Source organism: Centroberyx affinis, unplaced genomic scaffold, assembly GCF_046629955.1.
Source record: "Centroberyx affinis isolate AG114_WGS23_722 - 3 ecotype Tasmania unplaced genomic scaffold, CSIRO-AGI_Caff_v1 ptg000830l_1, whole genome shotgun sequence".
NCBI lineage: Eukaryota > Metazoa > Chordata > Actinopteri > Beryciformes > Berycidae > Centroberyx > Centroberyx affinis.
This window is the reverse complement of record NW_027279429.1, coordinates 1-214,267: the sequence shown is the minus strand read 5'-3', so window position 1 is coordinate 214,267 and position 214,267 is coordinate 1. Positions and strand designations below refer to the sequence as shown.

The window sequence follows — 214,267 nt, the reverse complement described above, 5'->3', positions numbered from 1 at the left end:
TCTACTAGTGGGGCAATGGATGGACGGCCATGGGCGCACTGGAAGGGCAGCTGGCAGGAAGACAGGGATGCTACCAAGCTGCAGCACTCATCTCTGCTGAGGCTGTCATTGAATTTGATAGCACCTGTTGAACACATAAATGCATACGAGTGACTAGTATGAAGACTCAAGTCTGTAACTGTGCGCTTCATTGAATAATCACTGCACAAGAAATAAACTGAACCATACCATGGCAAGCCAGGGAGGCGAGCACCTTCAGCACAGTGAGAGGCAGGGTTCCTCTCACTCTACCAGTTGAGCGGAGTAACTGAGAGAAAGAAATACAAAGTTATACATATCACCCGGTTTTGAATAATGAGATAATTTCATCCCAAATAGCAGATGTAAGTGGGTAGAAAAGTCAGCAAGCTTACCTCAATCTGCTCTCGAAGATACTCCTGATGAGTGATTAGAGAGAGAGGAAAACGGTAAATATGAGGGAATTGACTTGTAAAATCCTGACTTGGCTGACTTAGTGACGGATGGTCTTAGTACTGAGGTTTCACATATTTTACCTCAACTATAGGCTTGATGACAGACGGTCTCCCCCGCCTGAGCTCATTGCTCTCCTTCTCTATGAAACACAATGGCACCTTCCCCACAAGCAGCAGTGGATCTCCTGCCTGTGACAACTCCACTTCCAGGCCCAGACTTCGCAAATGTGACTGACAAGACCTGGAAGAGGAAGAGTTCACAATCCATCAGCAACACAGGAAACAACACTGCTCTGGGTCCTTGTTCAGTTGTGTGGCCACTGTAATAATGTGATGGGTATGGAACTAGCAGGCTGGAAAACAAACTCTACTGTCCAGTGTGTCGGTTGAAGGCAGGGATGAAAAACACTTTCCTGGCTGTATAAATGCACCATAGTCAAGAAAATGAACAGAAACAAAGAGTGTCAGGAGGCATCGTGGTGCAAGTTGACCACCATTTAAATGACATGCTAATCAGGGTACAAGGCAGTTGCATACATAGCAATGGTGGATAATGGTTTAATACCTTTAGAGAGGATAGTATGATCTGGGCTAGCAGACATGTATGTTCCAGATGAGAATAATCAATAACTGTCTGTGTGTGTGTATCTGTGAAGTCTGTTGTGTCTTGGGTGTACAGGCCTGTGTGTGTGTGTGTGTGTGTGTGTGTGTGTGTGTGTGTGTGTGTGTTTCCTAGGGGAATGTACAGTATATACGACTATAACTATTTTTCCATGTGTAGGTGATCATGCTATTGCGTGTGCATGCGAAAGGTTATAGGAGAACAGCTAACCATGTATGGTAAATAGTTAACTCAGAATCACTGCTATCCTGTCTGAAGCATGCAGAGAACAATGTTGATTCGGTGCTATCAGCAAGATAACTACATTGACATAACAACTTAGCTAACATTATGAAGATAAAAGGATGATTCATGTTGGGTTTGTGACATGTAGGTAAACAAAAGGGCAAAGTGAATGCTGATTCATTGTGGAATAATAATTAGACTTCTGACCCTAAACAGTATTAAAATATATTTTTATCATGTCTTTTATCATGGCTTTGATAGTTCAGTTTGTATAAATAAACATTTACTGCTTTCCACTATAGCCTGTCCACCAACTGGCCCTGTGATCTGTGATGTCACACTGCTGTAAATCTCCATTCAAAATGACTCAGAAAAAATGGAAAAGGTCACTATGAGAGCACCGGTGGTGATTTTCTGGAGATAGAGGTAGCCTACGTTTTCTAGTGCAGAACTTTTAGTACAATAAAAATACATAAATAGCTGAGGGAGAGTTCGAGGCTGTGCAGCTTAATCATATCACAGATTGATTCTTCAGTTTGTAGCTTTGGGAAAGATATTTGTTGAATTGTCCTTAGCCATACAATGAACATTTATGTATTTTCAAAATTAGTGGCATTCCCCTATAATTCAAGCTACTGTAGATACTCATGTTTAGTAAAACACAGACCCAAGCAGCCTCAGCTCCTCTTCTGTTACACTGATCTCTAACGGTGGCAAAATGGTTGATGAAGACAGACGTCTCTCCCCTGGTGCATCTGGGTCATCCTCATAGGAGTCTGTGGCATAAAACAGCGGATACAGTTAGGACAATGGTGTCATATCAGTGTCCCCAAAACAGCATTATTAATTTAACAATCCATTTTGGGGTTTTTTTTACCTGCAACTAGATTTTCAAGTCGAACTCTCTCATGCGCAGCATGTTGGTCCACGAGCACCAAAAGATTTCCTGAGGTTTCAATATAAAATACACAAACATAAAATAAACAAAGTGTCTGGAAAACAACTGAAGTTGAGACTGTAAATTTCATCCCCATACCTTCAGTTTCAGTGTTTGTTGCAGGCTCTTGGTCTTCTGTATTGATAAGACATGCAAGGAACTTCTTATCCACTTGATGAATAACCTGTAGGGTAATCAAACCACAGCAATGTCCTTGAGTTTATAACTTCTTTGAAGGCAAAATGGTTAAAACGTTATTTAGAATATTTAGTCACAGCCCTCACAGAGAAAGAGACTTAAAAACAAAAGAGACATTTGCCTTCATTGAGTGAATCATGGCTTTAGAGAAGCGGTAAGGAAACAGGATGTTGTGGATCTTTACAGCCAGTCCGTCAGCTTGCCCACTTGATATGTCCACACCAACCTGGAAGCACAAAAACCCATTACACTCTTTAGTACATTATTAAAACAGCACATACACTGAAATGGAATCTAAATTTGCAATAAAGATATTATGCACAAGAACAATAAACCAAGTAGCAGAATTAAATCACAGTGTGATTACGATGTTGTACCAAAATGTGTATGTGTAATGTAAAGTGAATTTAATTTTTGCTTACCATGGGAGGTCGGACAAACACTGGGTTATTCCATTTTGAGTACAACGAGGAAAGTGAGCTGGAGGTCTCAACACCATCATCTATGAAGACAGAAAAGATTACACATGAATACAAACAGGCCCAGTTAACTGTATGCACTTTGTACATTGTGAGTGTGTTAAGCCCTAACGGTCTACCATAACAATCTGATCTAATATGTCTGGAAAAGGTACCTCTGTCATCAGGCCCTGAGCTAATCACTCTTTCTGCCTTGGATTTAGGAAGGAAGGGCAACACTACATCCATCTGAAAAGGGTAACACCTGTATTCGATCCCTACAGTTCAAGGAATGGGAACAAGGAAGTAAACATGAACACAAGTGCTAACACTTGATCCACATGCGTTATCCACATGACAACACCGTCTAGATTTCTCAAACAGCCTGCTGATGAGCACAGACAAACCACTAGAGCTTACTCACCTGTTTTAGAGATGACGCTGACTGCCATATTGGTGACATCTGATGTGCAGCGCGCTTGTGTTTCCTCCATAGGTGGGTCCTCATATCGGCTGAGCCCGGTCTCTCTGTTGACGTAAACTATCTTTCCCATTGAAGTGTCGTAGTGATGAAGCCAGTCACCCGATGCTGTGGCCTCTTCCCCCTCAGCCAGCTCAGGACTTGTATTGCGACTTGGCATCGGCTCGGGATTCGGTCCAGCGTCACAGAGAGGTTCATTGTTGTTGTCGTCTTGGGTGTTGTTATTAGCGCTCCTGAGACGGGTGTTGTCCAGTGAAGTAGCCCTAGTAGTAGTAACCTCTGTCCTGCCTTGTTTTAAATGACAGAGTTTAGCTGCCAAAGATTTTCCTCTGCCTCTATTCTGAACTGAGACTGGCTTCAGCTTGGTGAACGCGGAGAGGGTCGGTGGGCTTTGGAAGTCACTCTGCATTTCTCCTGTCTCCGTAACGTCAGGCTCTAGCTCCTCTTCCTGACAAACTGGAAAACTCTGGGGATTCAAAACAAAGCTGTCTGTCTGAGGTAAATGCCTGCCAGTAGTCTCCAGAGAGGGTGATTTCACTTCATCAGACTTGCCATATATTCGTCTAAACTTGTCCAGAGATCCAGCCTCCTTGCATAAAGACAACTTTTGACAGGATGTGAACTTGGGGATCTTTGAGGGGATGACAGAGGTATGGTCCTTGCATATTTTCTGATTAGGTTTGACAAGACCTGAGCCCTCTAAGAGTGAGATTTTGTGTTTTGTTGCACAGGAGCTTTCTCCACATTTCTGTGTTAAAACCTGCTGGCAAATTAGTGTCCTATTGATCTGGGACAGGTCCTGAGTCTGCAGACTTTCATGAACATATGGATCGGACAGACTGATCTTTAAAGTTTGTCCATGTCCACTTGTACTCTGGCAGTTAGGTAGCATTTGCTTGATACTGTTTGAATCAGGCTGAATTTCTTGTGTGATGCTGTGCGGTGCAGCCACATTGCTGCTGGAGGCAGTATTGTTTAATCTCATCTCTCCTTCTTTCATCAGTTTCAATTGTTCGCTTTCAAGCCGACTGACTGAACTTGGAATACATCCGATACTCTGAGAGTCTTCCCCAGCACCACTGAAAGTTGGTTCCTCTTCTTTATCCATGTTATTCTCAGATAAATCCGTTAATGTGACCAAATCACACTGTGACTCACTTTTACGTTCTGTGTTTTTGCACTTATGGTTTTGTTTCTTTTCCGACTCATTTGCAAAGATCCTATTCTCCCCAAGTCTTTCCTCCTCGCCTTCTTTGCACTCAGTCTGAGCAGACATCTGACTAACACTGTTTTCAAGTACGCTGTCCTCCTTGCGCTTACGATGAACAGGTTCAGATGCCAGTGTCCTTCCAATACTGCATTCTAGTATGGGATTGCCTACAGTTGCTTGGATGCCTTGGCTGCTGTCGTTCCCTTCTTGGTCTGTGCCTGCTGTGCTAAACAGTTTTGGACATGCATATTCCAAATCATCTTGGGAGAGCTCAACCACCAAGTTCTCTCTGCTAAGGAATACTTTAACTGCCTCTTCTATGCAGAGCAAAACGCCATCCCAGTCTTTGAACTCGATCAGAGTTTTGGCAGGCTCAAGACAAATGTCATACTCTGAGTATGAGCATTTGATATTGATGATGTACGTTCCATGCAGCTCTTGGCCTCGTTTGTGCTTCGGACTCCTGATGGCAGCCTGCCCATCGGGGCTGTCGCTCTTCTGATTTGAACTGCTCAGTTTGCGTAGGAGAAGATTCAGCAGCTTGTGGACCCGTGTTTTCAGGAGGAGTCTCTCATTCGCAAATAAGAATTGTAAGCTGTTGTTGTAATGGCCCTCTCTGCCTATGTAACCAATCACTTCAAACTGTCCATGAGCGTGGCTGATTTCCCGCAGTTTCTGTGCTCGCCCTAAGCCGTGTATCTGAACAAACCTGTGGTAGGTGTTTCTCGCTTTGGAAAGCTGCACCATCATGGCCCCTGTGCAGTCGTTCTTCAGTGTGAAGGAGACAGAGGGATGCATCAGGGAAATAGCCTCCACTCTCTGTCTGATCCGCTCACCTTCCAGGACAGCATCCATCCTCTTCCTCCTGACTGGCAAGTTGTGGAAGAAGTTACAAATGACAAAAGTTGTCCCGGCAGAGGGGCGAGCAGTCTCAGCTTCAAAGACATCCAAGCCCTTGCCATCCTTGAAGACTCTGACGTGCGTTTTCCCAGATGATTTGGCCCGGGATGATATTTCCACAAGCGTAGCAAGAGACGCTATACTGGCCACCGCCTCCCCTCTGAATCCATAAAACCTGAGATTCTCTAGGTCTTCAACAGAGCTGCATTTGCTGGTGTAGTATCTGTTTCCAACACACTCCATGTCCTCGACGGTCATCCCTGAACCGTTGTCGATTACCTGAACTTTGAACGCCTCCATGTCCATCCTCACGCCCACACATGTCGCCCCAGCATCGATGCTGTTGAGCATGAGCTCCTCCACACACTGCTGAAGTGAGGAGATAGCAATTCCAGAGCGAAGCTTTCCCTGAACCTCTTTAGACAGACACTTAATCATGGTGGTCAGTAAATGTAATTCAAACTAACGTACTGTGTCCCTGTCCTGACTGACTACAAGGTGGCTGCTGGCTTACTGAGCCTGGTAGCTAACGTTACATTAAAATTGGCAGTTGCTAGCTTAGCGTCAAGAGTTCTAAAGAACACTTTTTAACCGACAGAAAGCGCAAACGGCACATCTTAGCGAGTAGTGTTTGACAAATAAAAAAGTTTATCGTTTAGGCCGAGCACTTAAAAAATCAATACCAAAACTTGCTTGTTTTCTTTCTCCTTTGAAACCATCCTGAGGCTCAGCTTTGTTTACAGTCAACGAGAAACAAGAGATTGATTGAGAGTTTGCCGCTTGCAGCCAAGACTGCCCTCTGCTGGTGTGAAGGACCTACAACACCAGCAGGGAATGGTGAATGTATGAAGTTAGTGAATAATTATGATAGTAATAATAGTGTTTTGTACTATTTTACATGGAAAAAGTGTTTTCTGAACTGATGTAGTGGGCCTGAATGGACCCAACAGGGATCTGTATTACTACATTCAGGCTACATTACATTTTTGCTTTATAAATGCGATATAGAAATGCAGGATTTCATTCCAAAACACGGCTTCATGAAATTCAGCAGTGAACATTTCAAAAGCACAGATAATTCTACCTGCATAAACGTATCAATGGTTCTCAAGATGACTCGTAACTTCAATAGTAACCCATGACATACTTTACTTTCGTGCCAATAATCATCTTTTAGGAATGGGTATCAGTTTTTTTGTAAATGCTGGATATCTCATTTTGGAATTAAACTTTTCAAATATACCTATTACGCTATTATTATTTTACAAAAGATTCCATTCAAACAAGGTGAAGCCTGCTAGAGGAATTTTGCATTTATTCATGTGTAATTCCATATTTTGTGGGTTTTAAGTAAACATAACATACACCTTTTACATTCAGTACAGGTGATGCATTCCAACCACTAATAAATAAATAAATAAAACATCTACTTCAAAGTTAATATTACACTCATCTATGAGCGAACAATTTTAAATGTTGAGTGATCTAGGCTTTCCACTTTCTTCTCATTCTTGAACTCCGCTTTGATTATCCGTGACTTGGGGCTCCCAGTGGACTTCAGCCATTGTTGCATTTCCTTCACCTTGTTGCTCGGGCCTTGTAGCTGCCCTTGAACTGTTCCTGCCTCTGTGTTTTGGACCCAGCCGACCAAGCCAAGCTTTTTCCCTTCTGCCTGGAAAATGAAGCACAAGGAGTCATGAACAGAGATGCTTACGGAGGCATCTGCATGACTGGGATGGGAATAGGAGACATCATATAAGGCTGTACAGAATAGGGTTTGACCAACGATAAGAGCCGTGAAGTGTGTGTCTTCCTGTACTTCTATCTTTGTGAGAACCAATTTGAATTTTAAACCCTCAGAGTGAGGTCATTTTTGTGAAGTGGAGCCATTTTGGCTGGTTCTCTCTTCTGCAAGGGGCTAGTTTAGGGTTAGGACTTGGTTTTAGGGTTAAGGTTAGAATTAAGATTAGGTTAAGGTTAGGGTAAGGGTTAAGGTTAGGGTTAGTGGATAGGGAATGAATGGTGCTTATATGGATATCTGTACAAGGAAAGTTCGCATACTTTGTCAACTCAATAACTGTAGCTAATGTTTTCCGGACTCACTTGAGTGTATTTTCGAAAAAATACACCTTGCACCGTGCCAAAAACTTCATAATCCACTGAAACTAGGTCTTCATTGGACATAGTGGACCTAGAAAAAGAGAAATAAGACAGTCAAGTCAACGTTGTGTTGTGTTTAGGTGGTGGTGTGATATGATAACAACCACAGCCACATGCATCGCAGAGGCTACAGCAGCCTACAGCTACAAGCTATGGTAAACAAATGGTACCAGATTTCCCTAACCCTTCTGTTCTAAAACTTTGCAGCCTAACGAAAAGTATGGCTTCATATTTATGCTACACGACATGATAATGGGTCGCCATCTAAATCCTCAGTTCACCTCTATAGTTTTAGGAGGCTGTGAAGCGTTCATGCAGCTCGGCTCCTCTCACGGGTCTTGTCGGTTTTGAAGCATACGGGACTCTGCTGCCGGAAGTGAGGTATCGACCAATCAGAGAGCGTTTTCAAACACCTTGTTTCTAGGCAACGAATGTCAACAAGTGTGGCTATCAGAAGAGGCAGGGAGGAGAAAACAACATCAGAGTTGTAGTTATGCTAATTCACCGTTACTTTTAACTCAGACAAGCATGCAGGTCAGTGTTAAAGGGTTTGAAACGATAAACTAGAATCTTGAACGAATGTTTTCCAATCCCAGAGGCAGTGCTGGTAAGTACTGACGGGTAGCTAGCAGCAATGTATCTAGGTTAACATTATTTAGCAACAGCAAGCCATGCCATATTAGCTTTTTCTCTCGATACAAATATGCATATACTGCAGATTACCCATAATCTCATTCACTTTCTTTTATTTTCTTGCTTGCTTCCTTGCTTCTTTTTTATTGTAAAAAGAAGTGATGGTGGAAAAACTCCCTCATCCACAGGTGATGAGGGATGGCTCAGCTGTCTCATGCAGAGCTCCATGGACCATCAGTAGCGCGTCAAAGACAAGACCTTTGATAACAGATGACGAGAGAAGGCTGGTGCAAATGAATAGCAGCGACCACACACACATGAGATGTCAAAGAAGAGGCGGTCCTCAAGAGCCATATAACTCTGCAAGACAAAGACACTGCAGTATTTACACCGAGGCACAAGACAGTGTCGTACCTGTTAGGAGGACAGATGGAGTCGACCGGGCATTTCCACTCAAGCCTGTGCACTACAGAAGAACTGTCACCTTCAGGACACAAGACTCACGTGATCCATATGAGTCTGAAAAATCCTCATCACACCCAAGAGGTCTTTCAGAGGTCATTAGAAATGGGAAAAATGGCAACAAGAAGCCCATGGAAGTTCCTTTAGTGTCCCAAGAGCATCTGTCAAACAGCATCAGAGAGGCCACTGGATCCCAGCAGCCAAGGAGAGATTCACCCAGATTGCCCAATGCACAACAGCGGGTGGCCAAAGCAATTCATGTGAAGGAGCTCCTACTACAGGAGAAGCTACAGAGGATTGAGAAAAAAATAAGAAACAAGATCCAGAGGGAGAGGGAGAGTACTGCTGCAGGTGATGATGAGCAAAAGAGTGAGGAGGAAGAGGAGGAGAGGCACGGCAGAAGACGAGCAGAGCAGGAAAAGGAGCGGAGAGAGACCAGGATGTCTCTGACTGAGCAGCAGAGGAGAGAACCAGCAAAACGCAGAGAAACAGTGAGACAGGACAAAAGACAGGAGGACATTAAACAACAGAGGAAGAAGCAAGATCAGTGGAACAAGGACAGAATGCGGAATACGCATGAAGAAGAGCGGGGCAGATCGGACGGAAGGGAAATTGAAATCGTGCAGAAGCCTCAGTCGAAAAGAGACAGAGATAGAGGATTTGAGGAGGTCATTGCTCATGAAAGGGGGGGAAATGGAGAGCTGAACAGAGCGAAGCGGGAGAACGTGAAAGAGAAAGAACAGAATAGAAGAAAAGGGGGGGATGGAGAGAAAGCAAAGGAGAAAGTAAAACAAAGAGAACAAAATAAGACATTTAAAGAGGACATAGACTGGACTAGGGAAAAGAAGTATATGGAACAAACGTCTAAGGAGAGATATGGCTCAAATGCGGATGAAAGGGAACAAGGCCTGCCTCAAAAGAGTCGACAGAAACCTGATCATAGACTGGCAACAGAAAACCACAGCGGCAAGGGAAGGAGAGCATCCCGGGAACCTTTACTTCCGGCGGTTTCTAGTCCATCTCAGCCCAGCAGACTGCAGCGGGGGGAACTCGGCCCCAGAGAGAGCACAGACACCCAACTCCAGCTTCTCCCATGCGATATCTGCGGCAGAAAGTTTTCAGCGGAAAGATTAGAGAAGCACCTCAAAATCTGCGAGAGGGCGCAACAGTCCCACCGCAAAGTCTTCAACTCCTACAATCACAGGACCAAGGGAACGTCCCTCGAGCAGTTCTTGAAGACCCACACCAGAAGCCACACTCCAGATGTAGGCCTGTCATCTGTCATTTTCTCTATCATTCTCAAATCTTTCAACTGAGGAATTATTAAAGAGTAACTAAACCCCAAATCCAAATCTGTGTAAAGCCTGACATCTAATGGTAAAAAGCATGCTACTGAAATTACCATCTGCTATTGGCTGATCTTTGGTGCCAGATGACATCACTACCTGTTGTACTCTATAGAAGGTGGCATCATCTGGCACCAAAGATCAGCCAATAGCAGATGGCAGTTTCAGTAGCGTGAACATTAGATCTCAGATTTGGGGTTTACTCTTAAATAGGCTGCTGATGTATCTGATGTTTTTCTTTGTGGTGTACTGCTTCTTTTGCAGAGAAAGAACAACTGGAGGAAGAACCACGAGGTGTTCATTAGGAACATGCGTCAGGGTCGTGTCCCAGGTGGCACCCATGGTGGCACCCTGCAGCCCCAACCATCCAACCCGGCCAACCCTGACTATGTGACGTGCCCTCATTGTTCGAGGCGGTTTGGTCCCGGACCAGCAGAGCGACACATCCCCAAGTGCCAGAACATCAAGAGTCGCCCTCCGCCACCTCGCTACCGTCAATAAAACATGACGTCTCTCTATTTTGGGCCAGTTAAAATATTCAAAAGATGTTTCATTTCATTACTTATCGGCATTTTGTTACATAATCTTTTCTGCCTCATATTCTGGTCTTTGTGAATGTTTTTTCTTTCTTTTTCAATAGGAGTGTCGAAGATCATTTAGGCTGTCTACCGGTGCAACAGCATCGTAGAAGCAAGCTGAACTATTGCACTTTAATATCATTGATGCGTCTTCATGTGCAACTTGTGTTCAAATATTGATGTAGCACACATAGCAAAAGATAGCTGTTGGGTTTTATTTATTTGTTTTTTTTTACACAAAGCAAGAAATAACAGTGTGTCTGTGAATTAGTGAGCATTTAGACCACTGTAACATCTCATCAATATTTGGTAAGCTGTTGGCAAACAATGATAAGTCATATTTTTTAACCGTTGACAACAAACTGTATAAAAACATCCAACCAAAGTAAAACATTGTTTGCACTATTTTTGGTTTCCATAGATTGCTAAGGCACTTTGACTGTCTTCTACACTGCATCGCACTGAATGAAAATGTTGCCAGTGTTATATTGTTTGATTTGACATCTCACTGACCAAGAGACAACAGCTTATACACTATCTATAAACAAATAAAGTAAATTTTTGGTTATCGTGATTACACTCAAGAAACAACAAAACCGACCAATAGTAAACAAATACACAAAATGCAAATAGACTTTTGCTTTCACAAATGATGCAAAATAGGGCAAAACAAATATTTCAGAAATAAGAAGTACCAAAGACAGATAAAATGGTTAAAAATGCATTATGAAAACACTAACAGTATTGCTGCAATGTAGGCTTGTATATGTCTTACAAGACACTGCTTTCTAAGAAAACTGTTCAAGTGTTCATACATGTGACAAAGAAGTTTACCTATATTTGTTACACCAATAGAAATTCAAGAATCAATTAAGGCAACAACAATAAGTAACCTATGTGTTAAAAATGAATCAGTAGTTCCATGTTTCACACAAATGCCCTTTGTAAATGTGGCAATACGACATGCAAATTTAAAAAGTAAATATTTGCATGGGAAAACTAAAATGTTTTTGTAATAGGCACTATCTACGATAAATACAAAAAGGTTTGAGAGGCTATGCTGTATTTGGCATTTTCCCCATTTGAGAATATCAAATGAATTGGAAATAATTCAGAATAAAGTGATCGAAAAATTAATATTTTCACATTGGAAGATGCCATTGACATGAGTCATGAGCAATCTGGACATTACACCGGCTGCCCATCTTTATTTGGAATAACTATTAAAGATTAATAAGCTCTCAAGGGTTGAATATAGTAAACCTACACTTAGGATGAATTAGTAAAAGGTTTCCTCACTACTTTCATGAGCTGGTCTTACCTGTTATGTGATAAATAGTAACAAAACATCTGAGGCATGGGACTAGAAACTCAGTGCAGACATCACTGAGACAGCGAAAACACCACCAAAAACATTTACTTAATATTCACATTGCACAGTAACACTATGATCAGATTGTCTCTCGCAGGTGTCAAGGTCAGATGCTTCATGTTGAATCCAGCCAACATTTCAGTCTGTGGAAAACTAAAGCTAGATCACTGCACTCAGGTGAACTGATGTGTGCATATGAGAGGGTGCAAGGTATTATCTTACATATTCAATATAATCATGCAGCACTATATCAAGCATGTATGACGTTAACACACCGTGATTGGGCATGAGGCCGCCTTGGTGTAATTGTAAGTAATTGTCGAGTACTGAACTCTACTGTGTCTCAACTCCAATACTTCTGCACGTCGACTTTGCCCTGCACTGACTGTCTCCACTGACTGTCTCCACTGCCCTCAAACCGGCTTGTTTAATTTGATATGTGCTAAGAGTTTTATCACTTCTCCCGTAATCAGGGCATCTGCATGTTGAAGCTCACGGACTAGCTCCTGCAGATCTGCCCCCATGGTTTGTGAATCCGCCTCCTCTTCCTCCTCCATCCCCAAGCATACGATCAGAATGGTGGTTTCCGTTCTTTTCGCATCCCGCTTCTCTTGCCGTTAGACGGTTAATTGCGGCCCAGAGCCTCTCATTCTCCTTCAGCTGGTCACTGACCTATATACAGCAAGAAAACACATTCAACTGTCATTCACTCACATGGATCAAAGAAGGCACTGAGGCGGCCTCTGAGAAAAACATCTCACCTGCTTCTCGAGCGTCTGAATCTTGCCCTCTTGACGAGAGACCGTCTCTCGCAGCTGCAAAATAAGGTGTAAGCTGTTAAGTCAGATCCTGTGAAAACAGGGTGTACTCATTGGTTCATGATGCACTGCAGAGTGTGTAGGTTTGATACCTGTGTGATCTCGCTACTTGCTTTGCAGCATGCAGCTGATTCTCCTTTCTTACAGACATCAGCCTCCTCCAGCCCGTTGACTTTATCACAGCTCATTCGTTTAGTCTGTGGAGACAATCGGGGAAGTAGTGGAGAGTAAACACAGCAGGTGTATCAGCCAGATGTAACTTAGATGCCATCTTAGATGTGTCTACCAGCTAAGGTTTATAGTTAACCCATCTTTTTGGTGACCACTATATGAATGCAAATCACAAAATCCTTTAGGCGAGAACACAAGTGATGTTGTCAAGAACAGTGTGAACAACAGATGAGATATTACCGAGAGGCCTTTCTCGGTGGTAACCGCTGCAGCCGCAGCCTTCAGTTCCTGCAGCTCCTCATAAGGCAGAGTGACACTCTCAGAGTAAGAAGAAAGGCAGTCAGGCGTGGAGGTCTGGGAGTCCAGCGGCATGGGGATGAATTCTGCATCCTGGAGCTCCTGGTGGGGAGAATCATCAAAGATAGCAAGATGTTACATCCTCATTATCTGAACCAAGGTTTCCTGATTCCTTAGTGCATTCAGGGTAACAAACCTTTCGAAGCCAGAGAGGGCAGGAGCTGTCCCCGGTCTGGTTTGCCACTGACATCATGGGGGTCTCCATGAGGCGCTCCTCAGTATCGGCCTCCACTGTGCCACCTAGACCCCTGTCACGAACCTCCGTCTCTGCACCTGGCTCCATCTCGAGATCCACTGTGGATGTAGATGCCTCCTGGCCCAGCCCTAAATATACACACAGACACACACATACACCAAATGTAAACTAGCAACTTGCTCATCAAGTAAAGAAAATGCAGCGATACACAAATCAGTGACCAGAGAAAAGTATTTACCACTACCGATTGACAGTCCACTGCTGTTAGAGCGAATGGTCTTAGAGTTGAGAACTTTCTCTGTGAAGGAAAAAAATAAATAAAACGAACATTAATTCATCACTCCTGACTCCTGGCTGCTGTGAGCATTATAGTGTAGAAGCATCTGGTGGTGATGACTGACCCATTATGAGAATAGTGTGCCACGCACGGCAAGAGAGGTCTGGCACATGGTGGAGAGAGCCGAAGATGGGCCTTGGCAAGGCAGGGCAAACCTCCGAGCCAAATCCCTTATCAGCAGGCATTCCAAGGCGCCCATTTCCTGCGTTTCCCCATGCAAAGATCTGATTGTCTGCAAGGATGAAACAGAAGTAGGTTCTACTGATCCGATGACAATATACCCTCAGGACCAAAACAGCCTGGGCAGTCTTCTTCCTGGGGAAATAATCTCTAATACAAATGCTTATGACAGCCACTTAACTCCCACAATCCTCATCACGTATCCAGAATGTATGTCATTTCCACAAATGCACCAGAACTTGTACTTGTTCTTACCCTCGGTGGCTGCAATGGTGAAGCCGTCTCCACAAGACACTTTGGTCACTACCTTCCCCCCAAACGGTCCAACGAGGACTTGGACACCCGGGTGTTTCTTGAAGTCCTTCACACCCAGCTGCCCGTACTTGTTGCAGCCAAAGGTGATCAGACGGCCGCGTTCTGAAAAGTCACAAATCATATGGAATGATGATTCGTCAAAATAGTGGCAATTTCAATTCACATGTCAAACATGAGGCTCTTTTTTTTGCAGTACCGTCAATAGCAGCTGTATGGGTCTTCCCTGGAGCTACGACCTGGATCTTGAACCGGGCTAGCTGCTTCACCAGGGTGAGTGTGGTGGTGTATGGGATCCCCTGGTAGCCCTGGTAGTGGAAAGAAGAAAGCTTTCAAACACAGTCGTGTCTTCGACAATCTCTATATCTGGGTTGTAGCTCTTCCAGTATGGCAGACTAACCTCTCCTGGGTGGTTCTTGAGGCCAGAGACCCCCTGGTTCAGACCAAGCCTGTTGAATTCATTGTTTCCACATGCCAGGACTTTCCCCATTTCAGTCAAGAAGAAGGTTCCGTCGCTGCCGCATGATACAGACGAGATGGTGGCTCCTTTGGGGATCTCCACCTGGAAAAAACACCAAACAGACAGGACATTGCAAAGTATTAGCTGCAAATATGAATATTTTCTCAATGAGCTTGCTTAAAAAGGGCTTAATGAAGATGGTCATGGATATGCCAGTACAAAGAACACAGTCTTACTTGCATGGGAGAAGAAAAGTCATCCTCACATTCCAGGCCGAGACGCCCTGCATCAGGAAATCAGAGATAAATCAAAGCAGAAAAGCTGAAGAGCAACTTTGACCGTGAGTCTTAAGTACAAGTGTTTGCTGAAAAGGACGCTGTCTCCACCTGCTGGCTACATTTGGAACAGCAAAAACAGAGCTTGGCAGAGGCCTAATGAAATCAGCTAAAAACAACATACAGTTACCAGCAATCCTGCTATGTACCATGCTCTCCGCAGCCCCAGGAATAGATGTCCCCGCTCTGAGTCAGCACCACCACGTGGTTGTCTCCGCAGGAAACCTGACGGACGGGCCGCTCCTCAAAAAACTCCAGGAGCACCGGCTTCAGGACCTCCATGCTCAGCTTGCTCTCCACTCCGATGCAGCCGTAGTAGTCCGACCCAAACATGTACATCTGGTCCTCATCTGAAAAAGCAGCAGCATGCTCATTCAACAGCATGGCTTTTTGAAGACCACAAGATCGATCTAAAATTCCTGTCTTTGCAGTTGAGGTTGCAGTTTGCACATTTCCTCACTCACCGGTGACACAAGCTGTGAAGTCGGCCCCACATGCCACCTGTCGGATGGCCTTCCCCTGGAGCCCCTCCACCTTCTTTGGCTGCCGGTATGAGGCCTGGTCTCCGTGGCCCAGCTGGCCCACCATCTTGGCCCCTCCTTGGACATTCTGACAAGAGAGGTGAGAAAGATCACAGTAGTGGAGCTCCAGAGTCTCTGGCTTTGGTCGAATATACACTGCAATCTAGTACATCTGTCTTACAGTGGTGGATAATACTCACAGCCCAAGTATACAGCTCTTTTTCCACTGTCACCACTGCAAAGTGATTCTCCCCTGCACACACATGTTGGGCACTGCTGCCCCCTTTAAAAGTGTCCAGTTTCTGGGGGGTGAACTTTCCCCCGCCCCAGAAGTACACCTCCCTGGAGCGTGTTGTCACCACGGCAACAGGGCTCTCTGTCACGGTACTCAGCCTAAAGCACAGATAGGACAACGCATCAGAATCGTACTCGAGGGACAAAATCAACAGGCTCCCAGTCCTAGTACAGCATATGAAATAATTGGCAACAACTTACTTTGGTTTCTTCATTGCTGAGTTCAGCAAGGCAACTCGCTCTTCAAGCTCCCTGAAAGGGCAAAAGGTTGTGATCAAGGGCATGACTGTTTAGACTATATCCCCTTTTACACCTGGCGTTAAGATCCTCCTGGATGATCGGACTGCGATCGGATAGCACAAAAACACATAAAATCCAGGTGTGAATGCACTTACACATTAACACATTAACAAAGTAGTGTAAATGCAATGGGTGTTCAATCCACATATAGGAGCAACATAAATGGAAGTAAACTATTACTTCTTGTAACAGAAGTAAACAAAGTAAACTAGCAGCCCTATGCTCCGATGTCGCGTATGATACAAATATTGTCCAAGACGATCTCTTCCTCTGTTCTGAAAAATAAGAAAAAGTGCATACAAAAATGCCAGTTTCTTAGCACTTGCCATCATTAGGACGTATGAGGGGAAGGGACGTATGTTTTGCGGGGGAAAGAGAAATCCGATCCCAATGCAGGAGACTAATTTTAACACCAGGTGTAAATGTAATCCAGCTAAAAGATATCTGGGCACAATCCGGACATGAGACGCATGTTAATGTCAGGTGTAAAGAGGGCCTGTATCTCTATTTCATCTGACAGAATCCACAACATCTTCCATTCAAGAAATCACGTAACACTATTTCGCTCTCAACCAACTCACTGTCTGCAGCAGGAGATGATTGGCTGGTCCAGAATCTGGTCAGCTGTGGGCCTCTGTGCAGGATCCTGGGACACAAATAGATCACAAGCACTTTACGCTCATATCCATCACATGGGCTAGCTTTTTACATGGCCCATGTTAGACAACAGTATGTAATAACTGCCATCAAACCATTTGTTTCACAGCAATCTGAAACAGGACACTCTCTTGATCCACTCACTTGATCTAGACACTCGTACACCAGCTTGATCAATGCAGAGGAATAAACATTTGAGTCCACTTCCATAGTCCAGTTGCCTTGGACTATTTTCACACACAGGTTCAGAGGGTTCTGGTTGGACACAGACAGCACAGTTAATAAATTATGTAAAAAATATCCAGCATACTGATTAATGCAAATAACTGAAACAAGCTGTGTTGATGCAAACCTACCGTTGCATCAAATGTTCTGGTAAGAGTTAAGACTTCAAAAATGACACATCCCATGGCCCAGATGTCTGATTTGAAGTTGTACTTCACTCCCTGGCACAGTTCAGGCGACATGTAATACGGGGTTCCAACACACTGGATTTACAAAGAAAAAAAGAGTGCAAAAAGTAAATAAACTCGACACTTATGCAGATATAATACGCATGTTTCAGCTATGCCATACAATAGCGTGCAGAGCTATACAGCAAATAATTAAAAGTAAGTAAATTCCCAGTCAGCAAACACCCACAGCCTCATGTACTGTGTAACCAACTCTCCCATCTGGATACTCATCAGACAGGAATAGCACCGGCCAAGGTCGCAGCAGACAATTAGCTGTGCACAGTCGCTGCTGACATTTCTGATGTGTGCTTTCATCACACTGGGTTCCTGTGCCTGTAGCCGCTATGGACTGGACTACAGTTATGCCTGGTTGACTACATGTTGCAGGAAATGGTGGAGAAACTTTGATGTTAAAACAACTTACAGTCTCAGCCATTTCAAACTGGGAGTCGAGTTTCTTTGCAAGGCCGTAATCTCCCAACTTGATGAGGTCGGTCTTAGTCAGGAAAATATTCAGCGTTTTGATATCTCTGCAAGAAAAGTCAATGCGATTAGGAAAAATGGCTCCAGCAGGTCGATGTAAGTGACAAAATAGCCAGTCAGTTGACTAACAACAAAAGCAACAACAAAAGATTGTCAAAATGTAAGAACTGGAGCTGAGAAAACTTACCTGTGAAGGACCCCAGCCTTGTGAATGTGGGCCACCGCTGAGGCAATTTGGTACAGGTACCATATGACCGTCTGAGAAAAAACATATTAAAAGGATATACTATATATTGGAGTATAATGATTTCTGTATGTAATAATTGCCCTGTGCTGTTCCATACCTTTTCACTGAAAAGTTTCTTCTTCTGTTGGTTGATTTTATCATACAGGTTTCCTCCTGTAATAACAGCCATGTAATATTTAGTCACTGATCAACAACATTCAAACTCATCTCAGTCAAACTGTATTTCCTTACCATTGCAATATTCCAACTCAATAAGCAGAGTGTTTTTATCCATGAAGTGATTGAAGTAGGCTATGATGTTGTTGTGCTCCAGGATGGAGAGGATGCTTATCTCGTTCATGACATCTCTGCGCTCCTTGTCTGACAGACAGTTCAAATCCACCTCCTTCCATACCACCAGGGAGTTGTCCTGGGAAAGCCAGAGGGGATTATGTCACTCAGTAATACTACAGCAGTGGTGCCCAAACTGGGGTTCAGGGACCCCAGCAAAATGAGGGTGTGTTACTGTTACTTCATTCACTAGAAACTAGTACAAAGACAGAAAGTATAAGGATGATTCTTCCAAATAGAGGCTCTACAGGACAGACAGACAATAAAAAATCTTCTGATAGGAGGGTCCCTGGAACAAAACCTTCATCAAATGGGAGTGTGCGGTTGAAAATGCATGTATCTGGGGAGAGCCTTGACCTGGAAAGGTTTGCGAACCTCTTCGCTGCAGTATGTAAACCCTTTTTTCACAGTAGAGACGAAAGCAAGGCATGGGAATGTCATTTATCTTGCTCTCACTCAAGAATTTCTCACAAGGGTATGGAAACAGAGGAACAGTGAGCCACTTTAGTTAGCCAGAGGCATTAAATTATGATGTAGCAGGACGAGAACTTGGTGAAGCACTATTACACAAGATATTTCTTATTTTGTGATCACTGGATGACCATTGTTACATGGTTGCAAGGTCCAAGAAAAGGTTGTGGGGACCCTGTACATAAAACCTGTTCTCCCTGCCCTGCAGTGATAACAAAGGTGCTCACTTTGGAGAACATATTACTATTACTAGTATTATTGCAACAAGCACTATTACTATACTATTACTATACTATACTATTACTATAGTGCTTGTTGCAAGTTACACTGTATAACTCTTGCTCTTTGAACATGACACAGAAAGGATGGTCATTTCAACAACACAGCCTGTGTTCATGAAAAAAAACATTGTTGCTTTACTGTCACTTTTAAACTTTGCTATTACTTTTTAAACATAACAAACATGAACGAACCTTTCTAAAGAAGCAAAGCAAATGTATAGCCTTGTGTATACCTTATGACACATCTCATAGATGAACTACAGTACACTCGTGTATAGAAAATTGTGCTGAACTTGAAACCTACCTCTGTCCTTCTGTACAGGGTTGCTTCACCAAACGCCCCCCTCCCGAGGATCCGGATAGGAATGTAATGCAGCTTTTCCTCTTCGCCACTAAATGTGCCCGACGCTGATCGCCCACTGGCCACGGACTCACTGCCCAAATCTGAGTTTAGCGAGGCGAAATGCCTTTCATAGTCCTCCAGTGACATTTCTGTATAGACACTTGGTACAGTGATGATAATAACCCGAACAGGCCTGACGACAAATGTTTCTGAAAGACTGCTACAAAAGCATAAACACGTCTATCATGTTATCTATCCCGACTAATAAGGCGTATAGTCACTATATTAGTAAAGCACGAGCATCGAAGCCCCCTTTAAGAGAAATAAAACGTAACAAAATGTGCAACTATAATAGTTGCACCAGTGTCAAGCCTGCCAGAATAAAAAAAAATAGAACGTCCAGCCAACTATCGAACTTTCAAAATAAAAGTCTTGTCGACACGCCCACTGGACGAGCCAGTGTTGTAGTGTTTTGTGAATAATAGAAACGCTTTTACGCTGAAGGCAAAATGGCCGTACTTCCCGTCTTGTTCCGGCTAGGTCTAGCTAGCTTGACGCAGTTAGCTAAGAGTTTCAATGTTAGGGGAGGAAATAGAAAGCAGAGCGCTTACAGTTAGGAAGTCGAAAGCAGAGCGCCCATCGTAAATAAATCGCAAACTGTCATGTAACTGTAATCCCACGAAAGCAGGTAAATTACTCTACATAATAACACGCAAGTTAACATGTGTACTAACGTTAGATGTCCTAGACGCGTCTAGCCTCAGACACTGAATCAACAGAGCCACAACATAGAGAAAGTCCACCGCAGTGTGCGATGAGTCAAGGAGTCCATCTTTTCCATTTCCATGCGCACAAACCCGGAAACACTCAAATTACAAGGGCTCTCAAACTTTTTCCTGCCAAGAAAGAGCCCCCTAACAGACACACATCAGATCACAGACCCCCCTCTCCCCCATGTGATAACAGCTTTGCCCCAAGGAACCCCATCTGATAAGATTTCTGTTGTTAGGTATCATTTTGTGGAGAACTGTGGGGAGTGAAACCTCTCATCAAAATAATATTCATACATTCTCTTTGTGCTGACCTCTAGTGAATGTAATGTGAATTTTGCTAGGGCAGTGGTTCCCAAAGTGGAGTCCGGGGACCACCATGGGTCCTTGAAGGGGTGCCGGGGGCGCCCACTTCCTAGAAGAAGGCATAATGAGATAATAGATACTATTTTGTTCATAAGTGTCACCTACAGTATAGGCTGTTAATGTGGGTATAAAGGCATATCGATTGACAAAAATATTCTCAGATATCATTCCTTAGTAGGATAAAACATTGTACAGAGTTATTTGGGGGTCCTTGATATGAAAAGGTTTGGGTACTCCTTTGGGACCCCCTGCAGCCCTCTCAAGGGCCCCCAAAGGCCCCCAGAGCCAACCTTGAGAACCAGACTTCCCATTCTTTCTCATTCTCTAGTCCCTACTTGTCACAAGTGTAAGAAGTGTAGTTCATTAGGCCCAGTAGGGACATACAAGGTTTAAACCCTATAGCAGTTAGCTGCCGCGCAACAAAAAAACACAGCAGCTAAAATTCTTAATCCTTACAGAAGAAATTCTCACTTAGAAGAGAGGCAGTAGTGAGTAATGGCCCTCTCCCTCCACACACACATACACACACACACACACACACACACACACGGTTTTGTAATATTGACATTGCAGCCTTCAAACAGATAAAAGGCCTGGTAAACACCCGTGATTCCAGAGTAAAATTCTGATAAGCAAAAGAAAATCCAGATATGTTTTCAAATGACGAACACAGCACAGGTGGACGTGCATTCCACCATGACGCGAGAAATAAAGGTAGGAAGGTCTACACAGTTTCAAACCCTCATGCTTTTGGAAATCCACTTTGAGCTCACACCAAACTGTATGTGTATTTGTTCAGGATCTGCGTTCACAGTCAGACCTGGGTCCATTTTTCCACACTATCCACTGGTTCTCCTGTGTCTAGGACTGCTGAGCACTATTCTACTGATAGCTGCAGTTGTTATTGGGATTTACTGTGAGTACAACTGTTCAGAGAAAACCACTGTAGCTCTACTCCACTCCTCTATCTTTGGAGTCACCTTGGATTACATTGTACTAACCAATAATTCATGAATTGATCTATGGACCCGGATGGGGTCAATTCATGAATGAACTCATCAGTTCCAATTCAACTGAGGAAGTGGTTGGAATTTGAAAAAAAAAAAAAAACATACACTAAACAGAATAGGAATTGAGTTGGAATTTCAGGAGGTGTAATTCAATTCAATGAAATTCTGTGAAATTCCATGTTTTGTTTTTTTTCTTACCACATATCTGACATTACAGGGAATGTTATATATTATCAATACTGGATATCATAAAATGTTAAAGGTTCCTTTCAGGTGGTATTTGATGCATAACATGTAATCCATACATTATACATACATTATGACTGAATGTATATGCTTTGTTTAACTGTCTTTTATTTGATTCATAATGTTTGTTTTATAAGATAGATAGATATAATTTTATTTATGTGTCACTCCTCAACATACAGGTCAAACAGAGCAACAAACACAGTACCCCAATAAAAAAGGAGGTTGAGGACCACTCATTTAGAGTTATGAGACACAGGCTAAAAATAATACACATAAAAAAAATACTAGAACATATATATATATATATATATACATATATACAACGTACATACACACAAATATACACACACATAAGTACATACATTCGTACAGATACATTGATATACATATACATACATACACATGCACACGAAAAATAGAGGTCATAATACACACACAAACACAAAGAATATAAAACAATCTTAGTATTGCGTTATAAAATTTAGACACTCATGAATGAATGTCTTCTGTTGAGGATGAGGTGGCAAGCTTTGGCACATTCGTTGATACAATATTTACCAGCTAAAACTACACACAATTTATTTAAATCATCGTACTCTGTCTGTATAGAGTTCACAGTGTAAGAGTACATGGGCTTCTGATTCAATAGAACCATTATTACATAAGGTACAGAACCGTCTATCGGCTGGGTGTTTGTGTACCTACCAGTTTCTATAGCTAAAGGTGCAACTCCACATCTGGATGTAGCAAAGGCGCTTCTGTGCTGCCTTGATAAGATACTTTGTACATATGGCTCTGTATCAAAAGCACTTTTAAATAGGCAATAAGTACGCAGTTTGTTACCCTCAGCTTTATTTATTAACTGAAACCATTTTTGTTCATCACTCTCTGACACTGCAATGTCAAAATTCTTTCAGTAATTTCTTGAATAGACTATATCTGTGCGGGCAAGGTGGGACATATGCAAGGAGCTAAAAAAAGTTCTCACAGTGTACCTATAATTTTTTACCTTAGTCAACTGGGAAGCCCACAGAAACACATGTTTACAGATTCGACTATCAGGCATGCTGCACAGTCCTCACCCTCCAATCCGTGGTCATTAGGCTCCCCATCTAACCCTTCTTGAAAATACATGACCACTGGCGTTGCTGTGTTTTCTTGTTTTCCAACCCATATCACCCTGTATGGCAGCAGTTGGGGTGTATTTACCAACTCCTAAATAAAATCTGTATGGTCGGCTAAGGACAGCATTAACACAAGAGTAGCTTCTGTAACCCCAAACAGCAGCGGCATATGTCAGAATGGGTAAAACCAGAGATTCAAACAGTTTGGTAAAACATGTAAAAGGAAGGCCACACATAGATTTACATTTGGCTATGATAGCACCCAGAGCTCTATTTGCATGCATTGCCAGATGCTTAACAGTTTTGTCAAAGTTTAGAAACTCTGTTAGGATCAGCCCCAAATATTTATACTCCTTGACGACTTCTAGTGGTGAAGGGCCACATGAAAATCTGAACAAAGTTAAGGGAGCTGATGGGTTCCTAAAATGCACCACCTTTGTTTTGTTAACATTTATGTTCAGTTTCCAATCCTGACACCAGCTATGGACAAGGTCTAACATCTGCTGTAATTCTCCTTCAGTCTCAGAAATTAAGACGATGTCATCTGCATATAAGAGGATGGATATTTTTTCCTTATCTATAAAGACACCCTTACCTAAGGCTCTGATTGACATAGAAAGATAATTTATGTAGCCTACATAGAAAACATATAGTATAATGTTTTGTTTTCTTGGAGCTGGGTGACATTCACATTCCAATTAAAATTCCAACTCCAGGAAGTGAATTGGAATGTAGGCTACCATGCATTTTCAATTCAATTCATGAGCGGCCCCAACAGTGCTATGGACATATATCATCATTTATCAGCCTACATAACATACATAACTCTATTTCCCCTTGCGGTAACATAACTTACATGATGTGAAGTGATGAAATACAGTTGCATCATCAATAACCAAGACCTTGCTTTCTGATTAGAACCTACAGTATACATTTAATCACATATTGACCTACTTATCTCTGGTCACAGGTGGCAAAGTCGGTGAACAATATGTTTCCCAACAAAAGCTCATGGGTGAGTTGAAGCAACTTCAGTCCATGCAGAGCGAGGCGATGAAAGCTCAGGAGGAAGCCCAGAGAGCGTTAGAGAGCGAGAGAGCCAGCCATCTGCAGCTCAAACTGCAGATAGAGCTGCAGAAGAGCCTCAACGACGGCCTGCAGAGCCAGATCGAGACGCTACGAGCGGAGAGGACAGCACTGCAGTCTAATACATCTGATCTGCGTGAGACACCGCATCATTTTTTCACTCACTACACTTTTGGATTAAATTCAAATAGCACCTAAAATCTAAAAAGATGTGTTTCTTGTAGTGATTTTGCCTCATTGTCTTTTTGTGACAGAGGCAAGTTGTGGTCATTGCCTGCCAGGATGGTTTCTCTTAAACTCATCATGCTACTTCTATGCAAAGTATGCGTTCATTCCCAAAAAGAACTGGCCGGACAGCAGAGCGGACTGCATTAGTCGTGGAGCCGACCTGGTTGTGATCGATAATTGGGAGGAGCAGGTGGGTCCAGTCTACTGGAGGTGAAACTCGGAGCAGAGGAAAGGGTGGGAAGATAGGATGTTTTTTGTCTTTATATGTGTACCAGCGGCTTGGAAAAGGTCTGACATAAGCATTGTACAGGCTGCAAAATGTTAATTATCAAGGAAACCTGACAAACTTGAGAATAGAAAATTTTCAAAGGACAATAATCACTAAACAAATCATTGCTGAATTTTCCCTCTTGTTTCTGTGCATGCTTACCAGGAGGCCAGAGTAACTAAGTACATTACAGAGTAACAAAGTACCACACTTGAATACAGTTTTAATAACTTGCATCTGCCAGTAGGTTTGTGCTAAGAACAAACCGCTGTTGCTGCTGGCTGACATGTAAAACAATTTTTCCTGGGAAAGACCTAACCGACACTAGAACAGCAAATGTAGAAGCTTTCATGAACTGTGTATAGATTGAATCACTATGGTGTAACATCAGTTTGGGACCCTCTTCACTGTTGCAGCCCCACTTTGTGATTTAGGCTGATAAGATGGGTGTGTTTTTACATTAAAGCCTTACGTAGTGCAGCTTTAAGTAAGGGATTAATGTCCTTGTTTCACCCCTACTCTTTACCTAGGAAATGCTGTTTGAGTACTTACCAAAAGTGGCATCCTCCAGTAAACCGTGGTGGGACTTACAAGAGGGAATCTGGATCGGCTTCACGGATATTCACACAGAGAGGACTTGGGTATGGATAAATAACGTGACTCAGCTGGATGGAGGGTAAGAGCTTTAAGGGTTACTTGCTGTGATAATCAGTATCAAAGGCTTTGATTAAAGCTGCTGCACCAAGGATGATCATAAACCCTGTAAACAGCTGTCTGAATACATGTATGATTAAGTATTCATCAATGCACATGCAAAATAAGCATATTTTCATTCTTTAGAGAGGGAGGTTTTAATCTCTTTCTAGTGGATAATCCTGTTAGAAAGAGATAAAAACCTGTCTAAGGCACACATTTAGACCATCTGTGGTGAAGAGAAGCGGACAAATCAGATTTTTCATTGGTGCCCTGTTAATGACCTCTGCTACTGCTTGAAGACAGATAGATTGAGATCCTCCCATCTGATAACTACCAACAATTTATTATGAGACAGTAAATAGATAAAGAAAAAATAACGTTATCTTTGTTTTAGGTACTGGATAGATGGGGAGCCTAATGACCACGGATTGGAGGGTGAGGACTGTGCAGCAATTTTTAACAGGGGCAGTCCCAGGAAGACGTGGTTTGATGGAAAATGTGAAAGCCATAAAAATGAATGGTTATGTGAAATGGAGCCCAACAGCTCTGGAGTTCATGGCGGTATTTCCCAGGCTGTGGTTTAGTCTCCATGAGGAAGTGTCATGCATAATGTCAAACAAGATCAGAGACATCATGTGTAATTTCAAACAAAATCAGCACCTGGTAATCTGCAATAGATCCCATTTATTCTGTTAATATGTTATTTTGCTCACCAATAAATAAATACAATGTATGGAGACAACAGTGGCTCTTTGATTCATTGCATGAATACTAAAGTAGGGTTCAAGCAATATGGGTTTTTACAGGCAGATACCGATATTTTTCGATTGAAGTCACCAATAGCCGATATTTTGTACGGAATGCAACAAACTCAGGTGTTCTCTGGGGGGTGTTGCAAGGCATTCTGGGAAATGTAGGACGTAGACAAGGAAGTGTGGGGGAATGTGGCACCATGGGTGTGGCACCACCAAGAAAGTGAATTACAACACTTAAAGCTACACTAAGCGATTTCTTCTGACCACTAGGATGACAGAAACCGCAACACATTTTGTAAACACACACAGCAAAGCTACTGCGATGGAAGCCCATAAGGACAAACCGTGCATAAAGGCTAATGGCTAAAATAAACGTACCTACGGAGAAATATTGCCGGTTACCAGTCTCGCTTTGCCAGATTTTTCTCCCGCAGAAGGTTACATGTCCAACAATGACAAGTGAAGAGGTAGGTAGCAGGTTTAGCTACAAGTTGAAAACGTTTACTTGCTTGCTTCATCGATTCGCCTTTTCTCGGGCCGACTTTGACAAGAAGCTTTAGGAAAGAAGTGAAAACAACACAGCTGGCCCGCGTGTGTGGCTATTTGTTTATAATATTACATCTCACGGAAATCTCCACGTAGCATGTTAGTTGTCCCCCACCAAAGGGGGGATCGGTCTCCGTCCGTTAGTTTGTTAGTTCGTTTGTTAGTTAGTCACACTGTAATGTTGACTTTGTGCCACTAGGGGGCGGCATTGACAATGACTGGGGACTCATTCATTGTCAATGAATGAGTAAAGCAGGTCATACAGTTAAAGTTATCATACAATGTGGGGGACAATGAATGGGGACTCAGTGGTAAAGCAATACAGTTAAAGTTATCATAGGTAACATAATAGTCTACACACGCTACACATTTGGAGACATCAGACTGGGTTGATGTGTTGAAGTGAGAGTCAAAGGAGTATTTTTGGGCAAACCTCTAACCACAAGACACTGTAGTTATTGTACAGTTGTTGGACTGTTGTACTGTTATTGCACTCATCACTGCACTACCACTGTGCCTCAGTGTTGACTACTTATATCATATTACCACTTACCTACTGTGCAATACATATATCACTTATCATTTAGCATTTATATTATTCATAACACTCACGCTCCTGGTGTTGTATGTTATATTGTATACTGTATTATAAATTGTATTGTAGTGTACATTGTGTAATGTACGGATTGTATTTATTGCGTATTGTAGTTCTATTTTGTACTGTATTGAGTAAAAACAGGACAATTACAGTTACTACATTTCAAGATATAACTTGTAAGCCTAATTCTGAGGAGAGTAGGCAACAGAAATATATGGTCAATCTGTCCTTTCATTGTCCCATACGAAAATGCTACAATTTCACTCATATTTCAAATACACTCAGCAATCACTGACTGACCCAAGGGTGGAACTACATCACTGGTGCGGGACACATGTTTACTATTTGGTTGTTTCAGGATTGGTTACAGGGTCTGAAATCGTTTATTGCAGGTTAAAGCATAAAATAACTATTAGAATGCAATGAAATTCTTTAAAAAAAAATTATGTAACCATTTGCGAACCTTTGAATTTATGTTGAAGTCTTTTTTCATTTTTCAATTTCTTTTCTGAATAACTCGTGAACATAATGAGAAATACTGTTATCTATTTGTATCCCAATGGAAAATCTGTTCAATGATTTTTTAATAAAGATAAAAAAAAGAAAAACAAATACCACAAAAACATTCTGTTCTCCTTAAAGTTCTCCTTTAATAAAGTGGATGACTAGGCCTACACACACACACACACACACACACACACACACACACACACTCAGCCTTATCATGGATATGAAAGAGCAGGTAAACAGCTCAATGGGCACAACTTGCAGCAAACAGCGCAATGGAGAATCCACAGTCGAGTTCAGAACATGGGCAGAAAATAACAACTAAAGGAAAGTTTTCTCAATATAGTTTCAGCAAAGATGGATCTCACTCACAGCGTCAAACATTTGGACAAGGTATGACCCACTTCAAAATCAAATCTTCTACATTGTCTGACATATTGCCTGCTTCTATTGCTCCAGTTTTCCTTTAACTTTTGTCTTTCTTTCTCTTTCTCCTTGTAACTGGTCCTGTATAAATGCTGTTGTATAAGTGTAATTAATTTAAACTAGAGTTGTTATAATTCAAATGTTAAAAAAGAATGAAAAGTGTGGCTAAAAATCGACTTCAAATGTAATCTGGGCTTTAAAACTAACCCTAACACTAACACAAAAAAAATCTAGGTTTGTGGCTTTAAAATCATATTTATCATGAACATCTCTGTAGTTTGCATGTCATAAGGTAAAAAGTCGCCCTGTAATATACGCTTTAGTTTATTTGAATGGTTTGTGATGGAACAAACTCCGGTCTCATGCAATAATATGTCTTTTTTTCATTGACTTAAATTTGAGGTAAACCATACAGATTTGAACTCATGTGAAATGCAACAAATTTCAGTGACTGTGCTCACAGACAGAGGTGGGTCTGGTTTTCCACACTACCGATTGGTTGTACTGGGTCTGGGACTGCTGAACGCCTGTCTGCTGTTAGCTGCTGCTGTTATTGGGATTTACTGTGAGTATGACTATTCACCAAAAAATATGGTCATTTCATTTCCCTCTTCTTTGGAAATACTTTTGTATATCACACTGCTGATATACACTTTACAGTAAAAAAAAATATATATCCCACCTGGCTTTTTGCACATTTTACAGTTATTTTTAATCTAAATTCAATGCAAAACAAGATTATTATGTCAAAGTATGTAATTCAAATAGCAGCAGTTTAGTTTCTGAAAGTATTAACACCCTGTTTCATTTGAGCCAAATTGCCACACTAGCAAAAATTTGTTAAACATTTCATATTATGTTACTCAGACATCATCTTTAAGTTGTAAGTCGGATTTCTGATTTATTTTCAGAATTGTTTGAATTCTGTTTTTCCTGTGAGTAAATCCAAGACTAGGTCCCTTTAATACACTTTAAGAAGATTTTAGGGTGTATGGTGAACATGGAGTAATCAGCCAGTATGAAATGGTTCACTCATGGTATCTGAGTCCAAACTTGAGGTTAATGTATATTCAATGAGCATTTCTTGTCCGATTTTACAATGTCCATGGAGAAATCATATTTGAATTTTATACTTTCACATAAATTTCTATATTTTCCTTTGACAGAATAAAGCACTTTGAATGTAATTCAGTCATGAAAACGCCTAACAAATAGGCCTACAAAAATGTGCAAAAACTCAAAAAGGGCAGAATGCTTTTTTTGGAGTGACTCTTGTGAGATAGACTTGAGAAATGAAGCTCGACACACAGTCGTTGCTCCTCATTCTCTTTGTGATGGTGAGTTTCTTGTGTCCTCAGGTACCAAAGCCAGTGAGGGTTACCTGCAGATTCCCCATTCAGCTGTAGAACCCTTAGCCATTGAGCTGAACAATCTCCGTAGCAACCACAGCGATCTGATCAAAGCCAAAGAGGTGGCCCAGAAAGCGTTGGAGAATGAGATTGCCAGCCATCTGGAGCTCAAACTGCAGGTGGAGCATCAGAAGACCCTCAACGACGTCCTTCAGAGCCGGATCGAGACACTTCAAGCAGAGAGGACAGCACTGCAGTCCAATAAATCTGCCTCTGGTGAGACAGAATTATACTATAGTTCATGAGCAGAGTCTGTATTTAATCTGATAATTTAGAGAGAATACTAAAATACACCCAAGGTAACAAGAAATCTTTTACTTTTTCCTTTCTGCTGTTGCAACAGAGGAAAGCTGTGGCCGTTGCCTACCAAGATGGATTCTTCTTAACTCATCCTGTTATTTCTTTTCTGAACCTGAGTCCAATTTCAAAAAGAACTGGCCAGACAGCAGAGCGGACTGTATTAGTCGTGGAGCCAACCTGCTTGTGATCGATAACTGGGAGGAGCAGGTGGGTCGAATACAAGAGAAAAACAAAGGAAGGGAAAGGGTGTAAAGAATTGTGAGCCTATGTGAACTGAAAACAGGTAAGCTGTAGTTGAAATGGGAATAGTAAGATCCTATTAGTTATTTAGTCAGGAAACACTGCAATCACAGCTGCAACCATTTATTGCAATGCCCTGTAAGGCCCAATTGCTTTAACATTAACCTGATATAAACCAGATTTAAAGGACCCATAATATTCAGTGTTCATGATTTTATTTTCAAATATACTATCACACATAAGAATAATGCTTTTCATGGTGTCTTGCAAATAAATCTAGTTCAGTTGAACAGGTATTTATAATGCCAGGTTCATGTCATCAGAAGTGAAAGAACTGGATGACATCTTGTTGCTACGTCTTGGAAGTGTTTAAAAGGAGAATTCTGGTTAATTTTCAACTTGGGCTTTATTGTTCTAGTTTTTGCCATCATCCTGATCGTTTATGATCAAAATTTCATCAATTACTCTACTGTACAGCTACATACTGTATCTCTCAGTTTGCAGGGAGCGCTTCTCTCTGATACAATCCCACTTGGCTAATGGAACCTCAAACATTCAAAAACACCCAAACATGTCCTTTTCAACACAATATCACCCACACTGCAATGAGACCTGCCTACATCCGATTCTCCAATCATCCATGGCCTCAAACTGAGTATATTGCAGTATTAGATATGCGTCATTTTAGTAGAAATTTCAAGTTCTCTGACGCTGCAGTCATATCAGATTTACCATAAATACAAACTGCAGACTGGGAAAAAATGTTCACGTCAACCTCCTAATGTGACAGACTGGAACTGGACTGGAAGGATTTCAGCAATTGTTTAGTGAGCTGAACAAGAGAGTTTGTCCTAAACTGCCTGAATTTTTGAAAATGCAATAACTTTTAACCACTAAAACAAAATCTGATTTTAACTATGTCTACATTAAACATCTTTAATCATATATGTATTTAAATAGAGGAAAATTTTAACTCTAGAATAGGGCCCCTTTAACATATCAATTTATATATTTGCACAGCAACTTATGACCGACAACCTCCCAAGAGTGAGTCCGAGTGGAGTTTGGTGGGCGAATGGATTCTGGATCGGCCTCACTGACATCGAGACAGAGGGGACTTGGGTTTGGGTCAACAATGTGACCCAGCTGGAGCCACAGTAAGAGCTGCAGTATCTCACAGAGTGTTAATGCGCTATGGATTATGGATTACTAATGATTCCTACAGATTTGCCACATGAGCCACATGAGAGTATGCGGTGCCATGTCATGATGACAAACCAAAATGGTGAAACTGCACTTTTTGTCTGAATAACTTTGCTTTATCCAAGGTACTGGATAGATGGCGAACCTAACAACCATGGAGAACAGGGTGAGAACTGTGCTGCTATTTACTCCAGGGGCGATCCCAAGAAGACGTGGTATGATGGGAAATGCCACCATCATCGATATAACTGGATATGTGAGATGGAACCAATGAGTAAAAAAAAATAAATGAAATTGTGTTTGTGTATAATACACGTTATAACTGTCTTAATAAAACAAATAAAATAAGTTTAAAAATATCTCTAATTTTGCTGAGGTTTTTTCAGCTACTTTTTCAGCTTGACAGCAAATCATTGTAATTGTATGTAGAGAGACAGCACCAAGTCCTCCTGCTCAGAATCTTTCAAAATAAACCAAGTCCTGCTCAAGAAGTTATTGGTGTCGATGATCCATATCATGTTATGTTTGACAACTGTCAAATGTTCACACTCTTGGTATACATGTAAGAACAAGAAACAGACAGATCAATCTGCAGTGTTAGTATCCAATAGTTGCTCTGCAGCAGTTGATGCTTGTTTTCCCGGTCACATTTTAGCAGAGGATTGCCACCTGAGGTATGAAAAGGCCACATATCAATAAAACACCATAGTAGGACAACACATACTGAAGAAGCCTCAGAAAACACACACACACACACACACACACACACACACACACACACACACGGTGTGGGAGTCATAACAAATGGAAGTTCACCATGGCCACTCACTGCAGGAATCGCTTGCAAATGGAAGTTCATGGAGGAACATTTGAAATAACTCTCCCATGTGGACTAAAACCAAAGGTGACCAGTGGATCAACATCACAATACTCGTACTAAGTCCCAGACCTGTTAATATTTTCATATATATTTGAAAATAATCCCTGCATCCAGAATGAACAGTTCAAACTTCCCCTCAATTCTCAGGTGTTTCTTCTTTCTGTTTCCTACTATCTACAACAGATACGGATAATAGCTGTAAGTACAGGTACAGGTCAGCACATTAGTAAGAAAATAATATACTGCAATAATGCCAGAAAAATGGAATAGCAATCAGAACAACTGAGAATACAATTAGCATCAACTTAAAAAACGTAATATATTATGTTGGCTATGCAACATGACATGACATCTCTATACTGAAGAAAAAAGGAAAGTCAGTTGTCATATGTGTTATATTTTCACCCCTGTTAGATTATCTGTGTCAGCAGGATATCTCAAAACTTATTATTAAACTTATTATTTATTAAAAATGTAATAAATTGATTTCCCCATAACTGGTTGACCCCGTTGCTAGGTATGATGCTCTCTTTGGACGCTGTCATTGGTTGATCAAGAAAAATCAACACCCCTTTTTTGTCATCCAGAATAAACACAAGGAATCACACAAGATAAAACACAATTTACTCGATATTAACGCGTGGTTTGCTTATACTAATACTAAAAAAAATAATAATAATAGAGCTGATGGGACAAAATCTTTGAAAACCGTACGAACCGTACTTTTTAATACTTACAGTACGGTCCTCACAGGTTGACGCATTATGCCTTTATTTGGGCGAATGCAGTAATATTATTATACTTTACTAATTTGATGTTAAGATTTGGTGAAAATGGCTCAAGACTCAGTAGTATTAGTATAATTTATAGACTATATTGGTAAGCCTATATGAATAGGATTTTTTAACAAGAGTACATTGCCGATGATGCGGACGTGTGTCCCTATCAGTGACCAGACAATACAGCAGGAGAAAAAAACTCCTGAATTATATTCTCCTTTGCGGTATGCCATCCTGATTCTATTTCCAGTATAGCAATGCATTGAAAAATAGCATCCACTTTTGTGAGTAACACGGTCACCCACACTGTTCAACTGTTTCCATGTCGTTTTCCAACAGAGGAAAGCTGTAAACACCGTTTGACAGCATGAACCCTTCTCAGCTCAATGTGCTACTACTTCCTTTCCTCAAACATGTTACAAAGACATTATGGCAAGAAGCCAGAGAAAACTACAAGAGGAAAGGCAATGGCTTGGCAGTCATAGATAGTAGGGAGAAACAGCAAACATTACTGAAGAATGAAATGAATACATAAAATGTAAAAAAAATAAAAATAAAATACTTTTATAGACTGTAAAGTTAATATTTTATTCTGCATATATTTTTGTATTGTATGGATGCACTGATGTAATAATACATTAAAATACAATAGCTAAAAATGAATACCAGATGAACAATTAAAATATTTAACAAGATATCATCCTACTATACATTTAGGTCAGTAATCTTGGTTATGAGTGGTCTACTTGACAGCTATTACACTATACTCCTCATATTATGATTCATATTTAATTATGTATTTTATTATAGATATTATTCTTATGCTGTTACTGTTGTTGTTTTCTGCACTGAAACTCCAAAGTGAATAACTCTCTCATGCTTTTGAAGCTCTGCAGCTTCTAACTTGTAACTATTTTTTTTTTAGTTATTGATAATTTAGAGACAAGAAAATGATTATAGGATCACAGTAAGCTTTTTTCTGTGGCTATTGACTTCCAATTTGTAATTTTACAAAGCCATTCAAATATCTAAATACTGACTGATGAGTTGATTACACAGCACAGTGGATTCACCGCTACAAAATATATAGAAGAAAATGTATTTCATATATTTCCACAAATCAACACATTTGATGAGATGAAATCAAAAGTGCCACTTCAGAACCACATCTCATACATAAAGCTTGAAAAAGATTACAAATCATTTCTTCTAGGGATGAGAAAATGAGCAGAAATTGCATTCACCCTCTGTAAATATTTAACAAATGAACTTGACTTGCTGTTTGCAACGTAACACACATATTTGTAAATGTGCACATGCTCTCTCTCTCCCTCTCTCTCTCCCACCCAAACACACACACACACACACACACAAACCTCTCTTCAGCAAGTTCATTTTGCAAGTGTTGACACAGGGCAATGTCCTGACAACTCATCTCACTCTCATATGACTGCTCTCATCTAGACAGTCAAAATGGAGAGCACAGAAAATTCAGAAAGCCATTTTGATGGTGCATATAACAAATTGATTTGTCAAGAGGATTTCAGTGCAGATGAACATCCTCGCGATTCTAACCCATTCCAGCAACAAGGTAAAGTGAGTCAAAAGTTAGAATAAACTTTAAAATGTGATTGAATAAACAAGGTGTTTTTGTCCGACCAGTTCTCTGAAATTTGTACCAGGTTCTAAAATAGTACTGACAAAATATGTTAAAATATGACAGCGATAATTTCCATGCCATAACTGATGCTTAATATGTATGTTTGTTGGTTGCTATAATAAGTTATTAAAACTGTTGCATGGATTTAATAAGTCTACTGTTTAAAATCACTGTATAGCTTAACTACATGGTTAGCACAACATCAATAGTAAAATATCTCTTGGATATTGGTTATTTTGATAACACTGTATTGCTAACAGTTTAATGCAGTTACCAGCTTTGATGATGATCCATTACCACTCTCTCTAGTGTCCATGTCCATGGTCAGAGCTGGACCCAGTTTGAGACATTACAGACTGGCTGCAGTGAGCCTGGCGCTGCTTGCCGCTCTTCTGTTAGCAGTTGATATTGGCCTGGGAGTCTATTGTAAGTCAGTGCTAAGACATACAGTGATCCTTGCAATTACTGGTACCTTTGATGAAAAGGTAGAACTGTATGAATTACAAAATTATTTTCTATACATTGTTTAAATGTATTTGCTCAGTATACAAAATTACCTAAGTTTACCTCTAGCCAAGTGCACTGATGCATTCAAATGCAAGAAACTTTTTTTTATTTTATTTTATTTTTTATTTTTGACCACAGGATATGTGCTGTTATTTTTGTGCTCATCATAAACAGAGCATTTAGCCTACCTTTGTTAGGTTACTAATAATTCTGAAGGACACTGTACTTATTCTGTAAATATTCCTAAATTAAGTTCAAGAGCTTCCTCAGTGCTAAACCTGTGAATACATTGCTACAGTAACATTGCATGTCTTCACCACTTACAGATAGCAAACTCACAGGTGGGCACCTTCCATATGGTGTAACACACATCAGCAGTGAGCTGGCCAAACTCCAAGATACTTACATGACTGCAATTGAAACCGTGGATGAGGCCAAGAAACAGCTGGCAAGAGAGATCAGTCAGCAGGAACTAACCAAGTGGGAGCTTGAACACCAGAAGAGAAGAAGCAATGACTATGAAGGGCAGATTGACCAAATTCAGCAGAGAAATGCAGCATTGCAATCCCACATCCCGATGATTAGTGAGACTTTTTTCACTGTGATTGTTTGTGTTATCAGAAGTTATTAAATGCATATTCAGGATAATCCTACCAATACCACATTATTGTATTTCTGTATGTTTGTGTGATTCACTGTTTCAATTTTCCTTTTGCAACAGAGGAGGGCTGCAGACATTGTTTACCAGGATGGATTTTTCTGAACTCAGTTTGTTACTACATACCTTTCTCTGACACTATCACACGCACAACTTGGTATGATGCCAGAGAAAAGTGCAAGAGGCACGGAGCTGACTTGGCAGTCATAGACAGCAGCGAGAAACAGGTAGGAATAGTCAACATTCAATTGATATTGCTGTACAATACATACAATTATATATTATTATTCATTACATTTTATTTCTCTGAGAAGAGGTCAGTGTCACTTACTCTGAGGATTGAAAAAGCAACTTAACTGTTTATATTTCTGTGTTTTGTTAGTTGTCAATAAGTCAACTGTTAATTGGTCAAGGCCTCTCAGGACCCGTTTCCCACAGTGGCTTTTGGATTGGGCTGAGAGATGAGCAAGAGGAAGGGACTTGGAAATGGCTGGATGGAACAACACTGATCGAGGGGTAAGCACTAAATACTGTACATGCTGCAAGAGACAATTCCTTAGAGCCTGTCGTTGTGGCTGTAGGAATCATTGGAATAATGTCCTGCTGTAGTGCAGGTTTCTGATGGTTCTGTGTTGTGTCTTTCCTGGCATGGAAGCGGATTTAAAATCAAGACACATCGGTGAAACTTTTCAAGAATTACTTGTTTTTTCTACTATGTGGGAATGACATTTCCTGCACATTAGTCATACCCCCAATTCTTACTTACTGGCACTACTGGCTGCAAGGTGAGCCCCCACACAGTTGTGGGTTGTTATGGATCGGTTTTTGAGAGGGTTACCCAATGAACTAAAAAGGTTTACGAGCCTCCAGAACCCTCAGACAGTAGATGAGATGATTTAATTGATTTGGTGGAATGTCACCAAGTGACCTCTGACATGCTTCAAGCAAGCAGAGTTGACGGGGGAGCGTCAAAGGTGAACCGATTCCTAGCGAAGGACTTGTAACCTGAGCCAAGAGGGGAACCGGTGAGGGAGTCGAGGCAGCGACCAATAGGAGAACCGGAGCACCTGCAGTACTGCTATGAGTGTGGTGAGACAGGCCACTTAGCCTGGGCTTGTCTTGGGCGCTTGGAGTCCATGCCAACCGCCTCTTCCACTGATTCAGCCGTGGGGAGACATGCACCTATGTAACCTCCCTTCTTGCCCACAAAAGTGCTCCTCCTACCACCATGCCGGTGAAGCTGGCTGGAACAGATACGGTGGGTCTATTGGATTCAGGCAGTAGAGTGACTCTTGCCCAGCCCCACTACCTTCCCCCATCTGGTGAGTCAGAGGCAACAGCTCCAGTGATGTGTATGCATGGGGATACAAGAGAATACCCCACTGTGGTGATTCCTCTAGTCACCCCAAAGGGGGCTTGTGAGGTGAGGGTGGGGATTCTGCCAAACATACCTGTTCCCCTGCTAATAGGATGTGACTGTCCCATGTATGAGGAAGCATGCTGCTGAAGGGTCAAAAGTCCTAAAGGCGGGAAGAAAGTGTAAGTAGAAAAAGAATATGTCTAACCCTCTTGCACACCTTGGGGTGCAGACCAGAGAGCAAATCATAGACCAGTTTTATTGGCCAGGGCGTGAACAGAACCATGGAAGAATACTGAGTGCCAGTTGACTGCCCCAAATGTACACTACAAGAACCCCCTTGTCCCGTTGCCAATCATTTCGGTACCGTTTGAGATAATTGGGATGGATTTGGTGGGTCCACTGGTCAAGTCTGCGTGGGGCCATCAGTACATCTTGGTGGTGGTACATTATGCAACAAGGTACCCAGAGGCCACCCCCCTCAGAACGATGACATCTAAGGCCATTGCACACGAGTTGTTTCACATGTTTACCCGGGTAGGAATACCAAAAGAAATCTTGACAGACCAGGGAACCCCATTCATGTCACAGCTTATGAAGAATGTGTGCAAAATGCTCAGAGTTTAACAACTGTGTACCTCTGTGTATCACCCTCAAAAATATGGGCTTGTGGAAAGATTCAACAAGACCCTCAAGAGCATGCTAAGAAAGGTGGTGGACCAGGATGGTAAGAACTGGGACCAGTTACTGCCATATCTGTTGCTTTCTGTCTGTGAAGTCCCTCAAGCTTCCACAGGTTTCTCGCCATTTGAGCTCCTTTATGGGAGATGGCCAAGGGTACTACTGGACTTGGTGAAAGAAGCATGGGAGGAGCAGCCCTCGCCATACCGCAGCCAGGTTGAACATGTCCAGGAGATGGGGGAGCAGTTGAGGACACTCTGGCGCTTAGTTCGGGTACACATGGCCGAGGCCCAGAAATCTCAGCAACAAGTGTATAATCAGGGAGCACAGCCCAGGGAATTTGTACCTGGAAGTAAGGTCCTGCTCCTGGTAACAATTGAAACCAAGTTCCTAGCTTCCTGGCAAGGACCCTGGGAGGTGGTTGAAAAAATAAGTGACATGAACTACAAAGTCAAGCAGCCCAGTAAGTGCAAGTTGTATCAGATTTATCTTGTAAACTTACTGAAGTGGCACGCCAGAGAGGCTTTGTTGTGTTCAGCATCTGTTCCTCAGCCTGTAGATAAACCCGTGCAAGAGGTACTGTTCAGGGAGGAATTCGCTGCAGCCCAACAACAGGAGCTCCAGGAGTTGGTCCAGAAGAACCAAGATGTGTTCTTGGAAAAGCCAGGCCACACAGATGTAGTCCAGCACCACATCATCACATATACTGCATACCTGAAGCAAAACGGGAGGCTGTGGAAAAGGAAATGAAGAAGATGTTGGAGATGGGCATCATCGAAGAATCACATAGTGAGTGGTCTAGTCCAATTGTGATGATTCCACAACCAGATGGTAGTCCGAGATTTTGCAATGATTTTCATAAATTGAATGACATAAGTAAGTTTGATATATACCCAATGCCTAGGGTGAATGGACTTAGGGACAGGCTTGGTGAAGCCTGCTTTATAAGCATCCTGGATTTAACCAAAGGCTATTGGCAAGTTCCTCTTTCACCAGATTCCAGGGAGAAGACTACCTTTGCCACTCCCCAAGGCCTGTTCCAGTATGCCATACTACCTTTTGGACTCCATAGGGTGTCAGTGACCTTTCAGCACGTTATAGATAAGGTTCTCTGTCCACACCGGGAGTATGCCGCCACCTACCTAGATGACATATCATTTGGGTATGGAGGAGGCAGAGTACTTGGGCTACACCATTGGCTGTGGCAATGTAAAGCCCCAGAGGAAGAAGCTGGATGCCATCAGGAACTGGGCCTGAATATCCACAAAGAAGCAGATGATAACATTTGTTGGCCTAACTAGCTACTACAGGCACTTCATACCTAACTTTGCCACCATAGCATCCTCCCTAACAGACCTCATGAAGGCCAAGCTTCCGGCCATGGTGAAATGGACAACAGATGATGGTGCAAACCGATGCCTCAGAGACTGGGCTGGGGGCAGTCCTGTCTCAGGAGATCAATGGTGAGGAACACCCAGTGTTGTACATTAGCAGGAAGCTGCTCCATAGGAAACACGGTATTCAATAGTGGAGAAGGAGTGCATAGCCATTAAGTGGGCTTTGGAAAGCCTCAAACACTACCTCATTGGGAGGCACTTCACGCTGGTTACAGACTATTCCCTGTTAGTCTGGATGGCCAGGAACAAAGAAACTAATGCCTGGTCACACACTGGTTTTTGGCTTTACAACAGTTGTTCATAGGTCAGGCATGGCCCATGGCAATGCAGATGCCCTCTCCAGGAAAGATGCCCTGTGGTCATCCAGTGCTCCACCCTCCAGTTCGAGTACGAGGAGTTGAGGGGGAGGGTATGTGACACATGCAGGGGAGAGTTCATGGGTGTAGTGGTGGATGGCTTCTACTTGCCACAGTCACACCTGGGGCTGATTACCGACCTTGATTGTTCCTGGCCTATATAAAAGGTCAGTCAGTTAGGAGAGGGGAAGCAACAAACCACCCAGGAGGAGAAGGGGTTTGGAAAAGGCTGAAAGCCTCGGGCATAGTATGGCAAAACTATTTGAGTTTGAAGATTCTGAAGAAGATTTAGGTTTTGTGACCCCTCTCCTTCAAGACTCATTTTTTTTCCTCCCCTGAGATTTCCCTTTGTTCGTTTTTGGTTTTGGTTATCAATAAAGGGGCCCATTGCTCTGCCCAACAGTATTCTTTGTGCTTGTTGTTTCATTTTCATGTTGCCTCCCCTGCCTGTACCACACACAACTGATGGTTCATTTTACACTTTACAGTTGTAGCATTTTTTACACTCATCTCTTTTGTCATTATAAGTCCATGATAATAAATGATTTGTAATGCATACTGTTTATAGTGGGAAAGCAGATAATGTCCAAAAAAGTAACCTATCCCTTGCTACAGGTACTGGAATGATGGAGAACCTAATAATCAGTATAATGAGGACTGCGCAGCTGTGTATCCCAGAAGCAACCCCTTCAAGGCCTGGAACGACGCCCCGTGCAGACATCCACTCAAGTGGATTTGTGAAATGGCAGCAAAATCTGAGTTAACACTGTAATTTTACCACATTTTACCACAATTAACTCCACCTTAGAGATTTTTTAACATCTTATCAAATGTTATTCTTTTTATTGTCATGTCAATATTAGTTGAAACTACAAAATGGCAAGGAAGGTTGGAATACCAAAACCACATCTGACATTATGAAATTAACTATAAAAAGTCATTCAATTCACTATAATAAATGTATTCTTTACCATATCAGTACTTTACCATGTACATTTTACTATTATATAAATCTGTATAGATAACATTAAATAAATAAGTAAAAGCCAAAACTAATGTCAGTACCCAAAATCATTTCAAACAGCAACTCAAAGGTCTTACTCACATCAGGAACTCATTGCCAGTTTTTATTTTTTTTTGTGATGTTTTTTACAGGGCATATTTTTTTTGTTTGTTTTTGTTTTTTTCAACTGCAAACTTTATGCAGAACATAGAACATACCACAAAGTGGTTGAGACATCAACAATGCTGTCTGCAATGTAACACATATTTGTACATGTGCACATGCTTGCTCTCTCTCACACATACACACACACAAGAGGATTTCAGTGCAGATGAACATCCTCTCGATTCTAACCCACACCACCGAGGTATAGTGAGTCAAAAGTTAGAATAAACTTTAAAATGTGATAGCATAAACAAAAACTTGTTGTGACCAATTCTCTGAAATCAGAACCAGATTCTAAAATAGTACTGACAAAATATGTAAAATATGACAGCGATAATTTCCATGCCATAACCGATGCTTAATATGTATGTTTGTTGGTTGCTATAATAAGTTATTAAAACTGTTGCATGGATTTAATAAGTCTACTGTTTAAAATCACTGTATAGCTTAACTACATGGTTAGCACAACATCAATAGTAAAATATCTCTTGGATATTGGTTATTTTGATAACACTGTATTGCTAACAGTTTAATGCAGTTACCAGCTTTGATGATGATCCATTACCACTCTCTCTAGTGTCCATGTCCATGGTCAGAGCTGGACCCAGTTTGAGACATTACAGACTGGCTGCAGTGAGCCTGGCGCTGCTTGCCGCTCTTCTGTTAGCAGTTGATATTGGCCTGGGAGTCTATTGTAAGTCAGTGCTAAGACATACAGTGATCCTTGCAATTACTGGTACCTTTGATGAAAGACTAGAAAAAGGTGGAACTGTATGAATCACTAAATCATTTTATATATACATACATATATATATCTATACACACACACACACACACACACACACACACACACACACACACACACACACACACACACACACACACACACACACACACATATATATATACATAAATATATATATATAATACTTGACCACAGGATATGTGCCATTATTTTTGTGCTCATCATAAACAGAGCATTTAGCCTACCTTTGCTAGGTTACTAATAATTCTGAAGGGCACTGTACTTATTCTGCAAATATTCATAAATTAAGTTCAACAGCTTCTTCAGTGCTGGAACTGTGAATACATTGCTACAGTAACATTGTATGTCTTCACCACTAGCAAACTCACAGGTGGGCACCTTCCATCTAATGGTATAACACACATCAGCAATGAGCTGACCAAACTCAAAGATACACCAGAAGAGAAGAAGCAATGACTACAAAGGGCAGATTGACCAAAGTCAGCAGAGAAATGCAGCATTGCAATCCCACATCCCAATGATTAGTGAGACTCTTTTCACTGTGATGTATCAGAAGTTATTAAATGCATATTCATGATAATCCTACCAATACCACATTATTGTATTTCTGTATGATTGTGTGATTCACTGTTTCAATTTCCTTTTGCAACAGAGGAGGGCTGCAGACATTGTTTACCAGGATGGATTTTTCTGAACTCCGTTTGTTACTACTTACCTTTGTCTGACACTATCACACGCACAACTTGGTATGATGCCAGAGAAAAGTGCAAGAGGCACAGAGCTGACATGGCAGTTATAGACAGCAGGGAGAAATAGGTAGGAATAGTCAATATTCAACTGATATTTCTGTACAATACATGCAATCCAATTTGTGCATATATCTTACTATTATTCATTACATTTTATTTCTCTGAGAAGAGGTCAGTGTCACTTACTCTGAGGATTGAAAAAGCAACTTGACTGTTTATATTTCTGTGTTTTGTTAGTTGTCAATAAGTCAGTTGATAAATCAAGGCCTCTCAGGACCCATGGCCAACATTGGCTTCTGGATTGGGCTGAGAGATGAGAAAGAGGAAGGGACTTGGAAATGGCTGGATGGAACAACACTGATCGAGGGGTAAGCACTAAATACTGTACATGCTGCAAGAGACAATTCCTTAGAGCCTGTCGTTGTGGCTGTAGGAATCATTGGAATAATGTCCTGCTGTAGTGCAGGTTTCTGATGGTTCTGTGTTGTGTCTTTCCTGGCATGGAAGCGGATTTAAAATGTATAAAGACACATGATCGGTGATAGTTTTAATGAATTACTCGTTTTTTCTACTATGTGGGAATGAAATTTCCTGCACATTAGTCATACCACTTAATGGTGGTATCGTCCTGGATTTTATTTCCAGGCATGGATTTAATCCAATCATGCCCTAAGCGGGTTTAGCAAAATCTAATTACTATTAAAAACAAAGGATTTTAAGTGTTCACTCTCATCATATTATTTACTTCGTCCTTGATGAGAGTGATGTCTTCCTGGATGACTGTATCCAAACAACAAGACACAAAGAATTCATGGAAGATTTTGAAATGGTATCTGAGGTAATTTCTCCTCCATGGAGAGATGAACACTCATTGACTACCTAGGAGATGAGTGGATGAAAAAACATCAGAAAATTGCCAGTATTACAGGCCCTCCATTACTGAAGGAAACATTTTGTAACATTTTGTGAATTATTATTTTAAATAATATTAAGCCCCCTTAAATGATGGTTCTTTAAACTTTACAATTGTGGCCATCAATTAGACTGGCTGCAGCAAGATTCAGCAAAAAATTATTACACCGGTCTTTCATCATTATAAGTCCATAATAATATATGATTTGTAATGGGGAAGAGATGCATACTGTTTACAGTGGGAAAGCACATAATATATCTACATAGTAACCTATCCCTTGCTACAGGTACTAGAATGATGGAGAACCCAATGATCACTCTAATGAGGATTGTGCAGCTGTGTATCCCAGAAGCAATCCCTTCAAGGCCTGGAACGACGCCGTGTGCAGACGTGAATACAAGTGGATTTGTGAAATGGCAGCAAGGTCTATGAGTTAACACTGTAATTTTACCACATTTAGTTTTAAGTTGTGTTAGAGTGAAGAATCAACTCTGCCGTAGAGACTTTTAGACATCTTATCAATTGTTATTCTTTTTATTGTCATGTCAATATTAGTCGAGACTACAAAATGGCAAGGAAGGTTGGAATACCAAAAACACATCTGACATTATGAAATTAACTATAGAAAGATGTGCCAATCAATTCACTATAATAAATATATTCTTTACCATATCAGTGCTTTACTATGTACATATTACTATTACATACATCTGTATGGATACCATTTAATAAATAAGTAAAAGCCAAAACGAATTAATGTCAGTACCTCAAAATCATTGCAAGCAGCAATTCAAAGGTCTTACTCACACCAGGAAATCATTGCCAGATTTTGGTGTTTTTTTAGAGCACGTATTACTAACCTGATGACACTATAGTTGTTCAGTACAGTAAAGTTGTTCTCACCGTTTGTTTGATAAGGTTCACTTTAGTGTTTATCTGTGTCTGAGTACTTTCAAACCTTACTTTCATACCTTTCAAACTTTTGAAAACCTCATCTCCTGACGTTTAATGCCTGCCACTGTTAGGTCTCTGATATCTGTGACGACTAGATCATTCACACCACACCTTGCTTCCTAAGCATACAGATCGGAGACTCACAGCACTGCAAAGTGCTGGCGAAGTTGTTTGAGAAGCTGCTGGGTGTCAACGTGCTCGGGAAAGGCATCCTCAGACCTTTGGGCAGCAGTGTAGCTGCTCTGTAGATCTCCAATCTGGACACAGACAAAAAACATCACTTTGGTATATTGTATCATACAGATCATACTTTATGTCTCTTTAGTCTTGATGTTGAAACAAGAATTAGGATTTGCACTGCTCAGATGTTCCTATGAATGGAATAGTAATATATTACCTTTTCAGAAAGAGTGGAGAGATTGAAGTGCGGTTCATACATGTGAGGGGCCAGTGATGCAGCTGTCTGCAAGAAGGCTTTCGACTGGATCCAACAAAAGATGGAACAATCATTAATACAGTGTCAACAGTATAATATCATATTTATATTTACATGTGAACTTAATAATGAGCTGTAATACAGTATACTACTTGCTCTAAAAAGACAGTGGCTTAAAAGCTACATATCTGAAAATGTTTTTCACCTGTTCAATACGACCTTTGCGCAGCTCAAGCACGGCAAGGTTGTTGTAGGCCTCAGCATGGTCATTATTAAAAGCCAAAGCCAGTTTAAAGCACTGATAGGCCAGTGTCAAGTCCCCTATGCCCTGTAAACACAGAAAAAATACACTTTGTACTGAGTGATAGGGTTCTATTTGCACGAGGCAGACAGTCAATATTTGATTTCTTTTTTTTAACTGCAAACCACGTAAAGAGGCAGAACATACTATGAAGAGGTTGAGACATCAGCAATGTTTTCTGGGATTCCTAACTCACCACAGCCACATGTCCTATGTTGTACCAGACATCAGCCTGCTCTTCGTCATTGGCCACCAGGGCCAGAGCCCTCTCAAATGAGGACAGAGTCATGTCGTACTGCTGGGCGTAGAAGCAGCACAGGCCCAGGTTGTTGTACAGCTGGCAGTTATACACACCCATCTGGAGCAACCGTCTAGCAAAAGGGAAACCATTTTGCATATCTACTCCACAGATAGGCTACAACATTTCAGACATTTCAGACATTCATGTAATATTTCTGACCTGTAGAAGCGCAGTGCAATCTCAGGCTGGTCGGTGTAGAAGTGATTGCTGCCTATACAGGCAATGGCTTCCACATGAGTGTTGTCTTGCTTCAGGACATCTTTGTAGTACTCTGTGGCCGAGGTAATGTTGTTCATCTCCTGTGAAAAGCATCACATTATAGACAGCAAATATGGCAGGTGTATTTTTTTGTCAAATGTTAAGTTTTAGAGTGGACTAAGAGTAATCTATAGTTATGATGACCAAGGTGACATGCCTCATGTATGCGAGCAATTCCTGTTAGGAGAGTGACCTCGCCTGGAAAGTGGTCCAAGCCTTGCTTGAAGAGGTTCAGTGCTGTTATCGGTTGATCCAGGCGCTGATACACCTTTTCAATTAGAAAACAGACACAAGTTCATCCAGGATTTTCTACTGTACAACAACTAATATGTACAATAACTAATATGTGATGTGTTTGCTATGATATCTCCATTTCTACCTTAGCAAGGTAGAGGTATGTATCCACCACCTCTTGGTGATTGAGAGCTGATCGAAACTGTTTTTCTGCTTCTCGATATAAACCAAGTCTGCAAATGTCATAGACAATTATCATTATGTCGATAATTAATAAGAAATCATATTTTGTGGACTAAGCATCTGATATTACACCAACAATGTTAAAACAAAACAATTTAGAAGTTTATAGATTACTCACCTGTAGTAACATTTTCCTAGCTGGACTTTCCACCACCAGTCTTTGAACTGAGCATGCTCAGTAGCTTGAGCAGCCAAATCTAAAGCCTGGACACAAAACAACAAGTTTTTGCTGCATGGAAAACTGTCAACAATCTTGCAATGTCAACTAATTCCTTATGTCATGTAAATACAAGCAAGATCAACAATATTTGCTTTGTTACAGCCACTTACATTTTTCACATCATTTTCATGATGGAAGATGTACTCAAACAATGTCTGAGGAAGGAAAAGATAGTTACTGACCTCACATAAAAGAGCAAAAATATGGACAGATGTATTCGCATGAACTGGAAGTCAGTCTCAGTCTTACCTTGGATAAATTGGGCGTTTGGGAATACTTGGCCAAATTTAGTCTTGATAAGTTTATAAATGGTCCTTCTGGATTGGTTAACATGGAGGCCTGGGGAAACAGTGAAACAAAATGTCATTCAACACGAGCATATCTTTTGAATTGAAACATAAAGCTTCTAACATCCAACAACTCCCTAAATATATATCTTTGATTCAAATAATCAAGTTATAATAATGTTACTTAATTAATATACCTTATTTGTATAGTATTTTTTAAAAACAAAGTTACAAAAGTGTTTCACAGTTAGGAAAGTAAAAAGTGTAGCACAAAGTGTAACGCAAAAACAATGAACAATACATAAAATAATTATATACAAGTCCAGTAATATAAATGACAAAGTAAGTTATATATTGGCCAAACAACAACAACAATGTTATTGTTAATAATAACAATAATGATATAAAGAAATAGGAGAAAACACTACAAAGAAAGACATAATTACAGCACTATTGTCACAGTGGACAATTGTATAAAATCGAGTTTATAAATGTCTGATTTGAAAGAAGATACTGATTTTGCGAGCCTGATCTCCTTGGGCAGGTGCTGTATTTCCAAAGTCTAGGAGCTCTAGTGGTAAAAGCACACCGACTGAAGAAATTTCGGTCATATTTACTCACTGTTCCCAGACGGACGTATCTCCCAGAAGCACTAGTGACAGGACGAGCAGTGCTTGCAGTGCGGGGGGTCTTGATGGCCTGCTCCATCGTCCCAGGTCTCCCCGACTGTGTGCTGGGTCTCACAAATCCTGTGATAGGACGCCCTGACTGGGTCATAGGCCTAACATGAAGAGGAAAAAACTCAGATAAGGTGTCTCTTTCCATTTCTTTACCTTTATTCACTCCCTGGAAATGTACTCAATGGCAAATTTCAATACCTCTTATAAAAGTGTCATCTAGTATACAGTACCTGACAGCTGCTGTGGGACCGCCGCCATGACTTGTTCCCGGGAGTCTCAATGATGTTCCAGGGCCTGGAAGAGAGCCAAGTCTTATCAGTCAAAAGAAATTTTACTTTACCACAACTTCTATAAGATTTTGTTGAGTAAACGTGTGAATAATTAATTTGTAAGTTTGAAGCACTGAGAAAGAGTCCAGACTTACGTGCAACCTGAGCAATAGAGCTCTCATCCAGCATCATCTCAGCAATCCCCTCCTGGTCTACCTCAACTTCATCTATGTATACCATCTCTGTCAGAGCACGGGTTTTCAAACTCCATGCAGCCTATGAAACACACACACACACACACACACACACACACACACACACACACACACAACGTTAAATCATAGAAATGCTTTGAAAGGGCAACTCGTCTACCCACTTAGTATACATGTTACAGTAAGGACCAATGTTGAACTATCCAGTGATGAAAAGGGACAACAGAGAGGCACAGTCAGCAGTCAAGGTTACCTCTGAGATAAGCAAGGAGCCAGCGTCCTTAAGACAGCATGAGTGAGTTATTGAGAGAAAAGGCGAGAGTTGAGGACAGTTTTGAATACACGGGGCAAAACAAGAATGAAAGCAAGATATAAGGCGGAGGAAAACAAAGTGAAAATGTAGAGAAGAGATGTAACGTAGTAGCTAGGAACAAGTGTCAGCTACAAGGAAGGTGACTGGTGATTCAGAGGACCAGTAAATGTAACGTTAGCTAACTGAACTGGTAGATTCACTGCTTCACTACTAATCAGGATTATACATCACTTGCTACAGCTCGCCCGTGTTTAGCAAGCTAGCCGCACAGTAACGTGAGAGCAGGCTTTCCACTAGATAATCGTTAGCATGCTAGGCTACCCGGCTAACCACACAACAGTACCTGGTCGTACGGGCTGTCCTCTAATATTTTTGAACAAATATCAGAACATTGTTGGAACTTTCGCCTCCGGAAATAGCTCCATGCGAGAAACAAAGGGTCCATCGTTACTTCCATTGTTTTAGACGAGTAAAGAAACTGTGCAGTGGAAGCAGTTGATTAGCAAGCTAGCATTAGCTCTTCAGCGAAGGTGGGATGATGGCGAAGAAGAAGCTTCCTCTGTCGCTCGGCAACGGGGGAGAAGGGAGGTCCTTTACTGCCGGATCTTCCTCCTGTATAAACTAAACTAAACTAAACTAAACTAAACTAAACTAAACTAAACTAAACTAAACTAAACTAAACTAAACTAAACTAAAATAAAATAAAATAAAATAAAATAAAATAAAGCACAATGAAAATATATGCTCTATCTAAATACAAAAAAGGAAAAAACAATAGGCTAGAACAAAAAAGTCTAGATGAAATTATGAATCATAGGATCATCTTTGAAGCTCTACCTCTCAAAAAAATTCTACATGCCATCATTGTAGCAGCAGCAACTAATGGGGTTCCTAATTAACTAACTAAACTCATTTCTATCATCAATACATTTAACAATCAAATTATGTGTAATTTCTTTATTATTATTAGATAGCCTAGTTGAATTGGTGAGTTGATAAAACCTTTCATTTAAATACAAAACACTGGACTTTTGAATATGACATTTGCCCAAAAACCACTAACCCTTGATTGTATTATCAGTCAATTCAGTATTGCTAAATACTCTAAATAGAAGACATGTCTTAATTTGGTAATTAACTTATTGTAACAAACCTATTGTAAAAATCAGCAATGTTATGTAACAGCAATATAAGAACACTAGAAATAGGCCTATGGATGAAACAATTTACATAAAAAAATAAAAATAAAAAAGTGAAATGGACTAACTTTAAAGCCCACAAAAACACGACTCTGGGATTTCTGCTCTAAAGTAAAACTTGACTATTTGGTCAAACTGCTCTGACTTTCCTTAGAACTTGTCTTGTCCTTTACCAAAAAAAGTGGAGCTTTGTATATATTTCATGGCATGAAGTTTAGGCAAATAACTTTACAAACATATCTATATGTCTCAGCTTCACGTTTTATGCCCCAAGAAAACATCAATATGTTTAAAGGGAATGTTGCTAATTTTGTTTTGATAAATGTGGGTTGACACCGGCTGCATTCTCGGGTCATCAAGACCAAACAACAGAAATGGTCTTTGACAGCTCACTCTCGTCAAATGTTTGAACAGCTCAAGCATCCTATAGGTGAAATTTCAAATTGTATAAAATATCAGTTAATTTGATTGACAGCTGTCGAAATCAGCAGTACACAATTCATTGGCTAAATAGGTCTGTAAGGGCGGGTCCAGTGGTTATACTATAGGACACAATCATTCACTGGCACTCAAAATAATAAATATGTTCGCAATTAATCAGGATACAAATGCAACGTCAGGCAGAACAGGGGGCGCTGGGATACATCAAGTCATAAAAGCATTTTGAGGTGTATTCACTTTTCCAATGTGCATGAGTAAGACCTGATGTGAAAAGTTATAAAGAAATTTGTGTTTTTACTAGAAACGTTCGGTGTGCAGGCGATATTTGGCTAATAGTAGCTACGATAAGGGTGACAACAAATAATGCATTTGAGAGGTCGTTTGCTTAATAAACCATCTTCTAGTTTTAAAAGTAGGCTATATAGTGTGCAAGCATCTTTCCCGTATCGTGCCTGACCGTGACGCCGGTGTCCTCTCCTGCTTTCTCCTTCTAGGACTACGGCTCTGATTGGTCGGGCGGCTGATCCGTCATCGTCCTGGGCGGTGCTTGCGGAATAACACTACAGCTCCATCTTTGTAGGATTTGACAAGAGCTTTGACCTATGTCGAGGAGGACCGCTAGCCCGGGGCTGAAGTAGAAGTAGATTCTCACTATGAAAACAACAGTATAGATAGCTAGTTTCACAGAGAGACAGAGGCCTTTCATCTGGTAAAACAGCAGACTATTCTCATGCACATGACCCTCAAATGCCTAATTTCAGCGCTCTCACCGGACTGGTAGAAATCCAACGGAACTAATGGGACACACAGGCTTAAAATAAATCCTTTTTGGTGAATGACACTATATCAGATACGTGCTAGCAACAGAGACACGGAAGTGCGGCCATGGCTGACAGGACTGCTCCCAACTGCCACCTGAGACTGGAGTGGGTTTACGGATACCGGGGACATCAGTGCCGCAACAACCTGTACTACACCGCGGCCAAGGAAATTGTCTATTTTGTCGCCGGTGTGGGAGTTGTGTACAACACCCGGGAGCACAAGCAGAAATTTTACCTGGGACACAACGATGACATAATCAGGTAGTGTAATGATAACACGCACAGCACAGTAAAATACCCGTTAACTGCTCGTTTCAGCACCGCGGACAGCGCCGGGCTCAAACGGCTCATAGCGAATGAATTGATAGTGCTGGTCGCTGTAGGTGCTGCTGGTGTCATCTTGTGCAATGTAACGCGATCCTTTATTGATCGCCATAGGGAGCTACAGGGAGCTCAGAGCACAGGGTCACACACACACAGCAGCAGCACCCCCGGAGCTGGGAGGGGGTCCAGTGTCCTGCTCAAGGGCACTTCAGCAGGGCGGAGGCTTGAGCCCGGGTCCTGCCCTCGGGTTGAAGGAGGTGTCTCTAACCACCGGGTCACCCTGCTGCCTGCCCCTCCTATAGTTGCAGTGCTGCTAATTGCACAACAAATAACTTTTTTTCTTGGTGAAGTTAGAGTGCTGGCAGAGTTGTCATCGTCAGTACAGGTAGCCTACAGGGTTTTATCGCCTGCTGATTGTGGACACATCCCAACACATTTTTCCAGTTTTGCAAAGCAGCAACCAACCTATCTTGTCCATCTGTCGCAAGGGAACACTATCTGATGCTAAGTGTCCTGCTCAGCCCCTTGGGAAACTGTGTAAAAATGCTCATGAACATACTTGCCCTTGAGGGGATCCAGCGGAAAGCTCTCTAAGGCTCATGTTAAACTCGTTTGAGTGGGCAGACAAACCTTAAAGCTCCTGGTCTGGATAAAACACAGCAAAGTAGTTACATCACACACTAAAGGGCGGTTTAACCTCATGTGAAAAGGTCTTAGATCCACATCTTTCTCTCAAGATGATCCTGCATTTCAAATGTGTTCCTTAGGATGCCACACAACAATGACCTATGTTGAACGCTTCAGTGCTTGTGTTGACATTGTGTGGGTTGGCCTGGAGATGACTAGCATTATATACTGTGTCGTTAGTCAGCTGGCCTCCTGCTCCATTATTAATTGAACTACAGAGACACCAACCTTGCGCTGCCTTGTGGGTGAAGTGCCTCAGTTCAAACGCTTAGCTGGAGGAGTCGTTGATTGAGCCATAGTGTGATGTATGCGAAAATAAGCTGTATTTTACATTGGTCATCTTTACATCTGCACTCACTACCTCAGGCCATAGAGTCAGGATTCAGTCTTGATCAATTAAGACTGACATTTTAGACTTGGGGCCACGTTTAGGCCCGATAAGGTGTCATTATTTGTTGCCAAATTGTCTGAATGCATAAAAAGCTTTGGTGAGCCATATTCACTCGCTACGACCACCAGCTTTGATTCTGTTTCTTTTTGTCAGCTGTCTCATTATGCGTCATGTGCTGCACACATCTCTCACGCTGTCTGTTATTGTTGATGCGGGCCAGTCAACAGTCTTTTTAAACGCTGCTCAGAAGATTGCTTGTGAATCTCTCATTTCCTTTGCCGTAGAATGATAATGGCACAAGTAGGGCCGATTCTGAGCAGATTCAGTGCTGTATAACTGTTGGACTGCTCTCACGTTGCACTAACTCATGTGGAAAAGATGCAGCACCCCCCCCCCAGATAACAGATCCTTCTCTCTGTCTGTCTGTCTCTCTCTTTCTCTTTTTCCTTTTGCCTAGTCTGTTTTGGGTGGTGCTTTAGCATAGTATATAATGATCTCTATTTTTGTTTGTGAGCTACATATCAACTTGGTGTTTTACTTGATGAGTTAATTGCTGTCCTTGTCTCTCCATCCTGATTTTATCTTGCCCTGCAGCCTCTTCAGTCTGCTGGTCTCCCAGTCTGATGTAGAGGAGCTAATAGGCAGGTTTTCACATGAATGAAAGGCTAATCTCTTCCTTGACAACTGACGAGGACTCCAAATAAACTGTGCCGCGGTCTGGTCTGCACTGTATTATAGTGGTGCTGTTTGAGAAGTGTCTCCTCGTATCGGGCAATAACAATATAGACGGAGTAGGTTAATATGCTGTAGAAGTTAATGTACAGAAGCGTGTCTGTAAAATGAGTACATTACTCTATGAATTATTTCCTATTCTTTCGTCACACCTTTCCATTATTATTCCACACTGTTCCAGCATTAGCATTGATTACAGTTTATGTCTGAAACTCAGAACCTGAGGCTGCTGCTAAACATGTACAGAGCTTTGTCCATACCATGAATACACACAAACACACACACACCCATGCACACTTGCAATGAGCTGAATTGCTAAAAGATGTGTTTAAAGATTGAGATCATGAATGTGTGTGTGTAACTCATGAGCACTGGAAACACAGCACACATAAATGGAAAGGAACGATGGAAGGGAAATTTGGAAGGAAGATGCACGTATTTGTGTTGTCAGATTTTATTTGTGAGTGAAAAGTTGTGTAGGAGGAGGGAGGGATTGGGCTTCGTTCCTTGGTGAGTCACATTCATCCTTATCCCAGAAGCAAAACCTCAAAGTCAGGGCAACCCTCTCTTTGTCCTCCCTCACTCACCAGCTCTGATTCATGGGTTCAGTCTCCCAACATGCCCCTCTTCCTGGCGCCCATCTTTTAAACTATGTCCAACTGGATGCATTAATTTCAGCTGTCATTTTTAATCCGGGCTGATTTGTGCTCTTTGTTATGATAGAGGGTGAGAGATAATGAGAGGGGGCTTTGGACACAGTATCTTGTTAATTTTATGAAAGAGGAGAGTTATAGATAATAAACCTAGGCTTTTTCTTGTTTCAGTGGGTGGGGCACAAATCCATCTCTTTTAATGTTGCTGGAGGATTTTCATTCAGCTTCTAATGAACTATCTTAGCTTGTTAGAGTCAGCAGGTAGGTATTGATAAAATTAAAATAAATGTGTCAGGTGGCAGACAGGGGTCTCACAGCAGCAGTGTGTGGACAATGTGAGATAATGGTGCAAACCAACCTTGCATGTAAATGTGCAAGCTAAAGTCAAAAGAACAAAAAAAGACAAAAGTGTTTTTAATGCCTTTATGCCTTATCATGCTTATCAAAAGCCCAACTGTCGTTGTTCAAAATAACCTAGCAGTCCATTACAGTGCATTTAACATGCATGCAATACATTTGATTTTCCAAGAATATTCCTGTAGCCAAAATCAAAGCCTTGCATGTTTTAGACAGATGACTCTTGTCTGGATTTGTGGATCTGAGAATTCTCAGATCCACAAATCCATTCTCTTTTGTAGTGATGCTGATCAGCAGAAATTCGTGGTTTGTGGTGATCTATTTCCTAGAACAGTCTCTTTAGCTTGCATGTCTACTTTCCAGCCTCTGTAGAAAGTCAATACCTACTACAGTTATTCATTTAACTTCTTAAGCTGCTTCTGTCTTGTTCATGCAACCAAAGCGCTCGTAAGTTTTAACCAACTTAACCAACAAGAAAAACAAAGGAATAGGTCCAATAAAAGGATTGACAAGATCATTGTAAATTCTCCCTGAGCACGTCATACTGCTAACTTTAACTGAAGGTGACAACGCTGTCCGCTCCTTTTTGCTTCTAACCTTTGTACACATTTTCAGGTGCTCTGTGTGAGATGCTGAGGTCTTTGAAAGGTCCCCCCATCACTGTGAGTAGCTGCCATGCCACTCTCTGAGAGGCTGCCTGGTCTCCAAAGAGCAGATCTGTCTACCACAATTAGGATCCTCCAGTGCAGTACAGTTACTTAGCTCAATGGCGTGATTCAGCATCGTCATTGCTGGAATTTAAAAAAAGAACACGAGACAGATGTCAGTTTACAGTTATGAAACAACGTTCTACACAGATGGGGTGGAACTGGCTACATGTGCTCGGATATTGTACTTTTGACCTCGCTTTATGCTCATTAAAAAGCAACCCGTAAGATAATGATGCCCTCATTCAGGCTTCTGTGGTACATTCAGGTGCAATAGACAGAGCAGCTAATTCTGTTGTTCTGAAACACTTGAAGGCTTAAAGCTTTCTCAGCCATACTGGGTATTCTGTACGCTCAGTCTTGGGTTTGAATCCAGCCTGGGATCTACACTAAATTGACAAAATATAAGGGACATTTTGCTCAATCCACATCACAGTTGTATCAAAGCTTGTCTGCTTGTCTGCTTCTCTTTATCTACATCTCCTTTGTGATGTGTGGCATAGATTTTACCTGGATTCACCCCATCAGTGTACTTCATGAAAAGAGTGTATGTCCCTAATATTTTGTATATTCAGTGTATGTTACGTCATCTCCCTCTCTCTCTCACCCATCTTTTCTGTCCCTTTCTCTACTGTGAACTATCTAATAAAGCAGAAATAGCCATAAAAAATAATCTTAAAAAAGAAGGCCTACCACTGCTGATTTTCATTACAACTATGCTATTTTTAGTTTTAAGCGCCCGCTGTATGGGCAGGTGCTTCAGATGGCGTATGATTGGCAGCTGGATTAAAAATACCACAGCTCGTACTGTATAGACCTTTAGAAATGTGCTAATCCTCTGCTTTAATCCACTGTAGGCAAAATCATAAAAGGTACTGTAACTACCGCTGGGGAATGTGAATCACACTTGGCTTAGGAACCCACCGCGTCACGAGGACCTATCATCATTCCTGCCCATATCTACCTGTTACATAAAGTCTCATCATCTCCACTCATCAGACAGAAATAGACGACTTTGTTTTATTCATGTTGAAGAAAACACACAACTGTGAGTCCTCATGGATCAGTGGATAAAGGTGTATACCTTGAACGCTGAGTGTTGTGTGTTCAAATCTGCTTCATCATGACCCTGGTAATATTCTCCATTGTATACCAATAAAGCACAAAAACCCCACAAAGATGTGGCTATTGGCTATAGACATGGATTTCCCTGCTTTAGATGAACAAAAAGAGATGATTTTAGCCTTCTCCCTGGCTCAGCTGAGTGGTCCACTGGCTGAATGACCTTTGACTCTTCCTCTGCTGTACCTTTGCGTCATCTCCATCGGAAATCAACCCTCCAGCCACTTCCCTTGCACTTTAAATTCTCTCCCAATGTCTACGTGACAACAGGGTCCTTAATTGCTGCAGGAGTTAGCTAGTTCTGGACTACTGGACTTGGCAGATGGCAGACCGTGACATCAAAGCCATAGATATCAAACAGGAGAACTGTGGCGCTGCCCCGCAGGATAAGTCATTAGTGATGGCATTTAGCTCTTTAGCTGACAGAAATGTAAGTGAAACAGTGATCTTATTTTAACCGACTAAAAGGAAAAGACTGCATTGGCTTTTTTGTCACTTGGCCATGAGATACATAGACTTCATAGTAAAGTGCATGGGATATGGGACCTAAGGACAAGAAGACTCCGCTGAGTGTCAGTGCTTCCTGCTAATAGTTTGTCATTGGTCATCAACACGAGGTTACCTTCAGATTTTGTTACTGGCAATATCTGGATAACCATTAGAAACCAAAATGACTGGACAGGAAAATGTCAGCTGTTTAAGGTCTAGGGCTGTAGTGGTTTGCAGGTTTGGTTGATGCAACTTTCCAGTTAAAGACTAATATGGACAGCAGGCTAAAGGGAGGAGAATTGCATTTGTTCACTTTAGTGATGTTACCAACAGAGAGTTGGCCAAAGTAAGTCTTTGCCTTAGATTGACTCAATCACTGTCTGTCGGAGATTTTATTCTTCAGCCTCGCTTCATCGTCCCGTTGGTTTGACGTTGGAACAAACAGATTTGCTATGCAGTACCTGCTTGTGCCAAAGCGATTTTCTCTGCTGTGGCTGTCTGCATCTCAAAGTGTTCCAATCATATTCTCTTCCTCTGAATGCTATTTTTAGCTGCTTTGCTCTGATTATATAAGTCATATAAAGGAAGATGTGAAATTGTGCCAGGTTGGAGAGAGGTTCAGCACAGAAGGTGGGGAAGTGGAGGGGATGGGAGAGAGCAAGGGGAGAGGGTTGAGGGAGGATAAGGAGCGATGCTGCCAAGAGGCTTCCTGATGGCCCCTGACAGATCTAACCCACCTCTGCCTCCAAACAGAGAGGTTACACCATCAAGCCAAAAACACAACTTGAAAGGCCGTGACAAGTTCACAGCAGAACGGTGACAGTGCATTTCAGATGCAAATAAGGTGTCACCATGACAGACGAAGGAATAAACTCAGACAGAGAGATTCATAGAGCAAACTTGGAAGAGAGAAAGACAGAGAGAGAATGAGGGAGAATGAGAATAAGTGTGAGAGAGACAGAGAGAGAGAGTTTGTGTGTGGGAGAACGCCACCTCGTCGTGAGCTGATTTGACTCAGCAGGCTGGTGCTGCCTGGCCTGCGAAGTCTCTCTGGCCTGCTCTCTGAATACATGCCAGGATTAGAAATTCTGGAGTGCAGTTGGCAAAACAGGCGGCCTGATTATAATGGAGGGAGCTCCGTCGCAGCATGAAATATATAGGCCAGGACAAGGCAAGAGGAAGAATTGCCCAGTGAATCACTCAGCTCTGCCTGGAACGTGACTGGCGGCCGCTGGAAGGCGGGGCAAAGGGGGGAGGGGAGGGGGCGGGGGGTGAAAGCTTTATACAGCAGGCTGTTGCTCAGCTGTAGAGTGCGAATGCTTGTAGGTGGGGGAGATACGAGTGGAGGGGAGGGGGGATTATGTAACAGCGTTACAAACATATGCCTGGTGATGCGAGGAAACCCCGGATGAATTAGGAGAGGTGAAATGGGCAAAGAACAGTTCAAGGGACTCTGAAAAAAATAAATAAATCACCATTTCACCAATAGTGCCTTCCATACCCCGTGAACACCCAGTGGGCATGGAGGAGGCACGGCCGTGTGAACGTATCTGAGCGTGAATGGGTTAATTGAACCATGTCACCTCCGGGGGGTAAAGCTGCCCCTCTGCTTCCCGATTCAGGCCCATCGCGGACTTAATGTGCCGTCATCTCCCCCCGATGGCTTCCGTTCTCTGGGAGGCTGAGCCCCTCTTCTGCTCTCCGCACGCATGCACACACACATACACACACACACACACACACACACGCACACACACAGGCAGTGCTAATCAGATGGTTTGCCCCTTTAGACCCTAAATTAAGCTGCCTATCCAGAGTCAGAGATTCTAGCTGTATGTTGAATTAACCATCTCTCTCCCTCTCTCTCTCTCCCTCTCTCTCTCTCTGTACAGTTTAGCTCTGCATCCGGAGCGTGTGTTGGTGGCCACAGGACAGGTGGGCAAGGAGCCTTACATCTGTGTATGGGACTCCTACACCGTCCAGACTGTGTCCATCCTCAAGGACATGCACACACACGGCATCGCCTGCCTGGCCTTCGACCTCGAGGGACAGGTACAGTCAAGAGTAAAACGCAATGCACAATAATGCCAATGACACGAAATTACTAAGAACATTTTGTGTAGCGCACTGACAATTCTCTACTATTATTTGATTACTTTAAGAAGTACAAGTTAGTTTTTATGTGATTGTGTTGTCACCAAGCACTCAGTTCTGCTTTGTAGTCAGAGAATGCAGAGAGAGCTGGAAGTATTACCAGAAAAGTTCAGTCAGAGCGGCGCAGCAGCGACCATGAAAACTCAGCAGCTCCACTCAGCAGCTACAGGCAAGCTGGCTGCTGGAGCTCGCCTGCTGGGCTGCGTTTCTAAATGACACATCTGTGATTACTCCAGCAGTATTAGCCGGACAGCTGCACACAGACACCCCCCTCCCGCTTGGGAGATTTAACTTGAAACAGTCAGCTGGAATGTCTGTTAGCCACTGGCTCGCAGAGTTTGACAGGACCTTGTCACGTTCAGGTGAGAACACGGTGACACCCAGAGCTTTAGAGCCCAGGGATTCCTCATACTCACGCAACGTAGCAATGGTTTAACCACAGAATAGGATTCAGACAACGTCACACCTCAGCTCTGCGACAACGCAACATGAAATGTTTGCCTGAGTCATTATTTCTTTATCACCAGAGCCTTCTGAGAAGCTCTTGTTTAGCCTTTTCCTGACATGTCATCCTCATAGCAAGCTCTCTGTAGATGTGCCACTCGTTAAGGTTTACACCCAGCAGCCTCCACCTGATGTTGTTTGGAGTATTCATATCTCAAAAAATCAATATTTCATGGATCAAGCTTTAGGGGTTTTTTATCTTTGCAAGACTCTCTCTTCCTCCCGCAGGAGTTCTCAGAGCAGAGTTACACCTCCTCTGTTTTGCAGTGGGAGACAGGGAGATGACCCCACGCTATTTTCCTGCTCGGGTAGAGAGCTGGGGATTTAGATGGGATGTGACAGTGTTTAAAGCCAGAGGAGGCTCCATCGCTTCTCAGTTTAGCGGCTCTATTTACTCCCCATCTCTCCCCTCTCCGGATCTGAGAAAGTCAGAGTTGAACTGAGGAATCCCTTGTTCTGTTACCCTGTCCGTCTATTAAAGCAATGTCAAAAATACACTGATGTTGGAGACATCTCTTAGATATTCCAGTGCAGGCTGCAGTTGTGCTGTGTGGCACAAAGAGTACCGCTCACTCTGAAGTGCTATGTGATTCTAACCCCTTTTTGCTTCTCAGTTTCAATGTTTTTCTTTCTTTTATTCTAGTTGTTTAAACTTCTTCTAGCCTGCTTACTAAAGGTCTCCTGTAACGTAATGTGTATGTAATGAGTCTTCCTGTCTGATACTACGTACCCTGGTTGATGTTATATTTAGGATCAGGTGCTTATATGGATGTTCATGTCTTGATTAGAAGTATCTGTGTATACATTCCCATTATTTTTCACAGGAACAGAAATCTCATAAACCATCAATAACACAGAAAAAAAGCAAGGTGTTTACATGCCTTAGTGTATCATTTTATATCGGCATATCCCAGCTCTCACCTACAGTTAATTCCAGCTTTTCTAAACAGATTGCAGCATTTACATGGGCCAACATTTAAAAGGAATACTTGAGTATCTTGAATAGCAGCAGAATATTGAAGTGCTTTTAAACACATTCATCCTCACACATTCCTATCCAGAGCGCTCCTTACAGGCTGAATAGACAAATGCCGAAGGCCTCACGCATCCTTTAATTGATTTCTTTCTACTTTCTCAAAAAATAAATAAATAAATGTGTTTTACTCAGTCTTTACACTTGATGGTGGGTAGGATTTGTCTCACTAGGCCTCCACAGAAATTTTTCCTTCGAGCCTCCAGCAGTTTAGACACAGTTTGCACAGTTTCACTGGGTTTCGTCACGCAGGGGCTCTTTGCTCATCATTAAAAGCCAGACTTCTCAAATACAACTTTGAGCTTTCCGTGCCCCAACATTGAATCAGCAGCAAACGCAAGTTGCAGAGTGGAGATGGATTTCCATAAGCGCTGCTCTCTCCTCTTCTGCTCCGCTGCTGCTGCTGCTGCTGCCTACTCACTCGGTCAGCTATAGGAGGCTCCTCCAGCAAAAGCACTCTAATGTGCTCACTTTAAGTGCCAGGGGCTGGACAACTGTTCTGTGCTGTAGCCCATGAATCTTTTCATTGTGGCCAGCCACGGTACAGTGGAGGTAGTTAGTTTGATCAGTGTGGTGTAACAGAATAGCAGCTATTCAGTGTGTGATGCTTCCTGTGATGCGAGTGTGGTGTTTGTGTTTTTTTCTCTTTGCAGTGTTTGGTGTCGGTGGGCTTGGACTCCAAGAACACGATCTGCGTGTGGGACTGGAGGAGAGGGAGGGTACTGGCAGCTGCTCCCGGTCATACAGACAGGGTAAACACATCTCTTCCTCCTCCGCCTCCGTCACAAGCTCAATATCGACCGCCTCAATTAGCTATAAACGCAGGATGGAGCTGCTGCCCAGAGGGGGCATAAACAAGTTAGGCCTGATTGATTGTGAGCTTTCCAGGCCCTGTCTGAGAGGACGCCCAGCTAATGAAAAGGAATTTTAAAAAGATGAAATACAGCCAGCTGTTGTTTTCTCATTCAGCCCCCACACTATATCGCAGCCGGTGTGCACACACACACACTTTCTCTCTTCCCCTCTCATCTGTTGTTTTTGTATTTACATCCTTCTTTCCCTGTAAAGCATTTCCTGAGAAACCTGCTTGTTAAAAGTGCTTATAAATAAACTGGAATTGAATTTGAGTTGAAACTGTCAGTGTTTAACTCTGAAAGTATTAAAATCAACACTGTCAGTGTTTGTATGAATCCAGTCAACATTTATTAACAGTCAGGAATTTGCTGTGTAGAGATACATAATCAAGGATCAATATGCTGCATATGATGCAAGGGAGATGTTGTGGTATTTGTTCGAAAATCAATTTTTGATGCATTGTATGTCCTCTCCTCCACAGATATTTGACATATCATGGGATTTGTACCAGCCGAGCAAGCTCGTAAGCTGTGGTGTCAAACATATAAAGGTACAGCTGCTTCCTGGTCATTTCACATAGATTACAGTCGGCTTTTGAAAGCTGAAGTTCTTCTGCTTCATTTGCATAATATCTGCAAACAGATTATGATTTTCAGGAAGTTGGAAGAATCCAGTGGCTCTGCTCCCCTTTCTTCCCTGCCCTCTCCACTTTATCGGCATGACCATATCACAGCCTTAAAATAGATGTATGCAAATTCATTTTATTCCAGAGTCCATGGTTATTAGGCACTTAACATAAGTAGGACAGGCAATGGCTCCTAGTCTCTCCTCTCAAGTTTCATTTGTAGTAATCTGGACTGCAGAGTGGGAAAATGTTCTCTTTTATATGGGAGCGTGACTCTGTGGTACTCAGTTTCCCTTTCTCCCCATTCAGCTTTTCAAAAACCCTCTACTGTACGAACTGCAGCTGCGCTTGGGCCCTTTTCAAAACCCATCTCTATCGCTTCTTTTTCACACAAGAGTGGTGTTCATAAATCTTCAATGAGTTCATGTATGGTATCTTCGCCAAGCCTTCCCCTGGGATATTTAGTAGTGTTCCTTGAGTGGCCAGGCCATTAGGAAATAACAAGAGTACACAGCCACGGAGGATGCGTACTCCCAAAGCAGTGGACAGAGAGCGAATCATTCTCAAATAGATAGGAAATGTGCCCACCGGCCCTGTGAGGCTTAAATGGGTTTGGTGTAGTCGAGTGGGTTACTGTATTTCCCAGTGGAGGAAGATCGCACTGATGACTCCCTCCTCTCAATCCGGCTTGACCTGCCTCCTGCTCCTTACCTCCCTCTCCAGTAGTAATTCCCCCTGAACTCTTCCCCCACTAACCCCCTCACTCCCAATCCCCCCTCCAGCCAGTGCACCCAACCCCCCACCCCCACCCCCAGTCCCTGCTGCATCCCTCAGTCTCTTCTTTTCCTTTCCCCTCTTTTGGTTTCATGATGCCGAGGCAATCCAGCAATCGTCCCACATAATTCCCCAGCCTTCACCCCCACGGACCATGTGACATCTGCTCCCCCGGCCCTGTGCTCGCTCAGCGATTATAGCACTCAGGAGATTTAGCCCCAGTAATCCTTTCACTAGCAGGCTGCGGAAAACACAACCTCTGTGACTACCAGGACCCTCGCTGCTGGCAGCGCTCTCCTCCCCGCAGACTTCCTTCCAGCTAATCATATAGCCATTTTAAGTGTTTAATTTGTTCGGGACGGCTCAGACCTTGGCTCGCCCTTCCTCAGCTCCGGGACCCCGCCCCTTTACACACAAACGCACGCACATCCTGTACCCACTGGCTGACTAGTAGGTGATTAATTCACCACTGAAGCTGATTAAGGGAGCTGTGTGTGTGCTCGCACGCGTATATATTTGTGTGAGTGGATCACAATGCCACAAATTGCCATGGAGGTGAGCTTGAGCTTGACACCGTGGGGATGGATGACAGGAGCTTTCAGAGAATCAACTTCCAACAGGTCGACAGTCAAACCTCTCACTCTGTATGGCACAGCGTTTAGCCTAGCAGTCAGCAGCGACACTGAGGGTCTGAGAAGGGGGAGACCGTGTGAGATGGAGCAGAGAGGGGTGCATCAGCCAGCTGATGATTTATACCCCTCTCTTCATTAATTACATTAAAAAGGTTTTCCCTGGAGTGATGGTGGAGGTAACCGAGCCAATGACATCCAACTAATCCTGAGCCGAGAGGAGCAGCCTGCACCGTGCCCAGTGTTCACTGGAAGCCTATTATGTTTTCAAGAAAAAAAAAGAGTTACTCTGACAGTGATTTTAATACCGTAATACCACAAAGCATCCATTCCCTGTGTCACACTGTTTACCAGCTCCCCGTTCCAAATCGCAGTAGTTCTACTTCTCATTTTACAGCCTTCGACCGTGCCGCACTCCTCTCTGTCTTTCTCTCTCCCTCTCCCTCTCCCTCCCTCTCTTTCTCCCTCTCTCTCTGTCTCTCTCTTGCTCCCAGCCTCATCATAAACCCCTCCAGCATCCCGTCTCCTCTCAGTAATTCAGCAGCGAGGGGATTAGCTGGCGCCCGTGTCTCGCTGCCTTATCAGTTGCGGGCAGGGAGGGCTGTGCAGTCACGCCGCATCCATCCCCGCTTCCTCCGCAACAGGCTGGGCCACAACCCCCCCCCCTTTCCACCCCACTTCCCCGCCAAGCCTCGCACAGCCCCAGTCCTCAAAGCTGCAGCTCCTCGACACGATCCAACCCTCCCATATACCTGATTACTCCCACACCTATAATTTTCACTGCTTAACCTTAACTGCCACCTCCCAGCCCCACACGCACGCTCACACACACATACAAACGCACACGCTCAGCTCGGAGAATCAGGATTAGGACTGTTGGGGTGCGTGGTAGAAGCCTCAGATGTTTGACAGCAGGCTGTATCTGAGCCTGCGATGCCTGCCTCTGATAATCGATCCCTCCTGTTCACACACGGCTGCCCTATCAGTCACCATGATAGGTGTTAGTGAGGCAGGGTCTGACAGGCTATTGTGATAGAGCAGCTCATTTGTGCATTCTATCTGTCTAGCCTCCTCGGATAGGTTTGTCTGTTCTCGTCTCATCAAAAACACCACACCACCGCCGCTCGCCTACAGTTTTTGTCTTTTCCGAGCAGCATCATGTCGTTTCAAGGTTATACTTCTTTTGTGTGTGTGTGTGTGTGCAGCGAACCAGGTTTCAGTGCGTGATGCGCAGGGGGAAGATAACATGGGGGGATATCCTCCTTTAGGTAGGGCAGGAAAAGGGCTGTCATTCTGTCATTTTCCAGCTGCTGCCTTTGATGGGTGCGTCTCGGCGTCACGTGCCGGCGGCCGTGTCTCAGCGTTCGAGACGCGCTGGGCGAGCCCCCTCCCTGTGATCTCATCTCGATGCAGACGGAGCGTCTCTCTCTGTTTGATGGATTTAGCCCTCAGACGAGGCTGTGCCCGCGCATCCCGATGACCTTGTTCATAAATCATGAGCCTGTGTGTGCGTGCGCGCGTCTCTGTCTGTGCATGCTGATCAGGTGGTTACAGCACTGACCCCCAGCGAGAGTTCCCAACATCAGATGGGGGGCATTTTGAATTTTGACTTTGCTTTGTTTCAAGGTGACCACGTATGTGCATGCACTGGTGTATTCTATGGTGCTCTGTGGATTTGAGTGCAGATCCGTTCTCTGCTGTGTGTGTGTGTGTGTGTGTGTGTGTATGTGTGTGTGTGTGTGTTCGTATATACGTATGTACCATTCAAAATGTCAGTTTTTCACTGTTTCGTATCCAAAATAGTACATAATTGTCTATTTTCAGTTTCAGGGCAGGATTACACAGAGGATTATTAGCCACCATACTCTCTCCTGTTTGTGTTTTCAGTTTTGGAGCTTATGTGGTAATGCCCTGACCCCCAAACGAGGTGTTTTTGGCAAAACTGGGGATCTCCAAACCATCCTCTGCCTTGCCTGTGCAAAGGACGAGGTCACGTATTCGGGTGCCTTGAATGGTGATATCTATGTCTGGAAAGGGATCAACCTGATGAGGACAGTGCAAGGAGCTCACGGGGTAAGTTTTACGTTTGCAGGTTGTGATTAGAGCCAGTGTTGTGTCTCGTCTGTGTGTCACCACCCTGTGGGGGGCTGTAACGAGGCCAATGCTAAACAAGTCCCTGCTCAGATCAAGGGTATGTTGCGCTATGCGGCTCAGATTGCTTTTGCATTTCCCACAGCCCCCACATGTTTCCCAGAGTGTTTTTACACTCAGGCGCAAACTTGCTCAAACACTGCTGCTTCCACCCACCCTGCTGCTGAGGTTGACTCTGTTCAGCCGATTTGTTGTTTGGCCATTATTGTCCAATCTACACCTCATCCCTTACTGTGTCTCTCTGTTGAGCTGTGCCTATATACCGAAATATAGAGGAATCACAGTTAAAGCATCCGTTGAACTTAGATCAGGGGCGATGCCATGCAGCCCTGTGGCTTCGTTTGATTCTGCTCAGTAGAAAAGGATCAACGTTTTACTACACAGGATTAAATGATATCTATGGGATCAACAGCTGGGTGAAGGGATGGAGAGGTGGGGGAGGGGACAGTAACTACGTTGCACATTCATTCCTGATTTTTTTACACTGCCCACCACCAAATGTCCACTGTCTCGCCTCCCTGTCTACCGCTGCTCACACTGAGCCAAAGCAGGCCACCATCAGAGCTTTCCAATAATAAAAAAAACACAATAAACACCTCCCGTTATCCAGTGCTGCGGTATCTTGAGGCCGCAGTAACAAGTTTGTAATTGTGAAAGCCTTGTTAAACAAATGCCTGGCTGAGCAGCGGTGCTATGCTGTCTGTAGCCGAGGCTGGTTCTGTCGTTGTCCATTTATTGTGCAGATCCCCACTGACAGCCTGTCATTTCCTCCAGTCAGGGATTTTCAGCATGAATGCCTGCGAGGAGGGCTTTGCCACTGGGGGCCGAGACGGCTGTGTCCGGCTGTGGGATCTCAACTTCAAACCAATTACTGTCATCGATCTCAGGGAAACAGACCAAGGATATAAAGGTGATGTCAAGCCGCCTCCTTTTTTCCTCTAATTTGAGTACAGAAAGGTTGCAGACCATATTGTAGTCTACTGAGCTGCTGCTAGAATTAACTTCAACTAGAATTTCTTCAATGTAAAGAGAACCTGCTGTGTGGTTGAATGAAAAGCCACACTTTAATCCATCTCTGTGCTCCTTACTAACATTTTTTTTCTTGTCCTTTATTTTCATCGTCCCCTTGATTTGTAATCTTGGACCTAACAGTAGCTAGAGGTGAAAATAGCCGAGGTGGGTAATGTTGTTGAGGGCGCAGTTAACAACCATGTCAGTCTGTTTGTAGCGATCCCCGCATTGTTCTTCTGTTCCTCTTGTCGTTACTAAGTCCAAGCTGTTGTAATTATACGCTGTATACAGATGTCATGTGTGCATGTGTATACAGCACATGCTTCCTCCATCCTTTTCTCTCTGTTATTTACCCCAGAGTCAGTTGCAGAGCAGCTTGACAACATGTGCTGTCATTGCATTTGCTGTTGAAATCCCCATGCTAGGTAGCCTCCAGATGGCTATTTACACCGTCCCTGTAATTCTCCCTGTCGTGTCTCTTACACCGACCCCGTGTACGCATTGGCATACGTCTGTCTGGTTTGCTCTTTGTACGCGTGTGTTTTTTTTTTTCTCCTGATTGTTTTGTGCATCTGTGTGTTGACAGGGCTGTCGGTGCGCAGCGTGTGCTGGCGGGGGGATCACATCCTGGTGGGCACCCAGGACAGCGAGATCTTCGAGGTGGTGGTCCACGACCGCAACAAGCCCTTCCTCATCATGCAGGGTCACTGTGAGGGCGAGCTGTGGGCGCTGGCCGTGCACCCCACCAAGCCCCTGGCCATGACCGGCAGCGATGACCGTTCAGTCAGGTGTGTCGTCAGGCTCAGCCAGGCAGTGGCACAATGTTGGAGTAAAAGACACTATCACTCAATAGGATGATGAGCGAATGATTTATTTGACAAAAATCCAGTCACTTCTATTTTTTCAGTATGTGGCTCATGCAAAGAAAATGAGCAAAAGTGTAGTTTTTGACAGCTGTGTAGGCATAGTTATTTCAAAAATGTAATAAATTATGCATTATCTTTCAATCAAAGTAATTAGTGATTTTTGAAATATTACTTCATTTGGTAATTTGATTAAAACCTCAGCTTTTAAAATATTATTCTGAAAGTATTTTTTGCATTGCCTACTTACTCTTTGTAATATCATTATGTAATCATAGTTTTAGGAACAATTTACCCCCAAAGCTGGTTTTAAAAAAATGGATGGGTGCCGCACTCTCCTCATTAAATGTTCTTGTAGATTGTTGTCTGATGAAGATGAACATCATGTTTTAATATCCTCTATTCTTAAGAAAATATTTGGATAAATGAAGAGTGTGGTGCCCATTCACTGTGCACTTCTAGGCTGTTTTTGTGGTTGCTCCTCTGCTCCTGTTGATTTGTCCCCTGTGTGACCCCAACACCAGTTTGCCTGTAAAGTTCTCATGCTGAGCCGAGTTCCCTCTGTGTCGACAGGATATGGAGCCTCATAGATCATGCGCTGATAGCTCGCTGTAACATGGAGGAGCCCATACGCTGTGCTGCCGTGAGCACCGATGGCATTCACCTGGCACTGGGCATGAAGGATGGCTCCTTCACCGTTCTCAGAGTCAGGTGGGTACACAGGTCAAAGGACAACCCTGATTCCAGATGACTGAATTCACTCTGAATTCAGTAGTGACCTTTATGATAAAGAATTCTATCATTTTTATTTTTTGTAGTTCTTCAGTCAAGCTAGATTTCTCTCCTCTCCAGAGATATGACAGAGGTGGTTCACATCAAGGACAGGAAGGAGGCCATCCATGAGCTGAAGTACTCCCCAGATGGGGCCCACTTGGCTGTGGGCTCCAACGATAACTCAGTGGATATTTATGGTGTGGTGCAGAGGTACAAGAAGGTGGGCGAGTGCATCGGCTCCACCAGCTTCATCACACACATGGACTGGTCTACGGACAGCAAGTACCTGCAGACCAACGATGGCAGCGGTAGGAGGCTCTTCTACAGGATGCCAAGTAAGCACAACCTTGCTGTGTGAATGTTTCCAGTTGAATTACTACTGTTAGAGCATATATTCTCCATAACATGAGAAAAATCAATCAGGGAACGTCAAAAACATCAATATTGCTCGGTTGTCATATTGTCACGGTGCTGCTGTGTGAGATAAAATGTGTCTATCTTCTGTTGAGGTGGCAAGGAGGTTAGCAACAGGGAGGAGCTGAAGCTGGTGCAGTGGTCTTCCTGGACGTGTGTGTTGGGTCCGGAGGTGAACGGAATATGGCCCAAGTACTCTGAGATCAACGACATCAACTCTGTAGATGCCAACTTTAATAATCAAGTCTTAGTAACAGCCGATGACTATGGATTAGTAAAGCTTTTACGATATCCATGTGTTAAAAAAGGTGAGGAAGACCATGTCGTTCGATACTGAAAGTGGCTTGCGCACACATTTGTTTCTATTCGTGTGCACAGGGTTGTTGATACGTTTCCTCTTGATTTCAGGTGCAAAATTTAAAAAGTATTTAGGTCATTCAGCCCACATAACCAACGTTAGATGGTCACATGACTACCAGTGGGTCATAACTATTGGTGGCGCCGACCACTCGGTTTTCCAGTGGAAGTTTGTTCCAGAGAGAAAGTCTAAAGAAGCGCTGCATATAGCGCCACAAGGTAAGCTGCCATCCAGTCTCATTCAGTAATATCATCATTTAACCAGAATATGGGGATATACTTCCTAAAAAACTTACATATTACCTTCCAATCAAAGGAATATTTGAATATTATAGTAATACAATGTTGCTTTGTGTAGAGACCAGTGACTTGCATTACTTATATTACTGATGTACTTTCACAAAGCCGTTGCCTTCTCAAATGGCTCCTGCCAACATATTGGTCATCAAATCAAGTAAAGTGTGGGACCCATTTGACTAATACTCCACTCAGTCAATTACTGCAAAATCATGTGCAGAAAAAAAGTAAAGTGGGTTAACATCACAGTTCTTGATATCCTCTTATATTTTACTTTTTAACATTCTGGTTGTAGTGCAATTCTGAAAGTAGGCCTAAATTTCCATTAGTTGAAAAAGTAAGTGTAATAATGTCACCCAATTTGTACAAAGTAATGTGTTTAATTGCTTAGTTACTCTTTAAGCGTTGTATGATTAATGATGACTTGCAGTTACATAATTTGCCCCCCACGCTGCACATAATAGCCTCATTATGAATTTGACGTGCCAAAGCACTGAAGAGCAATGAAGATTGTTCCCCTCCCATACAGTTTTTTCAAACTATCTTTTCTGTAATACTCTCCAAAGGAAAAGCCATCAAATTAATTATGACGAATCCAATAAAAGTGACTGAAGCTTGGAAAGCATAATTGCATCGTCATTTCCAAGCTGTGTTTTTCCCGGAGACAGAGCGCTGCTGTGCTTTCTGAAATTAAAGCACATACTAACTGCCTTTCCATTTAATTTTCCTAATGGATCTTGTGAGCAGCAGCCCTCGGCTGCCAGCGCTGCTTATTGCCTTGTCTTGGCACGGCTCCGTTTCGCTGCGTCAGCATTTTTGTGAATTTTCTTGAGTAATGTCACTGCGAAGCGCCACTGCCTGATAAATAGAAGATGTCATAGTGGCCGACAAACTATTATTATATGATCCACCTTGGCTTTAACTGAAACAGGATGCAATATTTTATGTCCTGGATGGGCAGTGGGATATTTGTGTCTGATGTAGAGGCAGGGACAGATTTTACAGGTGGGGTCTGATGCAACCTTCTTTGCACCTGCAGAGACCTTGGCGGACTCCAACAGTGAAGAGTCAGACTCTGATCAGTCAGACGTACCTGAGATGGACTCAGAAATCGAGCAGGAGACGCAGCTCACTTATCGACGACAGGTCTGTAATGAAATCAAAAATGTTCCCCTCTCCAAATCATATTTCACTTTGCATTGGCATAATCAGGATTTTGTTTAACAGAGAATGGTTAGGACTTTATAAAACCCACTTGTCTACACATGCTCAGGTTTATAAAGAAGATCTACCTCAGCTCAAAGAGCAGTGCAAAGAGAAGCACCGAGCGCTGGCCATGAAGAAGAGAGAGCGAGCACCGGGGAGCGGGATGAAGCTGCACTTCATTCACGGGTGAGTCTGTAGCACAGTGAATATGAAAGTCTCTAAACCAACACCAAACACACCGCAAAGACAGAAGAACAGCTAACACATGAAGAGTCATCTTAAGACCATTGCTTAGAAAACAGCTATGTTTTGAGGATAGAATCATCTGTGCTTTGGAAATACTGACTGATGAATTTCAGGTAGACAAATCTTTCCAAGATGGAGATACAGCACTTTTGAATGAAGCCCTTCATATTGTCCTTGTGTTTTCTTTTCAAACTTTTACACTTGTTTTTTTGGCTTGCAGCTACAGAGGGTACGACTGCAGGAGCAACCTGTTCTACACCCAGACAGGGGAAATAGTCTACCATGTAGCTGCGGTCGGGGTTGTGTACAACCGACAGCAGAATACCCAGCGTTTCTACATGGGCCACGATGACGACATCCTCTGCCTGGCGATCCACCCCCTCAAGGACTTTGTAGCAACAGGCCAGGTAGCTGCCAGCATGAAATATTCAGCGGCTGGTTTTAGTGGCTCTTGGCCCCCCAGGCCCGAGGATAGAGTTCAAGGAGGCCCTCGTGAACTGGAGAGTCATTGCCAATGCGTGTTTATAGGCCTCAAGATTCTGTTGTTGTAAAGTGGAAATGGATTTAATTCGACAGATTGTGTTAGGACTTTGAATGTTTTGTTTTCTGTCCAGGTTGGCCGAGATTCCTCCATCCACATATGGGACACAGAGATGCTGAAACCCATGTCGGTGTTGAAAGGTTTCCACCAGCTCGGAGTGTGTGCGCTGGATTTCTCAGGTAACACCCGACACGGTTTTCTACTATCCATTTCAAGAGAACATATTTCTGAATATATTTACAATTGCTCCCTGAGATCTTTCAGTCAGAGCTGAATCAAAAAAAAAAAAAAAAGACTTCTCTCCCCACAAAGGATATGGGCAAGTTCACAAGGCAGTCAATTTAACAAGCAACAATGAAAAATCCTGTTTCTACTGTCTTTTTGTGGTGGCAGTCTGACAGCATCAAGGTGGAGCCACTCATCTGGCTTCCTTTAATTGGGCCCAAACAGAGGCGGAGCAGTTATCCCTGTGTCAATATCAGTGAACTACCTGCCACGGATCAAACCCACCAGACTGCTTTAATGTTGCTAACAAGGGCCAGACTTCACTGAAGCAAATCAGGGGCCGTATCCACAAAGCGTCCTAGTACTAAGAGTTGGTCCTAGTGGTGAAATTCTAAGAAAACTCTGAGAGTGATGATGTTTTCTAAGAATTTCCCCTTAAAAGTAAGACTAGTAAAGATAAAAGCTATTCACAAAGCATCTTAGCCCTCAAGAGAGCTCCCAAGGTGGAAAGAGTAGAGAGGAAGACTTTTAGGAGCTTAGGAGTTTCTTAAGAAGAGGAGAAAATGGCTGAAAGACGCAGAAAAGACGCATTAACGCTATTATTATTATTATTATTATGAAAGTTATCACAATGTTAAGATATTTAGCAACAGGCAAACAGTGCAGCAGTGATAATGCAACCACATAGAATAATCACACAAACAGTCACAGCTTCTTCACAGACTCATATTGTGACGCAGCCTGTTTAATTCCCACTGGCCGGTCGCACTGTGCACCGACAAAACAGCAGCTATGGATACAGCGAATTTTCTCTGTATTGTCTGGTCACTGATGGGGACACATGTCTCTATCATCTGCAATGTACTCTTGTTCAAAAATCCTATTCATATAGGCTTGCCAATATAGTCTATAAATTATACTAATACTACTGAGTCTTGAGCCATTTTCACCAAATCTTAACATCAAATTAATAAAGTATAATAACATTACTGCATTCGCCCAAATAAAGGCATAATGCGTCAACCTGTGAGAACCGTACAAGTATTAAAAAGTACCATTCGTATGGTTTTCAAAGATTTTGTCCAATGAGCTCTATTTTTATTTTATTTTTGATAGTATAAGCAAACCACGCGTTAATATTGAGTTAATTGTGTTTTATCTTGTGTGATTCCTTGTGTTCATTCTGTATGACAAAAAGAGGCATGTTGATTTTTCTTAATGTGTATAGATATATATATATATCTATATAGTCTCAAGTCGAAATGTAGAACACCAAATCAAGTCAGAAGAATCCAGTATCAATTTAATATCTTTTTTTTAGGCATTTTATTATGCTTTATTTTTGATAGAGACAGTGTGAGAGATAGACAGGAAGGTATGGGAGAGAGGAGGACATGCAGCAAATGACTGTGGGCCGGATACAAACCCGGGTCGCTGTGGGAAGGACTGAGCCTTATGCGATACGCGCTCTACGCGGTGAGCCACCGGGGCGCCCCAACGTGTTGATTTTTCTTGATCAACCAATGACAGCGTCCAAAGAGAGCATCACACCTAGCAACGGGGTCAACCACACCTCCTCACTAAGATAAAAGTTCTTGTCCATTCCTTGCTCAGAGTTTCCTAAATCACTCCTAAGCTAAGACTCCTTGCTAAGAAAGATAAGAGCTCTCTGAGAGGACTCTCAGAATGTTTGTGGATACAGCCCCAGGAGTCAGCTTTGTCAGTACTTTATTAAACAGCGCCATTTTTGTTTTTCCCTCCACAGCGGATGGCAAACGGCTGGCCTCGGTGGGCCTGGATGACAATCACATCATTGTGCTGTGGGACTGGAGGAAGGGGGAGAAGCTCTCAGCCATACGGTTAGTACAGTTATTACAGTCTTTACATGGCTGTGGATCAGCCTGTCACCACCCAGCAGCAGCTGTCGCCACATCAGGGGGGGCGGCACAATAACAAGAGCATGAGCTTTGACAAACCCTGCCGTTAATTCTAAAGATGGTTTGAGCACCTCCACTTTAAATATGGACATTTATAGATGAGGGGCCAAATTGAACCCACTGCACTGTTTCGGGTCTGCAGTGTGATTGATGGAGGAGAGGAGAGAGAGGGGGAATTGCCTTGCAGATTACGAGGCGGCTCCTCTCTGAGCAGAAATCACTTAACCCTGCCAAGGTTTGAATGGTTAGAGTAAGGGTTTGCCCCAGGGCTCCAGTTGTAGATCCATAATAAATGAGAATTACTGGTGAGCTTGGGCTGTTTGATACATGATGTAAATGATACGTGTGACCAGATATGGAGCACACCAGACTTGCACAGTAGATGCAAGTGGATTACCTTACCAGACTTATATTGCTGCAATGCATGAGAAGCATTTGTTGTGAGGAACATAATGATATATTTTCAATTTCATGCAAGGTAAAGTCATACCAAAAGGACAGAAGTATCTGTCTGGAAAACCTGCAGACCTCCAAATATCTGGCTTTCTTCCTCGGCCCACTGTTCATGTTCATATTTAGTACCTACTCCATTGAAATGCCCCCTGGCTAGTTGGAGCAGTGCATGCAGGATGCTCTCCTGCATGCTGTTGTATGCCGGGCTCCCATCGCAGCTCGGGGACAGCTTGGAGCTGCACTAATCTTCTTTGCGGACCCTGGTGGGCAGAGCAATGAGGCGGGCAGAGGGAAATGGGGCCTGACAGAGCTTGCCTTGTACACCGCACTGCCTAGTCCTCAGCTGGGAGAGGAGAAGTGTGTGTGTGCGTGAGAGAGGGTGAAGGAAGGGAGGGGCCGAGTGAGGGAGGGGGATGGAAATGCAGAGAGTGGGGCAGAGGGCAGGGAAAGGGTGAGCTAGGGGTGAGTAAGAGAGAGATGGGGGAGGGGGGAGGGGGGTATAATGTTGCTGTAGCTTCACCGAGGCTCAGTGAGGCAGCAGCACAAAGGGCAACGATTAGAGAACTTGGAGTGTCAGGTACGCTCCATCGCATCGGGCAGGGAACAGCCACTGATCCTTATTGTTCATATTGTGTAAAGCAGTCAGCAGGCCAAACAGGGAGACAGATACAAAGGCTCTCTCCCATGTGGTTTTAATGCTGGGCCAACTGCTTTTCTTTCTCTTTACATGTCAAATGTATGATTTTGTCATGGATTTTTTGTGATATGCAAATTGATTTTCAGGGGAAGCAAGGACAAGATATTTGTTGTCAAAATAAATCCCTACATGCCTGACAAGCTCATCACAGCCGGAGTGAAACATATGAAGTTCTGGCATAAAGCTGGTAAGACCCCTGCGCATGTTGCATTGAAAAAGAAAGAGTTTATTAAGGACAAACCTGGCTTAGTTGTGACATATTTTAGTATAAGTTGATTTTCCATTTTGTCTCTCAGGTGGTGGTCTGATTGGGCGCAAAGGGAACATGGGGAAGACAGAGACTATGATGTGCGCCGTGTATGGCTGGACGGAGGAGATGGTGTTTTCAGGCACGTGCACAGGAGACATTTGTATCTGGAGAGACATGTTCCTGATGAAGACGGTCAAGGCCCACGACGGCCCCGTTTTCAGTATGCACGCACTAGAAAAGGTACCGCAGGGGAAAGGGTTCATGCACTGGCCAGTGAGAACATGTTTTGACATTTCAAAAATATTTGAAATCTTATTTCTCTCCCTTTCTATCTGTCTCTACAGTTAGGGCTGGGCGATATGGACCAAATATATCACAATATCCATAAGAAATTATTTTGATAGGGATATGTAACAATATCTGCTAACATGCAAATCACATGTTCAATAATCAAATTGATGTTCATCTCATTCATTAAATTGCATGGTAATGTACAGCATAGTACAATAAAAAATTCAAATGAGATTCCCTAATTTGTTTCAGATCAAATTTTGTCAAATTCTAATCAGTATTTGCTTTTTATCATAAAGTTAGACACCAGATATTGTGGATCATGATAACTCAGTATCATTATTTCATCACAGTATGATTTTATTGGAAGATGATAAATGATAATATTGAATTATTGCCCATCCCTATCTGCAATGCATTTTTCTGTCTCGCTCTTTGTCTAGCTGCCTCTTCTATAGTGAGTGGTGTATAGGATAAAATTTGCTCTGTCAGATGATGATTGCAGGTTTAAATGTGTCATCACATTGTCTGACCCTGTAGGGATTTGTGACTGGAGGTAAGGACGGTATAGTTGCTCTGTGGGACGACACGTTCGAGAGATGCCTCAAGACCTACGCCATCAAGAGAGCAGTCCTAGCTCCAGGCTCCAAAGGTAAAAGGTCATCCTTCTCTCGCCCACTGTCCTAGATTCAATCTTCTAGTCCCGTAGCTCCGGAGAGCCGATAAAATCGTCCAATGCAAATCCATTAAAAACATTCAATGCTTTTAGCTGTAATGAAGATTGCCTCCTGTGTCCTGGTTCAAGTGAAGGTCTGACTTGGTGCTATAATTCACTGGCTCTGTAGGGTTGCTCTTGGAGGACAACCCCTCTATTCGTGCCATATCGCTGGGCCACGGCCATATCCTAGTGGGGACCAAAAACGGCGAGATCTTGGAGGTGGACAAAAGCGGCCCCATCACTCTGCTGGTCCAGGTGAGAGCGCCGCATTCTCAGCACATTGAGCATTAAATTAACCCAAATACTTGTCACAAATCGAATAATATACAGTACATGAAACGCCAGCTGTACTTCACTAAGTCAGGCAGGGCGGTCATGGGGAAGCCAGCTTTTTGCAGCATGGTTAGGTCGGCGCCTGTGAGGTGACAGTAATGGTGGGGGTGAGGATTTTTCCAGGCTAGTTAGGATTTGAAAGGCTGCAGATGCACTGAATGACTGGCTCACAGTGAGCGGAGCTGTCCTTTTTCTCTTAATGTCGTTACAGCACCACTTCCCTCTTTCTTACACAACACTGCAGAATCACCAAGGAGATGGCTGTAAACGGTGATGAATTACTGCTGCTCAGTGGTAGATTGTTAATTTAGTTAAGTGGTCCTGCAATTTCCCCCAGGCTCCCCGATTGTAGACGGACAGAGCTAATGTTATTGATTGCCCTTTTGAAATGCTTTAAAATATATGAGCAAATTCTTATGGAGGGAGTCAATTGGTGGGAGCCAAGAACCAAGAGTTCTCCGCACTCGTCCGTTATAACAGATTTTTATGATATGCTAATAGGTAAAAGGCTATATGTAAGCATCTCCATTGGTACATATCAGACATGCCCATGCATTGGTAAGAGGAGAGCGGGGAGTTATGATATGGGGCATACACACTGCGGTTTTGGTCAAGTCCACTTGCCGCAGGGAAAGGGAAAACAAAAAGAAAAAGGCGGGTGTTAATGAATTGTTGTGGCTGTATCTGTATGAATACAGAAGTTGATAAAGTTTCTTGAAAGCTTATGATATTGTGTCCAGCTGCACAACAGAAAGGAGTGCATGGGAAACTAAGGAATATTACCTGCATTCAATAACACAAGAATATAGTGTTATACATCATACAACATGATGTTTCTTTTTTTTTTTTCTTTTTTTTTCTTGGGAATTGTATCATACAAAATGTAACAATTGACATTAAACAGTACATATTTCATAGATATCTAGTGCACTGTTTCTACATTTCAACCATTTTTATTCAAGAGTTGGCAGTGTCCTCATTGTTTGTGATGTAGGATGTCCTCAGGATAAATGTTAATTTTTCCATAGCAAATATTTCCCCTACAATGTCCATTCAACATGCTATTTCATGTTGGGGGCTAAAGAAAATGCCTCTTTATGATTATCCTTTCTTTGTTGGCCTTTTTATAATAATTGAATAGCCTTCTTACCTACCTGTATTGACTGATAGTGAATGGACCAACCCTGAATGAAATCTTGCTGCTGTTGTGTGTGTGCCTGCAGGGTCACATGGAGGGTGAAGTGTGGGGCCTGGCCACTCATCCCCATCTCCCTCTCTGTGCCACCGTCAGCGATGACAAAACCCTGCGCATATGGGACCTTTCCCCCAGCCACTGTATGCTGGCTGTACGCAAGCTCAGGAAAGGTGAGTCACCATTCAAACAGGGAGAGGAGCCTTTCTTTTCTCTCTCTGTTCCACAGTCGTCCTGATAGGAAGTGTGTTGGTCCCCCGGCTGAACAGACACTTTTTCCTCCACAGGGGGCCGTTGCTGCTGCTTCTCCCCGGACGGCAAGGCCCTGGCGGTGGGCCTGAACGACGGCAGCTTCCTCATCGTGAACGCAGACACCTTGGAGGACCTGGTGTCCTTCCACCACCGCAAGGACATCATCTCCGATATCAGATTCTCTCCAGGTCTGCGGTTCGCCTCCCCAACTCCTCGCTAGTGCAAAACCCTCCTCAAATCCTAGCTGAGGAGAAACTAGGCTTCTAAAATCAACAATGCCCTTCAACTTATCTGAGTTTATGTAGGATGCTGTGCCGAAGTGGAGTTTCAGGTATACACATTTTCCTCCCGTTGTGAGTAGGGGAGATATTGCTGCAGGCCTGACCCAAATTAATGGCTCTCTGTAATAAGGCCAGACAGAGAGACAGCGAGAGAGGGATGAGAAACAGTGGGGGCGGACAAAGTGAGAGCAAGAAACTAAACTCTCTTTCACCACGACACTTAACCTTAATCTACAATGCAAGGGATCTTATTTCTCCACCCAACACCCATGAGTCCCTGAGAGCCTGCACCTTAGAGTAGATGTCACTCTATACAGCAGTTTACTGTGGAGTATGTACATTCATATATAGAATTGTTTTTTGGAATTTGGTTAAAATAATAACAATCATAGAGAGTAATTTTCAATTCCTGCTCATTACAAAACATACTGTTCCTCATTTCTTTTATTATATTGATCCCTGGCTCAAATTGTTGCTGTGAAATTGATTGTGCAATACTGCTCTCTGCTGTGTTTGCTCAGGTGCTGGGAAGTATCTTGCGGTAGCGTCGGGAGACAGCTTTGTGGACATTTACAACGTGATGAGCAGCAAGCGGGTCGGGGTGTGCAAAGGCTCCCTCAACTATATTACCCATCTGGACTGGGACAAGAGAGGTAAACAAATTTGCTCAATTGCTATGCTGCTCCTCAGTGGATCCTTGCAAATTATACCAAGTGATATATGCATCAGACTACTGCAGAATCAATTTAGAGTGGGTGATTATGGATTCAATATGGCTCTCTGAAATAACAATTACACACCATGGTCCACTGGGCTCTTTCATTCACAGGAAAACTACTCCAAGTCAACACTGGTGCTAAAGAGCAGTTATTTTTCGAAGCTCCTCGCGGCAAGAGGCAGACTATCCCAGCTACAGAGGTAAGCAGGGGCAACGGCACAGGATGTGCTGTGGCTGTGGCGCTGTTGGCCCACATTTTCCCCCCGGGACGGGAGACGGCCCGGGGAAGGGCAGCGAAGCATTAACACGGCCCACTTTTCACCAGTATCGTTCTAATTATGGCAGTGGAAATGGGATAGTGTTTAGGGTCCCTTTATACAGTGTGACATTCAGACACCTTGCACGGCGCACAGTGGAGGGGAGCATTAAGAAAATGAGGGTTAGGGATGATAGATGCTGTTAAGGCTGACGCTGGGTCATGTCTCGCTGGAGCCGCTCATGTCCTCTCCTCCTCCCTCCATTCTCCTGTCTCCTCTTATCATGATGCATTCAACCTCCTTACCTTCCTTCCCCTTCCTCACGCTCTTCTCCCGCTCGCCCCGGTCAGGTGGAGAAGATAGACTGGAGCACGTGGACGTGCGTCCTGGGAACGTCTGTGGAAGGCATCTGGCCCGTGATCAGTGAGGTGACTGAGGTGACCGCTGCCTGCCTTAGTAACAACAGAAAGGTGCTAGCAACAGGAGACGACCTGGGGTATGTCAAGCTCTTCAGATACCCCGTCAAGGTAAGACAAACACAATGAATAATCCTCCGTTTCATCCTCTTTGAATATCTCGCGACTTGAGGTTGGCGTTCTAAGATTAATGCTAATGTTATGTTAATTTTGTGTTAATGTCACAAGTGTTAAATAAATGTTGTCCTCCTCCCCCAGGGAAAGTATGCAAAGTTCAAACGCTACGTGGCCCACAGCACACATGTTACCAATGTGCGATGGACCCATGATGACAGCCTCTTGGTGACGGTGGGCGGGGGAGACACATGCCTCATGATCTGGGCCCACGAGGCCGAGGGCCACCGGGAGATCCGGCAGTGCGACAGCGAGGAGTCAGACATCGAGAGCGAGGATGATGGAGGTGAGAGGCGAGCTGCTTTTGAGGTTGTTATGTGGTATATGGCACAAAACCGCCCTATTGGTAAAGCTGTTTCTTTATGGTTCCCGTCATTCGTCAGGTTATGACAGTGATGTGACGAGGGAGAATGAGATTAACTACACCATCAAGGCCTTATCCACCAACGTGCGACCCATGACTGGCGTCAAACCCCACCTGCAGCTGAAGGAGCCCTCTGTGGATGAAAGGTACGCATTGATGGAGCTGTGCAGAGGCTTTCCACAGGCTCAGACCAGTGGCCACATCTGGAGCTGAGGGGTTTCAACCAATTGTAGTAAAACAAGGCTTCTGAGGCTAAACCACTTAACTCTGTCTTCTTCAGTCAACGTGTCTTTTCTTTCCTGCGTGTAATTCCAGTCCTGTCTCTCTCCCTTTGAAATAACTTCCTGCCTTCTCTGCTCTTCTTCTCTCTTTAATGGCTGTCCATCTGTCATTATCCTGCTTCCTTCTTTAATACCACTTGAAGACAAGGGGTGGTCAGGTAAGCTCTTATGTTTACGTTTATTGATTTTACACAAAAGATTAAGCAGAGGGCATAGTGAGGGCTTTTAAACTGTTTTAATTGTGGTGATAAGGTAAACAGACCTACATAGGCTGAACCAAGTACCTATAGTATAAGCCCTATAATAGGGAGAATGCCCCGCGTGGTCAGCCTATGGCCTTCAAAAAAAACCTCATATTAAATTCTTTTCAATGAAAGATTGTTTTAAACACCTGAGTGTCTTCAACTGAAAGAGCATAGATCACAATTTTTTCTATTATTATAATACATGTAACAGTTTCTGGCTTTATCGATTCTGGCTTTATCGATTGGCTTATTGGTTTTTGACTGTGGTGCGAGCATCCACACAGCATCTACGGGGCAGTGGTTGTCATAGAGACGGACTGTTGTTGTCATGGTTACATCATGGTGCTGACTACTATGTTTCATGTCCTCAGTGGCTGAAGTGTTGTGTAAGTCGGTGGGGCAGCAGTGAGCGCTGTAAGAAACCTTTTTCTAATACTTGCTTTTCCTTTGTTATTGCTGCCATGAAGAGGGTCGAGGTAAGATACCTGTTGTGTTGTGAGTTTGGATTTGTTTTCCCCTATTGATTTAGAGAGGACATAGGAAATGGACTCATTTATATATTGGGTTAGGATAAATATGAATATGGCATGCCTCTTTCAAACACTACATAGTGTTTCCCATGTCGCATCGTCTTCATGTCCCTGCCTCGACTCTTAAAGAAGGGCGTGGTAACAGTTTGTCCATACAGTCTTTCCATCTTTTATTATTCTCTGGTCACTGTTTTTTTCCAGCTCTTCCTTAAAATCTCTATCTTCATTGGCTTCATGGGCATGGACCCATTTTTAACTCACATTTCTTCCAAAAGAATTAGAGAAAGTTCTGTATTAACTGATTTGATGAGTGGAAAAGACTTTAACATTTACAGTCTGGTTTTTGTTCACCCCAGAGTACAGACTGCTTTACTCTTAAGCCACAATGCTGATAGAAGTTCAGTTGTAGCTGTACTTAACCTTAGTGATGTTTTCTATACTGTTGATCACAATGTTTTGATCGACTGCCTGAGAAAATGTGGGGGAATTACAGACACTGCTCCAGAGCTTTTTATTTCATATCTCTTTAATAGTCGGTTCTTTGTTGCCTTGGGTAATTGTACATTTTTCTATTCCAGTTTTGCTCTCTATTGACATGTTCCCACTCAGTCATCTTATTCAAACATATTCTTTTCACTGCCTCGCTGATAATATAGACTCAGTATTTGCCTGTAAAACCTAGTGATAGAAGCAGCCTTGACATTTTAAAAAATCATTTGTCATTTTATCATCTGCCTGTATCTATGCCTTCATTTCATCCTAGCTCTTTTCATTCCTTCTACGATGGAAACACTATTTTTAATGGTAGCTAGTGCAGAATGGATTTTCTAGGCTTTTAAGATAAAACGTCCATTGTAGCGTCTGTGCATTGGCTGTACATGTGTGGAAATTCATGGACTGTCCCCTTTTAACTCTTTATGGACAGAGCTCCATTCAGTGTTCCAATATCTAGAGTCAGATTAAAAATAAGAATAGAAAACAGTGTATTATCATTATTATTATCAGTAGTAGTAGGAGTAATAGTAGTAGTAGTCGTAGTAGTAGTAGCAGTAGTAGTAGTAGTAGTAGTAGCAGCAGTAGTAGTAGTAGTAGTAGTAGTAGTAGTAGTAGTAGTAGTAGTGGTAGCAGTAGTAGTAGTAGTAGTAGTAGAAGTATTAGTATTAGTAGTAGTACTGTAAGTAGCTCCATGGCACGCCTCTTACCCCAGCTGTGTGTTTCAGACCTCCTGTCAGCAGAGCGCTGCCGCAGCCAGAGAAGCTGCAGACCAACAACGTTGGGAAAAAGAAGAGGCCCATTGAGGTAACAAGGACATTATCTTTACCAAAACACTACAAGAAATAATTAGATACATCAAGACGGTGCACTTCATATCATCAGCAAGCAGGTCTCTCTCTGTCAGAAGAACAAAATGCTGGTTTCTAATGTAATTATTTCAGCTAAAGCCGCTGTGTGCTCATGCTGTCCAGACAGCCTCTCTGGGGACTCTGATGATGCTGTAATTGAATAATGAAGTACTTCAAATGGCAGCTGGCTCAAAACATCCCAGTCGTCATGGCGTTGACCTTTCTGACTTTCTGATGGTCCTTTCCTGTCTATCCCACAGGACCTGGTGCTGGATCTGGTGTTTGGTTACCGTGGCAATGACTGCCGCAATAACGTGCACTATCTGAACGAGGGGGCGGATATCATCTACCACACGGCCTCAGTTGGCATCGTCCTCAACCTGACGACCTGTGAGTAGGACAGAAAACAGAGAGCGTCCCCAAGCACTGACTTACCCTGAATGGCTAACATGAAATATATTTCAATTTCTGTATGTGTGTGTGTGTGTGTGTGTGTGTGTGTGTGTGTGTTTGCGGCGTGTGCGGCTGGATGTGTTTTCTTACAGCCTGCCAAAGTTTCTATGTAGAACATAGCGATGACATTCTGTGCCTAACAATCAATCAACACCCCAAATTCCCCAACGTGGTGGCAACTGGCCAAGTAGGTATGTTTGTGAGAAGTTGACCTCACGCGTCACCGGCCTCCTCGTTTTCTCTCCCCTGTCCTCTGTGTTGTGCTCTGTGCAGGCGGATTACTGCACATGACAGGGAGCCATCCCCCTCCCCCACTCTTATCTGTGCTCTAAAGCCACTAACCTGCATAATCACAATCTCTACATGGTTGAATTGTAGTGGAATTGCCATGCATGCCGCTTGCCTTATTATTCACAGGGACTTTACAAAAGGTACTCATGCTAAAAAAATTATTTGCTCCCAAGAAATTACAGTAACTGAAAGAGGGGATGATTGATAGTAACATTCACTTTATTAAAATTATAAATTATTAACTTCAATTTGACATATTTATAATTTATAATTAATAATATATAATAATATATATATATTTTGTAAAATGAAAATGAAATACACTGAAATAATCTGAAATGTTTAAAAGTACAGCTTTTTCTAGATAGTAGAAACCTCTGCTCAGTGAGATACATAAAATCAACAAATGATTTCTGCATTAATCACTCTCATTTTCCTGCTTTTCAGGTGATACTGGTGACATGTCAGGTAAGAAATAAATTGTTTTCAAAGCACAAACATGTTATTTTTACAAACAGAAAATAACGTGCGTGAAATTGTCTTTCATGGCCTCTAGTGTTAACAGAAAATCTGTTTGGGTTTCAACCATAGACAGTTGTTTCAACCCGAGGTATTCTTTTAACACACTGCCATCTAGTGGTCAACTGGTGTAGGACAGGTCTCCACCTCACACAAACTTGCTTGTTTTCATGAATGGTGGGGTATCATGTTTGAAAATATTTCTGGAATTTATTTCAGATTCCATCACATGATAATCTCAAAAATATCATTAAAGAAAAACAAAATATATGTGTAACCTCTATACCTTTGATGCCAATAGAAAAGTCAATGCCAAGTTTTTTTTCTCTTCTAATCTGTTCTAGAAACCCAATAAACTACTTAATTATAATATAATATAATTCACAACTTTGGCTGGGGTTTGACATGAGTTCAAAATTTGTGGATAAGAATCTTTAAGAAAGAAAGAAAAAAGAAAGAAAGAAAGAAAGAAACCGACAGATTTTCATGGTATTAGGCTTAGACAATTTATTCTCATCGTCCCCTTGCCCTCTCTCTCGCTCAGCCACGTCTCCGTCTATCCATGTGTGGGACGCCATGACCAAGCAGACGCTGTCGGTGCTGCGTTGTTTCCACTCCAGCGGGGTTTGCTCTGTCAGCTTCAGTGCCACAGGGAAACTCCTGCTGTCTGTGGGCCTGGACCCAGAACACACAGTCACCATCTGGAAGTGGCAGGAAGGTACGCGCTGATCTTGTGAGACAGAAAAAAACAGAATCACCTTTGCCTTCGCTTTGACCTTAATCCGGGGGTTAGAGAGACTGTCCCGCAACTGAGAGATCACAGGTTCAGTTTCTAGACCGCCTAATGTCAGTCTCTTTTGAATTGTTCTTGTGTGTCTGCTGTCTCGCCATCCTAGTGCTGGCTAATCAATAAGTAGACTCACTGATCCATCATCCTCTGCTTTGTGTCCAAGGTGCCAAAGTGGCCAGCCGTATAGGTCACACCCAGAGGATCTTTGTGGCAGAGTTTCGTCCCGACTCGGACACACACTTTGTGTCCGTGGGGATCAAACATGTGCGTTTCTGGACGCTAGCTGGCCGGGCGTTGCTCAGCAAGAAAGGTGTGCTGAGCTCCATAGAGGACGCCCGGATGCAGACCATGCTCTCTGTGGCATTTGGAGCTGTAAGTCACTTTCCTTCGCTAAAATTCTAATATATAATACAAAGTGATATGCAATATAGCTGTTGTTGTGTGTTGTTATTTCAAGCCCAGTTTTAAACATCTGTCAAATATCTGATTAATCCTAACTAGCAATCAACATTATTAAATATTTAAAATTGTTCCTGTTCTTGCATATTTCATTTTCTCTCATTATGTGATATCTGATTATATTTGAAGCTATATTTTCCTCATCAGACACCGTTCCCTAATTTAAACACTGTGCTTGAATGAACTGTGAATTGTTTTTGCAAATGCTTGCTCTGCTCTCTTAGGTCACTAGATTAGTGCAGGTTTGTTTTCTTTTCAGAATAACTTGACATTTACAGGTACCATTAGTGGGGATGTGTGTGTGTGGAAGGAACACATTCTAGTAAGAATAGTGGCCAAGGCTCATACGGGCCCTGTGTTCACCATGTACACCACACTGAGAGACGGCCTCATCGTCACCGGAGGCAAGGAGAGACCGTGAGTCCTGCTCTCTTACATTGCTGCACTAGATCGAACTGTAAGCTCTTAGTAGTCACATATTGGCTGCATGAAAGGTCAAATCAAACTGCATAGTGTTTGGTAAATTGCTTGAAGCATTTAGGATATGATTGACTGAAAGCTATGAGATATGAAATGGACTGTGTGTTTGTTTTTCTTTATAGATCCAAAGAGGGAGGCGCTCTGAAGCTCTGGGACCAGGAGCTGAAGCGCTGCAGGGCCTTTCGACTAGAAACTGGACAAATTATAGACTGCGTTCGCTCTGTATGCAGAGGAAAGGTAGATTACCACTGTTGCTACAAATAATATGATACTTGACAAAATGAGGGAGCTCATTATTGGAATTCTCACATGTTTTTTTCTCGGCCGTGCATTAGGGTAAAATCCTTGTGGGGACCAGGAACGCAGAGATCATTGAAGTAGGGGAGAAGAACGCAGCGTGCAACATCCTGGTGAACGGACACATGGACGGACCCATCTGGGGCGTAGGCACCCATCCTTCAAGAGACGTGTTCCTGTCGGCTGCAGAGGACGGCACTGTCCGCCTGTGGGACATCGCAGAGAAGGTCAGCACCGTCACCTCCAGCCCCCACTAACAAACTATCTTGACTCATCCCAGCACTTCCATTTCACTGTCACTTCATCAAGACATCAACGGAAATTTCAAAATGTTTTTCTTCAGTTATGTTTCTAACAATTATGCGATGACTTTGCCTTGCGTTGTGGGGAAACAGAAGATGCTGAACAAGGTGAACCTGGGCCATCCGGCGCGCACCGTCAGCTACAGTCCTGAGGGAGACATGGTGGCCATCGGCATGAAGAACGGAGAGTTCATCATCCTCCTGGTTGCCTCGCTCAAAATCTGGGGCAAAAAAAGAGACCGGCGCTCCCCTATCCAGGATATCAGGTATTGATAGCAGAGTACCACACTCAGCCATGCTGCGTATGTAAACCTGACAGAGCACAAGTCTTTTTAACGCCGCGTTTCTCCCACACAGGTTCAGTCCAGATTCTCACTACTTGGCTGTAGGCTCCACGGAGAGCGCAGTTGACTTCTACGATCTTACACTCGGGCCGCAGCTTAACCGCATCAACTGCTGCAGGGACATCCCCAGCTTTGTCATGCAGATGGACTTCTCTGCTGACAGCACTTACATCCAGGTAGAAACAACAACTCTCTAGTAAGCAGAGGTGGGGACTCAAGTAACATGACTTGGACAGTCAGACTCGAGTCACAATTTGAATTGCATGAGACTTGACTTGGGTTCTGGTGAGTTGGGACTTGACTTTGACTTGTACTTTGATGACTTGAAAAGGTTTCTCAAGTCTTGACAAAAGATCTTTTGGTTGTGTAAATGACGTTGAAAGTGATGAGATTTGTTCCACCAGATGACTGAATTAAAATTTAAGTTTTCTGAATTTGTATGGAATGACTGAATTTAAACTGATGATAGAAATCAAATTCATGATGCTCTTTATACTATTAAAACCATATTGCATTGAAAAGTTCTATATATTTTGTTTTCTTTAAGATGTTAAATTGATGGGGCGCCCGGTGGCTCACCAAGTAGAGCTATCTATCTAATAAAGCATAAAAATGCCTAAAAAATATTTATATTTAGATTTGAGACTTGAGATTATTGACATGGACTTGATTTGGTAATCTACATTTAGACTTGGGACTTGACTTGAGACTTGTGCCTCAAGACCTGAGACTGACTTGGGACTTGAGCGAAGTTGACTTCACACCTCTGCTAGTAAGAGATCATGTCTCAGATATTGGCTCAAGCAGTTAAGCCAATTTGGTATGACTCGTAACCTCCAATGCCTTCAAACAGATCTCCACAGGTGCTTATAAGCGGCTAGTGTACGAGGTGCCGTCTGGGAAGCAGGTCACAGAGCAGTCCCACATCGACAGGATCACCTGGGCCACGTGGACGAGGTGAGACTGCTGCGTTCGGGCCTCAGCACAATGTAATACAGCGTTCATGGTGGATCGCTGAATCCTAGCATTAGATGTCAATTGACTAGTATCTCTCTCTCTGTCTCTGTCCAGTGTCCTTGGGGACGAGGTCGTAGGGATCTGGTCCCGCAACACTGACAAAGCAGACGTCACCTGCGCCTGTGTGTCCCACTCGGGCCTCAACATTGTCACAGGCGATGACTTTGGAATGGTAAAGCTGTTTGACTTTCCATGTCCAGAGAAGTTTGTAAGTATAACTGTATAATATTTTTGTTATTGTTGCCATTGTTATTGTTGCTACTTTGCCGATATTTTTGATTTATCACACATTCATTGTGGTTACACTCTTACTATTAGCCTGATGAAAATACTTACTGAACTATAGGATAACTGTAAATGTGGAAGTTTCTATTCAGTGTGCTGAGCTGAGATCTTAAGCTCTTTTCTTAATATACTTAACACAAAAAGTTATCATATTTGAACCTGTAACCTACCAAAAATGTGTCTCTTACTGTATGCCATTCTTGTCTTGAGGGGATAGAAGCCCATTGATCAGCATCCTTTTCCATTAAGAGATGCTTGTATTGCTAATATTGTGCTTAGCAAATCTACATGAGATGAAATGATGAGGACAAGCATGAGATGACTAAATTATGAGTTAACTGACCATATAGCATGCTTCAACTGGAACTAATGTCATCTGCAAAGCTACATCCTATAGCCATTGTTATTTTTGTGTACATGTAATATAAATGTGCTTGTGATATGACATAACTAGGATCACTTATTTGCAATGCCACTTGACACATGCATCTGTTGACTATCGTTTGAAAAAAGCCACTTTGATGATGCAAATTTTGATCTATTCTAGGCCAAACACAAACGCTTTCTGGGCCATTCAGCTCACTTGACTAATGTCCGCTTCTCAAATGGAGATCGCTTTGTCATCAGTGCCGGTGGAGACGACAGAAGGTATGACTGTGACTGTGACCCGTAGCACTGTGATACTTTACAAAGGACATGACTATCAGATGTTAATGGATGTGTCCTTCCCTCCATGTCCCCTCTAGCCTCTTTGTGTGGAGGTGTGTCCACGCCCCTCACTGAGGAGCACGCCCGGACAATCCCACCTCGACGAGTGCGAGAGGCTGCATAGGCTTTTCCCAGCATGGCTATCCAGAGAAAGAAACCCGCTGAAGGATGCATGTGAAGGAGGAGCAGGACAGACGTGGCAGCTAGTAGACGAGGAAAGAGGCGATCTGACTTACTGCCTCAACATTAGGTGCATGCATATGTGCAAGGCTCATGTTCATCGCAGCAGCAGTCCTGATTGTTAATGCAACAGGTGGTCGGCGTACAGCCCTGCTGCCGCAAAGAATCCCACTGAATACATCACACCAACACACATCTCTCTAATATCCGCATATCATTTCAATGGTGGATTATTTTTTTAGTATGAACGTATCTGTGTAAATGTCCAAAATGGCAGTTTTGCCAGTTGGTATGAGTTTGTGTTTCTGACAATGCCATTTTTAAAGACATGTAGCAAACTGAATTAGCCTTAATCTACTATGAGTGTTTAACGTATGAGAGTTTGGATTTGTTTAATTCTTTTTTTGTATTGTCATATTTCTTTTACTTTTTGATCACGTACTCATTTGGTTAATTTTATTATTTTTTACTGGTAATTTAAACTCCTGTGGCCTTCCTCCTGAATGTAACATCCACTGTTATGTTCTGGATGTCAGCATGCCAAAGCATACTATGCACTGTACACCTGACCTGGTCACTGTGTTACCCTGACGGTTAATTTATGGTTTGTTTATGTGATTGTGTTGTTGACTGGTTGAACCTCAAACCTCCCTCAGCAGTGTGTGACCATGTGTGTAGCGACCGTTCAGCTTGTGCAGTAACCCCCTCATGACATGTTACGTGTGCATACTTGTTTGAGGATTTGTTTGTGGTTAATGGGTGTGCATGGCTTACCGAAAGACAATCTAACCAAATCCCTCAAAAAACAAAGGAACAGCTGTAAATTGATGTTTCGATGCACTGTTGCATTTCTCTTTTGGTCACTTTTCAGTGTGCTGCTATGGTGTATTATTGTCGCGTTTTCATTTATATGAAGGGTGTGACTATTTTTTCAAGAGTAAGTTCATGTTTTATGTAATCAGATATATTGCTTAAATGGAATGTTTTATCAAAGAGAAAATATGAAAAGTGCAAAACATTTTGCTCCTTGTATTAAGACTGATTACAGAAAAAAATGTGTTGCTGCATATTTTGATTTACATTACACCAGTGTAAATATCATTTGTAGATATTCTTTTTGTATATTTTTGTGAGATGTTTCTTAAATTCAACTTTAATAAAAAAGGCAACTGGACTTGGGTTTTAAATTTTGACTGATACTACATGTTGATTTAACTACTTTCCCTACTACATGTAAGAGTGTGAAGACCAAAAAACAATCACTACCTGGCTGCCCTCTCATCATTCTGATGTAATCAGAAAGTACCTCATGTAAGTACAGTTAAGTCTGTAAATATAACAAAATAACCTCACTGGCATGATATCATAGGAAATATAACAATTTATGCAAATAACAGGAATGATTTACAAACAAAATATAAATATCTGAAATGAACACAGCGATTTATTCCAGATGGAACAGACAAGGTAATATTGCTTAGCACTTTATATTCATAGATATGGTCTATTTACATTTTTTACATACAAAGACAAATCTAAGCACTGGATACTTAATCACACAGGCCACCTCAAAGTAGTCTTTGTTCTGTTTAAATACATTACAAATCAGTGCTGAATATTGTGAACTCAATTGTCAAGGAGCATTGTCAAGCATTGCCAAGATCCATGCACAATGATCAATCAACATCTCGGCCTTTCACTCAATTCAAATAATTTTACACCTGAATAAACCACTGAGCAAAATTCTGAGCAAATGAGTATTCTATCAGTGTTACTGGTTATCATAAGATCTGGTTATTAGTGAAGTGAAGTAAGCATTTGGAATATCAAAGATAATCCACTGTAACATTAACACTACGATTTATGCAACCAGGGAGGGGAGGGTGCAGGCCCTCATAATTTGACAGAGAAGGAGCTGCCACAGGAGCAGCCGTGATCGGCTTGAGGATTCTTGAGCACCAGGAAGGCGGAGCGGATCAGCTCATGGCTGTAGTCCAGGGTGGCTCCTTTCACAAACTCCAGGCTTTCTTGGTCCACGATAACCCCCACTCCCCCCTGCTCAAACACTCTGAGAAAGGCGGAGTAGGTGCAGGGGGAGGGGGTTGATTAGATTAATAGACAAGAGTGATATGATGTGGCCATCTTAGAACAATGACTTGAAAACTACATTGCTGACATAATTTACCTGTCATCTTCATTCCTGTTGCTGTCAACAGAAAACTTGTACTGGAACCCAGAGCAGCCTCCTCCTTCCACATGTATCCTCAGATACTCGCCTTTCTCCATGATCTCCCCTAGTCTCTGGATAAAAGGAGTAACATGGGTTTGAGACATAAGGCACAAATACTTAAACAGAACACTATGATTCACCAATACACTGGCTGATCTATACAGAATGAGATGATCACTAGAGCATACAGATTAATTAATGCCATTACTTTAGTGCAAACCAACAATGTTTCAATGCAACTGTGTTTTCATCAGAGGCAGGAAGAGACAAGAGGTAGCTCATCTGTGTATTGGAAAGGGATTCCAAAGAAAAACTCTTCTTAAACAGAATTCAAGTGTCTCAAATGTAGAGGAACCGCTCTATCCCTAGTATCTACACCTAGTATTTGAGCTTTTACAGCCAAGCTAACATTATGCCATGGTACAAGGCTACTAATAGTCCTGAAGCAGAATATGTGCTTGCATTTCCAGAAAAGTGGCCAGTCTCCTGTCACAAAGTCCACAAAGTAACCGTCCTGCCACTGAGGCAGCTTCAGAGGGTAATGCTTGGTGACACATCATCTCAGATTAGTCTTGGCTCTCTATTTCTAGCTTTGAGAGAGATCTTTCTCTGTATACAAATCCTGAATAACCTTATAGAAATATATGTAAAGAAACTAGACAAATTCTTCTCTTTCAAGTTGGAATGTCACTTTGAGGTAAATAAACCAAATGAGATAAGAAAAGAGTTTGACCCCTAGTCATGGGTATCTCCTGACCTTAACACATGATTCACTGAGGTTTACTTTATCCTCAGATGGACTTGATACCGCTGGTTTCTCCTGGGTTGCGGCACTGCTGAAGCGTTGAAGCCCAGCTGTGTAAAGGGGCTGGGGACTTTGAGGACACCGCTGTACTTGTTGACTGACATGGACATTGTTGAGAAGAGAAGTTGCCCTACAAAACATTATGTTAACATTAGACCAGAGGTAGCTTACAGTCAGTAGAAGAAAGCGACTGAAGGTGGGCAATTCAGATATATTTGCACTTTTCCTGGCCATGTAAGCAGACTGACCGGTCTGTAAAGCTGACTGGGTTTCTATCTAACGTCAGCGTTAGATAATGCTAGTTAGCGTTAGCATGCTAGCTACCTAGCTAGCACACATAAACATACAACACTATTTGCCCAAAACTCGTCACATTCAAGTTAAAACTTTAATCTTGAGCTCCCCTCCCAATCTCCAAGTTGCAGAATAATCAACGTTACCTAACAAGGTTCAACACTCTTGACTTTGACGCAGTTATCATTGCTCCCCTTACGAATGACATCTTCCATAACAAATGTGCGTAGCCCCGCCCCCAACGACGAGACAGCTGGGGTGATGAAACAAGGCCGACACGGTAATTGGCTAAAGTAGTTGTCTGTCATATAGAAACGCCCATTGTGTTAAAATAGATTATTTGATTCGTCATACCGGATGCCAATCATCAGATGTTTTCGCTTTGACCCGGTGGGTGGGTTCGATTCAAGCGCCGTCCGACATACGGGCGGCGCTGTGTTGACGTAAACGGCGTTGGAATCAACTGTCTGGGTGTCGAATCGAACATACCCACTGATAAATGGGCGTCGCATCGGTCTCGTGATACGGGGAAATAAGAAGGGCTGAGCGTGAATCATTCAGCACTTCAGACGGAAGCTTTACAAAGGTATGTTCCCTTAATGTTGTTTGTGGGGTTCATGTTTTGTTTTAATTTAGCATACTATGGAAATTTTTAGTAAGTATGGCGATTATCTCTATGTGTTTGTTGGTAACCAGGGAATATTTCTTCTGCGTTGTGTTAACTTAACAATCACTGCTTCACTTGGGGCATTTGGGAAACAAGAAGTCATATGATTAAGCTTTCTTGGTCGGTTTCCAAAGTTTTCCATATCTATTTGTGTCATGGCTGTTTCCTCATTTTAGGTCAGAAACACAAACATGGATCTCCGGACTGGTTTCATCGTCTTGTGCTCCCTGATGGCTTTCACCTGTGCGGAGCCAGTGAAATATATCGACTGTGGTAAGTTTTAACTGATCACTTCAGTCTGGGACAGCGTGTAACTTATTAGCCTGCTCCCCTCAGTGTAGTTTTAACCGGGAAATAATCTCATTGATTCTTGATCTGCAGTTTAGACGAAATACTATTGTGCAGCTGAGCATTTTAGCTGGTCCGTGGCATTTGTGGTTCCAGTGGGACCAGAGAAATGCGTCGATTACCGATATTATCGGCTGATCGGCATCTTTACCCGTCTGGATTTATATTCCAGAGATATCTTGCCCCTGTTCATTTGCACATACACATCTTAAAGTGTAAATCTCATGTAGTTCAGTATGTCATTGGAATACTTTGAGTGATTGGTCACAAATTAGAATTTCATTCATCTTTGTAGTAGTTTACTGTGTATTTAGAGATATCAGATGGTACACTGACATTATTTAATTTTGATCACTTATGGATAGTCTGAGAAGTAAGGATTACCATAATGCAGGCTAAATTGCCACAAAATTGTAATATCAACGAGGCAAGATTTTTTTTTTTTAAGTATACACATCTTGTTTTAAGAAAACTCCTTTAAACCAGTAGGTAAAATTGTGTTTGTACTTGGCCTGTTAAGACATGAAGCAGCAGATTGGAGCTCCTGTGTGTAATGTGGTGTTTCTCTCACTGTTGGAATTGGAATACATTATCTCAACTGATGTGGTAGCAGTATGTCAAAGTCTACACCCTGCACTTTTTTTAAACATGGCTTTAAAAGATTTAGTTTAAAAGCCTTCTCCCATTTTGCTCCTCAGGCTCATCTGTTGGCAAAGCATCCATGGTTGACATTAGCCCATGTCCTCATCAACCGTGCCAGCTACACAAAGGACAGAACTACAGTGTCAATGTGACATTCAGCAGCAGTGAGTGGGCTTTATCTTTCAGAAATATTTATCCCAGCAACAGATAAACGGCTAATTTCTGAAGCAGATTGTAACCTTTGGTCCTCTGTGTGTTTGTTACAGCTGTGGAGAGCAAGACGAGCAAAGCCGTGGTGCATGGAGTCATCGCGGGAGTCCCCATCCCCTTCCCCATCCCCATCGAAGACGGCTGCAAGTCTGGAATTGAGTGTCCCATCCAGAAGCAGAAGAGCTACCACTATGTGAATCAACTGCCTGTGAAGTCTGAGTATCCTGCTGTAAGTAATGCATAGGGGAAATAGGGGGAAAATATTTTATAAGCAGCATTTCACTTTGGCGTAACTCCTGTATAATTGGTTGTCATGTCCCTAAATCATTTGTTTTTGAGAGTCCTTTTTCTTAAACTGCCCATTTATGGCTTTACAACTGTCATTACCTGTACATTCAATCTGCAATCTACATTCAGCCTTTTTGCCTTCTTTCACTTCTCTGACCCTTGTTCATTTTATTTATAGATAAAGCTGGTTGTAGAGTGGGAACTGAAAGACGACACCAGCAATGACCTGTTCTGCATCAAGTTCCCAGTTCAGATTGTGAGCTAAATTATCAACGCTACCTCCTACACAAGATGATTGCTTTTTTTTTTTTTTTTAAAAAGGGATTAAAATTTGAGGAAAAGCCTAAAGAATATTGAGAATGTTAAATGACTCTATGAAGATCTCATATTTTATTAATTCAAACTTGGTTTTAAGATGTGGCTTTTTCCACTAGTTGACAAGATTTTCATTTGCTGTGCAGCCATCTAGAATGCTGCAGCTGTGTGAATACATACAAATAAATAAAATAAAGGGCTTATTTTTTCTCAGTGCGATCTGCATAACAGTTGATGATTTAAAAGAGTTGTGGATGTAAAATGATGTTTGTGTGAAAGACCCTGACTTGTGAACTACATTCCACTGCAGTGCAATTTTTCTCTGTCTTGTTGTCTTACTTGCTGCTGTGTAGTCGGAAAAGGTATTTGGGACATTGCACTTTTGTACTTTTTCTTTACTAAAACTTTTGTAACAGACACTTCTTGCAGAACTTGGTACTACCAGAACACAAGGAATTGGATTTTGTAAATGAATTTGAATAGTTAATTCTTTCTAATAAAGATATATAACATTTATCCAAGTTGTATTACCATTTGTCATGAGTTTCATTAGAAAAGTGATTAAAACTACCTGAACACTTAGCTACCAGGTGAGATGCCACTCACCTTGGACTGATGTGTACTTGTCTGTTGTCACACATTTGAAAATTACTGATTCAGTGCAACAGCAATGGAGACAGATGTACTTCTGAGAATTTATTGGTCTGAGCAAAGGCCAGCAGCAAGGAATAACAGTATAAATGCAAAATGAACATGTTTTCTGAAAGTAGATTTCACCACTGAAGTCGACTCATGAGCAGGTCACATGTACAATAAACCAAACTCCAACGTCTTTAAGCAGCTTTAGGAGTCTGCATTGAATTCAGACAAATTCTGTGCTTTCTGCCAATGAACCAAAAGCTTAAAGCCTGGGTCACAACTGGAAAAAAAAAAGTTGAACCTCTGCATTGATAGCTTCATGCTTACTTTTGCAGCAAAAAGTTTTTTAAATGGTAGCTTGAGATGCAGTGCATGGGGCACTAGGGGAAAAAAAATGGAAGTCAATAAAGCAACTTCTCATTGTCCGCCTCTCCAAAGATCTGTACAGTAATATCAAAACACGAGTAGTTTGACAGTGAGTGTGTTTTTGAATAGTGTCAACTGGGTTTATATGACACAAGCAACACTAAACTTATGTTTTATGTCAGAGCTACTTATCCAGAGACATCCAGAGATGTGAAATGAAAACCACAAAAATACTTTTACTTCCTCCTTCCTTCAGTACAAAATAAAGTAGAAGTAGCATAATTTAATGAGCTTTTGTACTTTTCCTAACCAAAGGTCAGTCATTAAGGCAGTTGATATAATGTGGAAAGAATATAGAGCAGTGGGTTTGACAATAAACCTACAAAATAAACTAATCTCTGTCTTTGGCTCTTTGAATGAGACACCTGCTGATAACTTTAAGTACTAGTATTGGGTTTATATCAGCAGCCAGAGAGAGCATATCGGTCATAATGTCACAGCTTTAGTGCAATCAGCAGAGCAGAGGGAAAACAGGATTATTGTCCAGTACCGCAGTTAACTGGCTGCTTCTTACTCAGGTCGTTTTAGTGAGTACAAAAGGTGCAGCGTTATAAAACAACGTGTAGTCACAAATTTGTAACATTAGGAAGCTGGAATATCTTTCCAAAGTTAAAACAAAAGTCAATATAACAACGATGCAGCAGCTCCCATACAGCCAATCCCTAGCAATCAAACTAAAACAACTGACATGAAATCACACGGGGAAATGAAAACCGGAAGGGAACGAGGGCGCCAGGGCAGGACACCACTTACAGTAGTGGTAGATAGGCAGGTGGACATCAGGCAAGAGGATATAATATTTGACCAGACTAGGTTATTATTGGCTCACATCCAAATACAACCACATCATCAACCCCTATTTCACTTATACAACTTATGTAGCAACTTGTTTTTTTGTTGTTTTTTTTATTGTCCATTTTGCTTCAGCCTCTCCAGCCGCTGCAGCAAAGCATTCCCAAAGGCTTCTCTGTAACCTGGACTCAGCGTGTCCAGAAGTGAGTAAACAGTCTCATGATACTGGGTGCTCAAATCCTCGTCCACTTGATCAAAAGCATAGCCCACCACCTGTCAGGGCAGAAAATAGTGATTAATTGCAATGTTTAAGGGCGGACGGGTGCAGATGTACTAAAACAAGAACCCACTGTGCCTCCCTGTTGGTGCGTCTTACCCTCAGTCCTGCCTCTGTGAGCTCCAGACAGTAGCGATTGCCCTCCCTTGTCTCCACGTTTATGTAGGCCACGTCCGATGCACTGTTGAGACTGTGTGACACAAACATTTCAGCAACAGCAAAGAGTACATCATTGACCACCGCTTCCGCCTCCAATCTCATGTCCTTGACGTCGCCAAGCTCGACACAGTCTTCATCAAATGAGGAGACGATCGAGTCCTCGGGCTGGCAGTCTATCTCCATCCCCTGCAACACAGAACAGCCGCAACGTTATAGTCACCAGGAGTTACTCACTGCTATCCTAAAAACTGTCATGTGCTAATAAAACAACTAGCTGACGGTCACAGTGATAGATGTTCTCCATCTGCACAATCACTGAGTTGACTTCAAAAACACTGTAGTTTACTGGGATCATGTTGGCAACAAGCTGCTCTCTGCTGTCACTTGAACCCAGACTCCATTTTACCATCCATCGCACCAGCACTGCTGTCAACAGTAGATTGTGATAGTAGTAGAGATGAGTATATCAGAGTAGGTGAAGGTGGGAGTCTCTTCTCTTCTTACAGTTAACATTTTAGTTATACTTAAGTACTTCATCCATTTTAGAAATGGTTTATATTGTCTCACCTGCCCTAAAAGACCCATTCTTATGTATTTATTTAGAAAAACAAATAAAGCAAAAGCAGAACTGAAAGACACATGCAACTGCCTATCTATTTTCTGATCTCTTTTCTACTGAGCAAACTGGCCTATTTTTAATATTGAGCACCTGAGTTTTAGTTAGAGGAACTAACTTAGGTAACTGCTGGTTGGCTACTTTAATCTTTCATTAACTTCTCAGGACTAACTAGTTGCTTTAAGTAAGTGAACATTACACAAGTATCAAATAAATAGACATTATTTAAAGAAATTATCAATATTCAACACAGACTGAGTGTACAAAATATTTAGAAAACATTCCTTCCCCTCAGAACAGCTTCAGTCCATCAGGGCAGTAACTCTATAAGATGTCCAATGTGTTACACTGGGATGCTGGCCCATGTCGTCTCCAGTGCTTCCTGCAGTTATGTTGAGTTAGCTAGCTGTACATCTCTATTTCAGCTTATTCCATCTCATCTCACAAATGCTCAAATCGACTGAGACCTGGAGGCTGAGCAGACTGCTGCAGTAAGCTGTGTTTCCAGCTTGTGGAACTGTTTCCATACAATCCTAGCCTTGTGTAGCCTTCAGCATCCTGGTGAAATAAATCCATTCACAGATGGCAGCTGAGCTGCACTGTGCACCTGATAGGTATTGACGTTCATCTATCCAATGGCATGCAAATGCTGCTTCACTCATTGAAGGTCACTCTAAATAAGAGTGTCTGCTAAAAGCATAAAATGTAAATGCTTTACTTATCAGTGTGTGCCATGAAAATAAACTCCAGTCCTTCTGTCAGCATGAAACAGCAGAAATTAGGATTCATCAGACAATGCAATGTTTGTCCCATTCCTCCATTGCTCAGTGTTTTGGGTCCTTAGCACAGTGCAACTGCATTTTCTTGTTTTTGTTGAAATAAGTTAAATTCTCTAATGTGGTCGGCTGCCATACCACATTTGTGTCCAGGTGCATGCAGTTTTGCATTCTTACATGGGTTTACTGTATCAGTGTTGTGTTTAGGAGTCAGCTGTTGCCCTTCTGTTGCTCCACACCTCCTTTGGCTTCTCCAGTGATCCCTTTTCAGCCTCAGGCATGCCATTGGCTGCATGTGCTTTTGGGCATGAACCCTTCTTGATAGAACCACTGAGGCTCATAAATCCTTATTTAACCCATCTCCTCCACTTCAACTTTACCCATCTGCAGCCAGTTGCACCAGCTGAATGTAAACTCTATCGATGTGTCCAATGTTTAATCCACTGTGAAGTGGATTAAACAGGTGGAAACCGTAAACGATCATCGCTTTCACCTGGATTGACCTGGCCAGTCAATTTTATGGAAAGAGCAAGTATTCCAAATATTTTGTACACTCATGGTTGTAAACTAGACCGCCGCACAATGCCAGCAAAGGCAGGCACCGGGTAGTCTGGACCTTAACATACACACAATCCATGCCATGCTTCAATTTCTACGATTAAAAACATCTACATCATAGCGACACCTTGAGGCCGTTCTATCAAGCTTTACTTAGCTTACTGTAAAGCTAGCTGATGGAAAAGGGTCTGCTGTCACTGCAGACACCACCTAGCTAATGTTACACGAACTTTGCATTCGTACGTAAAGTGTTTTCCCATTTATTTCGATTAATCTAATTTAGCTAGCTAACGTTAGCTGGTAAACTCTAGCCTCGAATCAGGACCCCACTATTAGGTAAACTCAGAGAACCATTGCAATGGTAACATTAGCAAACAAACCGGCGTCTCTGTAGGCCATAAACGTATTTCATTCACCTGGTTTATATTTCTGACATATATATTATGTATTATTAAAAACAATAGTCAAATGTGTAATTACATATTGTTAAAAATTATCATAAATATGGTTTTCTAACTTGCTGCGCTCATTTTTCTCTCACCTCCTTGCTGGTTGTGTACTTCCGGCTTATGGAAGAATCCTGCCCGCCCCACGAGCTCTCCGTGGAGAAGGTTGAGTCAAGTTTTGAACAGAACTCTGGATCACGATTGCGGCGCTACCTGACAAAGTTCCATTAACGTACGTTGCACCCTCTTTCTGTTTTATGCCCTTGGTGCCTAAATATCGTCTTAAAAAATCATTCTTAACCAGTGATCTCCCCACGAACAGCACCATCCGCCATGTTATGACATCATTGTCCAGTCCTTGTTTATTGGGTTTAGCCCACCCCACAGTGTGCAGGCTCAATTGGTGCGGAGTCATGAAAGTGTTTGTAAACAACTCAGACAGAAGGTAAGAGCTGAAGTAATACCTTCAACTCTGCTCACTAACTGATACGTGTGTCACATAGCATTAGTGTATCTGTGTTTATTGTTTGTTAATATACATCCAATGGAGAACCTAACTTAACAAATGTAGGCTTTTTAGGTTAGCCAGTTAGTTAGCATGCTAGCTGCCTCTACAGCTAGCCTGCTAGGCAAACTTAGCCAAGAGACAGCTAACGTCGGTTCACTCAGCCGACTGGCGAGAGACAGGCAAGTGGGTGGTTGATGGGGGACTGGTTGACTGGCTAGCGAGCGGCGCTAGCCGCCAACTTGCTAGTTAGCTTGCCATGCCTTTGTCTTGCCAGCAGTCAAAACAGAACTCCCGTCTCTTGCCTTTGATGACAGCTGTGGCTAACGCCGTTGAAATTAGAGAACATAACGATAGCTAACGATAGGTAGCTAATGATTAGCTAGTTAGTTTGTGGCATGCTAATAGCGATTTCGCAAGTGCGTTTGGCTAGCTGACACCGGCCGGCTCTTGAATTGTGAAGGCAATAGCGTGTTGTCAACAACTCTCCGTCTAGCCAATGGATATGTTGCAGTAAATTATGTCCAAGAGGTATTTGAAACAGACTCTGTCTTTAACTAGCGCACGAATAGAAGTTGTTTGGCTCCGGCTGTGTCAGTGACATTTTGTGATGTCTCAAATTACAAAGGGGGTCAACATATGTGTTTATTTTCTGTAGGCGAAGCAAACTGGAGTCGGACCAATTCCCACACATATCCCTAAGTGTCAGCACATCCTCCGAGGTGTCCCTAATTTTGGGATATGAAGGATGTTTGAGTTCACCTTTTCTTGACTTCTTTAAGTCGACGGGATGACAGAACAGTACAACCAGTAATAAATTCATAGCTCTCTGCTTAGCTATAGCATTTGTGGTCCAGAGCTTCAAGATCCCGTTAGTTCCCTGGGTACATCCATTCAGTCAAGATGCCTTGGCCATTCTCGGAGTCCATCAAGAAGCGGGCTTGCAGATACCTCCTGCATCGGTACCTAGGCAACTTTCTACAGGAAAAGCTGAGTTTGGATCAGCTCAGCTTGGACCTCTATCAAGGCACTGGATCACTTGCACAAGTACCACTGGACAAATGGGTATGTGTAGCGTAGCTTTGTGCCATGAAATACAGTAGATTAATTAATTAGACATAAACATAGAATATGTATGAACTGAAAAAAGCCTGAGCATTATTTCTTGTTCCTCAGTCACTGAATGATCTCCTAGAGACGGCAGATGCCCCTTTTGAGGTAATAGAAGGCTTTATCCAGACAATTTCTCTAACTGTGCCATGGGCAGCCCTGCTGCAAGAAAACTGTGCCCTGGAGGTCAAGGGATTGGAGATGGTGTTCAGACCCAGACCAAGAATGGGTAAGGAGATCATACATTCAGGTTGCTTCTATAACATAAACCCTGTGAGATGCACATTTCTGTTGTTTTTATTATATACATCAGTCAACAATGAATGAGTTGGCAACTAATATTATAGTAAGGCATATTTCAGTTGACCATGTTACCCACTAGATGTTGTTTTCCTAGCATCTGGCATGGAACCCATGTACTGGTCCAGCTTCATGACGAGCAGCATGCAGCTTGCCAAAGAATGTCTGAGCCAGAGACTTACTGATGATATGGGAGAGAGCTTCCAGCCGTTTGAGGGATTGGAGAAGTTTGCAGAAACCATAGAGACAGGTACATTACGTCTATATCATAAGCCAACACTTAAACAGGTGTACCTACCTAGATTAGGTTGTGAGTCTTTTTTTTTTTAACAATTTTTTCTCTTGCAGTTCTTAGAAGAGTCAAAGTGACGTTTTTGGATACTGTTCTCAGAATTGAACACATTCCAGAAAATTCGAAAACTGGAATTGCTCTTGAGATTCGAATCAACAAGTAAGTTTGTTCAATCAGTGGGACAATGGATTACATTTACACTGACTGTGCAAAATATTAGGGACACTCTTTTCATTCAGTACAGTGAGAATGAGATGTACATAAAGATAAGTAGATGTGTTAGAGAAGGATTTTAAAGCTTTGAGACAACTGAGATGTGGATTGTGCAAAAACAACTCAATATCAGGCAGCTGTCCCTAAAGTTTTGTACATTCAGTATAGGTCACTTGTTGATGTATTATTGTTCACTGTCTTAGCTCTTTGTCAAGCTAATTTTTTTTGTGGTTGTTTCCAGAATTGTTTACTGCGATGAAACGGGTGAGGAGAGTTCAAGTGTGAATGTGCATCAGCCAACCACATTTGCACATAAAAACTTGCAAATGGAAGGAGTCACCATCTTTTGGGATGAGTTCTCAGAAGCATCCCGAGCTGGTTTCAAATCTTCACCTACTCCAGCGGTTAGTGTAGAAAGCTTTTGATTTTTATCACAAAGGAGGTGTACATAATTCTTTCATTTTCTCACCTATTTCTCTCCCTTTTGTGCAGGAGACTGAAGCCAAGCTCTCCCCTAGTTGGAATCCCAAAATAATATGTGAGCCTCATCCCCAGTTCACAGAGCCAGTATCCTCTACTACGCCCTTTGAACCTATGCAGGTCGGGAGCCTCAGTGGCAAAATTGAGCTGTCCCTCACATTGAAACACAACCTAGCCATGCCTGGAGCAAAGGTAAATTAACAGTGCCTGACTGCAAAATATTTATTAGATTTTAAGAAAATGACACAAAAAATAAGCGCGTGATTATTTGTGCAATATTATGCCTTTGAGATAATTGCTAACAAGAGCACTGTTCATGCATTCATTGCTTTTCAGCTGGATGTTGATGGACATATTGATACAATAATTATTCTGCTCGCCCCACGGCAAGTTCATCTTCTTCTAGACATGTGTGGAGCTTTCTCTGGTGGAGGTAAGCTCCCATCTGTTCATGGCTGATATAGACTGTTTGAATCAAACAGCAGTATAACCAGCTGAGTTGTTTAGTGATGGAGTGATTGCATTATCTCTTACCTTTTGTGTGAAGGAGCACAGGAATGGGCTAAGGACAGAAAGAATCGACCCATACAGCAAGAGGATGAGTATCGGCTCCATATGGAACTGAACCGCTGTCTGAAGAAGGATACCGCTGTGCCTGGAGCAGACCCTGACCTCTTTGAGAGCCAGACTACCAGAACTGTGTCTAGTCGAGGTTGGGTTGAAGCATCCTCTATTCAAATGCTTTCTTACAAATAAGCTGTCTTGCTTGCACTTGTCTAATAAGAATTGCCCTTTCTTTATTGTTTCTTTTGCTGAATCTGTGGTTGCTGTAGAAGATGTGTTCTTCTCAATGGCTGACATGGACATGTCGCACAGCTTGTCATCCCTCCCTCCTCTGGGTGAACCACCCACTGTTGACCTGGACCTGTCACTCAATAGCAACTACTCTGCCTCCCCAGGAGAATCTCCCTCTGGAAATCCAACAGTAAGTCCTCTCCTTTTTGACCATGCTTACAAGTAGACATTAAAATAGCATGTTGGTGAGTGCAAGGGGCTGTCAAGGTGACGTCCCCACCAAAATGAAAAACAGTCTCATAACGTAAACACGTTAACATAATTAGGTGGTATACAAATGTCTATTTGATCAAAGGTGTTTTAGCTTGTGCGGTAAAATTATTCCTTCGCCTAATGTGTACCTACTTGGAAGCCATTTTCTCACACAATCTGGAACCATATCTGTGTGTCTCGTCTTTTTAGGCTCCCTGGGATGATTATCTGGATGTACCACGACAAAGAGAGAAGCAGACTAATGAAACTCCCCTCCAGTCGCGGGATTCACAACTCCCTCAAAAATTACTGAGACAGACTTGTAAGTACCAAAACAAATTAGTATGCCTATTTAATACATAATAAGCTTTTTGATACAAACTCCACAGGGATAGGCGGCCATGTGCCATGGAGTGTCCCGTGTAGGCAGGTTTTCATTCCAACCAAAGACTAGGCCAGCTTATTTCACTGATGAATTCCTCCTCTCTGGTTGAAGTTGTGCTAATCAGTGAAACCACCTGGTGTAGTCTTTGGTTGGAATGAAAACCTGCAGACTCCATGGCACATGGCTGCCCATCCCTGGACTAGAGTTTTCACTTCAGTGGGAAAAAAGTACATTTATGAAATGCCATCATTGTGTTTCAGCGCATCCATCCAAAACTCATGGTGATGAGTCGAGGCCAGAGCTGGTGTTCAGACTGACACTGAGCAGCCTGGCTGTATCAGTCCTCCACATCGACCCCCTGCCACCACCGGATGCTGCTCCCAGTCCCCTTGCCCCTATGGCCAGAGACTTCTTCAGCATGGTGGGCCCAGGCCAGCTCCCTCCAGCTGCCTTCCTTCAGTCTCGGACAGTGTTTGACCAGGCTTGCCCCCATGACCACCTCAGGTGCACTTTTATTGTTTTCCTATTCTGTAAGGCTTGTGCTTGATGTCTTGTTAAAGCTTAAGCTGGGACGAGTCCTTTTCTTTGAGTGAGTAAATGCGTGACTGACCTGGGCCTATCTCTGCAGGTTTGTGGGCCAGGGTCTGAAGATAAACTATGAGCACTGTCAGGGCTCCAGCCTGCGGACCTTTAGCACTGACTTCTCCCTTGGCCAGATGGAGTTACTGGAGTGTCTATTCCCCTCTGAGGCCCTCATTGGTGGCTCCCAAAGAGGGGTTCAGTACACTGAGGTGAGAGGTCCAAGTCTGACCCAAGCACATCAGCACTCAGCTTTGGTCGGTTAAACACTTGAAAGATGCACCTGGCTTGACATTAGGAGCGTGTCTCATTAGTTTCTTTGTCACACCTCAGCTCCTGACATTTGACACCACATCCAGTGCTGATGCGCCATCTGCCACCTGCCTTCACCTGCTTTATAAACAGGCAGAGCGCAGAGGCCCTCAGGTAAAAAGCCCTTCTCAGTGCAATATGAAGCAGCAACACTGCAATACACAACACTCAAACACATTCCCTGCACCACTGTCTAGCTTCCAATCAATCACCCCTACATTTCTCTGCGCAGGGTGGCCAAGTGCGTCTCAGCACCATTCCCAGGAAGGCTGAGATCCAGGTGGAGCTGGGCCGAGTCCGCTCTGAGCTGGACATCAGCATCGTAGACCGCCTCAACTCACTGCTACAGCCTCAGAAGCTGGCCACCACAGAGATGATGGCCTCCCACATGTACACATCCTACAATAAACATGTCAGCTTGGTATGGACATCCCAGGAACTGTGGCTTGATGATTGTTTATTAAAAGAATTTCCAGAAGTAAAGATCTTTCAAATTATGCATAGTTGTTGTGCATAGTTATTTGGACAATTCATCAGGAGCTATATAAACAATTTTTAATTAGTGGATATCAGTGCTAATTATCTGCCATGATGACACAGTGTTATGGCAGAATGTATTAAGACATTACCACTTGCATATAAACTGGTAAATGGTATTCCATCTTCCTGTTTTCGCCAGGAGAAACATTAACCCGCCAGGTGTCATCCAGTTTGCTGTAGCTGGCTTAGCACATGAATGATGTTGCCTACTTGATGATCTAAATCACTGCTTTTCTAAAAATGCCAAAACTGCTGCACCTTCACAGGCCCTACAACATTGTATATAATGTAGGTCTTTCTCTGTCTAAACTAATTTCACAGCACAAGGCCTTTACAGAGGTTTTCCTTGACGACAGCCGCACCCCAACCAACTGTCATGTATCGCTGACTGTCAACGCCCCAATGCTGTGCCTGGCGGTCCGCTTCCCCATTCCTGACCTGCGCTCAGATCAGGAGAGGGGCCCTTGGTTCAAGAAGTCCCTGCAGAGGGAAGTTCTCTACCTGGAGCTGAAGGACCTGGAGGTGAAGACGGAGTTCATGGGTGGCAGTTCTGACCAAACCAAGATGGAGCTCACTTTCAGGGAGCTTGTTGGTATGTGGCCCCAGAAACAATGTTTGCAAACTGCCGTCTGAAGGAGCCTTTAAACTGAGGAACTGATCTTTATTTTTCCTCATTTCCACAGGGAGGTTCCAGGAGGAGCCGGATCAACCAGCTGCCCAGTTCCTCCGGGTGTCCCACACTATGGACGGAGACATGACGACATCTGAAAGTGTGAAATTTGACTGGCCAAGGTAAGTCTAGCTAACCAACCTCAAACAGATCTGTCCATTCAGGAGCACCTCTCACTGATGTTTAATTTGTCTGTCACTGTTGGGCAGAGTTGTGCTGAAGATGAACCCCACTGCAGTCCACTCCATCCTTGAGCGTGTGACGGCTGAGGATGACGAGGGGGCTGAGGACCATTCCCCTGAGGAGGAAGAGGAGGAAGGCGCTGCCCACTCACTGAAGGATGTCTGTGACTTTGGGAAACCTGAACCATCGCCTTTTTCTTCACGGAGGGTTATGTATGAGAATGAAGAGGTGGGTAGCGGCTAAAGGGCCACATCAGTCAAAAATGTTCAAATACAACCAAACATTGTTACATCTCTTAGAGCTTAATTGAATAATTTTGCCATGAAAAGACATCAAATTTCAGAGTAAATTTCAGAGTAAAACGCTCTACTATTATTTTTTTTCTTCACATAATTCAACTGTTAAATGGGTTGGCTCAGAATTCAGTACATGGTATCTATTCTATTTGATTAATCCATGTAAGTCTATCCTCATTATACAACTCGTCAAACTCAAAATCCACCCACCAATCACATTAGTAACATAATACCAATGCATGGATATGTGTAATATTAAAGACAAGACACATTTTATGTCCAAAAACGTAAGAGATGTTGCAACACACATTCGGTTTTATATGAAAATTTTGAATTAATTGGCCTTTTAAAATTTTCCCCATTCAAACATTGGCATTAACGTTTTGTTGATGGCATTGGTAGAAAAGTGGGTGGAGTTTGGCTGCTTTTACAGGGAATTTGTGTGGAAACAGATTTGCATGCCATAGCAGGGGCTATCCTGTGTTTGATGTATTGAGCCCTGTGACAGGTGATCATTATGAAAATATTAAGATAAACACTGCTTTGCATACCTAACCTGTTTACATAACTAGTGTTGATGACACCACATTTAGAAAATCTTGTTTTGTTTTCCAGATGGTTATTCCTGGTGATGTTGCTGAGATGACAGAGTTCCAGGAGAAAACCATGAACAATTCTCGTTTCATCCTTGAGCTATGTTTCCCCAACGTGCAGTTAGCACTTCCCAGCAGGGCATTCTACGAAAAACTACACAATAGGTACTGAATTCATAATATGATATGAATCAGGCAGCGGTATGGATTAGAGCAGAGGTTTTCAATCATGTGACATTGAGGCCCAAGAGTATGCAGGTTTTCATTCCAGCTAATCAGTACCACAGCTGATTTCACTGGTTGAGGGATGCTTATAATGCATGCTCTCATTCTTACAGAATAAACAATGACCTGCTACTGTGGGAGCCCACTGCTCCATCACCAGTGGAGACGGTGGAGAATATGCCATATGGAGTTGGACTCTCTGTCGCCAGTCAGCTGATCAACACCTACTCCAAGGACAGCTTCAGCCAATTCCGCTCCACCGGTCCTGAGGGTGAGAGAGGAGAAAACATTTCGCAAGAATTTGCATTTGGTCAGACTCTTAATGTCTTGAGTAGAAATGTGTGATGTGAAGTCATTATTATCACTCATGGAGATACCCTGTGCTGTGCTTGTAGAGGAGACGAGTGGCTCAGAGGAGGAGACCATGCAGTACTACTCTCCTGCCTCTGACCTGGGCCTCCGGTCCCGCAAGAAGAAAAAGCCCAAGGCCCAGAGCAAAACGTCCCAGAGCCTGTTCTCCGTCATCCTCAGTGTCAACCATGGCCTAGTATCTCTGCATACTAATGCTAAGGTAACCCTTCAGGCTTTTTTAGTATTACTCTCCTCACTGTTTTATTTGGATATTCTGAAGCTTGTTGTATAGCTAATGAACAGGGGGTTCAATTATTTTCTTCCCAGAAGGAGGATAAGACCATCTTGAAAAACAAACATGGCGAGTTCTGGCTGGAGGTGAAGAATGCAGTGCTATTCAGTGTGACGCAGTACGAAGGCTACAAAGACCAACACTACATCTGTTTCCACACCAGTAACATTTGCATGTATCATCAAGGTAAACCAGGAGAAATCAAAACTAATTATTAAAGGATAGGTTTTCAGTCAGTGTATTACAGTCGTCAGGCATTATTATTCTATAGTATGTCTGAGGAAAGCTTCATGTACACTACTTATTCCTACTCTACTGACCTATGTCCTGCTCTATCGATGTGCTTAGGACTTGTGGATGGAGACACCTCTGTCTCAGACATCAAGTTGCCATGCAGGACACATCCCCATTGGCTGGAGCCAAGCATCTACCAATCAGAGACATCTCCTGACAGATCCTCCACACCTTCAGAAGGCATCGGCCTGGAGGCCCATAGCATGCTGTCTGTCGCAGTCAAAATCTCATCCCAGAACACAGAGCGCAATGTCAAGGTATGGCACATAATTAACTTACAGGTAACCACCAAAATGAAGGAAACGCCAACATAAAGTCTCTTAATAGGGAATGGTTTACATTACTCTTATACTCATCAAACCATTCAGTGACCACTTGTGTCCTGTAGATGGGGGTATTGTCATCCTGGATGATTCTAGTCCCAGATGAATAGAAATACTTCATCATAGGATGAACATGATCACTCAGAATGGCTTTGTATTGATTGGCATTTACCTTGCCATGTAAGAGGTTCAGTGGACCTAAACTATGCCAGGAAAATGCACCCGACACCACAACAGAACCACCAGGGCCCTACACCATGGAAAACAAGCCATCAGGTCTATAGACTTCTTTTGACATGTGCCACACATTTGCTCATCCACTTGTTGAGAACAGGGCGGAAGGTGACTCATCTGACCATATGACGTTTTCCATGGCTCAGTAGACCACTGTCTGTGTTCTTTCCACCACGTCACTCACAAAAGTGCATTTTTAGATGTAAGAACGGATTTATGCACTGCATCCTGACCACAGTATTTCCTTCTATGAAGTCCTTCACTGACTGTTTGGATAAAAATTCCCGCTCATGCCTGAAATTGTCATTTGCAGTGCACTAATTCAGAGTTGCCTGTCTGTTTTTCCTTGCATCTCAAACCAATCACAGACATCACAGTCTGTGTGCCTCCTTCCAGTTAAGGATATGATGTCTTTCCCTCCAACTTCCATGCCAAAATCATCATAGCCATTTTCCTTCTGAAACATTAACATGTCGATTTGACCAGTCTGTCACTGAAGCTCAAGCGCGCCCCAACAATCAGCCTTCTCTCAAAGTTACTGAGACCTCTTATTAAAACCATGGTAGCCAAAATAATGAGCACCTGGGTCTACCCAGCACTTACATACATAACCCTAAGCATGATGGGATGTTTATTGTTGAATCATGTCAGAGACCACACCTGTGCGGAAGCACCTGCTTTCAACATACATTTTGTCCCCCATTTACTCAGCTTTTTCCTAATTGTTATTATATTTCAGTCAGTTTGCTTGTGCTTAGTAAATTTAATTTGGTCAGTTAATTTGGTCACTCACTGTGGTGCTGTGTGCTTTTTATGAAGGAATTTCTGGTTGCTGTTGGAGTGAGAGGTGCCACACTACAGCACAGAGTGGTCCCTCCCAGCCTCGGCTGGTATGACCAGGTAGGACAAGATGAAGCACCCACCTAACTCTTCTATACCTATTTTATTCTTTTAGCTTCATATGAAAGGTTCAGAAAGTTTTCAAAGGAACTATAATGCAATACGATCAGACATATTGATAGCTTCATATGAAAGGTTCAGAAAGTTTTCAAAAGAACTATAATGCAATAAGATCAGACATGTTGAATCTATTTCTTTTTGTATGTGCAACAGATTGTCGACTTTCTGAATGTTTCTGATGAGCCTGTGTTGGGTTACACCCCTCCTACCTCTGTCACCACCCTACATCTACACCTGTGGAGCTGCTCTCTGGACTACAGGTACTGTAGGACCTTCAACTCATTCATGATAGTGTTATGTGTTACCAGTGTGCGTATTCTAATGTGACATTTGTTTTTCTCTCTGCAGACCCCTTTACCTGCCACTCAGATCACTGTTGGTTGTAGAGACGTTCAGTGTCTCCAGCAGTGTCTCTCTAGACCATTCTTCCTCTACACTCAGGTACGAACGCTCCACTGGTCCCGTCGCCGGTACAGAATGAGAGGTTACACTGCAGTTGAGGCATTGAGGAATTTTTCATTGCTAAGTATGATGTATTGTTTACAGGATCATTTTGGACGAAGCTGCTCTGTTCCTCTCAGACAGGAGTAATGCCGTCTCTGTCAATCTAATGCGTGGTGGGTTGGCTTTCAATAAAGTTTTGGATTAGAGATGCTTGAAGTGTTAAAAATGGTGGAGCTTTGATTGACGCTTGCCTTTGCTTTGTGTCATAGATTATGTGCAAGTGGTGGACATGGGAACATTAGAGCTGAGGATCACCGCTGTCAAACCTGGAGTGGATGGACAGTTGGTAAGAGTTTGCAGTCTGTGAATGAGTGAAATGTTTTTAACCTGTGATCCCTCAAAATTAGGATCACACATTTCTTTATACCTTTCTGTTGTTGGTGTGGTGATAGTCGGAGCCCAGATTTGAGCTGCGCTGCTCCAGTGATGTCATTCACATCAGAACGTGTTCAGACTCCTGTGCTGCCCTCATGAACCTGATCCAGTATGTGGCTAGCTATGGAGACTTGCTGCCCCCTACAGAACCGGAGGCCAGGAGCAGCAGCGCCACACAGAGACCCAAGGTCAGCATCACACCATTCTCGACTCAACATTACAATGTAATCACAAACCTCAAGCTTCAGAGATTAATTTTGGTCATAAATTCTTAGTTTGAGTGTATTTTTGACCAGGCGGAGTTTCCAAGCCGGCCCACATCTCAGACTCCGCTGCTGCCAGAGACTGAGCAGCAGATCTTGCAGGACTTGATGAGCGAGGCTATGGAAGAGACTGATGGGCAGCATGCGGTGGGACTACAGCAGAATGGTGAGAACTTTCTATGTTTGTAACTTTATAGCTCCATAAATAGCGTAAACATTTGTACTTAATGAGATTTTGTACCATTTCCCACATATATAGGCATACACGAGGAGCGGAATCGTGACCATGACCCTCCTCGCTCAGACCTGTTCCTGTTCCCAGATGAGAATTTGACCCAAGAGTCAAGCCCCACCTACCCCATGCTTCACTCTCCCCTCATCACCCCTGTCCCCAACCTGACCCAAGAGACAGATGACTTCTGTATCCTGGAGACGCCAGGCTCCAGAGGAGAGGTCAGGATCTATCCACTCACACAGTTGCAGTCACCACAGCTCAGTGATTGACTGGTGTTGCAAAATTTGTGTTGATTCAATGTAAGTACAATGTGTTTCAGGATCGTGATCAGGAGCCAGTAGTGAAGCTACTCACTTCAGACCCTGTAGAAATCAAAGACAATCACTTCAGTCAGCCTCTGGACGGGAGTGATTCCAGCCGTGGAACCATGAACTTTCCTGTCCCAGAAGTGCGCTACCTCATTAGGGAGATCTCTGTCGTGTGGCACCTCTATGGCGGAAAAGACTTTGGGAATGCTACTTTCACAGCCTCTCCTGCTAGAAGCCGGGGGTGAGACATGAAATGTTTAATTGTTGTGCACGCAGAAGTGTTTTAAAAGGTTTGTAAAATGTATTCAAATGGAAACATGACTTGTCTGATTTTTGTCCTATTATGTGCGTTCTTGCAGGTCTACCCCCCATAGCTCCCCCTCTCAGACCCCGGTCAGGCAGGGCCGAGTTTTAGGACGGGCAGGAGGTGGGAGGGGAAGGAACCCTGATGTCCTGATGGAGATCCAGCTCAGCAAGGTAAAGCTCTTCCTCTTCTATATTAAATGGATGTGATGATATAATGATATGGGTCACATAATCGCCCAGAGATTAAAGTGTCCTTTACTCAATCCACTGATGACCTCACCATTCACTAGCTTTTCTTGAACCTTTTCCTCAGGTGAGGTTTCAGCACGAAGTGTACCCACAGGCCCAGGTGGCTTCTGGGTTGGCAGTGGACCAGCCAGTGTCCCGGCAGGTGTTCATTGTGCAGGACTTGGAGATTCGAGACAGGCTGGCCACCTCACAGATGAACAAGTTTCTCTATTTGTACTCCAGCAAGGAAATGCCCCGCAAAGCCCACTCTAACATGGTGAGGAAGGCAACACAGTCGCAGTAATCCCAGGAAGTTTAGACTTGGTGTAACTCCTTGTGTGCTTTTTCTCTCAGTTGACAGTTAAGGCGCTGCACATGTGTCCAGAGGCAGGCCAAGCTCCCCAGGAGTGCTGTTTGCGTGTTTCCCTGATGCCTCTTCGCCTCAACATCGATCAGGTAAGAAACTCTGATACAGATGATTTTTCTGACACACACTCATCCTCAGTAGCATTCTACAGCACTGACCATAACATTTCTAAAATGACCGCCCCCTCTTTTCTGTTTGAAGGATGCACTGTTTTTCTTGAAGGACTTCTTTACTAGTCTTGCTGCTGAAGTTGAGTTGTTCTCTCCGCCTGATCAGGAAGGTAAAACTGCTCATTCACAATTTACTTGAAACTCCAAGATAATTTGGTGAAAAACAAACAAATTAACAGCTCTCACGACATGTTTGGTCTTCAGCTCTCTGTGTATCCATGAAGAAACCAGCTGCCCCAGAGATCTCCTGCAGCTTCTCCAAGCACGCTGGCAGCAGCCAGGACCCGGCCCCGATTATCTCAGTGCCTGCTCAGAGACGATTCAGCCAAAATGGTCTCTCCACATCTGGCAGAGAGGAATCTTATGAAAATGAAGCTGCTGCTCCTTCCTTCACAGATCAACCCATCTTCTTTAGGTCAGTGTTGAATAACTAAGTGTGATCCAACCCCCTTGAGCAAATCGTTGATTTGCTTGTCAGTATTTGATAATTGCTCTGTTTCCTAACAGGGAGTTTCGATTTACTTCTGAGGTTCCCATTCGCTTGGACTACCATGGGAAACATGTTTCAATGGAGCAGGTATATGGTCAAAGAGGGCTATGATAAAATAGAGCAAACACCGTCTTTATTTGTGCTTTATAAATGATTGTATGGATGCTTTGTTTCAGGGAACATTCGCAGGGATCATAATGGGGCTGACCCAGCTGAATTGTTCAGAGCTGAAACTGAGACGATTGTGCTATAGACAAGGGTATGTTTATCTCAGTGGAATATTGTATTAGACTGGTTTGTTGTCATTTAATATCACTGAGTCAGTCTGTAATGGTGAAGATTGTTTTATACACCCAAGGTATATATTACTATCAAGTGTGTAATTCACTGTACAGAAAACAAATTGTTTTTCCTAGCAAAGTAATACTTGGTTGTCTTTCAGATTATTAGGTGTGGATAAGATGTTCTCCTATGCAATAAACGAGTGGCTAAATGACATAAAGAAAAACCAGCTTCCAGGACTGTTGGGAGGAGTGGGGCCCATTCACTCTCTGGTACAGCTGGGTGAGTAGAATACATTTTCTTAATCCAAATCACAGGCTTCAGGCACGATCAGATCTATCAGATCTATCACTGTCAGAAAAACAATCCACACAAGTATGATGGTGAGATAGAGCTGCTGTTTTATGAATCTTGCTAAACTTATCAGCACTTCACAAAAGTCAGCCATGAATGCTTTGACTAATTGCACTGGATTCATAGAATGGGAATCAGCCTAGTCCCAGATAAAGATTTTTTCCTCAGCAAAGATTGCCACTGAATGCAAAGGAACAGGCTTAATCAGTGTCTGTGAAGCTGGGTCAATATGCAGTTGACGATTGCATAGATATACTATGTCTCAGTATAATTTGTTTATCCTGGTAATTGAACCCTATTCTTAAGATGGATTTTGTAGTAATTCTTCTATGTTACGTTCAGTCCAGGGATTCAGGGACTTGGTGTGGCTCCCCATAGAGCAGTACCGGAAGGATGGCCGGATAGTTCGCGGGTTTCAGCGCGGCACTGCCTCCTTCGGGACCTCTACTGCTATGGCTGCTCTGGAGCTCACTAACCGTATGGTGCGGACCATCCAGGTAAATTGGCCATTTCATTACAACTAAACAAGTTGCAATTTGGATGTGAGAAATAGCCTAACAGCTAAAGATTAAATTCACTACTAATGCTTTTATGAGGCACCAAACAAATGTGTTGTCTGTCTGTTTCAGGCAGCAGCTGAGACGGCCTATGACATGGTGTCTCCGGTGCCGGATGAGAGAGACACCAAGAGGATAAAACGGTTCTCTCATTACGGATTGGCTCACCAGCCCGTGGACCTGAGAGAAGGGGTAGCCAAAGCCTACACTGTGGTGAAAGAGGTACACAAACTGCCAGTTGAAATGGCCAATACTTGCACTAGGGTGGTATTGATTAAAAGGAACTGTTTTTGTTGTCAGTAAAGATTGTGTGGTGTGTGCGTCTACAGGGAATCACCGACACTGCGCTGACCATCTACGACACAGCCACCCGGGAGCATGAGCAGCGTGGGATGACCGGGGCGGTGGGCGGGGTTCTTCGACAGCTGCCACCCGCAGTGGTGAAGCCGCTCATCATGGCCACTGAAGCCACCTCCAATGTCTTGGGCGGGATGAGGAACCAGATTCACCCTGATGCGCGCCAGGAGGAGTCTCAGAAATGGAGGCAAGGGGAAGAGTAATTCCTTATTGCCATCCAGTAACTGAAGCGGTGATTGTGCAGAATCAGCTGCCAATAAAATTGAACTTGACAAGCGTAGACTTTTCTGACACGAAGTCTTAGAAACTGAAAGAATCCCTTTCTTCAGATTATTTTTGAAGTAAAACTACTCGAGTTGGATAGTCAGCCCCAGTGTAAATAAAATAATATTCATCTCATAGGATTTGTGGCAATTTGAGCTAGTGTGATTCGGCTTGTGTCAGCTTACCAGTTCCCACATTTCCCTCACAGTGCCTTCATGGTTATCAGCATTATCCAACACTTGTTTAATCAAAGGGACTTTATGAGGAATTAATGCCGATCAGGGCCACATATCATCTTGACGTGGATTACTTTCTGTTGCAGGATAGAACTGGCATTTTAAATGTTAAAGCATAACGATGAGGAAAGAGTAGGATGTTGTCTCATGAGGTACACGCATTTCTTCATTTTGAAACAGCTCTGTTTACAACTTGGCTGTGGTTAGTCATTCAACATTCTCTTATCCTACTTGGTGTCAACAAGCACTAATATCTTAGGTGTAATGACGCTTAATTTATATAATGAAATGTATGTGGGCCTTGTTACTTACTGTAAATATACCTAATGTGTAAAATTTCATGCAAATGTAAGACAATAAGTATAGAGCCTGAATGTGTTCAAGTTTTGTAGGTCTATAATCAGCACTTTTAAGTGACTTGAAGGTTGCTTGCCCACATGAATGATAGATGGGGAAAAAGACCCAAATTTGTTCTCAAGTTTCACAATTTTATTGTGGGTTGTAATCAATGTTGAAGGCTTAAGTATAATTTTCATGACAGCTGCTATTTTGAAAGCTGATTTTTTATTTTAAAAAGTTGCAATTGTTTTATTCTTTCTTTTTCCTGTCAGTCTGCCACTCATATTTTGGAATTGTTGACCCAAACTCCTACAAGAAACTGCATCTGCTTAAGACCTTTAACCAAAGTCTTAATATGCTCATATGATTTTTTTTAAGTGTATGTTTGATATTGATATTTGGCGTGATGTGATCCGCAGTCTTTCAATTTGCTCATTTCCTTGTCCATGTGGAAATTAAGAATACTGTTTATTGTACATAAGTGTACAGTTGATTTTCGGAATTTGTATTAAAAGCATGAAATGTTATTAAAAGGGAAATAAAAAGTGTTCAGTCCACCTCAACAGAGTGTGGTCGAAGTTGGTCTTTGCCTATCTAGAATGTGATGGGTTACAAAACTTTTGGTATTTCTATATGTTACAAGAGAGGCCTTATTTCTGCTGTGTAAACACAGATTTTTAGCAAAAAAAACCTTTCAGATTATAGTCTTCCAAGTTGTCATGTATAGGCTATGGGTTTAGTGATTCCGTTTTTGATTTGGACAATTTGATTAGGGCTATACAAAGAGCGATAAAAAGGGGTATTTTTTTTAAAAGAATATTTTATTTTAATTCAGTTTAATTCAATGAAATATAGTTTTTGTTTTGCTACTTTATATTATTCTGAAACTGAAAACGACGCAGGGCTTGTCATGACCTTTATTTTGAAATCGGGACTTGTTCTTGTCAAGTCGTTGCCATGGAAACATAAGAAGACGGGAACCACAATGTCTGGTCTGTAGATTGCTTCGTTAAAATATAAAGTCAAAAACAGTTTTCTAATAGTTGCTCTGGTGCAAAAGTGCCGCAGGCCACATACTGCGAATATAACTACCTTTGTAACTTTCAGGTGATGTCGGATTTAACTGCTGATCTGACCACTCTTGCTTTTGAGTGTGGACTGACTGAGGATGAAAAACAACTCCTATGCCTTCGTGCACGTTCCGCTGGATTGACTATTTGCGGGTGCGCGCACGCAGCTTTTATGTGCAAACTTGCTCAGTCATTGAGGTAATTCAATTCGGCTGCTAACATCCCTAATGAAAAGTGTGTGGTCTGTGATACTCAGGAGTGAGATTATGGTGACTTTATGGTATTTTTATTTAAATCATACTAATTGATATACATCATCTATATTTAGAGAGATCATCAAAAGACATACTGCAAACAGAGATTCACTGGCATCAGACAAAGACAATGACCTGTGCGTGGGGATACTTGGGATGGGTCACATCGGCAAGCAGTTGCTCCTCTCCCTCCTTGAAAAGACTGGTATAAAACCATCACACATTAAGATCTCCACCAGAAGACCAGAAACTGCAGGTACACTGAAAAAAATATTAAGGCACTTATGTGTTTATTATCCACTGATTGATAAACTGCATTCCAGTGTTATTTTCTCTGTCTTGTAACTAACTAGTAAGTTGAAATTGACAAACACATCTATATACATTGAGTTTTAATGATAAAATGTGTTGATTTCACTAAATTGCAGTGTGTATAGCCTGCTGCCTACTTGTATACTCAAAACCTAATGCTACGGGATATCCCATCCATGTGTTTTTCCCCTTGTTTCCTCATTTCAGTGGAGTTCGCACAGAGGGGGGTTGAATGTTACTTTGACAATGGCAGACTGGCAGCATGGGCAGACGTCCTGTTCCTCTGCTGTCTGCCCTCACACCTCCCCAAAGTCTGTGCTGATCTGCACTCCCACCTGCCACAGCACTGTCTGGTGTACAGCTTCATCTCTGCTGTGCCTGTCACCAGGTACTACCCCACGTACACACACACACACACACACACACAACACACACACATACGCACACTATTGTTAATTTTCACTCACTCAATCATTCTCTTCTGATCTTCTCTTTCAGATTAGCACAGCTTCTTGGACACAACTTCATTCTCAAACCGCAGTATGACTTTGTTGCTTGTGACACTGCAGATGTGTGGCTGTCCCGCAGTCATGTGACCGCGGCTTTGAAAGACCCTTTGTTGATAGAGGCATCTTGTCCTCTTGTAATGAGCGGTACGTCACTTCTCATGATTGTAGACTGCTCTCACTTCCAATTCTTTCTTAAAGTTTACATTAGAACTCAAGTTGTCATTGGGGAACACCACAAACAGTGAATTTGCATATGGTATTCCCATAACCAAGCACACTTTAATCAACATTTGTGAACATGAGCAACTGTCCCAAATATGGAAATAAGAGAACCTTGATTCTAATCTATGATAGCACCAAGATATACTGCCTGCAACTACTTCACTGACAATGAATGAGAGACTGACTTTGTAGAGAATATCTGTTTGAGCTTTTACCGTTCTGAAGCAGAAAATGTATCTTCATCTCCAGGGAATCACTGGTGTACAGCGGTAGCACAAACTCTGCTTTCATGATTTCGGCTCCCTTTCCTGCGTGGGATCAAGTCCACCTTATTAAATTTAGTGGTATTCCTTTTCAACTATTTAAGCTGACTTGTGAATCTCATAGGTGGCATTTCTCTGGATCTGAAGTGGGTGTACGCAGTGTTGTACAGCCTCCTGAATATCTGCACCTCTGCCAGTCTGGGATCCGGTGAGGCTCTGTCTCTGATCAACACCCTCTTCCAGCTGAAAGGGCCACACACTGTGCAATTCAACACACAGAGTTATGTCAGTTCATCGTATGCGTCTGCCCTGGCTCCAGATGAGTGAGTACAATAGCTGAAGAATTGGTATCTTGCTCCTCATGATGTTTAACCTAATTTTACCAGTGTAAGTGCAAAAGGAAATATTGTTTTATTAACCTTTTCTGGGTTTCTGGGACATGAATGATAGTGTCACAGTAGTAGAGCAAAACTCTGACATACAAGGAGAGATTAAGGAAGAACACTCGTTTGCATGCTTGTGTGATATTTAAACATTACAGTAAAAATGTCCTCTTATTTCTTTTTTCATTTCATAAAGGCCTTTCCCCTGGATTACTCTGATCGATGCCCAGACCAAGGAGACACCACTGTCACGCTTTGTATCAAGAAGTAAATCTATGCAGCATTGCATCTCTGCAGCATACAAATCACTACTGGGGGAACCACTTCAGTGAAATGAGACTGAAAAAAATTAATTCATACATCAAACCATACTCTAATGTAAAACCCATGTCCTATTTCAAGGTTGTCCATCATGCTTAGTTTAGTCGCTTGAAAAGGGGGGGAAAAATGAAATAAAAACTATGTAAAAAAAAAAAAAAGGCGTTTGAATGGGAAGATGTGCACATGATTCTGGGCACGCGAGCTGTTAATGGTGACTTTTCAGTCTTTCTCGTGATGTGCTGTGGCTCTGTTTTGACACCATACAGTTCGCTGGTTATCCAATATCTTAACTAGAGGACGCCCTCGCCCTTCACAACCTAACTGCATACCAACTTGATTGAGCGGCACATTATCTCCGACACAGATTCGTGGAATTTCGTCAACATTCGAGAAAATACGGAAGTTTGAAAATCTCGGGTCTGTTTTTTCCTGCCAGGCAGCAGCACAGTCAGTGGAAAGATTCGTCGCATGACTGCAGTAATATGGAAGCGCATTTCCTTGTGGTCTAAGTTGGATTCAAATATCAAATCATACGATTGTCAACGTTACATTGTGGTAAGTTTGTACTCCATGTGTCCGTAGCTTCGGTTACACTTTTTTGCGAGCTAGCTGCTGTAGCTACATACTGCTACAAGCTAACGTCAGTTTACGACGATGGAGCTAATGCATTCAGACCCCAAGACAACCGACACACACAGACACACGTCTGGCTTCTAACTACGTGACATTTGTTGGTCACCAATCTGTGGTGTGTGGGTAACATGTTCCAAACGTGATTTGTTTTGTCGATACAAGGAAGCCAGTTGCCAGTGTTGTTACCTGGATTGGCTGTTTGGTTGTATCAGAAAAAGGTTGTCCTCCACCGTCTCTCTGTCTCTGGTTGTCGTTGAGAGGGGCGGGGATTCATGTTTTTCTGGCATGCACACTGAGGTGTTTATCTTGTCTTTATAGCCATGGAGAGATTAGATGCTACATCTGAACTCCAGTCAAGGTTGTCATCCCTGTCTTTCTCATCTTTCCCTGGAATAACATCCAAACACTGCGAGAACAGACCACTAGACAGGTAACCTGTTGCTGCTAAAAGATCTAGTTTACCTACGTGCAGGACTTGTGTGGAATAGAAAATGCATCGCTAGTAATACTTTTGCTTATTCTCTCATAACAACATCATGCAATAAATGATTAGGATTTATTGCTCCTCGTGCTAATTGTCGCATTTATACTATCTGCATTACAGGCTCCAGAATACAGATCTTTCACAGAGTTTAAGCCATCCCATCGACCAGCCCAGCATGGAGGGAACCACTGAGGATTCAAGGCAACATGTTGAGGTAATTAATACAGCTATTTAATTATGTCAGTTGAGCAGTCAATCAACCGCGATAAACAGGGCACTATAACCAAATTTGATTTATCTATAACTATACAATCTGTCGTGTGTGTGTGTGTGTGTGTGTGTGTGTGTGTGTGTGTGTGTGTGTGTGTGTGTGTTTGTGTGTGTGTGTGTGTGTGTGTGTGTGTGTGTTTTCAGGGTAATCAAGAGGCTCCCACTGAGCAAGCCCTGGGGGAAGGAGCTGAGGAGAACAGCACTGCTGGGAACTGTCAGCTCTCCAGTGAGATAAAAGGTGAGAGCCTGCTGCATAATGCCACCACAGTTAGCGCTTTGTTATATTTATAATTTTGATTCAGATTTTACATCTGTTTTGAATAGATGTAATCGTAATAATGAATCACCTGCTCTGGACAAGATAAATATTCCATTTGGCAGTGCTTGCTTAATCCAGATAAGTAAATATAAAAGTTGGCATTATGCTCTTTGTGGACACACTGCCATTTGCTCTTCCTGATTTGTTCCTCCAGCCCAAATGCCGCCTCTCAAGCCTCCAACAACTTGGACATCTGCTACACTGAAGGAGCTGAAGGCGAAGCTTCGTATGGAGAAGGACAGTGTGGTGACGGTGTACCGAGGCGATATTATGACAGTTCATGTGCCCACTGTCCCTGAGGGCAAACGCGTGTGCTGGGAGTTCACTACAGACGGTTATGACATTGGCTTCGGCATATATTTTGACTGGACTCCTGTCACCAGCCGGTCTATCACGGTGCACATCAGTGAATCGAGTGATGATGAAGATGAAGAGGAGGAACTGGAAGGTCAGGGTTGTAATTTAGTATTTGAAATAGCCTAAATTTAGTTACCACTTGACCTCTGATTGGGTGTGTTATTAAACTCTTCTACTGGAGACTCTTAAAAAACATTCTTTTGAAAAGATTCAAGTCACTAACAAAAGTCATTAACACTTCATTCTGTATCTATCTAACAATGTAATACTGTGTTTGCCTCCAGCGTGGCTGTCAGGCAGTTTGTTGACTTTGTGGCGCATGTGCTGTCTGTTGCAGGACCCGTCAGCAGCGGAGATGTCGAGAAGGGCTCCAAAACTTTGACCAACTCAAACCTGGGTGAAATCTTACCTGTGTACCGTCAAGACAGCCACTTGTCAGTTCATGGGGGGAGCCATGAATTTCCAGGTGAAGGCACTTATCTCCTGAAGTTTGATAACTCCTACTCACTTTGGCGAAATAAAACTCTGTACTACAGAGTATATTATAGTGCCTGAGAATCCAATTTATTGTTGTCTATGAATGTATGATCTATGAGACTATTACTCCCAAGAACTATGAACTATTTTTGATTCCATACTTGGTAAAAAGAAGTTATAATATGTAATGGTTAACTATAGGCATATCTATTTTTGTCACTATCAGCTTGTGTTGCCATAAGGCCACATGTTCAATTTATAAAGTCAGAGAATTTTCAGTGCAACATTTGCTCCGATGTCTTACTGATAGATATTTTAAGAAGCCTTGCATATGTGCCATGCTCCCATATATGTACTGTGCAATTAGGCAAAGTGCCCGTCATAAAATATATATTGTCCTCAACCGTAACATTTCTATGGTAGCAGTGATCAGGGAACACCTGCACAAAATACGCTTTGCCAGGCCAGGTGCTTAATCAGCAGTGCTCTAAAGAAATGGGAGGTTTTTCGTATTGTGTGTGCACCTTTTATGATTATGATTGCTACATTGCTTTGTTATTGTGACTTGTATTTACCCTACTGCTTTCTGATGAAACGTTTTACTTTTTTCACATGCTACTCTAAAATATAATCATCTGATACAAATACTGTGCACAGCGATATGTCTTCTGTTTATGTCTGTACTGTCACTGTGGTGTGTTATTAGAAGATTTAAGTTAAAGGGTTGTGAGAATATTGAATGTACCAAACCAAATGGTAACAGTCATCCAGAGTGGTCAACAGTGTGTTTTTTATGGCACAAATAAAAGCCATCCCTTATCACATAAAGCTCTTATTATGTAATATAGATTCAATATTTACATTTGCCATGTCCCCATTTAGTTTGTTGGTTGTGAGGAAGGAGTTGCTTCAGAGGTTAACCACAGGAGGTGGGTGTGTCAATCATAATGTTTCATCTAAATGTAATTTGTGCACAGATCTTTGTGAGTGAAGGTTGCTATGTGTTTGTTTTTGTATATCCTCATTGTGTCGGGCATACTTTCGTAACACCCTGAATTTGATTGTATTGAATATCCCTTTTCCATCCTGTTTCTAAAATCAATGCTTTTACCACATTGACTTGTGGTGTGCATGTTCCCAAAGATATCACAGAGTTTGCTGCTAATGCCGTATACAATATATAAAGCAACTGATTTAAAGCGTCCCATGTTTGCTGTACTGTACTTTTAAGTTATGTTCAAATTTGTTCCTGAGATTTGTATTCCACAATAAAGAGAAGATTGTGTAGTTTTCTCTGCGTTACTGTGTAGATTAATTTGGGATTTGTATCCATCTCATGATCACCGTGAATGGTAGATGATAGTGTGGAAATTGTTGTACAGCAGCTGGGCGGTACAACATGCTAAACGTTAGGGATATCATTAAGACTGCTGGTGCAGGGAGAGTCTCAGTCAAATCTGTCCATTTCATCTGAGACTCCATCATTTGATAACGGTCTCAGCAGTGATCCAGGATTAGAAAGAGCTTGAGGATGGTCCCATGTGTTTCCATTAAATTGTGACATTGGGGGATTGATGTAATTGTTACAGAGGTGGTGATGAAACCGGGTTTCATTTTCAGCTCTCCCCAAAGGCCAGTTAGAGAGACCAGAATTGCATCTAGTGATACTGATGTTTTACTCGTACATGATGTGCATATTTAGCTGGCACGCACAATTCCCATTGTGTCTTTATTATTCTCTCCAAAACCTTGGACTACAACTACTAGGCTACATACTTTAAGCTTCCCAACTTTAAAATGTTTGGATACTAGGAGATCTGTGGATGTGCTTTACTTTTTGATGATAGTTTTTCGGATATTCATCTTTGATTTGTGATTCTTCCCATAGAAATAAATGGCTGAGTGAATAGTGACATCCGCTATTTAAATTAACTCTTTCTAATGATTCACATTTAGCCCACAGTTTCTCTATCTACTTTTGTAGTCAGTGGGATCCTGTGTAATAGCCAGAAAAGGCCTTCGACTTTATGTGGTTTGCAGGTGGTGCAGCCATTAATTAAGTAGAAATCCACGAGTCTCCGTGCTTGGCCTTTTGCTTTTATTAAATGACAGAAACCTCATTGTTATAAAAGAGAGGGCAAAGGTTAAATACAGCTTTTATTTCCAGTCCATTCAGCAGTAATTATATGTTATTCTCCAGCCAAGCAATACAGCTGTTAAACAGTAGCTAAACAAAGCCACACGGGTGCAAACGTGACTGGTGATTTTCAGTTAGCGCATTAATATTATCTGTGGTCACAAGTGCGCGGCCTCGAACGCGGCTCAGCCAATCAGAAGTGAGCACCGGAACTACTAGGTTTTACAAAACTTATCTTCGCACGCTCGCAAACGTTGGCGAGGGCGTTTGTGCCATTGCGCTCGGTGGGGTCGTGTTGAATAGAGTCGTCCGTCACCCTGAAACGACATGGGGAGGTTGAATTTTTACGTCCTTTGGTCCCTACGTGACGCTCCCCGTCAGTTCATGAGGTAGGCCTTTTTGCAAACCCACATATAGAAGGCTACATTATGAGACTGGCCCATTGCGGCACAGCCAATTCAAACACATTATCCGGGTCTCCCCTCCCTGTAGCAAATCCAACCGAAGGTGCTTTCAAGTCCACATCCCACTGCCTCTACCTACACAGCTGATAATCTTTGGTCTTGGAGAATGGAAATGCAGTGAGACGACAATCTCAGTCGAGGTCCTGGTCAGTGAAGAGGTAAAGGCCCAGAGAATTGGCACTCTGTCAACTCAAACAAGGTATGTCTGGGTGTCAGCTGGCCTCCACACCTTCAACATAAACTTCAGTCTAATGGCATAATTTACTTTGCATGCTTGCATTGCAGGTGCCTCACCTGGGAGGGAGACTGGAGCTCTGACATTGTCACAGTGGCAGCAGAGAAAGGAAGGAGAGGAGTGTATGGCAAGATTTTGCTCACAATGTGTGGAGAGGTATGGGCTCATTCTCAGTTACAAGCAGTGATGTAGCGGTAAATAAAAAGGGGGGCCAACTATGACCTCCAGTTAGTGATCATCGTAAGGAAAACAAACCACAAATATTTAAAAATCAATTCTATTTTCAGAGAAGCATTCTGTCTAACCCATCTAATTCTATATAACTTGCATCAGTTTGACACTACTTACTATTATTTATACTATGAATTTATATCATTTAAACTGTCCTGCAAATAAAAAGTTGGGTAATCTGAGTTTTGGAGGGTTTAGCCTCCACTGCCTCCCTGGTTACAAGGCACGTCCCATGGGCCTCTATGATCGCACCGTACAGTTCTGTTTCTTGAAATGATTTGTGATTGACCAGCCACAGGATAAAGCCAGTTTCATCAGCAGCACTCCACTAGTGCAAAGGAAACGTCTGTTCCCACAACAGCACAGCACCGCTGATCTCTCCCACACATTACACCAAAGTGCTGAAAGTGAAAAGGTGAGATAATTAGGGTTAAAATTGATTTGACAGTAATCTGCAATCTTGTTGCAAGGCTATTGCAAACGTGTCATAATTCATACTTTTATTTGAAACGTCCCACCTTGTAGATAACTCCCAACTCCTCACACTGTGGAGATAGTGTTTGCTATGCTGAGCTCCAAGCTGATAAGACTGAAACGCATAACTCCACGCTAGAAAATAAAGCCCCTGTTTGGCCCACGGTAAGAGTTGTGCCAAAGAATCCTAATGTTAATGTTGGCATGTGGGGTGAGTAACTGATTCTGTAATGTTATCCTTTGTACCATTTAAAGGATAAGACACCCAGGCGGACAGTTATTGGTAAGAGGGGCCACCTCACATGGAGTTCAGAGGATATGGACAGTCTTACTGAAGACATGGTCCAAGCTTCAAGCCCCAAGAAAATAATGATGTCGAGGATGAACAGCCAAGAGGAAAAGACTGTGCAGATAAAGAGCCAATGCAGAGCGGGTCAGAGAGTGAACCACGCTTTTTGTAAAAACATTACAATCACTGTGGTCACATCTAAATGCAGAAGGTTGTTTTAAGGAAAATTTGTGCTGACTGACTTTCAGTGTGCCCGTCAAAGCGCTGGAGCCATACCATGTGTCTGAGTGACCCTGATACAGCCATTGTGATTGGAGGGGAAACATCAGATCAAAACTACTGCAAGGACTCCCTGTGGAAGCTGGAGTTAGGTCAGTTGATTTTGCCATTTTATCTGTAATTTGGGCCCATGTCCAATCGACCATGTTCATAAAGCATGTCAGCTCCTTGGATGACATCATTCATCATTTAGTTTATGAACACCCCCATATTAAAGCGCTTTACACCAAAGGACAGGTCTGAAAAGTAATGAAGACGAACTAGGAAGCTCTCAAATATATGCACATTTGGCCACTGAACGCATTATTTTATGGCAACTGCACGTGTTAATACATTCAGTTACACATACTGTAGGTTTTTTTAATTCTCCCCAGACAATGACTTCTGGTTCCCCATGAACACCTCTACCTTGGGACCCACGCCACCTTGTGCCCGCGGCCACTCTGCCACCTATGACCCGGACTCGAAGGCGGTCTTCGTGTACGGCGGCCTGAGGGAGGGTCAGCGCTACAGTGAGCTCTACATTCTCAATACCCTGACCTGGAAGTGGAAGCTTGTCACTGTGGGTTTGTTGCAAGTTACAAACGTGTTCTAGCTCGCTCTTCATTTTCAGTTGCTTGAGCAGAGGGTATAGGAAACACTTGTTGTTTTTTTGTGGATAAACCCCCTTTAGGCAAGAGGAAATGTTCCAACTTTGGCGTATCACTCAGCAGTCTTTTACAAGAAAGAGCTTTTTGTGTTTGGCGGAGTTCAGCCAAGCCGTCATCCTGGGGATAAAGCCTGCAGTAATGCTCTGTACATCTTCAACCCAGAGTTTGCACTCTGGTACCAGCCCATCGTGGAGGGGGACAAACCTCTGCCTCGGTTTGGGTCAGTGTTGTTTTGATGATTCTGTTAAAACTACAAGATTACAATAGATTTAGTGTTACTCAAATGCTTCTGTTAAATGAACTCTTCAAGGAGCATTAAATCCATACTTGTGTTTGGTTGTATGAAACAGGCACTCGACCACACTGCTGTCAGACAGGTTGCTAATATTTGGCGGCCGGAAGACTGCAACCTATCTCAACGACCTCCACATTCTAGATCTGGGTGAGATGGAGATTCATTGGGTGCGTTGGGCAATCATTTTGGATTTTAGTCTCCTTCAGCTTTGGACTAAAAATGTAATTTTCCTTATTGAGCGAAGGATTCATGGAGTACGCAGCTGTGAAAAGTGAGAACATGCCACCGCTGCCTCGAGGGTGAGTGCATGACTGTTCAACCTTGAAAAATGTCATGGCTGTGGCCATCTGCTTTTAGTATTTTTGGTGTCTTGGAGAGACTTATCTACTTGCATTAATGTGTTTTTTTGACATGCAAAATATCAGTGTAGTGGCAAAATGATGCCGTCTTTCTGCATAGATTGTTGGTTTCATATTTATTGCTCAACACTGGGTAATAAAAACGAGCGAGTGATTGCATTCTGATTTCATTTCTTTTTTTAGAACAATAATTTGACAGTTGCCTGTGTCCGGACAGGTTCCACGCAGCGCTCCCAGTTTCAGCCAACAGGATGTTGATCAGTGGAGGCTGCAGTGCCATTGGAGCCCTGCAGGACGTACACATCTTCAATGTTGGTGAGTACTGTTGCTTTTCTGTCATTTGTGCCACTTGCATCTGTGTATAGTGAATAAGAATTCAAATGACTCTTTTGTAAGTGCAATCCAGATTGGACCTTAATTGTTATTTTTTTGATGTGCTTGGTACTATCACAAAGACATAGGAATTTATCTTCTGAGTCGTCCTGTTTGTTGTGTAGTAAGTCTTAATGTTTTGTGCAGTGAAGATTCCTGCCTCGGTTTCTCCTCAGACACCAGTATGTGGAGTTCGGTGTCGTCTCCTCTGCTTTGCTCCAAGCCTCGTGCCGGACACAGCATCATACATTTGGGCTATTCCATGCTTACGGACGCTGAGAAGCAAAAGCGGGGTGAACATGTCAGTACCCAGTGCACACTGCTGGTGTTTGGTGGATCAGACTGCTCCGGTAGCTTCTACAACGACACGTTCAAGTGCAAAGTGGAAATCCCTGGTGATAAGTGACAGACGAGACCTAAAGGAGAATCTCTGATGGACTCTTATATGCTGTGAACCGACCTGATGATGTGACAGAAAAATGCTGGCATCTCCATTTGTTTGTTTATAATTGTGGTTCTTCTACTTAAGAGTTATCGATACTTCATTATATTTGTTTTTATTGTGACTGCTGAATTCTGCACACTAGCCTTAATTGGCTCTAAAGGGAATTAAACTCACAATATATGAGTGGGGTTTATATATTCCTTAGCAATGGAGGGCCAGTTGAACTTGATCTTATTTATAGATGCTTTCTTTTTCCTTTCTAATTTCTGATAACCGTGCCTACTTCCTCCACATATATGCTGCAAACAATGGGTTGAGGGGTTTTGCACTTTGCACAGTAAGTCTCTGATCAGCATGCTTATCCACTATGTTTATATCCATTACTTTTTCCCCACAGATCACTGTATGAAAAGACATTAAGCTGTTTTGACACATGTATGTGGAGGAAGTCCTGGATTGGGTAAAATGAATAAAGTCAAACTCAAAATTAATATCAAAATTATAATAAATTGTTTTTAACCCAGTTATTTAAAGTAAGGATATTGAAACAGGATTACTATCAAAGCACTTTATTGAGGAATGTACAAAGTGGCGTTACTGTCTCTAATGCTGAATCATCATCCTACGGCTGAATATCAGCAGGTGTGTCTGGTTGGCAGGACGGGTGGCTCACTTTGAAAGCCTCAATCTCCAGTAAGGTTTCATTCAGCCTTTTGATGGTTGGATATTGCCCGACATCCACTTTGAACCTGTTAGGGATTTGAAATTCATAGAGGAGTCAGGCTTTTTTCTATAGGGATCAATGTGATTACATACAGTAAGTGTCTTTGACATGCAAGTCCTGTGCCATTCTTGTCTTGGAGAAATAATTGACATCAAATATCTAAATGAGGAAAAAATACCAGATGTCATAAGTAATTCCTATGAATGCCATAGGATCCATTTTAAAAACTGTTTTTAGCAAAAATAAAAACTAATAGTATTTGGGTATTTATGTTGCAGTTGTTATTGAATGACTGATCACATACCTCTCTGCATTGTAGACTTGAGGGACCAGACAGATGTCAGCCATAGATATCTAAGAGGTAATCACTTGGTTATTAGGTGAAAAGTCTTGATCTGCTATGCATCACACTGTCCCCATGCCCTAATGTGATGAACATCCTCTTACCTCGTCCCCTACGCAGTATTTCCCTGCTGTTTCCTTCAGAATGGGTTCTAGAGCTGGAAAAGGACAAAAGGTTGACGTGATTAAAGTTGTAAATGATGTCTGAGGAACTGTTAGAATAATTCTGGATGTAAAGTCGTAGAGTCCGGTCTCCACAAACCTTGAAAGCCACGTTGAATAAAATGCTGCGCCCACTGCACCTTCTCTGCTCCTATCTTCTGGATCACATGCAAATTCTGAAACAATCAGGAATGAGTGAATTCAATGTCAGGAACGGCAGTGTTGTGATGTTAGGTGATCGTATAATTTGACCATGTAATGTCTGAGCTAATCTTTTGGAAATAAACTACCTTCAACTCTAATCTGTTAGTCTGGATTTTGTGAACCAAAGTAGAAATATATGGGTGAACTGCCTGCTTCAGTTTGAGTCATTTTGGATTTGCTGTGCTGTGCTCACCTGTAGAGGCTGTATCCCAGAGGCGATGAGGTCACATATCATCCGAACCTGGGCTCGTTTCTTTGGGTCTGCAGGAAGAAGCCGAGGTCCTGGCCTGGTCTCCTCGATGTACTGGATCACTGCCAGCTGTGTGAGCAAATGGCATGTTTTTACTTCACTCTTCCACTTAACTACATAGTTAAATGTTTTTTTTCGGATGAAACAGGCGAGGAGTTAGGGAACTCACTGACTGAGACAGGGTGATGCCATCAATTTGGACTGCAGGCACTTGTTGCATTGGGTTTAATGCCTTGTACTGGTCTGTAAGCTTGAGTACACAAAGAAACTTCATAAGACTCCTCCAGTTATTTATTTTTTTTATGTATTTTTAATTTATTTTTATCTGTATCCATCCAATATTCATATAAGACAACAGTTGCTACTAACACTGTTTTTCATATTTTATTTCATGATGGTGCAATGATGCAGTTTCTTGGCCTATATTGCTTTACACAAAGGATGCTACCATACAGTGCTAAACATGTCTCATCTGTTACAGTATGTACAGTATAATACAATAATATTGATCCTATGAATCTGTATCTACTGTACCTGCTGACCTCCATCTTTGATCAGATGGACTGGAACTTGGTCATATTCAATACCTTTAAGAGCAAAAGCTGGTGCACAAGATGTTAATTATTATCATGTTGGCAAAAAATAATCGAAGTAACAAACAAATAAGCAGACAAATCCCGTGGCATGACTTACCAATGCGAACCCTCCAGGAGCAGGAGCTTCTGAAGTATCCGTGAAGAACAGGCTAAATAGAAAGCAAAAAAAAAAAAAAAAAAAATTAGTGTATTTGAAAATCACATTTTCTCTTCTCTTTCTCTTAACAAATCTAACTTTATGGTTTCTACTGGTTCACCTTGTTTGGGGTTGCCATAGTTAGACAATCATGCGTTCAACTACAGTGAGTAAACTATTGCAAATAGTTTTTCTAGAGAGCTGCCTCAAAGTCTCATCATCCAGCGGCCAATAGGATGAGTTCCTAAAATCCCTCCTACCTACTCTTTGGTCCATGACTAAGCACAATCAGGGCTTCATATGGTTCACATTAGCGGGCTAGAGCACACACTGTAAATAATAGTGATATTACAGTACCTTGGCGAGGCAAGCAAAGGACAAGTGCATTGTAGTGGATGTGACAACGTTTCACTTTTATTTTGAGGATAAACTTTATAGATTGCTATTGTTGCAAAATGTCGTCGATTATATCCTGCACGTTTCACAGCAGTGCCCCATTTCCTAATCCCTGTCCTCTACGACGGGTGAACGATTTGATATGTAAACCTTGAAGGTTATACTCCCAGTCTTAATAAAGCTAGCTCTGCCCGTTAACAACAAACATTGCTTTAGATCACAGTTCAGCCTCCATGGGTCAGATCCAGGTTGCATAACGGCCAGCCAGTTAATGCAAGACTGGCTAACTGCTTTTTATCCAATGGTTAGTCGGTTTTCATAACTAAGGCGGGATTTCCTGAAATCTCAACTAGCGAGTGGACAGTCCACATCCACATGTAGCCAATCAGACTGCAGTATTTATAGGAGTGCTCACATGGAGCAAATAGCAAGCCACCTTTTTCCTTAGGCCCCGCCCACGCCTATATTTCTCCTGCTGAAGTGAAATAGTGGAGCTATCTGCTGGCAGCAGTCCTACCTGTGGGCTTGGGGTGTACTTTCGGACAACATCAAGTACATAAAATCACCTTTCCATCATGGCGACGACAGCAATGAGATCACTGTTGAAGAAAAGGGTAAGAGTGAAAAACAGTTACAACTCGCCTCAGTTGCAAATGACGCTAACAGCTTTTGACAGTTCACAATGTTTATAAACTGCCAGGCGTCATGTGCAGCAGGATGGATGTCTGGACTGTGATACAGACTCATTTACAGATGGGATTAACTCCATTTGTTTCCTCTGGTTAGAGGGATTTCGGTGCATGTTGTATCAGCAGACTGTAGGCTTTTATAATAGCTGACTTGTACAGTATTATATGAAACAAATAGCCTGTGTCACCTGTTCTGTGTGTGCCACTACTTCTGTTTTATCACTTTTTGCTAATCTCTCCCTGTGCACCAACCAGCTGAACAACATTCAGACTCCAAGCCTCCTGCAGGCTTGACTTTGTCCCCTTTCATCCGCTCTATCTGCTTCATAGTGGCACATTAATCTTGTACGATCTGGCTGAAACTGGAAGCAGTTGGTTGTTGGTATTTAGGAAGGAAACCTACCATTAAGGTCGGCTTTTTGTAGTTATGGATCATTTTTATTATTATTTGATGCATTCAAAGCACCTGCTGGACTTCCTTCACAGGTCCCACTTCAGGTTGGCCGCATGTGCTACTCCTCCTCAGTGGTGAGTTGATGAAGGTTTCCTGATATCAGTGTCAGCCTGCTATTACACCTGACATTAGGTGTTATACATGGATAATTCACCTGATGAAAAGACTCAGGTGTGATGTAACATCTCTCCTCACAGCCCACCACCAAGCTGTTCATTGACGGGAAGTTTGTTGAATCCAAGAGTTCAGAATGGCTGGATATTCACAATCCTGTAAGTATTTCACCTGGCCTAGGCTGCTGAACAGAGCACTAACTTTGGGAATGTCTGTATGTAGTTGGGTTAGTTATATGACTCAGAGCAGCAGAGTCTACTGACTGCTTATTAGTGCAAACTGGTTTCTCCACAGCCGCTTAATCCCATGTGGAAAGATTGGTTTTGTGGTTTGAACAGCTTCACACAACCCTCTGTTATGTAATTAGTCAGTGAAAAGTGAATGTGTTCCCCAGAATAAAAAACATTATTTAAAGTGTTAATGTCATGTAACTGTGTCCTTCAAAAAACTGTCAGTTGAGGAAAGTCTGTTTTTTTCACCTCACACCTCAGAATCATAAACTCAGTTGAACATCTGCTAGGGTTTACCTGTTTTTACTCGTTACTCATTTTTATCTCGTTTTTACTGAACTAAAAAAAATCTATCTTTATGTTGTAAACATACTCCTTCTGATGTAATCTTTTCCTCCGCTGTAGGCCACCAACGAGGTGATCGCCCGTGTCCCCAAGGCCACCCAGGAGGAGATGCTGTCTGCTGTGGACTCCTGCTCCAGGGCCTTCCAGTCCTGGTCTGAGACCTCCATCTTGACCCGCCAGCAGATCTTTCTGCGCTATCAGCAGCTTATCAAGGACAACATTGTAAGTCAAGGGCTCGCAGTGTGAAAGGTGCAACAGCTTGTAGTACAGTGTAAAATGATCTTTTCAGCTTTGTCACTTTGTTGATTTTGTTTATTATAGCTGGTCACTTGCCCATCTACCTTTTTGTTGCATCTTCAGATTCAGCACTTCATACTGTATTTGACACCTTTCTAGCATTACTTTGTCTTTCAAAGTAAAGCCACTCTTTACTTTATCTTTACTTTGACTCTGTTTTCATAGACTGACTGACCACACTGGTTCATAGACCGTTGTTTTCTTTTGGTGCTGACTCTCTAGTTCGGGTTATGTTAAATATATAGTTGAAAATGGAGGACTGATATAAGGATTGCCTTGTTTTTTCAGAAAGAACTGGCCAAGTCAATCACCTTGGAACAGGGCAAGACCCTTGCAGATGCAGAGGGGGATGTGTTCAGAGGATTGCGTAAGTTTTACACATGCACACACACACACCTACACACACACACACACACTCACACACCTACCTTTTCAAAGGGCAACATGTAGTTAAACTTTTGACTGTTAGCCTATATCTGCTTTTACTTTGCGGCCGCTGGAATAGTTAATCAGTACACTGCAACTAACTAACTACAGTAATCTGAAGAATTTACTCCATGAACCTTTAAATGACTGACACTAACTTCCCCCCTTGGTCTATTTAGGATCTCTTATTTAGTTTTGCTTGACAGGTTTGCAGAATTTATGTACATGTTATAATACATATAATTGTTTTCTACGTCGTCATCTACACCCACTCCTTTCTTAAACACCTGATCTGGGATTGTTTTGACTGAACTGCAAAACATATCCTTCTTAACAATCATTTAGTTTTGAGTCTTGCAATCTGCTTCAGTATTTTTCTTGAAACAAGAGATGATATCTTGAAGTAGGTGGATTACTTCATTAGTATCAACGTGAAGATAATGCCACTTAATGCAAGAAATTTCATGAAACAAGTTGTGTGCATTGGAGAAAGTGAAAGTATCTCACCCTATTGGCTGATTTGTTTTTGTTCACGTTTTAATAAAAAAGATTAAGACTGGATGTTTGCCTTGGATATGTTTTGACTTTCTGTGGTGTGGCTACCTTTTATGTTTTCATTTGGTTTATGGATGGTGCTTTTCTTCCTCCCTCCAGAGGTGGTGGAGCACACCTGCAGCATCACCTCTCTGATGCTCGGCGAGACCCTGCCCTCCATCACCAAGGACATGGACACCTACACCTACCGCCTGCCCATCGGGGTGTGCGCCGGCATCGCCCCCTTCAACTTCCCCGCCATGATCCCTCTGTGGATGTTCCCCATGGGCATGGTGTGCGGCAACACCTACCTCCTGAAGCCCTCGGAGCGGGTGCCGGGCTGCACCATGCTGCTGGCCAAGATGCTGCAGGACGCCGGCGCTCCAGACGGAACGCTCAACATCATCCACGGACAACACGACGGTAATAACAAGTTCAGGAATTACTGGGATTGGAGCTGTCCACTTGATAAACCCAGTAACATTCCTTAGTCCGAAATTAACACCAACCAAGCATCAAATACCAGTGAAATTTGTCTTTGGTGGATACATCAATAAGTCACAATAGAGACAATAACATCTGAACGCCTTAGTCTTACACAGTCTCTAGTCTTTGCCTGTTGTCAAACTTTGTCCCTGCTGAGCACCGTAATCTCTCTCAGGCCGTGAGCCAATCAGATCAAAGCAAAACAATAGTTCAGTATCAAACAGGCTCTTGACTGGCCGCCTGTTACTCTGGAGCTACACAAAGCAGTAGTGTCTAAACCTTCTGCAAACTTTGACATATTTCTTTGAAAAATGTTTATTAATTATTTTGCCTGGTACAAATTATTATTGGCAGGTAGTTTAGTTAACCAGCCCTTGTCAGGTGAACTAAAATGTTAATTTCTGACACTGATATACCCACTTAACATCCAAGCTAGGTGTCTACGTGGGTGCTCTCCCACAATGGCACACGGGATAATGACATCATATTCCGTGTAATGCAGTATCCAACAGTGTGATATCATTGATTAAGAATTTGATGATTACAGAATATTGATATTAATTCGTTTTTTGTGACGGTCTTTCTTTTTTTCCCCAGCTGTAAATTTCATCTGCGAGCATCCAGCCATCAAGGCAATCAGCTTTGTGGGCTCAAATCAAGCCGGAGAGTATATCTATGAGAGGGGCTCCAAAAACGGCAAGAGGGTCCAGTCTAACATGGTGAGTGTCAAAATGCCCAGGCAAGAGAGAGATCTAATGCTTGTACAGGACTGGTGTCTGAGACAGTTTCCATAAATGACCAGAAGGTGGCAGCATTGGCCAACAAATTCCTGTTGGATTTTAGTCCCAATTCTCGCTCCTCCTCACTGCCAACTGTACAGATGAGATGAGGTGCAGAGAAGAGATTGTAATTGGGTATCATTGCCAAATAGTCTGATTGGGAATTATCAGTGTTCCATCTATTTAATTTGACTTGTCCCCATCAATTCCCTCCATCAAATTATTAGAATGGATAAGTAGAGCATTTAAACTGAGCGGTATGACATTCATCTAAACACAATATGCAGTGACATTCCATGATATTATGTGCACTCATTTGTGACTGACCAATAGCTGTAATCTAGAGATCAAACAGTAGGAGGCTAACCGCTTCTCATGTTCTGCAGGGAGCCAAGAACCATGGTGTGGTGATGCCCGATGCCAACAAGGAGAACACTCTGAATCAGCTTGTGGGCGCGGCGTTCGGGGCAGCGGGGCAGCGCTGCATGGCTCTCTCCACAGCCATCCTGGTGGGCGAGGCGCGCGGCTGGCTGCCGGAGCTGGTGGAGCGTGCCAAGGCTCTGCGCGTGAACGCAGGTACCCCGCCCTCTCACCCCGCCCTCCGTTTCTTTCTCCCCTGAGCCCCCGTTCAGCCCCGAGGGCCTTTTGGTTTTCGGCATCTCGGGGCCACCCACGCCGCCCTAACCGCGCCTCTCGCCTTTTGCCCTGCTGTAACTTCACATCGGATTCAGCTGGGAGAGAGGGCTTGTTGAGTCAGCCATGCTGCAAATTTGTGGCCAGATCTGCGGTCCCGAGCTAAATAGTGGCTCGGAGCATCAAATCCTTTGAGAAAGGAAGTTGATGTGGAGTCAAAGAAAGAATGATTCTCCCCATTTGCAGTGATATGGACTCTAATTTGTGCAGCTACACAGGAAACCTCTAAGCATCCATTTCTAAGGGAGTGCCTCCGGGTGCCCCTCGCCTGACTGTTGTGTGTTTGTGGCTGAAGGAGTATTTGACTGTCGGTACCTTTTCTTGTGTGTATGTCATGCAAGTGCAATTGTATGTAACCTTATAGCTGGTTGTTTTTGGGGCCCTGCTAGGGGACCAGCCCGGTGCAGATGTGGGGCCTCTGATCTCTCCCCAGGCAAAAGAGAGAGTCAACAGCCTGATCCAGAGCGGCGTAGACGAGGGAGCTACGCTGCTGCTGGACGGCAGAACCGTCAAGGTCAAGGGTTACGAGAACGGCAACTTTGTTGGACCCACCATCATCGGCAATGTCACAGTATGTGGTTTTATGTCTTTATGTGGACACGCACAGTCAGATGTTAAACTTACCATGAAGAAGTACTGAAAAACTTAATTGCTGGTTAAAGTCTGACCTAAAGTGTCGTCTTCTGTGCTCTCCCAGCCCCAGATGAAGTGCTACACTGAGGAGATCTTCGGGCCTGTGTTGGTTGTTCTCGAGGCAGACTCTCTGGATGATGCCATCAGCTTGGTCAACAGGAACCCCTATGGCAACGGCACAGCTATCTTCACCACAAATGGCGCCACCGCACGCAAATACACTCACGAGGTGGATGTGGGCCAGGTGAGTGGCTGTAACCTCCAAATGTGTTCTTCTGTTTTGGGAGAAAGGAGACATTCACAGCCCTCTGTCATGTCTATACAGCATCTCAAACAAGGAGCACATCACATTTCTGTTTCAAAACGCACACGCACATAAAAAAAACAATTATTTTCCATGGCAAGTATAGCCTTGTTTGCCCCTGACCTAAAATATACACGCTGGCAACCCCTTCTCTCCACTTCCCCACCCCATCAAGACTGCAAATAGACACAGCAAATATATGCCTTTTAAATCAAAACAGGGGGGACATAGAAACATTTTTCCTGGTAGGATTAGAGGAGGGTGAATCTTAAATTAAGCTCAAAAGGGATTCCTAGGATCCTGTTCAACGTCTAAGCATAAAAATTGCCAGCCTTTACCCTGTTTGTTTGCTTGTGGAGCCTAGTTATGCCCTGTGTTTGCTGTTCACATGTCGGGGAATGCTGTGCAGGCCATGTGCTGTACTCCTCTCCAAACCTCGATGCAACAAACATCTCCTTTTCTTTTTTTTTTCCCCTGCACCTTCGCCAAAAGGCCTGACTTCAGTGTGTCCAAACTTATTCCCGCAGTTTCAAACATTCTAAACCAACCGTGCCAGTTTCTAGTGCCTTCAAAAACAAAATGTTTTGTTTAGTTCTTCTTCCCTTTCATAAGAGCATACTAAGCATTCATCTTACTCATCCACTGAGTTGGATCCAGGGGATTGTTTTACAAAGCTTACACTTATGTAAATGGATGGGAAAATGCTTGTGTTCTGCAGGTCGGAGTCAATGTTCCCATCCCTGTCCCGCTGCCTATGTTCTCCTTCACTGGATCAAGAGGATCCTTTAGAGGTGACACCAACTTCTATGGAAAACAAGTAAGTATCAGATAAACAACTATATCTCAGTCTCATAAATTCAAGGAAATCACAGAAGTAGCAGTCAAAGTAAATGTTTTTTTTCTTTATTTCTCTCCAGGGAATCCAGTTTTACACACAGATCAAAACTATAACTTCACAATGGAAAGCTGAAGATGCCACCTTGAAAAGTCCTGCAGTTACCATGCCTACCATGGGACGCTAACTGGCTGGCATAATGCCCACTCTACCCATGCTTTGTGAATTGAAAAGTGAAAACTACTGTTCAGTGTGATAATCCAAAAGGCCTAGACACCCCTTTTCAACACTCACAAAACAGGCCTTAATGTTTAGAAATGGTCTTGAAGACAGTGTTTTTATTTTCAGTGGTAGATTTTAAGTCAGCCATCACAGATCTGTAGATTGATACCACAGTTCCCCTCTATGCAGATTTTATACTAGTTATGTATATAAAGCTATTCCTGCTCTTTAAATGTAAACCCACCATGACCATGTGTGAAGATTTTAACAACGCAAAGGACCTGAAGGACAGCTGCAGCAGTGCAACGTACTAACAAGACTTGGATCGGCTCCCTTTCCAATACAGCAGTATTAAAAGCCCATGTACCTACACTGTTTATAATCCCCAACAATTGATGAATGTATGTTGCCATGGACACACTGCATTCTGGTCAGAAAAGGTAGCATTTGAATAAAGAACTATTTGTTAAAACCGAACCTTTTAACTGGGGTGTGAGAGTGAGAGAGAATTCATGATCCTTTTGTATAAGAGGGAGAGAATTCATATTCATATATATGAGAAGCCTTATATATGAGAGAGAGAAAATTCATGAGCCTTGTATATGTAATTTACGTTTTTATAATGAGCACAAACAAACATCCTGCACTTTAATATACACATAATTGACATTTCTGTGGGACGGATGCAGCAGCAGACAGTCCAGGGTGTGTGTGTGATAGTGCAATGTAAGCATCCCGGGCCAGACAGAGGTCATGTGGTGTGTATATCTGGCAGTCTGTTTGGGTTGGAGGGCAGGTTGGACACAGGCGCCTGGGTGATGAAGGTCACCAGGGACAACTCCTCTGTAATTCTGCAAGACAGTCGTCATTATGCAACTGTCTGATAAATCACATGCAGGCATCATGGTCTCACAGCCAAATGCTTTTTCGGCTAAACATGCAATGCGGGACCAATAAATCTGTGCAGGCTTTGTAATTACAAGGAGAAGATGTAGCTTGTATTCTCATGCATTCCTTTGGTGCCTTACCCAGCAGCATCAGTGTCAGTATGGTTCTTCTTCTCAGAGGATGCAGACATAGCCAAAGGTTGGCTGGCGTTCCTATCAGGAAAATGCAGAGTTGCAATGAAGTACATCATTTTGAAAGGCCATGTTTTAACAAAGTGGCGTGTCTATTCAGTGGGGCCTGTAGTCTGCCTTGGAAAGGGGTTACTTTGGGTCAGTACAATGCACATGGCCTTAGATGCGGTAAACTGACCCTCTGGAGTCGCCAAATGCTGCATGTTATTCTGCTGGACTAGGTGCCAGACCACTGTGAACATGAATATACGTCTACTCTGCCCTGCCATACCCCCATACATCCAGAACCCCTGCACACTCCGTTCTGAAAATCATGTTACCAGCTGCTCCCTGACCACAAGCGTTCAAAGAACAAAATAAACTCTTAGTCCACGTGAAGTGGGGCCAATAGGCTGAAGGCAAATCGACGTGACCAGATGTTTGTTTCCAAGCACACGACTCTGCGGCCAGGCCTATTTTTACTATTGTGCCCAGACTCTTTCTTCATTCTTTTTAAGCTGTTGGACGGAAAAGAAAATTGGTTGAAGCCTAACTGATGTTTTATGGTATCCTCTTCTGCTGAGAAAATGGCTGTTTAAAACATTAAAAAGAGGGAGGAGTCACAAGAAGTTCAGCCTGAACTACTGCTTGGTGTCACTGCAGTTCTTAAGAGTTAAGAACTGCAGTATTATCTAGACTGAAGCCATTAGGCAGCGAAACAAAGAGGAAGCAACATAAGCAATGACTGAGTTAGCATGTCTGTTGCTAACTCAGTCATCCACATGATCCAGTTGTTTGAGGTTTTACAATACCTTGCCTTCTGTCCATTCATCTTTGCAAAGAGAAGCCTAAGCACTTTCTCCTTCTGCTCCCAGGTGAGATCTGCGATGTCAACCTTGTTGCCCTGTACATGAGGCCTAAAAAACACAAAGTTAGAGGAAAGCAGAATGAATGTGAACCACAACCATTATACACATTCATTTACATAGCATAGGCTGTATCAAGATGTGAACTGTGTAGTAGGTTCTGGATGAACACTGAATGAGTTGCAGGTGACTTGGTGCAATGAAAAATATAACAAAGACATGCAGACTATAGTAAGTCATGGAAGTGATGGGAATCGGACCTACCACCTCTCAGCCTCCTCCATGTCTGAATAGACACAGTTGGTACTGTGGGGGTTTTTATGGAAGGTGCGGATGAGGGGGAACTTCAGCTTTCCCGCTCTGGCCTCACTCATCCTCCTGCGGTACGCCTGCAGTGCCTCCTCCCTGTACTGCAGCCTGCTGGCCTGGATCTCCTGCTTCACCTGAAACAGCGCCTCGTGGAAGAATCGCTCCAGCTCTGTGCGCTGCTCTACAATGCTGCCCGCCAGACGCTTGATGCGACCCATCTCCTTCTCCCGCATGGCCAGCACCTTCTGCAGCTTCTCCAACTCCACCTGGCTGGCCTGGGTGCTGACCACGGCCCGCTGGTGTGTGTCCTCCTTTTCCCGCTCGAATTCCCCAACCATCAGCTCCAGGGCCTGCTCCAGGGTGGCCACCTTGGCCTTTAGTTCGTATATCTCATGCCTTTGGGCCTTCATCTGAGTCGCATTCTGCTTCATCATCTCCTCCCCGGTCCCCTGGAGGAGGAAGTGGAAGAGTAAAGGGTGGGTCAGTCTTCACATGGATGATAACAGGCTTACTTTGGAAAGCTCTTTCATTTCCATGCCAATATAGAGCTAATCAGATAGATAATGATTTGTGATACATCAGCAACCACATATGTCATTTTATCCAATCACATCACAGTGATTGGATAAATAGTTCTTTCTAAGAAGTTCTGTGTTGCTGAGTAGCTAGTTTCTACTTTCCAGTAGGTGGATTTACTCCTTTGCCTTGATTTATTGCCATTATCAGGGGCAGGATTAAGGAACCCAATATTTGTTTGTCTTAATGAATCAGTGCCGGAAAACAGTGGGGGGGAAGCCACTGAATTTGAACCCATACACCAGTGGAAACTCACCACAACCACCAACCACTGAGAGGCTGGCTAGTAGTCAGGAGGTGAGGGGAAAGTAGGACCACAAGCAAAATACACAGGATCAGCACAAGTAAATAACACGAGGGAAAAACCACCTGAAATATATTCTCCACAGATCTGACAAGTGTTTCATAACTGAAATTATTGAAAATGGCTTTTTGGAGATGAATGGACCCTGTCCAAGGACTGTCAGTGCCTAATAGTAACATTCCTGTTTGCTGTCCCCTGGTTCAAATGTACCTTGTTCTGTGCCAGGGAGGCGTTTTCTTCAGCCAATGATGTTGTCAGTTTCTGCAGATCCTCCGCCTCCTTTATGTGATAATGCAGCGCTTCGTTGAGACGGACGTTGTCCTTGAACACAGAGCGCGAGGCATCGTCCAGCTGCCTGATAGTTTTTGATACAAACAGATGAACCACGGAGGAATTGAGCCGTTCATGTCATGGTTCAAGTTCTCTCTAATTATTAACTGGGATTTCCTCCACCGCTATGAATCTTGAGTCCAGGCCAGACCTGTCAGACAGTATTTTTATGTAATTCTTGGTATTTGTTTTAACCAGCATGGTGTACCAGATGTGTGGGGTTTGCCAAGTAGGACAGTACAATGAGTATAGCATGACTGTAGTATTTGAAAGTCAATTTAATATACTTTTATGCCATTGACAACTTGCCTGACACTTTTTCAAACTGTCCTGATATAGTTAACCCCACCATCTGGCATTCCAAGTAGAATAATCCAAATGCTAAGAATTATTTTCAAATACTGTTTATTGGTATTTTCAAATGCTTTTAGAGAGACAGGGGGTAAATTGGATCTGGAGGTGAATAGATTTGGGATCTGACCATGTAGAGCATAACTCACATGTCCTATACCTGGTATTCCTGGTTCTTAGTCATCAAAATGAATGAAACTGGGTCAAAGTCTCCTTGGTTTTTAACAGCAAGTTGAGTGTGTTCAAACTTAAATCAATTACTGGCACTGAAGGCTAAAAGCAGCAGGGCCACACCAGTATCAACGTTGATGTTTTACAGGCTGTAAAAAATAACTAAATACGGCAGAGGCAAAATATACTTCTTATGGTTTCAAAACTAATAAACAGAGGTGTTCCACACATGCTCTACCCTCTCCTCCCTGAAAGGCATTCTGGGACAGGCGAGGATGTGATCGTTGGCTTAGGTGATGTACATTATCTTGAACATGACAAACTGGTGTGGTCAAGATAATAACCTTAGTTAGTTTATATATATATACATTTTGTTCCTTTTCTTTCCCATTCCCTGAAGGATAAAATTAGATTGTGACGGGACGGCGGAGACACACTCACACAATGGCTTCATTGTGGGCCCTCTCAGCCAGTAAGGCTATCCTCTGCTCCGCTTCCTTCTCCAGGCGAACCTGCAAGGCAATGCACACAACTCACTGCTCCACCTGGGCCTCTCAGCTTGGCTAGGCTAAATACACAATATCTTTGCTCAATTAAATGTCACTTAAGATTCTGATAATATCAGCATTTTTTTTCACCTCTTCCCTCATCTGTCCGTGAATAGGAACCACATCTCCATTATAAATTGTTTGACCAATGTTTTCACTTCAATATTAATCATTAACCTCTATATGGATGAGAACAGGAACATTTTGAGACTTGGATGATACCTTTTCAGTGAAGAATTTGCACTCCATTCTAACCAGGTTTTCCCTGTGCTCCTTGTCAGCAATGTACATGCTTTCTTTAATCTACAAAACACATAGGTAATGGTTACTGGTAACATTCTGTGACAAAGACCAACCACTCTGTAAAGAAATTATGTCTATTTTTCCTCACACTGCTGAGCTCCTGCTCCATTTGGGCTTTCTTCTTATGAAACTCCTTGATTGCCTTCATTTCTCCCTGGATCATCTTGAAATCACTCGATCTCTTTTTGAACAGTTCCTCCAACGCATTGATTTGAAGTGTGTAATCTTCAACCTGTTACAACCAATCATATGATTAGATACATGCAATAATCCACTGTTTTTAAAATCATTAGCAAACACATTAACTGTATGCCTAAACTGTAAAAATGCATCAACTCATCTATGTAAAAGAGCAGTTGCAAACAGTCTCCAGGAACAGAGAACAACTCATAACAGCTGGGAAGAAAATCTTGTCTCACGGTTCACATGGGCCATGCTCTGTGCAATCCAACCCAACTTACGCACAGATCAGTCGGGCTAAATACCTCAAGTCAGAGCGAACTGCTACTGTGGACACGCCATACAGAGCAAAAATGTTACAAAGTGACCAAAGTCATGAGAGACTAGCAAAACATGCAGCCACAACGATGTACATGACGACTAAATGAGAGGTTATCTAGCATCTGATTACAACTTTAGGCCTAATTGTTATTCTTCAGATAACTCTGCATATGTTCCTCTACAACACAAACGTACCAATCTGCAGTATGTATGGAAGTTGGTTTGCAGTATGCACAATTTTCAGGACTGTCTGCAATCTATCAAACGGTCATCATCTTTCCAAAAATTATCCACCAGTTCAAAGTGCCAATGTGCTTAGTGTCGCATTTAACTCTCTTTTTCCTAATGCTGTGTGGTAGCAGTTGGAAAACTCTTTATGATATAATTATTTGGCTGACTAATTTTCTCAATACTCAGTTTAATCATGTCTAACTCCTTAGACAAAAGCCAGGGCATTCACGTTCTCTGAGTGCCTTTGATGAAGTAGTTTCCATTAGCTAAGTCAATTTTCAAGATGAGCCATTTTATCACCTCGCAATGAGAAAAGGGCATTGAGGAGAATGTCTTGAAGTCACATCTTTAGAGTCAACCACAACAATATTTTCTTTCCAACATGGACATATGTGACAGTTCCATGCATGTCTAAAATAGGGATGTTTTAAGTTGGTCCAGACCAAGCCTCTTTTTTATTCCTCAGAAGCTTATTGGATCCCATTTTACCAGCATGAAGTAAGAGTTGGAAGATGGAAAACAGCTGTTAGCAAAAGCAGCAAATTTTTGCACGTTTTAGCCTTGTTAAGTGCCTTGGATATTGTAATGGCAGCTTGATAGTTTGATCACAACTAATAGCGGTCAGTAAAGATCAAGTGTCAAAATGAGCTCCTATTGTGTATGTTGCGTAACTTGACTGGTGTTTTAGAGCAAAGATCTGACATGTGAGGACTGGACAACACATCAAGACTAGCAGTGTGACTATCTTTTCCAGACCAAGCACATTTTAAATTATGTTTTGTTTTGTTTTTTTCTGTGGCCACTGACAAGGATTAAAATAATTTTAGACCATGTAACTCGAAATGTGAGGGTTTGTTTCTTTGTTTTATGACTGCTTTGTTTGGTTGCTTTTTTCTTGCATAATAAATGTCAGCATAATTACACAGAACACAGCTGTTTAGACCCAGCACAGCACATTTTTGAGATGCTATAGTTTTAATACACACTTTTGACACTTAAAGCAAGCAGCGTGCTTAACATGCTATCCCTGGCTTGTGCATTTTTACACGTTTTGTTTCAATCTTTTGTAGAGCTGCAACGATTAATCGATTAGTTGTCAACTATTAAATTAATCGCCAACTATTTATATAATCGATTAATTGGTTTGAGTAATTTTTTAAGAAAAATAAGTCAAAATTCTCCGATTCCAGCTGCTTAAATGTGAATATTTTCTGGTTCCTTTACGCCTCTGTGACAGTAAACTGAATATCTTTGGGTTGTGGAGAAAACAAGACATTTGTCATCTTGGGCTTTGGGAAACACTGATCGCCATTTTTCACCATTTTCTGACATTTTATAGACCAAACAACTAATCGATTCATTGAGAAAATAATCGACAGATTAATCGACAATGAAAATAATCGTTAGTTGCAGCCTTAATCTTTTGTCTCTGCGGTTGATTGTAAGCCTATTGTAACTTTATCTATGTCTCAACTTACCAGCTTGTCCTGCTCTTCACGTGCAAGTGCCTTTTGACTTTTGAGTTGGTCCTCCAGCCTCATTATCTGTCAAATGGATCACACAATGTGTTATTGGACTGTTTACCGTATACGCCATGTTCATCTACATCATAATGTGGTTGTTATCATGGCCAAATCTCATCCCAACCTTCTCCTCTTTCTCAACATCCTTTCTCTTCAACAGGCCAATTATATCAATCGTGTCCTTTTCAGTGCGATACTTCTGGTTGGTGAGTTCATCATTGGCTCGTGCGAGCGTGCGGCAAGCTTCACGGTACTGCACGCGCGACTGGTCAGTGACCTCTAACCTCGCCTCCCATAGAGCTGCGTTGGCCTTTGCCTTTTCGATGTCGGTCTCTTTGTCGGCTTTTGACTCTTGTTTGCCCTCTTTCTTTCCTTTCCTATGATAGATACAGTAGAAAGAAAATATAACTTAAATTGGAAAAACGTAAAATGTTACAAACCTAGTATTAGCTAACTGTTGCTCACTTACCCGCCTTTCCCTTTCTTTCCTTTTACTGCCTTCTTCTTCGGCATCACTACGGATACCGGCAAAAAAAAGAAAAGAAAACAAGCTTGCGTTGACCACTTTAACAAGAAGAAGATGTGATACTTTGCACGTTAATTAGCGACCTAGTGCCAGTTAAAGTTTAGCTAACGATAGGAAACGACAAAGTCCCTCGAACCTGCAGGGAAGTTTTGTTTAGAATGTTGTTGCCATAGAGACGCTGTCACCAAGGGAACAGCCAAAGTTCTCTACTACAGCTTTGGGGCACCCTGGACAACTGGCAACCTACCTATTATGTCCATTTGATGCTTGCTGCAACATTTTCCAGGTTTGTTTGCAGGATAGTGTATGGACTATGCAATATGGGACTTGGAATCAGTTTGTTAAAAAAAAGTATAGGCTACCTTGGGAGCAAATGTATAGCCTCTGCAATGCAGAAGTGTATTTCACTCATTTTATGAGACAGAATGTATGTATCTAAGCTCAAAATAGAGTCGTGAATATATGTTAGACAATGCGGGAGATTGTTACAACATTTCAGTGTCTGTTTCACTGAATGTCTGGAGTCTGGACTGACACAGGATGGCTGCATATTTGTCACTTGGCTTGTAATTATGGTCTTCACATGCTGGGTTCTATCAAACAGGATCTGTTTGCACATGATCTCCTCCCACATGATGACATGACATAGATTTTGCCTTTTGACAACAGTATTGTTCATGTTGTCCTGAAAATAACAATGAGTTGCTCATTGCCATCCAAACAGACCCACAGTTGTTGTTGTTTTTTTTTTTGTTTTTACATAAGTTATGGGAAAGCCACTAAGATCAGTTGAATTGCAGTTGCCTTTACATCTTCGAAGAGGTTCATCCAAAAGAAACAATGTAAAGTTAGTGCAAGTCATAATTTCAGCTCAGAACCACTGAATGCCTTCCATCATCTTGTTCAGCTCTATGTGGAAGCCAGAGAGTGTCCAGCGAACATTATTCAACTAACAAAAAAGTAGATATCGCAAAATGTCAGGGTGTAGCTAGTGTAAACTGAATCATATAGGGTAGCTCTCTGCTCTGGCATCATGCACAGAGTTTGAAGACTAAATTTAAAGGTAATTGCTATGACAGTGAAGAGAGAAAACTGAAATAACCCTGAGCTTTTCAAAGCTGTCATTATCATTGGAATTGTAATGACAAGGTTTAGGTCTCTTCAATAGACTTTTTGGGGTAGGACACCCACAAACATGACATTCCTGAGGGCAACATTGCAGCATATTAATAATAGATTGCACGGTTTAGATTACAAAGCTGGGGTCCCTTCTCATGCTTTACGGTTTCGGCTTGCTTGAAACAAAATACCAAACCTTGTATTCAAACTACCTCTTATGCTGTGTCATGCTATATAGTGCCACCTTACATAGGAGGCTTGTCTATAGATGGCAGTGCACATTTGCATGACTTTCTAAAAAGATTAGTCTACCTGTAGTTTTTCCAGTGGATTAATTTAGTTTATTGCATGCCATAGCAAATTCTAAATTTCTGTATCAAAACGAATATGACAGTTTACTTGGAGGATACACCTGTCAAGCCATTGCTACCATCGCATCATATTATAATTACAACATTAAAGTAGGTCTGTGTGTTGAAGACTCAAGCATGCTTTGAAATACTACAACACCAGTGTGTAAGTGCCAAAAGGTGGTTAGATAGATGGATAGATAAACTAAACATATGGGGAAATTCAATGTGGCGAGACAATAGAGACATAAAAGCACAGAACAAGACAAGATAAGACAAGAACACAATAAAAACACACAAACACATCCCCATCATGCAGAATAGTTATCATTGCCCATCCCCAAAGTTCCCCCCTGTAGTGAAAAAGTTCACCAGCCTGCTGGTTTACAGGTGAGGTCAGCTCCATTCATGTCCTTCAGTCTTTAACATTGTTATAAGTCGCTATTATTAGTTATCTATATGCTTGATAATCACCTAACTGAGCATTAAAGAAATAAATAGCAGTAGGTACAAATGAATAATCACAAATGTTTTGCCCTGTCGCTTCTTGTGATTGGGCCACAGAGACGCAGGTGGGTGGGGTCTGCCATAATTCAGCTGGCATAATTCAGTTTACAGCTGGTAAAACACTACATGATCCATAATAATGGTTACTTTAAGCTTTAACCACAATATGTGCGTGAACATCATTTTGACAGAGCAAGAATATATCCACCAAAGATTTTAGAATGAATAACATAAGCACACTCTGCAGACAAGACATGTCTTTGAATATTTCTATATGTTCATGTTCTAATGGACATGTTTTTACTGAAGTCAGTGTGATTGACCACATTATCACACTGTTGGCAACCAGGATACTGGCACAAGTCAGTCAGAGGTCTTGCGGATGCATGCTTTGATAGGGGCGAAAGACCATTCTGGTGAGCCACAGGATTGAAAAAAGTAGCCACGGTATTTAGAAAAAAGGAAGGAGGAAAGAAAGTCCAATATTTTTAGTCCAAATTACAGTGTTGGAACAGTGCTTTGCACAGCGGAGTGTCCTGGGAGTGGAATGGCATGATGGGTGAACACTGGTGCCAAGCCCCACCCTCCCATTTTCCACATTGTCCTCTCTGTGGACTTCCTCCCTGCACTGCCTTTTGCCCATCTGCAGGACCTCTGCCCCCCCCACCCTGCTCACCCTCCTGGCTGGGCAGGCTGACAGCTCGCTTTCTGCCTCACTCACCCGCTCTATGAGGTGAAACAGCTTCACAAATAGTATGAGCATATGTTCGGCTTGGTCTCATTTTACCGGGGATGCCTCAACTGCTGAACAACCAATGCCTCCTGTTTCAGCCCTCCATGCCTCTGTTGATACACAGTGGGTGAAGAATATCACAGCCCAATACAAATCCCAGTTCATGTAAGGTCCTCTGTGCTGCACTGCTGTGGGATATCCTTGATGCCTCTGCCTCCCTCCCTGAACCCAGGAGCTCTGAACATTACATGGGAATGCATTAACTGATACACTACAGCATGGTTTAATATGCCCTGCCAGCCACCCACCTAAATCGGAGAAACAGCCACTCATGCTTTTCATGCATTCTCTCGTGAAACGTGCCTTAGTGCCCAAATATTTTTCCCTTGGAAAGCCTGTGGTTAACACAGGGATGAGTGGGAGTGAGATGATTGCTAACATTCTTTTAACTTTTATGCCAGTTGGAGTGCAAGTCACATTTGCACATCTTTTTGAAAGTAAGGTTGGTGAAAGGGCTGCAGTGGGTTTTCTAATGTGGTGATTCTTGTACACGTCATGATAGTAGCATGAAGAGTGGGTTGTGGGGCATTTCTGCACATGCATTTCATCATTCCAGCTGCTGAGATGATTTGTCAGGTAGCAGTGCAAAATACATGCAGCAACTCCTCTGCCCCACAATGACCTACATTTTCAGTTTATAATTCATCAATCTTCTTTTGGGGTTTCTCTTGATTTTAATGCCCTTTAATGTCTTCCCCACAGAGTGCCACAGCATTTTAAATAATGCCTTCCTTACTTTAAGCTTGGTAAAAATTATAGTCCAAAATAACTGTAAACATTTTAAAACCAACATTTCACTATAGCGATGACATTCATAACTGCGAGATTGTACCATTTCACAAGCGATGACATTCATAACTGCGAAATTTAATTTCAAAGCACTAATTTGGTGTTTCTGTGCATATAAAAAGCAAGCGCTTCCAATTAACAAGTCGTCAACTGTGAAATAGAAAGTTTGTTACATCACTGCTAATTTAGGTAAGAGGCCAAATTTGAGCACTTGTGAAAGTAGAAAAACTTGTAGAGTGAAGGAATTTTTGAAGCAAGTTACTCTGCAAGTCTTAATTAAATACACCCATAAAATGTATTTTAAGACCATTGCTCTAAGTTTCTGTGTGAGCCATTCATTTTGATGTCTTGATAAATCCCTTTTTCTTCTTTTAGGGGGATTTTTGGCTCCAAATTACCCACTAAAGATGAAGAGGGGAAAAACATATAGCCCAAAATAATCTTACAAAAAAAAAAAGTAAATGCTGCTGGTAAGCAGGTAGTGAGCCTCCAGCCTCCAGCTCCCACAGGAGGGGGGACTCTGGAAGGAGCTGGGATGGACCGCCACAGGATTGGTTGATGGCTGCTGTCGGCGTGGCCCCGTGCCAAGCCCTTATGTCTTTATATACTGTAAACAGATGACCGGACAGTCCTGAGTGAGCATCGTGATCCACTCTGCCTCTCTTCATCACAGCAGGGCCTCTCTGAGCAGGCACAGCTTTACCCCAGCATCCACCAAGGCTTTTCCTCAGCTTTTTGTTTTTTTGGGAAAAGTCACCAGCTGTCTCTCTCCTCTCCGGCTGTGAAAACAATGGCTACGCCGAGTCTGCTCTTGACTGTGTCCGTGTGGCTTCTGGCCGGGAACCTCTTAGCGGAGGCGACCTACTACCGGCACCACCGCTTCATCCCCCACTACCGCTACCGCGAGCACTCCGCCAACACGGAAAACCTCCTGCCCGAGGTCTCCAACCCGGTGCCTGAAGCCTCCCAGCCCGATGTCCAGACCTACCCCGAGATCCCCGAGGTGTTCCACCCAGCACCTGACGCTTTCCACCCCATACCCGAGGCTTTCCACCCGGTGCCTGAAGTCTTGCATCCCGCACCTGAGCCTTACCACCCACCTGAGGTTTTCCAGGCGCTTCCCGAAGCCTCCCCACCTGTCAACATGAGCCGGGTTTTCTATGGGATCATGTTCGACGCTGGGAGCACCGGCACCAGGATCCACATCTATAAGTTCATCCAGAAAGACCCAGGTGAGTGTTCCCCTCACTCTCTCTCTCAGCCTCCAACAGGGCTTCACATGCTACCGGCTCCCAGTGTGTCTGCTTGTTGCTGTTAGGTCATTCACTGTGTGGTGTAAAGACAAACATGCACCGGCAGGGTGGGGAGAGAGCACGGGCAATACACAGTCTAAAAGTAGCTGAGCTGCACTTTTAATTTGTCCGTCTGACTCATCTATGAGGGCGCTACTCAACTAAAGCACACTGCTAAAATTGCATCTGGATTTATACATATTATGAGTTGTAAAAGGAATGCTGTGCAATTACATTTACTGATGTTGCAAGTAATACGTTTTTTCCCCCCATGCTGTTAGCTGTCTGGTGTATGATGTGTTCTCTGACACCCACTTCTCTTCTAGTGGAGCTGCCGGTCCTGGACAATGAAATGTACCATGCAGTGAAGCCCGGTTTGTCTGCTTACAGAGACAACCCCGAAGAGGTATGTATGCCTGTTCTGCCATTACTCGTGATTAATGATCAGGTATTAGGGAGTTGTCCACTGTCTGCAAACCACCAAACCACTAGGATTTTCTCTGGGTTGGGTTCATATGATGTAGGGACTATGTAATTACAAGAATGCCTCCTGCTGATCTGTCACTACAACCCACTGCTGTCTTGACTTCTGCCCTTACCTTCAATTTTACTGCCAGATGATTAGAGGACATGTTTTTAAAGACTTTCATCATTGAATAAAGTGTTTTGGTTAGGAAATGTCATTCATTCATTCATTCATTCATTCATTCATGCATTCATTAATTTATTATTTCTTTCTTTCTTGGTGAATCCTATGTCATTACGTGTTGACTGTGCTGGTAGTAACTGATTGCTGTCTCCTCTTCAGGGTGGCAACACCGTCCGACAGCTGCTGAAGATCGCGAAGAAGACAGTGCCAGAGGAGGACTGGAAGCGGACCCCAGTGGTCCTGAAAGCCACAGCCGGTCTGCGTCTGCTGCCTGAAGCCAATGCCAATGCTCTTTTGGATGAGGTGAGGCACGTTTTCTCTCTACCCTCAGACAGTTTGGCACGAACACTACCCGTCCCGCCAAGGAGCGGGATGAGAAACCACTAAGTGCTTACAAGTTTCCTTGAAAAAAGGAAAACAGGGCAAGTCTGCCCATTTGGTGGCTATCATCTTACAAAAAACAGCTGTTCTGGGGTTGTGTGGAGAAGCCATATTTGTCATTTAAATTATTAACTCTAGGCTACTGTTCCAACCATGCTTGTGGCTGAGCGATCTGCCACTCGAAGACAGAACAGACACAGTTTGTCTGCGAGAGTCTAGATAGACTGGATCCTAACATAAGCAGAGTACTGGGTTGTGTAGGTTAGGACAGCAGCATAGGTTTAACACATGGTCAGTGAAAAATGATAATGAAATGTGAATGCATCCTTTCCACAGGTGCGAGAGGTATTTCAGGAGTCCCCTTTCTTTGTACCAAACAATAGCGTCTCCATCATGAATGGGACAAATGAAGGTAGGTCATCTGTAATGTTACCAGTGTGTATTCAGTATGCAAAACACAAGTTTTTCATTTTCTGTTAGAAAGTGGTTAATTGTGGTTAGGGTTAGGTTGACTGAGGTATTGTCTGACCAGGTGCTTGGACTGCCTCATTCACTTAGGATGTATCTACCAATACTGCTCTCATAAAAGTCTTTTTACAAGAGGTCTGTTGCTACCTCGTTGGGACAATTAAATATGCTTGTCTGAGTTGCTGTCCCACGCCCAATAATTTAACATGATCCTCCACATCACTCATTAAGACACCCTCACTAAGTTATGTTTCATCATACAGTATGTGCCATTCATTATCCTCAGTTTATGAGTGCAATAACTTGACATCTGAGACAATTGTAATTACCTGGGCTGGTCTGCAATCCTACATGTTAGACCAACACTGCTCCTTTAATATCAGCCTAATGAAACAAAGCTAGACCAAAGCATTAGTCAGTTTAGCTGTGTTTCTTAGGTCAGTTGTAATGAATAGCAGTCACTTCTCAGGGTTTTACTAATGCAGAGATTTTCTTCCATGTGCTTCTTTTAGGAATCCTTGCCTGGGTCACAGTGAACTTCCTCACAGGTAAGACATTGCTTGTGTTTTGCTACGGTGGTGTTAGTGGTCAGGAGGCTCATATCTGAGGCTCCAGTGTAAACAGACGCCCGGCAGTGAAAGACTCTTGTCTCCTGCCTGAGGTTGTAAACTTGAATCGTTGGCCCCAATCTGCTTGCAATAACAAGCAATATATCTCCTCACATTTTACACTGCTAATGTAACATCAAATTTATTTAAAAACCCACCTTGAGTTTTAAACAAAAAATGTCCTTTCCTTCTTGGTGGGCGCAGACAAGATCTGCACACTTGTGGTAATATCTGTAAGCATGCATCATTCTGACACTGGTGGTGGTAAAATGAATGAATTCTAAATAAAGTGGGCGATTAAAACACAAGGTCATACAGTATACTCTGTTTACAGCAGTGATGATGGATTGCACCCTCAAGTTTTCTATATTAAGTGTGATGTTAACTTTCTGCCTGTTTGCCTTAGGTCACCTCTATTCCAACACGAAGAGGACAGTGGGGATCCTGGATTTGGGTGGAGGATCTACACAGATCACTTTCCTTCCCAAGTCAAAGGTGAATAAAACATGTAATTTGGTGAATAAATATATTTGAAAAATGCTGATAAGTGTTACTAACAACACACCACTAAACATTTGTTTTTGGTCCAACAGAAAACAGTTTTCTCTGCTCCACCCAGTTACATTGCAAGATTCAACATGTTCAACCACACATATCAACTCTACACACACAGGTAAATAATAGATAAGCGGATGTTGTATCCTCCTGGTATGAGTTGTTTTTGGCCATGAAAAATCACACCTATTATTATTTTGTGGAGTAGTGTTGAATGTGCTGATATAAACATAAAAAACCCTCATGCATTGCCTTCATTAATGTATTTCATCCTCACATAGTTACCTTGGAAACGGACTGTATGCGGCCCGACTGGCAACTCTTGGAGCACTAGGAGCTGATGGTAGAGTATCCAGTGCCTCTTATCAACTGTATATTTGTATTCTGTGTCAGAGAGATCATTCATGAATAGATTTGTACAATGGAAGATGGCACACTAATTTCTTGTTTTTACTCTCTTAGGTCTAGATTGGAAAGTCTTCACTAGTTCCTGCCTACCCAAGAAGTTCACAGAGGATGTGACTTTTGGAGGAAGCACCTACAAAGTTAGCGGAATTCCAGACGGTAAGATTAAAGTACTTTGAGGTTTTGATTGCCTTCCCAGCTCCTTGGATCCAGTAATCCCTGCATTCCTTTCCCAGCTCTGGGACACAATAGAATATAGTACAATACAGTCTCAGATGAGAACAGTTTTCCACTGGAGTTTCTGGGACCTTGGCGCCAAACACATGTTTTGTCATCCTCTCACTCTCTGCCTTCCCTCTTGAACAATTATACTGCAGTCAACCTTGTATTTAAATGAAAAGAAAACTGTCAGTTAACTGCACAAATAAGGCAGTCACTCCCATACCACAGTCAAGTAGCCAAAAGATACTGGGCTAGTCCCCGAGCTGTTATTTTTCTGTGTAACGAGCGGCTTGATCTTGACCGCTCACAATTATGTGGTAAAAATAGACAGCCCAACAGGGCCGTGCTAAGTGCCGCTCTTGTCAGCACATGGTTTTGCTGGCTCAACCGAGCCAACCAGTCCCATGGGTTGTGTGAAAGTGGTCCTTCTGGGGCTTCCCTTGGATAACTGTCTGGTGAGCCCCCGGCTTCAACCTCTGTCTGACCTCAGACTGAGGCTCCAGGCTCTCCCCACTGCAATGCGTCCTGCACCGCCTCCATGCATCCTCAGCTCACCCTTCCTTTACTCCTCTGTTTTTCAATATTAGTTAAATAATTTGACAAAACTACATTTTCTCTCTCTGTCTTCAGGCTATGCAGGCTATAAGCTGTGCTACTATGAGGTGATGAAAGTAATCAAGGGAATCGTGCACCAGCCTTATGAAGTGAAGGGCAGCAGCATCTTCTACGCTTTCTCCTACTACTTTGACCGAGCTGTGGAGTCAGGTCTCATTGGTGAGTGGGCACAGAGAACAGAGTCACCCTCCAGCATCATTTTCTCTCAAGTAAATTGTCATGTATTGCAGAAAATAGGTATTTATGTTGTGTTTTTTCCCTCACAGATGGCAGTCGAGGTGGTGTAGTTGAAGTCAGGGATTTTAAGAAGAGAGCCAAGGAAGGTGAGAGTCAAATATTTTCTTCTCTGGATAAACTGTGGTTCTATTAGAAACCAAAAATCTTACATGGCTTCACATGTCTTTTAACCACTAAATCTACCTGCAAAACATTGACACAAGCACTAAACCTTGTTTGTGCACAAATACCTTGGCACAACTGTGCCAAATTGGCACAGCATATCTTGGCACATAACATATAATACATTATTTGTTAAAAGTCTCATGGATGGAGACCGATCATAACACAAATTTATAGGCTTTCCAATATATATATTGACATCACTATAAAATGCCCTTGCATGCTCATCAGGTGGTGTGTGACACTGGTAATGTCCATGTAGAGCCAGATTTATAGCAAGTAGGAATGAGTTGGTGTGTTATATAAGGCTGTTTGTGTTGAGAACACTGTCACATGGTCTGGCTCAGGCTGGGCTGGCAGCTGAGCTGAAGATGTCTGTCTAGCCCAGGCAGGAGGGCACCTGACAGCCACACACCACCTGGGGGCTGACACATACTCAAACACACTGTGTACAAGACTGTTTAACACTGCCACCCACCATCAGCCTTGTGCTGACCCTCAGCCATTCTCCTCGCACCTCCCTGTTTATTCAGCCAAACAACAGAAAGGTCATCTTTTAATCATGTAGCATAGGGGTTAGAAAAGGTGTTTTTTACTATTAGGTGGAACATGATTCCATCATGTGCTGCAACAAGGTGTCTCAGTCAAATGCCTTTTTGTTTTCTGTCAGTGGTACGTGAAAACTGTGTTAATGTTTTGTCTGAAGCTTGTGGCTTGTTGTTTTTGCAGTGTGCAACAAGATGACCAAGTACCGTGCTATCAGCCCCTTCCTCTGCATGGATATGACTTATATCACCTGTCTGCTAAAGGAGGGCTTTGGTTTCAAGGACAACACTGTGCTGCAGGTGAGCTAGTCATTCCCAGGTGACTTGGGACAATGGATGTGGGAGACAGGCTAGGCAAAGAGATACAATGCCTGAAATAAGAAAGGCTTTTTTATTCATTTATCATGTATCATAAAACTTAATCATGTCTGGGGAGGTTTCATAATCATCATCTATGTGACAATAGATCTATGTGACAATTGTTTGCTTCTCTTTGGTTATGATTTAATGGAGATACTCTTTACTCTCTGCTCAACAGCTAGCCAAGAAGGTGAACAATGTGGAGACAAGCTGGGCCCTGGGGGCGACCTTTGACCACTTCCGTAACCTCAACATCCACTAAGGACAGCTCACTGTCACTGCAGCAGGCACTGAGAGGGACAGCCTGTCACTGTGGGGCTTCCCCTTCCTCCATCCACCCTCGATCAGCCCCTCCCTCACAGACACACCCGGTCCCACCACGCTCCTTCAGCAGTACCCCTCTCCCTTCCTCAACCTCAGCACCCTGCGAAAACGCCAAGAACTGTTGAAAAATAAATCACTATATTTTTATAAGGCCAGCTATTTCTACTGTATGTTAAGCCCATAATTGGTGAGCTGACTTTATTTTTGTAAAGGAAAGCGTTTACATTTTGGCGTCTTTATGGGCGTCTGATCTGAAATGTCTTACTCACCTACCTGTAATTGTGTAGAGGGTAGTTAAGAAGCAATACAGCCAGTCATGGTATATAGGGAATTTTGGTGCTTACTGTGGTCCTGGTGTGCACTGTACAGTACAGTGGACTTATTGAAAAAAGACTGGTTGCAGGAAATGCAACCGTTAGTTGCTTTTCTAAATGCTTACAAATCAATCTTCTCTTCATCTAAGTAGTAAATTGTTCTACAGGACCTCTGAAAAATCATTTGCCCTTAGAAGATGCTAGATGAGCGTGAGACATCGTTAGAAATAGCAGTTGACAATCAAAAAGCTTCTTTTCCTCCAACTTTGCACATAACACTTTAATTGCAGATATTGTAGCTAAGACATGATCTGTTGCTTTGATGTCGTCTACAGAGTTGTAAATATTCATCAAGGAGTGTTGGATTCGCCATGACTCAGGGGGGCTAAGAAAGCACTGTGGAGAGACAAGTCTCACAGTGTGTGTTGCATAGCTGTTACATGTATGAAGTGAATGCCTGTATTTTAAAGTTCAGCCATGTATATTTGTCTTGTCTAAAGTGGAACACACCTATCAAGCAAGGCTAAATTGCAGTGCCCCCAAGTCTGAACTACAGTATATTTTAGACTTGCAATGGAAAAACCTGTCATCAGGGTTAGCTAGTGTATCCTGCAACATCATTTACAGACATAAAACACAAAAATTGAAAACAGAAATTATGCTAAATCTTAAACCCATGACAGCTTGATTTGTTGGTACGTAGCTGGTTGGTCCAAAACACAAATAACACTAAATGCCTTTTGTCTTGTTTTTTTTTGTGAACTGTACAAATATTTAAATAACTGAAAGATTATCTAATTATAGAGTATTTTAATAATCTTTGTCCATATAACTTTTGAACATTCTGTGTAACTGCTCTCCAAGCCATGCCTTTGCTGTCTTTTCAGTATTCAACATGTTCAATAACTACTGCTGTATATAAACCATAATGTAAACTTTTATTAGTGAAGTACTTTGACAAACTGCTTTTACATTGCAAAAAAACTCAATGCTGCACAATTGCTCAGAAATGCCTCTATGTTCATCAGTTGCATCACCTGATGACTGACATATGTAAATTGTTTTATGAAAACCATGTCAGTGAAATACGTTGTATACTATACATGTTTTAATAAAATGTGTAAAATGTGCTCTGTGTACATGTATACTTTTTTATACAGACAAAGTTCAATTGTAAACAAATGTTATAGGGTGCACATCAGAACTCTGGGGTCTTAAGCAAAAATAAACTTGGATTTAATCTTCAGTTTGTGCAGAAAATAATTTTCTCAAACTATTCAAACATCTGATTTCTGACATTGTGACTGAATAAAGTCTGCATGCATCCTCCATTTATGAATTACAAACGTTTCACATAATTTAGAACAAATGAACAAGCTGTAGTTCCTAGGATAATACATGTCATGGTTTCAAGGTTTTCCCTATTGCAATACAGAGTACTGTGTGCAAAATACTATACTAATATAAGTCTTTTAATCATAATATACCAAAATTCCTCATATGTCTTTCATTTCTTTCAGATATTCTCTGGGCAAACTATTTGTTGACGTGGATATATTTTGCACCAAAGCACATTTTTAAGATAGAATTTTACCAGAAGTGAAGGCTCTGGTCTCAGTTACTCAAGAAACGTTATAACAAGAAACACAAAAGAGTAAAATAAATCTTTATTAATTTACACTTTTACATTCCATCCACAAAGCCACTATAGCATACAGTCACTGGAGATCCACCAACAGCCACTGCATGCACCGATGCACAAATGCATCACTTGCTTGCAAATGCCATGATCTGCTCCTGTAGAGGCAAAAGTGAAAGGGATCACCTAAAAACTCTGCATCCATTTAATCATGCTTACTCACAGCATGTTACAAGTGTGTGGCACTGCAAACCTCTATACAAGCTGTATAGACCTGTAAACTCACAACATTTAATATGGAAAAAATGTCAAGCTAAACTTTGTGCCTCCATAGTGAAATGCCTTTACAACCAGTTACTGTTGCTTTGGTCTGAATCACTTAGTAGGGAATAAAGCCATTTCACATGAGTGGTCTGTAATAAAAGGGGTGTGAAAACACAAGCCAACACCGCTGTCCGCTGCCCCAGGGCCAGCCCTGCACCCCACCCACACACTTCTGGTAACACTAAATTTGGGGCTAAACATAGATGCCATAGTAGTAGGTTCAGAACCATGGAAATTATAGACACCGCTGAAGTAAAGCTCCATGTAATCAGAAGAGAGGGTGGAAGCGGGGTGGGGCTTACGTTTGACAGGTGGCTGATGTTTTCTGAGTGACACAGAGAATGGCCTGTGTGTTGACTATGGACCAGGGAAGAGAGGCTCACTGTGGTGTGATAGAGGTAAAAGCTAAGAGAGGAGGGAGAGCTTACCTTTAGCGGTGGGAGCATGTTGGTGGCCTGCAGACCGAAGGTGCGTAGGAGAACCACAGGAGCAGCGTTAGTAGAATAGAGGCGTTTCATGAGGTCTATGGCAGCCATCATGGGCAGGTTGTGTCGCTGGCGTTCGGTCTCGTATTCTAACAGGTGCTGCATCGCTCCTGCACACACAAAACACAACACTGAGGGTTAAAAATTCTGAGCATGGTTTCCAGTGCTTTAAGCCTGTGTATGTCTTTCATGTGTTTTCTGCATGAAGTCAATACACTGGCGCTATTTTGACTTCAAAACAGACCATTTAGCAGAGGGAAAAAAAATAAATACAATATCACATGATGGGATTTTCATTTTTATGAAAAGCAACATACATATAGTTCTTGGCAGAATGGACAGAAAAACATCAAATAAATTCTTTTTATAATCAAGATCAACAGCATGCGTTTGAGCTGGGGCTATGGAAAAGAGCTTAGGGGAAACCACTGGCTATGGTTGCAGCACTGTCTGTTTAGAGTTCTCACTGACCCAGGTCCTTCCCATTAAAGGCTGCGTGGCTGAGGACCTGTGTGAGGAAAGCCACATCCCCAAAGCCCAGGTTGGCTCCCTGACCCGCCAGGGGGTGAACACGGTGGGCGGCGTCCCTGCAAACACACACACACACACACACAAGTCCTTCACCATGCAAATGCATCAACATACAGGATTTTGTTTACAGTGTAGGATCAAAGTAGGTGTGTGTGTTATATCTGAATCAGTGGGGCACTCCTCTAGGTGTTACTGCCTTACCCAATGAGAGCCACCCGGTGCCTAATGTACTCTGATGCGTGACCCATGCCCAGCGGGAACATGACCCGGCTCTTCGGGCCGATCCCCGCCACACTGGGAGGGAGCTGGCGGGCTGAGCCAGCAGATGGCATGAGGGCTGACAGGGCGCTGCGGAAAAGAGAGCCGGCCGTCTCAATCAGCTCGGACTGGTTCTCATTACTCCACTGTCACAGCAACACACAGACAGGCAGAGCAGACAGGTGGGGGGGGACAGATCCACGCAGAACGAGAAGGGGCCAGAAGAGAGAGAAAACAAAGACATTATTCTTTTGAGTGGACAAAGAAATTAGCTGACAAAGGAGCAAAGCTGAACTACAGGCCAGCGAAAGTGCTTTTTTTCCCCTCCCTAACTAACTGGTTTGGCAGAGCCTCGGGAGCTGGGCTAATTAAAAGAAGATGCCGGCCAGGCCATGCAGTTGAATTAGCTCTGTTTGAAAAACATTCCATGCAGTAATGGTCGACACTGGGAGACCACAGGTTTAATTAGCAAACCAGGCCTGAAACCAAACGTGACTCAACCGTGGTGACCCCGTCCATCAGCAGGCCTAGTAAAAATAGCCAGCTTGGGAAAAGGGAGTTTCTCCAAACATAAAAAATGGATAGGTATATTGTGCCCACAGTGAAATATCAGCATTGTAGTGTGTGGGAAAAACGGGGACAAATCTATTTGTATGAGCTACGAAAACACAAATCCAATACGAATCCATGTCATAAATATACAGGATTATACACATGTCGCAACATCTTCCTTTTTCTTCTCTTTGGTTTGTTCTTTGTCTAATGATTGAGAAGTCCATTTCTCAAAATGCTTTACATCCATTTTGAATAAAAAAAAATCAATTACCTGAAGTTCATTGTTTACTATATCTAAAATACAGAAGACCCAGGCAGTTCAAGTATTCATTTGGTCAACTAAACACATTCTAAGCTATTATTCTTGCAAAAACTACCTACTACTACTTTTAATTTTCATAGGAGTAGTGGTCACCTTTTCTTTTTTAGATCTCATTTTAGAATTAAATTCTCCCGTTGTTGAATCTGACTCTGGTCTTTACAGTACCAGTTATCTAATAAACAGAGGTTCAGTGCAGGTGAAGTCAGCAGTGAGACTTACGAAAGCAGAGTTGATGGCGTCCACAAAGCTCTCCTCATCCAGTTCCAGCAGCTCCTCGGCGTGGCGGTGGCTGGTCGACCACACCAGAGAGCTCTCTGTGTCGGACAGCTGCAGGGCACAGGACACGGAAACCAATGCTTTATCATATCCTCAGGTAACGGATGGACATTTTCTAAGAACAACTGCACAACTAGCAAATGATGTAGATAATTTACCGGTAACATCGCTATGGGTCCTGTTGGGAGGAACCTCTGCCACGCGACATTGTTTTCTGTGGGCTGACAGACACATAAAAATAAATTAAATTAAATATCATACTGAAATTCTGCGGCAACTTATTGTATAGCATAGATTTTAATTACATATACTGCACATAAAAACAAGATATTATGATGGGTCTTGGGTGGAACCTCTGCTGTGCAGCATTGTTCTTTGCAGGCTGACAGATGCGAAATGAAAACAACCATCATAGTAAAATACTGAGCCAGCTTACTATAGAACATAGATCTTACTTAAGTGTTTGTGTGTGAAATAAAAAGATAAGTTACATATAATAAAAACGGGATTGATGCAATGCACACATTATAGTAAATAATGATCAGTTAAGTCGTGTGTATATGTGTGTGTGTGTGTGTGTGTGTGTGTGTGTGTGTGTGTGTGTTGTTTATACCTCTGATAGGTGCAGCACAGCAACCACAGCAGACTGGTCATAATTCCACTTGACTGTGGGTATCCCTGATTCCCGCCTCACCATTGAGTTTGGTCCATCGGCGCCAATCTGAAAAATAATATCCACCCAGATGAGATAGAGGAAAACACTCAAAACCAAAAGCACAATCTAGATGCAGTCTCTTTTCAATATCATCCGTATATGTAAACTGACCAGTAGCTTGGCTTGCAGGGTCTCACCGCTGGCCAAGGTGACCTGGACCCAGGGGATGGAGTCAGCCGCCTGGTGGGACATGGGCCAGGTATACTTCACCACCTTGGACCTGTACTTAACCTGCACGTTATCTGACAGAACCGGGACAGAGAGCTGGTGACTACAAAGGCTGCAGAAAAGGAAAAGGCTGTGTTTCTCTAAATAGAATGGCCCACTCTCATCCTGGTGCGCCTGTTTTGTCATAACAAAGGGATCAGGAGAGGTCCTGTGTATCATCACAAATGGACACACTAAATCAGTGCTTTGCTACTTTTTCCTACAAAAAGAGCGAGTATGGTTTGGCTGCGAGCGAGGCAGTGGAAGATCTATAAACCACCTCATAAAACACCACTGGTTTTCCTCCCTGGCAGAGGCTAGCTGCCGAAGCTCACATTTGACAATCTTCTTAATGGTCTTGGCTTGCCACATTGCATTGACTAATAGTGTTTATCTACAAGCACACCACGCCACACTCTGCACATGCTGCCAGCTTGTTGGGTTTTGCACTAAAACTTCCTAAAATATCAGTAGCCGGTCATCCCAAACATGAAAGGATCCTGAATTACGCTTGCTCTTGCCGACTTGGAGCGCGGCCCATCCGCAGATCGACTACTGGTTCCCGAACACGAGTGTCAAATATTGGCTTGCAATGATTGGAGAGCAAAGTAACATTGAAACCAGCTGCCGCGGAGCACGGTTTTCATGTAGTGCATCTAGAGAATAACAACACCACGGCTAAAACGAGAAGAGAGAAAGAAGAGGACAAACGCGAGGCACATGAGGCAAAACGTGCAGCAACCACACATCTGTTGTTTGGTGCAAAATGTTGAAAAGTCTGTTTATAAATATGCCAGTTTAACTGTCAAGCACATCGCAGAGCTGGGTTTTATTTGCGAACCTCACAAAAGTTGGTCTAATGTCAACAACAATACAGCACTCTACACTGTCAGCGCTTTCGTGTCTTAAGAGGTGGCGAAGGCAGGAGCACATGGCAGTTTTAAATAGGTCACTGGACCACTCCACGTGTCTTCAGAGGGTCTCTGCACTGCGCTGAGTGCTGCGGTGCCTGATTGAAATAGCAGGAAAAACATGGATGGCTCCAAGAGCTGAACTAGCTTTTAAAAACAGGCACTGGGAAAAGTACAAATAAACAAAACCTGGGGACAGGATGGAACAAATGTGATGGCATTAGCTGCCAGACCCAGTGTCCATTAACCAGATGGCATAGGAATCAAGGTCATATAGAGCACTGCTAATGTGTGGGCCTTTCAATTTAAATCATAAATGACGTGTGTTTGCTTACCAGAGAGACTGTCCAGCTGTTTAGTGAGTGCAGCCACAATGATGTCGTTCTCCACAATGTATGCCATCTCATCCTGCAGGTTCTCCTTATCGAACGTAATCAGGGCATCTGAGCAGGCATCCCAAACCTAAATGAGAGGCCCATTATGCCTGCGGTCCACAAGTCTATCCTTACATGCATCCCCTCTCCCTATATATAGCCTGCCAGAGAAGCACAGCTTCATTGAACTGAACACATCAAAGTTGTTAGCTGCTGTCAGAGCTTGGCAGGGCCTGCTATACGTCAAACCCCAGGCTGCGAGGGTCACCAACACCCTTCTGGCTGGACGCTTGACTTCAGCTTAATGGAGCTTTCTGAGGCAGAGGATGAAATGCCATTTTGTGATGTGGATTTCTGTACACATTTTCTTGGAAACACAAATAACAAATGACATGTTTGTGAACATTACAGAGTGAGTCAATATTTACCCACAACCCAAAGCGGCAGAATGAGATATAGTTTTGGGCTACTGTAATTTCAACCCTCAAGGCACCATTTCAGTTAAACATGAGGGGGTGAAAGTGTTTGTACAAGATTAATCCTCTCATGGGTTGTAACTATGGTGACAGACCCCATCATTCTGCAGTAATATGCTGCTACACTACTTTTTTCCAACTCGCCATAAAGTGGGGGGATATACCCTACAGAAAACCACTAATGGCAGTGGGTTTGCAACTTGTGATAAGCGGTTGGGAGGAAAGATTTACTGAGACCAACCCCAAAATTGTTTTGGTTTTTTTAATGCAGGGTGAAAAGATACGATTTATGAAAAGACTGAGTTACTATTTTCTTTGCGAGGTTTCAACACAATGCTCTTTGCAACTTAATATGTGAGGAAACAATTCTTCAAATGGATGCCTAATGACAACATCTCATTCTCCCTTATGTTGCATATCTAAACCCTTAATTCTTAGGGGACAATTAAGTTGGAAGTGCATTTTAATGCATGGAAGGGATCTCATTTACAGCTGACCTCAACGCTTTCCAATGAGATGTATATGGCTGGGAAGCAGCAGTAGTAGAGTGAAGGTATTATGGGAGAGGTATATCACCATAATCACCATACAGCGTTTCAAGATGACATCGCAGGCCCAGAGAGAAACCCTGCGGTCAAGTGTTTGGTACACGCCGACCACATCTTACAACGGGGGCCGAGCCTGCACCCGCAGCCGGAAAACCGGTTCACTTTGCTGCAGACCACCACTCTCCTAATCTTTCATCTTCTTCCCGTCTTTCGCATGAATCTTCATAATTAGAAGACACGGGGGAAGGAGTACCAATTTGAAAATGTCTAAAAGATTCGTTCTTCATAACAAACATGACTTTAATAAATAAACACGGTGATGCTTTGGCCAGAGAGACAGCCAGTACTCTCAATGAGCCAGGGTCTTTTTTTAAATGTACCTTGTTGTGTTTTTTGGCGCTTGCGGTGCCATGAATTTTGCATGGCTTCTGAACATGCATAAGTCGCAAAAGGGAACGAACAAAATGAATGCCAGATTTCAATGTCAACAATTACATACCCTGGCAATATGGCATTGTGTTGCTTGTTCATTCAGCTAAATGACTGAGTGGAAGCTGAATGTCCAAATTGTGTAGTACTATTTTGTAAGAGATGATTGATGGAGGACAGAAATACATACATTGACAGTAAACTAGAAAGTATAGATGAGACATGAGGAAAACTAAACTTGCCTAACAAACAGGGATTTAGGGAGAAGTTTTATGTTGCAGTTAGTTGCTGCGGTGCACACCATGTCCTTAGCTCAATCTCTTCACCTCTTTTTGCATCTCTCATTGCATCTCTTACCTTTCCTGTCCCCTGCCTCTCTCTACTGTATACAATCCATTGAAACACAGGGCAGAAAATATTCTAAAAATAAATTCTAGTAACAATAAATATATGAAAAAACAAGGGCTTTTGGTAGATCTTACATTAAATTTGTTCGTTTGTTTTATAATGTCACTATTCCTACCTATTGATAAAGCTGTACTAGTGTAATTACCCCTGTGTTGCACAGATAATAATAATAATAATAATAATAAACTTTATTTGTATAGCACCTTTCATATAAGAAATGCAGCTTAAATGCAGATTTAAAAAAAGCAACTTAATGTAATGGTGAGCAGAAGGTCAAGATACCTGCATCTTCTGATAGGGCTTGCACCTCATGTTTGTGATGTAATCCCATGCTCCGATACCTGTGTGTGCAAAAAGCATTTGAAAAGTTTTACTCAGCAAAGATGCAAGGCAACGTGTTACACATAATCCTAATCATGCTCCTAAAGTGAAAACACAATTTCTGGTCAGGTACATTTTTACAGAAGTGTTTATTTGACTTATGCCTATGTTTTATTATTTGTTGTGACGTGATGTGCCCCTATGTTTAATGTTGTTTGTTGTCTATATTTTAATATTTTAATGTTGCTCATTTGTGAGCAAGACAAATTCCCTCCGGGGCAAAAAAGGTTTCTTTCTTTCTTTCTTTCTTTCTTTCTTTCTTTCTTTCTTTCTTTCTTTCTTTCTTTCTATGATCAGGGTTAAGTCTGACCTGTCTGGCAGATTTTGGCAGCATTGTGGTCAACAGTCAGGCCTGATGGTCTAGTAATGTGAATGTGTTTGAAAGTCAGCACCTGTATTCCTCTATCCAGTTGCAGACTAGTTAGAGCCAACCCATTTTTTTTAAACACAACATTTTTGAGAGATTGTCTCGTTGATCAACAAGGATTGAGAACATACTATAGACACCAAAATCATCCATGGGTTCCCGGTAGATCATTTGCTCTGATGTTCCTTGCTAACACGTAAGCATAAACTATGTTGAGTGATAGTAAGCAAGCCGCATTATTTCAAAAGTGAGAAAATGAGAACTTGTAGCAGCTCTAAAGCTAAATGATTATGTAATTTTAAATGCTATGCAGCCAAGTCTGGCAGCTCTGTGTAGGAGACGGGTCGTCGTTCAGGCATATAAGACGAGTCCTTTGCACACCTTTTCTTATCTGTGTGCAGGTGCCAGTGGGAGACAATGAGGTCAAAGCCTTGCACACACTTTCAAATAAACTCCCGCAGACTGCACTCTTGCATTGCTAGTGAAAGATTTATTGATGGTATTTAGTGGTAAAACCTTCATTCCGTCATGTCAATAAATTTTTCACTAGCACTGCAAGAGAATTGTGTTGTTGGTTGACTGTTGTTTCATACGGTTTCATGGTTATAACAAGACAAACGTTGACATCTGATAGCTACTCTATACTCTATACTATAGTTACTAATTCTTAAAAAGCCTAGCATAACAAAAGCAAACTTAGGGCAAACTGCAGCCTGGACTGAGACTATATTCAGCTATTTCTTCATGGGTTCTTAACTGGCATGAAAACCAGACATGGTAAATTACAACAAAGATTTCTTTTAAATGTATTTTAAATAACGATTATAGGCACAGGAATCAGGTTTGACTCCCCCCGCTCCCCAGCTGCCAAAATCTCTGATCTCACAGGATGACAGGTTGTCCAATAAAGCGAGCTACTTGTGAGTCAAGGTGACTTTTTGTTTCCAAGCCCCGGTTTACTTGTAAGTGGGCAGTGTGAACCTAATTAAACCAAATACAAATATTCAGCAAAGTAGAGTTTTTAACTATGGTTTGGACCAAAGAAAATGAGCTGCAAGTGTGATTGCACCCATAGTGTAAAAAATAGTGTCACGAAAACTCCAAGGTGACATGGATCACATCAGGGACAATGGAAGCCAGGTATGATCCTGTTAAGCCTGGTGACTGGACCGCGTCTGATCCCTGGCCTACTTTATATAGTCAAGCACCACAAATAGGTTTAATCACAGGCAGGACGCTGATCACCAGAGAAAGAACTTTTTTGTCATTGACTAAGATTAACACTCCTTTAGTAGTGCCAGTGCCCCATGAATTTTATAAATTGTATAAGAAATTAGCCTGTACTTTACCTTTACTGAAATTTTTTCACTGACTGCTACTATACTGTACCCTGTTCACAAACTTTTAGATGTATTTGATAGTGCTGTCTCTGTGTCTCAGGGTGTGTGGCTGTATACTGTACCACTGAGCAGCGTGGCAGAGCCTGGACTGATGGAGCTGACTCTGGTGCTGTAGGTGTCGGGGAGCTTGTCCATCACTTTCTTGTTGCCCGCTTCAAGCAGCAGAATCTTCTTCCCCTCCAAGTTGGGATCCATGCCTGAAAGAACATGACTTTCTGCATTCAATCACTTTATATTATTAGGCTCTCTCCTATTTTATGCTATGGAAATATGCAAGAGTAATTCTAAGCAGTCTTATTGGAGTAGCCTACATGATATAAATCTTGTGGTGTGCCTGTGTGTGTTTACGTGTGCAATAATTAGGCATTTCTGGTGTCATGAGATTTGAGACTAGACTCCATGTTACTGTTAATTACAGCTTTCTTTCTGTGGCAACACGTCACCTAGTGCACTATCAACAATAAATGACATTCCAAATTGTTAAATATTTATGTAGATTTTAGAAGGAGAATAAGTAGTACAGGCTTCTATCTGTCTCGGTCTATCTGTTTGTAGAATGCAGATTAGGGTGAATAAGGACAGCAGTGGATAACACAGCCTGATTTTGACAGGTTTATGTGTCATACAGCAAATGCAGACAGACAGTAGTGGGAGGGAACCACTCACCCAAGGAACATGCCATGGCGGATCCAACCATCCCTCCTCCGGATATAATAACATCATACAGCTCATTCTTGCCGGGATCCTGCCCATGTTCTGTGCACACAAAACCTCGACTGATGATTTTTGCAGCGGACAGGTGTTTTACTGCGATGTAACACCGACCAATCCCATTTAAGGCCAGCGTCGCTTTTCTGAGCTTGTGCATTCTATCTTCACTGAGCAAAATGGGATAGACCCAGCATTAAAAAAGAAAAGTCCAACTTTGAAGTTGGAATACTTTCAAATGACTATCAGACGTTTCCCCTTGAATATGTCCTATTAATGACAGCTGAGTCCCTTCTGCAATCCAGCCATGTTGTGTTGACATGCGTATCAGTGAGGAAGTACTTCCTGGTTGTCGTCCAATCAGAGAATACGGCTGTAGCAACTGGCAATGCTCTGTCTGTCCACACACGGTGCTAATGCTACCAAAACAGGGAATAAGTTCAGGTAGAAACTTGCATTGTGTCAAACCTCGTACTAATACTTTGGGTTAAATCAATATTACCAGAATCATCACAAAGTAGGCTCTACTTTATCTTGCCGGCAAAGATATCGGAAACCTTACAAGGCGGAGGCATACAGTTACTTCCTGTTTCGTCTACGTTTTACCAGGTTGGCAGTCGATTATTCAGTTGTTTTCTACTTTAATTTGGTAAATATTATTTTGTATTACGTGGTTTTACAAACTTTGTACAATAGTACAAAGTCTAAAGACAATTTTCCTTAATTATGGAAACTATACTTACAAGCCCTCTGCCCCGAAATCGACATTATACCTGCATCAGCAATGTTGAGGAAGCGAAGGTCTGGTTACCATGGCAACCCCTTTACACAGGCTGGAGTTTGAATCGTCGTCTGCAAGCTATGATGTGTGTAACTTTTTGTAGCTGCAAGCCTTTGAAATTAATACCACAAAATAGGCTACAAAATAGGGAAATCAACATTTCATTTACTTTTGTTTTGCGAGTATGAACAAGCTTTCATGTCCTTGAGGTGTAGCCATTTTGGCTTTCATTAAATTATTGTCATTCTTTTTCCCCCCTCTCTGTTCAGAGGGGTATGCTTGGTCCAGAGTTTTTCTGCTAGTATCCAAGCAGAGAGAGAGAGAGAGAGATATGTCAGACCTGCAGACCTTGCTGGAGGACAGGCTCAGATCAGAGCAGCAGTTCCAGCAGCAGCTCCAGGCCCTGGGAGAAGCCCTGAGGCAGCAGCTGCAGGAGGCAGAGAGCAGACAGAGAGAGGAGCTGGACAGGAGGATTCACCAGAACTCCCTCCTCTCACCAGACAAGGACAGAGATGAGTCCGACGATGACGAACAACTACACCGCCAGACCAGGTACACTGCAACTTTCCTTAATTATCTGTAATTATCTGTTCAGGTGAAATCCATTTTGCTCAAAAATAGTTTTTTGCCAAAGATATGTAGGTCTGCAGAGATGTAGATCTGCGTCCGCCCTGACCTCAGTCAAGGAGACCTCACAACAGCTCAGGCAGTCAGAGAGGCCCGGCTCTTCTTTTCCAGCCTGGGTATCTTCAACAAACAGGCAGCACCCTGTCAGGACGTCCAGGGTGACTGACAGAGGGACACAACAGCTTCAACAGCAAGCACCATCAAAAACACAGCTGGCTCCTGTAAGCAAAGAGGAGGAGGCAGAAGCTGAGAGTCAGAGGAAGTTCTGTGCTGTTCCTGTGCCCAGCCATGTTAGTCTGCCTCGCTATCATGAGATGCTGCAGATGAGAGAGAAGGAGAGGAAGCAAGGCCGTGAGCAGAGGAAGAGCTTCCTGCTCTCCCTGCAAAAACCTTTCAGCTTCCAGGAGAGAGAAAGGGAGAAAAGGGAGAAGCTGATAGCAATGTTAAGCCAAGTTGCACAGGATCAAAAAAACAAGGTGGTCACTCTTAGGAAACCTCTTCACAAGGTAGTAAAGGACTCCTCAGGTGAGTTGATTGTGTGCTTTGTCTCCCTCCCTCTCCCTCTTTGATTGGATGATGTTATCTAGTGGAACCTATAGTAGCTTATATATATATAGCTATCATGTCATAATGAATGTATTAATACCACTGATACACACGGTGACATGACTTCAACTGCTGCTTTTCCTGTCTGAAATGTTGTGTAGATGAGGAGCTTTGCAGAAAAGTTCAGACTCAGACAAACTCCACAGTGCCACATGAGAGTCCTGCTCAGTCCGGCAGCCCGAAACCTCGCACTGCTGAGCGTACCAAGAAGGAAATGCTGGGTTTCCTGGATGAGAAGCCAAGCTTCCAGCCAAAGATCAACCGTCAGATCCCTGATTTCAGCAGGCTGCACAAGGCCCTCCAGACGGAGGCATCGAGGAAGACGGAGAGGAAAGATGCAACAAAGTGTCAGCCGTTCCACCTGTGGACATCAACTCTGCCCACCAGGCAAAGCAGGACGAGCCCCGAAGACTCACAGGTAGACCACATCCTTGACCTCATCATGTTAATGCTGTCAGCAGCATTATAATGCTTTTCTGGTTTGCATTAGTTGTGTTTTTTTGTGTTGCTTTTATTTATATGTCATGACACTGTTTTCTAATTTTAGTTTAGTTTGTCTTGTTTAGACATTTTTAACTTTAACTTATTTTGCATTCATTTAATTAATTTACCTTCAATTTTAGTATTTTCATAGTGGGTAGATGTGTCCAAAGCAGCATAATATGTACCCAGTGTTAAAGTAAAGAAAAGCAGGGACTCTACATTATTGAGTAAATTCAATATTCAAATATTCAGTAAACAGAATATTTCATCTATGAATGTAAAAGATAAAGCCTGTCTTGAAGAGCCAATTTCTCTGGAGGACCCACTTGACTCAGGTTCCTCTAGTAGATTGTATAATATCAGATATTCTTCTGGTCTTACCCTCAACACCCAGAAGTCCTTATCTCACTAGATGCTGAAAAGGCCTTTGAGCAGGTCAAGTTCCTTTTCTTTGTTCTTGAGAGGTGTGTGTTTGATGAAAGATTTATTGGGATAAGTTGTTGTATGTCTCATCTCTTGCATCAGTCCAGACCAATTCCTTCAGTTGTGGAAACATAATGGCATTGAAAATATGAAGGCTGTCTGTACAGATATAATATTTCCCTCCTTTGTATAGTTACATGTCAAATTTAATCTATCTCATAATCATTTCTTCAGATTCCTCAAAGTCTGCATCTTTAGTAAGCCTACCTCATTTCCTAGATTGCCTGATATCACACCCATGTATCTTTATTCACTTTTGATCCTCAGTTAAAGCTGCAATGTCTTTTTTAGAAGATCAATTATGTAGTTTGCAGGACCATCCCTAAATATTTTGAATTCTGCTTGGGTGGAGGATTTAAGTGCGGACATTACAGAGAAAAAATGGGCAGATGCCTTGGAGGATGTTCATACACCATCAATCTGCATGGACACATGCAGTTTAACTCGCTCATCTTCACTATTCTTAAGTGAAACTTGGTAACATGTATTTAAATGTGGGCTATTTATGATCAAGATAGAGAAACTAGAAACCACAACTGTTGGCAACCATTCTTGCGCTATGCGAAAACAAAGCACTGAACTGCCACTCTACTGACTGAAACTAAAAATAATTCTTGATTATCTTTTAATTTCAGTTAGTTTTGATGGCAGTGTATACTTTCAGTTTAGTTTGTTTTTTCAGAAATTTCTATTTTGTTGCTGTCTCAGTTAACAAAAATTTTTCTTTATCTAATTTTAGTCTGAGTTTTAGTTTCAGTAAGCTATAATAACCTTGGCTGGTAGCATTTAGAAGTATTTTTTTCTCATTGTCAGGTACAAAGAGACCATTTAAAGAGAAGCAGTTCATTTGGGGGCTTAACATCACTGTCCACTGACACGCTTCCCACATACATCACAGATGCTGCAAGAAAGCGCTGCATGGCCATCAGGTGAATTTGAAGTTTGAAGCATTTGAAGTTACTGTACATCTTCAGCAGTTTTATTTACTTTACTTTTTTTTACTGTTTTACTTTCTTTTACAGGAAGTCAGTGGAGCTGAGGGAAAGTAAGAAGCAAGAGAGTGCAGATTGGATGAGGAAGCACCAAACCAGGTCCCAAGCCATGAAGAAGACAGTCGCCATCCGTGCAAAGGTGCTGGACCCACACAGCAGCTTGAAAGAAGTGTATCACGAAAAAGTGCAGCAGCATCGGTGAGTCCTGCCTGGGCGAGTGAGGTTGCCCGGTCTCCCACTCTGCAAAATTTGCAAGTCACATCACAACAACCGCACACTTCTGCCACAGTGGCCTAAACTATAATCTTCTCTGACATGCAGGGAAGCTGACCAGCAGAGGATGAGAGAGTACATGAGGGAGCTACGGGACATGAAAGCACGAGTCACTGTGCGCCCGTATCTGTTCGAACAGGTGAAACAGGTAAATGACACGGTAATTTAAAACATTACTTCACATCGCAAGTTGTATGCCCTTCTGATTATATAACTTTGACATTTGATTTCCAGAGAAATGCCAAAGCTCATGCAGAACAGACATACAGAAACAAGCTGAAGAAAGCAGGGTTGAATGAGCATTTTGTTGAAGCAAACGGACAAGCGGTCGAAGTTACATCAGAAACATCCAGATCTGAGGATGATACAGATGTGGATAACCGCAGCACTGAAAATGAGATTCATATCAGGTAGGCAGAGTGAGAATTTTTAGCATGTTTTGTTCATGCACTGTGTAATACCACTGTGTCTGGTGAAATTATGAATAGCACCAGTTCTGGAAAGCCAAGGACTTCATGTGGTTTGGTCATAATGTTACATTACATAATTCCCAGAGTTTGCCCTGCAGTTTTTGGTGAAGAAAAGACAAATACCATAGCCAAGTAAAAGTTCGATGTAATTACAATATAGCCATTTTCTAACCCAACATGTCTGATTTAGGGAAGAAAATGTAGACGATGGGGAGAAAATTGAAGATGTGGAAGAAAAGAGCGTGAAATCCAAGGGGGAAGCAATGCCATGATCAAAACGGTTCAGGCGGCATGGAGTTTTTTGTGGCCTCTCTGGTAGAAAACAACACTGTGTTCAAAAATGATTCATGTCAAGGCTAACTATCTGCGCCAAACATTTGATAGTTTCAGATGTGCAGCTATAAATTATGAAATTGCAAAACATCTGGACTTTACGATCATAAATGTTAGGCTCCACAAATGCAAGAAAATGAATAAAAGTTTATAGAGGTGTACATATTTATAAGTCATTAAGATTTTATATGTTTTGAGTTTTACAGTGGTAGGGGATTACGCCTCAAGTTTTGCAAATGTAAATATTTTGCTGCATGATATTTCAACCTTATTAAACTGAAAATCAAACGCTACTTTGGTTTTTATGAAAATAATTTTGCTTGGGAATATGGATATTGTAATTTAGAGGATGATGAAACACTTGGTTACCAGAAGAACAGTTCAAAAACAAAATGAGAACACTAATCTAGCCCGCTGTGTCTGAACGTGAATTTGTATTTCACTCATCTTAAATCAAGAAACTTCTGACGGACATGTGAAAAATAAAGTGATCGTAATCATACACTTCTGATTTATGCTGAGGTACTAAAACTGTCACACTGCTCAGTTGTATTTCTTTTAGTTCTGTTTGAATAATCAATTTTTTTGGGCAGGTCCCATAAGGACAGCAAACATCTGACATGGACATTTCTCGGATGGCTTGGTTAAAGTCCCCAGCTATTTCTAGAGCCACGCTGCCACCTAAATAAATAGCCCTCGCTGTTCATCTGCCATCACAAAGAACATTTCAGCGGTCTGCTCCAAGCCCTTAGACCCACATCAAATACACTGTTATACTGGCCTCCACTAGGAGCTTGTGCTGAGGCAGCCAACTGCCAGGAATTTGAAGGATCTTTTTTTCTTACTGACCAGCTAGAAATGTCTGAATATGTACAGAATGAAAATCATATTGAGCTGTCTGCCTAAATGTACTTCTCCCTGACAGTGCCAGTAATAGCATATGTCTGCACTATAGTGGGTTGACCATAATGCTACAGCCATTTGGTGTCACCATGGAGACCAGTACATTCTATAGGGTTAGGCTACTTGTTGTAGGCCATGGTGTCATAAATTGAACTTATTGATGTCAATGTTTGCATGAGTTCAGATCAGTCTTACAATGACTCAAAACTTAAGTCATGGCCCATGTCAAGCTTTACTTTAATGTCAACAATCCTAGATGTCAATCCTTTTAAATGGTGCATATCTCATTTTGGAATGAGACTCTTCATATTTTGATTTATATTGAGTCTCTTTAAAGATAGGACGTGGGGAAAAGCCTGTCACACCATACTTAGATATAATAGATATAATAGATAGATAGATAGCAGAGTCCCTTCCTTGAGATCTCAAACATCACATGACAAAGCTTCAAGGGCTCCATCCAGTAGGGTTGTCATGGGAACCGTGTATCCCTCCCCATGCTGCCTAGTGGTCCCTGAGGAGAACGCTGTGCACCTCTCGTTCCCCGGTGCACGGCTGAAAACAGAGCCGATCTCACCGAATCTGTCAGATAAATGTCCGAGCAAAAGAACCCGCAGCCGTGAAAAACGTGTGAGCGAGCGAGCGAGCTGACGTCTTTTTAAACAAGCTGCTTACATGTGGAGGCTGAGAATGGGAGCAACACATCTCATTTAGATTAATAAGAGGCTGTGTGCTTGGCCACCAAATATTATGATCAGGGTGTTTGAGGAGTGGCCTTCCTCAGCAGATGAACAATATAATTTCACTGAGGTGGCACATCCAGGTCTCTTATTATTTTAGCCACTGTACAATATTAAAATCCCCACACATTTAATTTAATTCTGAAAATGCATGGGTTGCATATCTTGGCAGCTGAAGACACACCCTACAGTTGATATAGGCCTAGTTGGGTCTGCTTCACTTCTGCCTGAAAACATATGCTGGCTATTTTGTTCTGCAATAGATTTCTTGTTTATCTGTATTCAATGTAGCATGGAGTAATAGTGCAAGGGCGAAGCGTTTGGTTGTGTGTGTTCAGTATGTGCATGTGGTGTCTTCTCCTGTTTTTGCCCCTGGTTCACCTGCAGGAGGAGCTGTGGCTCGCTACAGCCTCACTGGAGCAAAAGAGAGAGATCCCTCTTTTTCTCCTTCAGTGGCATGAATAATATCCCCAATGCTGGAGAGAGAGCATATCAAGAGACAATCGGGGAGGGGGAGAGAGAGAGAGAGAGATAGCAGTCAGTGTGACAGATAAGAGCGTGGCACAACTTGTCTCTCTCTCTGGCTGCACCGTGGGCAGGGGGACAGAGAGAGCAAGTGCACCAGGGTGTCAGGCAAGGCTGCTCCCTAGACACTGAAACACACACACACACACACACACACACACACACACACACACACACACACACACAGACCCCTCAGCCTGGCTGTACCAGAAGAAGTTCAGAGAGAAGACTGACCTAACTAAGGTACAGTTGCCCCCTCCTAATCTGTAACACTGTTTAACCAATCAGTTGTGTTACGCTCACTTGACGCTGCACTTTGTTTTCCAGGTGGCGGTGGCAGAAGTTTCCTCTGTGGATTCACTTGACTGTTATGGCTTTCCTCCAGCTGAGCCTTCTTCTTGTCCAGTAGAGGAGTTGTTGTTTTCCCTCCAGAAGAACTTGTCTTGTGCACACAGCCTGAGGGAGGATGGAGAAGCTGACAGGGAAAGACAAAGAGCTGATACGAGGCAGCTGGGAGAGCCTTGGCAAGAACAAAGTTCCTCATGGTGTGATCATGTTTTCCAGGTAATGCTCTACACACTCAGCATGATTCAGACGGAATAAGACTGTAAAGTTACTTGCAAGGAGAAACCATGTATTTCAGCTTGTTATTCTGTGCAGTTATCCTTTCATTAGCATCAATCCAAATCACACTTTTCATCTCTGTTTTGCTCTGAGCACCAAAGTTGTGAATACAAAGTAATGGGTAGTTACTGTTTTTTTGGTGTTGTAAGTTAAAAGCTGCAGTGTTTGAATATGTAGCACAGGTGTAGCGAGATAATGAAGCCAGATCCTTCACTGCACACTTTCACCATGTAGGGACCGGAGGCTTGACTTGTTGCTTGGCGACAGACTGCAATAATCTCCAATTTACTTTGAGACAGCTGCCGCTAAAACAGACACTAGAAGAAGAGATTTGTTGTGTTACAATTTATAGATTGACTTTGTGCTTGTGTGGATGTTTGGCAACCCATGTCATCTGTATACACCTATAGAATAGTGTGGTATGTGTCTGTGGTAGACTGTTTGAGCTGGACCCTGCGCTCCTCAGTCTTTTCCACTACAATACAAACTGTGGCTCCACACAAGACTGCCTCTCCAGCCCCGAGTTCCTGGAACATGTCACTAAGGTGAGCTCACTTCACCACCGCAACCGCTACAAGTATACAGACAATTAAAACCTCAAGTCCCTTCTTGTGCACAGTTTTGAGCTTGCATTATGCGTGCCTGTGTCTGTGTATTTGTGTGCGTCTTGTGCATGTGATCCCAGGTGATGCTTGTGATCGACGCAGCAGTCAGCCACCTCGACGACCTTCACTCCCTGGAGGACTTTCTGCTGAACCTAGGGAGGAAGCATCAGGCAGTGGGAGTCAGCACCCAGTCCTTCGCTGTAAGATGCTTCATCCGATTCTACAGCTCTGACTTAGCTCTCAAAAGGCAAATTCACAAATTAGTGATCTGTGAAGAATCTCTTTGCATATGTCGTGACCATTTGTGCACACGCTCTGTATGTGTTTGTTTGCTTGTTTGTGTTGGACTATTTTAGGTGGTGGGTGAGTCCCTCCTCTACATGCTGCAGTGCAGTCTGGGCCAGGCCTACACGGCGCCCCTGCGTCAAGCCTGGCTCAACATGTACAGCATCGTAGTGGCGGCCATGAGCCGAGGGTGGGCGAAGAACGGCGAGCACAAGGCCGACTGAGACGCTCAGCGGGATCTGCTGAGCAGTTGCTGTCAAATCACTCAACATTGGTTGCCATGGAATAAGGTTGTGTAACTTGCAGCGTTGTGGCTTTGGCTGCTGTACATTTGCTCTGTGAGTGGGGTCACATAGTGTAGCGAATGTGTGGTGTGGTCACACTTTACAATATCTCATGATAGTTGGATCGACCAGTGATCACAGAGTTTATTTTCTTCACTGTGGATGTTATAGCTACCAGGCAATGCCGCTATAATGCTGTGAGGATCTATGCCGGCCTGCTTTGGACCTTCTAAGTCTTTGGACCTGTAATCTGAGGTCCTCACATTGAGAAGAAGCATAGAGGATAACTGTTGAGGTTGCTCTGTATATAATGGCTTTGATATATCTACTCAAATTATAACAAATGACTGTAGTGGTCTTTGTGATGTATCTTAAAAGAATTGCTCAATTATGAAACACTGGCTATTATATTTACACATCACACACTACTCAAACTGTGATGATTACTGTGGCCAACATGGGCAGCTCTCGATCAAACTTGGACACAGTGACACTTAGACACAGCGTTAAGAGATTTTGGGACAAAACAGTGTGATTTCACAGAAAAATCTTATCACCTCAATCATACCACAAACCATTTTTGATGGATAAATCACACATCAGAACTCATTACACCTCTTTCTTTTGTGTGTGAATTCATTATCTGGGATTATAACTTTTAACCTATTGATAAACCTAATTTTTTAAAATGCTATTCAGTAGATACTGACAAGAACTGTTACACTGTCTGATAGCTTTCTTCTGCGATCTATGACTGTTAAGGCGTCCATGTGCACCTTACTCGACATTGTGTCCTCAGTAGAGGTTGTGAAGATTTTATTCTCTTATTTCAATAGGCTTGAGCTGACTGTTAAACTCTAACTAATAGACTGTTACGTTACCTTTAGAGTTTGGATGTAAAGGGCATCTTGAAGGAATGAGAGCATCCCTTTTCCTTGGCTCATTCAATTTTCAGTCATTGTTAGTGTGAAGTAGTTTTGCTGTATTGTAGTAGATTATCTCAATAATGCTTTTTAATCTTATTGTTAATCTGGCTGCTAGTATTACCTCGGCTTTAGAGGTCCTGTGAGACGAACAAGGCCAGAACGGCACAAGGACAAACATAATGCTGATTTTCCCCCTCAATTTATTGATAAAGGACAACATAATACATACATGCTGTCTGCTGAGATTGTCAAATATGCGTGTATTATTATTGCTGCTATAACACTGTATGTATCACCCTCAGTTGTTATTTACATTCACTGTCATAATGCCAAGTAATTTAGCAACAATACGCCAAGTATTTGATAATAACACCATACAACTGTATATCCAAGCTGCTGATATGTGGTTATTATCGCTTTAGTCTGAGTTTACATTTACAAAGTTTATTTTTGTATACTGAAATGTATGTGTAGTTTTAGGAGCAGTGATTTGCCAAATGTCATATATACCCTCAAAATATTTTGCTTTACGTGGATTTCTGGTAAATTAATTTTAACCTAATACAGGATGTGTGCTGTGAGGATTAATATGTATCCCATCAATTTTGCTGCCTTCAAAGTAGCAAATTAGCACAATTGAACATTTTTTGTTTAATCAGAATAATGGCTGTATTATCAACTTCTAAATGTGAAATCTTTATAGAACATTATAAAAACTTAGTTTTTTTTAATTAAAATATTTCATCCGTGGATAGTCTGTTCAATCTGTACTTTCTAACCCACAAGTGTAATGTTTGTTATCTGTGTAGGTGGTGTATTTATAGTGATTCTTTTCTTAGTATCAGTACATGGCCCTATGCAGGTTGTTGTTCTTCATGTGTCTATTTTCAATTAGCTGAGAGAGTCTTTTTGGCAGGCATGATTGGCAACTGGCATGTTATCTCTGTAACATGCAGGTCTGTACATATTGGGTGTGTCAATGTCTACCTCATCATATCAGCTGCTATTGAACAGCGATGACTTCACCTAGTTATCCTACAACCAAAAACACCCATTTGACAGTTAATGCAAGGACGCACTCTTTCAACCAAACAGCGTGTAAATCAGATCCCATTCCACACTTTATATAACATGTTGTGTGCTTACTTGAGACTCAATAAAGTGATATTCTGTTGGTATTTTACTGCTAAAAGATGTCAGTGTGTTTTTCTCCCGCCCTCAGATGTGTTTGTCACAGACTGATGACTGATAGCTGTAATGCAGTGGTCAGTGTTTGAAATCAATCATACTATGCTCGATTTCTCTCACTCCGACAGCCCATCCTCTAGCATTATGTAAGAGCCGTGCGCTGACTGGCTCATTCCCCTTGGCTACAGAGACGAGGGCGACTTCAGGCACATCAGCCCACTTACTCATGCAACTGCACAATGTCACATTAAGATCCTTTCCAGAATCCCAGAAATGTGCCATTTTGCCCTTACAATGCAGGCTCCTTTGTTTTTCCTTTCCTTTTAAAAACATTGTGAAAGGCTGAGAGGTATTTGTATGTGTTGGTTGCATGAATGCCAGTTTGCGTGTGTCCTACAGTAGGTGAACACATAGTAATGAGAGGAGTGGAGATGGGGAGGGCTGTTATGATGTAAGCTATATGAATACATTGGGCTCATTGCTCCCACAGAGAATTCACATATATTCAATTTGGCTGTATCATTGTAAAAGTCACATCCATGGGCTGGCTGTCTGTTCTGCTGTCGGAGCAGTGGCTGACATGGCCCTAATCTGTCTCTCTGCACTGCCAACAGTATCCTCCCTCTCTCTGTCCCACTGAGAGTCTGCTTTATTTATGTTGGCACAATGCTACGTCTTGCTTTAGCCCACAGAGCAGCACTGTGGCCAGACTCTGACCTGACCTCTCAGGTCACCAACCAAAGGTTACATTGTGATAAGATTCAGTATGCTACTGTGAATAAATGTCTATAATATGTGTCCATTTACCTTGTTGCGACTCCAGAATAGGTCCCTATGGCCCTACAACCTCACCTTTGATAGTGTGAGGACTGGCTCTGGAGAGGAGTCTGTGAGGAAAGACAACACACATTATTTTTAGAAAGTCTGCAATGTGTTTTGGAATGAAGGGGGATTGAACGTTGCCATGGCAACTGTTAAGTGATGGTCCAGAGTGATGTGCATGCGTGTTTGTTTTTGGTGAAGGAAGAAAGCAAGGCACTTCTCAATCACTCAATCATACTAAATCATACTGGGGAGAGGAGAGAGGAGTGGAAGGGTGCTCGGCTTGCAGACCGAGGCTAATTAGGTTAGCTGTGATCGCTCTCTATGTCCTGCAGCCTGGAGGCAGCTGAGCACCGAGACAAGTCTGCCAGCTCCGACACCAAAGCAACCATCAAGAACTACAGCAACCACATTAGAACTGAGCTACCAACGCAAAGTACAACCAACAGTTACAAAGACTCAGATGGTTCAATTTCACACATCTGGTATGGCGTCAATTTACCCAGAAAGCCTCCAAGGACAAATTTGTCTGTCATTGTGTGAGCCAATACAGAGCACCCACTTACAGTTCGGCTGAGATTATTGTTCTCTTGTTGTTCTCTTGTTCATCTTGCAGTCCAAACATCTCAAAGGTTATAGAGTGGTTGAGCTATGCAGCCATGGCCACATGTCTTGGTCTACTGCATTAGATAACTGTTCTTGACACTTTTCACTTGGATATGAAGAGGGTGGCATTTCATGCCACAGATGATAGCTCTAATAAGGTAGTCCTTCAGTGACACATTGTCTGCCAAGACCTTCATAGCTCCACTGTGGATTTCATATCAATTTAATACCAAACTCTTTGACGACTACTATAAGTGTTTGGCCTTCAAAACTTTTGTCACATTGGCAACAGAGCTCTGTCAATGACAGCTCAGAGTGTGAATACACAAATTTGCTGACAGAATATACCATGCTGTGAAGGAGAAAGACAAAGTTGCAATTTTTTTTTGCTACTACTTTGAGCAACAATATTATGTAAATACCAAACAACAGCAACTGATTAAGCTAAATTTGCATGTTGAAACAAACCCATGAGGGACTGACAATATGGTTGCTGCAGGAGGTAGAGACATTTTCTATTCTAAGCATCTGGGCAGGAGAAAGGAGAGCGGTGTGCCACACACCCAGAGGAATTCACCTTTCACTGAGAAGCATGCTCTAAGTAGTTGCCAGGGGTGACAGGGGAAAATGTCAGGCATTTTTCTTTCTCCTTTTGGAAATCTCAGCAATGAAGAAAGGTTGCATGTAATGGCAAGTATGCTATAGTGATGTTTTTCTTGTTAACCCTATGTGGGGAAATGGCATTCATCCAGTGTAAGATATTTCTCAGAGGAACCTACAGCTGCAGCACCAATGGCACAATGTTGTTTCTGCCGTGAATTAGGTGAAGGCTGATGCTCATGCGATTAATTCCCCCCCTTCCATCCTCTGATGTGGCTTTAGGGACCAATGAGGTCTGCAGTATGTACAGAGGCTTGTCCTGAGGCTCGTTTGTATGCAGACACACTGCTTCAAACACCAGGATAACATGGAGGTGAGCACCTGCATTCATTAGCCACTTGTTCCCAGAACTGACTGGGCTGTTAGATCAGGTCTGGTCTGCAGAAATGTGTTGTCTTCAGAGAGCCAGTCTGATCAGGGGAAAAACGTCCTAATAAGATTCAGAAACAGCTTGTCAGATTTAGAATAATAACTCTTGAAACAATTGCTTGTCAAACCACAACTGTGTGTAAAACATAATTTGCACATTTGCCACCAAGTGCAGTTTCACTCCTGCACTGCTACTTACCCAAGCTGTCTGCTGCTCCTCTGACTCGACTCGCTGCCTCTCAACACCCTTCCCCATAGACCAGAGAGGAGAGCAGTAAGGAGTTCATGGCACAAGATGAGTGGAATGAGCTGATTTCATTTTAATTTCAGATCACAGCACTTCACTTTTGACAGATGAAAATCCGTTAGCCTGACAGAGATCAATCTCGTACGCTGCCTGTCCCTTAACCTCGACCTTGGAGAAATAACAAGCCACATTTACAGCAGGCGGGCCCACTGTTTGCTCATATTTCCCTGTAAAAGTCAATGATTCAGAGAAATCTATAATAAGTAGTTAACATACACACAGTTTCATAACCAAGAGAAAAAAGGCATGGACAAGTCTGGAAAAGTACTGTACCCACAAATAGACTTAGGATGGCCAAGCGACAGCATTGATTTCAGTATGTGAACAGAAATGACAAAGGAACAGTACAGCTAATTAAGCATGAAATCTACTAGTGTTTAAACAATCCCTTCTTGCATGGTCATTGGTGCGAAGAATACACTAATCATTTTTCTTTTGCATTTTTCACAGGACAATTTAGTTTAATGGTCTGTGAAACAACCTGCTGCAAGAGAAACCCACACCACAATTGGACAGGCTGAACCTCTCTGGATGCTCTCTGATCTGCTTTCCAAACAGTAATTCATGATTCTCTGCAATGATCATAGTCATAAAAGTCTGTTGCTAGCTTTCATTTGTTTGTACAATGTATGCTAAGTAACTAGAATTTTATTCCTTTTCAAATGGAACAAATACCTTTAATTTTATATGACATAAGTCCTATATTATACCTTCCATTTCATAAAACCACAACTGAAAACAGTAGATAGCTCCCAAGGGTTACAAATCAAACAAATGCAGTCACATCAGAGACAGATGTGTGATTAAAATCACATAAACCCTTTCAGACATTACACAAAGTACAAACTAAACTTGTAACTTTTGGTCACACTGCCTGTCATTTCTTGCACTGGATCACATTTATAGCTACAAACTTTGAAGTACTGTTCAATTTACTCTACAACAAGCAGCTTTACTACTGTTCCAAGAAAACCTTTGGGTTAACTGATCAACAGTTGTGCTGTCAATAAAAACTTAAACCGTCTAACTTAAAATCACTCAAGGAAAAATCACAGAAAAGGGAATGACACTGGATAAACATCTTTCAAAATGATTTTATCCTCTACAGAGAGCTTGGCTATACATCATATATGATTTGTATGATCACAGAATACAGCAGCTGAGAGCTGAAAAGATACTGAGTGAAATCCACAACAAGGCACCTCAAGCCACAATCCAAAAGCTTCTTTAAAAAAACACAAAGAGATAAACTGCTGTGACATAAAAACATGAGCAAAGAGACAGCCCAAAAAACAAACGAGTCAGCATACGATCGTATGGAGGGGCTCACTGCTTGTCTGTTGACTAAAAGAACTGTAAGGAAACTATGCCAGTTGATAACAGAAATCATGGAAAGACGATGTTCTTGAAATGTGTTTTTGCTAAGTTTGTTTTTGTGTCTTCATCCCTCGTTTCCCCGCTCTTTAGTTTTCAGTCCATGCAGCATATTTCAGGCCATGCTGGATTGTCACACAAAAGGGATTTTTTTCTTCAAGGCACAGCAAGAGAGCATGATAACAAACTACAATCAGTTTACATTCAGTTTCACAAGGAAACCTCCACCCCACCCTGAAGAAACAAAAATAACCCCAAAATACAAAACCAGCAAACACACGGAATGACTATAAAACAGTGAGATCAGCACATGGGAAACTTGACCTTAAGTATAAGGAGATAAATGCATATGCACAACCTCTCTTTTATACATGCAGTGGAGTATTACACAAGATGGCTTAAGCGACTGAGATCATGATACAGAAGCATTGTATTTGAATTGTATTGTTTGTTTTTGTTAGCAAACCTTTCATAGGAATATTTTTGGAAAGTGACATTGACAAACCTAATGTTATCACAGCAAGATTTGACCAACACTACACAAATGAACATCAATAAATGGTTTTGAATGGTAATAGTCATAAACTAGAATTTACTCAAACTAGAACTGAAAAAAATTTTTGGTGGGATTTTCTGGTGTAGTCATGTTGAATAGTTGATTCAATCACCAAATGGCTAAATTATCTTACTTCATATTATTGTCTTCCTGCAATGAGAGCAGGGAGACACCAATGCAAATTTTTGTAATTCCAGGATGTGCTTATAATTTTCCTGTTAATAACTTAAAAAAAAAAAAAAAAAAAAAAAAAAACCATTTAAAGGCCGCAATCACAGTCAAATAAGACCATAATGAGGAAATACTCTGATTAAGATGGGACAGCCCTACAAATCATCAAACAAACCCCAATGGCCCCGCCCCAAACCCCAAGCACAATATCAATGACACCACATACAACCACCGATTTGGAAATACTGTAGCAAAAATAGCAACCTTAAACGGTTAATAATTACAATAAGCTTCAGGTACAGTCAAGCTTCTTGTGCCTCCACAGAGAGCATACATACATTACATCTCTGAGTTTCTCTGCCCTCCGTCTGTCTGCTCTCTCACTGCAGATGGCTTCACAACTTGCTGCCCTCACCCTCTGCCTCCCAGCGCTCTGCCGCAGAGGAACCAGACATCAGTCTGCTGGGGTAAGCCTGCTCACACCACCCACTCCAATGGGAACTTTCACCTCAACTCATGTCCAAGTGGCACACATGGACAATGTATCTCTCTCTACTCAGAGGCAATTCCACCCCGGTCACATTCAGCGCTTTTAATCATTTTCCACGCGCAAATCAAGCCACAAAAGCAGATGGAATCCCTCTCAAGGAGCATCCAACAGTTTAACAAAAAAATAGTGGTACATTTAAGTCGATGTATCTTCCGTGGAGATTGATTTGTGGTTTGTGTTCGTAAGACAGCTTCAGGAGATGTTTTGGCAATCTGGTCTCTATATATTTAGAGGGGCGTCTACATGGATCCTGCTCCTGTATTCCCATCATGAGTCTGGGGAGGAGGCCCTTTCATCCTTGGCTTCTTCATCTTCACCTTACAAGCCCAGTCTAGTCTGAGGCAGCTGAGTTGGAGTCTGAGGTCAGTGGCGAAAACGGAGCATTGCGGCATTTAGCACTCACACTGCGTTTGCCAGGTATAGGACACGTGTAATTCAGCTTGGGGGATTTTGCGTTACTGGTAGCCCACGGGGCTGTCCATGAGGGGACTGGAGCAGTGAGGGTCGGGGGGGTCTTGGAGCTCCGTCTCGTGGGTCTGGGCTTGGTCTTCTTCCCCTTCCTCTTCGTCCGCTGGGCCGTGGCTCTGGGAGCTCTGGGAGCTGGCCATGGCACCGTAGCTGTGGTGGGCCGGGGATGGCATGGGGCTCAGACCCAGCTCCGGCTCCAGCAGCACAGACGCCACAAACAGCTGGGGGAAGGAGAGGGACACATAAATCATACTGTGTGGTAGCTAAAATCACTCTATTCATGTTTAGTGTTTACCAGTGTTTTTAATATGTCCCTTTTCACCCACTACATTATCTACACTGATTTTGTCCAGTTATCAATACCCACCCCTGTTGTGGGCAATATTCCCCATTTTGATTGCATCAAAAATTTGTATGTGTGATATCCATTCGTTTTGTATGCATTGTGTTTAAAGGTAACATTTATCTTGTTTAACAATGCACCAAAATAAGATATTGAAACCTAAATGATTCTGACCACTGATATAACCATCAGATATGGTGCTTTAAGACACTTCATTTTAACAGAGAATAGAATTAATAGCAGAAAAATCTGGTTCTGTACACTAGAGGCAGTGGTGGATGTTACAGTGCTCCTCTCTGCGTCAGTGAATGTCCCCTCTGCTGGCTGGTCAGACATCTGAAACAAACAAACAAACAAAGTGAGGCATGGGGAAAGGACCGACTGGTTCACCAATACTGCTGCTCACATTACACTCAAAGTACACATTATCTAAATCCTCTGCACAGTAAGTACGTGCTAACATTCGGTTAGAGTGCATCGTCAACTAAACATGATCTCATTCAGTCAGGGCAGGAGCTGACCGGATAGCTTGTTGACTTGTCTGGCTGCTTCCTAAGGCACAAACGGAAGAGGGAAAAGGCAATACAGGAGAGCAGGGACACAAAGGTGAAGAGGGTGATAGGATGCACTGGGCCTGGGACAGAGAGGGGAAAACACAAAAAATTACCATTTCACCATATACTCATAATACATTGGCACTTATGGAAACCATGATAGGAAACTATGTTAGGACGTACCTAATCGGAGCACAGAGAAGAAGAGCAGCCAGAACATGCAGAGGATGGGAGCCACAATGACCTGATTGATGGCCGCTCTGTGGATCCACTGGCTGAGCTTGGTGGGGACATATGCATAGTAGATGTTGTACCGGTCCACCATGTGCTTCAGGATCACATAGAGCAGACCTATAGGGCACAGGGAAGCATGCACACACACACACATACACACTGGCTGGTTAGTACAATACATATATGTTTGTAGGATTAGTCATTATCCTACCTAGTAGGCTACACTACCTAGGATTCAGGAAAAAAAAAATGCAGGTTGGAGTTTTAGTTATACAAACATTTCTTGGAGGTAGAAATAATCTTGGTTGGTTGAATTAAACCTCAATGGGCAGAGGCAAAGAACCACAGTTTTTCTGGCTGAGTAAAGCTGGACTGAAGCCCAGTGAAAAAGGCAAGAGGTAAGAGAGGAGGGAGCTAATATTATGAAGCCCAGTGCTTTTGCTACTAACTGAAAAGATGCAATGTAACCATACAAAGTTAAGTGAAATTAAGTGAGCTAGTTAGAGCTAGCTGACCTTCCAATTTCAAACTAGTTGGCCTATAGCTATCTAACTGGTTAGCTAGCCTGCTGACCTCCCAAGATCATGAATGCCATGGTCATGAAGGAATTTATATTTTATTTAAATTTTGACCAGAGTTCCTTCTTTTCCATTCAAATTTGCCAGGTAGCTAACTTGCGCAACTTGTAGTGTGGTTCTTTGGCTCCGCCCACGGATGTTTAATTCAACCAATGAGATTATTTCTGCCTCCGAAAAATGTTTGCCTCCTAAAATGCTAATCTGCAGAGACAGACACAGGTAAAAGACAGAAAGCAGCAGGGCCTGGTGTCCTCTGTCAGGATGAGGCTCTGACTGTAGTAGTAAACAGAGGCTTGGTGAGCTCCGGGCAGAGACAGGAGCAGAGTGGGCGTCTGGCTCGCAACTCGCTGTGTCTGGGCGTCTGGGACTACAGCAGCAAATTCACACAGTCTGCACCGGGCTGGCAGGCAGCAGAGGAGAGGGAGGTTACAGTATGAGGAGAGACACTGCACACACACACACACACACACACACACATACAGAAACACACACATATGAGTAACACACAGGAGATAGGATGAGGACAAGGGAAAAGGGAAGAGGTGGAAGAGGGTAGAAGACGGACTACATTACTAAATCAGTGTATGTGCCAACACACAGCAAGCGTATGCTCACCAAAGGGCATGATAATGGGACATGTGATGCTGTAGGCCATACTGACAGCAAAGATACACATGGTCCAGGCATACTCCAGACCAAACTGGAACTCATAGGCCTGGCTCTGCAGAGGAAAACACAAACACAGTAAGCAATTTAACCATTTCTGTTTGAGTCATTTACATAACAGCCGCAGAGCATCAAACCAATGCAGGATCTATTGTACCCAACATGAAAACACAGAGATAAGCATGAAAGGCTGGGCTAACCCGCTTGACGTGAATGCGTTCAGCCTTGGACTTGGCGAAGCAGAGGCGGAGGGCGTACACCATCAGCGCCGGGATACGGAGAAGCTCCATGGCTGTGCCAATCAGACTGGACGTAATCACATAGTTCACAAAGAACGCTCCGTTGTCAGGAAGAAACACACACCTGCATGGAGAGGAGATGGTGCCTGAAGTGTTGGCTTGTCATTCAAATGTCTTTTTAGTTGCCATATTGCTCCTGGTACATTTGATTTAGACTTTTTCATTTTATCATTTGACAGAAGAGGTCATCTTACTGGAATTTGACATCCTTCTCATCCAGGAAATTGACATCAAAGAGCCATCTGAAGAACAGATCTAGACTACAGAGAGAATCAAATATAAAAAAAGAAGGAAAAAATAAAAACACAAGGACCAGCCAAAGAGTAAAAAGGGGCAAAATCAAAAATGCCACATAAAAGCAAGCCTGTAAAAGTGCATTTTCAGAAGTGATTTGTATACTGTAGTTGTGTAGAACTAGTTGTACCTGGACAGACCAAGTGAGGGCAGGATGATCACCATGAAGACCAGCAGTAAGAAGCACTTGTGCATCGTTATCTGGTTCTCACCGGATCTGAGCAACAAACACACATCAAATCAATGAAAAGGGAACATAAGAGCATCATGATGCCATGTACACACATATAAAATATACCCTTCAACATGTAAAATACATATTCTTCAGCAATCCAATATAAAGTCCAAGGACTTTGTAGGCCTGCTGGGTTCATTAGCACAAACTACGCTTTTCACACCTTCGCACATCACGCCTGCACAACATGTTTGTGGGGGTGGTTATGTAAAGAAAGGGTGCTCATAGGTGCTGCGTGAGGTTGTCTCCTTATGCACAGTTGTTCTGCTCCTCAGCGCATGGTGACTACTGTGCATATCATTATCCCCACATGGAGATCTCTATGACAACCTGCCCAGAATAATAGTGCAGGGAGACTGACGGGGAGAGGGAGAGAGAGAGAGAGAGAGAGGGGAGAGAGAGTAAAAAGAGCAAGAGGGTGAAAGAGAAATATAATTGAGATGATGAAAAAAAAAATACTGAGAGTTGAGAGGAAAGAGGAAGACAGGCAGAAACACATGAAGGGTCCATTTGAAGAAGCAAAGGACAGACATTTCCATTTCAGAGGAGCGAGGAGAGCCGCGGTCGATGGCTGGTGAGTACCTGGTCCAGTGGGACTCAAAGAAGGCTGAGTAGTAGACGATGAAGGGCAGGAGCACAGAGAACGCCCACAGCAGGAGGGTCGGGAAGAACTGGGTAATGATCGGGTTCTGTACAGGGAAAGCAAAAACATTAATTAATGGCATTGAAGTGGGGCAAAAAAGTCACATTTAATGTTATAAGCCATAGAGAAAAGAAAGAAAAAGAAAAAAAAATAGGCTTACAAGTCAGTGGTTTTTGCTACGTAAAACATGTAAAACTTTTATCACCCCATGAAACCCCACTTGCATACAGTTCAGCTCAATCTCTAACTCTGACCCGAAGACTCTCCACGGGCCTGGTGACGTTGAACTTGTCGATGGTGTTGACGATGATGGCGGGAGTGGTGAGGAAGAAGAGCAGGAGGAAGAGGAGGATGTTGAGGAGGACACAGCGGAGCCACCAGCGAGAGCCGCACACCGACAGGTTTTCCCTAGTGACAGGAGAACATGTGAACCTCAATTCGCACCGTCCAATCATCTGGTGAGGTAGAGCGTTGACACAAAAGACACTCAATTTTCAATTTAATGGCTGTGTGCCCTGACATGCCTGCATGTACTGACACAAGCCTGAATTAGCCAGCCAAGCCATCTCTTGTATGCGAGGGAGTGTGTGTGTGTGTGTGTGTGTGTGCTCCACTGCACTGGACTGGAGAGCAGGTTGGGCACAGCACACTCCAACGCTCAGTTTTAACGAAGGAACAACAGTCCCTGCTCGACCCCACAGCCTGCGACTACTCCAGCAGTCTAGTTAGCGCAAACACATTCATACACAAACATACACCTACACACACACACACATGCACTCAAATGCAGCCAATGAGGCATGAAGCACAAACAGTGATAGTGAGTGCTACCGTCTCTTTGGTTAATCTACCATACATATGCATCACTCACTTGTTACATAATCTCAATGCTGCATTGGCTTTCCAAGATGTGAGAACATGCATTATGGCTAATCCAATCATCTGAATATTCACTGATTGGAACAGGGAGCTGTAAATGACCAATTTTCTGTGTAATTGCACTCGCATCATATTCCATTTGCTATCGCCTTAACACATAGCAAAATGTCTTTTAAAAGTTACTGCTAATTATTTCAGTTTTCCTTGCAGGTGAGCATAGGGCTCAGTGACTAAAGAAATAAGAATAATAATAAATGCAATCCATAATTCACATATTGCACACCTACTGTAGATGCATCAGTAGTACCTGCAATGCACCATGGTATTTATGCACATACCAGGAAAAAATGGACATAAAAAAGAAAAAGCGACAGAAAAAACGTGTGTGTGTGTGATGTGCGACTTCCCATAACGTGGATACTGACCAGATGATGTCAGTTGGAGCCGGGGCGTAGCTCACCCCCCAGTCCTGAGACTGCACCACAGTGGTGATGCTGGACTGCTGCGGTCTGCGACGGCAGTGCACACGACTGTAGTCTTTCACAATGCTTGAAAATAAAACAAGATGTACAACTTGTAAAGATGCTACAAGAAACGTGCACGGTCTCCCTGAGCCGTGTACAGTATTCAGTCGAGTAACGGTCGCTCTTTTGTCAAACTATGACTTTTTGTTCATTCCCAAATCAGTTCATGTGATGAGAGCGACTGAGAGACGTGAACCTAGATGTCATACTGTAGTTCACTCACACAGCAGTCATCCTCTCATCACGGAAAGTCACGAAGGCTATGCCCAGCCTCTTCAGGGAGATGCGATTCTTCTCAGCGTTAAACTCATCTGTCAGCTTCTCTTCCAACTCGCTGTAGTACTGTTCTGCATCCACCTGCAGAAAAAGTTAGAGCACATATTACTCAATGCATCTTTCGTTGTCAGATAGATCCCTCTTAGATTTGTAATGGCAAGGTGTTGTGTTGTTGCTGCACAAACGTAATTTGGATCGCAGTGCCATCCAGTGGTAATATACTTGCTATGCAGCAGAAGCTAATCCCAATAATGTTGCAGTCTGATAAAATATACCTGTTCAAAGCCACAGATGTCACAGCAGAATATCTGAGCGCACGGATGGGTCTTGATCATGATCTTCCCCTCCTTTTGGGCCTTTGTGGTGAAATACAGCCTGCCTTTCATCGCCTTGCGCCTGCAAAACACAGCATGCACAACCATGACACAAGCCTCATACTGATCACCAACTGTGTTGCTCTAATCTAATCTGTTACTGTACCTCTCCAAGTCCAGCCTCATCAGCTTGTGGACATTGAAGCAGAAACGGATATCAGTGACAGTGCAGCTGGGGTAGGCCTCACTGGTGGAGGGAGCAAGAGCAGACAATCATATCTTTAATACTCAATGCAATGGGATTATGTGACATGTATTTACAGAACATGGTCAGGTCTCCCTCATAAACAGAACCTGGACTAAAATGGGTAAATTGACAAAACAACAAAAACAACAACAACAACAAAGGGACAGGATTTAACTGTAACTATACCCTGTACTACAGCATAGTGTGTGACAGCAATATGTTTATTTTAGTACACTGTTAGTATACTTCTTAAGAGAGTATACTTTTATTTTACTTTTGTTGTACTTGCAAAAGGTACACTGAGAATGGTATACTTAGGCTTGTACTTTTAATGCTACTTAGACTTGTTCCATCCTTTTTTATACTTTGCAAAAGGTACTGAGAATAGTATAGTTAGGCTTACTTGTACTTTTAATGGTTCTAGAAATATACTTCAAAAAACTTAAGTCACAAGAAATTCAGATATACCTTTTTTTTAACTTAAAGTATACTTACAAGTTATAAACTTAAAAGTGGGCCAATTTAGTCCCAACAAATAACAAAAAAACTAATAGTTTACTTCTCATCACAGTTTAAAAAAAATACACTTCAAGTTTACTAGTCTTTTGTAAGTCCCGTGCTAATTGTGAAGAAAACCTGGTGCGTACTGGAAGTGTTTGGTGATGAGTCCTGGGTCTGAGATCTCTCTGGGTACGGAGGTAATCATCAGTGTCCTGGCAACCTGCAACACATAATGCAACCAACACATCGAGTTTGCCAACGTAAGAGGTTTTGTGATGACAGTCTGATAACTACCCATCAGTTACAGCAGTGTGTTATTGTCCTCTCAGGGCTTTGAGGCAGGAAAGGACCACACCTCCATCTTAACACAGTGTGATGGTGACAGACCTTCTCGTCTTCTCTGTACTCCAGCCGGGACGAGTGGTGGGCCATGCACAGCAAGGTGATGATGAAGTAGACCAGAGCAAAGACACTGTGGAGCCACAGAAAGTTGTCCCTGTGAGGAGACAGAAACACTGTTGGAACTTACATTTACACTAATATAGACAGTCACTAGTGTTTTTTTTCATGGTTCTGTGATATTTCATAGGATTTGATATCACTAATGCAGTGTTAGACTTACTTTGCATCAACATTAGCCAGTGTTGTTCTTCCAAAGTTTTCAGGACTGTCTCCTGTAGACAAAATGGAACATGACAGAGAGCGAGACATTTTAGGTTTTAAATGACTTAAAGGAAAACACTCCTCCTTGTCTGGAGGATGAGGCAATAATGAAGCAATGTGACTATTCAGAGAATATATTTTCCACCCAACTTAGTGAAGTCTCTCTTGACAAGAGATTTCACACAACATTTAAATATTATAGTATTATAGTCATGCCTATGTTTTAATTTGGGCACCCCTTTGTTTACTGTTTCCATGGCAGCCTGTCAAGTGTGTTGGTTTATTTAATGACTGGGTGACACACTGGTCCATATGATGACAGCCAACAGTAATAAAAAGTAAAAGCTCCTCATAGACCCCATAATGGCTCTGGTCTACATTCCGTATGGGATGGCTTACTCAAGGCTTCCTACGAAATGAGCACACAAGTGCCAAATGGCATTTCTGCCGCTATTTAGCAGCTGGCTTTGTGCACCATCCCAACCTCTGACACCTACATGTGTATGTTAAGAGGAAATGAAGGACTTTCTATTCATACTCTGCTACTTGGGGAAGCGCTTGATGAATTTACCGCTAGTAGCAACTGCTTGTTATTGAAGTATGTGTGTGTGTGTGTGTGTGTGTGTGTGTGTGTGTGTGTGTGTGTGTGTGTGTGTGTGTGTGTGGGTATGACTTAAGTCACTTTCAGGGACACAAACCAGACTTAAGACCAGTTGATTGGGGACGGCTTGTGCAATTGGGGACAAAAGCCAGGTTCCCAATTGGTAAAAAGCTGATTTTTGGGACAGTGGTTAAGGTTAGGGTTAGGTTAAGTTTAGGGTAAAGGTTAGGTTTAGGCAAGTAGTGGTTATGGTTATGGTTAGGGTGAGTCTCCAGGAAATGAATGTAAGTCTATGTAAATACCCCAAAAGTGACATAAGTAAGACTGTGTGTGTGTGTGTGTGTGTGTGTGTGAGAGAGAGAGAGAGAGAGAGAGAGAGTATGTCTAAGTGTATGAGTGCACTCACATGTTTTAGAGTGGTATTTGTATTGTATGTCGTTTTCTGTGTGGATTTGTATTTCAGGTAAAATTACTTTTGGAGGGAAAGGCAGTTTTGAACTAATTCCATTTCCCCCCACGCACTTAAGCTTTTTTACTGAGCTTTTGCCACAGCTAGTTTTAGTCTTAGTTTTACTCCTTAAACAAATAAATCCCTTGGTGCGTGGATGTGTGTGACTGTCTCTGTGTAGCCTGGCCTGTCCCCCTGCAAGGTGCCCCATGTGCCTCTCCTGAGGTTTAAGGATATCCCCTGGCCTGCAGACAGTTGGCCAGGCTGTCATGTGAGCACCAAATTACCCAGGAGGTTCCCGGAAAAGTTGACCGGCAGGATTACGGCCAAAGACAGCAGGCAGACCACTGTCATGAGCAGGATGATGTGGCGCTGGAAGGACAGGTACGTGACGGCGTCAATGCCACATTTGCTGCGGATCTCCTCATCCCTGCAGAAACAGATAGGGAACTGTGAGAGGAGGGTGGACTTCTCAGACCTCTCCAGACTGGCAGAATCCATAAATCCTAAACTGTCTGGAGGTTGTAACACAGACAAAACCAGAGCGGCATCACAGTGTTCTTGAGGTGACGCCTATGGAAAAGGCCACACATATAGATATAATGGTATTCAGAGGGGTGCAGTCTTCAACTATTATAAGGATGCAGGCGCAGTCTGTTGCCAGGACAAAAGGGCCTACAGCTCATACCTCATCATGAGTAAAACTCTGCCACCACTACTCTGGTGCCAGAAGCTGCGGTCGCCCAGGACAGCCCAGGCGGGAGATTCAGGAAACCCAGTGTCATAAAATAGAACAAAAAAAAACACAAGAGGTGCTTGCTGGTCTCATGGCAGCCCACACATTGAGAACTCACAGGGTGGGTTTTCACTTTCCCAGGGATCCCAGGGTGAGCCACTAGCACGAGAGCTAAAAACAGAAGCACCCAAACTCCACCATAATACTATGGAAACCATGGACACGGGAAATCACTTTTTACAGGCCTAAATCTGTTGAGTGCAGTCAGACTCCAGCAAGTGCAAATATTCAATGGGAAACCACGGCACCACTAGTCGCATGAGCCCAGACTCGTTTGTTTTTGCTGCTTAATGAGATATAACACGAGTGTTTACATATGATGGTAACATCAGCTTTGAAGACACAGGACCTATAAAAGGATGGGAGTCAGGACGGGGGAAGGGTGAAACAATTAAAAGGGCAACTGCTTTGTGTACTTACTTCATATGGTAAAGTGATGTGAGCCAAGAGCAGAAGCCCTGGAAGAGGAGGAGAATCATAAAACATTGAATGGATTGGGTATTAAAGATAATAAATGACATATGTATGCAATCCCGTGCACAGCACATGTGGCCGCTAGCATGCATCTCCCATTTGCATAGTAATAAGGCCTCCAGAGTGACAAAGAGATGCAGTTTTAATAGGTCTAGCCTGAAGCAGTAACCTCTTTACTGCAGCCTCAGCTTTGTGTAGGCATTAGGCGATGACTCCAGTCTGACTCTGTCCTACACCGTTATAAACACGAAGAGAGTGACCTCACTCTATCACACAGGTGCCATGGAGTCACAGACAGTTCAGCTGAGTCATGTTCCAGACTTTTCTCTGGCTGGGTTTGACACGGTGCCATCTCACACAGCTGGACAGTATTGTGAATGTGCTGCAAGCAGCATTTTTAAGCATCAGTGTTTTATTGTCAAATTATTTGTGATAAGATAATATTTTACATATAATTACTGTAAACAAATGAGATGTTGTAGTAAAGATGATTGGTAGCCTCTACCTCATGTCAGTGGTAATGTTAATGCTTGTGTTTCTTAAAATTAAGACCATATTTCCCATAATCCCCATTGCTTCTGCTGTTGCTACTTACAACATCTCTCCTCTCCCTGGTGTCACTTGATGTGTGTTTTTTCTTTTACTTTACTGAAGAAGATAAACATGTTGGAAGTAATTTTTCCAAAGGCCTTTCACTTGCCCCACCATCTGAAAGCTTTATCTCTCTCTCTCTTTCTTGCTTTCTCTTGTTTGTGCTGGAAAAACAGCGCCCTCAAGCTATTTTGTGCCGTAAAGCGATTCAGCAGATTCGCCGCCAAAACCAAGTGTAACACAGTTTAAAATGCCGTATACCGACTGGTAGAGGCTGCCAATTTTCTTAGCAATGGTTTATCTTCTTTACCGTAATTATACTAATATCTCACAATTAATGCGGTAATGATGTTATTGATGTTAAAAGCTATTTAAGAGCTTGTTGGAGCTGAAATACTCTCCGTTAAATCAACCCCAGCAAAACTCACCATGTCCTTGGTCTCAGAGTCGGAGGGGCTGGACTCTGAGGGAGACTTCTCTTTCTCACTTGGTTCTCCATAAAACAGGGAGGTGAGACTGAAACAGGCAGACAATGAAAACAAAGAAATAGCAGGATCATCACAATGATTGTGGCACTATATGAGCTTATCCTATGTCCAACATTGTACTCTGTGTTGCAAAGGGGTATGAGACCGCAACCAAGACAACAGTCAGACATGACTCCTGCAGACAGTCTGAGCATTTGTCTGAAATCAATTCCATGGTCAGAGAAAGCTGTGTGTGTGTGTATTTATGTATGTGTGTGGGGGGGTAAATTCTATATCCAGAGAAATAAAAAGGTGTGGGCTGAGTTTTTCAATCCAATAAAGACAGTGTGATGATTGAGTTTGTGGATATTTCTCTGTGGGCCATGCCCCTGACAGTTCAACAGCGTGTCAAATTAAGCAGCGTAATTGAATTAGCATGAGCGGCGACCGCTTGGCAAAACACACAGATGCTACTTCCCCTGGGGTGCTATGGAGCCGCCACTGGTCAGGCAGAACTAATCAAGCCTGCACTCCCACTGGAGAGGGGCTTCAGGTCAGGCAGAAGTAAACCTCTGCAGACTCAAGTAGCCCGCTGAGTGGAGCTTGATTTGTTGTGAAACCTGACAAGGTTTCTGAAAAGAGTGGGGACATTATTCCATCCAAACCACTGTGTGTGCATTTGTGTTTGCGTGTGTACATGTGTTTCAGTGTGTGGCCTGTGTCAACAAATTGGTGTTTTTGAAGTTTCACATAACTTAACACATTGAAGGACCCAATAAAGCGTCGCCAATGTTGCAGTTACCACAACAACAACAAACAGTGGCAACAGCAGGACTTTCCATGCAGTAATTCAATTACGCAGTACCATTTATGCTCAGGAGAGGGAGCTGGAGGCTCAGGAGCAGGTCCAATGAGGGTTATTACTCCATCTTGAATGTTGATTTGGCTCAGAAACCAGCATGTGTATCATTTTTTTTTCAGTGTAAGTTAGCCAGTGAGGGCTTTACCTGTCATTCTCCATCACCAGAGCCAGGCGGCCATAGTCCCATGCAGCCTTCCTCAGACAGGAGAAGATCAGCAGCAGGAACTGTAACACAAAACAACACCTGAATACAGCGAACAGGCATCCTGAGAATCCTTAGAATAGGCACAGAAGTGCACAAACACACACTCCTACACACTCACACACATCTCCCTTTCTTCTCCCTGTCTATTGTGATTCAAAACCCTCTGTGATTCAAAAACTGCTTGATGTGAATGCTCCATAGCATGCCCTTCAGATTGAGGATGGCCTATGCATTCTCATAAGGAGTGTACAAATAATAGATGGGTCCAAATCCAGCACAATAATGAGCGATCTTCTTTCTTTGGAGTAGTATGTGGTTGTCTTGGAAACTAACAGAGAGAGGTCAGCATGCACATGTGAACACACACTGTGCACTAATGACGAATGACCGAGTGTGGTCAATAGCAAGACTAAATCTGAATAGCCTCTATTCTCCCACAATGCAGTCCAAACTGCTCAGAACTGCTTATATTACACAATAGAGGAATTCATTTTGAGTAGCCTTGGTTTAAGATCTAAGCTCACAGTAACTGGACGATGACGGATGAATGTTGACAAATGCAAATGGAGCAAAAGCGCTGATGAATGTTTGACATTAACTACAGCATAAATCATTTACTCATTTGAGTTTAGAAGATATTGGGTTTTGGAGGCGGGGATGACAGCAATGTTAATAGGAGGAAAGCTCCCATAAATGTTGAATGATTCATTTTTTACTGATCCAAAGCCATGCATAGGTAATCAGGGCAACCTCGACTTGGGAGATGAATAACGATTCTGCTTTCAAATTAACAGTCAGGGTTGACGACGTATCCGAAAACCTCTTGTAAAAATAAGAATCTCTCCACTCTGTCTCTGTTTTCTCTGTGTCCGTCTCCTTCCTATTGTGTTTTTTTTTTATTTCTAGTTGCGTGGGCACATTCTCCACCAAGTCCCACAGATGATTTATTCTGTATGATGATGGAATTGATGCAGAGGCGTGCTCCCGTCACCTGGGGGGGAAGCATGCTTTGACTCAGGCTTGTCATTAAGAGTCGGTGCTCAAACCCTCTGCGTTGTCCTGACAACCAAGCAGCGATCAAATGAGCCAATTAAAACGTGGAGGTGGTAGATTGAGACTGACATCAGTGCAGAGATCAAGCTTGACAAGGCCTGACAGCGGAACCGAGGTAGTTGACAACTGAGAACTGAAGCCTATTATTATCTGGGAGACAGGAGCAAAATAATGTTTGTAAACAGTGTGTACATGGCATTATACTATGTGAAAGGGATGTTTAAACGTTTGGCTGTTACTCAGTTTTAGTTTCAACATGCAATGTGATATATCACTTCTCTGACACACAGAATATGATGTTTGTACTTGTGTGTATATGTGTGTATTCTTGTACTTCTAATGTTATGAGGTCCAAAAATCCTCACAAGGATGGGAAGATGAATAAAATCCTCCAAAGTGACAACATTTTGGCCAGTCCTCACTCCTTTAAGGGGCTAATTTAGGGTTAGGGCTTGGTTTTAGGGTTAAGGTTAGTTAGGATTAAGTTAGGATAAGGGTTAAGGCTAAGGTTAGTTTAGAGTTAGGATTTGGGTTTAGGGTTAATATTAGATTTAGGGTTAGGGTTACAGTTAGGCATGTACCAGTGAGGGTTAGGGTTAGAGTTTAGGGAATGAATGTAGTCAATGGAGGGTCCTCACAAGCATAGTAGTAAAAAAAAACGTGTGTGTGTGTGTGTGAGACAGTGAGGCGTTACCAATATATGTCTGCATTCACTTCACACGTTCGAGTGTGATGTTCAACATGCCCAACACCTCTGATGCTGCTGTTGTCGATTTTTTTTAAGATCAGGAGCAGAGAGAAATGCTTGAGATAGATATTTGTATGGAACAAGCCCTCTGACCAAGAGTCACCTCTTCATGTCTGAACATCGGAGCTCTTAAGAACGTCAGGCATTTGGCAGCAATGGATATGTTCAAAAACTTGCTGCTCAAGGCCTCCAGATTGTAGGTGTATACAAAAAGGAGACGGACACTTGAAAATAGCGTTCAGTCTTTGAAGTCTACTTTACTTTTCTTCATTTATGTTATAGCACTTTTTGTTTTCATGGCACTCTGAACTATCTGGAGGAATGTTCACTTATTTTACTGTTGCATTTATTGTAAGTCGCTCTGGATGAGAACGTCTGCCAAATTTTATTCATTTTTTTATTTATCCTTTATTTAGCCAGGAAGGTCCCATTGCCTAAATGCCCAAATTGTAAATTGTAGTAAAGCAAAACAATGCTATTTGTGTTGTTAAAAGTCATTAAGTCATATTGAACCGCTGAAATATATGAATATTATGTGAGTAAGAATTTAATATTAACATAAAGCATTTCAACACTAGAAAGGCCAGTGGTTTTCGGGGGTCTAAAAGAAGGCCAACCAGCTGCCAAATGAAGAGGGTAAATTTAGTTATAGCTACCATTTCCTTGTGTAATTTAGAAAGTCTAACAACACTGGTTTGTACAGAAAATGAGTCTAGGAAAATTGATCGAGGGACATTTTGAAAGTTGAGATGTTTCAATTCTAAAATTCAAAACAGCCTTTCTTTCAATGGCCTTTCTGAATGTGTTAAATGTGTAAAGTGTGTGTGTGTGTGTGTGTGTGTGTGTGTGTGTGTGTGTGTGTGTGTGTATGTGTGTGTGTGTGCAGCAAGTACCATCCAGAGGACCACATTGATGGCGAGGACAGTGGGCACCCCTCCAAACGGCAGGCCCTGGAGGACGCTGCTGCGGGAGTGGGAGCGGTAGCATCTCTCTGCCGTGCTGTTCTCCTCCCCAAAGGAGTCCAGGAAGCCCAGGACGTCCAGCTCCACGCCCCTCCCCTCCATAGGGGGCGCTCTCGTCACAAACAGCTCAGAGTCCGCCATCAGCACTGCACCATACCTGAAGGAAGAGAAATGCACCATTAGAGACCAAAATAGAGTGAGAGATACTTATGATACAACATTCACTGCTGTACTGAAAATACCTAGCAAAAATGTCTCTTTGGCTTTCATTATGATTAGCTGCTGTGTGAGATACAAGTCATAGCATGAGGTCCGTGTGTGATTTGTTTTAGGAAGACATAAAGACAACCCACCGATGCTTTCAGGTGCCGGGGCTTTACACACACTGAAAACAATTCATATTGTAGTCACAATGGGTTCAGTGGAAACCAATACTAGCTCTGCAATAATGCCTTCCCTTGTTTGTTTAGATGAAGCTGGAGATTTAAGCCTCACTCATGTCACTTGTTGCCATAGCACTAGTCGTTTCAATGCACTCTCGCCCCATACAAGCCTGTTTATACAGATTGAGAACAATGAAGTACATGTTTGTGCATTTTAATGAGAGATGGTGAATGAGCGTATGGTTTTGGTAATGAACACTGCCTCAGCGTAAATAGTGATTGCTATTGGGATTAAATGGCCCATGTTCTGTTCACATGCAAGTTGCCATTGTCAGTCAGCTTTATCGATGCAAGCGTCTCCCACTCACTCTAAGTGCAGCTATGATGGGGTTTGAAAAGGTCAGACTAATGACCATCACAGTCCATTAGCAGCCGTTGATCCGTATCTGTTCCTGTATCTGACAGGTGGAAGTGGAGATGTCATGTGAATGTGAGGAGCTGAGCGGAAGACAGATATAGACGCCTTCAAAAGCTACAATATGTGACAGGAAGAAGTTAACCGGTCCATTTAACTGCTGGGAGAGAAACATATTGATCAGGAGGTTTGGCCTTTATGTTTTCACGACTCTGCTGTGAGAATGGACAGATACAACTTTGCGATACAAGTGTAAAGCCTTTTGACTGTGTACTGTTTGCTGCCACAGTCTGTAGATTTCCCCCTATGTCTGGAGGAGCATGCACCGGATATGAAGCTATCATTCACACTGCCATGGCCACAGAGTCAAGGCCTGAGCCATCTGTCCTCCAACAGCACACACACACTCCCCTGTTCAATCAATACAGTCCCGACTCCCAGCTGCTCAGTTTGTGTACGCTCCTCACAGAACAAACAGTCCGAGGAAATGGAGTAGCAACAGAGTGCTGACAAAGCGTTGCATCGATACTGTCATTCCAGTTGACTGAGAGGCATCAATCCTCAGACCTGATGAGAAAAATGAGCTTCTACAGTATATTCAGGGATGTTGTCAGTGTGATGGTATGGAGGGCGCCACAGTCGACACGCTGTGTGCTCCGCAGCAGTAAATGGCAGCCAAAACTGCATTACGACCCCAGCCAACAGCGCTGCTGTCCAACTTTCACAAGAGCTGTAAGGTAAGAGGAGAATGAATGGAGAGAGAGGAAGCTAAAGGCCTCCCAACTGGCACACATTACTGAACTCCACCTCGCTGTGATTTATCACTGCGCCAATGATGTCACTTCCTGAGAGGCTCCATCACAGTTTGCGAAGCGTTAGCGAGCGGCTCTCATTGTGCAACAGAAGCCACAACAGTTTGTCTCCTGAAGCTGATCAATCGCAGTTGGATTATTGTACATCAGAGGGGTTTTTTGGAGAAGTACAGAAATGAAAACAAAACAACCCAGTGACTTCTAAGCAACGCTGCCTTCATCACAGCGCTCCCTTTCTTCCTTCCTGTGGTGAAAAGTCTATATTGTGCTCAGTGTTCAGTAAGTGCCGCCCACAGCATCTGAGCCTCCCAGAGGAGAAGAGCAGGGAGGAGATTCCCTGTGGATGGAGCAGGGAGCAAATCCATAACACACACACACACACACACACACACACACACACATACACACACACACACACACAGAGTGCAAAGTCTCTGAAGAGCTGTGTTTCTACAGCAGCTGATGCACCATGCAACACATTTTCTCTTTCTTGCAATAGTGCATTATCCCATCAGTCTATTAAAAAGGAATGATTTAGTGATTTAAAAAAAAGGATTTAATAACATCATGGACTTACAGTACAGACACAGCAGAAGCACTCTCCAAATACCCTACTCTCATAAAATTATTGATCACGCAAAATTAAAACTAATTATGGTGCTTTTTAAAGGATAGTGGGTAGCTTAAGTCCTCCGTTAACCAAATGAAAGCAATTTTACAGCCTGGAAGCCAAGATATTGAATGATGAACTTTAAGTCAAGATTTCTTTCACCAAATGGACACATAGCACTTTGGAATCAAACTCAAATACTGGTGATTTATCTGAGGACTTTCATGTTGTCCGATCAATACGACAATGAATCAACCAGACCTCCCAGATGGAGGCTCAATAGCTTCCTCAGATTACATGGCGCTGCTTTTAGAGAGAATTCAGAATGCACAATACTGTTGATACTGTTTGTAGAACATGTGACCGATATTTTTTAACTAATTCTATCATATCAGATGCTCTGAAGTAGTATGGATGCAGGGAAAAGGTCAACTATTCTGTTAGCAAATTGACAATGAGCTGAGCTGACAGTAGCAAAACAAACACTTAAAAGAGCAGCCGTGTGTTTTAAGTGAACTGTGAGTGTTACACAGCAGGAAAACAAATCATACATAGGCAGATGATGCCTTATTGCAGAGGAGAAAAAAAACCACAAGAGCTAGCTCATCTAATGGAAACACACTGAGCTCAAGCAAAGTAAGAGCTCGACATGCGGAAGCTCAGACAGACCTTTATCGGCTTATTGAGCTGTTCCTCTTCCTGCATCAGACGGGTATTTCTCTGTCACTTTCTCCATCACTGCCAGAGAAGGAGCGCGCTGCCGGCTGCTGATGCTGACAGTGAAACTCTTCTTCTGTACCTCCGGGGCAGAGCAGGGTGCTGGAGGATACGGGCTGTCTACAGTGACAGTTCACAGGACAGCTGGACCAGCGTCACAGTCCCAGCCAGCATGACTCAGCAGATTAATTACGACACTCTGCATCTACATTCGCTTCCGTCTCTCCCCCTCGTGTCCACATGTAAACACTGGAGCATGCTCACACACCTATCACTCACTACCTGATGATATCCATTTCTTATTCAGCTTATTCAAGTTTGCAAAGTCTCTCTAATCCTTTCCCTCGGCTGTCTGTATAAAAATTTTGAGCAGACTCGATGATTATGTCGCTCATCCTCATTCCTGAATCAGGCTTCTGAGCCAATGCAGCAGATTACAAGCTGGAGTTTGGCTCGGGAAGCAGTGCTCGGGAAGCAGTCCCCCCCCCCCCCCCCCCCCCCCCCCCCGACTGGCAGTGTGAGTGAAATCTCTCCTCTGTGCTCAGCTGACTATTGTGATCACAGATGCTGAAGTAAGTGCAGGAGTGGAGAGTTGGTGATGAGATATACCTGAGTTTGAGTCAGAGAGGCAGAAAAAAAGGCAAGTTAGCTCAGGTCAGCTAATCTGCTCAATGCACCAGAAAAAAACAGCTGAGGTGTGTGTGTGTGTGTGTGTGAGAGAGAGAGAGAGAGAGAGAGAGAGAGAGAGAGAGAGAGAGAGAGAGAGAGAGAGAGAGAGAGAGAGGGAGAGAGAGAGAGAGCATCCCTGATAAAGATAAAACAATTAAGCCATAACTCTGAGGAGTAATAACGTGCAATAAACCCTGATTCAAACCAGCTATCTATCACCACCGCCTCATTATATTTTATGCTATAGTGGTACCTGGGATTGTTCCATTCTATCAATTCACCAGCTCACCAGTGCTTTGTCATGCCAAATGGACAATATGAATCTATGTTATCATATAACAAAGCCAAGCTGGAAAACATCACAATCTGCCGCATAAAATCAGAGGTGTATTATTGCTGGAGTTCTGTTGGAGCAGCTCAAACAGAGGTTCAGTGGTTTTAAACAGAACACAGGATTAGTTCTCAGTTTGGACCAAAAACCCTAATCTACAGCATAAACCATATGGTGGACAGAGCTGGAACATCTGGCTCTCCCTGGTGAAACATTTGTTTAGATCTAGATCCATTACCTGCCTGAGGGAGTGGCTGAACGCTGGGGAGAGAGAGAGAGAGAGAGAGAGAGAAAGAGAGAGAGATGGCCCTGATCGTGGCAGAGAAATGAACCATAAATAAAATGTGAACTCGCTTTGACTTCCAAACCTCCGCACCCAATCAACTGTCAGTCACTGTGGGATAAAAGGGTGCCTCCAAGGACAACTTGCAATCACCATAAATAAAACAACAGTGGCTTCAGAGTGGTTGTTCTGTGCTTGACTGCACCGTCTGGATCCTTGTTAAACATGCCGTTTTCCCCTGCCACTGTTTTGTTTGTGTTGGCAGAGATGTTCCCTCTGCCTGAGCTAGCAATACCTGCATGGGAAGGAAAGGTTTGACATTTCCCTTGTCATCCGCTTCATCTCCAAGACCCACAGCTGGTAGAATATGCATGAGCATTTCATAGCTGTGCTTTGCATATCCCCATGACTGAGACACAGTGATAGCACAATCACAGAGCTGCAGTCAGAAAGAGAGAAGGCTTGATTGCAGAGAATATGCTAATGGAGTTGAAAAAGAATGTGAGAAACTCAAAAAAAGACTCAAAAACTCTTACAAAAGACCTTAGAATCGGCATGTAAATCTAAAACTGAGCCTCTGAGTAGTAAGTCCCTGGATTTTGTATGTTTTTAACAGGTATTCCATAAAAATCCCCCCTCTAATCAACTTTTAACCAGGCAATGAAACCCCACTGACATGGAAGCAGGATGTTGTTGAACCAGACCTTTCCCCTCTCACTGGCAGCATGCTGGAAGGCTTGGGTGGGAATGGGAGAGAGTAGTTTTCCATCACACTTTGTGGGTTTTTGACTCTCTCACTTACCACAGGCCAAAGGGAAGCCCTCCAATAATCCACATGGAAAATAATGGTTTAATAATGCCTTATTAAAGCAGAGCTCAGACACAAATGAGCCAAAGCCGACGGTGCATTTGCAGAATCGCTTGAGGAGTGAAATGAGACATCAGCTCCCCTTTCATTTTTTGCCCTCATTCGGAAAAATATCTGCTCTGTATTTTGTTAGGTTATTTTATATAATAATACATAATGGAGATGCCATGGGTGAGTGTGTTTTCACAGGAGCATCTTATTCTGTGGTAGTTGGATGGTTTTGGGTGGAGGGTAGAGTGTTGGAGGTGTGGAGGGGCCGGTTCTTGAGAGACCCGGCCTCGAGGGGAGAAGGGGGTGGATGCCGTAGCACAATCTGCTCACCACCTGCTCAGTGGTGGGGGTGGGGGCTTTCCTCTTTTCTCACCTCTCTCTCTCTCACACACTCTCTCTCCTTCTCTCCCTCTCTCTGTCTCACAAACACAGACCATCGAGGTGTGTCTGCTGACAGCATGCTTAATGCAGCATCCCCCCACTCAGCCTCTTACTGAAGGCTGAATGAGCCATGGCATGGCTGGAGCGATGACGGCACATACTGGCCGTGCTCAACAAACCAAACACCTGCTTTCTGTCTGGCTGCACATGCTCAGTGGGCCCCCAGGGGAGCACTGTGTGTCTGCCCTGCTGCTGTGTAGACTGGGCCATTGCTCATTAGGACCCATCTGGCCTCCACGATGGCTTGAGACTAACTTGCATTCATTCAATTGTGTTTGCTCTTAAAGCTGGATGACACTGAACATGACTCATGTACGAGTTCTGAACCAATCTTACCAATATTTCCTTTCCATTAATTCTCCCTCCCACTGCTGGAAAATTTCCCTCACAGCTTCTTAAACTGCAACATCTGCTGGAACTGATCCTGAAATGGGCCCAGGAGCAAAGCTGGGTCTCAGAAACAAAATGACTCCCACCCACATCTACCAAAAAGTGTACAGTAAACACTGCTTATCATAAGAGACTTACTTTTGAGAAATGTGTTATATCATACTTAGAAGATGCAAGACATGCAATCAATCAAAATACAACAGATCTTGGGGTACTGACATAACATCAGTCATGCACGCGATGCAAAGAAGAGCCACATGGAAACAATTATAAAATACAAAGCAGTCTGCAGTTTTGCTCACTTTCTCTCTACTTTCTATATCCTACTCATCTGTCAATTTTTTACTAAATATAGCTTTGGATATAGACAATTAAAGAGAGAGTGAGCATCTGGATGGTAAAGATCACCAATCACAGGCTTCTCCCCAGGATGTCAGACAGGATCTCTGTGATTGGCACAGAGCCTTGCAATCTCACATCAGACCAGGAACCAATTAGAAGACTATCATGCTGAAAGCCTGCACAGTTTACCATATTACAGAATCTGATGTAATTACCTCTTGTGCTACTAAACGAGGGAGAGAGCCTACAGTACATATATAACAGGCACAGTCAGTATAAAAGGTGTGACAGGTGAGAGGATAAGGTAGACTGAAATTTGTGCCTATTGCCATGAATAACAAAAACTGCTTTCTGGTATTATGGTAGGCGTATGTATATCAGTGATTATCCTAAATCTAAATAATGATGCGTGCTTTGGCATCACAGTATTAGACCCCTGTGAAATAGCAGGGAACTTCACAGCAGGAATCTAAAACAGCAGGGAGCCTGTTCTCAACAAAACACACACAAAGAACAAATCCGAGCCCACAGTACATAATTGCCAGGGGTTAGATGGTAAGTGGAACACAAATGGAGGGTTTCACAACCAACCACAATATCGGTAGTCACAATTTTGTTCTGATGCATTCTGTTGGTGTTCGATTTTCTGTCAAGAGGGTTACATGGAAGAGTTTTCTGACATGTTTCTTCAGACCCAGCAGCCTTTGAAATGTGGCTGGGGAGATGAGTCACAGAAGTACATCTCACATATGATGCAACCTAGGATGCATACACACACGCATGCACACACATCTAACCACCATCACTACCACAGTGCCCAGAAAAACTACCAAAGTACACAGGAATGCCTGGTTGCTCATCACTGGAGGATATAATGTGTGAAGTCTGTTGACAGTGTGGGTGTTCCTCTCAGATCCCCAGTTTAGGGCTCAGGTGAGTAAACTCTCATTCATTCCTGCATGCTGTAGGAAAGGGGCAGATGGGCCCACCTAGATGTGCAATGACACTGCTAGGACATAACTGACATAACTAAATTAAGTTATGCAAGTAATGATAAGAGAAGATCCTGTTGCCGGAGCTGTCCACAGTACTAAGCTCTGTAGTATAAAAGGCCAACAACAGAAAAAACATTTTCCTGGATTGATGTTTGACATTCTAGCCCACAGTGTAAAAGGCATTATGCATCCACCCGGTGTTTGTTCTGCCTCTTCCTCTCTTTCCATACTAGACAGAGGAGATTATGTCTTTTGGGTGCTTTACATCAGGTGGCATTTCTGAAAAAAGTAATCATATTAAAGCAGAAATCATCTTTATGCACTTGGTCCACTCTTTTGAGCCTCCTGTGCACTTTGCCTATACGTCACTTGCGGAGCTGTCCACATGCTCACGGTGCTGAAACACAGACGGAAAGAAAAAAGCAAACCACACAGATCAATGGATATTGGCTTATTTTTGCTTATGCTTTTTTCTACAGTACCACTCACTACCTACCTAGCCTGTTCAGCTGTCAAATTCAGAAGTATGCATTGTACAAGCACACCATGTCCCTCTCACTACGGCGAGCTCTTCTTTCAATCTCAGCTAAGAGTCTCCTGAAATATTCATGCCTGTGTTACTTGGAGATGACCAGCGTTCATTTACTCCCTTTTCATGGGAGACTTAGTTCACACTCTTCCTTGTGCGAGTCTCAGGTATCTAGACCAAATCTGGCCACTGGAAAACCATGATACTAGGATACTGATTCAAGCTCATTCACTCAACTCATTTTTAGGTCAATGACATCTCATTCACGTTTCTCAGATGATTTTTAAAGCATAAAGCCTCTAGTAGCGGAACAATAAAGAGAGCCTCGAAACATGATAGAGCTGCTCTCTAATTAACGATACACACTAATTGCCACCATCAAGGTTAATAATCCACTTAGTGTGCACATGAACCTCAGCGTACATTTCAGCCCAGTAAGTGGGCTCTTCGCATCTTCATTAAAACCCATTAAAGAAGTACAATATGACTTCCCACTACAGATGATAAGACCCTTCTCCGCTAGGAATTCACTTTTTCAAATTGTCAGCTGAACAAAACCCACTCCACCTCAATGTAACCCCATGCAATGCAAATGAAATGCACAGATTGCACTAAAATGTCAAAAACCCATTATAGATCTGACATTTTAAAGGCCAGTTTCCTTCATCACAGCCAAATGCTGCAGATGGTAAGAGAAGCCTTGTTACTTGAATATAATATAGAATTTGCCTTGGCTTTTAAACTGCAAGACTCAAAATAACACACTCACAGATTCATGCAAGAAATATAAATGATATAGTCATTGATATAGATATAGATATAGATATATAGATATTGATATAGTCAAGAGAAGTAAGTTTACTTAGTATATAGGCTACAAACAACGACTATCTGAGTTTATTTTGAGAAATATATCCTGGAAATACTAATTATTGTAATTATTATTGTAATTATTGTAAACCTTGCCTTAGGATTTTTGTAGTTTTCAGTGACATGCAGAAAGCAACAGAGCAGTTAGACAAAGTTTAATGGGATGTGCAGCAGGATGAGCAGAGATTCAACAGGTCAAACTACTTGCTCACTTGACCAATAAGGCTTTGTGTCTGAGTGAATCCACTAGAGCCCAGGCAGCAGACAGTAGAGACGTGGCAGCATGACCACAGATATAGTAAATGCTGTGGAAAGATTGGTTGATTACACATTCTCTATCTGGCAAACGGGAACCCCATATTGCTGTAAGGGAAACCTGTAAAGATTAGACCACCACACACTGGGGGGCATTAGGAACAATAGGTGTGCTCGTGAGGAAGAGGGGTGTATTTTGGTCTGGATGTAAAAGTCTGACACGTTGCCAACACTATCATCATCCTCATTAACCGACAAATAACAATACAATAACATGATACAGGAAGCTTTTGAACGAGTCAAACCGAGGCTGCCACCTCCTGATTTCAGTCTGAGACGTCCTCAGCTGTAGAAGTAAATCTTTATAATTGAGAGAAATGTGATTCTCTTTCCATGAGAGGATTTGGGATTTTGTTTCCCATATGCGCCGTTTGCTGCAGCACTCACAGCAGCCGATACACCCACCTCCCTCCAGCTCTGGAACTTGATGAAACCGATTGCGCCACAAAATAACGCAATAAATCCCCAACCCGCGTTTACATTACACCATACGGACGCATGAGTTGAAAATTCACATTGCTCACCTCACAAAGCTTCCTGGTCGCTGGCGTCTGATGATGGGGATGCTGCTATGTTTTTTTTCTTCAACACCAAGAAACAAGAGAAACTCCCACCTACTCAGGGGCCGTCTGACAATTAAACACCTGCCTGAAAGGTTGGCTAAGGGAGCGTCGAACTTGTTTCAACCCCGAGATCTTCATTTGGATTTGGATAAGCGAATTGATTACATGCATATATAATATTTTGATTAGGTAACTCAGTGAAAGGTACATGTTTTTTTTTTTTTTGCCTTTTTCTGATGAAATAATCCCTGTGTTTTATAAGCCAACATGATAAGAGGTGCCAGTGCTGAGTGGTTCAGGCTATGACACCGCACAAGGTAAGTAAAGTGTGAATGTAGTGCGCTCGTTGTGGAATATAAAAGAAAAATCAAGTGAGTCCATACCACCAAACTGACAGCACTCAAATTGAGAGGTAAAATTATTGAGGATGCATTGCCACCTACTGGAAAGTTGACTTTCTTGCACTGTCCAAAACCAAAGTCACTATGACTGGCTTTCGTTAGCCTATAGGCTTATTTTATTGTATTTATTTATGTATTTTAAATGACTTGAAGAATAAAAGTAACAAGCAAATCTAAACCATTGTCTCTAAAGATGAAGAGTTAACCCCAAGCGGCGATGTAGTGGTAAATGTAAAGGAGGATAAACTGTTGGTGATCATCATAAGGCAAACAACCACCAGCATAAACAAAAATCAGGCTCTATTTACAGAAACACAATTAATTCATGCTGTTTTCCTCAAAACTCACACACAGTAACCAAATTTAGGCGGATTTTCCCTCCACTACAATCCTGGCTATGAGACCTCGACACGAAACAAAATTGATGTCTGTAATAACCAAAAAGGCAGACAACAGACGCATCCAGACCAACAGGCGGCGGTAGACAAAACAGCAGACACCCTTACAGTGAAAGAAAGACATCGACAGCTTAACGAGACGCTTTCCTTGTTTGAATGAGTCTCATAAGCGGAGAATCCAGGCTTCGTAGTGCTGAAAGGACAGCTCCTTCACCGACCGATATCGGCAGGTAGGCAGCTTGTGCATGATGACCGTGATGTTGAAGATGATGATGATGATTTAATTGCGTCGTCACGGAAATCAGCTAATTTAGGCCAACACTGGCACATCTGTCTCATGTCTTGGCTGAGGAAAAGAGAAAAGACGGCGGAGAACTAACTGCAATAGTCTTTGGTAAATGGTGTCGTGTATGATTTCTGTCATGCATTGATTTACAGTAGGGGTTCCCAGACGTGTTGGCCAACAAATAGATACAAAACAGGCCACGGACACCTCAGATTTTTGTCTGTAGCACCCCCATCTGAGAGGATTTCTGTTTGATATGATTTGATATAGAACTGGACAGCTGTTTATACTGTATATCACAGTGGGGAGAGTGAAACCTCTGATCAAAATAAACATCTCTATATCATCTCTCTCATTGTCTTATCATCAAATGAATGAAATGATAATAAAATTAAACTATTCTTCATTGACCCTCTGGAATTCCCTCAAGGACCCCTGGGAGTCTTTGGGAGTCACTGCATTCCACTGCAATGCTCTTTATTTTTTTAGGCTGCAAACTTACAATTTCTGTAAAGAAGGAACACAAGAATCTATCTAGTCTATCTTTTCTAATAGGGGCCAGCTTTAAATTTCAGCAAGATGCTTCACATAAATCGGCCTGAACCAAATCCTATATCCAAATCCAATCCTTGGAAGGCTTATACCCTCTAATCTGATTAGTTTCATTTGAGCTGTTGAAGTAATCACTCATCTCAGTCTTTATCAGTTGTCAATTCAGCTCATGATAACAGGAACCACAGCATCCATCTGCCCTAATATAGACCAACTGTGTTTGCTTTTTACTGACTGTGTCTTCACTCTCACACAGGTATGTTTACCAGGATGTTGAAGCTGAGACTTCTCAATGCTGTAGCACCTGCATACTTTTTCGTCGCTACAGCAGTCACCTTCATTTTGCACTTTGGCTTCTTCATCCCAACAATATTCCCAAGCCCAGACATATCACTGACGGGGTCTACAGTGCTTCACACAACTGTTTTCCTCTTCATGATGCTCAACGCACTGGGAAATTACTTAATGACTATCAAATATCCTGCTGAAAGCGCAAATGAGACTGTGATCCCGGTGTGTTCGCCGGACTGTCCGGACAAAGTGGACGCCCACTACCTCCTGAATGGCCGTCACTTCTGCAAACTCTGCAAGAAGGTCATTCTCAAGAGAGATCACCACTGCTTTTTCACAGGGAACTGCATCGGCAACAAAAACATGCGTTACTTCATCATGTTCTGCATCTACACATCATGCACTTGTTTGTACTCCCTGGTTCTCGGTGTGGCCTTTCTGACAGTGGAATATTCCATCTCCTTCGAGAACCCACTCACCTTCCTGACTCTTCTTCCCCTCTCCACCGGTTACTTCTTCATGGGTGAGTTGTTTCACACTTTTTTTAAATACAAATCAAGCTGATAAAGGAACATAAAGGGCACCTGCTGAAGAATGAACACCCCCCTAATCAGAATGCTTTCTCAATTCCTTCCCACCAGGAGTCATCTCAGGCTTGCAGCTGTTCCTGGTGCTGATGCTGTATGTGTGGCTGGGCATCGGCCTGGTGTGCGCAGGCTTCTGCTGCCAGCAGGTGCTGCTGGTGGCCCGGGGGCAGACCTGGTGTCAGCTGCAGCGGGGGCAGCTGGTGGAGAACCGCAGCCCCTGGAGAACCAACCTTAGGGATGTTTTTGGAACCCGCTGGGCCCTGGGGCTCGTTCTTCCTGTGCAGACGGTGGAGACGTGCTGTGAAGACGTGGCTGCACACAAACATGACTGATTGATGCCCAGATTTCCTATCAACAGCTCCTAATAGTTCACACATGCAAGCTGTAAGAAATGTTTCATTGGGAGCCATTTGGTGAATGGTTTGAATAGGAAATGAATGCTTTACGATCTCTAAAATAGTCTGTGAAATTGTTAGAAGTATTAGAACACATTCCTTAAAGGACAGGAGCCATATAAGCAATGTGAAATTTGTTTTTTGACAACATAATCTATGTGTATGTTTTAAGTAGCTTCACAAGGCAATTTTAAGAAGAGTAATAAGTTGGTCATTTTGGACATGCAACAGTTTTACATGCACTACTACAACATGTAAAGATGGCCGTAAGTGCATGTTCACAACTTTGCATTTTTGTACTACATGCTTGCTAGTGATTTTAACACCTGTGCCATGTTCCATGCAGCGCTCTGCGATTTTCAGTCAAAATTTGTTATACTTCCACACTTCCAAGTAGGATGCTACAATATCAGACATTCAGGAAAATTGTGGTAGTTCTCATAACAATATTTGACTTTGACACCAAGGGCTAGCAGACAAGGAATACTAAACTGTATATTGATCCACAGCACAAACTGCCAGGCTTGACAACTGTATTGATAAACAGGGACACTTGTTTTAACAATAAGCTGTTACATATGGAGTCTGATACATTTTCTAAAGAATGCGACTCAGACAGTTTCAAGAAGTTATGAATGAAGGAAATACACTGTAATATGCTGCTTTACAGGAATGGGCGGGGAAAATATAAAGATGACACTGCATTTCCCCTACAAAGAGTGGTGTGGGACTATCCAGGGTATTAACCATAATGTGCCATAAAATCATGTCTTTCATGCTTACAGACGGCCCCAAAGATGAGATATTCACTACATCGCTAATGATAGGGGCCTGCAGTAATTGTAAGGACTTTCCACTCTTATGCTACAGCTACAGTTTTGACATCTTTCACATCCTGTCAAAGAAGTTTTATAAGGGATATCAGTGTCTGCATATTCCTGGAATTCAATTCTAAATAGAACTTTACTTTTTAGAAATATTTTGTCTATTCCTGTTATACCAATAAAAGTATTAAAATCACACAAGTAGTTGTTCTTTATCTGTCGAGATTACACATACTGAGTTAGTAAAGTGAAACAAATGGAAGGACAGAAAAATGTTTTTGAACAAAACGTAGTTTTATGACAATTAATTATTCATCAAAGTGACTTCTGCTAAAAAAGAAAAAGTACAAAGAGGGCACTTCACCACAACAGGAAAAGCACTGATCTCTGGAAAGCAATCTACAAACAATTCAAATCATCTTCTTTCTGTTACCTTCTTTTTTGCCCTCTTGGAACCAAGTCTGATTTGATAACTTAGCAATTTTACACTTGACTATAAAATATTGTGCCAGTACATTGTATTATAGCTAAATGAGGCATAGAATTGTTAGCCTAGAGTTAAACCTAACCTTTAAAAGTGAAGCGTTTATGAATTTACTAACCCAGCATCCATTTTATACTTCAGTGCTGCTACAGACAATGTCTTCACACTGTTATTTCTACCATATTTGTAGCAGTAGTGGATGTATTACCAAGCCAGGGCCATTAACATTTTCTAATTTCACAGGAAAATAGTACACTTCTTTGGAGACTTTAAAGTACTTTCAAGTTTTTTCCACATTTAGCACTCAAAGAAATAAAGAGAAACCTTTGCAGTTCTCTAAACGTTAGCTTACAGTAGACCAAGCACTGATATGCAACACAAATATGGACATGTTCAAAAGGCACAGGCAACTGGATAAACGTTCATAGCAAATTTGTGTTCTATCAAGACAGAAAAGCAATGCTCATTTAGAGATGCAAGACCTCACATTGCTCTAAAAATGGTAACAGCAATCTTGTTGCTAAAGTGCAAGAGTTTGTAACAGAACAGAATGCAACTATTAGTGGGCATTTCTCTGCCTCATTCGTTTCAATTAAAACTGTGTCACATTCAGCTTTAAAATGCAGCAGGAATTAACATGCCAGCAAGGATCAGTCAAGACAACTATATGGTTACAGCACTTCACTAGCTACAATTTTAGATTTCACAATTTTAAGGTTTTAAAGTTGTCTTTTGATATGGAGCCAGCTTTGTCAGTCAATTGGACTCATAGTCATAAAGTACTCAATTTCGTTATATTATTCACATGGCATTAGTCTTGGCCAGATAGATTATTACAAATAAATAATACTGACACCAACAGCAAAAACATAAAAGCAACGTTATGGTTTAACTCTGAATCATAATGAGCTATACAACTGAGGTTTCTTCTTTTATGAAGAAGCCTGAGGTTACACTCTATCAGTGATGTATAGACATCTCCTTAATGAAAACATGCATCTGCTTCATTCATAGAGAGTATCGTTTACCATCCTAAAAAAGCAGTAAAACAGTAAAATGGGTATGAATTTGCATCTCAATGCATCTCAATAATGAGCAAATTGAAACATAGGCCACATGTGTCGATTACACTGAGGTTTCCAATGGTCCAAAAAATAATAATTATGCTTACATTTTCTCTACAGCAATCAGATTCAAGACAGGTGAGGAATAGACCCCACCTGTCCTTGCATGTGCTGTAAGGCATGCGTTAACTAGCAGGTCAACATAGAAGCCATAGCCCTATTACAAGTGCTGTTGCTATTTTGAAATAGCAGAGGCAAGAAAAAATCATTATAGGCAAGGGTTTTAAATGTAAGCATGCTTCTTAAATCCCCCAGTTAACAGTGGATGTGCTTGAGCTTGAGCTTGTTTATAGCCAACAGTTCTACATGTTTTTGGCCCCCATGACCTGTAAAAATAAGGTGATTCCTCCTCACAACCCCCAGACAGGAGCATGCAAGCACAGGATGGTGAACTGTGACACTAACTAATGACATATATTTCATTTCATTTTAGGCAATTTCACTTGATTAATTGTTAGAAGCCTAGATGCAGTATAGTGTTCACTATTTCACAAGAAGAAAGCTGTTATTGCAAAGATTTGAGATATGATAATATATTGTTCTACTAGAAATATGTTTTTCACATTCCATACATCATCTTGTGCCCCAATGAAAACATCTCGCGACCCTCTGGGCAGGCCCTGACCCCCGGGTTGAGAACCGCTGGCTTAGTCCACCGGTATATCACGCCAGGAGGCTCTGAGGCTTTATCCCCCATTGCTCCTTGTCCGAGTCCTGCAGGGCGAGCTGGAGCTTAGTCCAGAGCTGGGGGTCTCCGCTGCTCAGTGCCTCCATCAGCAGAGCCGTCTGCTCCCGGAGCTGCTGCAGCTGGCCTTGGGTGCGCCGGTTCTCCTTGATCAGCTGCTTCGTGCGCAAGGTGATCCCCAGCAAGCCGGACTTGTCAAGAATGTTATAGGTGTTGCTGAAACGTTTCAGTTTCTCGCCGTCCGTAGAGAGGACGTCCTCGTATTTGTCGGCATGGTTGCTGTCTAGCACCGACCCAAATTCGTGATGGTAGGAGGGCAGAGAGCCGGTCTCTGTCACCAGGGAGGGAGGCTTGTCATTGAGCTGCAGCAGGAGCGGCTCCTGACACTCAGCTGCCGGCGCCTGGTTGTTCCCCGCTTCAAAGTTGGAGACAGGTTTGACGGGTGTCTGCGGGGCGGGCTGGGGGCCGGGGGGGCTGTAGAGCCGGTGGCTGTGGTGATGCCTCCGGTGCCGCTGGTCATACCCTGACGCTGAACTGCCCCTCGCCCGAGAAGATCCCTGCCTCTTAGTGGGTGCCTCCCCAGGGTGGGGGGCGATTCTGGGATATGACTTGAGGATGGGCAAGTAGTTCTTTGATTGTCTGTGATTTTCAGAGCCAGTCTTCGGGGAGCTGCTGTTGCCATTTGATACCATGGGCTGGAGAAGGACCACCTGGGACTGAGGCATCATTTCCAAGGGTGAAGGAAAGCCCCACTGTTTTTCTGCTGGAGTCATGGGGTTTGGCTAGGAAAACAAAAATGCCTTCATTATCTTACTATAATCTATGCTATAGCATATATTATAACACCTGATACCATCTCTAATATCAAATTCTATCTCTCTTAATAATTAATAAATGCAGCATATACAAATGGAGCAAACAGACAAAACAAAGTGAGACAATGCAAGTATAATCCATTAAATATAACTAGGCTAAATCAAACTACAACCTACACAAAGGCTTTACACATGTACATTCTAAGTCTAGGGAAACTTAACCATGAACAGACACAGATTAGCAAAAGTATCATTTACTGAGCAGCATTTCCTTTGTCTTACACTAGCCCACATGTCCATTATATTAACTGAGTCACCAGGCAAACCACTAGTACTGAGACACTTTTGCTATCAACAAGAGGTTCTATGAAATGAGATTAATAGGAGAAATGTCAACAAAGGAGCACAGCGAGAGAAGAGATTGATCTCAGGAAGAAACACGAAAAGAGTGAATGTCAGCAGGTAGGTTAACTGTACCAGCTAGTCCATTATCTCTAGTAAATGAGGAAAAAAAAGCGCTGCAGCCGAGCCCCGTCAGCTGTTAGCAACCACAACAATAACATACAAGCACGGTGACAAAAAGACTAGAAGAAGTAGTATGTTGCTGTGAATCACATTTCAGTAGATGACCTCCCAAAAATCTGTTTTAATCTTGCTCACCAACAGGAACGCTGATCCTGGGTTAAAATCGTGGATAAAAAAACTTTGTAATTAGCTAGTGTGAAACGCTTGTTAGCACACAGCTAAGAGCCAAATTAGCCAAGGGTTAACGAGGCAGTCTAGCACCCTCCAGCAGCTGTGAGCCAGACAGTGCAAGGCAGAGGCAGACATATGGTGCTGTACTTTACCTGCTTTAAGACGAAGTTGTTCATGATGATCATAGGAGACAGGCCAGCATAAGAGCCTCCCATCATGGCCACCTGGGGAGTGGTCTGATCCTGGCCCACTATAGACACACTCCTACCTGCATCCTCAGAGTCAGTCAGGTCAACTGCACTCAGATACTCAGAGCTGGCATCTGAGGAGGGGAAGACAAGCACATAGCTCTCATCCAGTTAGAAAGGAACAGATTTTGTTTTCTGTAATTGTACAATACCCCAACCAGAACATTAGAACTATGAAAGCAGTGTCAGAGGTAATAGTCTCTAGGGCTTTTGGAAATG

At 42.6% G+C, this 214,267-nt stretch overlaps 24 protein-coding genes and 1 pseudogene across 42 annotated transcripts; 14 read left to right on the top strand and 11 right to left on the bottom strand.

Moving 5' to 3' along the window:
* Positions 1-8: 8 nt before the first annotated feature.
* On the bottom strand, positions 9-5,942 carry LOC139645219 (DNA mismatch repair protein Mlh3-like; the record flags this gene model as incomplete). The annotated part of the gene is made up of 11 exons (XM_071520888.1): positions 3,338-5,942; positions 3,090-3,191; positions 2,878-2,957; positions 2,577-2,681; positions 2,357-2,441; positions 2,198-2,266; positions 1,988-2,096; positions 555-714; positions 414-437; positions 229-307; positions 9-124 (listed from the first exon to the last, which is right to left on the bottom strand). Coding segments are annotated over exons 1-11 (3,534 nt in total), but the record flags the coding sequence as incomplete, so codon positions are not given.
* Positions 5,943-6,876: 934 nt separating this feature from the next.
* acyp1 (acylphosphatase 1, erythrocyte (common) type) lies at positions 6,877-8,012 on the bottom strand. Its single transcript, XM_071520890.1, has 3 exons — positions 7,946-8,012; positions 7,608-7,695; positions 6,877-7,176 (listed from the first exon to the last, which is right to left on the bottom strand). Exons 2-3 carry the CDS (start codon positions 7,686-7,688, stop codon positions 6,958-6,960), a joined length of 300 nt encoding a protein of 99 aa, XP_071376991.1. The 5' UTR covers positions 7,689-7,695; positions 7,946-8,012; the 3' UTR covers positions 6,877-6,957.
* Positions 8,013-8,890: 878 nt separating this feature from the next.
* zc2hc1c (zinc finger, C2HC-type containing 1C) lies at positions 8,891-10,606 on the top strand. The gene is made up of 3 exons (XM_071520894.1): positions 8,891-9,250; positions 9,785-10,024; positions 10,370-10,606. Exons 1-3 carry the CDS (start codon positions 8,891-8,893, stop codon positions 10,604-10,606), a joined length of 837 nt encoding a protein of 278 aa, XP_071376995.1.
* Positions 10,607-10,891: 285 nt separating this feature from the next.
* On the bottom strand, positions 10,892-20,432 carry LOC139645205 (serine/threonine-protein kinase Nek9). 2 transcript variants are annotated; one of them, XM_071520860.1, is made up of 23 exons: positions 19,565-20,432; positions 18,410-18,587; positions 18,276-18,331; positions 18,119-18,189; positions 17,873-17,978; positions 17,350-17,481; positions 17,138-17,248; positions 16,918-16,982; positions 16,238-16,288; positions 15,943-16,135; positions 15,686-15,830; positions 15,371-15,571; positions 15,123-15,169; positions 14,827-14,988; positions 14,626-14,734; positions 14,370-14,531; positions 13,999-14,166; positions 13,842-13,895; positions 13,538-13,725; positions 13,285-13,443; positions 12,966-13,070; positions 12,817-12,870; positions 10,892-12,727 (listed from the first exon to the last, which is right to left on the bottom strand). In XM_071520860.1, the coding sequence occupies exons 1-23, from the start codon at positions 19,748-19,750 to the stop codon at positions 12,548-12,550; spliced, it is 2,883 nt and encodes a 960-aa protein (XP_071376961.1). In that variant the 5' UTR covers positions 19,751-20,432; the 3' UTR covers positions 10,892-12,547. The 2 variants fall into 2 exon arrangements, with proteins under 2 accessions (XP_071376961.1, XP_071376960.1); XM_071520859.1 differs by having other exon boundaries at positions 13,836-13,895; positions 19,565-20,431.
* A 14,084-nt stretch (positions 20,433-34,516) lies between these two features.
* LOC139645229 (CD209 antigen-like protein C) lies at positions 34,517-40,431 on the top strand. Its single transcript, XM_071520897.1, has 6 exons — positions 34,517-34,634; positions 35,013-35,129; positions 35,537-35,794; positions 35,932-36,095; positions 36,251-36,384; positions 40,275-40,431. The coding sequence occupies exons 1-6, from the start codon at positions 34,517-34,519 to the stop codon at positions 40,429-40,431; spliced, it is 948 nt and encodes a 315-aa protein (XP_071376998.1).
* Positions 40,432-41,409: 978 nt separating this feature from the next.
* On the top strand, positions 41,410-43,692 carry LOC139645224 (C-type lectin domain family 4 member M-like; annotated as a pseudogene).
* Positions 43,693-43,838: 146 nt separating this feature from the next.
* ttc8 (tetratricopeptide repeat domain 8) lies at positions 43,839-48,437 on the bottom strand. 5 transcript variants are annotated; one of them, XM_071520875.1, is made up of 15 exons: positions 48,307-48,420; positions 47,904-47,930; positions 47,594-47,714; positions 47,400-47,463; positions 47,111-47,270; positions 46,452-46,541; positions 46,313-46,357; positions 46,101-46,186; positions 45,885-45,972; positions 45,663-45,773; positions 45,407-45,546; positions 45,143-45,317; positions 44,851-44,973; positions 44,607-44,690; positions 43,839-44,466 (listed from the first exon to the last, which is right to left on the bottom strand). In XM_071520875.1, exons 1-15 carry the CDS (start codon positions 48,418-48,420, stop codon positions 44,350-44,352), a joined length of 1,545 nt encoding a protein of 514 aa, XP_071376976.1. In that variant the 3' UTR covers positions 43,839-44,349. The 5 variants fall into 5 exon arrangements, with proteins under 5 accessions (XP_071376976.1, XP_071376975.1, XP_071376978.1 ...); XM_071520874.1 differs by lacking the exon at positions 47,904-47,930 and having other exon boundaries at positions 48,307-48,437; XM_071520877.1 differs by lacking the exons at positions 44,607-44,690; positions 47,904-47,930 and having other exon boundaries at positions 48,307-48,437.
* A 2,051-nt stretch (positions 48,438-50,488) lies between these two features.
* eml5 (EMAP like 5) lies at positions 50,489-88,272 on the top strand. Of its 4 annotated transcripts, XM_071520869.1 has the most exons (44): positions 50,489-50,685; positions 57,779-57,938; positions 60,231-60,329; positions 60,914-60,982; positions 64,348-64,533; positions 65,386-65,521; positions 66,209-66,410; positions 67,059-67,196; positions 67,338-67,594; positions 67,769-67,981; positions 68,082-68,249; positions 69,367-69,473; positions 69,601-69,719; positions 70,000-70,186; positions 70,394-70,499; positions 72,311-72,404; positions 73,719-73,819; positions 73,929-74,122; positions 74,714-74,825; positions 75,019-75,146; positions 76,448-76,589; positions 76,704-76,856; positions 77,471-77,602; positions 77,779-77,867; positions 78,275-78,451; positions 78,599-78,800; positions 78,898-79,024; positions 79,303-79,317; positions 79,872-79,880; positions 81,155-81,233; positions 81,538-81,667; positions 81,823-81,921; positions 82,469-82,489; positions 83,085-83,258; positions 83,494-83,702; positions 84,049-84,206; positions 84,392-84,506; positions 84,605-84,793; positions 84,962-85,134; positions 85,226-85,388; positions 86,066-86,169; positions 86,284-86,437; positions 87,062-87,162; positions 87,261-88,272. In XM_071520869.1, the coding sequence occupies exons 1-44, from the start codon at positions 50,489-50,491 to the stop codon at positions 87,295-87,297; spliced, it is 5,925 nt and encodes a 1,974-aa protein (XP_071376970.1). In that variant the 3' UTR covers positions 87,298-88,272. The 4 variants fall into 4 exon arrangements, with proteins under 4 accessions (XP_071376970.1, XP_071376969.1, XP_071376967.1 ...); XM_071520868.1 differs by lacking the exon at positions 79,872-79,880; XM_071520866.1 differs by lacking the exons at positions 79,303-79,317; positions 79,872-79,880.
* A 546-nt stretch (positions 88,273-88,818) lies between these two features.
* Positions 88,819-90,965, bottom strand: isca2 (iron-sulfur cluster assembly 2). Its single transcript, XM_071520887.1, has 4 exons — positions 90,878-90,965; positions 90,390-90,567; positions 89,588-89,703; positions 88,819-89,470 (listed from the first exon to the last, which is right to left on the bottom strand). Exons 1-4 carry the CDS (start codon positions 90,937-90,939, stop codon positions 89,296-89,298), a joined length of 531 nt encoding a protein of 176 aa, XP_071376988.1. The 5' UTR covers positions 90,940-90,965; the 3' UTR covers positions 88,819-89,295.
* A 306-nt stretch (positions 90,966-91,271) lies between these two features.
* LOC139645207 (NPC intracellular cholesterol transporter 2-like) lies at positions 91,272-93,717 on the top strand. The gene is made up of 5 exons (XM_071520865.1): positions 91,272-91,317; positions 91,575-91,671; positions 92,445-92,552; positions 92,655-92,827; positions 93,065-93,717. Exons 2-5 carry the CDS (start codon positions 91,590-91,592, stop codon positions 93,149-93,151), a joined length of 450 nt encoding a protein of 149 aa, XP_071376966.1. The 5' UTR covers positions 91,272-91,317; positions 91,575-91,589; the 3' UTR covers positions 93,152-93,717.
* A 141-nt stretch (positions 93,718-93,858) lies between these two features.
* gskip (gsk3b interacting protein) lies at positions 93,859-98,224 on the bottom strand. 3 transcript variants are annotated; one of them, XM_071520863.1, is made up of 3 exons: positions 97,962-98,224; positions 95,435-95,680; positions 93,859-95,331 (listed from the first exon to the last, which is right to left on the bottom strand). In XM_071520863.1, exons 2-3 carry the CDS (start codon positions 95,675-95,677, stop codon positions 95,173-95,175), a joined length of 402 nt encoding a protein of 133 aa, XP_071376964.1. In that variant the 5' UTR covers positions 95,678-95,680; positions 97,962-98,224; the 3' UTR covers positions 93,859-95,172. The 3 variants fall into 3 exon arrangements, with proteins under 3 accessions (XP_071376964.1, XP_071376962.1, XP_071376965.1); XM_071520861.1 differs by having other exon boundaries at positions 97,986-98,224; XM_071520864.1 differs by having other exon boundaries at positions 97,861-97,962.
* A 74-nt stretch (positions 98,225-98,298) lies between these two features.
* On the top strand, positions 98,299-114,259 carry atg2b (autophagy related 2B). 4 transcript variants are annotated; one of them, XM_071520856.1, is made up of 43 exons: positions 98,299-98,335; positions 99,054-99,460; positions 99,572-99,734; positions 99,903-100,055; positions 100,154-100,256; positions 100,552-100,714; positions 100,803-100,982; positions 101,127-101,223; positions 101,338-101,502; positions 101,624-101,775; positions 102,048-102,159; positions 102,483-102,726; positions 102,851-103,013; positions 103,135-103,227; positions 103,346-103,534; positions 103,975-104,245; positions 104,337-104,445; positions 104,533-104,734; positions 105,418-105,560; positions 105,734-105,891; positions 106,016-106,191; positions 106,302-106,449; positions 106,612-106,814; positions 107,934-108,014; positions 108,228-108,334; positions 108,423-108,515; positions 108,621-108,691; positions 108,788-108,864; positions 108,971-109,141; positions 109,229-109,382; positions 109,476-109,669; positions 109,771-110,000; positions 110,119-110,236; positions 110,379-110,570; positions 110,648-110,749; positions 110,862-110,940; positions 111,035-111,245; positions 111,338-111,407; positions 111,497-111,579; positions 111,763-111,884; positions 112,299-112,453; positions 112,586-112,735; positions 112,843-114,259. In XM_071520856.1, the coding sequence occupies exons 2-43, from the start codon at positions 99,299-99,301 to the stop codon at positions 113,071-113,073; spliced, it is 6,240 nt and encodes a 2,079-aa protein (XP_071376957.1). In that variant the 5' UTR covers positions 98,299-98,335; positions 99,054-99,298; the 3' UTR covers positions 113,074-114,259. The 4 variants fall into 4 exon arrangements, with proteins under 4 accessions (XP_071376957.1, XP_071376958.1, XP_071376956.1 ...); XM_071520857.1 differs by having other exon boundaries at positions 106,299-106,449; positions 109,250-109,382; XM_071520855.1 differs by having other exon boundaries at positions 106,299-106,449.
* Positions 114,260-114,819: 560 nt separating this feature from the next.
* noxred1 (NADP-dependent oxidoreductase domain containing 1) lies at positions 114,820-117,054 on the top strand. The gene is made up of 6 exons (XM_071520893.1): positions 114,820-114,977; positions 115,108-115,289; positions 115,553-115,733; positions 115,844-115,998; positions 116,464-116,662; positions 116,919-117,054. The coding sequence occupies exons 1-6, from the start codon at positions 114,820-114,822 to the stop codon at positions 117,052-117,054; spliced, it is 1,011 nt and encodes a 336-aa protein (XP_071376994.1).
* A 404-nt stretch (positions 117,055-117,458) lies between these two features.
* tmed8 (transmembrane p24 trafficking protein 8) lies at positions 117,459-120,875 on the top strand. 2 transcript variants are annotated; one of them, XM_071520885.1, is made up of 6 exons: positions 117,459-117,598; positions 117,995-118,106; positions 118,281-118,374; positions 118,575-118,668; positions 118,904-119,197; positions 119,444-120,875. In XM_071520885.1, the coding sequence occupies exons 2-6, from the start codon at positions 117,997-117,999 to the stop codon at positions 119,659-119,661; spliced, it is 810 nt and encodes a 269-aa protein (XP_071376986.1). In that variant the 5' UTR covers positions 117,459-117,598; positions 117,995-117,996; the 3' UTR covers positions 119,662-120,875. The 2 variants fall into 2 exon arrangements, with proteins under 2 accessions (XP_071376986.1, XP_071376987.1); XM_071520886.1 differs by lacking the exon at positions 117,459-117,598 and having other exon boundaries at positions 117,991-118,106.
* A 1,172-nt stretch (positions 120,876-122,047) lies between these two features.
* LOC139645222 (rab9 effector protein with kelch motifs) lies at positions 122,048-125,774 on the top strand. The gene is made up of 11 exons (XM_071520892.1): positions 122,048-122,109; positions 122,213-122,383; positions 122,470-122,575; positions 123,380-123,557; positions 123,662-123,784; positions 124,067-124,254; positions 124,366-124,562; positions 124,693-124,784; positions 124,882-124,936; positions 125,214-125,311; positions 125,545-125,774. The coding sequence occupies exons 1-11, from the start codon at positions 122,048-122,050 to the stop codon at positions 125,772-125,774; spliced, it is 1,500 nt and encodes a 499-aa protein (XP_071376993.1).
* A 598-nt stretch (positions 125,775-126,372) lies between these two features.
* On the bottom strand, positions 126,373-128,872 carry gstz1 (glutathione S-transferase zeta 1). 2 transcript variants are annotated; one of them, XM_071520883.1, is made up of 9 exons: positions 128,585-128,872; positions 128,189-128,240; positions 128,030-128,097; positions 127,665-127,745; positions 127,439-127,564; positions 127,142-127,217; positions 126,985-127,037; positions 126,842-126,891; positions 126,373-126,562 (listed from the first exon to the last, which is right to left on the bottom strand). In XM_071520883.1, exons 1-9 carry the CDS (start codon positions 128,612-128,614, stop codon positions 126,436-126,438), a joined length of 663 nt encoding a protein of 220 aa, XP_071376984.1. In that variant the 5' UTR covers positions 128,615-128,872; the 3' UTR covers positions 126,373-126,435. The 2 variants fall into 2 exon arrangements, with proteins under 2 accessions (XP_071376984.1, XP_071376985.1); XM_071520884.1 differs by lacking the exon at positions 128,585-128,872 and adding an exon at positions 128,349-128,527.
* Positions 128,873-129,101: 229 nt separating this feature from the next.
* Positions 129,102-136,143, top strand: aldh6a1 (aldehyde dehydrogenase 6 family, member A1). 2 transcript variants are annotated; one of them, XM_071520880.1, is made up of 12 exons: positions 129,102-129,237; positions 129,799-129,840; positions 129,964-130,038; positions 130,516-130,677; positions 131,041-131,119; positions 131,833-132,135; positions 132,796-132,917; positions 133,364-133,553; positions 134,060-134,241; positions 134,368-134,547; positions 135,326-135,424; positions 135,525-136,143. In XM_071520880.1, exons 1-12 carry the CDS (start codon positions 129,199-129,201, stop codon positions 135,627-135,629), a joined length of 1,578 nt encoding a protein of 525 aa, XP_071376981.1. In that variant the 5' UTR covers positions 129,102-129,198; the 3' UTR covers positions 135,630-136,143. The 2 variants fall into 2 exon arrangements, with proteins under 2 accessions (XP_071376981.1, XP_071376982.1); XM_071520881.1 differs by having other exon boundaries at positions 129,199-129,243; positions 129,799-129,837.
* A 272-nt stretch (positions 136,144-136,415) lies between these two features.
* On the bottom strand, positions 136,416-143,248 carry bbof1a (basal body orientation factor 1a). Its single transcript, XM_071520896.1, has 11 exons — positions 143,205-143,248; positions 142,860-143,112; positions 142,691-142,756; positions 140,569-140,712; positions 140,400-140,480; positions 140,071-140,141; positions 138,988-139,132; positions 137,853-138,346; positions 137,535-137,639; positions 136,693-136,764; positions 136,416-136,515 (listed from the first exon to the last, which is right to left on the bottom strand). The coding sequence occupies exons 1-11, from the start codon at positions 143,246-143,248 to the stop codon at positions 136,416-136,418; spliced, it is 1,575 nt and encodes a 524-aa protein (XP_071376997.1).
* A 4,216-nt stretch (positions 143,249-147,464) lies between these two features.
* entpd5a (ectonucleoside triphosphate diphosphohydrolase 5a) lies at positions 147,465-153,628 on the top strand. The gene is made up of 13 exons (XM_071520854.1): positions 147,465-148,051; positions 148,438-148,517; positions 148,920-149,063; positions 149,478-149,553; positions 150,122-150,157; positions 150,624-150,712; positions 150,811-150,890; positions 151,054-151,115; positions 151,235-151,336; positions 152,030-152,173; positions 152,281-152,337; positions 153,143-153,258; positions 153,497-153,628. The coding sequence occupies exons 1-13, from the start codon at positions 147,610-147,612 to the stop codon at positions 153,578-153,580; spliced, it is 1,512 nt and encodes a 503-aa protein (XP_071376955.1). The 5' UTR covers positions 147,465-147,609; the 3' UTR covers positions 153,581-153,628.
* coq6 (coenzyme Q6 monooxygenase) lies at positions 153,594-165,587 on the bottom strand. Of its 3 annotated transcripts, XM_071520871.1 has the most exons (12): positions 165,229-165,587; positions 164,625-164,759; positions 162,697-162,755; positions 160,515-160,641; positions 159,173-159,303; positions 158,960-159,067; positions 158,505-158,567; positions 158,290-158,397; positions 157,137-157,339; positions 156,876-156,991; positions 156,348-156,514; positions 153,597-155,753 (listed from the first exon to the last, which is right to left on the bottom strand). In XM_071520871.1, exons 1-12 carry the CDS (start codon positions 165,428-165,430, stop codon positions 155,724-155,726), a joined length of 1,449 nt encoding a protein of 482 aa, XP_071376972.1. In that variant the 5' UTR covers positions 165,431-165,587; the 3' UTR covers positions 153,597-155,723. The 3 variants fall into 3 exon arrangements, with proteins under 3 accessions (XP_071376973.1, XP_071376972.1, XP_071376974.1); XM_071520872.1 differs by lacking the exon at positions 158,290-158,397 and having other exon boundaries at positions 153,594-155,753; XM_071520873.1 differs by lacking the exons at positions 159,173-159,303; positions 160,515-160,641 and having other exon boundaries at positions 153,598-155,753.
* A 3-nt stretch (positions 165,588-165,590) lies between these two features.
* On the top strand, positions 165,591-170,739 carry fam161b (FAM161 centrosomal protein B). Its single transcript, XM_071520891.1, has 9 exons — positions 165,591-165,600; positions 166,321-166,603; positions 166,812-167,203; positions 167,386-167,702; positions 169,064-169,179; positions 169,273-169,440; positions 169,564-169,663; positions 169,750-169,925; positions 170,176-170,739. Exons 1-9 carry the CDS (start codon positions 165,591-165,593, stop codon positions 170,255-170,257), a joined length of 1,644 nt encoding a protein of 547 aa, XP_071376992.1. The 3' UTR covers positions 170,258-170,739.
* A 2,213-nt stretch (positions 170,740-172,952) lies between these two features.
* Positions 172,953-174,224, top strand: ngb (neuroglobin). The gene is made up of 4 exons (XM_071520895.1): positions 172,953-173,050; positions 173,547-173,655; positions 173,796-173,915; positions 174,072-174,224. The coding sequence occupies exons 1-4, from the start codon at positions 172,953-172,955 to the stop codon at positions 174,222-174,224; spliced, it is 480 nt and encodes a 159-aa protein (XP_071376996.1).
* Positions 174,225-182,154: 7,930 nt separating this feature from the next.
* On the bottom strand, positions 182,155-196,894 carry tmem63c (transmembrane protein 63C). Its single transcript, XM_071520882.1, has 22 exons — positions 196,670-196,894; positions 193,916-193,995; positions 192,870-192,957; positions 191,797-191,834; positions 190,868-191,010; positions 189,491-189,542; positions 189,256-189,364; positions 189,015-189,088; positions 188,287-188,367; positions 188,082-188,202; positions 187,754-187,887; positions 187,432-187,554; positions 186,382-186,535; positions 186,067-186,173; positions 185,380-185,466; positions 185,150-185,215; positions 184,857-185,019; positions 184,606-184,711; positions 183,362-183,529; positions 183,146-183,258; positions 182,886-182,960; positions 182,155-182,502 (listed from the first exon to the last, which is right to left on the bottom strand). Exons 1-22 carry the CDS (start codon positions 196,877-196,879, stop codon positions 182,269-182,271), a joined length of 2,526 nt encoding a protein of 841 aa, XP_071376983.1. The 5' UTR covers positions 196,880-196,894; the 3' UTR covers positions 182,155-182,268.
* An 11,263-nt stretch (positions 196,895-208,157) lies between these two features.
* LOC139645230 (palmitoyltransferase ZDHHC22-like) lies at positions 208,158-209,109 on the top strand. The gene is made up of 2 exons (XM_071520898.1): positions 208,158-208,713; positions 208,832-209,109. Exons 1-2 carry the CDS (start codon positions 208,158-208,160, stop codon positions 209,107-209,109), a joined length of 834 nt encoding a protein of 277 aa, XP_071376999.1.
* A 1,185-nt stretch (positions 209,110-210,294) lies between these two features.
* LOC139645209 (CLOCK-interacting pacemaker-like) lies at positions 210,295-214,122 on the bottom strand (the record flags this gene model as incomplete). The annotated part of the gene is made up of 2 exons (XM_071520870.1): positions 210,295-213,071; positions 213,953-214,122. Coding segments are annotated over 2 exons (974 nt in total), but the record flags the coding sequence as incomplete, so codon positions are not given.
* Positions 214,123-214,267: the final 145 nt, after the last annotated feature.

Coding starts and splice junctions, on each gene's coding strand:
- acyp1 (XM_071520890.1), bottom strand. CDS start 7,688: ATGTCCAATGAAGACCTAGTTTCAGTGGATTATGAAGTTTTTGGCACG. Junction 7,177..7,607: donor TTTTTCGAAAATACACTCAA/GTGAGTCCGGAA, acceptor TTCATTTTCCAG/GCAGAAGGGAAAAAGCTTGG.
- zc2hc1c (XM_071520894.1), top strand. CDS start 8,891: ATGGAAGTTCCTTTAGTGTCCCAAGAGCATCTGTCAAACAGCATCAGA. Junction 9,251..9,784: donor CAGCAAAACGCAGAGAAACA/GTGAGACAGGAC, acceptor AGTCCATCTCAG/CCCAGCAGACTGCAGCGGGG. Junction 10,025..10,369: donor CCAGAAGCCACACTCCAGAT/GTAGGCCTGTCA, acceptor CTTCTTTTGCAG/AGAAAGAACAACTGGAGGAA.
- LOC139645205 (XM_071520859.1), bottom strand. CDS start 19,750: ATGTCACTGGAGGACTATGAAAGGCATTTCGCCTCGCTAAACTCAGAT. Junction 17,482..17,872: donor AGTTTGAAATGGCTGAGACT/GTAAGTTGTTTT, acceptor TTGTAAATCCAG/TGTGTTGGAACCCCGTATTA. Junction 12,871..12,965: donor CAAGTAGCGAGATCACACAG/GTATCAAACCTA, acceptor CTTATTTTGCAG/CTGCGAGAGACGGTCTCTCG.
- LOC139645229 (XM_071520897.1), top strand. CDS start 34,517: ATGGAGAGCACAGAAAATTCAGAAAGCCATTTTGATGGTGCATATAAC. Junction 34,635..35,012: donor TAACCCATTCCAGCAACAAG/GTAAAGTGAGTC, acceptor CACTCTCTCTAG/TGTCCATGTCCATGGTCAGA. Junction 36,385..40,274: donor GGAACAACACTGATCGAGGG/GTAAGCACTAAA, acceptor CCCTTGCTACAG/GTACTGGAATGATGGAGAAC.
- ttc8 (XM_071520875.1), bottom strand. CDS start 48,420: ATGGAAGTAACGATGGACCCTTTGTTTCTCGCATGGAGCTATTTCCGG. Junction 46,358..46,451: donor AAACGCCCAATTTATCCAAG/GTAAGACTGAGA, acceptor TTCCTTCCTCAG/ACATTGTTTGAGTACATCTT. Junction 44,691..44,850: donor GCAAAGGTCGTATTGAACAG/GTGAAAAACATT, acceptor TGTTGGATCCAG/TCGAAAGCCTTCTTGCAGAC.
- eml5 (XM_071520869.1), top strand. CDS start 50,489: ATGGCTGACAGGACTGCTCCCAACTGCCACCTGAGACTGGAGTGGGTT. Junction 81,922..82,468: donor GGTGGCAACTGGCCAAGTAG/GTATGTTTGTGA, acceptor CCTGCTTTTCAG/GTGATACTGGTGACATGTCA. Junction 83,259..83,493: donor CATCTGGAAGTGGCAGGAAG/GTACGCGCTGAT, acceptor TTTGTGTCCAAG/GTGCCAAAGTGGCCAGCCGT.
- isca2 (XM_071520887.1), bottom strand. CDS start 90,939: ATGTCATTCGTAAGGGGAGCAATGATAACTGCGTCAAAGTCAAGAGTG. Junction 90,568..90,877: donor AGAGTGTTGAACCTTGTTAG/GTAACGTTGATT, acceptor AATGTTTTGTAG/GGCAACTTCTCTTCTCAACA. Junction 89,704..90,389: donor TCAGTGAATCATGTGTTAAG/GTCAGGAGATAC, acceptor CCTTTTATCCAG/AGACTAGGGGAGATCATGGA.
- LOC139645207 (XM_071520865.1), top strand. CDS start 91,590: ATGGATCTCCGGACTGGTTTCATCGTCTTGTGCTCCCTGATGGCTTTC. Junction 92,553..92,654: donor CAATGTGACATTCAGCAGCA/GTGAGTGGGCTT, acceptor TGTTTGTTACAG/CTGTGGAGAGCAAGACGAGC. Junction 92,828..93,064: donor TGAAGTCTGAGTATCCTGCT/GTAAGTAATGCA, acceptor TTTTATTTATAG/ATAAAGCTGGTTGTAGAGTG.
- gskip (XM_071520863.1), bottom strand. CDS start 95,677: ATGGAGATAGACTGCCAGCCCGAGGACTCGATCGTCTCCTCATTTGAT. Junction 95,332..95,434: donor TCACAGAGGCAGGACTGAGG/GTAAGACGCACC, acceptor CTGCCCTGACAG/GTGGTGGGCTATGCTTTTGA.
- atg2b (XM_071520855.1), top strand. CDS start 99,299: ATGCCTTGGCCATTCTCGGAGTCCATCAAGAAGCGGGCTTGCAGATAC. Junction 110,750..110,861: donor TTCGCCTCAACATCGATCAG/GTAAGAAACTCT, acceptor TTCTGTTTGAAG/GATGCACTGTTTTTCTTGAA. Junction 111,246..111,337: donor GATCAACCCATCTTCTTTAG/GTCAGTGTTGAA, acceptor GTTTCCTAACAG/GGAGTTTCGATTTACTTCTG.
- noxred1 (XM_071520893.1), top strand. CDS start 114,820: ATGTCGGATTTAACTGCTGATCTGACCACTCTTGCTTTTGAGTGTGGA. Junction 115,734..115,843: donor TCTGCTGTGCCTGTCACCAG/GTACTACCCCAC, acceptor CTTCTCTTTCAG/ATTAGCACAGCTTCTTGGAC. Junction 115,999..116,463: donor TTGTCCTCTTGTAATGAGCG/GTACGTCACTTC, acceptor TGAATCTCATAG/GTGGCATTTCTCTGGATCTG.
- tmed8 (XM_071520885.1), top strand. CDS start 117,997: ATGGAGAGATTAGATGCTACATCTGAACTCCAGTCAAGGTTGTCATCC. Junction 118,375..118,574: donor ATTCAAGGCAACATGTTGAG/GTAATTAATACA, acceptor GTGTGTTTTCAG/GGTAATCAAGAGGCTCCCAC. Junction 119,198..119,443: donor TGAAGAGGAGGAACTGGAAG/GTCAGGGTTGTA, acceptor TGTCTGTTGCAG/GACCCGTCAGCAGCGGAGAT.
- LOC139645222 (XM_071520892.1), top strand. CDS start 122,048: ATGGGGAGGTTGAATTTTTACGTCCTTTGGTCCCTACGTGACGCTCCC. Junction 122,576..123,379: donor TGCTCACAATGTGTGGAGAG/GTATGGGCTCAT, acceptor TACCATTTAAAG/GATAAGACACCCAGGCGGAC. Junction 123,785..124,066: donor CCTGTGGAAGCTGGAGTTAG/GTCAGTTGATTT, acceptor AATTCTCCCCAG/ACAATGACTTCTGGTTCCCC.
- gstz1 (XM_071520883.1), bottom strand. CDS start 128,614: ATGCACTTGTCCTTTGCTTGCCTCGCCAAG. Junction 128,241..128,584: donor CCTTTGCTTGCCTCGCCAAG/GTACTGTAATAT, acceptor CTTTCTATTTAG/CCTGTTCTTCACGGATACTT. Junction 127,038..127,141: donor TATTCAACGTGGCTTTCAAG/GTTTGTGGAGAC, acceptor GTCCTTTTCCAG/CTCTAGAACCCATTCTGAAG.
- aldh6a1 (XM_071520881.1), top strand. CDS start 129,199: ATGGCGACGACAGCAATGAGATCACTGTTGAAGAAAAGGGTAAGA. Junction 131,120..131,832: donor GGATGTGTTCAGAGGATTGC/GTAAGTTTTACA, acceptor TCCTCCCTCCAG/AGGTGGTGGAGCACACCTGC. Junction 132,136..132,795: donor CATCCACGGACAACACGACG/GTAATAACAAGT, acceptor TTTTTTCCCCAG/CTGTAAATTTCATCTGCGAG.
- bbof1a (XM_071520896.1), bottom strand. CDS start 143,248: ATGCCGAAGAAGAAGGCAGTAAAAGGAAAGAAAGGGAAAGGCGG. Junction 139,133..140,070: donor GCCCACAATGAAGCCATTGT/GTGAGTGTGTCT, acceptor AAAAACTATCAG/GCAGCTGGACGATGCCTCGC. Junction 136,765..137,534: donor ATGAATGGACAGAAGGCAAG/GTATTGTAAAAC, acceptor TTTTCCTGATAG/GAACGCCAGCCAACCTTTGG.
- entpd5a (XM_071520854.1), top strand. CDS start 147,610: ATGGCTACGCCGAGTCTGCTCTTGACTGTGTCCGTGTGGCTTCTGGCC. Junction 150,713..150,810: donor CTTTCCTTCCCAAGTCAAAG/GTGAATAAAACA, acceptor TTGGTCCAACAG/AAAACAGTTTTCTCTGCTCC. Junction 152,174..152,280: donor TGTGGAGTCAGGTCTCATTG/GTGAGTGGGCAC, acceptor TTTCCCTCACAG/ATGGCAGTCGAGGTGGTGTA.
- coq6 (XM_071520871.1), bottom strand. CDS start 165,430: ATGCACAAGCTCAGAAAAGCGACGCTGGCCTTAAATGGGATTGGTCGG. Junction 158,398..158,504: donor GACCCATAGCGATGTTACCG/GTAAATTATCTA, acceptor TGTGCCCTGCAG/CTGTCCGACACAGAGAGCTC. Junction 157,340..158,289: donor ACGCCATCAACTCTGCTTTC/GTAAGTCTCACT, acceptor TTGCTGTGACAG/TGGAGTAATGAGAACCAGTC.
- fam161b (XM_071520891.1), top strand. Junction 167,204..167,385: donor GGTAGTAAAGGACTCCTCAG/GTGAGTTGATTG, acceptor AATGTTGTGTAG/ATGAGGAGCTTTGCAGAAAA. Junction 169,180..169,272: donor AAGCGCTGCATGGCCATCAG/GTGAATTTGAAG, acceptor TTTCTTTTACAG/GAAGTCAGTGGAGCTGAGGG.
- ngb (XM_071520895.1), top strand. CDS start 172,953: ATGGAGAAGCTGACAGGGAAAGACAAAGAGCTGATACGAGGCAGCTGG. Junction 173,656..173,795: donor TCCTGGAACATGTCACTAAG/GTGAGCTCACTT, acceptor ATGTGATCCCAG/GTGATGCTTGTGATCGACGC. Junction 173,916..174,071: donor TCAGCACCCAGTCCTTCGCT/GTAAGATGCTTC, acceptor GGACTATTTTAG/GTGGTGGGTGAGTCCCTCCT.
- tmem63c (XM_071520882.1), bottom strand. CDS start 196,879: ATGGCGGACTCTGAGCTGTTTGTGACGAGAGCGCCCCCTATGGAGGGG. Junction 191,011..191,796: donor ACATCACTTTACCATATGAA/GTAAGTACACAA, acceptor CTGTTTCTGCAG/GGATGAGGAGATCCGCAGCA. Junction 182,503..182,885: donor CATCCACCACTGCCTCTAGT/GTACAGAACCAG, acceptor TCCTTCCCCCAG/CTGTTTGTGGCGTCTGTGCT.
- LOC139645230 (XM_071520898.1), top strand. CDS start 208,158: ATGTTTACCAGGATGTTGAAGCTGAGACTTCTCAATGCTGTAGCACCT. Junction 208,714..208,831: donor CACCGGTTACTTCTTCATGG/GTGAGTTGTTTC, acceptor CCTTCCCACCAG/GAGTCATCTCAGGCTTGCAG.